The sequence below is a fragment of the Sciurus vulgaris genome (assembly GCF_902686455.1).
Source record: "Sciurus vulgaris genome assembly, chromosome: 3".
Lineage (NCBI taxonomy): Eukaryota > Metazoa > Chordata > Mammalia > Rodentia > Sciuridae > Sciurus > Sciurus vulgaris.
In genome coordinates this window covers 60267000-60555357 of record NC_136463.1, presented here as the reverse complement: position 1 = coordinate 60555357, position 288358 = coordinate 60267000, and the positions used below count along the sequence as shown (strand labels likewise).

At 41.8% G+C, this 288358-nt stretch overlaps 8 protein-coding genes, 1 long non-coding RNA gene and 7 pseudogenes across 35 annotated transcripts; 9 read left to right on the top strand and 7 right to left on the bottom strand.

Moving 5' to 3' along the window:
* The first annotated feature begins 238 nt into the window (after positions 1-238).
* LOC306657743 (ras association domain-containing protein 5-like) lies at positions 239-9022 on the top strand (annotated as a pseudogene). The gene is made up of 2 exons: positions 239-329; positions 8276-9022. The product of its transcript is annotated as a ras association domain-containing protein 5-like (transcript).
* Positions 9023-44089: 35067 nt separating this feature from the next.
* On the top strand, positions 44090-45607 carry LOC306657050 (ras-related protein Rap-1A-like; annotated as a pseudogene). Its single transcript, XR_013767023.1, has 2 exons — positions 44090-44163; positions 44403-45607. The product of XR_013767023.1 is annotated as a ras-related protein Rap-1A-like (transcript).
* A 276-nt stretch (positions 45608-45883) lies between these two features.
* On the bottom strand, positions 45884-46830 carry LOC306657021 (olfactory receptor-like protein DTMT; annotated as a pseudogene). The gene has a single exon. The product of its transcript is annotated as an olfactory receptor-like protein DTMT (transcript).
* Positions 46831-48632: 1802 nt separating this feature from the next.
* LOC306656909 (ADP-ribosylation factor-like protein 5A) lies at positions 48633-49156 on the top strand (annotated as a pseudogene). Its single transcript has one exon. The product of its transcript is annotated as an ADP-ribosylation factor-like protein 5A (transcript).
* A 24105-nt stretch (positions 49157-73261) lies between these two features.
* On the bottom strand, positions 73262-81403 carry LOC306657723 (olfactory receptor 1468-like; annotated as a pseudogene). Its single transcript has 2 exons — positions 81322-81403; positions 73262-74042 (listed from the first exon to the last, which is right to left on the bottom strand). The product of its transcript is annotated as an olfactory receptor 1468-like (transcript).
* A 3491-nt stretch (positions 81404-84894) lies between these two features.
* On the bottom strand, positions 84895-114445 carry SPATA22 (spermatogenesis associated 22). The gene is made up of 8 exons (XM_079131008.1): positions 114327-114445; positions 112014-112142; positions 109354-109414; positions 109136-109234; positions 96657-96990; positions 94368-94494; positions 88107-88204; positions 84895-85161 (listed from the first exon to the last, which is right to left on the bottom strand). Exons 1-8 carry the CDS (start codon positions 114367-114369, stop codon positions 84970-84972), a joined length of 1083 nt encoding a protein of 360 aa, XP_078987134.1. The 5' UTR covers positions 114370-114445; the 3' UTR covers positions 84895-84969.
* On the bottom strand, positions 114365-181844 carry TRPV3 (transient receptor potential cation channel subfamily V member 3). 8 transcript variants are annotated; one of them, XM_079130820.1, is made up of 19 exons: positions 181686-181844; positions 179278-179398; positions 171803-171907; positions 171571-171657; positions 170733-170887; positions 169761-169937; positions 168031-168171; positions 164906-165186; positions 162336-162512; positions 161234-161392; positions 160413-160514; positions 159270-159343; positions 156748-156913; positions 153297-153363; positions 151805-152079; positions 150640-150752; positions 149308-149387; positions 148939-149054; positions 145979-148208 (listed from the first exon to the last, which is right to left on the bottom strand). In XM_079130820.1, exons 2-18 carry the CDS (start codon positions 179394-179396, stop codon positions 148957-148959), a joined length of 2376 nt encoding a protein of 791 aa, XP_078986946.1. In that variant the 5' UTR covers positions 179397-179398; positions 181686-181844; the 3' UTR covers positions 145979-148208; positions 148939-148956. The 8 variants fall into 8 exon arrangements, 7 of the variants coding, with proteins under 7 accessions (XP_078986946.1, XP_078986945.1, XP_078986947.1 ...); XR_013762387.1 differs by lacking the exons at positions 145979-148208; positions 148939-149054; positions 149308-149387 and adding exons at positions 114365-114439; positions 115777-115987; XM_079130819.1 differs by having other exon boundaries at positions 145979-149054.
* On the top strand, positions 118531-138796 carry ASPA (aspartoacylase). Of its 2 annotated transcripts, XM_079130947.1 has the most exons (7): positions 118531-118638; positions 120149-120404; positions 126186-126381; positions 127828-127921; positions 131147-131254; positions 134187-134296; positions 137954-138796. In XM_079130947.1, the coding sequence occupies exons 2-7, from the start codon at positions 120169-120171 to the stop codon at positions 138149-138151; spliced, it is 942 nt and encodes a 313-aa protein (XP_078987073.1). In that variant the 5' UTR covers positions 118531-118638; positions 120149-120168; the 3' UTR covers positions 138152-138796. The 2 variants fall into 2 exon arrangements, with proteins under 2 accessions (XP_078987073.1, XP_078987072.1); XM_079130946.1 differs by lacking the exon at positions 118531-118638 and having other exon boundaries at positions 119996-120404.
* LOC306656080 (U1 small nuclear ribonucleoprotein A-like) lies at positions 138827-141171 on the top strand (annotated as a pseudogene). The gene has a single exon. The product of its transcript is annotated as a U1 small nuclear ribonucleoprotein A-like (transcript).
* A 2999-nt stretch (positions 181845-184843) lies between the features above and the next one.
* Positions 184844-219745, bottom strand: TRPV1 (transient receptor potential cation channel subfamily V member 1). 3 transcript variants are annotated; one of them, XM_079133814.1, is made up of 16 exons: positions 215784-219745; positions 215525-215576; positions 214587-214753; positions 214350-214502; positions 213687-213827; positions 213252-213550; positions 212297-212476; positions 209246-209404; positions 207923-208018; positions 206403-206473; positions 198725-198890; positions 198281-198347; positions 195920-196239; positions 194874-195001; positions 194302-194417; positions 184844-189091 (listed from the first exon to the last, which is right to left on the bottom strand). In XM_079133814.1, the coding sequence occupies exons 1-16, from the start codon at positions 215809-215811 to the stop codon at positions 188919-188921; spliced, it is 2316 nt and encodes a 771-aa protein (XP_078989940.1). In that variant the 5' UTR covers positions 215812-219745; the 3' UTR covers positions 184844-188918. The 3 variants fall into 3 exon arrangements, with proteins under 3 accessions (XP_078989940.1, XP_078989942.1, XP_078989941.1); XM_079133816.1 differs by having other exon boundaries at positions 215525-215824; XM_079133815.1 differs by lacking the exon at positions 184844-189091 and having other exon boundaries at positions 195910-196239; positions 215525-219745.
* Positions 201668-202768, top strand: LOC306657635 (high mobility group protein B1-like; annotated as a pseudogene). The gene has a single exon. The product of its transcript is annotated as a high mobility group protein B1-like (transcript).
* A 7675-nt stretch (positions 219746-227420) lies between the features above and the next one.
* SHPK (sedoheptulokinase) lies at positions 227421-259169 on the bottom strand. Of its 3 annotated transcripts, XM_079130881.1 has the most exons (8): positions 258957-259169; positions 252266-252337; positions 247485-247626; positions 241496-241679; positions 240799-240951; positions 239888-240063; positions 234889-235089; positions 227421-229123 (listed from the first exon to the last, which is right to left on the bottom strand). In XM_079130881.1, exons 1-8 carry the CDS (start codon positions 259116-259118, stop codon positions 228711-228713), a joined length of 1503 nt encoding a protein of 500 aa, XP_078987007.1. In that variant the 5' UTR covers positions 259119-259169; the 3' UTR covers positions 227421-228710. The 3 variants fall into 3 exon arrangements, with proteins under 3 accessions (XP_078987007.1, XP_078987008.1, XP_078987009.1); XM_079130882.1 differs by lacking the exon at positions 252266-252337 and having other exon boundaries at positions 258957-259167; XM_079130883.1 differs by lacking the exons at positions 252266-252337; positions 258957-259169 and adding an exon at positions 258581-258843.
* Positions 259170-259354: 185 nt separating this feature from the next.
* Positions 259355-276717, top strand: CTNS (cystinosin, lysosomal cystine transporter). 7 transcript variants are annotated; one of them, XM_079130902.1, is made up of 13 exons: positions 259361-259659; positions 259781-259903; positions 261032-261111; positions 265637-265715; positions 266937-267021; positions 271051-271154; positions 271279-271410; positions 272096-272195; positions 272288-272407; positions 273783-273953; positions 274849-274966; positions 275278-275392; positions 275742-276717. In XM_079130902.1, the coding sequence occupies exons 3-13, from the start codon at positions 261051-261053 to the stop codon at positions 275857-275859; spliced, it is 1203 nt and encodes a 400-aa protein (XP_078987028.1). In that variant the 5' UTR covers positions 259361-259659; positions 259781-259903; positions 261032-261050; the 3' UTR covers positions 275860-276717. The 7 variants fall into 7 exon arrangements, with proteins under 7 accessions (XP_078987033.1, XP_078987032.1, XP_078987031.1 ...); XM_079130901.1 differs by lacking the exon at positions 259781-259903; XM_079130904.1 differs by lacking the exons at positions 259361-259659; positions 259781-259903 and adding an exon at positions 259725-259740.
* A 1189-nt stretch (positions 276718-277906) lies between these two features.
* TAX1BP3 (Tax1 binding protein 3) lies at positions 277907-282686 on the bottom strand. Its single transcript, XM_079130998.1, has 4 exons — positions 282537-282686; positions 279714-279833; positions 279230-279307; positions 277907-278924 (listed from the first exon to the last, which is right to left on the bottom strand). Exons 1-4 carry the CDS (start codon positions 282573-282575, stop codon positions 278787-278789), a joined length of 375 nt encoding a protein of 124 aa, XP_078987124.1. The 5' UTR covers positions 282576-282686; the 3' UTR covers positions 277907-278786.
* Positions 278931-282530, top strand: LOC306656118. 2 transcript variants are annotated; one of them, XR_013762406.1, is made up of 3 exons: positions 278931-279122; positions 279638-279857; positions 282278-282530. It is a non-coding gene; the product is annotated as an uncharacterized lncRNA (long non-coding RNA). The 2 variants fall into 2 exon arrangements; XR_013762407.1 differs by having other exon boundaries at positions 279638-279867.
* Positions 282687-282789: 103 nt separating the features above from the next.
* Positions 282790-283703, top strand: EMC6 (ER membrane protein complex subunit 6). Its single transcript, XM_079130999.1, has 2 exons — positions 282790-282944; positions 283132-283703. The coding sequence occupies exon 2, from the start codon at positions 283180-283182 to the stop codon at positions 283510-283512; it is 333 nt and encodes a 110-aa protein (XP_078987125.1). The 5' UTR covers positions 282790-282944; positions 283132-283179; the 3' UTR covers positions 283513-283703.
* The last annotated feature ends 4655 nt before the right edge of the window (positions 283704-288358 follow it).

Below are 288358 nucleotides of genomic sequence, written 5' to 3'. Positions count from 1 at the left end.
ACAGGTAAAATAGATGCACAAGGCACTTGCCAGTTCTCTAGATCGCTCATATAGAGTTGAGTTGGCCCCAGAGGTCTGAAGTTCTGTGGTAATCTTCTCAAATCTTTGGTCTTTTCAAAGCTTCTTTTTGGTTTGGAAGGGAGGATGGATAGGTTAATAAATATACATAGTTAAGATGAAATTTGCCTAGAAGAGGCTGAACACAGATTCAGAATTAGGAGCATATTAGGCCAAAGGGATGCTCATCCAACAAGGGGCAGCAGGTGCTGCCATCTCAGACTGTGAAGAAGACCCAAGTGAAGATTTTGTTCTGTGGCTTACCACCTCTGGTAACTAGTCCAAATCCTACAATCTTCCTGAGTCTGTTTCCTTGACTATAAAATGAAAATCATAATCTTTGTTGTGTCTACAACCCAGGGCTTGTGCATCAAATGACATGATTCTTAAAAAGTCTTCTTTAAGCATTAAAACTCAGAGAAAGCCAATGTGAATATGGTTTCCTTCTTAAAATAAAATATATAAGATATGATTTCAAATACTAGTGGTTAAAAAACGGATAACCTAGGAAACATTCTGAATTATTGGTAGTCATTGTTTCAAAATGTGTTTTGAAATCCATGTTAACACCATGATGAAAAACAATAGAGGAAATCAATGAAACCAAAAACTTCTTTGAAAAGATGTACAAAATTAAGACACCTCTAGTCAGACTAAGGAAGAGAGAGAAAGGGAAGGGGAGATAGAAAGGACATAAATTGCTTACATCAGGAATAAAATAATACTGTGAACAACTATATTACCACAAATTCACTAATCCTTGAAAGAAAAAAATATCTTGCAAATGCACCCAAGAAGCAACAGAAAATCAGAATAGGCCTATACCAATCAAGGAACTTGAGTCAATAAGTAATTACCTTCTAAAAAAGAAAGTACCAGGCCCAAATAGTACATTTGGGTATATTCTACCAACATTTAAGGAGGAAATTATACCAATTCTGTACAAGCTCTTTGGAATAAAAAAGAAGAGGGAATATTTCTTAATTTATTCTATGAGAACAGAATTGCCATAATACCAAAACCAAATAAAGACATTACAAGAAAAGTACAAATATATTTCATAAATACAGATGTAAAAATTCTCAACCAAAATATTAGCAAATGAAATACAATCATATACAAAAAGAATTATAAACCATGACCAAGTGAAATTTATCCCTGGCATATGAAGCTGGTTTAACATTCAAAAATCAATAATGTAATCCAGCACATCACAAGCTACAGAAGAAAACAAGTTCATGATCAAATCACAAATGCAGAGAAAAAAATCACTTCACAAAATCCGGTACCCATTCTGAAAAAAAAAAACCCTCAGGACATTAGGTATAGAGAGGAAGTTCCTCAACTTCAGAAAGAATAGCTACCTAGCTACAAAAAACCTATAGCTGATATACTTAATGGTAGGAAACTTGATACATTATCCCTCAAATCATAAACAAGTCAAGCATGTCACTTTCATCTCTGTTTTTCAACATAATACTAGAGATTGTGGTTAATGTGATAAGAGAGGGAAAACAAAGAGTGGTAGATTGGAAAAGTAGAAATAAAACTGCCCCTGTCTGATGCTGACATGGTCCTCTAAGTAGTAAGTCAAAAAAAGTTCATAAAATAACTCCGGTAACTAATAAATGGTTATAGGAAGGTTGTATGATCCAAGCTATTACACATGACTCAATTCATTTCCTGCACTCCAACAATGAACTTGTGGAATTTTATATTAAAAGCACAATGTCATTTTTATTCTCATCCCTCCAAAATGTAATACTTTGGTATGAATCTAACAAAACACGTCAAAGATCCACATGATCAAAACTACAAAACACTGATGAAAAAAACAAAAAATGAAACATGTGACTATTCCTTGTTAGCAAGGCATGCAACTGATAAGGGATAAGTGTACAATATATTTTGAGGAACACAAACAACTCCATAGAAAGAAAATAGATAATCCAGTTAAGAAATGGAGCCCTGAACAGATATTTCTCAAAAGAAGACATACAAATAGGTAACACATACATGAGTCAAAGACTTAAATGTGAGAGATAAGACTACGAACTCCTAGAAGATAGCGTAAGAGTAATCTTCATGAATGTGGATTTAGCTGTGGTTATAACCAAAACAAAACAAATCAAAACAAAAAAAAATCTCACAACACCTATTCTTATAGATGAATGAAAAGCATTTATGCATCAATGGACACTATCTGGAAAGTTAATAAACAACCTACAAATGGGAGAAAACATTTGCACATAAGTTTATAATAGTTTAATATGTAGAAATGTCTAAAGAATTCTCACAACGCAGTGATAAAAAGACAAGAAGCCCAATTAAAATGTGCCAAGGAATTCAACAAATATTTCTCTAAAGGAGATGTACAAATGACCACATGTACATGAAAAGAAGTTCAACATCATCAGTCATCCTCTACAGATCTTAATATTTTCAAGGAATGCTTTCCATAAAACTAGTCATACACTAGGTTGATTTTAGCTTTTATTTTATTGTAAACAAAGGGGATACATGTTGTTTCTCTGTTTGTAAATGGAGTAAAGGCATACCATTTGTGTAATCATAAATTTATATAGGGTAATATTGTTTGATTCATTTTATTATTTTTTCCATTCCCTCCCACCCCTCCCACCCCTCCCACCCCTCTTTACTCTCTATACAGTCCTTCCTTCCACCATTCCTGCCCCCATCCCTAACCCTAACTCTAACACGAACCCCTCCCACCCCACACACTATGTGTCATCATCCGCTTATCAGAGAGATCATTCGACCTTTGGTTTTTTGAGATTGCCTTATCTCACTAGGCATGATATTCTCCAATTTCATCCATTTGCCTGTAAATGCCATAATTTTATCATTCTTTATGGCAGAGTAATATTCCATTGTATATATATGCCACAGTTTCTTTATCCATTCATCAGTTGAAGGGCATCTAGGTTGGTTCCACAGTCTGGCCATTGTGAATTGAGCAGCTATGAACATTGACATGGCTGTATCTCTGTAGTATGCTGATTTTAAGTCCTTTGGGTATAGGCCAAGGAGTGGGATAGCTGGGTCAAATGGTGGTTCCATTCCAAATTTTTTTAGGAAACTCCACACTGCTTTCCAGAGTGGCTGCACTAATTTGCAGCCCCACCAGCAATGTATGAGTGTACCTTTTTCCCCACATCCTCGCCAACACCTGTTGTTGCTTGTATTCTTGATAATCGCCATTCTAATTGGGGTGAGATGGAATCTTAGGGTGGTTTTGATTTGCATTTCTCTTATTACTAGAGATGTTTGTTGACTGCTAGTAGATCTTCTTCTGTGAAGTTTCTGTTCATTTCCTTAGGCCATTTGACAATTGGGTTATTTGTATTCTTGGTGTAGAGTTTTTTGAGTTCTTTATAGATTCTGGAAATTAGTGCTCTATCTGAAGTATGATTGGCAAAGATTTTCACCCACTCTGTAGGCTCTCTCTTCCCATTGTTGATAGTTTCCTTTGCTGAGAGAAAGCTTTTTAGTTTGACTCTATCCCAGTTGTTGATTCTTGCTTTTATTTCTTGTGCTATGGGAGTCCTGTTGAGGAAGTCTGGTCCTAAGCCAACATGTTGAAGATCTGGGCCTACTTTTTCTTCTATAATCTGCAGGGTCTCTGGTATGATTTCAAGGTCTTAATCCAGTTTGAGTTGAGTTTCATGCACGGTGAGAGATATGGGTTTAGTTTCATTCTGTTGCATATGGATTTCCAATTTCCCCAGCACCATTTGTTGAAGAGGCTATCATTTCTCCATTGCATATTTTTGGCACCTTTGTCTAGTATGAGAAAATTTTATTTAATTGAGTTTGTGTCTGTGTCCTCTATTCTGTACCATTGATCTACCTTTCTATTTTGGTACCAATACCATGCCGTTTTTGTTACTATTGCTTTTTAGTAGAGTTGAAGATCTGGTATTGCGATACCCCCTGTTTCACTATTCCTGCTGAGGATTGTTTTAGCTATTCTGGGTTTCTTATTCTTCCAGATGAATTTCATGATTGCTTGCTCTATTTCTGTAAGGTACATCATTGGGATTTTAATTGGAATTGAATTGAATCTGTATAGCACTTTTGGTAGTATGGCCATTTTGACAATATTAATTCTTCCTATCCAAGAACATGGGAGATCTTTCCATCTTCTAAGATTTTCTTTAATTTCTTTCTTTAGTGTTCTGTAGTTCTCATTGGAGAGGTCTTTCACCTCTTTTGTTAGATTGATTCCAAAGTATTTTACTTTTTTCGAGGCTATTGTGAATGGGGTAGTTTTCCTAATTATTCTTTCCAAAGATTCATCACTTATGTATAAAAATACATTATTTATGAGCATTGATCTTATATCCCGCTACATTACTGAATTCACTTATGAGTTCTAAATGTTTTCTGGTAGAATTTCCTGGTTCCTCTAAGTATATAATCATGTCATCAGCAAATAGGGATAGTTTGAGTTCTTCTTTTCCTACTTGTATCCCTTTAATTTCTTTGGTCTCTCTAATTGCTCTGGCTAGAGTTTCAAGGACAATGTTGAATAGAAGTGGTGAAAGGGGGCATCCCTGCATGTTCCAGTTTTTAAATTAATTATTAATTATTATTAATTAATGCTTTCAGTTTTTCACCATTTGGAATGATATTAGCCATGGGCTTAGAATAGATGGGCTTTACAATGTTAAGGAATGTTCCCACTATCCCTATTTATTCTAGTGTTTTGAGCATGAAGGGGCACTATATTTTATCAAATGCTTTTTCTGCATCTATCAAAATAATCATGTGATTCTTGACTTTAAGTCTATTGATATGGTGAATTACATTTATTGATTTCCTGATATTGAACCAACCTTGCATCCCTGGGATGAAACCCACTTGATCATGGTGCACTATCTTTTTAATATGTTTTTGTATGTGATTTGCTAAAATTTTGTTGAGAATTTTTGTGTCAATGTTCATTAAGGATATTGGTCTGAAATTTTCTTTCCTCTATGTGTCTCTGTCTGGTTTAGGTATCAGGGTAATATTGGCTTCATAGAATGAGTTTGGGAGGGTTCCTTCCTCTTCTACATCATGGAATACTTTGAGAAGTACTGAAATGAGTTCTTCTTTAAAGGTTTTGTAGAACTCGGCAGAGAACACATCTGATCCCGGACTTTTCTTTGTTGGTAGGCTTTTGATAAAGTCTTTTATTTCATTACTTGAAATTGGTCTATTTAAATTGTGTATGTCCTCCTCGTTCAGTTTAGGCAATTCATATGTCTCTAGAAACCTGTTGATGGCTTTGAAATTTTCTATTTTGTTGGAGTATAGATTTTCAAAATAGGTTCTAATTATGTTTGTATTTCAGTTGTGCCTGTTGTGATATTTATTTGTTCAATCCGAATTTTAGTAATTTGGGTTTTCTTTCTCCTTCTCTTTATTAGTGTGGCTAAGGGTTTATCAATTTTGTTTATTTTTTCAAAGAACCAACTATTTATTTTGTCAATTTTTTGTATTGCTTCTTTTGTTTCAATTTCGTTGATTTCAGCTCTGAGTTTAACTATTTCCTGTCTTCTACTACTTTTGGTGGTGGTCTGTTCTTTTTCAAGAGCTTTGAGCTGTAGTGTTAGGTCGTTTATTTGTAGATTTTTTCTTCTTTTATTGAATGCATGCCATGAAATAAATTTTCCTCTAAGTACTGCTTTCATAATGTCCCAGAGATTTTGATGTGATGTTTCTTTGTTCTCATTTACCTCTAAGAATTTTTTAATTTCCTTCCTAATATCTTCTGTTATCCATTCATCATATAATAGCATATTATTTAATCTCCAGGTGTTGGAGTAGTTTATGTTTTTTACTCTTTCATTTATTTCTAATTTCAATCCATTATGATCTGATAGAATACAAGATAGTGTCTCTATCTTCTTGTATTTGCTAACATTAGCTTTGTGGCATAATATATGGTCTATTTTAGAGAAGGATTCATGTGCTGCTGAGAAGAAAGTGTATTCACTCTTTGTTGGATGGTATATTCTATAAATGTCCATTAAGTCTAAATTATTGATTGTGTTATTGAGCTCTATGGTTTCTTTGTTCAATTTTTGTTTGGAAGATCTATCCAGTGGTGAGAGAGGCATGTTAAAATCACCTAGTATCAAACATTAGTACCCTATGTAAATGTATGATTATGCAAATTGTATGCTGTTACTCCATGTACAAACAGAAACAACATGTATCCCATTTGTTTATAATAAAAATAAATTTTAAAAAAATCACCTAATATTATTGTGTCATGGTCTATTTGGTTTCTGAAATTGAGAAGGATTTGTTTGACATACATGGATGAGCCACTGTTTGGGGCATAGATATTTATGATTGTTATGTCTTGCTGATTTATGCTTCCCTTACGCAGTATAAAATATCCTTTTTATCCCTTCTGACTAGTTTTGGCTTGAAGTCAACATTATCTGAAGCAAGGATGGATACTCCAGCTTTTATGCTGAGTCCATGTGCATGGTATGTTTTTTCCCACCCTTTCACCTTTAGTCTATGGTTATCTCTTTCTATGAGGTGAGTCTCTTGCAGGCAACATATTGTTGGATCTTTCTTTTTAATCCAATCTGCCAATCTATGTCTTTTGATTGATGAGTTCAGGCCATTAATATTCAGGGATATTACTGATATATGATTTGTATTCCCGGTCATTTGGCTCATTTTTATTTTTTACACGACTTGGTTTCTCCTTTATTTGACAATTCCTTTAGGATAGTTCCTCCCTTTGCTGATTTGCATCTTTGTTTTTCATCTCTTCCTCATGGACTATTTTGCTGAGAATGTTCCATAATGCTGGCTTTCTTTTTGTAAATTCTTTTAGCTTTTGTTTATCATGGAAGGATTTTATTTCATCATCAAATGTGAAGGTAAGTTTTGCTGGGTATAAGATTCTTGGTTGGCATTCATTTTCTTTCAGGGCTTGAAAAATGTTGTTCCAGGCCCTTCTAGCTTTTAGGGTCTGGATTGAAAAATCTGCTGATATCAGTATTGGTTTCCCCCTGAATGTAATTTGGTTCTTTTCTCTCACAGCCTTTAAAATTCTGTCTTTATTTTGTATATTAGGTATTTTCATAAAATGTGCCTCACCCAGTGTGGAGGTCTCACTGATCAGTTCCCCTCCTAGAGTTTCCCCTCAATCCGCAACTACCACCTGAGCTGGGCAGCCTTCCTCTGCAACGGTCCTAGGGGCCAGGACCTACCTCCTGGGCCTGGGAGCCTCGCCCTGTGCAGAAGAGTCTCCTTAGGCTGCCCCTCCTCAGAGAACCTGCCTGCAATCCTGGAACCTTCGCTCAGTCCCTCAGCTTGTCCCTGTGGGGCTCTTCCACCAAGAAGCCGTCTAGGTCCTGGGACTGTGCTCTGCACCTAATCGGCTGGCTGTGCGGCCCTTCCTCTGAGCAGCCACCTGGAGCCCTGGTGCAGTCGTTTGGAGTCCATGAGACCTGCCACACACCTCCTCCTCCCGGCAGCTGCCTGGAGCTCCAGCGGGTTGCTCCAAGTCCAAGCGTTGTCCTGAGAGACCCTCCTCTACAATGCTCCCAGTTGTCTTGAGTTCACTGCTCCAGCAGAGGGAGGGGTGTCTCGTTGGGCAACTCTACTTCACAAAGTTCCCTGCATTCCGGGACTTCTGCCCTATCCGGGACACCACCCCAACAGGAGAGACTCACCCAGCGGCTTTGAGTTGGTCCCAAGTCTCTCCACATTTCCTCTTCTTGAATCCTGAGTCCTGGAGCAACATGAAATGCAGCCACCCTCTAGTCTGCCATCTTGAAAACCCTGATTTTAGCTTTTAAAAATAAAATATATATATTGGTAAGAAAGCAGAGGAATTGGAACTCCCATACCTTGCTGTTGGGGATGTGCAGCTGCTCTGGAAATTTTATTCAACCATTCTTCAAAAAGTTAAACAGAGGAGGTAGCGCTCTGCAAGGTGGGGGGCAGCGAGCGAGCCAGCCAGCACCATGCTGGGGAATGAAAACGGCAGACACCAAAAGCAGCCGAGGGGTTGTGCAGAAGCAGGCAGTACCCCACTGCCCTGGCTACTCACCCCAGCAACAAACGCAGGAGGCCCCGCCTGCTCGACCTGGCTGGCAGGGGAGGGGTCTCACCTCCCACTGCATCTCCAGCCAGCCAGGTCTGTGGTGCTCGCAGCCTCCAGCCAGGGACCCAGCATGAGCATGGGTGGACAGCAGCAGTGGGTACTGCAACTTGGACGAGGAGCTGGGGGATTACTTCTTCTTGGCCAAGACCACAGGTTTCAGGAATGTGCAATCTGTTAAAATGATGGAAGAGATCTCCTGCCCACGCTACAGGAGATCAAGCAGGAGATCCACAGCTACAACAGCCAGGAGAACTGCCTGGTCATGAAGCTGAGCGAAGAGCCACGCCTACACAGATTTCATCAAACTGCATTTGAAACTTCCGCAGCCAGTGACAGTGCCTGCTGGGATCCGGCCCCAGTCCATTTACGATGCCATCAAGGAGGTGAACCTGGTGGCCACCATGGACAAATGGACAGATATCTTTCTACCTGCCACTGGATGCCATGAAGCAGCTGCAAATCAGCAGCCCCACCACAGTCAGCGAGGTCATCCAGGGGTGCTCAAGAAGATTATGGATGTGGACAATGCCCAGAAGTTTGTACTTTTTAATCGAATATACAAAGAAAATCTCTGTTGCTGACTGCCCCCTCTATCCGAGCCTCCTTGCCAGCCTGGCACAGATGTCCTCAGCTTTGTGCTAAAGGAGAATGAAACTGGAGAGGTGGAGGTGGACCCCATTCTCCATCCCTGAGCTCCAAAACTTCCTAACAATCTTGGAAAAGGAGAGCAGGACAAAAATCTAGCCAGTGCAGATGAAGTATGACAAGTTCAGACAAAAACTAGAGGAGGCCTTAAGAGAATCCCAGGGTAAACCTGGGTAACTGGTCTGGCTTAGGGGTCTAATTGGGGTCTCCTCCCAATGCCCTCAGATTTATTTTTATTATTATTTTGCAACAGACACTTTTTCTCAGAACACCTTTGGTAGGTGCATTTGTACCAGCCCAGCAGTTCCAGATGTGGCACAAATTCTCTTCCATAGACAAGAGTCTGTGGAGGAAAGGGAGGAGGGTGATTCCTGCTCACCCCCAAGCTGTGCCCATCAACAGACTCGTACAAAGATCAGAACTCATGAGATGAACAGTGTTGGTCTCTCTCAATTGCAAGCCTTTCACAAATCAAATAGTTGCCTCTCTTGTCACCAAACCAGAACATCTCACCCAACCACAAAAGAAAAAGATTTTAGAACTATATGTTCTTTGTCTGGCTTTGACCCATCTTCAATTTCTCTTATTTGCCACCTTCAATACCTTTATTTATGAGTCAAATGTTGTAGCATATTCCTTTACCAGGTCTGAGCTAAATCCCTGAAAGCAGAATAATGTCCCTAAAAGGATTGTCCCACTGCCCAAGGCACTACTGTTCCTGCTTAAGGGAAGTTCACGTGGCCTCTGCCTCAGCTGCTAGGGTAAGGAGCACTAAGGCTGAGGCTGGTTCAGAGATTTCCAACAAAGCTTCTGCCCTTTCTGGCCCTGGTCCTCATTGCCAAGATTGTGCACGTGTAAACCCAAAGGCATATATGTGTGTGGTAGTCACATCTTTGTCAATGTTGTTTTTAAGATACAAATTTGAATTTAACATTGCCATCATCCTCATGTATTTCCATTAAAAGAAAACTAGCCATTTACTACTTTAAAAGTCTCCTGCTGAGTTTGGAAATCAGGCAGCAAGAGAAAGCCAAAAAGCATTGCAGAGAAACATGTCTAAGTTATCTACAGCCTTGCCTCTGTCTTCAGCAGTGGAGGGCCTGGCTGCCTTGGATTCCCCCCTGGGATTCCAGCACTGCCTCCCTCCTCCTGCTGGAACTCTGGGATCTCCAGGTGCTGCCAAAGTGTGGCCTTGATTACAGATGAGGATCCTCCAACTGGGCCAACTTGGAATCCTTTCTGTTGGGAAGCCAGCCAGGCACTGTGCTCAGTGAACCTATGAGCCTGGCCTCCCCGTTGACCTCAGTGCTTTTTGTTTCAGAAAGATAGGAGCAGGGTGTGTTTGCATGAAGCTGTGCCACTGCCTTGCTTCTGCCAGGAAGTGGACAATGGCAGTGTGGGAGACAAGGCCAGGAGAGCCCTCATTTGGAGCATAGGATGAGGGTCACATGCCTCCTACCCATCTGGACTTTGACTTCCCAAGAAGTAATATCAGAGCACATTGACAGGGAGGATCAGATTCCTGACTCTGAATATTTTGTCCTGACTCCTTATTTAGGTTCAGGCTTAAAATAAATTAGCCAGATGATTCCATCACATAGCCAGGACTGCAGAGACACCCCAATGCAGAGGAAGAAGGACTTGCCATTCTCGAAACCAGACCTAGCATTCTCATTCAGCCTGAGTGACTATTTCTTTGCTGTCCTCTGCCTTCCCAAGTCCCTCTTGGATCCTGAGCTTTGTGTAGCCTCAGAAGTTTCCTCCTTTACCAAGACTGAGTCCATACTGCCTGATCCCAGAGGAATGCTGACCCCTTGTCATAAAAACTATGCGTCATCTTCAGAGCTACAAAGGCAACATGAGCTAGCAACAACTTTTTAAGCCACAAAAACCCTGGTTTTCTGCCATCACATGTTCAGCCTTATCACTTTCCACCCTTAATACACACACACACACACACACACACACACACACACACACACACCTCCCTGCTGCATATTAAAGGGAGCAGGTAGAGACCTTTTCCCTTCATTCTGAATGTCTCTGACCTTAAGAGAAGGCATGACTCCTGCTGCAACCACTGAATGCTGTTGAGACCCTCCCTCCATTGGGATGGCTATTTTATTTTTGAGAAGGAAAAAAAGTCATATATGTCTGTGTGTGTGAGTGTGTGTGTGTGTGTGTGTGTGTGTGTGTGTGTGTGTGTGTGTGTGGTGGAGAGAGAGAGGCATATGTATAAACAGATAAGAGTGTTTATAAAATAAGAAATTATCGAAAAATTCAGATTTTAATTCAGTTAGACCCAGGACCTACACCAGGGTCTGAGACTCTGGAAGGCATGTAGAGTTTCCTTCCCTCCCGAGGTGGGGGTGACTGCTGGTAGTGCCTTCTAAGGTCGTGTTGCTCAGTGTGCAAGTGTTTGTTCCAAGGACATTTTCTTTTTTTAATTTTTTTTATTTTATTTGTTCTAATTGGTTGTACCTGACAGTAGAATGCATTTATTTTGATATACATAAATGAAGTGTAATCTCTCATCTTTCTGATTATAAGTATTGTAGGATCACATTAGTCATGCAGTCATACATGTACATGAGGTCATACATGTACATGCTTCACTCTATCATCATTCCTTCACCATGCCTCTTCCCTTCCCTTCACTCTCCTCTATCTAATATAAAGTAACATGTGTTTTTAATGTCAATTTATTTGCTACTCAAGTCCACTGACAATAGTACTGATATACATTTAAAATGCAAAATCTGAAGTATAGAATGAGAATCAGTGTTTTAAAAGAATTCCCTGATAATTTGTGTGCATACTAGATTTTAAAGACATTGATCTAGGTGATTCTTGTATGTTACCCAGGTTGAGAACTATGGATTTGATAACTGGGTCATCAATAACAACATCAGCAGGTGATGTCTCTGATTTGTGATCCCTGAACTGACTCCTGACACAAGAGATAACCTCATTCACAATAGAATGCAAAATTCTGAGAAACTAGGTACATGATTTTCACTACACGTTTCTTCCTACTTTAATGCCAACATATTTTGTCCACATGTAAAAACTGTTGGTGTAGTTGCATTAAACACATCAGGGTGTAGTTTCCAGCAATCTGGGCTGAGGTATGAGCTTCCTACATCTCTTAATGCTCCTTCTCTGTTTTATTTAACAATTTGGAGAAGAACTAGAGTTTATTAGTCAGGGTTGTATAGAAGAAAACAGAAGTGTGTGTATATGGGTGAGGGATTTATTTTAAAGATATATTGTGCATGGTACTGGGGACTGATAAGTCTGATATCTGCAGGGCAGGCCTACCTCCTGGAGTCCCTGGAAAGAGGAGAATATAATAGTCTTGAGTCTAGAGCATTCTGGAGGAAGAATTCTTTGTCTTCAGAGACTTAAAAGTTTTCTGTTAAATCCTTCAAATGACTGTACAAGACTCATCACATTATGGAAGGTGTTATGGTTTGGATGTGAGGTGTCCCCCAAAAGCTCACATGTGAGACAATGCAAGAAGGTTCAGAGAAGAAATTATTGAGTTACGAGAGTCTTAACAAAATCAGTGAATCAATCCCCTGACAAGAATTAACTGAATGGTAACTGAAGTGGTAGGGCATGACTGGAGGAGGGGGAATTAGGGCTTGGCTTTGGGGTATATATTCATATTTAGAAAATGGAGACCTCTCTCTCTGCTTCCTGATCACTCTGTGAGCTGCTTCCCTCTATCACACTCTTCCACCATGATGTTCAGCCTCACCTTGAGTCCAGAGGAATGGAGCCAGCCTCCTATGAACTGAAAGCTCTGAAACTATAAGCACCTAAATAAGTTTTTCCTATTCTACAATTGTTCTTGTCAGGTCCTTTAGTCACAGCAGCAAAAAGCTAACTAAAACAGAGGGTAATCTACTACTCAAAGTCTAATAATTTAAATTTTAACATTTTTAAAAATACGTTCATAGCAATATTTAGAACTGGTATTTGAGAAAAACTTGGTATCAGGGCCTAGCCAATTTGACATAATTTGATACAATTAACCATCACTTATGCTATGGAAGTATGAGGAAGAACTGAAGCAAAGCCTTGAAAAAATATGCATTTTTTTCCCTATTCCTTAAAAAATGTTCATCATATTTATTTTTCTCACATCAATATCAATTGAATCATCTTGATTAAAGTATAAGGATGGTTGTTTTGAGTCACTGGTATTACTGAAAAGTTTGGCACATTCCATGAACCCTAATATTTTTTGTAAATACAAAATTACATCTGTGAAGTTGGTAATATAATGTCAAAATTTAGTGCTAAATGGTTAATTCCAGTGAATTCAAATTCTGGGAAGATTTAATAGAAGACTATTTCTAACTTAATGGGAGTTTGTTGCCTTTAAAATTGAAGGAATCTGTCTTAGCCTGAAGTACAACCAACAAATACTGATGAAGCATTGGCCACATCAGGTACCATTCCAGGTGCTGTCCTGCTGCAAGCGTGTGGCAGACGTGGATTTCCTACATGGAGTTCACAATCTGGTAGGAAGTCAGCTGTCCACCAGTGATCAAGACATTGAGTGGCGTGACATGAATGCAGGATGCTATGGAGCCTGCAACAGGACTCACCTGATCTGGGGACATGAGGAAGGTTTTTCTCAGCAAGTGCCATACAACACCCCTGAAGGATAAATCAGGATAAGCCAAGCAAAGAGGAGAAAGTGATAGGCTTGAAGAACACTGAGTATAAAGTACTAGAGACAATAACTTATGACCTTAAGTCCAGTATTGCCAGAGAGTGGAATGCAAGGGTCACTGTGGGGACAGAGGAGACAGTGGAGGTAGATACAGGTCAAATAATGAAGTACAATTTGTCCCTCAAAAGTGACTTTGCTTCTGTCTTAAGACCAATGATAATACAGTAAGGCACTCACCAGATAAGAGTTGATCATCTTTTCAACTTCGAATGCCACCGTGTAAATGAAGTGTATTGAAGGTTATGGAGGCATAGAAACAGGGACATGACTTGAGAACTGCTTTAATAGTACAGGTAAGATGAGATGTCATCATGGGGTAGGAAGGTGGTCTGATAAAGAGTGGATGAAGAAGCAATGAGGTTCCTCCAGGCAGAACTCAACTTGACCCAGTGGGTCCTTCAATTATACCACTCAAAAGAACTGCAAGACATCAAAAGCAAGGCACAAGCAAAGATTTATTAAAGAGCTGCAAAGCAAATGTGTATATACCCAAAAGCAGGGTGCAGATACCTCTCACTTCTCAGAGAAGAGAAGATAAGTGACGCCACCAGGTTTGAGCTCTGTAACTATATATTACTTTCCTGGGACAAAAATGGATTCCAGGGAAACTTGTGAAAATCAAATCCCATTTGAGGTTCAGAATGTTTCTGTTTGGTTAAGCAGTCTAGCCATAAATCAGTTGTGGGCACATTGTGTAGGTCTTGGATCTGGTGACATTTAAATTTATTAACTTTTTGTTCTAGTTAATCTAGTAAAGATATGCCGAAGGCTTTGTTCACCTTACTAAAGAGACAAAGATGACTGGTTTTGTTAGTCAGCTTTTTGTCTCTATGACCAAAATCTGACAAGAACAACTTAGAGGAGGAAAAGTTTATTTTGACTCGTGGTTTATGAGGTTTCACTCTGTGGTTGACCAGCTCCATGTCTCTGTGTCTAAGACAAAGAAGAACAACATCATGGTGGAAGAATGTGGTGGAGGAAAGCTGCTTAGCTTGAAACAGCCAGGAAGCAGAGATATTAAGGAGCCAGAGACAAAATATAATCCCCAAGGGCTCATCCCCAGTGATGAACCCCCACCTACACTTACCACCCAGTAACCCATTCAAATTATTAATCCAGCTAATGGATTAATCCACTAATTAGGTTACAGTTCTCATAATCTAATCATTTTACCTTTGAATAGACCTGCATTGCCACATTAGCTTTTCAGGGAACACTTCATCTCCAATCCATAACACAGGAAATAGATTTTGTACCTATCTACTAAGAGTCTCCTTCTTTCGCTCCCTGAGATCCCACCGATCTCAGCAGAAGAATGAACTGTAGAAATTCTCAGACATGCGAGGCTGGAATTGATGGTAAAGTGAGAGAATGAATGAAACAAAATTCATGGATTTCTGATTGGATCCTGCATTTCTTTTTTTTTTTATTTTATTGTAAACAAATGGGATACATGTTGCCTCTCTGTTTGTACATGGCGCAAAGGCATACCATTTGTGTAATCATAAATCCACATACAGTAATGTTGTTTGATTCACTCTGTTATTTTTTCCCTTCCCCCCACCCTTCCCACCCCTCTTTACCCTCTATACAGTACTTTCTTCCTCCATACTTGCCCCGCTCCCTAACCCTAACTCTAACCCTAACATTAACCCTTCCCTCCCCCGCTTTATGTGTCATCCTCCACTTATTAGCGATATCATTCGTCCCTTGGCTTTTTGAGATTGGCTTATCTCACTTAGCATGATATTCTCCAATTTCATCCATTTGCCTGCAAATGCCATAATTTTGTCATTCTTGGTGGCTGAGTAATATTCCATTGTGTATATATACCACAGTTTCTTTATCCACTCATCAATTGAAGGGCATCTAGGTTGGTTCCATAGTCTGGCTATTGTGAATTGAGCAGCTATGAACATTGATGTGGCTGTATCTCTGTAGTATGCTGATTTTAAGTCCTTTGGGTATAGGCCAAGGAGTGGGATAGCTGGGTCAAATGGAGGGTCCATTCCAAGTTTTCTAAGGAATCTCCACACTGCTTTCCAAAGTGGCTGCACTAATTTGCAGCCCCACCAGCAATGTATGAGTGTACCTTTCTCCCCACATCCTCGCCAACACCTGTTGCTTGTATTTTTTGATAATCGCCATTCTAATTGGGGTGAGATGGAATCTTAGGGTGGTTTTGATTTGCATTTCTCTTATTACTAGAGATGTTGAACATTTTTTCATATGTTTATTGATTGCTTGTACATCTTCTTCTGTAAAGTGTCTGTTCATTTCCTTAGCCCATTTGTCGATTGGATTATTTGTATTCTTGGTGTAGAGTTTTTTGAGTTCTTTATAGATTCTGGAGATTAGTGCTCTATCTGAAGTATGATTGGCAAAGATATTCTCCCACTCTGTAGGCTCTTTCTTCACATTACTGATAGTTTCCTTTGCTGAGAGAAAGCTTTTTAGTTTGAATCTATCCCAGTTGTTGATTCTTGCTTTTATTTCTTGTGCTATGGGAGTCCTGTTGAGGAAGTCTGGTCCTAGGCCGACATGTTGAAGATCGGGACCTACTTTTTCTTCTATAATCTGCAGAGTCTCTGGTCTGATTCCAAGGTCCTTAATCCATTTTGAGTTGAGTTTTGTGCAGGGTGAGAGATATGGGTTTAGTTTCATTCTGTTGCATATGGATTTCCAATTCTCCCAGCACCATTTGTTGAAGAGGCTATCTTTTCTCCATTGCATATTTTTGGCGCCTTTGTCTAGTATTAGAAAGTTGTATTTATTTGGGTTTGTATCCGTGTCCTCTATTCTGTACCATTGATCTACCTGTCTATTTTGGTACCAGTACCATGCCGTCTTTGTTACTATTGCTTTGTAATAAAGTTGAAGTTCAGGTATTGCGATACCCCCTGCTTCATTTTTCCTGCGAAGAATTGCTTTAGCTATTCTGGGTTTCTTATTCTTCCAGATGAATTTCATGATTGCTTGCTCTATTTCTGTAAGGTACGTCATTGGGATTTTAATTGGGATTGCATTGAATCTGTATAGCACTTTTGGTAGTATGGCCATTTTGACAATATTAATTCAGCCTATCCAAGAACATGGGAGATCTTTCCATCTTCTAAGGTTTTCTTCGATTTCTTTCTTTAGTGTTCTGTAGTTCTCATTGTAGAGGTCTTTATCCCAGGGATGCAAGGTTGGTTCAACATCCGGAAATCAATAAATGTAATTCACCATATCATTAGACTTAAAGTCAAGAATCACATGATTATTTCAATAGATGCAGAAAAAGCATTTGATAAAATACAGCACCCCTTCATGCTCAAAACACTAGAAAAAACAGGGATAGTGGGAACATTCCTTAACGTTGTAAAGGCCATCTATGCTAAGCCCATGGCTAATATCATTCTAAACGGTGAAAAACTGAAAGCATTCCCCCTAAAAACTGGAACAAGACAGGGATGCCCTCTTTCACCACTCCTATTCAATATCGTTCTTGAGACTCTAGCCAGAGCAATTAGACAGACCAAGGAAATTAAAGGAATACGAATAGGAAAAGAAGAACTCAAACTATCCCTATTTGCGGATGATATGATTATATACTTAGAGGAACCAGGAAATTCCACCAGAAAACTGTTAGAACTCATAAGTGAATTCAGTAAAGTGGCAGGTTACAAGATCAATGCTCATAAATCCAATGCATTTTTATACATAAGTGAGGAATCCTCAGAAAGAGAAATTATGAAAACTACCCCATTCACCATAGCATCGAAAAAAATAAAATACTTGGGAATCAACCTGCATTTCTTTTAATGAATATGAGAGTAGAAGAGGAGAATGATGGTGGAAAGACAACATAGAATCATGAGATTAATTTGGGACCTGTTGAGCTTAAGATGCTAGTGAAACATGTAAGGGAATATGATCAGTAAGCAATGGGATACAGAGTTCTATAGTTGAGAGAGATGTCTAGACCAGAGTTTTAAATGGTAATATAAGCCTTTGGAGTACAAGAGGTTTTCCTGAGGTTATATAAAGAATTATAAGATAGTGAGGGGGGGTTTAGAAAAATACCTGAGGAACATCAATATACAAGATACTCATAAAACAGGAGTCAATTACATGTGCCTAGGATGATTGATCAAGCAGATAAGAGAAAGATCAATATACTTTGTATCTCAGAAGCAAATAGATACGTGTTAAGAAAAGAATGGAACATTGAAATATACTTAAAAAGAAGACAATAAAAAGTCACTAATGATTACTGGGAATAAAGACATTTATAATTTATAGATCTTACTGTGATAATGGTGAAATCAATTATTGTAGAATGAGTATAAGAATATGTATGAGAGAAAAAAGTTTATTTTTATTTGAATTGTAAAGAACCTTATTATTTTAAAAAATTTATTGGAAACAGATAATAATTGCAAGAAGCCAAACTCTCATCTCAGAATTTCTTCACCTGGGCCTGCCCATCCAGCCAGAGCACCAGAGCCAGTTCCATGCCCTGTTCCTGGCCATGTATCTTACCACAGCCCAGTGTAATCTCCTCTTTATTATCATCCTTCACCAGGACTCCCATCACCACACACTCTTGTATTTGTTTCTCAGTAACTTGTCCTTCTCTGACCTCTGCTTTTCCTCTGTGATCATTCATAAACTATTACAAAACATGCAGAGTCAAGTTACGACCATCCCCTGTGCAGGCTGCCTGACTCAAATGTACTTCTTCCTGTTTTTTGGAGACCTGGTGAGCTTTCTCTTTGTGGCCATAGGCCTATGACTGCTATGTGGTCATCTGCTTCCCCCTGCACTATACCACCATCATGAGCCCCAAGCTCTGACTCTCTCTGGTGGTGCTGTCCTGGGTGCTGACCATGTTTCATGCCCTGCTGGTGGCAAGACTATCATTTTGTGTGGACAATGTGTTCCCCCACTTTTTCTGTGACACGTCTGCTCTGCTGAAGCTATCCTGTTCCAACACTCAAGCCAATGAGTTGGTGATAATTTATCATATGAAGACTCATTCTCATCCCATTCCTGCTTATCATTGTGTCTTATGCACAAATCTTCTCCTCCATCCTCAAGTTCCCTTCGGCTCCAGGTATCCACAAAGCCTTCTCTGCCTGTGGTGTCACTGTCCTATGATAGCTCTGTACTTATGTCCATCTGTTAATAATTCAATTGTGAAGGAGACTGTCATGTCTCTGATGTACACGGTGGTGACTCCCATACTGAACCCCTTCATCTACAGTCTGAGGAACAGAGACATGAAAGGAGCCTGAGGAATAGCCCTTTGTAAAAATAAAACTACCTTCAGTTTATGATGGTAACATTTGTGACTTTTACATAGCTTTACACAGTAAATTTTTTATATTATTATTGGAACAATATTCCATATTTTTCCCTCACCATAGACACTTTTGTTAAAGTGGCATTGTACATAATTGTTTAATATGTAAAAATGAGGGTGTTTAGCTAAGTAGTTGAATTGGGGAAGAGTGTCTTGGTGAGCTGGCTATGCCTTCCTCTTTGTCTTTCCCAGGTGATGCTGTAAAATCCTAGTGTAAGAGCTACTGTTTTCTGGTATCTCTCCTCCTGATGTTCATACATTACCCTTGTATTTTTAAATTTTATTTCAAATCTTTTTTTACTATGGTACTGTTTTTGAATAGTGCTCCATAATCTTAGATTGATAATAACTTCCCAATATCTCAACCTCCCAGGCTCCTCCTAATGTCTTCTACATATTCTACCCAATTATTGACTCTTAACTTCCCCACACCCCTTATTTATTTTCTTTTTATTTTGATTTATTGTACACAAATGGGGTAAAACTATCATTTCTCTGGTTGTAAACAAAGTAGAGTCGCACCATTCACATAATCATATATATACATAGGGTAACGATGTTTGTCTCATTCTATTATTTTTCCTTCCCCCCACTCCCTCCCCACCCCTCATTTTCCTCTATATAATCCATCCTTCCTTCATTCTTGCCTCTTGTATCATCATCCAGTTTTCAGAGAAATCATTCGGCCTTTGGTTTTTTGGGATTGGTTTATTTCCCTTAGCATGATACTCTCCAACTCCATCCATTTACCTGCAAATGCCATCATTTTATTCTTCTTTATGGCTGAATAATATTCCATTGTGTATATATACCACAGTTTCTTCATCTAGGTTGAAGGGCATCTAGGTTGCTTCCACAATATAGCTATTGTGAGTTGAGCAACTATAATCATTGATGTGGCTGTGTCAATGTAGAATGCTGACTTTAAGTCCTTTGGGTATAGGCCAAGGAGTGGGATAGCTGGGTCAAATAGCTTGGTTCCATTCCAAGTTTTCTAAGGAATCTCCATACTGCTTTCCAGAGTGGATGCACCAATTTGCAACCCCACCAGCAATGTAAAAGTATGCCTTTTTCCCCACATCCTTGTCAACACCTATTGTTGCTGTATTCTTGATAATTGCCATTCTAATTGGGGTGAGATGAAATCTTAGGGTGGTTTTGATTTCCATTTCTCTTATTACTAGAGATATGTTACTAGAGATACGAATGTTTTTTCATATATTTGTTGATCAACCTTTTATCTTCTGTGAAGTGTCTGCTCATTTCCTTAGCCCATTTATTGGTTGGGTTATTTGTATTCTTGGTGTAAAGTTTTTTGAATTCTTTAGATTCTAGAGATCACTGCTCTATCTGAAGTGTGTGTGGCAAAGAATTTCTCCCACTCTGTAGGCCCTCTCTTCATATTGTTGATTATTTCCTTTGCTGAGAAAAAGCTTTTTAGTTTGAATCTATCCCAATTATTGATTCCTGCTTTTATTTCTTGTGCTTTGGCAGTCTTGTTAAGGAAGTCTTGTCCTAAGCCTACATGATGAATATTTGGACCTACTTTTTCTTCTATTAGGTGCGTAGTCTCTGGTCTAAATCCTAGGTCCTTGATCCATTTTCAGTTGAATTTTGTACAGGGTGAGAGGGGTTTAGTTTCATTTTGCTGCATATGGATTTTCAGTTTTCCCAGCACCATTTGTTGAAGAGGCTATCTTTTCTCCATTATAGGTTTTTGGCACCTTTGTGTAGTATGAGATAACTGTATTTATGGTGGGTTTTGCTCTTTGTCCTCTATTCTGTACTATTGATCTATCTGTCTAGTTTGGTGCCAATACCATGCCACACTATGAAGTCCACTTTATCTGATATGAGAATGGAAACCCCCCACATTTTTACTGAGTCCGTGTGTGTGGTAGGTTTTTTTCCCAACCTTTCACCTTTAGTCTGTGGGTATCTTTTTCTATGATATGAGATGTTGGGTCTTTCTTTTTAATCCAATCTGCGAGTCTATGTCTTTTACATTCAGGGTTATTGAGATATTACTTGTATTCCTGGTCATTTTGTCTTATTTTGGGTTTTTAATTTAATTGGTTTCTCCTTTAATTGGCTATTCCTTTAGGGTAGTTCCTCCAGTTGCTGACTTACATGTTGTTTTTCATTTCTTCCTCATGGAATATTTTCCTGAGAATGTTCTATAGTACAGGCTTTCTATTTGTACATTCTTTTAGCTTTTGTTTATCATGGAAGGATTTTATTTCATCATCAAATATGAAGGTAAGTTTTGCTGGGTATAAGATTCTTGGTTGGCATCCATGTTCTTTCAGAGCTTGAAATATGTTGTTCCAGGCCCTTCTTGCTTTTAGGATTTGGGCTGAGAAATCTGCTGATATCTGTATTTGCTCCCCCCTATATGTAATCTGATGCTTTTCTCTTGCAGCCTTTAAAATTCTATCTTTATTTTGTATGTTAGGTATTTCCATTATTATGTGCCTTGGTGTGGATCTGTTGTAATTTAGTACATTTGGTGTTCTGTAAGTCTCTCATATTTGATTTTCCATTTCATTCTTCAGATTTGGGAAATTCTCTGATATTATTCCATTGAATAGATTATTCATTCCTTTGGTTTGTATCCCTGTGCCTTCCTCAATCCCAATAATTCTTAACTTTGGTCTTTTCTTGATATCCCATAATTCTCAGAGGTTCTGTTTGTGATTTCTTATGATCTTTGTTTGATCAACTTTGTTTTCAAGATTAAATATTTTGTCTTCATTGTCTGAGATTGTCTTCCAAGTTATGCAGCCTGTTGGTTATGCTTTCTATTGAGTTTTTAATTTGGTTTATTGTTTCCTTCATTTCAAGGATTTGTTTTTTTGTTTTTGTTTTGCTTTGTTTTGTTTTCAGAATCTCTATGCCTTTATTGAAATGATCTTTGGCTTCCTGCATTTGCTCTTTTAACTGTTGATTGGTGTGATCATTTAATGCCTGCTTTTGCCCTCTTATCTCATTGTTTGCTTCTTGGATCATTTTAACTATGTGCATTCTGAACTCTCTTTCTGAAATTTCTTCTGTCATGCTATCACTGGATTCTATTGACATAGCATCTAAGTTTGTTTGGGACACTTTCTTCCCTTGTTTTCTCATGTTGTTCATGTACCTTTTCCCTCTCTGCCTTTCTCCCTCTCTCCCTCTCCTTCCAAGCTGCCATGAGCTGGCAGCTTTCCTCCACTACACGCTTCTTCTATGATGTTCTTTCTCATCTTGGACCCACAGCAATGGAGTTAAGCAATGATGGACTGAGACCTCCCATACCATGAACCAAAATAAACTCTACATCCTCTAAGTTTTTCTTGTTAAATATTTTGGTCAGAGACAAAAAAAGTAACTCAATGCACAAGTTGAACTGTAGGTTCCAACCAAGTGTTCTCCTTCTCCTTTTCCTCATATAATGATTAATGATATCAGTCTTCCATGCAGTTACCTGAGAAACTACTTCTGTGTGTGTATGTATGTGTGAATGTGTGTGTGTATGTGTATAATCTACTTTTGTGAAATATATATGCATAAAAGCAGATTATGATGATTTGGAAGGATATTTGGGACTTGCCTTTTTCCCTAGATCTTATCTGAAACCATCTTGAAAGGACCTCATTCTGCCATTGCCATTGGTCTCCATTAATATCTCTGCTATCTCCAAGAACCCTTTACCTCGATGCTGCCAGCACTTCAGGTGACCATTGTATGTCCCTGGGACCCTCCATGTGTCAAAGTTGTATTGTATTCTTTGAAAAGGTAAAGAAAGTCTCCCTCTCTCTCCCTGCCTACACACTTTAATACTTGGCTCCCAGAGCAGCCCCTGTCTATGGCCTCTGCCTCTCAGATTTGGCTGAAAGCATAGTCCACAGCCCTTCTCTCTAATCCTCAGACTCTTTGTTTTGTTTTGTTTTTAGTGAACCAGAGAATACAACAGATCTTACACCAACCAGGCCTGCCTGCTTACCTCTCTCATCTGCTCTGGCACCTGGCCCCCACTCCTGTCCCAATTAGCTAATAGAAATAGATCCCATTATATCCTGCCTCACCAGCATATCAGACAAAAACATCTGTTATAAAGGTTGAGTTGTGTAACACAAAAAATGTATGTTGAAGTCACAACCCACAGCACTTGTGAATGTGACCTTACTTTTTACTTTCTACTCAAGTTAAAATGAGACTCATTAGCATAAGTTCTAATCTAATATAAGCAATGTCCACTTAAGGGGAGGAAAAAAAAACACAGAGACACAGAGAGCACACAATGTGATGCTGAAAGCAGAAAACAAAGAAATAAAGCTGCTAGCTAAAGACCCCATGGCCTGATGACTATGCTTAGAGCTGGGAAGAGGCTGGGGAGCATCTGCCCGGAGTCCTACGGGGACCAAGGCCCTGCCCACACATCATTTTGAACTTCTTTTCTCCAGAACTCAAAAAGAATAAGTTTTTATTATTTTAAGCCGCCAAAAACAATTATGGTTCACAAAATTTTGCACTATACATACAATATTCCTTTGAATATTGTACTCGATTATTATTCTCCATGTGGTTGTTATACATAATACCAGTTCTTTTTTTATTTCAAGATCACTTTTATTTCGGAGTCTGCCCCAGGTGGTTAACAATACTAGGTAAGATGGTACAATGTGAAAGCCATCCCCCCTTTAGGCATTCAACAGAATCCCTACAAACATGATCAGAGACCAACTAGGATATGTCTTGACATGTGGGGGAAGAGATCTTCTCCCATTCCCCTCTTCCCCCCATATTTTCCAACAGGATTGTTTTATAGCCAAATGCATCTCAAACACATAACAGCAACAAGTCACCTCCAATATCACTGATACCTTCCTCATCCCCAGAACAGGAAGCATAGATAAGAGGGGAGACTGTATAAGAGAAACCTGGCTACAACCCAATGGAACAATGGTAAGGAGGCTGCTGCTAGAAGGTGGGAATGAGCAGGCACCAAAACAGGCCTGTGTAGAATTAAGACAGCCCCAGGCTCCTTGGATGGGAGGTATTCCCTTAACACTGTCACTTCCATGGGGCTAGAATATACCAGTTCTTACCATAAATAAATTCTGAAATTTCAATGGCATACTACAACAAAATTATTAAAGACAAAACTGTAGGGAACATTCCTCAAGCTTATTTGATAGCACTCGCTGACACCATGGTTTAAATAGACCTAACAGTTTGGATGGAGAAACTGAGGAAATGGTAAAGACTCACCATGGACTGTAGGCCTTTGCAGTTACTGAGGCTGAGCTACGAGCTGAGGGAAAGCCTTGCTCAACAGGCATCACAGAAAGCTGTGATGTGAGTTTGCCCGTGCTGCCTCGCCGCATGCTGTGTACTGGAGCTTGCCCTTCTCCCAGGCCTTTGTCTCAGACTTGTTGCTGGACAGAATCACTTAGGGATACTTGGTTTGTTTACATTAGTACAACGTATAAGTTACCTATAGGTTGGTTCTGTTAGGTTTTAACAAGTGTCTTAACCTAATTGGATAATGTGCCTATATATGTCTTATACAATACTAAGTAAAATTAGATCTGTGACTTCCAAGCCTGGTCTCTGATGTCTGTGTTTACTGGTAGACATCGCTGTCCTCACCCTCAGTGGGACCCCTGTTTCAAATACCTATATGTCAAAGGATTAATATTTAAATTAAATCTTTTACACCAGAAACATCTAACAAAAAATTTATCCTGTAGAGTGCCTGCCTCTCAAGCACAAGGCCCTGGGTTCAATCCCCAGCACTGCAAAAAAAAAAAAAAAAAATTGATCCTATACTCAATTACACAGAAAACTAGGTGCAAGAACTATGTTTGAATGTCTATATCTTTCTTCATTTCAAGAGCATTTTTTACTATTGTATCTTCAATATTGTGTTCCCTTTTTCTCCATTTAGACCAATAAGTTTTGCGGATTTTACATTTTTATACCCCAATTAATAAAAACTAAATGATAATTACATTTTTATTAACTCAAGTGAAACAATTTAAAATATTATCCTCCTATAAATACCATCACTGAAGATGTAAGATGTATGACTGAACTTGAGCCTGTGACATTCAAAGCAAAGGTTACTAGCTCAATATCCAATTAGTTTTTATTTCTAATACCCTATGAATTCCTAAAATCAGGCCATTTTCATTTGTTCTTATCATATGTCTATCTCTTTGCCTCAATTCATTCTTCTGTCCTTCCCTTTCGCTCTCATTTTGCTCCACATCTCTCTCACCCTTTTTCCAATTGCTGATAATTTTTGACACAAAGACACTTAACCACTAAATAGTACAGCTTTCAGAATCTTCTAAAAACAAGAGCAGTCTTATACAATGTTACCGTATCATTATTAGACCCAGAAGTTTAACATTCATGGAAAAATATTTAATATACAATCTACATACAAATTTTCTGAATAATAAAGACATACTATACATGGATTTTTAACATATACTGTATATACCATTTCATTTGCTTATTTACAGTATACAATTAAAGAATTATTTTGTGTATTTTCCCAGAATGACGCACCTTTACCACAATTTTAGAACCTAATCATTACCACAATAGCATATCTGTGTCCATTAATAACTACTCTCCATTTCCCCACATGTACTACCACTCAGCAATTGGCAACACCATTCTATATCTATGATTATCCTAGACTTAATATTTCATATAAATAGAATTATACAATACATGATCTTTAGAGCTACCTTATTTCAATTAGCAGAATATTTTCAAGGTACATGTATGTTTTTCCATTTATTTTATAGGTGTATTTTAATTACATATAATGATGAGATTGTCTTGTGTGCTTAACATAATTTGGTCAGTTTTGTTCCCCTGTTCAAGGTACATTTTTGTAATACTATGTATCAATATCTCATTTTCTTTCTGGACAACTACATGGAAGTTTATGTGAATCAAGAGACAGAATGTAGGACAATACGTGGGTAGATAATAGAGTTTAACTTTGTGTGAGTCAGAAATCATCAAATGAAGATGTCCATTGATAGTGAGGGTGAAAACTATTACATTTTGATGTGGAGAAAGTCCAGGCTGCAGATATGTGAAGGTCAGAGCCATTTAAAAGAAGCTGAAATTACAGACTTGGATGTTATCACTTGCAGGGGACAAGGAAACTCAAGTGCCAAGGATAGAAACCTAGACAATGACACATGTAGTTCACATTTAAAAATATAAGGCTGCACATTCTATTTCTGAGGGGGGAAGGGAGAAGAAACCCCACAATCAAATAATCTGTGGTCTTAAACAGGTTCTGTACTAAAAACATAGTGAAGTACTGATGTGTACAACTTCCACATTCTTCACTCTTTGATATAATAATAAGATTCTCTTTCCATCATGGAATCATCACAGGAGTTAAATAGGATCATGAAAGTAAAGTTTATTAATAACTTGAAAAACCAAGACAGGAAAGGCAATCCTTAAAGTGTGCAACTGAAAACCAGACTCTGGCCTCCTTGACTATGCTTGAGGAAAAAATATTCAGCTCCCCAAGAGGACTAAGTTTCCAAGAAAATACAAACTGAACTGCTATAAGAAAATAAATGGAGAGTTCATTTTAAATATATATCAGGTAAAACAAAAGAATAATGTAGACATGGAAAGAAATGAGAAGTAATAAAGATTAAGAGAATGATGTGAACACTTTCTCAAAAAGGGATAAGTGAAGACTCTATTCAGGAATGAAAAGTTCCATCTAGAAGCACAAGTGTTGACCTGAGTTATTTGAATCTCAGCATTGACCTGGAAGGGCACACTATCACTTAAAGAAAAGTTATGGTTTTTTAAAAAAAAAAAAAAAGGAACACTTGATAAATTATTGGTTCAACATTTTGGACAGAAATTTTAATTAAAAGATTAAAATTACTGAACGAGGAGGACATACACAATTTAAACAGATCAATATGAAGCAATGAAATAGAAGAAGTCATTAAAAACCTATCATCCAAGAAAAGCCCAGGACCAGATGGATTCTCAGCATAGTTCTACAAGACCTTCAAAGAAGAACTCACTCCAGAACTTCTCAAAGTATTCAAGGAAATAGAAAAGGAGGGTACCCTACCAAACTCATTCTATGAAGCTAATATCACCCTCATACCCAAACCAGGCAAAGACACATCAAGGAAAGAAAATGTTAGGCCAATATCCTTGATTAATATAGATGCAAAGATCCTTAACAAAACATTGGCAAACCATATCCAAAAACATATTAAGAAAATCATGCACCAGGATCAAGTGGGGTTCATTCCTGGAATGCAAGGATGGTTCAACATTCGTAAATCAATGAACGTAATCCATCAGGTCAATAGACTTAAGGATAAGAATCATATGGTTATATCAATTGACACACGAAAAGCATTCAACAAACAACACCCCTTCATGCTCAAAACACTAGAAAAAATAGGGATAGTAGAAACAAACCTGAACATTGTAAAGGCTATTTATGCGAAGCCCATGACCAGTATTTTTTTTTATTGTAAACAAATGGGATACATGTAGTTTCTGTTAGTACATGCAGTAACAGCATACCATTTGCATATTCATACATTTATAGAGTAATGATGTTTGATTCATTCCATTATTTTTTCCTTCGCCCCCCTCCCACCTCTCTTTTCCTTCTATACAGTCCCTCCTTCCTCCATTCTTGCCCCCCTCCCACCCCCCATTACATGTCATCATCCACTTATCAGTGAGATCATTCGTCTTTTGGATTTTTGAGATTGGCTTATCTCACTTAACATGATATTCTCCAATTTAATCCATTTGCCTGCAAATGCCATAATTTTATTATTTTTTATAGCTGAGTAATATTCCACTGCATATATATATACCACAGTTTCTTTATCCATTCATCAATTGAAGGGCATCTAGGTTGGTTCCATAGTTTGGCTATTGTAAATTGAGCAGCTATGAACATTAATGTGGCTGTATCTCTGTAGCATGCTGATTTTAAGTCCTTTGGGTATAGGCCGAGGAGTGGGATAGCTGGGTCAAATGGTGGGTCCATTCCAAGTTTTCTAAGGAATCTTCACACTGCTTTCCAGAGTGGCTGCACTAATTTGCAGTCCCACCAGCAATGTTTGACTGTACCTTTTTCCCCACATCCTCTCCAACACCTATTGTCGCTTGTATTCTTGATAATTGCCATTCTAATTGGGGTGAGATGAAATCTTAGGGTAATTTTGATTTGCATTTCTCTTATTACTAAAGATGGTGAACACTTTTTCATATGTTTGTTGATTGCTTGTAGATCTACTTCTGTGAAGTGCCTATTCATATCCTTAGCCCATTTGTTCATTGGGTTATTTGTATTCTTCGTGTAGAGTTTTTTGAGTTCTTAATAGATTCTGGAAATTAGTGCTCTATCTGAAATATGAGTGGCAAAGATTTTCTCCCACTCTGTAGGCTCTCTCTTCGCATTGCTAATAGTCTCCTTTGCTGAGAGAAAGCGATTTAGTTTGAATCTATCCCAGTTATTGATTCTTGCTTTTATTTCTTATGCTATCGGAGTCCTATTAAGGAAGTCTGATCCTAAGCCAACAAGGTGAAGATTTGGACCTACGTTTTCTTCTATAAGATGCAGGGTCTCTGGTCTGATTTCAAGGTCCTTGATCCATTGTGAGTTGAGTTTTGTGCAGGGTGAGAGATAGGGGTTTAGTTTCATTCTGTTGCAAATGGATTTCCAGTCTTCCCAGCATCATTTGTTGAAGAGGCTATCTTTTCTCCATTGCATATTTTTGGTCTCTTTGTCTAGTATGAGAAAATTGTATTTATTTGGGTTTGTGTCCGTGTCCTCTGTTCTGTACCATTGATCTTCCTGTCTATTTTGGTGCCAATACCATGCTGTTTTTGTTACTATTGCTTTGTTGTATAGTTGAAGTTCTGGTATTGCAATACCCCCTGCTTCGCTCTTTTTGCTAAGGATTGCTTTAGCTATTCTGGGTTTCATATTCTTCCAGATGAATTTCATGATTGCTTGCTCTATTTCCTTGAGGTACATCATTGGGATTTTAATTGGAATTGCATTGAATCTGTATAGCACTTTTGGTAGTATGGCCATTTTGACAGTATTAATTCTGCCTATCCAAGAATATGGGAGATCTTTCCATCTTCTAAGGTCTTCCTCAGTTTCTTTCTTCAATGTTTTATAGTTTCCATTGTAGAGATCGTTTACCTCTTTGGTTAGATTGTTGCTCAAGTTTTTTTTTTTTTTTTTTTTTTTTTTGAGGCTATTGCAAATGGGGTTGTTTTCCTCATTTCCCTTTCAGCTGTTTCATCGCTTGCGTATAAAAATGCTTTAGATTTATGTGTGTTGATTTTATAGCCTGCTATTTTGCTGAATTCATTGATGAAGTCTAGAAGTTTTCGGGAGGAGGCTTTTGGATCCTCTAAATATAGAATCATGTCATCCGCAAATAGTGACAGCTTAAGTTGCTCTTTTTCTATTCGTATCCCTTTAATTTCTTTAGTCTGCCTAATTGCTCTGGCTAGAGTTTCGAGGACAATGTTGAATAGAAGTGGTGAAAGAGGACATCCCTGTCTTGTTCCTATTTTTAAAGGGAATGGTTTCAGTTTTTCTCCATTAAGAATGATGTTGTCCATGGGCTTAGCATAAACAGCCTTTACAATGTTCAGGTTTGTTCCTACTATCCCTATTTTTTCTAGTGTTTTGATCATGAAGAGGTGTTGTATTTTGTCAAACGCTTTTTCTGCGTCAATTGAAATAACCATATGATTCTTATCCTTAAGTCTATTGACATGATGGATTACGTTCATTGATTTACGAATGTTGAACCATCCTTGCATTCCAGGAATGAACCCCACTTGATCGTGGTGCACAATTTTCTTAATATGTTTTTGGATATGGTTTGCCAATAATTTAAGGATCTTTGGATCTATATTCATCAAGGATATTGGTCTAAAATATTCTTTCCTTAATGTATCTTTTCCTGGTTTGGGTAGGAGGGTGATATTAGCTTCATAGAATGAGTTTGCTGGGTACCCTCCTTTTGTATTTCCTGGAATACTTTGAGAAGTATTGGAATGAGTTCTTCTCTGAATGTCTTGTAGAACTCGGCTGAGAATCCCCCTGGTCCTGGGCTTTTCTTGGATGATAGAATTTTAATGGCTTCTTCTATTTCATTGCTTGATGTTGATCTGTTTAAATTGTGTATGTCCTCCTGGTTCAGTTTGGGCAGAGCATATGTCTCTAGAAATTTGTCAATGTCTTTGGTACTTTCTATTCTGTTGGAATACAGATTTTCAAAGTACCTTCTCATTATGTTCTGTATCTCACTGGTGTATGTCATGATATTTCCTTTTGCATCATGTATTTTAGTAATTTGAGTCTTCTCTCTCCTTCTCTTTGTTAGTGTGGCTAAGGGTTTGTCTATTTTGTTTACTTTCTCAAAGAACCAACTTTTTGTTTTGTCAATTTTTTGAAGAGTTTCTTCTGTTCCAATTTCATTGACTTCAGCTCTGATTTTAATTATTTCCTGTCTTCTACTATTTTTGCTGTTATTCTGTTCTTCTTTTTCTAGGGTTTTAAGCTGTAATGTTAGGTCATTTAATTCTTAGGTCTTCATTCTTTTCTGGAATGCACTCCATGCAATGAATTTTCCTCTTAGTACCAATTTCATAGTGTCCGAGAGATTTTGGTATGTTGTATCATCATTCTCATTGACCTCTAAGAATTTTTTTATCTCCTCCCTGATGTTTTTTGATATCCATGCTTCATTCAATAGCATATTATTTAGTCTCCAAGTGTTGGAGTAATTTCCCTTTGATATTTTGTCATTGATTTCTACTCTCAGTCCATTATGATCTGATAGAACACAAGGCAGTATCTCTATTTTTTTGCATTTCCTAAGGGCTGCTTTGTGGCATAACACATGGTCTATTTTCGAGAAAGTTTCATGTGCTGCTGAGAAGAAAAAGTATCTGCTCTTTGATGGATGGAATATTCTATATATGTCTATTAAGTCTAGATGATTGATTGTGTTATTGAGTTCTATGGTTTCTTTTGTTGGATTTTGTTTGGAAGATCTATCTAGTAGTGACAGCAGTGCGTTAAAGTCACCCAGAAATACTGTGTTGTGGTCTATGTTATTCTTGAAATTGAGAAGGATTTGTTTGATGTACAGGGATGCAACATTGTTGGGGCATAAATATTTACTATCATTATGTCTTCCTGATTTATGGTTCCCTTAAGCAGTATGAAATATCCTTCTTTATCCCTTCTGACTAACTTTGGCTTGAAGTAAACTTTATCTGATATAAGGATGGAAACCCCTGCTTTTTTACTTAGTCCATCTGCATGGTAGGTTTTCTCCCATCCTTTCACCTTTCGTCTGGCATGTCTTTTTCTATGAGATGAGTCTCTTACAGGCAGCATATTGTTGGGTCTTTCTTTTTAATCCATTCTGCCAGTCTATGTCTTTTGATTGATGAGCTTAGGCCATTAATGTTCAGGGTTATTATTGAGAAAAGATTTGTATTCCCAGTCATTTGGCTTATTTTTGATTTTTAAGTCGGCTTGGTTTCTCCTTTGAGTGGTTTTTCTCTAAGGTAGTTCCTCCCTTGGCTGACCTCCATTGTTGTTTTTCATTTCCTCCTCATGGAATATTTTGTTGAGAACATTCTGTAGTGGAGGCTTTCTATTTGTAAATTCTTTTAACTTTTGTTTATCATGGAAGGGTTTTATTTCATCTTCAAATCTGAAGGTTAGTTTTGCTGGGTATAGGATTCTTGGTTGGCAACCATGTTCTTTCAGAGCTTGAAATATGTTGGTCCAGGCCCTTCTAGCTTTAGTCTGGGTTGAGAAGTCGGCTGCTATCCATATTCGTCTCCCCCTATATGTAATCTGATGCTTTTCTCTCATGGCCTTCAAAATTCTATCTTTATTTTGAATGTTAGCCATTTTCATTATAATGTGCTTTGGTGTGGATCGGTTGTGATTCTGTGCATTTGGTGTTCTGTAAGGCTCTTGTATTTGATTTTCCATTTCATTCTTGAGGTTTGGAAAATTTTCTGATATTATTTCATTGAATAGGTTGTTCATTCCTTTTGTTTGTATCTCTGTGCCTTCCTTGATCCCAATAATTCTTAAATTTGGTCTTTTCATGATGTCCCACAGTTCTTGGAGATTCTGTTCATGATTTCTTACCATCTTCTCTGTTTGGGCGACTTTATTTTCAAGATTAAATATTTTGATTCCTGCCATCAGCACTAGGATTCACTCTCACTTTCTGTAGTCCCCAGTTGCTCTGCTGTGGGGGTGTTGAAGATCCCCAGGGAGCAGGCCAGGTGTTTGAGCACCAGGAAATGGGATTAAACCCAAAAGTGGTTAACAATGGAACCAGATTAGAAAGATGGCAGACTAGAGGGTGGTTGCATTTCATTTCATGTTGCTCCAGGACTCAGGATTCAAAAGAGGAGATATTGAGAGACTTGGGACCAACTCAAAGAAGCTGGGTGAGTCTCTCCCATTGGGGAGGCGTCCCAGATGGGGCAGAAGTCCCGGAACACAGGGAACTTTGTGAAGTAGAGCTGCCCGGCGAGACACCCCTCCCCCCACTGGAGCAGTGAACTCGGACAACTGGGAGCATCGTGGAGGAGACCGCTGAGCACAGTGCTTGGACTCAGAGCAACCACTGGGGCTCCGGGTAGTGGCCCGCAGGAGGAGCTGCGAGGAGAACTGTTTGGACTCAGAGCAACCACTCCTGAACACCAGGGCCTGCCCGGAGGAGAAGGAGGAGGAGGAGGAGGAGGAGGAGGAGGAGGAGGGCGGCCGCTTGGACTCGGAGTGACTGTTCCAGAGCTACAGGCAGTTGCTAGAGGAGGAGCTGCGCAGAGAGCTGTTTGGACTCATAGCGACCGCTCCTGAACACGGGGGCCTGCCCGCAGGAGGAGGAGGAGGAGCTTGGCTGCTTGGACTCAGAGTGACTGTATCAGAGCTCCAGGAAGCTGCTCAGAGGAGGAGGCGAGTGGTGAGTTGTTTGGACTCAAAGCAACCGCTCCTGAACACAGGGGGTCTACCCGGAGGAGGAGCACGGTGGGTCGCTTGGTCTCGGAGTGGCCGCACCAGAGCTCCGGGCGGCTGCCCGGAGGAGGCATGCAGCGGGTCACCTGGACTCAGAGTGACTTCCCAGGGCTACGGGCGGTGAGTTGCTTGGACTCCTAGTGACCACACAGGGACACCGGGCGGCTGTCTGGAGGAAAGGTGTGCAGCAGGTCAATGGGACTCGGAGAGAATGTACGGGGCTCCAGGTGGCTGCTCAGAGGAGGGGCCGCATAGCCAGGCGATTAGGTGCAGAGCAGGGTCCCAAGACATAGGAGGCTTCTTGGTGGAAGAGCCACACAGAGACATGCTTAGGGGCGGAGCGAAGGTTCCAGGACTGCAGGCAGATTCTCTGAGGAGAGGCAGCCTAAGGAGACTCGTCTGTGAAGGGTGAGGCTCCCAGGACCAGGAGGTAGGTCTGGGCCCCTGGGAACATTGCAGAGGAAGGCAGCCCAGCCCAGGCAGTAGCTGTAGATTGAGGGGATCGCTAGGAGGGGAACTGACCAGCGAGACATCCCCACCGGGTGAGTCTTCCCTGCCGAGTGAGGTTTTCCCACAAGGACGGTAAAACCAGAGACACAGGCCCAAACAGGCCTTGCCTCAGCCCACAGCCTAGTTCCCCTTTGGATGACCATTGGTCAACAAGTTGAGGCACCTCTGCCCACTCACAGGGAATATACCCCACCTGAAGGCCACCACCCCTAGAGAGGCAACTTCCTTATGGAGCACTGCACTATCAACGTCCTCCAAGACTTCAGCATACTGAAGACTAAGAGGGGATATACTAGAAATCTTAACATTTTAAGTCAATAGAGGAAATCTGCAATATCTCAGCGGTCCACTGATACCTGAACAATATGAGAAAACAAGGGAAGAAAATGCCCCAAACAAATCTAGATGTTACATCAATAAAACCCAATGACAACATGGAAGAAGAAATGACAGAAAAGGACTTCAGAATGTACATCATTAAAATGATCAGGGAAGCAAACGATGAGATGAGAGAGCAAATGCAGGCACGGAATGATGAGACGAAAGAGCAAATGCAGGCACTGAATGATCGCACCAATTGACAGTTAAGAGAGCAAATACAGGAAGCAAAAGTTCATTTCAATAAAGAGTTAGAGATATTGAAAAAAAACAAACAGAAATCCTTGAAATGAAGGAAACAATAAGCTAAATTAAGAACTCCATAGAGAAGCAGCCCGGCTCCCTCCGGCGGGAAGTGCCTTTCTAGGCTAGCTTCTCAGAGCAGACAACCCAGTGAGAGCATTCCTACACAGAGCGAGCCACAAGTCCCCAAGCCAGCAGAGACCTCCAACCCACAAGCAGCCTCTGGGAACAGGGCAGAGCAGCCAGAGACCTCTCCAGGCAGCCCTGCTCCCTCCGGCCGCAGGCTTTTTCAACGGGGGGAACCAAGATGGCAGACTAGAGGGTAACTCCATCTCCAGTTGCTCCAGAACCCAGAATTCATGAAAGGGAGGCATTGAGAGACTTGACCCCCACCTGGTCAAGCTCGGCCCAGGCGGCCGGCCCGGATTCGGGCGGCTTATGAGAGTAGGGCAGGGCAGCTAGAGTCTGCTCCTGGCAGCCCTGGGCACTCCAGTGGTGGGCTCCTCCCACACGGCCAGCTTCTCGGAGCAGGCCCCTCAGTGAGAGCCTTTCCACACAGAGCCAGCTCCAAGCCCTGGAACCAGTAGCGGGCGAGGGACAGCTTTCTTCAGAAGCACTGCATTATCAAGTTACTCCAAGACTTCATGCTACTGAAGGCTGGGAGGTGATACACTGGAAATCTACAGGGACACTGTAAGCCAATAGAGAAAATCTGCAATATCACAGAGTCCCACTGACATCTGACCACTATGAGAAAATAAGGGAAGAAAATTTGCCAAACAAACCTAGATACTATATCAATAAAACCCAATGACAGCATGGTAGAAGAAATGACAGAAATGTACATAATTAAAATGATCAGGGAAGCAAACGATGAGATGAAGAGCAAATGCAGGCACTGAATGATGAGATGAAAGAGCAAATGCAGGCATTGAATGGTCACACCAATCAACAGTTAAAAGAGCAAATACAGGAAGCAAAAGATCATTTCAATAAAGAGTTAGAGATATTGAAAAAAAACAAGCAGAAATGCTTGAAATGAAGGAAACAATAAACCAAATTAAGAACTCCATAGAAAGCATATCCAGTAGGATAGAACACCTGGAAGACAGAACCTCAGACATTGAAGACAAAATATTTAACCTTGAAAACAAAGTTGAACAAACAGAGAAGATGGTAAGAAATCATGAACAGAATCTACAAGAACTATGGGATATCATGAAAAGGCCAAATTTAAGAATTATTGGGATTGAGGAAGGCTTAGAGAAACAAACCAAAGGAACGAACAATCTATTCAATGAAATAACATCAGAAAATATCCCAAATCTGAAGAATGAAATGGAAAACCAAGTTCAAGAGGCTTATAGAACTCCAAATACACAAAATTACAATAGACCCACACCAGGGCACATTATAATGAAAATACCTATGATACAAAATAAAAGCAGAATTTTAAATGCTGTGAGAGAAAAGAACCAAATTACATTCAGGGGGAAACCAATAAGAATATCAGCAGATTTTTCAATCCAGACCCTAAAAGCTAGAAGGGCCTGGAACAACGTTTACCTAGCCCTGAAAGAAAATGGATGCCAACCAAAAATCCTATACCCAGTAAAACTTACTTTCAGATTTGATGATGAAATAAGATCCTTCCATGATAAACAAAAGCTAAAAGAATTTACAAAAAGAAAGCCAGCATTACAGAACATTCTCAGCAAAATATTCCATGAAGAAGAGATGAAAAACAAAGAAGCAAATCAGCAAAGGGAAGAATTATCCTAAAGGAATTGTCAAATAAAGGAGGAACCAAGTCCTGGCAAACAAATAAATAAAATTTTAAAAAATGAACCAAATGACTGGGAATACAGATCATATCACAATAATAACCCTGAATGTTAATGGCCTGAATTCATCAATCAAAAGACATAGACTGGCAGATTGGAATAAAAAGAAAGATCCAACAATATGCTGCCTGCAAGAGACTCATCTCATAGAAAAAGATACCCATAGACTAAAGGTGAAAGGATGCGGAAAAATATACCATGCACATGGACTCAGCAAAAAAGCTGGAGTATCCATCCTCATTTCAGATAATGTGGACTTCAAGCCAAAGTTAGTCAGAAGGGATAAAGAAGGATATTTCATACTGCTTATGAAAAGCATAAATCAGCAAGACATAACAATCATAAACATCTATGCCCCAAACAGTGGCTCATCCATGTATGTCAAACAAATCCTTCTCAATTTCAGAAACCAAATAGACCATAACACAATAACACTAGGTGATTTTAACATGCCTCTCTCACCACTAGACAGATCTTCCAAACAAAAATTGAAGAAAGAAACCACAGAGCTCAATAACACAATCAATAATTTAGACTTAACAGACATTTATAGAGTATACCATCCAACCAAGAGCGAATACACTTTCTTCTCAGCGGCACATGGATCCTTCTCTAAAATAGACCATATATTATGCCACAAAGCTAATGTTAGGAAATACAAGGAGTTAGAGACACTACCTTGTATTCTATCAGATCATAATGGATTGAAGTTAGAAATAAATGAAAGAGTAAAAAACAAACTATTCCAACACCTGGAGATTAAACAATATGCTATTATATGATGAATGAATAACAGAAGATATTAGGAAGGAAATTAAAAAATTCTTAGAGGTAAATGAGAACAGAGAAACATCATATCAAAATCTCTGGGACACTATGAAAGCAGTACTTAGAGGGAAATTTATTTCATGGAGCGCATTTAATACAAGAAGTAAAACTCAACAAATAAACAACCTAACACTACAGCTCAAAGCCCTAGAAAAAGAAGAACAGAACAGCACCAAAAGTAGTAGAAGACAGGAAATAGTTAAACTCAGAGCTGAAATCAACAAAATTGAAACAAAAGAAACAATACAAAAAATTGACAAAATAAATAGTTGGTTCTTCAAAAAAATAAACAAATTGATAAACCTTTAGCCACACTAACAAAGAGAAGACGAGAGAAAACCCAAATCACTAAAATTCGGAATGAACAAGGAAATATCACAATAGACACAACTGAAATACAAAACATAATTAGAAACTATTTTGAAAATCTATATTCCAACAAAATAGAAAATTTCAAACACATCAACAGGTTTCTAGAGACATATGAATTGCCTAAACTGAACGAGGAGGACATACACAATTTAAATAGACCAATTTCAAGTAATGAAATAAAAGACGTCATCAAAAGCCTACCAACAAAGAAAAGTCCGGGACCAGATGGGTTCTCAGCCGAGTTCTACAAAACCTTTAAAGAAGAGCTCATTCCAATACTTCTCAAAGTATTCCATAAAATAGAAGAGGAGGGAACCCTCCCAAACTCATTCTATGAAGCCAATATCACACTGATACCTAAACCAGACAGAGACACATCGAAAAAAGAAAATTTCAGACCAATATCCTTCATGAATATCGACACAACAATTCTCAACAAAATTTTAGCAAATTGCATACAAAAACATTTTAAAAAGATAGAGTACCATGACCAAGTGGGTTTCATCCCACGGATGCAAGGTTGGTTCAACATCAGGAAATCAATAAATGTAATTCACCCTATCAATAGACTTAAAGTCAAGAATCACATGATTATTTCCAGATAGATGCAGAAAAAGCATTTGATAAAATACAGCACCCCTTCATGCTCAAAACACTAGAAAAAATAGGGATAGTGGGAACATTCCTTAACATTGTAAAGGCCATCTATGCTAAGCCCATGGCTAATATCATTCTAAATGGTGAAAAACTGAAAGCATTCCCCCTAAAAACTGAAAGAATGCAGGGATGCCCTCTTTCACCACTTCTATTCAACATTGTCCTTGAAACTCTAGCCAGAGCAATTAGACAGACCAAACAAATTAAAGGGATATGAATAGGAAAAGAAGAACTCAAACTATCCCTATTTGCTGATGACATGATTATATACTTAGAGGAATCAGGAAATTCCACCAGAAAACTCTTAGAACTCATAAGTGAATTCAGTAAAGTAGCAGGTTACAAGATCAATGCTCATAAATCCAACACATTTTTATACATAAGTGATTAATCTTCAGAAAGAGAAATTAGGAAAACTACCCTATTCACAATAGCATCGAAAAAAATAAAATACTTGGGAATCAATCTCACAAAAGAGGTGAAAGACCTCTACAGTGAGAACTACAGAACACTAAAGAAAAAATTAAAGAAAACCTTAGAAGATGGAAAGATCTCCCATGTTCTTGGATAGGAAGAATTAATATTGTCAAAATGGCCATACTACCAAAAGTGCTATACAGATTCAATGCAATTCCAATTAAAATCCCAATGATGTACCTTACAGAAATAGAGCAAGCAATCATGAAATTCATCTGGAAGAATAAGAAACCCAGAATAGCTAAAACAATCCTCAGCAGGAATAGTGAAACAGGGGGTATCGCAATACCAGATCTTCAGCTCTACTAAAAAGCAATAGTAACAAAAACGGCATGGTATTGGTACCAAAATAGACAGGTAGATCAATGGTCCAGAATGGAGGACACGGACACAAACCCAAATAAATACAATTTTCTCATACTAGACAAAGGGGCCAAAAATATGCAATGGACAAAAGACAGCCTCCTCAACAAATGGTGCTGGGAGAACTGGAAATCCATATGCAACAGAATGAAAGTAAACCCATATCTCTCACCATGCACAAAACTAAACTCAAAATGGACTAAGGACCTTGGAATCAGACCAGAGACCCTGCAGATTATAGAAGAAAAAATAGGTCCAGATCTTCAACATGTTGGCTTAGGACCAGACTTCCTCAACAGGACTCCCATAGCACAAGACATAAAAGCAAGAATCAATAACTGGGATAGATTCAAACTAAAAAGCTTTCTCTCAGCAAAGGAAACTATCAGCAATGTGAAGAGAGAGCCTACAGAGTGGGAGAAAATCTTTAGCAATCATACTTCAGATAGAGCACTAATTTCCAGAATCTATGAAGAACTCAAAAACTCTACACCAAGAATACAAATAATCCAATCGACAAATGGGCTAAGGAAATGACTAGACACTTCACAGAAGAAGATCTACAAGCAATCAACAAACATATGGAAAAATGTTCAACATCTCTAGTAATAAGAGAAATGCAAATCAAAACTACCCTAACATTCCATCTCACCCCAATTAGAATGGTGATTATCAAGAATACAAGCAACAACAAGTGTTGGAGAGGATGTGGGGAGAAAGGTACACTCATACATTGCTGGTGGGGCTGCAAATTAGTGCAGCCACTCTGGAAAGCAGTGTGGAGATTCCTTAGAAAGCTTGGAATGAATGCACCATTTGACCCAGCTATCCCACACCTTGGCCTATACCCAAAGGACTTAAAATCAGCATACTACAGAGATACAGCCATGTCAATGTTCTGCTCAATTCACAATAGCCAGATTGTGGAACATACCTACATGTCCTTCAAATGATGAATGGATAAAGAAACTGTGGTATATATATATATATATGAATATTACTCAGCCATCAAGAATGATAAAATTATGGCTTTTGCAGGCAAATGGATGAAATTGGAGAATATCATGCTAAGTGAGATAAGCCAATCTCAAAAACCAAAGAACGAATGATATCACTAATAAGTGGATGATGACACATAATGGGGGGAGCAGGGGTGAGTGCTGAGTTAGAGTTAGGGTTAGGAAGGGGGGCAAGAATGGAGGAAGGAAGGACTGTATAGAAGGAAAAGAGAGGTGGGAGGGGTGGGGGGAAGGGAAAAAATAACAGAATGAATCAAACATTACCCTATGTAAATTTATGATTACACAAATGGTATGCCTTTACGCCATGTACAGAGAAACAACATGTATCCCATTTGTTTACAATAAATAAAAAAAAATTTTTAAATATACATATATTAAATATTTTGTCTTCGTTGTCTGAGGTTCTGTCTTCCAAGTGGTCTAGTCTGTTGGTGATGCTTTCCATTGAGTTTTTTATTTGGTTTATTGTCTCCTTCATTTCAAGGATTTCCATTTGTTTTTTTTTTTTTTTCTTGAGAATCTCTATCTCTTTTTTGAAATGATCTTTTGCTTTCTGCAGGTGCTCTTTCAGCTTATTGGTATTATCATTCATTGCCTGCATTTGCTCTCTTATCCTTTGATTCGCGATCATCTTAATCATGTATAATCTGAAGTCCTTTTCTGACATTTCTTCTAACATACTGTCATTGAATTCTATTACTATAGAATCTAGATTTGTTTGGATCATTTTCTTCCCTTGTTTTTTCATGTTGTTCATGTATCTTCCCCTATAGCACTGCAGTTCTGGGGTATTGCAGTTTTCCCCCTATAGGCTTATAGTGGCCCTATGGTTTCCAAAACCCTTTCTTTAAGGGGAAATCAATATTAGCAGTGCCCAAATCAGACACTATGCAATCCTAGACCAAATAGCCCCTATGGGGACAATAACAAAATTGTCATAATAAACAAAATGAGTTCAAATATTATCTTTGGTAAAACAAACAGGTTTGCAATAAGGTCTGCAGTTTCTAATGGAGGACAAAGAGGATGCAGAGGGATGTAGAATGTGGCTGTTAATGAGATAAGAAAAGAATATACAGAAGTTCTAGAAAATAGAAAGGGTTAGAGTGTAATCAAAAGAAATCGGATGTTAGCATGCAAAAAAGGGAGAAAGAGAATCTGAAGGAACAGGAAAACAAAAGGAAAAGAAAGCAAGAAAAGTAAAGAAATGAAAACTTAAATTTTTTTAAAAAGGAGAAAAAGGAAAATCTACTATATAACAGTCATATACTAATGAAACCTCCCAGTGTTCAGTAGCCTGATGTATGAGAGGTACCTGACAATGAGCTTCAAGCCTCCAACAGGCGTCTCAGGATGGGATTTGCCCCACCCGAAGATCAGAGCTACGGGTTCCAGGATTATCCAAGATGGCCGCTCTGGCTTCGAAATGTGTTGGCAAATGGGGAGCTGCAGCTCAGGGGTGGACGTGGTCAGCTGGAGGTCCTGGAGACGGGATGCAGTTGGTCCAGCAGGGGTCCTGGAGGTCCAGTGTGTTTGGTGTGGTTGTGGGATCCTGGAGGCCGGGTGCAATCAGTCGGTCTGGGGTTCCGGTGATAGGGCGCAGTCAGTTGGTCTGGGGGTCCTGGCGGCAGGGAGCAGTCAGTCGATGTGAGGGCCCCAGAGGCAGGGAGATATCCGTCAGGGTGAGGGATCCTGGAGACGGGGCTCAGTCAGTCCAGCCAGGGGTCCTACGCTGCCTGGCTGTTATCTCAAAATGGCAGCAGCCACGTATAATCAAACCTGCAGGTACTGTAACAGTGAACTTCCAGGCAGCAGCAGGCAGCTGGTGCTCCACTGGCAGTTGGCGATCAGTTTGCTGACTGTTGCCGGACGATCAGGAGGTGAACCTCAAGTGTTGGGTGATGGATAGGAGTAAGGCAGGCGATGGACAAGCGAGAGGCAGGCAAATGGCGAATGATAGACTCCTGACAGTGAGCAATCTGCTCTCAAAAAAGGCGTCGATATGCTGGCAGACTGCAGGACATCACAACAAACAAATGGGTAAACACCAGGGGATCGATAAGCAGCAAAAACTACCTCACCAAGAAACAGATATCCTTTGCTTAAAACTGGCATTATGGAACAACAAGGAACACAGCCTCCCTCTAGTCCATCATCTTGGATCTCCCCCAACATCATTCTTAATGGGAGGAACACTGAAAGCATTCCCTTTAAAAACGGGAACAAGACAGGGATGTCCTCTTTCACCACTTCTATTCAACATCATCCTCAAAACTCTAGCCAGAGCAATTAGACAGACTAAAGAAATTAAAGGGATACGAATAGGAAAAGAGGAACTTAAGCTGTCACTATTTGCTGATGACATGATTCTATATTTAGAGGATCCAAAAAACTCCTCCCGAAAACTTCTAGACCTCACCAATAAATTCAGCAAAATAGCAGGCTATAAAATCAACACGCATAAATCTAAAGATTTTTATACGCAAGTGACGAAACAGCTGAAAGGGAAATGAGGAAGACAACTCCATTTGCAATAGCCTCAAAAAAAATAATAAAATAAAATACTTGGGAATCAATCTAACAAAAGACGTAAAAGATCTCCACAATGAAAACTACAAAACATTGAAGAAAGAAATTGAGGAAGACCTTAGAAGATGGAAAGATCTCCCATGTTCTTGGATAGGAAGAATTAATATTGTCAAAATGGCCATACTACCAAAAGTGCTATACAGATTCAATGCAATTCCAATTAAAATCCCAATGATGTACCCTACATAAATAGAGCAAGCAATCATGAAGTTCATCTGGAAGAATAAGAAACCCAGATTAGCTAAAGCAATCCTTCACAGGAAGAGTGAAGCAGGAGGCATCGCAATACCACAACTTCAACTATACTACAAAGCAATAGTAACAAAAACAGCATGATATGGCACCAAAATAGGCAGGAAGATCAATGGTACAGAATAGAGGACACGGACACAAACCCAAATAAATACAATTTTCTCATACTAGACAAAGGTGCCAAAAATATGCAATGGAGAAAAGACAGCCTCTTCAACAAATGGTGCTGGGAAAACTGGAAATCCATATGCAACAGAATGAAACTAAATCCCTATCTCTCACCCTGCACAAAACTCAACTCACAATGGATCAAGGACCTTGAAATCAGACCAGAGACCCAGCATCTTATAGAAGAAAATATAGGTCCAGATCTTCACCTTGTTGGCTTAGGATCAGACTTCCTTAACAGGACTCCCATAGCACAAGAAATAAAAGCAAGAATCAATAACTGGGATAGATTCAAACTAAAAAGTTTTCTCTCAGCAAAGGAAACTATCAGCAATGCAAAGAGAGAGCCTACAGAGTGGGAGAATATCTTTGCCACTCATACTTCAGATAGAGCACTAATCTCCAGAATATATAAAGAACTCAAAAAACTCTACACCAAGAATATGAATAACCCAATCAACAAATGGGCTAAGGATATGAACAGATGCTTCACAGAAGAAGATCTACAAGCAATCAACAAACATATGAAAAATGTTCATCATCTTTAGTAATAAGAGAAATGCAAACCAAAACTACCCTAAGATTCCACCTCACCCCAATTAGAATGGTGATTATCAAGGATACAAGCAACAATAGGTGTTGGCAAGGATGTGGGGAAAAAGGTACTTTCATACATTGCTGGTGGGGTTGCAAATTAGTGCAGCCACTCTGGAAAGCAGTGTGGAGATTCCTTAGAAAACTTGGAATGGACCCATTTGACCCAGCTATCCCACACCTTGGCCTATACCCAAAGGACTTAAAATCAGCATACTACAGAGATACAGCCATGTCAATGTTCATAGCTGCTCAATTCATAATAGCCAGATTGTGGAACCAACCTAGATGCCCTTCAATTGATGAATGTATAAAGACACTGTGAGATATATATATATATATATGGACAATGGACAATGGAATATTACTCAGCTATAAAGAATAATAAATTATGGCATTTGCAGGCAAATGGATGAAATTGGAGAATATCATGCTAAGTGAGATAAGCCAATCTCAAAAAACCAAAGGACAAATGATCTCGCTGATAAGCGGTGATGACACTTAATAGGGTTGGAGGAGGGCAAGAATGGAGGAAGGAGGGACTTTATAGAGGGAAAAGAGGGGTGGGAGGGGCGGGGGGATGTAAAAAATAACAATGAATCAAACATCATTACCCTATGTAAATGTATGATTACGCAAATGGTATGCCTTTACTCCATGTACAAACAGAAACAACATATATCCCATTTAAAATTAAAATAAATTAAAATTTTAAAAAGCAAGATTAAAATTATGCCTGTCAGGCTGTTGCCGCACAGAGTCTGAGCCAGAGCCATGGCCGAGAAGAGGGAGGAGGAGGAGGAGGTGGTGGAGGCGCCGGACCCAGGGGGTATGAGACCTTAAGCATATTACTGGTACCTACATCATTAGTTTATCGTCATGACTTTTTTTTGTTTTTGGTGGTGCTGGAGATTGAACTAGGACCCTGCACATAAGCAAGTGCTCTACCACTGAATTACATCTCCAGTCCCCATATTATGAGGATTTCTTATAGCAGTTCCTGGCACACAGAAAAGTTACAACATTTCAGCTAGATAGAAGAAATGAAATAGCCTTCTAAAAACAAAGATTGTCAGTATTTAAACAGACCACATCATGTGTGAGTACAAGCTAGTGATTCTTGGTGCAGGAGGCATGGGGAAGTCTGCTCTGACAGTTCAGTTTGTTCAGGGAATTTTTCTTGAAAAACATGACCCATCGATAGAGGATTCCTACAGAAAGCAAGTTGAAGTAGATTGCCAACAGTGTATGCTGGAAATCCTGGACACAGCAGGAATAGAGAAGTTTATAGCCATGAGGGATTTGTATATGAAGAATGGCCAAGGGTTTGCACTAGTATATTCTATTACAGCTCAGTCCACGTTTAATGACTTATAGGACTTGAGGGAACAGATTTTACGGGTTAAGGATACAGAAGATGTTCCAATGATTTTGGTTGGCAATAAATGTGACCTGGAAGATGAGCAAGTAGTTGGCAAAGAACAGGGCCAGAATTCAGCAAAACAGTGGTGTAACTGTGCCTTTTTAGAATCTTCTGCGAAGTCAAAGATCAACATTAATGAGATATTTTATGACCTGGTCAGACAGATAAATAGAAAAACACCAGTGGAAAAGAAGAAGCCTAAAAAGAAATCATGTCTGCTGCTCTAGACCCGAAGTCAGCAGCATTTCTGAGCCAGATTACGGAATGAAGAACTGTTCCTACTTGGAAAGTGCCAGCATTCCAGACTTCAAAAAAATAAATCTGAAGAGGCTTCTCCTGTTTTATATATTATGTGAAGAATTTAGATCTTATGTTGGTTTGCAGAAGTTCCCTGGAGGAAAAAAAAATTGCTCTGTGTATATCTCTTGGAAAATAAGACAATAGCACTTCTCCTTTGCAATAGCAGTTATAACAGATGTGAAAATAAATATACTTGACTCTAATATGATTATACAAAAGAGCATGGATGCATTTCAAATGTTAGATATTGCTACTATAATCAATGATTTCATATTGACCTTTTTATCATGATTCCTCCCTGTTAAGCACTAAAAAGTTGAACCATTATACTTTATATCTGTAATGATATAATCAATTATGAAATTTCCCCTCAAACTCATTGCAGCAGATAACTTTTTTGAGTCATTGACTTCATTTTATATTTAAAAAATTATGAGACATCATCTGTCATTATATTCTAATTAAAATTGTGCATAATGCTTTGGAAAATGGGTCTTTTATAGGAAAAACTGGGATAACTGATTTCTATAGCTTTCAAAGCTAAAATATATAATATACTAAACCAACTCTAAAAAAAAAAAAAATATGCCTGCCAGGATCAGCTAGACTTAACAAACAAGAAAACCTTCCCAGCAGGTTACTGAGAACACCCTTTGCATCAACGATCCATCTCCACTTCAGCTTTTTATTTCCACTTTAGCTTTTTAATGTTGGGAAATTATACATTTCATTTGAACAAAAACAAAAAACTTTATGGTAGGTTGAAAGGTCTGCAATAATATTCACAATATTTATACTGGACAAAATTGTGCAAATATTGAAAGGGTTACCATGATACAGAGAATGAAATTGTTTTCTTACAAAAGACTCTTCCTAGGGCTCCCTTCATTTCTCAGTTCCTCAGGCTATAGATGAAGGGGTTCAGCATGGGAGTCACCACCCTGTACATCAGAGCCATGGCAGTGTCTTTCACAGTAGAATTATTAGCTGATGGATATAAAAAGAGATGAACAATTGTTCCATAAAACAGTGACACCACAGACAGGTGGAAGCCACAGGTGGAGAAGCCCTTGTGATACCAAGAGCACAAGGAACCTTGAGGATGAAGGAGAAAATTTGTACATAGGACACAAGAATGAGTGGTAATGGGGTGACAATAACAGGTCCTCCCATGATGAATATCAACAATTCATTAACGTGAGAGTTGGAGCAGGTCAGCTTCAGTAAAGCAGATATTTCACAGAAAAAGTGTGGAATCACATTGTCTGAACAGAAAGACAATCTGGCCACATGCATACTGTACAATAGGGCATGAAACATAGCCAGCACCCAGGACAGCACCACCAGAGAGTGACAGCTTGGAGCTCATGAGGGTGGTGTAGTGCAGGGGGAAGCAGATGACCACATAGCAGTCATAGGACTATGGCCACAAAGAGAAAGCTCACCAGGTCTCCAAAAAACAGGAAGAAGTACATTTGAGTCAGGCAGCCTGCATAGGGGATGGTCGTAACTTGACTCTGCATGTTTTGTAATAGTTTATGAATGATCACGGAGGAAAAGCAGAGGTCAGAGAAGGACAAGTTACTGAGAAACAAATACAAGGGTGTGTGGTGATGGGTGTCCAGGTTATAGAGGACAATGAAGAGGAGGTTTCCAGGATGGTGGTAAGATACATGACCAGGAACAGGGCATAGAACAGTCTGGCACACTGGCTGGAGTGGGAAGGCCCAGGAGGAGAAACTCTGAGATGAGAATTTCATTCCTTCCTATCATGCTCTGTCTCCCATATCGTTAAGAAAAAATATTTTTCTCTTATACATGATCTGATACTCACTCTACAATAACTGATCTCACCCTTATTACAATAACTATTATCTTTAAAATCAAATTGTCCACCACCACTATAATCATTCATGACTTTTTCATAACTTCTTTGTAACATGTTTGAATATTCCATTCTTTCCTAAACACTTACCAATTGGTCTGAGGCAAAATACATTACTTTTTTCCATACATGCATGACTGGTAATCCTAGGGAACCATAATTTGCACCTATTCTATCAGTATCTTGTACGTTGATGTTCTTCATGAATTTTTCTAAGCCCTATTCTATCATAACTCTATATGTAACTCTCCAAATTAACCTAACATACTCCAATTACTTACAAATTACCATTCAAAACTCAGACATAGGAATTGGGGATATAGCATAGTGGTGGAATGCTCAACCAGCATGCACAGGGCCCTAAAGCAATCCTCAGCACACAAAAAACTAATCAATTAAATAAAAATAAAAATAAGTAAATAAAACTCAGATATACATCTCTCTATAACCTATAAAATCTCTGTGCCCCATAAAATAATTATCTTCCCTTCAATGTATCACAGGCACCCTAAGTTCAACAAGTCCCTACCTGTACTTATCAGATGGCTTTGCCTTTGTAACACCTTCCTCCTCATGTGCTCTCACATATTTCAAAAAAGGAATGCAGCATCAGATCAGAAGTTGTTATTGTTTCATTCATTCTTTTCTCTTACCATCAACTCCAATGTACAATATCGTGTATATTCCACACTTCATTCTCCTGCTACTTCATCCACTCCTTATCACAAGGCCACATTCTTCATCCACAATGGCATCTCATCTCACCTGGACTTTTAAAGCAGTCTCTCAAGTCATGTCCTTCGTAGGGAAAATTGTGCACTTGGTTTTTGCAAATGTTATGTCCCTTCTGAGTGAGTGGAATAATCTTTTGTGTCAGGAGCATATGCAGGGATCACAAACTGGAGAGATCACCTGCTATTTTCACTGCTGGCCCAATGAACTTCTATCCCCTCCTGTGGTAAAATCCATAATTCTCATTCTAGAATGCTTATAAGAATCATCTATGGCAGTGTTCATAAAATTTAATATACGTTAAAAAATTACTTGGGGATTCTATAAAACATTCATTCTGGCTCTGTAACTCAACTTCTACATTTTAAATGAATACCCAGGTGATGGCAATACTGTAGTTAATAGACTGCACGTAAGTAGCAAATACATACGTTGCCATCAAAATACATACTACTGCCACCTTCAGATAAAATTGAATAATCTGTAAGAGAGGCTTGTGCAAAGTTTTAAAAAATCTCTAAGGCAAATGCAAAGAAGAAGGATGAGGAGGGGGAAAGGAGCAGGAGGGGGAAGAGGAGAAGAAAAATAAAAAATTACAAAACTCAACCGAACCTCAAAGAGCTATCGTTATTTCAAACTGATAGAACCGTTGATGTTATATTGTGCAGTAAGTTATAGTAACAAATATTGTTTTAATAAAAATATTATAATGGGGCAGACAACACGGTGGCAATGCCCGTGAGCTAGGTGAGTGCCGCAGTATCGGCGGGACCTCACGCACGGAGGGCAGCCTGGGTTTTGGCCTCCCTTGGGTTCTCTGGAAGCCAGCCAGCAGACAGAGCGGGAACTGCACTAACAGCAGCAGAGGCAGAGACTCCAGCGCATCTCTCTACCCTTTAGCCTGAGCCAGGGGAGGCCAGTTGGCTTGGGTGGCTGGAGGGGGGTCCACTGCCCAAGAATGGGAATTCTCTTCACTAGGATATGGAGACTGTTCAATCACCAGGAGCACATTGTTGGATTGGATAATATAGGAAAAACTACCATCCTTTACCAATTTTCTATGAATGAAGTTGTACCTACATCCCCTACGATAGGAAGTAATGTAGAAGAGATAGTAATTAATAATACACGTTTCCTAATGTGGGATATTGGTAGCCTAGAATCTCTTCGTTCTTCCTGGAATCCTTATTACACTAACAGAGTTTGTAATAGTAGTTGTGGACAGTACAGAGAGAGAGGATTTCTATAACTAAAGAACTCTACAAAATGTTAGCACATGAGGACCTAAGAAAAGCTTGATTACTGATTTTTGCTAATAAACAAGATGTTAAAGAATGTGTGAGTGTAGCAGAAATCTCCCAGTTTTTGAAGCTAACTTCTATTAAAGATCATCAGTGGCAGATCCAGGCATGCTGTGCTCTTACTGGCGAGGGGTTATGCCAAACACTTGAATGGATGATGTTGGGACTTAAGATTAGATGATCTCTACTGACCTCTTCTCATAGACTTTGTATAAACAAAGTGCTGGACTTTACCTGAGAGCTGCAAAAATTAATGGTTTAGATATATTTATAATAAGCTGATTTCAATTTTTTCTATAAGAAGAAAAATTAAGACCACTTATTTGAAAATGAGACAAAGTCTCACCTTCCAATTTGCTTTCTCATTAGTTCCTTCCAAAGTACTTTTTTAAAGTTGTAATTGAAATTTTTATCAATGAATCCTCTTAGGACAATGCATAGCCTGTGGTAAGTACAAAGGGAGAGGGAGATGTTTTGTACTTTAAGAGCTTTATTATCAGCATACCCCTCCCTAATTGAATGTTGTTTTCTTGTTCCACTAAGTCAAAATACAAATCAGCAGATACTGTTTCCAATCTTTTAAATGTCATGTTACTTATGAAAAAAAGTATTTTGCTTAAGGTTGTGTATGTATTATGTATATACCTCAAGTTTAAGTTAATGACTTTGATTTATGTTCTAAAGAAAAGCAAATAATGCAAAAATTAGTAATATCCTTAGTTATTGCCCTAATGAGATAAATACTGGTATTGGTGTTAAGTGCCATTTTATACTTTTCCTGTATGTTCTCTGTATTGTACTAACCAACGCCCCCCTTCCACCCCAAATCATTGAACATATCTTTTTTTATTTTATTTTTTTAAAGAGCAATTCAAAAAGCTTGACATTGTATACCTATTTTTGTTGATCCATAACACACATGGAAACATGTAATCCAACTGAGTGAAATATCTGTCAAATTCTTGGCTTTATCAGTTGACAGAATTGCACAATGAACATTTATCAGATTATTCCTTGTATTGGTCTAAATTACTGAATTGATTGTTAATCCATTTATTAGTCAATCATAAATTGTGATTAAAACTATCAAGTGATTTCTTCTTAATTAAGAACTATTGTGTGAAACATGTCTACCCAGAGAGGTAACATTCTATAAATATTATTAAATAATTTAGCTACAGTCTTCTTAAGTATTAAACTATATATGTCAAGCAGTTCAAGTGAATTTGAGAGTACAAGTAAGGCATAAAATTTTTCCAAGCGACATTTTAAATTTTTTTATTTGTAGATTTCTTATTTCTTATTTTAGGAGTTTAAATACTTTTGAGTTTTTTTGCTTCTGTAAGTTATCTTATTTCACCATGTAAATGCATTGTTTAACAATTAATAATGGCAAATTTTGTAATGCTCTTGGCTGAAAAATTGATTGACATAATATACTATTTGTACTAAGAAATAACCTGACCCAAAATACCTTTTATTTGCTTAGGTTTTTTTTTTTAATGTCTGAAAATTGAAGGTATTTTTGTCATAATTGTAAACAGAATTATCCTGTGTTAAAATATATACTCTATTTGTATATCTTTTATGCCCTGAAATTTGAAGGTTAATCTAACTGGCATGTTTTAGAATGTTCAAGAAAAGAAATAACTATGTTTAATACCAACCTTTTAAATTTCATGAAGATTTTGGCAGGAATTGTAGTATATACTATAAGCATTGACAAAACAGAGAATTTCTTTCTATAAAATATAAAATGCTCAGTATCTAAATCCAAGTTGGGTGTGGTATATCAGTGTTAACTTTGGATGTTTTGTGTTTTATATTTATGTTACAATTTTCAAAATGCAAATATAACATTTAATATTGGTCATGCTTTTACAAAAGTAAATCCTAAATTACCAAGCTTTGTCCATATGCATTCATACTTTTGAAATTACTTGTTGTATATTAAAAATTCCCTTAAAAATCCAAAAAAATAAAAAATGAAAATATTATAGTGGTATTAATCAAAATATTTAAACCATGTGGGAAAGTCCTGGATGCAAAAAAGAAATGTAACCTGAAAAATTATTCTGCAGAACATCATACGACCAGGGAATTCAAGAAAATGAGATCGGAAAAGCAGACAATAGTTATTCATCCTCCTGCCAACTCACCCAGGGTGGCTGAGGGTGACCCAAGGGCCCTGACCTGAGATCCTGCCCCCCTTTATTCATTAGAGGCACAGGAAGTAACGGTCTCTGTAGTCTTCACCTAACTGTACCATCCCTTCTCATTCTTCCCCTTCTACACACAGAAACCTGAGGAGCTCTGAAACCCAGAAGAGTACCAATGCTGAAGGAACTCATGAAAGATAAAAGAATTAGCCAGAACCTCTCAGAGACAAATTTTCCCAGAGTCCTGTAGTGGTGACTGATGACGGCCTCTGTTCACACCTGTCCATCTTTGGGGGGAAGGTGAAGATGCTTAGCAGCTCAGGACAGAGGCTTTCTTATTGCCTGTGTAGCTGCAGCCTACATTTCAGGAGGAGAAGATGGACAGCTGCAGAAACTATGAAGATCATCAGGGACCACAGTGTGAATGTCCCAACATATCTTAGGAGTTTAAGAGTTTAGGCTTTATCCTGTGGATAACAGGTAGCCATCAGTGGTCTTTGAGTAGAGGACCACCAAGAAACTCATGTTTCAGAAACATTGCAAGGACAGCAGAACTGATCACTATGCCCCATTTTATTGTCCACAGTCCCTAGGAGCAGAAGAAATGCATTTAACAAAGATCAGACTCCTGTGATTAGAACACATGAGATATAAAGAAATTACAGGAATAAGAAAAAATGAACTTTCCAGACCATGTTCAATACTTCCTCATGCCAGATTTGAAAAACTGACATTTGCACCACATTTGGCTCATTTTCTATGGAAATCCTTAAGAGCACCCAACACAACCATCATCTCTTCCTCCATCTATGTCATGTCACTTCCTAATGTCAAGATTATTCTGGTCCTGCATTTGATCATGAAGCCATATTTGTCATATATAATTCAAACTAGAATAGAGAGTTCCATGATCCTTTTCAAAGTCATCCCCAACGACCTAAGTACTTTCCACAAGGTCCTGCAACTTAACCACAGCAACTCCATATACAGCAATCCTGAGTCTAGGCCTTTACATATGGACCCTTGCAGGAGTCAACATTAAAACAGTAGTAAATTAGGCACAGGAAAAGATTAACAACAATATCTAATCATAAAATAGAATTATTTAAACATACTGTAATAAAAGTGGTCTTAGTGATCTCTCTTTCCCTCTCTCCTTAAAATCTTATTGTACTATATTCATTCTTCTTCTCCTCTCACACTATATCATGATAAAATGCCTACAGGGTGAGATGAAGTGAGGTGAATGACATAGGCTTTGTTATGGAACATTAGCTATAAAATATAATGCTAACACGAAGGTTCACTTGAACCTTACCAAGTAAGTTTCATTAAGTAAGGTTTACTTATTGCACAGCAATGCAAAAAACATGCAATCTGATGCCACTCGTTTAAACTGTTATACTCCTAATATACTTTAAATCATTCATAGTCTAGTGCTTGATTGACTTTCATGGATTGTCCAATCATTTTTCTTCAAGTCCTCAATGTAGGCTCCCTAAATGAACAATGATCATTCATCCCTGGGCTCTCCATCCCCACCTTTTCCCAAAGTACAGTCAGGTATGATCAGAGGTTATAATCAGTCACCTAAAGGACTCTGAGAATTTGTCTTAAAGATGTCCTGGATAATTATTTGTGCTTAATGAGTTACACCTGAATCTGGACTCCCCTGGATGCAGAGCCTCTCAGATCTTTGGATGGCTAGAAGGTAAGACATGAGAAGGGATGGCATGGATATCTATGTGATGACTACAGAGGATGTTACTTTATATGTGGATAAAGAAGAGCAGGATCTTGGGTCAGGGCCCCAGAGTCACCCTCAGACACCCTGGGTAGGTTGTCAAGATGGAAATTATCTGGTATCTTTCCAACATGAGGGTCTTGATTTGTATGATGTTCTGCAAGGTAATTTTTCAGGTATGCTAACTTTCCTCTTTCCATCTAGCTGCTGTCCAAGAGTTTGCAACATTATAGAAATATTTTGACTAATATCCATCACTTATAATACTTTTTATTATTAACAGTGTTCATTAATATTACTGTGCAGTGAATCCTCAAATATAATAGCATTTTGTCATAACAGGCCTGTAAGGTAGTGTTCAGAGCAATAAAATTTCTTAAACTTTATTTTACATTCACCTGAGGAAATTTAAAAAGCTTTACACAGACCACTTCTCAGAGATTCTAATTAAAGTATCTGGAGGGTTTCAGTAATCTGCATTTAACGGTAATGTGTATATTTGCTGCTCAAGTGCAGTCCACTGATCACAGTATTGACACCACTACTTGGGTGTTCACTTAAAATGTAGAATCTGAGCTACAGAAACAGAATGAATGTCTTAAAGATAGGTAATTTACATGTATATTAAGTTTTAGAAACACTGCCCTACAAAATTCTTATATGCAGTCCAGATTGAGGATACTGGATTTAATGGCTGAAGAAAATAGGAAGTTCAGTGGATCATCAGTGAAAAAAATCTGCAGGTGATATCTCTGCTTCTGTGATGCCTACACAGGTTCTTGACACAAAGATAGTCCCACAAACTCAAAAGGTAAGCAAAAATCGAGAAACCAGGTACATGATCTTCTTTTCATGTTTTTGCCACTATGATTCCAACACATGGTGTTCAAATGTACAAACTGTTAATGCAGTTGTGTTAAACACCTCAGCAGTGGTGTGAACATTCCAGCAGAACTCATTTTTATCAATTTAGTGAATGAGTTTCCACATCTCTTAATTCTCCTCCTTAGCATTTTTAACAGCTTTGAAACATACTGGGGTTTTTTGGTGTTTGTTTTGGTACTGGGGATTGAACTCAGGGGCATTCAACCACTGGGTCACATCCCTGGTCCTATTTTATATTTTATTAGAATACAGGGTCTCACTGGGTTACTCAGTGCATTGTAAACTGCAGAAGCTGGGTTTGAACTAACAATTCTCCTGCCTCAGCCTCCTGAGTTGCCAGAATTACAAGTGTTCACCACCACAATAGGCCATGCTGGGCTTTATGGGTCAGGTTTATCCAAACGATAAGAGCAGAGCGTGTGTGTGTATGTGATTTATTTTAAGAATATAGCCCACATAGTACTGAGGACTGTTATGTCTGAAATCTACAGGGCAGTCCTGCCTACTGGAGTCCCTGGGAAGAGTAGATAGTACAGTCTTGAGACCACAACATTCTGGAGGCATAATTCTTCCTCTTCAGGAAAGTGAAGTCTTTTAAGACCTTCCACTGACAATAGCAAGACTCATAACATTTTGGGGGAAAATCTACTTCACTCAAAGTCTACTGATTTAAATTTTAACGTATTATAAAATAGCTTCAAGCCAAAATTCAGAACTAGGTATTTTACAAAAGCCTGATACCAGAATCTAGCCATGTTGACACATAAAGTTAGTCATCACATGTGACATGGACATCTGAGGAGGAACACAAGTGAGAACTTGAAAAAAATACAATATTTCTTCTGCTTTCCCCATACTTTTAAAAATGCTCATTATATTTATTTTTCTCACAGCAATATCACTGAATTTGTGTGGACTAACGCATAAAAATGTTTAAGTCACTGGTGTGAAAGAAAAGTGTAATATTTCTGACATGCCCTAATATTTTTCATAAATTCAAAATTACATCTGTGAAGTTGGTAATGGAGTGTCAAAATTTAGTGCTATATGGTGAAGTCTAATGATTTTGTATCCTGGGAGGATTTAAGAACTGTGATTATTTTACTTACTGGGAGTTTTCTGCCTTTAAAGTTGAAGGGATCTGTCTCATCCTGAACGACAGTCAACAAATACTAATAAAGCATTGGTCACATCAGGCACCATGACAGGTGCTGCCCTGCTGCAGGCATGAGACAGACATGGAGTTTCCTGTGTGGAGTTTACAACCTTGTGGAAAGTCAGCCATCAACCTGTGATCAGGGCATTCACTGCTATGGGAAGAGAACAGGATGCTGTGCAAACAGCAACAAAACTCACCCAGGGTGGGGATACAAGGGAAGTTTAGTTTCACAAGTGCCATCTAAAGTACTTGAAAGATAAATCAGGATTAAGTCAAATGAAAGAGGAAGCAGAGGGGAGAAAGTGATAGGTTGGAGGAACACTGGTATGAAATTCTAGAGGCAATAAATAATGATTTTCAGTCCAGCAGTGCTGGATAATGGAAGGCTTATATCACTTGGGAGCCAGATGAGACTGTGGAGGGAGACACAGCCCATGTAATGAAGCACCATTTGTACCCTTCAAAGGAACTTCACGTTCATTTTAAGAGCAACAATAATATCCTGAAGCATGAATCAGGAGAGATGATCCAATTTCCATCTCAGAAAGACACAGTGTGAATGAGCATATTGAAGAAGGGTATTTAAGGTATGAGAAGCAGGGACACAACTTGAGTCTCACCTGGACTAGCTAAATAATCCAGGTGAGATAATATTCATCAAGGTCTAGGAATGTGGTTTTGTGATAAGGAGTGTATGAAGTAGTAGAGGAATGAAATGTAGACTATATGGGATGTGGAGGATACAACTGGAGTTAATGGTGACAGAGAAGAATGAAATAAAGTTCACAGATTTCTGATTGGAACCTACATTCTTCTTACTAAAACGTGAGAGATTAGAAGAGAAGGAGAGTAGTATGGATGCAACACAACATGGTAAGTTTCATTAGGAACCTGTTGAGCTTAAGATGCCTGTGATACATCCAAGAGAAGACAGTCATCAAGCAATGGCACACAGAGTTCTGTGGGTGACAGAGTCATCTCCGCCTGCATTTAAATGGTAAACTAAGCATTTGGAATAGATGAGATTTTCTTGGGGTCATATATAGAATTATAAGAGGATAGGACTTACAAAAATATTTGAGGAACATCCCTATAAGATACAAAGCAGAAACCAATTATAGTTGCTTAGGATGACCAGTCAGAGATGTAAGAGAAAATTCAACACTCCTTTTGTGATAGAAGCAAACAGATGAGTATTTAGGAAAGAACGGATTACAGACACATGTTTAAAAGAAGATGAGAGTGGGGGACAGATAGGAGTAGAATTAAACAGAGAGTATTACCCTATGTATATTTAGAATTACACAAATGGTGTGAATCTACATTGTGTACAACCATAGAAAAGATGTACCCCATTTGTGTACAATAAATCAAAATGCAGTCTGTAAAAATTTTAAAAATTAATAAAAAAAATAAATAAAAGATGAGAAAAAGTAATAAATTATCACAGATTGAAGACTCTTGTAAGATTATAGTTGTGATTATGGTGAGATCAACTAGTGTAGAACATATAAAGACTACATGAGAGAAAAAGGATCATTGTCGCTTGGAATTTTAAAGGACCTTATTATTTCTCTTAATGGTATTGGAGACAGATAATAATGGGAAGAAACCAAACTCTCATCTCAGATTTCCTCCTCTTGGGCCTGCCCATCCAGCCAGAACACCAGAACCTGTCTATGCCTTGTTCCTGGCCATGTATCTTACTACTATCCTAGGGAACCTCATCATCATTCGCCTGGACTCCCATCTCCAACTCCCAGGTATGTTTCTCAGCGACATGTCCTTCTCTGGCTTCTGCTTTTCCTTCTCTGACATCTGCTTTTCCTCTGTCACAATGCCCAAATTGCTATAGAATGCTACAGAACATCCAGAGTCAAGACCCATCCATTCCCTACGCAGGCTGCCTAATCCAAATGTACTTCTTCCTTTTTTCTTCTTTTCTTTATTTTTTTAGACCTTGGGGACTTCATCTTCATGGCCATGGTCTCTGACCACTACATGACCATCTGTTCCTCCCTGCACTACACCACCATTTCGAGCCCCAAGCTCTGTCCCTCCCTGATGGTGCTTTCCTGGGTGCTGACCACATTCTATTCCTTGTTTTACACCCTGGTCATCCACGGATTGTCCTTCTGTGCAGACAATGTGATCCCACACTTTTTTTGTGAAATATTCACCCTGCTGAAGCTGGCCTGCTCTGACCCTCATGTTAAGGAGTTGGTGATATCATAGGAGGATTGTTGTCATCCCATTCTTATTCATTTTTGTGTCCTATGCAAGGATCATGTCCTCCATTCTCAAGGTCCCTTCTGCTCAAGGTATCCATAAGGCCTCTCCACATGTGGTACCCACATTTCCATTTTGTCACTGTTCTATGGGACAGTCATTGGTCTCTACTTATGTCTATCATCTAATAATTTTCCTGTGAAAAATAGTCATGGCTCTGATGTACACTGTGGTAGCTCCCATGCTGAACCCCTTCATCTACAGCCTGAGAAACAGAGAAATGGAGGGAGCCCTAGGAAGGACCCTTTGTAGACAGAAAATTCCCTTCTGTGTGTGAAGGGGTTTTAACATAATTTTCATTAATATTATTGATATTATTACTGGAATCTTTCTCCCAGACTTTTCCCTTACCATGGGAACTTCGGTTGAAGTAGCATACCACATAATTGTTCAATAGGCAAAAGAAAGGAGGTTTAGTGGGGAAGGCGGTCTTGAGGACCAGGCTTTGCCCTCCTCTTTGTCTTTCCCATGTGATACTGGAAAGGCCTATGTGAAAGCTACATTTTATGTGCTCTCCAGTTCTTACATTCTTATGTTATTCCTAGGTCAATTTTATTTCAAATCTGTTTTGACTATGATATCACTTTAAAATTATTGATACTCAATAACTTCCCAATATCTCAATCTCCCAGCAGACTCCTAGAATCTCCTACATAATACTCCTGCACAAATTCTGTCACCATTCTATATCCTAACTTTCCTACACCCCTTATTTATTTTCATGTCTACATAGTCTTTTGTTCCCTGTCCTGTCAATAAATTTTTCTAACCCTCTGTGCAACAAAGTAATTGAACAATTTTGTGTTCACCTGTAATTAGCTAATCCAGGAATCCTAAAATTTATTGACTCAAATGGGGCAAAAAGTTAGGGCCATAGGAAAATTTGTTTTTAAGGTTGCCTCTCTTGTAGGGGGGATTTTGACTTTGAATAAGGTCCTTGTATGTTTTTATTATACCCGCATGACAATTCAAAGGAAGTAGAGAAGACATTATGACTTATTTGCAAACTAAAATCTATGAAGTTCAACAACTTTCCAAGACACCTAGTGGGTAAGTTAAGGCTGTGCAGGATCAGAAATTGAAGATTCTTTAATTTTCTCCCACTTCCAAATGAACTGTAGCAACCATTCCTTTTTAAAATTGTAGCACCCCCATGACAGGGACTGTATCTGGCATTGGTCCATTCATTGCCTTAGTTGTCCCATCTAAGTTATGATATTCAAACTTATTCCTTTCATGTAGTCTCCTGACCTCACAACTTTATCTGAAGGCCAGATCTTTATCCAGAGCACTCAGCAGTCTTCTTTTTTTAAAGATTTTAGTGCTATATGTAATTTCACAGTTTCAGGTCCTGAATTTATTTCATTTATTTCTTTTGTGTGGATTTTTGTAACTGCTGAGAAATATTTAGTTTCAGTCTTCTGCATGTGGATATCCAATTTCCCCAACACCATTTATAGAGAATCCAATCTTTTCTTCAAATGTATTTTCTTAACACCTTTGTCAAAAGTTACTTGGTTGCAGATACATGACTTTATTTTCAGGCTCGCTGTTCTGTTCCAATAGTCTGTGCCTCCTTTTGTACTCCAGCTCTGTAATATGGTTTGAAGTCAGGTAGTGCAACACCTAATACTTCGTTCTTTTGCTTAAGATGACTTTGACTCTTCAGGTTTTTTGTCATTTCATATAAAATTTAGAATTGTACTTTTGAGTTACATGAAGGATGTCTCAGGTATTTTGGAAGGGATTAAAGGAAGGTGTTGGTATTTTTTTCTGGTTTTTTTTATTGTAAACAAATGGGATACATGTTGTTTCTCTGTTTGTACGTGGCATAAAGGCATACTATTTGTGTAATCATAAATTTACATACAGTAATGTTGTTTGATTCATTCTGTTATTTTTCCCTTCCCCCCATCCCTCCCACCCCTCTTTTCCCTCTATACAGTCCTTCCTTCCTCCATTCTTGCCCCCCTCCCTAACCCTAACTCTAACCCTAACACTAACCATTCCCTCCTCCCATTATGTGTCATCATCCACTTATTAGCGATATCATTCGTCCTTTGGCTTTTTGAGATTGGCTTATCTCACTTAGCATGATATTCTCCAATCTCATCCATTTACCTGCAAATGCCATAATTTTATCATTCCTTATGGCTGAGTAATATTCCATTGTATATATATACCACAGTTTCTTTATCCATTCATCAATTGAAGGACATCTAGGTTGGTTCCACAGTCTGGCTATTGTGAATTGAGCAGCTATGAACATTGATGTGGCTGTATCTCTGTAGTATGCTGATTTTAAGTCCTTTGGGTATAGGCCAAGGAGTGGGATAGCTGGGTCAAATGGTGGTTCCATTCCAAGTTTTCTAAGGAATCTCCATACTGCTTTCCAGAGTGGTTGCACTAATTTGCAGCCCCACAGCAATGTATGAGTGTACCTTTCTCCCCACATCCTCGCCAACATTGTTGCTTGTATTCTTGATAATCGCCATTCTAATTGGGGTGAGATGGAATGTTAGGGTAGTTTTGATTTGCGTTTCTCTTATTACTAGAGATGCTGAACATTTTTCCATGTTTGTTGATTGCTTGCAGATCTTCTTCTGTGAAGTGTCTATTCATTTCCTTAGCCCATTTGTCGATTGGATTGTTTGTATTCTTGGTGTAGAGTTTTTTGAGTTCTTTATAGATTCTGGAGATTAGTGCTCTATCTGAAGTATGATTGGCAAAGATTTTCTCCCACTCTGTAGGCTCTTTCTTCGCATTGCTGATAGTTTCCTTTGCTGAGAGAAAACTTTTTAGTTTGAATCTATCCCAGTTATTGATTCTTGCTTTTATTTCTTGTGCTATGGGAGTCCTATTAAGGAAGTCTGGTCCTAAGCCGACATGTTGAAGATCTGGACCTATTTTTTCTTCTATAATCTGCAGGATCTCTGGTCTGATTCCAAGGTTCTTGATCCATTTTGAGTTTAGTTTCGTGCATGGTGAGAGATATGGGTTTACTTTCATTCTGTTGCATATGGATTTCCAATTCTCCCAGCACCATTTGTTGAAGAGGCTATCTTTTCTCCATTGCATATTTTTGGCCCCTTTGTCTAATATGAGAAAATTGTATTTATTTGGGTTTGTGTCCGTGTCCTCTATTCTGTACCATTGATCTACCTTTCTATTTTGGTACCAATACCATGCCGTTTTTGTTACTATTGCTTTGTAGTAGACTTGAAGATCTGGTATTGCAATACCCCCTGTTTCACTCTTCCTGTTAAGGATTGCTTTAGCTATTCTGGGCTTCTTATTCTTCCAGATGAATTTCATAATTGCTTGCTCTATTTCTGTAAGGTACATCATTGGGATTTTAATTGGAATTGCATTGAATTTGTATAGCACTTTAGGTAGTATGGCCATTTTGACAATATTAATTCTTCCTATCCAAGAACATGGGAGATCTTTCCATCTTCTAAGGTTTTCTTTAATTTCTTTCGTGTACTGTAGTTCTCATTGTAGAGGTCTTTCGCCTCTTTTGTGAGATTGATTCCCAAGTATTTTATTTTTTTCGATGCTACTGTGAATAGGGTAGTTTTCCTAATTTCTCTTTCTGAAGATTCATCACTTATGTATAAAAATGTGTTGGATTTATGAGCATTGATCTTGTAACCTGCTACTTTACTGAATTCACTTATGAGTTCTAAGAGTTTTCTGGTGGAATTTCCAGGTTCCTCTAAATATATAATCATGTCATCAGCAACAGGGATAGTTTGAGTTCTTCTTTTTCAATTCATATCCCTTTAATTTCTTTGGTTTGTCTAATTGCTCTGGCTAGAATCTCAAGAACGATGTTGAATACAAGTGGTGAAAGAGGGCATCCCTGCCTTGTTCCAGTTTTTAGGGGGAATGCTTTCAGTTTTTCACCATTTAGAATGATATTAGCCATGGGCTTAGCATAAATGGCCTTTACAATGTTAAGGAATGTTCCCACTATCCCTGTTTTTTCTAGTGTTTTGAGCATGAAGGGGTGCTGTATTTTATCAAATGCTTTTTCTGCATCTATTGAAATAATCATGTGATTCTTGACTTTAAGTCTATTGATAGGGTGAATTACATTTATTGATTTCCTGATGTTGAACCAACCTTGCATCCGTGGGATGAAACCCACTTGGTCATGGTACTCTATCTTTTTAAAATGTTTTTGTATGCAATTTGCTAAAATTTTGTTGAGAATTGTTGTGTCGATATTCATGAAGGATATTGGTCTGAAATTTTCTTTTTTCGATGTGTCTCTGTCTGGTTTAGGTATCAGTGTGATATTGGCTTCATAGAATGAGTTTGGGAGGGTTCCCTCCTCTTCTATTTTATGGAATACTTTGAGAAGTATTGGAATGAGCTCTTCTTTAAAGGTTTTGTAGAACTCGGCTGAGAACCCATCTGGTCCCGGACTTTTCTTTGTTGGTAGGCTTTTGATGACTTCTTCTATTTCATTACTTGAAATTGGTCTATTTAAATTGTGTATGTCCTCCTCGTTCAGTTTAGGCAATTCATATGTCTCTAGAAACCTGTTGATATCTTCAAAATTGTCTATTTTTTTGGAGTATAGATTTTCAAAATAGCTTCTAATTATGTTTTGTATTTCAATTGTGTCTATTGTGATATTTCCTTGTTCATTCCGAATTTTAGTGATTTGGGTTTTCTCTCGTCTTCTCTTTGTTAGTGTGGCTAAAGGTTTATCAATTTTGTTTATTTTTTCGAAGAACCAACTATTTTGTCAATTTTTTGTATTGTTTCTTTTGTTTCAATTTCATTGATTTCAGCTCTGAGTTTAACTATTTCCTGTCTTCTACTACTTTTGGTGCTGGTCTGTTCTTCTTTTTCTAGGGCTTTGAGCTGTAGTGTTAGGTCGTTTATTTGTTGAGTTTTACTTCTCTTATTAAATGTGCTCCATGAAATAAATTTCCCTCTAAGTACTGCTTTCATAGTGTCCCAGAGATTTTGATGTTTCTTTGTTCTCATTTACCTCTAAGAATTTTTTAATTTCCTTCCTAATATCTTCTGTTATCCATTCATCATATAATAGCATATTGTTTAATCTCTAGATGTTGGAATAGTTTCTGTTTTTTACTCTTTCATTTATTTCTAACTTCAATCCATTATGATCTGATAGAATACAAGGTAGTGTCTCAATCTTCTTGTATTTGCTAACATTAGCTTTGTGACATAATATATGGTCTATTTTAGAGAAGGATCCATGTGCTGCTGAGAAGAAAGTGTATTCGCTCTTGGTTGGATGGTATATTCTATAAATGTCCGTTAAGTCTAAATTATTGATTGTGTTATTGAGATCTATGGGTTCTTTGTTCAATTTTTGTTTGGAAGATCTGTCCAGTGGTGAGAGAGGCGTGTTAAAATCACCTAGTATTATTGTGTTATGGTCTAATTTGGTTTCTGAAATTGAGAAGGATTTGTTTGACATACATGGATGAGCCACTGTTTGGGGCATAGATGTTTATGATTGTTATATCTTGCTGATTTATGGTTCCCTTAAGCAGTATGAAATGTCCTTCTTTATCCCTTCTGACTAACTTTGGCTTGAAGTCCACATTATCTGAAATGAGGATGGATACTCTAGCTTTTTTGCTGAGTCCATGTGCATGGTATGTTTTTCCCCATCCTTTCACCTTTAGTCTATGGGTATTTTTTCTATGAGAGGTGTTAGTATTTTGATAGGGACTGCACTGAATCTGTGTACTACCTTGGGTAGTGTGGACATTTTAACAGTGTCAGTTCATTCAGTAAATGAACATGGGATGCCATTGTACATTTTTGTGTCCTCTTCCATTTCTTACAATAGTGCTTTAAATTTTCCATACAAATATCTTTTACTTCTGCTTACATTTACTTATAGGTATTTCATTTAAAATTTAAGTTACTATAAAAGGGATTTTCTTGACTTCTAAATTTATATAATTGATTTTTTACATATAACAATTTTTGTATGTTGATTTGTTGTCCTGTGATATGACTAAATTCATTTATTATTTATTCATTTATTATTTTAATAGGTTTTAGTGGAGTTTTAGGGGTTTTCTAGACATAAGGTTATGTCATGTGCTAAAGGTGACAATTTAACTTATTTGTTTTCAATGTGATGCTTTTAAATTTTTTGTCTCAGGTTGGGGATATAGCTCAGTTGGTAGAGTGCCTGCCTTGCAAGCACAAGGCCCTGGGTTCAATCCCTAGCACTGCAAAAAAATTAATAAATAAGTTTTTTTGTCTCACCTGATTGCTCTTGCTAGTATTTCAAAAACAATGTTGAATAAAAATTGTGAAAATGGGCACCTTGTTTTATTCCAGATATTAGATCAAAAGCTTTCAGCTTCTCATTCAGTATAGTATTAGTTATTGGCTTATTGTAACTGGCCTTTATTAAGTTGAGGTGCATTCCTTCTATGCAGGATTTGTTCAAGATTTTTATTGTAAGGTGTTAATTATTTGTCAAGTAAATTTTCTGCATGGTTTTTTCATCTTTCATTCTGTTAATGGAGTGTGGTTTAGTCACCTTTTTCACTGCTGTGACCAAAAAAGACCTGACATGAATAATTTTAGAGAAGTTGATTTGGCACTCACGATTTTAGAAGTCTCAGTCCACAGATGGTCCATTGCTCTGGGCAAAGGTGAAGGAGAACATCATGGTAGAAGTGTGTGGTGGAGGAAAGCAACTGGAATGTAGAAACAAGAAGCAGAGAGAAAAACAGACTAAGCTAAGACGGCAAAATATATATACCTAAGGTATATATATTTTAAGGTATACCCCCAAAGATCCATATCCTTCAGCCACCCTACCTACCTACCTACAGTTACTACCCAGTAAATTCCTATCAGGGGATTAATGCATTGACTAGGTGAAAGCTCTTATAAACCCATCATTTGACCTTTAAACTCTCTTTTATTATCTGACACATGAACTTTTGAGGGATACCACATATCTAAATCATAACACAGTGTATTATGTTTGTTTATCTGTGTATGTTGAACTACTCTTGAACCTCTGGGATGTATCCCACTTGATCCATGGTGATAATCTTCATTGTGTGCTGTTGGATTTGATCCTCTAGTATTTAGATGTAGAGTTTTGTATCTATGTTCGTCTAGAATATTGACCTAAAGTTGGTTCGTTTGTTCTTTCTTTCCTTTTCTTTTCCTTCCTTTCTTTTCTTCTGTTTTCTTTTTCTTTTTCTTCTCTTTTTTTTAATTTTTTTCCAGTTTGGGGATCAAGGTAATGCTGGCCTCATAAAATATGTTTGGAAGAATTCTTCCCTCTTCATTTTTGGGAATAACATAAGGTATTCTTAATGTTTTGTGGAACTCGACAATGAAGCCATAGAGGCCTGAGCTTTCCTTTGATGGAAGGGTCTTTATTACAGTTCAAATTTTCTGCTTGTTATTGGTCTCTTCAGGTTTTTTATTTACTCGTGATTCAATAATAGTAATAATATTCTTAAAGGGCTTAAGAATATGCCCTTTTCCCCTTCAATTGATGAATGGATAAAGAAACTGTGGTATATATATATATATATATACGTATATATATATATATATATATATAGGTATATATATATATATACACATACACACACACACATACACACACACACACACAATGGAATATTACTCAGCCATCAAGAATAATTAAATTATGGCATCTACAGGCAAATGGATGAAATTGGAGAATATCATGCTAAGTGAGATAAACCAATCTCAAAAAAAGCAAAGGACAAATGATCTCTCTGATAAGCGGATGATGACACATAAAGGGGGTGGGAAGGAGGCAAGAATGGAGGAAGGAGGGACTGTACAGAGGGAAAAGAGGAGTGGGAGGAGTGAGGGGGAAGGAAAAATAACAGAATGAATCAAACGCCATTACCCTATGTAAATGTATGATTACACAAATGGTATGCCTCTACTTCATGTACAAACAGAGAAACAAGATGTACCCCATTTATTTACAAGAAAAATAAATTTTAAGAAAAGAATATGCCCTTTTCTTTTTTAGTTAATCAGAAGTGTCTTCCCCCACCCCGCTGGTACTGGGGATTAAACCCAGGGGCACTCAACCCCTGAGCCACATCCTCAGCATTTTTTAAAATTTTATTTAGAGTCAAGGTGTTGCTAAGTTGCTTAGGGCCTTGATAAGCTGCTAAAGCTGGCTTTGAATACTATGAGGTACAACTTAAGAACAGACAGATCACCACTGAGAAGTCCAAATTTGAGAGTCTTTATTAGCCGACTGGTTGACTGTCTCACACAATGTCCCCAAAATGGCTATTAGGAGAACAGCCCCAACCATAGGGTTGTAGGAGTTTTTATACCATAAATCAGTGCATCAATCATAAGTGTCTGTTGCTATGATTTAAAATTACAAACTAGCATCATGAGATCTAAAATCATTAACAGAAGGGGAAACTTGGGTCAAAATGACCTTACTTAGGTACAAATTAAAGAATGGTTACTAACATCTAGACAATTACTGTTGACATCTCTGTTGACATGGTACATTGTTTAGGAAAAATAGGTACCAAAAAGAGAAAAATTTTTCATTATACAAGAATTGCCATTTTGTGCTGCCAAACATGTGATGCTAAGCAATTGATGGTGGGTACAGAGGCAGGTGTTTTCATGGGAGACACTAAGCAAATGTTAATGGGTACAGAGGCAGGGTGTTCCCCTGGGAGAAAGGAATCTTAAGGTAAAATGGAGTCTGTTCAGTCATTGTCCCATATAACCTGGCCTATAACATTTCCATGAAGTCACATATGTCAAATCATCACATTGAACTCATGATCCTCCTGCTTCAGCCTCCTCAGCTGCTGGGATTACAGTGTATGCCACCCCACCTGCCTAAGTATGTCTCATTTTAACAGCTTTTGAAATTGAATTTTGATATAGTAAAACCAAGCAAATTAATATTCTACAATTTAGAACATCTGATTAGCATGTATAAGATCCTGGGTTTGATAACCAGCACTACAGAGATGAATATCTACAATCTGATTAGATTTGAAGCCAAGAACAACTTATATTCTCCTCAAGTTCTTAAATTAATTTGGGAGAGAAAATGAGCACAATTTCTAAGAACTATTTGAAAAGCTGTAAATAGAAAGTATAAGGAAATATAGGTTCCATGGCTAACAAATTTCAATATGCATTTTTAAATCTTTATAAGTAAAACTATTTATTTAGACAGGAGTGACAAAAATAAAAATATCAACAAACTAGGAAGTATTTGAAGAAATGGTCATATATGGGGACTTTTTATGATCAATATGCTATTTAAAATCAAAGTCATAAAATGCAGTACTCAAAGAAAGGCACTGGGATAACTGGCATAGTAAATAATTTCTTACAGAGAGTGATGCATTTTATATGGCTTAAAAAGCTAAATGTAAACTACAGTTTATAAAAATACTTTAATACAAGTAAATATTTAAACTCATGTAAAACTCAGAAGCTCTTTTTTTTATTATTTAAACAAAGGGGATACATGTTGTTTCTCTGTACATGGAGTCGAGGCATACCATTTGTGTAATCACAAATTTACATAGGGCAATGTTGTTTGATTCATTCTGTTATTTTTTTCCCTTCCCCCCCACCCCTCCCACCCATTTAGTAAAAATGGCAGTCATCAAGAACACAAATAATGAATGCTAGAGAAGATGCAGAGAAAAGGGAACAGTTGTACACTGTTGGTGGGACTCTAAATTCATACAACTGCTATGGAAGTCTTTATGGAGATTCATCAAAACACTAGGCATGGAACCTACACATGACCTAGCTATACCACTTCTCAGCATTTACCCTGATTAGTTAATTAAATCCCCTCAGTCATTTATTTCAATTTCCAAATAAGATTTTGCAAGAAAACTTTTAGAACAAAGACTTATTTGTTATAATCCATTGGTTAAGTTGCCCATTAACCATGTTGCAGAGTTACTACAAATGAAAAACAATTTTCTGAAAAGGTCTGTCTTTGTAGGAATCAGGTTTCTTTTATTTACTATACAGGGCTTTACCAGTTAAAATTCATTATTTTTATTGATGCATATTAAATAAGATGGCATGAAATTAAAAAGCATCTATAAGCAAAGGAAACAACAGTGTGAAAAGACTTGCAAGCTACAGAAAGAGAGAACATCTTTCATCTTTGCCAGCCTCTCTTTGACAGAAGATAAATATGCAGAATATATCAAGAACCCCAAAAAAAGCATTTAGTAAAAACCCAAATCAATAAGGGGACAAATGAACTAAACAAAAAAAAACTTCTCAAAAAAAAAAAAAAAAAAAAAACAAAAAACGTTGTTAGCTGGCTGGCCAGCATTTATGTGTCTTTAGCATCTGGGAAATGCAAATCAAAACTCCACTGAGTTCCATCTTACTCCAGTCAGAAAGACATACATCAAGAACACAAATAACAGCAAATGCTGGTAAGAAGTTGGGGGAAAGAGAAGTCTTATACTCTGTTGGTGGGAATGTAAACTAGTATAGCACCTGTGAAAATCAGTATGGAGGTTCCTCAAAAACCTAAAAATTAAACTACTATGTGATTCAGCTATACCACTCCTTAGTATTTACCAAAAGAGTTAAAGTCAGTACTTGAGGGAGTGTACTGTTACATAATTCACAATAGCCAAGTTTTGGAATCAGTCTAGGTGCCTGTCAACAGATGAAGTGGTAAACAAAATATAGAAAACATACACAAGAAAGTATTTATTCATCCATAAAGAAAAATGGAATCAAGTCATTTGCAGGAAAATAGATGGAATGGGGGAGCATTCTATTAAGCAAAATAAACCAGACTAAGAAAGGGTAAGTATCACATGCTTTCTCTCATATGTGGAATCTAGAAAGGATAAGGGAGACTATTAGAAAAAAGTGAAAGGATAAGAGAGACTATTAGAAAAGAGGAAGGGAATCAGGGGAACAAGTGAAGGGACAGCAACAGGAAATAAGTGCTATACACATGTACAAATATTTTAAACTGAAATCCATTATTCTACATAATTATTATGTGCTCATACAAAAGACCATATATATGCAAATGGGGATAACTTTTCTTTTTCCTTACCAATTTGGATGCTTTCTTTTTTTCTCCTGTCATTTGCATAGTTCAGTACTATCTTGAGCAAGAGAAGTGAAAGTGGATATCTTTGTCTTACTCTAGAGCTTAGAAGAAACACTCTGAATTTTCCTTGCTCAATATGATGTTCACTGTGGGTATGCCATATTTGTGCCTATATTGTGCTGAGGTACATTCCTCCTGTATCTAATTAGTTGTGACTTTTATCATGAAAAGATGTTGATTTTTTTGTTTTCCCTGCATCTAATGAGATGATCACATGGTTTTTGTCCTTTATTTTGTTAACAAAGTTTATCCCTTTTATTGTTTTGCAAATGTTGAGCCGTCTTACATTTCAGGGATAAATTACACTTGATCAAGCTTTGTAGTTCTATGTAGGCAGTTGTAATGTTTCTTTTTTCATTGCTGATTTTATTTGATTCTTTTTCTATCAGTCTAGACTGCTAATGGTCTGTTAATTTTATTTTTTCAAAAAATTGTTTCACACAGATATTGTTTCATTGTATTGTTTTTCTAGCCTCTATTTCATTGATTTTGATCTGATATTTATTATATCTTTTCCTTTGCTAACAAACTATGGTTTGTTGTTCTTTTCCTATTTCCCTGAAGTATAAGGTGAAGTTGTTTATTTTCCTTCTTGGAAATAGGTGTTTATTCCATTCCATTTTTTGTAGGATGTGTTTCTGAATTTGTTTGCCTCAAGGTATTTTTAAAGTTCCCTTTTAATTTCTTCACTGACTCATTAGTTGCACAGGATCACATTGCTTAATTTCCATGTATTTGTGAATTTTCTGAAATTCCTGTTAATGAGTTCCAGTTTCATACCATTGTATTCAGAAGTCATTTGGTAGGATTTCAATCTTCTTAAATTGGCTATGATGTGTCTTGGCCTAACATATGACACGGAGAATGTTCCCTGTTCATTTGGGAAAAACATCCCTTCTGCTGCTATTGGAGGAAATGTTCTCTATATGTCTGGTAGCTCCATTTTGTCTAAAATGTTACTGAAGTCCAGTTTTCCCTATTGAATTTCTATCTGGATGATCTGTTCAATACTGAAAGCACTGTGCTGAGGTCCCCTACTAAAGGGTCTGAAAGGAGAGGCCCTTTCACATTTGCTTCATATTGTTAGATGTCTCACTGTTGGTTCCTTATGTACTTAAAATTGTCATATTCTCTTGACAAGTTGATCACTTCATTAGTATATAATGTCCTTTGTCTCTTGATAATTTTTATTTAACGTCTATTTTGTCAGATAAACATAGTGCTCCCTCTCTTTTTTGCATATTCTATTTGTATAGAATATTGTTTTCTATCCTTTCACTTTCAATATCAGTATGTCTTCAAAATTGAAGTATCTCTTGTAGGCAGCTTAGAACTGGGCTCAGTTTTTGTTTGTTTTGTACATTCACTCAATGTCTTTTTTATTGAAGAATTAAATCTAACCTTCATTCAAGGTTTTTATTCTTAGGACTCATTACTGTTATTTTGGCTTTTGCTTAGTGTTTTTGTAGATATTATGGTTCTTTCACTCTTCCTTAGTGATTTATAAGTTTTCTGTACTGGTGTGTTTTGAATCTTTTTTATTTTTCTTTTGTATGTCTCATACATATTTTTCCCTTACTTTTACCACTGGGATTACAGAAAAGATCTTACATTTGTAATAGTTGATTCTAAATGGATAGCAACTTGGACTACAAATAACTTTACACTGAAACTCTTATATTTTTGAGGTTCACATCACTTTGTGATATGTATCTCAACAGTTTACTTCAATGATTGTTGCAATTAATTTGTTATTTTCCCTTGTACTAGGTACAAAAGTACTTACCTGCCTTCATAGTCTCAGAGTATTCTGAATACTGTTCAGTATTACTCATACCATTAGATTTTAAACTCCTGTTAAGTTTTATGCTACTAATTGGTAGATTTTTGTTTCTGTTTAATGAATTTTCCTTAGTATTTCCTATAGGGCAGACTTAGTGTTTGTTTACTTTATAAAGTTTGTATTTTCACATAAATTCTGAATTCTTAAAGACAGCTTTATTTGATCATGTTCTTTGTAGTGTGCTATTAGCAATTTTATCATCATGCAAACATCATTGAGTATACCTACACTAATACCAGCTATGATGTCACTCAATAATAGCCTTATGGAACCACCCTTGTACATGTAGTATCATTGACTGAAATGTCATCATGTGCAGTTTCACACTGTAACCCATAATGTAGAAAATTATTTAGCAATAGAGACTAGGGACAGGAGTAGGTAGGGATAAATGAGGAGAGATTGATCAATAGGTACTAAATTATAGCTAGTAGTAAGATGTTCTGGTATGCTACTGTACAGAAGGGTAACTAAGATAACATAATGTGCTGTAAATTTCAAAAACAAAAAGAATGCTGAATGTTTTCACCATAAAGAAATGAGGAATGTTTGAGGATTCATTAAGGACTCAGTTTGACATTATTTAAATATTACACAACAAATATATGTACACAAACATCACATGATATACCATAAATATGAATTTTTCTTTTTTTTTTTTTTTTGATACTGGGGTTTGAACCCAGGGACATTTTACCACTGAGCTACATCCCCAGCCCTTTCTTTATTTTTAATTTTGACACAAGGTCTTGCTAAATTTCTGAGCCTGGCTTCAAACTTGTGATCCTTCTGCCTCAGGTCTCCAAGTAGCTGGGATGACAGGCATGCATCGCCACAACAGGTTAACTTGTACAATATTTATGCTTTAAGGTATCAGTTAAACATTTAAGTTAAACATATACAATTTTAAAACTTTTATCTCATTTTAAGAATTCTAATAAACTTATATCAAACATAAATATGCCTTTACACTAATCAACTGGGTATATCCCAAGCTTCTGGTTATGGTGAGAGTTATAGGAATCCACACATGAGATAAATATCATAAACTCTAGAGAAGAGCACACTGTAAAATGATACATAAAAAAACTGGTGTAGTCCAAGCCCATTCTGTGATCCAGTTAATTACATTGCACCAACATTAATATTTCTTTTGATAATGTATTCTAATGTATAAAATTATACTATTAGAGGAATCCGAGGAATTAGAGGAATCTGAGGAATCTGACCTTTCAGTGCTTTGTCTTAAACCTGTGATTCTATAATTACATAAAAATAAAAATTTTAGAAATATATACATTTTGACAATAAATCATGTTATCATTAGCCAAATGTACACAGTTTAGTGACTCCTACTCTCCCTTTCCAGACTTTATAGTTATTTTATAGAACTTTCCTGAGGTAATATAGCAAGACAGCTAAGTATAAAGGAAAAGTCCATGGTTCCTACATTGGCAGGAAAATGGGACCATCATCTTACATGAATTGCTAGACTCAAAACATCAAGGATCATCTGTTTTCTCTCATATACAGGATTCAGAAAAAAAGGGGGGAAAGAAGGACATATGAAAATAGGACACTGCTAGGGTAGAGGAAGAAGATCAGAGAGAGGGAAAAGGGGAAGGGAAGAGGCTATACTGGGGAATGAAACTGATCAAATTTTGTTAGGTGCTTATAAAAATGTTCCACAATTAATCCCACTATTCTGTATAATTATTATTTTTCAATGGAAAAAAAAGAATGGGCCATTAAAAAATTGTGAATCTCTCAACAGAATTCAGGTGAAAAAATATTTTCTCACCATCTCCCAAAACTGCATCTGAAATATGGCTGAATTCTGGAGAGAGAAATGTAGATAAGAGTGATACATGCCACTTCTAGGCATGTATCTGTCTGTCCTATAAAACTCTTCAATGGAATCCTCTACCCATTATCTTTTTCTAACTGGATGGCAAAACTTGAGGTGACTTTGGAAACCACACATTGAAAATGGCAGAGCCTTTGTCAGCTGGATAGCATGAAACGTGCCTTCCACACCCCAGTGCTAACTGAATCTTGAGAGCCTATCCATTATAGCAACTGGCATACCTCTACCAACACTTGGAGAATATTAAAACAAGTCAGTAATCTTAGTATTAAATAACAGATTAAATCTGAATGATAACTCATTGCCATGCTGGAATCTTGGCAAGTTCAAATTGCACACTTTTCAGTCTTTAACAGGATAATAAAATTTCCTTTCCATGCTTAAATCTTCAAAAGAGTGAAATAACATCACAGATATAAAGTTTAGTGACAGATTTTAAAATACCAAGGAGGAAAAAGAGATCATTAAAGAGTGAGGTTCATAAGCAAACTCTGACTTCCATACCCATGCTTGAAGGAATGACGGTCAAGGCCCCAGACATGACTGAGTTCTCAGATAAATTCAAACAAAACAATGTAACAGAGCAAACTGAAAGTTCACTTGAGGTTAAGGTCAGGTTTAAAAAAAGAAAACGAAGGCATGGAAATAAGGAAGCTTAAAAAAAAAAAAGGTTAAGAGATAAAAGGATGTGAACACTTCTAAAAAAGAAAGAGATTTTTTTATTCAATAATGAAAGTCAAGTTTACAATAAGGAACAGTATACAGATGTTTGGGATTTAGTATTAGCATGAAAGGACAAAATATCATTTGAAGCAAATATGCCTTATAACAGGTATTGTTTTTCATGACATTACTTATAAAAACAATGCAAGTTAAATTGGTGGCTTAACAGCTACAGACAGAAATTTAAATTAAAAGATTTTACCCTATGCCTCCTCACCCTCAGCTGGAATTAACAAATAGAAAAGTCTTACTAGAAGATTACTGAGAACCCCTTTTATATAAAATATAAGTCAACTATAGTTGCATTCCTTACTGGATACTTATGTAGTATTATATTTGAACAGTAACTTCTATGATAGGAAGAAAGGCCTGGAATAGCATTCAAATATCAATATCAACATAGTAATATCATAATTTGCAGCAGAAAATGATACAATACTCCAAGCATTACCATCTTAGGCTAAAGGGAATTTTCTTCTTAAAGATTCTTCCCATGGCTCCCTTCATGTCTCTGTTCCTCAAGCTATAGATGAAGGGATTCAGCATGGGAGTGACCACCATGTACATCAGAGTCATGACAGTATCTTTCACAGAATTATTAGCCAATGGATATAAGTAGAGTCCAAGGACTGTCTCACTGAACAGCAACACCACAGAGAGATGGGAGCCAGAGGTGGAGAAAGCCTTGGGGAACACCTTGAGCAAAAAGGACCGTGAAAATGGAGAACACAATGCATCCATAGGAAATAACAATGAGGACAAAGGGAATGACAAGAATGAGGCCTGCTGTGATGAATATCACCAATCCACTGACGTGAGTGTCAGAGCAGGCCAGCTCCAGAAGGGAAGATATGTCACAGAAAACATGGGGGATCACATTCTCCACACAGAAACACAATCTGGCCATAAGCAGGGTGTGGAACATGCTATGGAACAGAGTCAGCACACAGGACAGCACCATCAGGGACAGACAGAGCTTGGGACTCTTGATAGTGGTGTAGTGCAGGGGAAAGCAGATGACCACATAGTGGTCATAGGCCATGGCCACTAGAAGGAAGCTCTCAAAGTCTGCAAAAAACTGGTCAGGCAGCCTTCAAAGGGAATGGAGAGAATTTGACTCTGCATGTTCTGCAGCAATTTGGGCACTGTGATAGAGGAAAAGCAGAGGTCAAGAAGGACAAGTTGCTGACAAACAAAGACATGGGAGTGTGAAGATGGGAGTCCAGGCCTCAAAACCAAGATGGTGGACTAGAGAGTGACTGCATCTCATGTCACTCCAGAACTCAGGATTCAAGAAGAGGAGGTATTGAGAGACTCGGAACCAACTCAGAGCCACTGGGTGAGTCTCTCCCACTGGGCGAGGCTCAGCCCAGGCAGCAGGCCTGGACAGCAGGCAGCTTCATAGAGCAGGGCCAGGCAGCGAGAGGCTTCCATGCACAGCCAGGCTACCTCCGGCAGCAGGCCCAGTCCGCAGGCAGCTTCTCGGAGCAGGGCCCGGCAGCAAAGGCTTCCGTGAACAGCCAGGCTACCCGCCCCCACAGCACGTCCAGTTCACAGGTGGCTTCTCAGAGCAGGGCCAGGCAGCAAGAGGCCTCCGTGAACACCCAGCCTCCCGCTTCCGCACACATCCAGCCCCACTCCTGGGCCCAGCAGTGGGCCCTGACAGTGGGCAGCTTCTCGGAACAGGGCCAGGCAGTGAGAGGCTTCTGCGAGCAGCCAGGCTCTCCCTTCTGTGCACGGCCAGGCTCCCTCTGGTAGGAGGCCCGATCCTCACGCAGCTTATCAGAGCAGGACTGCCCAGTGAGAGGCTTTCACACACAGCTAGTCCCTGACCCCTGACCCAGTGGCGGGCCCCAACAGCAGGCAGCTTCTCAGAGCAGGGCCAGCCAGCGAGAGGCTTCCATGCACAACTAGGCTCCCCTGACTGGGGCGGCAGGCCGACACAGGCATAGACCAGCCATGCCCCAGCCTGAAGTCTAGTTCCACTTTGGCAGACCATCAGTCAACAAGTGGAGGCGCCTCTGCCCACTACCAGGGAATATACCCCACCTGAGGCCACCACCCTAGAGGGGCAGCATTCTTGGTGAGCAATGCATTATCAAGTTCCTCCAAGACTTCAGGCTACTGAAGGCTAGGAGGTGATACACTGAAAATACACAGGGACACTATAAGCCGGTAGAGGAAATCTGTAATATCTCAGAGTTCCACTGATACCTGACCAATATGAGAAAACAAGGGAAGAAAATGTCCCAAACAAACCTAGAAACTATATCAATAAAACTCAATGACAGCATGGCAGAAGAAATGTCCGAAAGGGAGTTCAGAATGTACATAATTAAAACAATCAGGGAAGCAAACGAGGAGATGAAAGAGCAAATGCAGGCATTGAAGGAGGAGATGAAAGAGCAAATGCAGGCATTGAATGATCATTCCAATCAGCAGTTAAAAGAGCAAATACAGGAAGCAAAAGATAATTTCAATAAAGAGTTAGAGATACTGAAAAAAAAAAAACAAATAGAAATCCTTGAAATGAAAGAAACAATAAACCAAGTTAAAAACTCCATAGAAAGCATAACCAATAGGATAGAACACTTGGAAGACAGAATCTCAGATATCAAAGACAAAATATTTAATCTTGAAAACAAAGTTGAACAAACAGAGAATATGGTAAGAAATCATGAACAGAATCTACAAGAATTATGGGATGTCATGAAAAGGCCAAACAAGAAGTACTGGGATTGAGGAAGGCTCAGGGAAACAAACCAAAAAAATGAACAATCTATTCAATGAAATAATATCAGAAAAATTTACAAATCTGAAGAATGAAATGGAAAACCAGGTACAAGAGACTTATAGGACTCCAAATATACAAAATTACAACAGACCCACACCAAGGCACATTATTATGAAAATACCTAACATACAAAATACAGACAGAATTTTAAAGGCTGCGATAGAAAAGAATCAAGTTACATTCAGGGGAAAAACAATATGAAAATCAGCAGATTTTTCAATCCACAACCTAAAAGCTAGAAGGGCCTGGAACAACATTTTTCAAGCTCTGAAAGAAAAGAGATGCCAACCAAGAATCTTATACCCAGCTAAACATACCTTCAGATTTGACAAAGAAATAAAATCCTTCCATGATAAACAAAAGCTAAAAGAATTTACAAAAATAAAGCTGGCATTGCAGAACATTCTCAGCAAAATATTCCATGAGGAAGAGAAGAAAACCAATGAGGCAAATCAGCAAAGGGAGGAACTATCCTAAAGGAACAGCCAAATAAAGGAGAAACCAAGTCCTGTCAAAAAAAAAAAAAAATGAGCCAAATGACCAGGAATACAAATCATATCTCAATAATAACCCTGAATGTTAATGGCCTGAACTCATCAATCAAAAGACATAGACTGGCAGATTCAATTAAAAAGAAAGATCCAACAAAATGCTGCCTGCAAGAGACTCATCTCATAGAAAGAGACACCCACAGACTAAAGGTGGAAGGATGGGAAAAAACATACCATGCAAAAGGACTCAGCTAAAAAGCCGGAGTATCCATCCTCATATCAGATAATGTGGACTTCAAGCCAAAGTTAGTCAGAAGGGATGAAGAAGGACATTTCATACTGCTTAAGGGAAGCAAGACATAACAATCATAAATATCTATGCCCCAAACAGTGGCTCATCAATGTATGTCAAACAAATCCTTCTCAATTTCAGAAACCAAATAGACCATAACACAATAATACTAGGTGATTTTAACACACCTCTCTCACCACTGGACAGATCCTCCAAACAAAAATTGAAAAAAGAAACCATAGATCTCAATAACACAATCAATAATTTAGTCGTAACAGACATATATAGAATATATCATCCAACGAGTAAGAAATACACTTTTTTCTCAGCAGCACATGGATCCTTCTGTAAAATAGACCATATTTCATGCCATAAAGCTAATGTTAGCAAATACAAGAAGATACAGATAGTACCTTGTATTCTATCAGATCATAATGGATTGAAATTAGAAATAAATGACAGAATAAAAAACAGAAACTACTCCAATACCTGGAGATTAAATAATCCATTATTGTACATGAATGGATACAGAAGAGAACAGGAAGGAAATAAAAAAATTCTTAGAAGTAAACGAGAACAAAGACACATCATATCAAAATCTCTGGGACATGATGAAAGCAGTATTTAGAAGAAAATTTATTTCATGGAGCACATTCAATAAAAGAAGAAAAAAATCACAAATAAATAACCTAACACTACAGCTCAAAGCCCTAGAAAAAGAACAGAGCAACACCAAGAGTAGTAGAAGACAGGAAATAGTTAAAATCAGAACTGAAATCAATGAAATTGAAACAAAAGAAACAATCAAAAAAATGACAAAATAAATAGTTCTTTGAAAAAAGTAAACAAAATTGATAAACCCTTAGCAACACTAACAAAGAAAAGGAGAGAGAAAACTCAAATCACTAAAATTCGGAATGAACAAGGAAATATCACAACAGACACGACTGAAATACAAAACATAATTAGAAGCTATTTTGAAAATCTATACTCCAACAAAACAGAAAACCTCGAAGACATCAACAAGTTTCTAGAGACACATGAATTACCTAAACTGAACCAAGAGGACATACGCAATTAAAATAGATCAATTTCAAGTAATGAAATAGAAGAAGTCATCAAAAGCCTACCAACAAAGAAAAATCTGGAACCAGATGGGTTCTCAGCCGAGTTCTACAAAACCTTTAAAGAAGAGCTCATTCCAATACTCAAAGTATTCCATGAAATAGAAGAAGAGTGAACCCTCCCAAACTCATTCTATGAAGCCAATATCACACTGATACCTAAACCAGACAGAGACACATAGAGGAAAGAAAATTTCAGACCAATATCCTTAATGAACATCAATGCAAAAATTTTCAACAAAATTTTAGCAAATTGCATACAAAAATATATTAAAAAGATAGTGCACCACAATCAAGTGGGTTTTATCCCAGGGATGCAAGGTTGATTCAACATCCAGAAATCAATAAATGTAATTCACCATATTAATAGACTTAAAGTCAAGAATCACATGATTATTTTGAAAGATGCAGAAAAAACATTTGATAAAATACAGCATCCTTTCATGCTCAAAACACTAGAAAAAATTGGGGTAGTGGGAACATTCCTTAACATTGCAAAAGGCCACCTATGCTAAGCCCATGGCTAATATCATTCTAAATGATGAAAAACTAAAAGCATTCCCCCTAAAAACTGGAAGAACGCAGGGATGCCCTCTTTCACCACTTCTATTCAATATCGTCCTTGAAATTCTAGCCAGAACAATTAGACAGACCAGAGAAATTAAAGGGATACAAATAGGAAGAGAAGAACTCAAACTATCCCTATTTGTTGATGACATGATTACATATTTAGAGGAACCGGGAAATTCCACCAGAAAGCTTTCAGAACTCATAAGTGAATTCAGTAAAGTAGCAGTATATAAAATCAATGCTCATAAATCTAATGCATTTTTATACATAAGTGATGAATCTTCAGAAAGAGAAGTTAGGACATCTACCCCATTCCCAATACCCTCGAAAAAAATAAAATATTTGGGAATCAATCTAAAAAAAGAGGTGAAAGTCCTCTACAATGAGAACTACAGAACACTAAAGAAAGAAATTAAAGAAAACCTTAGAAGATGGAAAGATCTCCCATGTTCTTGGATAGGCAGAATTAATATTGTCAAAATGGCCATACTACCAAAAGTGCTATACAGATTCAATGCAATTCCAATTAAAATCCCAATGACGTTACCTTACAGAAATAGAGCAAGCAATCAGGAAATTCATCTGGAAGAAGAAGAAACCCAGAATAGCTAAAGCAATCTTTAGCAGGAAGAGTGAAGCAGGAGATATTGCAATACCACAACTTCAACTATATTACAAAGCAATAGTACCAAAAACGGCATGGTATTGGTACCAAACTAGACAGGTAGATCAATGGTACAGAATAGAGGACATGGACACAAACCCAAATAAATAAAATTTTCTCATACTAGACAAAGGTGCCAAAAATATGCAATGGAGAAAAGATAGCCTCTTCAACAAATGGTGCTGGGAAAACTGGAAATCCATATGCAACAGAATGAAACTAAACCCCTATCTCTCACCCTGCACAAAAATCAACTCACAATAGATCAAGGACCTCAAAATCAGACCAGTGACCCTTCATCTTATAGAAGAAAAAGTAGGTAAAAATCTTCAACATGTCGGTCCAGGATCAGACTTCCTTAACAGGACTCCCATAGCACAAGAAATAAAAGCAAGAATCAACACCTGGGATAGATTCAAACTAAAAAGCTTTCTCTCAGCAAAGGAAACTATCAGCAATGCAAAGAGAGAGCCTACAGAGTGGGAGAAAATCTTTGCCACTCATACTTCAGATAGAGCACTAATTTCCAGAATATATAAAGAACTCAAAAAACTCTACACCCAGAATACAAATAATCCAATCAACAAATGGGCTAAGGAAATGAACAGACACTTCACAGAAGAAGATCTACAAGCAATCAACAGATATATGAAAAAATATTCAACATCTCTAGTAATAAGAGAAATGCAAATCAAAACTACCCTAACATTCCATCTCACCCCAATAAGAATGGCGATTATCAAGAACACAACCAACAATAGGTGTTGGAGAGGATGTGGGGAAAAAGGTACACTCATACATTGCTGGTAGGGCTGCAAATTAGTGCAGCCACTCTGGAAAGCAGTGGGGAGATTCCTCAGAAAGCTTGGAATGGAAACACCATTTGACCCAGCTATCCCACTCCTTGGCCTATACCCAAAGGACTTAAAATCAGCATACTACAGAGATACAGCCACATCAATGTTCATAGCTGCTCAATTCACCATAGCCAGATTGTGGAACCAAACTAGATGTCCTTCAATTGATGAATGTATAAAGAAACTGTGAGAATGAATGTAACAATGAATGTAACATTGAATGTAACAATGCTGACTCTTCTCCCTTCTGAAATACTCTCATCTACTAGATTCTGTGTGATCACATTTGTTCTGTGATACTTCTATGGACATTTATTGTCAATAGTTATGACTGCTTACTTCTCTTGACAGTGTCTTACATGTCACTGTTTCCTGAGTTTTTCCCTCAACACTATTCCCTTATAATTCTATCGATACAGTCCTATAAGTGCTCACCTAATCCCATGGCATTGATTCCCATTTAAACCTGTGATAAATATCTCTATCACCTTCAATTCTGTATCACCAACTGCTTACTGATTAGCTCTCCATGGGTATACCACAACTATCTGCAGCTCAACAGATCCCAAATGAAACCCATGACTCACTCTACCTTATTCTGATCCACTCCTCCATTCTCTCATACCTCTTTAAAAGGATCTAGGCTCAAGTCAGAAACCTGAGAGTTGTATTTCATCTGTTCGTATCACTCACCATCAACAGCTCATCTAGCAAGCCCTGCAGATTCTGCCACTTCATTCTCTAATTCTTCCACCCTTTATCCCAACTGTCACAGTGTGGATCAGGCTTACAACATACCTTAGCTGGACTTTAGAACAGCCTATTGTTTCATCTCCCTGCTTCCATGCTCTCTCTCCTTCAAACTCATCCCACTCTGGCATTCTGACATTAAAACTCAATCATCATTCTGCTGAAAGTTTCATGGATGCTCATTATTCTTAAGATCAAGGTACAATTCCTTTTAAAAACAAAGAAGAAAAATGTTTCATATTGTGACCCTTAACTACCTCCAGTCTCAACTGACCCCACAAATAACTCTTACATTTCTTCTCTAGCAACGCTGTGGACTTACAGGTCATAATTTCTTGATTCCATCCTTTCACAATTGCTGTTCCTCTTGCCTTGCCCTGTCTTCCCTCTCTCCACTTCTCTTGGCTTACCTCACTTATTTTTCAAGATCATTAGTTGTGACTTTCTTAATTATACCTTTCCTTCTTCCTTAAGACTGAATCCTACACTCATCACATAGCTCTCAAACGTCTTGATCTCTTTATTTATAGCCGACTTCCCACCAGAGTGTAAACTCCACACAGGAAAGGCCTGTTTTCATGACTGCAACAGAGCCAGTACCAGCATTGTACCAGAATATGGCCAGTGTTTCATGAGTATTTACCGGTTGTCCTTCAGGCTGAGATATACATTCAGCAAAATTCACAGACAGAAGCGTTGGAATGAATGTGACCTAACTTTCCTATGTACTCTACCATTAATAAAAAGATTATAAGTGGTGAAATTTAATCAATATTTCTACAACATGGAAAAATCCTTGGAAAATGGGGATGGAAAACAGGAATTTATCATACCTGAAAAAGTATCCTGAAGAAAAGAATGTGAGGAATGGGAGGAGAGGAGGGCCACCTCGTAGTGAGGAATCTGCAAACTTTCTGTTCAAGGGCATTGTGGGAAGTAGATATGGTTCGAGGTGGGCGCCTCACCTGTCAGCTTCCCTGGGCTCTGGCCCTTGGTTCCTTTGAGCTCGGTGCTTTCAGGACAGGGCAGTGGCATCCAGGTCACCATGTAAATAGCAATGGATATAACCTACACACAGAGAATCACCTTTGGAGCTTTCAGTTTTATTTAAGAGTGCCCAAGACATTTCATAATCACTGTCATGGGATCTGTGACAGGAACTATGAGTAAGTGCTCATGAAAGGATTTGGAGCAGCTTTTGCCCATTCTAAGGGCTTGCAGCCACCAACTCTCATGTGGTTACTGTCACGGGTGGGAAAGAACAAACTGCCCTACCTCTCAGCTGCTCAAGTGCTCAGCCCTCTTGGTTGAGGGCCAATTTGCCACACCCCCGCCCCGTCTCCCTGCTTGGCTCCTGGTTCCTGGCTCCTGCTGTTTTGCTAGGAAGCTGGAAGATGCTGAGAGCAGCCCACCTGGTACTCTGCACACAGAAGGTGGTTCTTGATTCCATGTGCCAGCTACCCTGGTTTCATGAATGTTGGGGCAGGGTTCTGTTTGCATCTGGATTATACAGTTAAATCAACTGTGGACTTTATCTTGCCTTTGTTTTAGAAATTTCTACCTATAAAACTATGTTAGGCCTCTTGTGCTTCAAGGAATCCCATGGGCTCTGAGTCCAGTGTGCTTAAAATCTTACTGGTAACAATTTATTATTGAATGGTGAACAATACTGATGGATAAAGGAGGACTTTGTTGTTGTTTTTCCTTTAAGAAGATAGCTGTGAAAGGATGACAACTGGAAGGCTTTGGTGACACCTTTAATAAAAATGCAAGAGGACTTTGGTTTATGCTGTGCACATACTTCTGAAAAGTTGAGGTGACTTTAAAGCAGGGGACTCGCCCACTGAAAGAAACCCAAAAGGTGACCCCTTTGGAAATATACAAAACCATCTTTTTGTGTTACAAATCCATTTCTCAGGATGTGTGTTATTTACACCAAGTGAGACAGACTTATGCAAAAATAAAGATTTGGGGATTTTAAATCTGACTTGAGAAAGAGAGAACCTGCCAACTGAACTGTGAAACCACCTCTTTATCAGAATTCATATTAGTTTGAAATAGCACAAGTGCACACTTCTTCTAAATCAGATTTAAAAAACTCTTGTCCTGCAGTTGTGATCTCATTGTGTATACACAACTAGGAAAGGTTCAAGGGAGTTGCAGAGAGTGAGGGTGGAGACCCTGCCATGCACCCTCTCCCCAATAAATCAACTTATTTGCTGATTAAAAAATAAAAGTATCCTGAAGAATGTCATATAACTTGGGGAATCAAGACCCTCAGGTGGGTAGAATCTAAGACACTAGCTCATTCACCCTCCTGACTACTTACCCAGGGTGTCTGAGGATGACTTTAGAGCCCAGATTCAAGATCCTGCTCCCCTTTATTCTTTATGGGCTATGAAGTCACAGTCTCTATAGTCATCAGCCATGTCTGCAACGTCCTGTTCACATCCTTCATTCTACTCATCCCTGGACCTAAAGGGCTCTGTATCCCAGAGGAGTCCACATCCTGGAGGAGCTCATTAAAAACAAAATAATTACCCAGTACTGCCCTAGGAAAATTTCTCTCAGAGTCCTGTATTTTTGACTGATTACAGCCACTGATCACTCCTGACTACACTCTGGGGCAAGGTAGGGGGGATGGAGAAAAGCTCCATGATGCACGCTTACCCATTGCTTTGTCTAAGGAATGGAACAATCTTGTGTAACTGGAGCCTCCATTTTGGGAGGTGAACAACAGTAAAACCATAAATTAAGCAAAAACCAGACTGTGAATGTCTCAGGAGTATAAGAGTTTATGCTTTACCCTGTGGACAAGAAGCTATCAGTAATCTCTGAGATGAGTACCACCATGAAAGACACATATTTTGGAAATTTTCCAAGGGTGGAAGAATCTGACTCCTCATAAACATACCCCAGGAGATAAGCCTCCCATATTTATAGGGATCAGAATTCAACAACTCAAAGATATACAGATATACAGGAAGGACAGGGATAAAAGATGAACTCTCCCAGGTCATGTTCCATTTTTCCTCAGGTCAAAAGAGAAAAGAAATTCCAGATTTTCATCCCACTGAGTTAATTCTAGCTTCTTATCTCTTTAGGAAAATTTTAATAGTATCCATCACCACCATCCCCCCAACTGGTATCTAGATCAGATTACCTCACTGTCAGCTTTTCCTTACCCACAACTGATTATGAAACTATAATTGATATTTATAACTCCTTCCACACCTGTTCCATGTTTCCTTTTTCATCACTTCAGCTAGATTCAACCTTCAATCCTAGGGAATCTAAATCCTCAGTATTTTTCCCTTTATTGGGTTACTGTAATAGTTTCCCATTAACTTTTACTTGTGACACATCTCCAAAAAAATCTCCTAGATATCAGAATGGTCTCTTAGTGGGAAGCAAAATTCTGTGAATATGTTATTTGACTTAATAATTAAAGATGTCCTGCTACCATCCCTTTGATTCCCAGAAGTATGAATCATGTATATGGGAAAAACACCATCATATATGGGTTTCTGGTTCAAAATACATGTCATGTTCTGTAAGAGACTACAATTACTTTTCTGGGACTACTAATTTTTGTTATTCTGTTTACTATTTTGTTTCCCGCACTTGAAAAAATGCTTGAAATAGAGTAGATTCTCATTAAATATTTGAAGTACTGCTTTCTTTGTGGCACATGTACTAAAACCCAAATGACACAGAGAAGATGACCACAGGGAAAAGTATTTCAGAATGAGAAATGGCAGGCAGGTTAGTATAGCTATAGTTAGTATTGTAAATAGTGGGAAAGAACCCAAATACCCAGCACTAGTTTGTACCTTGTTACCTGTTGTTAAGACATTTTAGGAGATATCACTAGTCCACATCTCTTCATCTATCTACTATCCTGTAGACCAAGGAAAAAGACCAACTGGGATATGACTGCAGTAGCCTGTCCAAAAGGCAGAAAGAGGATGGGAAAGAAGGAAGGAAAGTGATATGACATACAGATTAGAAGGAACAGAATGAAATGAAATGATATCAAGGAAAAGGAACACAGGATGTGTTCCTTGGTATCTCAGTTGAACTGTGATTAAAGTTATATAAGGTTAGTTATCTCCATAAAAATAATTACCTTTTATAGCTTAAACTACATTAAGCAGGCATCTTTTAAATCCTTACCTTTTTCCTAGTATTTTATACACCAAAGAAATAGAATAAATGCTGTTCTTCAAATTTAAAAAAAAATGAAGTAATTAAATGAACCACATAGACCAGCAGTTCCAGAACAACACTTAATAATAGTACACAAGAGGAATGGTACTGATAGTGAGAATGCCTTTAGTAATCCAAAGTGAGACACTGGCTTTTGGGCTGTCTCAGATGTATTATTATCCCATGTTGAAAAAGCACCCGTGTATTTCTATTATACTGAGGATTTTTATCTGAAATGGTCACTGAATCTTAGCAAATGCACCCTATCTTTCAAAAACTATGTCCACATTTTTTAAAGGATTTAAATATTTTAATTGAAGAAATAAAATACAGAAAAACAGTAGCTCCATAACTATACAAATGATAAATTAAACAGTATCAGAAAATGTTTTAATTCATACTATTTAAATTTCATTCATTACTTTAGTATAATAACTCATCTCAGCATCTACAATTTTAACAAATGTCTGGAATGTTTTTTGTTCAGCAACAGATGCTGGTCTGACAGAAACACATTTGAAAAGATTCTTTTTCTGGTCATAGTTTCCAACACACCTATGAACTCGGCCTCTAATCAGTCTCGGAAGTTCACGATCCTGTTTTTCAAAACACAAGTATTTTTAAATATTATTACTTCATCCAAGTTTTAATTTTTTAACATATAATGTAGCAACTAGACAGGCCTCACCTTACAGTTTTCTCACCTGAGTCAGGGCCCCACTGCTGACAAAGACTATTAACAGTTAGTTATATATGGATGCCCTGTCACAGAGTAAAGAACCTAACTTGGATAGGGCTTGTTACAAGATAGCAAGATGCTGCTTCTTAAAAGACTTAATTCCTAATGTAATGGCACATAAATTATCAACTCTTCTGTCAGACTGCCTGAGTTCCACTTTCAATATATAGCAGAACAGATGGTTCAGATCAACTAACTCCCAGCTAGGAAGCAAAATAGCTGGACTTTTAAAAATTGTTTAAAATCCCCTGCACAGGCATCAGAGACATATCAAAGCAGTGAGGAATTAAACAAACCTCATTTGGGAGAGCATGGAAGTTCAGGATGAAGATTGATTTGGGGGGTGCATCTCCTTTAAGGTATCTACCAATTACCGAAAGGTAATTTACAGTCTAAGTACTGAGTAGAGATTTTAAAAATCTTAGAGCTGGGAAAACAAAAAATGCAGTCTGATGGCCCCAAGGAAAGAGATTCTAACAGTCACTCCCAACCCACCCCAGGTTTAGGATTGCAACCAAAACAAAGCTACACATTAGAGGGAACTGGTTAATCAGAATAAAAGACCAGAAATCTCCAAATCCCCTCAATCATGAATAAAACTAAAGCATTCTGAAATTGCTTTCACTTAAAAGGTCATAAAAAGCACTTAAAATAAATGATGATTTTAAAAAAGAACTAAAATAAAATGAAGAATTTCCCTTCTTCAAAAGTCACCATTAAAAGTGAAAAAAAGCTTGGGGATGAGGCTGTAGCTCAGTGGCAGAGTGCCTGCCTGGCACTTGTGAGGCACTGGGTTCTGTCCTCAGCACCACATAAAAATAAACAAATAAAGGTCTGCTGTTCATCTACAACTACAAAAAGAACATTTTTTAAATAATAGTACTGAGATATAATTTTTTTTAAAAAAGTGAAAAAGCAAACCATGGAGTATGAGAAAAATATTTGCAGTAAATATTACCAAAAAAAAAATTGTACCTAGAACTTTTTTTTCAAAAAAATCCCATAAATCAATAAGAAAAAGGCCAATATTTCAATAGGAAAAAATAGCAAAGACCTAAACAGATTTTATGAAAGAAGATTTTTAAATGGCCAGTAAACATATGAAATGGTGCTCAACACCACCAGGACAGAGAAATGAGATAACACTAAACTTACTATGGAAGACTACAATAAAAAAGACAAGTGTTGATAAGAATGCAGAGAAACCATGACTCTCCTACACTCCTTGTTGATGTGTGAACTGATACAAACCATGGAAAATTCTTTGGCAATAACCACTTGTACTAACTCTCATAATCTGAATTTTACTTCTACCAATACATCAAACAGAAATGCATGCATATGCACAAGAAATATACACAAGAAAGTTCATATTCATTATGCTTATTATTCATAACTGCAAAAAAACTTTTCAACTAGCCCAAATACCCATCAACAATAAAATGAAATTCTAAATTGTGGAATATTTGCATAACTGAATATATACATAGCAACATATATGCAATAACATGCAATAACATAGATGAATCCTTCAAACACTGTATTGAGTGATAACCATACATTTTAAGAAGAAATACCATATGATACTATTTATATAAATTTTAAAAGCAGTTATAATTAATTTATGACATGAAAAGTCAGAATAGTAATTACTTTTAGGTAGGAGGCACTGAATGGGAAGAGTTACAATGGGGCTTCATAGGTGATGACCACATTTTACTTCTTAACATGGGAAGTGTTCACTTTGATGCTTCATAGAGTTAGACAGTTATGATTTGTACACATTTGTGTATATGTTATACTTCAATAACCAGGTTTTAAAAAACAAACTGGAAAAATAAATATTCAAGATATTAAAGTAATTAACATAACGATTACTATTTCTTGATTACCTACTGTATGTCAGGCACTGTGCATTTGTTTTATCATTTTATCTCCACAACCACCTTTCAAAGTAGGAATTCATCTCCCCATTTGCAGATTTTTTAAAAACCTGAAGCTCAAATAGTTTGAGCTGCTTACTTATGTCATAAGGCTGGTAAATGGTGACGTATACTAACATTGGAATCCAAGTGTGACTTCAGAATTGAGGCCAGTTTCAGTATTAAAGTCAAGCCCTTTTACAAAATATGTGGGTCTTATAAGGTTACCAGCCTCCTTTGGGATCTCTAGCATTTTTTGTCACCAAGCCTCTTGCCCATATCCTAGGCCACTCCTGCCTTAACTTCAGAATTCCTGCCCCCAACCCTTCACTTACTAACTCCACACTGTGGTAATGATATACTACTTGTAGCTCCCTCAACAAATCAGACTTTCTCTTAGCTTCATGTCTTTGCATATGCTGCCCCCTCACCTTAAAATCAATCTTCCCTACCTCTTGCCCTACCAACACTTTGTCTTAGTTGGCTCTTATGAGTTCTTAAATATCTAAGATAATATAGATTATGATCTCCTTTAAAGTCTTTCTCTGATCTGATCCACCCTTCTACCTACATGTGTAGCACCCTGTTTATACCTCTATCATACCATAGTGTAACATAATCTGTCTTTCTCTTTGAGATTATAAATTCTTTGAGAAAAGGAGCCATAAACACTTATATTTCACATTATATCCCTTGCACCCAGTGCAGTGCTTGGCACACAGAAGGCTCCCCAGGTTAGTTTAACAAACAAACAACTTTAATATCTGAATGAAAAGCAAACAAAATATTTAAAGTACTAAACAAATGGAATTTCTATTGCAATGAAATTATAGCCTGCATTTTTGTTTTGTTGGCAAAGAATGCTTTTAAAAATACTTACGATTTCATAAAATACACAAGGCAGAGTATTTTTCCCATCTCTCATAAGAAAAGTCTTTGAATGATATGGGCCAGGTGTAACAGCTGAATCGAGAACAGCTAAACCACATTGAAATAAGGGGGAAAATCAATGTTGGAAATGCAAATAAAATGTAACAAAGATGTTGATATTTAAATTCTACAGCAACCTTTTGTAGTTCTATTTATAGTAATAAAGAAGACATTTTTTAAAGGAATGGTATTTCTCAAATAATTTTAAACTAAAGAAAAATTTGAACCCTTTCTTAATTAGAAACAGATTATAGGTCAAGTTTGTACAATTAACAATGGTGGGCCATCTGAAGCTTTTTCCATACACTGTGTTCTCTCCAGTGGTTAAATCCCCAGACCAGTCTACTGCATTATAATAACAAGTACACTACTATAACAAGCATGACAGTTTAATAGAAAAACACTGAATTATAATCAGAAGTCATGCATTCTAGTCCCAGTTCTTCAACTTACTAATATTTTGAAACTTCAAGAAAACTGGTTTTTAAATTTATCTTTATTGTATGCTTTTCAAGTATAAACAAGATACATATATATATATATGGTATTGAAAATGTAAAACAATTAGTACAGATAAGCAAATTAACATATTCATCATCTTTCCTAGTTACCTTTTTGCATGTGATAAGAGCACCTAAGATCTACTCTCTGCAATTTTCAACATACATTAATATTAACTACAGTACTCCAGCAATACATTAATTAGATCTCTAGGCTTATTCATTGTACAACACTGAAAGTTTTTATCCTTTCACCTACATCTTCCCATTTCCTTCCCTTGAACAAATTGTTCAACCTCTTTACAAAAGCTGTTTCTTTATCTATAAAAATCCTAATGCTAATTCATGCTTAGCTTCAAAAATTTTTATCAAATTACATTATTTATTCCTTCAATAACCATATACTGACTACTGGTAGTGGGCATTTGACATTTTGAGGTCCATTTAAATTTACCCTAATAAGATCCAGATTTTCCTTTAGAAAACCTCTACAATTAACAAATCTATTCTCCATTCTTATATTTGGATGAGCTTTGTCCCCATTCCAAGATCCAAGGGTTACCTGTGATTGACTTAAGCTACTCAGCATAATCCACTGCCCAAATATACAGTTCAGGGTTTCTGTGATGGGTACGTTACCAGTCAGAAACAATGATAAACAAAAGTTCATTCATTAATTTCTGGGAAAGAGCAACCAAAAGAAATTCATCTAAGAACGTGACAGTACAGTTTAAGTCTAAAACAGGTCAGGAAAGGCTTGTTTCTTTTGAAAGCTTCTGGACACTGCATTCTTTGACGTATGATTCCTTCCTCCATCTCAAAGCTGTCAAGGTAGTATCTTCCAATCTCTCCCTGACACTGACCTTCCTGCTTCCCTCATATAGTTACATCAGGCCCACAAATAATCCAAGATAATCTTCCCACTTTGAGATCCTTAAATTTAACCATATCATCCAAGTACCTTCAGCCACATAATATAATATTCATAGGCTTTGGGAATTAGGACACAGACATCTTAGGGACCAACAGTCTGTCTACCATAGGTGCTATTATTAAAACTGTAATTCTTTGAATATACTTCAGGGAGCAGCAAAAATAAGACTTTTATTTCAAAGGAAAAGAACTAACCCGAGATAGAAGTTAAAGCAATGAAGAAACACCATGGCTAAATCTCAAAAGCAATATTGGATGAAAATGCAAGCTGTGTATTTCTATAATACATAAACCAAAAATATAAGCGTATGGAATCAAATGTGTATTACAAAGCTAAAAATATCTTAAGACATAAAAGATACAGTAAATGGAGCAAGCGCGGCGAGCTCCGGCCCACAGGTTGCTTCAGGGATCAGGACAGGGCAGCCAGGGACTTCCCCAAGCAGCCCGGCTCCCTACAGCAGGAAGTGCCTTTCTAGGCTAGCTTCTCAGAGCAGACCACCCATTGAAAGCCTTTCTACACAGAGCCAGCCACAAGTCCCCAAGCTAGCGGAGACCTCCGACCCGCAAGCAGCCTCTGGGAACAGGGCAGGGCAGGCAGAGACCTCTCCAGGCGGCCCTGCCCCCTCCGGCCACAGGCTTTTCCATGGGGCAATCCAGGAGGGCGGACTAGAGGGTGACTGCATCTCCAGTCGCTCCAGAACCCAGGATTCAAGAAGGGGAGGCATTGAGAGACTCGGACTAAAACAGAGCCACGGGGTGAGTCTCCCCCACCCAGTGAAGCTCGCCTGGGCGGAAGGCCCGGATTCGGGCGGCTTATAAGAGTAGGGCAGGGCAGCTAGAGTCTCCCCCAGGCAGCCCCGTGCACTCTGGCGGTGGGCTCCTCCCACAGGGCCAGATTGTACAGCTTCTCAGAGCAGGCCACCCAGTGAGAGCCTTTCCACACAGAGCCAGCTCCAAGCCCTGGAACCAGTAGCGGGCTAGGGGCAGCTTTCTTCGGAAGCACTGTATTATCAAGTTACTCCAAGACTTCAGGCTACTGAAGGCTGGGAGGTGATATACTGGAAATCTACAGGGACACTATAAGTCAACAGAGAAAATCTGCAATATCACAGAGTCCCACTGACATCTGACCAATATGAGAAAACAAGGGAAGAAAATGTCCCAAACAAACCTAGATACTATATCAATAAAACCCAATGACAGCATGGCAGAAGAAATGTCAGAAAGGGAGTTCAGAATGTACATAATTAAAACAATCAGGGAAGCAAACTAGGAGATGAAAGAGCAAATGCAGGCATTGAAGGAGGAGATGAAAGAGCAAATAAAGGCATTAAATGATCGCACCAATCAACAGTTAAAAGAGCAAATACAGGAAGCAAAAGATAATTTCAATAAAGAGAGATACTGAAAAAAAAAACAAACAAAAATCTTTGAAATGAAGGAAACAATAAAACAAGTTAAAAACTCCATAGAATGCATAACCAATAGGATACAACTCCTGGAAGACAGAACCTCAGACATTGAAGACAAAATATTTAATCTTGAAAACAAAGTTAAAGAGAATATGGTAAGAAATCATGAACAGAATCTACAAGAATTATGGGATATCATGAAAAGGCCAAATTTAAGAACTATTGGAATTGAGAAAGACTTAGAGAAACAAACCAAAGGAATGAACAATCTATTCAATGAAATAATATCAGAAAATTTCCCAAATTTGAAGAATGAAATGGAAAACCAGGTACAAGAGGCTTATAGGACTCCAAATATACAAAATTACAACAGACCCACACCAAGGCACATTATTATGAAAATACCTAACATACAAAATAAAGACAGAATTTTAAAGGCTGCGAAGAAAAGAATAAAATTACATTCAGGGGGAAACCAATAAGAATATCAGCAGATTTTTCAATCCAGACCTTAAAAGGTAGAAGGGCCTGGAGCAACATTTACCAAGCCCTGAAAGAAAATGGATGCCAACCAAGAATCTTATACCCAGCAAAACTTACTTTCAGATTTGACAAAGAAATAAGATCCTTCCATGATAAACAAAAGACATAGACAAACCAAAGAAATTAAAGGGATACGAATTGGAAAAGAAGAACTCAAACTATCCCTGTTCACTGATGACATGATTATATATTTAGAGGAACCTGGAAATTCCACCAGAAAACTCTTAGAACTCATAATTGAATTCAGTAAAGTAGCAGGTTACAAGATCAATGCTCATAAATCCAATGCATTTTTATACATAAGTGATGAATCTTCAGAAAGAGAAATTAGGAAAACTACCCCATTCACAGTAGCATCGAAAAAAATAAAATACTTGGGAATCAATCTCACAAAAGAGGTGAAAGACCTCTACAATGAGAACTACAGAACACTAAAGAAAGAAATTAAAGAAAACCTTAGAAGATGGAAAGATCTCCCATGTTCTTGGATAGGAAGAATTAATATTGTCAAAATGGCCATACTACCAAAAGTGCTATACAGATTCAATGCAATTCCAATTAAAATCCCAATGACATACCTTACAGAAATAAAGCAAGCAATTATGAAATTCATCTGGAAGAATAAGAAACCCAGAATAGCTAAAGCAATCCTCAGTAGAAAAGAGCGAAGCAGGGGGTATTGCAATACCAGATCTTCAAGTCTACTACAAAGCAATAGTAACAAAAACGGCATGGTATTGGTACCAAAATAGACAGGTAGATCAATGGTACAGAATAGAGGACACGGACACAAACCCAAATAATTACAATTTTCTCATACTAGACAAAGGTGCCAAAAATGTGCAATGGAGAAAAGACAGCTTCTTCAACAAATGGTGCTGGGAAAACTGGAAATCCATATGCAATAGAATGAAATTAAACCCCTATCTCTCACCCTGCACAAAACTCAACTCAAAATGGATCAAGGACCTCAAAATCAGACCAGAGACCCTGCAGATTATAGAAGAAAAAGTAGGTCCAAATCTTCAACTTGTTGGCTTAGGATCAGACTTCCTTAACAGGACTCCCATAGCACAAGAAATAAAAGCAAGAATCAACAACTGGGATAGATTCAAACTAAAAAGCTTTCTCTCAGCAAAGGAAACTATCAGTATTGTGAAGAGAGAGCCTAGAGAGTGGGAGAATATCTTTGCCACTCATACTTCAGATAGAGCACTAATTTCCAGAATATATAAAGAACTCAAAAAACTCTACACCCAGAATACAAATAATCCAATCAACAAATGGGCTAAGGAAATGAACAGACACTTCACAGAAGAAGATCTACAAGCAATCAACAGATATATGAAAAAATGTTCAACATCTCTAGTAATAAGAGAAATGCAAATCAAAACTACCCTAAGATTTCATCTCACCCCAATTAAAATGGTGATTATCAAGAACACAGGCAACAATAGGTGTTGGAGAGGATGTGGGGGAAAAGGTACATTCATACATTGCTGGTGGGGTTGCAAATTAGTGCAGCCACTCTGGAAAGCAGTATGGAGATTCCTCAGAAAGCTTGGAATGGAACCACCACTTGAGCCAGATATCCCACTCCTTGGCCTATACCCAAAGGACTTAAAATCAGCATACTACAGAGATACAGCCACATCAATGTTCACAGCTGCTCAATTCACCATAGCCAGATTGTGGAACCAACCTAAATGCCCTTCATTTGATGAATAGATAAAGAAACTGTGGCATATATATACAAGGGAATATCACTCCACCATGAAGAATGATAAAATTATGGCATTTGCAGGCAAATGGATGAAACTGGAGGATATCATGCTAAGTGAGATAAGCCAATCTCAAAAAACTAAAGGACAAATCATCTCACTGATAAGCAGATGAGAACATATAATGGGGAGTAGGAGGGGTTAGCGTTAGGGTTAGGTTTAGGATTAGGGAAAAGGAGGGTGGTAAGAATGGAGGAAGGAAGGACTGTATAGAGGGAAAAGATGGGTTGGAGGGGTCGGGGGGAAGGGAAAAAAATAACAGAATGAATCAAACAACATTGCCCTATGTAAATTTATGATTTTTAATTAAAAAAAAGATACAGTAATTATCCCGAGAGAAACAAATATATGGGAGCTTTAAATACACCTATGACATAGGCATATGGATATTTATTATATTCTCTGTACTTTTCCATATGTCTGGGTTATTTCATAATTTAAAGTAGTATTTATTTAATTTAAATAATGGAAAGAAATATGTTTTTAATCTCTACATCTTATCTTTTCATTCTAGGTAAAATCAAGCTCCAGAAATGTTCTACAACTCTCCTCCTTTTAAATACTAATTTAGAAAACAGATTAGTTATAGGGTGGTTATTCTTATCTGTATTTTTAATTTTCTTTCAGAGTATTTCAGATATGATTTAATTTATATTTGGATGAGCTTTGTCCCATTCAAACACTAGACTTAGAATAAGGAGCTTCAGATTCCAGATTCATTTCTGCTGCTAACTAGTTTCATAATTTTACTCAAGTCTATTTCAATTATTTGCCCCATTTTCTCACATAACTCAAGAGGATAGATTACTTTCAAATTTCTTTACAAATTTAACACTATGAATCAGAAGACTACTGCCACAAATAACCAAATACTTAACTCACACAAATCAATAACAAACCCAACCAAGAACTTAAGAAAATTCTAATAAACCATATCTTCCTTTTGCAAATTTTTTTCAGATCCCACAGGTATTCCTATCAACACTAAAAACTTGTCCAAACATTATGACCTGACATATTTTTGAAGTATTATACCTACCCAACACCTCGAAAAGAAGTACAGTTTTCTGTGCATGTTCACACCAATACTTCATGCTTTCAATAACTGCAGAAATAATTCTTAAAGAATTATTTTTTTCCTTAAACTGCAACTGACATGAGGCTTCCTTTTGAAATACAAAAACATAACATTAGAAAAAGTCTTTCTATTTCTTCATCATACTTTTAACTTCTGTGTAAAGATTCTAGGTCTTTAAAAGTAAATGTGTCAAAAGAACTACTGAAAGTTTCTGTACAATTACTTCCCCAAATTAAAACCATTGTTAGTATATTATAGAAGGATAAACCAGAAAGTAATCAGAGACAAATAATAAGAGAATCATTTATAAAGCATTCATCCACTTATTCATTTGTTCATTAATTCAAAAGGCATCTTGTGCCAGATCCTGTGATAGACCTGTGAGTAAAACAATTCCTCTCTCTAATGTGGTCACTCGAGGAGATGAACCGGACACATTCATTCATTCACTTCAAAAGTGTTTATTGGGCACCTACAGTATGTCAAATATAGCTTAAGGAAGCAACAGTGAACAAAACCAACAAGATCTCGGCTTCCACATATTTTATAATCTGAAAAGGGACTCATACAGTAAGTAAATATATAATAGAACATTAGGAATTGATATATTTATGCATTTTTAAAAACAGGGTAAAAGGACAAAGAAATAGATATGATTCTGAGTGGGTAGTTAAGTGGGGACAGAAAGAACAGCACATGTAAGGGCCCTGAGATAGAAATACGTTTAGGTTTTTGCAGATCAAACTAAGAATACAGTGTAAGATACTAATGTTCAAGGATGGGGACAATTTTCTTTGTCAAAATCAATGTTGTAAAGAATACCTGATCAGATTTATCAAAAAAAAATATTCAATTACTTTACTCCCTCTCCTCCTCCTAACCACAATTCTAATATGACTCCTATTGAAGATCAATGTCATAGGGAGCCACTGTTACTAATGTGACTAAGTCATTCCATTCTTCTATACAAGGAAACAAAGTTGAGAATCAGTATAAAATATGCTACATTGGTCCCATGTATACTGGACTCCAGAGAGAAAAGAAAAGGAGAATTTACCCTGATGGCCTACTGAAAAGACTGCTTTTTCAGATATATGGACAAAACAAACATGGGCTAACAACAGTATGAAACTATTACCAAGCTTAAAGGACAAAGAAAAGAAATAAAATTATCAAATCCATGAAAGCCAGACTCCTGAAGGGACTATGTCATGTAGGGACACACCCACTTCTATCAGTACAACATTTAAGTAAAGAGAAAAATGGGAAAACAAAACCTCTCCACCCACCCTTTGACATCCTCCCAATGACTCCCATTGGGTGATCTTTAGCAGAAGCCAGCAAGTAAGGGATCCCAGGCACTATGTAGATGATTCAGCCTTCTAGGGTACAGATAAGAGCAGATAAAGAATCCACTGGGCCTGGAGGGCAGGGGTAAGAAAGGGAAGAATAACCAGCACACAAAATATACAGATGACATTTATAAAGACCAATTAGAATACTGTACATATAAAGAATATGAAGTTCAGATACAGATATAGAGAAGAATATAAACCAAAGAAGGGATTAATTAGAGTGCATGCCATGTTTGGAGAACTGTGCACAGTTTGGAATGACAAACACATTGACGAATTAGCATGATGTGGAATATGAGACTGGAAAGTTAGAATAGGACCAAATGATAAAGTAGAAACCAGCAAACAATGGCCTACATGCCAAATCTAACCTGCCATATATTTTTTTACACTTTTGCTGGAACAATGCCATGCCCATTCATTTACACATTGCCTATGGTTGCTCCAAGTCACAGGGGCCAGAGTTGAGTAGCACACTTGTGTAATTACAGCAGAGATAGTAAGCCCCATAATGCCAAAAATACTTATTATTTGGCCCTTTACAGAAAAATGTTTCTGTTCTCTGTTGGGAAAAAAAATACATAAGAATGGCATACAAAGAGTTGAATAATTTCTGCAAGCAAAGAATAAATTGTTATCCTAATAATCAGTAAGCAGTGAAACCCAGAATCCACTAGGAAATTCTAAAGTAGTTATGAAAAAGAGCAGCTACCTGCTAAGAAAATATTCTATAAACTAACAATCATTGCCTCCAATGGAACTGGATATTTACGCTAATCAAGTAACATATACCAGGGGATTGATTTCAAATATTCTTATCTCTGTAACTTTCTATATATCTATGTACTTCACATTTTGAAAACATAAAGTCATTCATTAATATTTAAATGTTTACCTTCAGAGTGTTTTCTTCTGGAATATCATTCGTTTTTTTCTTAAATTGATTTTGTTGAGAATTGGGCTTAAATGCCTGCAATGCACTGTTTTTGTCTAGGCCTTTTATTGTGGAGCCAGAAATTTTTGACAAATGCATTTGCCTGAGCACCTCAGTTTCTCTGTGATGAGATAAATTAGGAGGTTCAGACACTCTTAATTGTTTCTGGGGTTGAGCTCCCAAATTCACTGGAAAAGAATTTATTTCATCATTTGTCACTAGGTTTGTTCTTTTACTTTGAGGTCTAAAGTCATTTTTATCCCAAGTTTTCAAGCTGGTATTTTTGTTGCCATCTCTGTAGATGTAATAGGAAAAAAGAAAAAGAAAGGGAAAAAAGGGAAAAAAATTAGTTCTATATACTTTTTTAAATTAAAAAACAATCATAAAAATTTTTATTTATATGGCAATTCCTGGTTTACAAACTACTTTGAAATTCCAAACACATCATCACAACCACCCTACAATATATTACCTCTCTTTCCAGATGAGGAAAAAGAGCATTAGTGAGGAAATAATAAACCCGAAGTCATATATCAAGTTACTAACAAGTTTAGAACCAAGAGACCACTACACTGTATATTTTTAATCTATGCCAGCCTTCATTTGATAGTGGCTGTCTCCAAGTGAAAAGATTTTACTTGATTTTTTATACATTTATTTTTAAATCACTAAAAAATGTATACTTTTAAACTATTGGTGATTTTAAATCACAAGAAAATGAACACAGGGTAGATAACTATTTGATTGGATATTCTGTGCTTTTACTGTGCAGCCAAAAAGCCCTACTAATCAATGTGTTGTAGTATTTACAAACTACATTAATGTAAATGGAGTTGTATCAGCTGATCAGAACATGTTGCTAATGAGGCTAAAATCAGAAGGGTGTTTCCTAAGTATGCTAATAAAGTTCCAAATGAAAAAACTAGTACAACTCATAAATTCTTTTTTTTTTTTTTTTTTTTTTTTTTTGCGGTGCTGGGGATTGAACCCAGGGCCTTGTACTTACAAGGTAAGCACTCTACACAAATTCTTAATTCTGAATAATTTTCCTGGAAATATCACCAGTATTTTTACAAGAGGGCAAATCAATACAATCCATCTCTTGTTTAAGAGAATAATCCAAGAAAAGGTCTAGGTTTGCTGGTGATAAGAACAAATCTAGGTTTTATAGGACCTGAAGTTTATATAATTCAGAAAGTACAGTTAATAAATTAAGTGCAAAACTGTGAACAAGATGGAAAAAAATCACAATTTAAAAATTTAAATTATACCACAAACATCACAATATCCAGGAAAAATATGACTAGGATTATTATTTATTAACTGCCTGTTACACAGACTTTTTTCCAACACTGATCCCCTCCTTTTCCTATGATAACAATTGTTACTTTATTTCAGTAGAGAGTACAGAAATACAATTTTGTCTTTCCTCTCTCATGGCTATTCAAATTATTTTTATTATTTATAGTCTAGAAAGATTTCTTTCAGTTTCACAAGTAATAGTACATCTAACATCAGCAACATTTTTACTCAGAAGATATTCCTGGCCTGGCGACTATTCCTGGGAGAACTACAGTCCTTTCAGCTTTGTAGTGTGGCCCACACAGAGATGCTGTCTCAGAAGCCAGTCCAACTCAGTCATCCTCAACACCCCAACCAGATCACAAAGCCCAAGTTTCAGGAGCTTCTAAGCAGGGAAGTAGCAGTAGCTCCCTTGAATCATTTTTTTTGGAGAAAATATAGGTCCAGATATTCAAGAAAGTCCCCAAGAGTAAGCTGTTGCTGAGTCCAGATGGACATAAAGATAGGGCTGCCCACACACTAGCCAGGGCCTATAGACTCAAAGGCATCATCAGAATATAGTGGGTGACCCTAGACTAAATTACACTTTATAAGGTTCAAGTTGCTGCCTTCTTTTCTGGACCATGGATGGGGACATGACTTTGAAGAGGACAATGTACACAGGCCTTGCTGTGTAAACATCATTAGTTTCATGGTAAATTCTCCTTTGTTAATGAAAACTATCACACTTTTTGTCATTAATTCTTTATTTGAATTGGTACATTATAATTATACAAAATAGTGGGATATACTTTGTAGCATATTATACATGCATACAGCATTATTTCATTCTGAATATCTCTGTTTTCCTCCCTCCTCCCCCTTCTCTATTTTATTGGTATCCTTTTTAATTTCATGAGCTCCTTATTCAGCCTTTTGTTTTTCTTTTTTCTCTCTAGCTTCCACATATGATAGAAAACATATGACCTTTGACTTTCTGAGCCTGGCTTTTTTTGCTTAACATAATGCTCCCAAATTCCATCCATTTTCCTGTATTTCATTCTTCTTTATGGCTGAGTAAAACTCCACTGTGTACATATTCCACATTTTTTTTAGCCATTCGTCTGCTGACACAGACCTAGGCTATTTCCATAACTTGGCTATTGTGCACTACACTACTAACATGGGCATGCATGTATCACTGCAATATGATGACTCTAGTTCTTTTGGATAAATACTAAGAAGTGGTAGAGTTCAGTAATATGGTAGTTTCATTCCCTGTCTTTTCAGGAAACTCCATACTGATTTCCACAGTGACTGTACTAATTTACAATCCTACCAATAATGTTTAAGTGTTCCTTTTTCCCCATATCCTTGCCAGCATTTATTATTATTCGTGTTTTTGATTATTGCTATTCTAAATAAACCTCCTACACTTTGAATAACCTACTGAACTAAATCACAGTTCAGAGCAACAAAAGCTCCTTAAACTGCCATAAAAGTACAAAATTTATACCGTAAATTTTATACGTAGTGTTCTAACATTCTTTAAAAGAATATGTGTAACATATTTAAAAATTATGATGACCCTGCAAATCGTTGGACACAATTATTGGAGAAGTGAGACTAAAAACACCTAAGAAGTCAGAACTTAGGTTCAAAGCCAAAATTCATCTAAAAGAAGGGAAGCTATTGAAGTGGAGAAACACACTAATACAAAGAAAAGACAACATACTAATTTTAAGATAAAGAAATTAAAATTCTCCTCCCCCTTCACCAAATGCCTGTGAGGACATAGAAACATCTGGTTCATAAGTATTTAAGCGAAAGTTAAATTATCAGCAATTGCCAAAAAGCTTAAAGATCTCAATAGGTTATACATTACAAGAAATGCTGGAGTTCCTCAAGTTGAAACAGAAAGATGATAAAGAACAACATGAGATTATATGTATAAAACTCATTGGCAAAGTTAATATGTAGATAAAAACAAAACAGCCGCACTTCTCCACTTCTCCCGAGTCTGCCATATAAGCAGTTTAGCTCTAAGCTTCACTGTCCTGCTTCTAAGCCCCAGGTTGCTCTGTTGTACAGGGGCTGAAGATCCCTAGGGAGAAGGACTGGCACCTGAACACCTGGAAATGGCCTAATACAGGAGTTTACATATTAGTCCAAAATTAGGGACCAGTATCTGACTGTTTTAGTCAGATTTTTTTATGACTGTGAACAAAATTCTGTAGAAGAGCAATTTTAGAGAAGGAAGAGTTTATAATGGGGCGAAAAGTTACAGAAGTCGGGAGATTCAAGATGGCGGACTAGAGGGTGGCTGTGTTTCATGTTGCTCCAGGACTCAGGACTCAAGAAGAGGAGATATAGAGAGACTAGGGACCAACTCAAAGTAGCCGGGGGAGCGTCTCCCATTGGGCAGGCGTCCCAGATGGGGCGGTAGCCCCGAAAACAGGGAACTTTATGAAGTAGAGCTGCCGGCGAGACGCCCCTCCCCCCCGCTGGAGCAGTGAACACGGACAACTGGGAGCGCCGTAAAGGAGGCCGCTCGGCACAGCGCTTGGACTCAGCGCAATCCACCAGGGCTCTGGGAGGCTGCCCAAAGGAGAAGGTGCTTGGTGAGCTGTTTGGACTGAAAGCGACCACCCCTGACACAGGAGGCTGCCCAGAGGAGAAGGAGAAATACGGGCTCGGCACGTCACTTGGAATTGGAGCAGCTGCGCCAGGGCTCCGGGCGGCTATCCAGAGGAGCAGCGTGGACTCAGGACTCAAGAAGAGGAGATATTGAGAGACTTGGGACCAACTCAAAGCAGCCGGGTGAGTGTCCCCCATTGGGCAGACGTCCCAGATGGGGCAGTAGTCCCCGAACGCAGGCAACTTTGTGAAGTAGAGCTGCCGGCGAGACGCCACTCCCCCCGCTGGAGCAGTGAACGCGGACAACTGGGAGCATAGAAAAGGAGGCCGCTCGGCACAGCACTTGGACTCGGCACAACCCACCCGGGCTCTGGGAGGCTGCCCAAAGGAGAAGGTGCTTGGTGAGCTGTTTGGACTGAAAGCGACCACCCCTGAACACAGGGGACTGCCCAGAGGAGAAGGAGAAATACGGGCTCGGCACGTCACTTGGAATTGGAGCAGCTGCGCCAGGGCTCTGGGCGGTTATCTGGTGGAACAGCGTGGTGAGTGGTTTGGTCCCAGAGCATCCGCTCCTGAACACAGGGGGGTTGTCTGGAGAAGGAGGAGGAGCGCGGCGGGGTGCTTGGGCTCGAAGTGACTGCACCAGGGCTACGGATGGCAGTCGGGACAAGAAGGTGCACAGTGAGTTCCTGGGACTCGTGACGCACCAGATCTCTGGGTGACTGCCTGGCGGAGAAGGAGGTGCGTGGTGGGTCACTTGGACTTAGAGCGACTGCAGGGAACACCAGGTGGCTGCCGGAGGAAAAGGCGTGTGGCGGGTCACTGGGACTCGAAGCGATTGTAAGGGGCTCCAGGTGCCTGCTCAGAGGAGGGACCGCATAGCCAGGCGAAAAGTGCAGAGCAGGGTCCCAGGGCCTAGGCGGCTTCTTGGTGGAAGAGCCCCACAGACAAACTGAGGGGCGGAGCGAAGGCTCCAGGTCTGCAGGCAGCTTCTCTGAGGAGAGGCAGCCTAAGGAGATTCATCTGGGAAGGGCGAGGCTTCCAGGCCCAGGAGGTAGGTCCGGGTCCCTGGGAACATTGCAGAAGAAGGCTGCCCAGCCCAGGAGGTAGTTGTGAATTGATCGGAACCTCTGGGAGGGAAACCGACCAGCGAGACCTCCCCACTGGGTGAGTCCTCCCTGTCGGGTGAGGTTCTCCCAAAAGGACTGTAAAATCAGAGACACAGACCCAAACTGGCCTTGCATGAGCCCACATCCTACTTCCCCTTTGGATGACCATTCATCAGCAAGTGAAGGTACCTCTGCCCACTAGCAGGGAATATACCCCACCGGAAGGCCACCTCCCCTAGGGAGTCAGCTTCCTTGTGGAGCCCCGCATTATCAAATTCCTCCAAGACTTCAGGCTACTGAAGGCTAAGAGGGGATATACTAGAAAGCTTCAGGGATATTATAAGACAATAGAGGAAATCTGCAATATCACAGCGGTCAACTGATACCTGAACAATATGAGAAAACAAGGAAAGAAAATGCTGCAAACAAATCTAGATGGTACATCAATGAAACCCAATGACAGCATGGCAGAAGAAATGACAGAAAGGGAGTTCAGAATGTATATAATTAAAATGATCAGGGAAGCAAATGACGAGATGCAAGAGCAAATGCAGGCACTGAATGATTGCACCAATCGACAGTTAAAAGAGCAAATACAGGAAGCAAAAGATCATTTCAATAAAGAGTTAGAGATATTGAAAAAAAAACAAACAGAAATCCTTGAAATGAAGGAAACAATAAACCAAATTAAGAACTCCATAGAAAGCATAACCAATAGAATAGAACACCTGGAAGACAGAACCTCAGACATTGAAGACAAAACATTTAACCTTCAAAACAAAGTTGAACAAACAGAGAAGATGGTAAGAAATCATGAACAGAACCTCCAAGAACTATGGGATATCATGAAAAGGCCAAATTTAAGAATTATTGGGATTGAGGAAGGCTTAGAGAAACAAACCAAAGGAATGAACAATCTATTCAATGAAATACTATCAGAAAATTTCCCAAATCTGAAGAATGAAATGGAAGATCAAGTACAAGAGGCTTATAGGACTCCAAATATACAAAATTACAACAGACCCACACCAAGGCACATTAAAATGAAAATACCTAACATACAAAATAAAGACAGAATTTTAAAGGCCGCAAGAGAGAGGAATCAAATTACATTCAGGGGGAAACCAATACGGATATCAGCAGATTTTTCAATCCAGACCCTAAAAGCTAGAAGGGCCTGGAACAACATTTTTCAAGCCCTGAAAGAAAATGGATGCCAACCAAGAATCTTATACCCAGCAAAACTTACCTTCAAATTTGATGATGAAATAAAATCCTTCCATGATAAACAAAAGCTAAAAGAATTTACAAAAAGAAAGCCAGCATTACAGAACATTCTCAGCAAAATATTCCACGAGGAAGAGATGAAAAACAAAGAAACAAATTAGCAATGGGAGGAACTATCCTAAAGGAATTGTCAAATAAAGGAAGAACCAAGTCGTCTCAAAATAAATAAATAAATAAATAAAATGAACCAAATGACTGGGAATACTAATCATATCTCAATAATAACCCTGAATATTAATGGCCTGAACTCATCAATCAAAAGACATAGACTGGCAGATTGGATCAAAAAGAAAGATCCAACAATATGTTGCCTGCAAGAGACTCACCTCGTAGAAAGAGATACCCATAGACTAAAGGTGAAAGGATGGGGGAAAACATACCATGCACATGGACTCAGCAAAAAAGCTGGGGTATCCATCCTCATTTCAGATAATGTGGACTTCAAGTCAAAGTTAGTCAGAAGGGATAAAGAAGGACATTACATACTGCTTAAGGGAACCATAAATCAGCAAGACATAACAATCATAAACATCTATGCCCCAAACAGTGGCTCATCCATGTATGTCAAACAAATCCTTCTCAATTTCAGAAACCAAATAGACCATAACACAATAATACTAGGTGATTTTAACACACCTCTCTCACCACTGGACAGATCTTCCAAACAAAAATTGAACAAAGAAACCATAGACCTCAATAACACTATCAATAATTTAGACTTAACAGACATTTATAGAATATACCATCCAACCAAGAGCGAATACACTTTCTTCTCAGCAGCACCTGGATCCTTCTCTAAAATAGACCATATATTGTGCCACAAAGCTAATGTAAGCAAATACAAGAAGATAGAGACACTACCTTGTATTCTATCAGATCATAATGGATTGAAGTTACAAATAAAAGAAAGAGTAAAAAACAGAAGGTACTCCAACACCTGGAGATTAAACAATATGCTATCACATGATGAATGGATAACAGAAGATATTAGGAAGGAAATTTAAAAATTCTTAGAGGTAAATGAGAACAAAGAAACATCATATCAAAATCTTTGGGACACTATGAAAGCAGTACTTAGAGGAAAATTTATTTCATGGAGCGCATTCAATAAAAGAAGTAAAAAACAAATAAACAACCTAACACTACAGCTCAAAGCCCTAGAAAAAGAAGAACAGACCAGCACCAAAAGTAGTAGAAGACAGGAAATAGTTAAACTCAGAGCTGAAATCAACAAAACTGAAACAAAAGAAACAATACAAAAAATTGACAAAATAAATAGTTGGTTCTTTGAAAAAATAAACAAAATTGATAAACCCTTAGCCACTCTAACAAAGAGAAGACGAGAGAAAACCCAAATCACTAAAATTCGGAATGAACAAGGAAATATCACAACAGACACGACTGAAATACAAAACATAATTAGAAGCTATTTTGAAAATCTATATTCCAACAAAATAGAAAATTTTGAACACATCAACAGGTTTCTAGAGACATATGAATTGCCTAAATTGAACGAGGAGGACATACACAATTTAAATAGACCAATTTCAAGTAATGAAGTAGAAGAGGTCATCAAAAGCCTACCAACAAAGAAAAGTCCAGGACCAGATGGGTTCTCAGCTGAGTTCTACAAAACCTTTAAAGAAGAGCTCATTCCAATACTTCTCAAAGTATTCCATGAAACAGAAGAGGAGGGTACCCTCCCAAACTCATTCTATGAAACCAATATTACCCTGATCCCCAAGCCAGACAGAGACAAATCGAGGAAAGAAAATTTCAGACCGATATCATTAATGAACATTGACCAAAAATTCTCAATAAAATTTTAGCAAATCGCATACAAAAATATATTAAAAAGATAGTGCACCATGATCAAGTGGGTTTTATCCCAGGGATGCAAGGTTGGTTCAACATCCGGAAATCAATAAATGTAATTCACCATATCAATAGACTTAAAGTCAAGAATCACATGATTATTTCAATAGATGCAGAAAAAGCATTTGATAAAATACAGCACCCCTTCATGCTCAAAACACTAGAAAAAACAGGGATAGTGGGAACATTCCTTAACATTGTAAAAGCCATCTATGCTAAGCCCATGGCTAATATCATTCTAAACGGTGAAAAAATGAAAGCATTCCCCCTAAAAACTGGAACAAGACAGGGATGCCCTCTTTCACCACTCCTATTCAATATCGTTCTTGAGACTCTAGCCAGAGCAATTAGACAGACCAAGGAAATTAAAGGAATACGAATAGGAAAAGAAGAACTCAAACTATCCCTATTTGCGGATGATATGATTATATACTTAGAGGAACCAGGAAATTCCACCAGAAAACTGTTAGAACTCATAAGTGAATTCAGTAAAGTGGCAGGTTACAAGATCAATGCTCATAAATCCAATGCATTTTTATACATAAGTGAGGAATCCTCAGAAAGAGAAATTATGAAAACTACCCCATTCACCATAGCATCGAAAAAAATAAAATACTTGGGAATCAATCTCACAAAAGAGGTGAAAGACCTCTACAATGAGAACTACAGAACACTAAAGAAAGATATTAAAGAAAACCTTAGAAGATGGAAAGATCTCCCATGTTCTTGGATAGGCCGAATTAATATTGTCAAAATGGCCATACTACCAAAAGTGCTATACAGATTCAATGCAATCCCAATTAAAATCCCAATGACGTACCTTACAGAAATAGAGCAAGCAATCATGAAATTCATCTGGAAGAATAAGAAACCCAGAATAGCTAAAGCAATCCTTCAAAGGAAAAATGAAGCAGGGGGTATCGCAATACCCGAACTTCAACTTTATTACAAAGCAATAGTAACAAAGACGGCATGGTACTGGTACCAAAATAGACAGGTAGATCAATGGTACAGAATAGAGGACACGGACACAAACCCAAATAAATACAACTTTCTAATACTAGACAAAGGCACCAAAAATATGCAATGGAGAAAAGATAGCCTCTTCAACAAATGGTGTTGGGAGAATTGGAAATCCATATGCAACAGAATGAAACTAAACCCATATCTCTCACCCTGCACAAAACTCAATTCAAAATGGATTAAGGACCTTGGCATCAGACCAGAGACTCTGCAGATTATAGAAGAAAAAGTAGGTCCCGATCTTCAACATGTCGGCCTAGGACCAGACTTCCTCAACAGGACTCCCATAGCACAAGAAATAAAAGCAAGAATCAATAACTGGGATAGATTCAAACTAAAAAGCTTTCTCTCAGCAAAGGAAACTATCAGTAATGTGAAGAAAGAGCCTACAGAGTGGGAGAATATCTTTGCCAATCATACTTCAGATAGAGCACTAGTCTCCAGAATCTATAAAGAACTCAAAAAACTCTACACCAACAATACAAATAATCCAATCGACAAATGGGCTAAGGAAATGACTAGACACTTCACAGAAGAAGATGTACAAGCAATCAATAAACATATGAAAAAATGTTCAACATCTCTAGTAATAAGAGAAATGCAAATCAAAACCACCCTAAGATTCCATCTCACCCCAATTAGAATGGCGATTATCAAAAATACAAGCAACAGGTGTTGGCGAGGATGTGGGGAGAAAGGTACTCATACATTGCTGGTGGGGCTGCAAATTAGTGCAGCCACTCTGGAAAGCAGTGTGGAGATTCCTTAGAAAACTTGGAATGGACCCTCCATTTGACCCAGCTATCCCACTCCTTGGCCTATACCCAAAGGACTTAAAATCAGCATACTACAGAGATACAGCCACATCAATGTTCATAGCTGTTCAATTCACAATAGCCAGACTATGGAACCAACCTAGATGCCCTTCAATTGATGAGTGGATAAAGAAACTGTGGTATATATATACAATGGAATATTACTCAGCCATAAAGAATGACAAAATTATGGCATTTGCAGGCAAATGGATGAAATTGGAGAATATCATGCTAAGTGAGATAAGCCAATCTCAAAAAGCCAAAGGACGAATGATATCGCTAATAAGTGGAGGATGACACATAATGGGGGGGAGGGAAGGGTTAATGTTAGGGTTAGAGTTAGGGTTAGGGAGGGGGGCAAGTATGGAGGAAGAAAGTACTGTATAGAGGGTAAAGAGGGGTGGGAGGGGTGGGGGAAGGGAAAAAATAACAGAATGAATCAAACAACATTACTGTATGTAAATTTATAATTACACAAATGGAATGCCTTTACGCCATGTACAAACAGAGAAACAACATGTATCCCATTTGTTTACATTAAAAAAAAAAAAAAGTTACAGAAGTCAAGTTCAGAGATGGTTGGTTCCATTCCTCAGGGACTGGGAAGAGGCAGTACATGGCAGGACATTGTGGTGTATAAAAGCATCTGGGAGGATGGTGCCAGGAAGCAGAGTGTGCTCTGCTCAACAGGGATGAAAGATAATGCTCAAAGGCCTGCCCCTAGGGATCTTTCTTTTCCTGCCATACCCTACAGGCCTTGAGTTACGATTCCATCCCTAACTGAGGCTTAATGCACTGAATAGGCAAGACTTTCATAACCTAATCATTTAATATCTAAACCTCCTTGCATTGTCTCATGCATGAGCCTTTGTGGGACAACTAATAGCCAAATCATAACACTGACATTTACAGAAACCCATATACCCATCTCTAGTTCCTGACTTTTATAAGGTTTAAGATAGTCTTCTTTAAATCTGACATAAAAATTCAGGTCCATTGGATAATCTGGAATCCCAGAGAGGTGACATGTTTACAAAACTCAGCCATCCTAGTGGACACCTCATATCCACATGAGGTGAGGTGTTTTACTGCAACAATGTAGTATTTGAAAATCTGAGCTCATAGTGGGGGTTGGCTATAAGCAGATAATCCTTATATTGAGAAAGGATTTCTTAACCACTCATAACCCTCAGCTAACAATTTTGATAGAATTCTATTAAAAATTACAGAAAATTAAATCTCTATTTAAGAAAATCCAAAAATACTGGATTGTTACTTTTGTATTTAAGTCCTGTCACTCAAGAGCAGTAATTAGGAAGACCTTATCAGAGGAATGCAAAGAAACTCATCTCTTAAAATTATTCTTAACAAGCCATTGTTACCTGGCATTACTAGTAGCAAAGCATATGGATTTGGTAATATTGGATAAATATCTGAAACTATGTTCCTTTTAGCTCCCAGATATTCTTGCCCAAATTAGTATGCATCAGTGGGTTTTTAATTTTTTTTAATGAAAGATTGGGTTATTGCAGGGTGTTTGGCAAATACAACCAAATTCATCTTTTAAGAACTTGCCCACAAGAGATTTCAACCCTATTAATACTTCACTTTTAAGGATATATTGTTTCTTCATGGGGTATTGCCACTTCCTTAAACAAAGTACTGTTTGAGAAAATATTTGTCATCCTTCTCAGGGTCCCTTTGACCAATATAGCCTTATTTGTTTATTTACTGTGACCTTGGATTGTACCCATGTATCCATATGCTCAGCACTTTAAATTCTTGTTTTTATTTTAAGTTAGGGTATCACTAAGCATATGGTGGTAATGAAATTGAAATCCTCTTGCCTCCTCTTCCCAAACAGCTGGGATTAGTGGTATATGCCACTGCACCTGACTCAATCATTTCATTAAAAAAAATCACAAATTGATTTTTGTTTTTAAAAATTGAATATTTTTTATTTTTCTTTACATGAACTTTTTTATATTTGTGCACATAAACTATAAATGTCATTTGTTCCAATTGAAAAAAAAAAAAAACAGCCAATCATCTGTACTCCCAGGTTTCCACAGCTACAGATACAACCAACCACAGCTCAAAAATATTTGGAAAAAAATAGTGTCTGTACTGAACAAATACAGACTTTTTCCTTGTCCTTATTTCTTAAACAATACAGTATGACTACTATTTACACAGAATTTATATTGTATTAGCTACTGTATATAATTTAGCAATTATTTAAAATTATAATGTGGATGACGACAGATGACATGCAAATACCATAGTTACTAGTATAGAAACTTCCCAAATGCAATTCTTTCTAAGAAAGGAGGAAGAGATAAAGGAGAGGGGAAGGGCAAAGAGGAGGAGAGGGAATATATAAGAATAGAAGACAAATTTTAAGTAGACTCACCTCCAACCACTTTGGCTTCTTGCAGTATTTGATTGAATACATTTATTAGAGAGAGAATCTTGACTTCTCAGGGGATGAGAAACTGAAGGTGGTATTTGGCTTTCAAGGAAATATGTCTTGTTAAATATAAATAATTTGTTTTCAAATAAATAAGTGTAAAATATACACAAAAAATGGCATCAGACACACATTTATTGGCTTCTATTTTTTCCACATACCCTGTATTCATTGTTTTCGTTAAAGGAGCCAAGTCTGGATTCATAGCTTCCCAGGCCCAATCTCAAAAGAATAAGAACACAGACCAAAGTAAAATAGGTGGTATTGTTCAAAATAACTATTTTATATTTATTTGACTTGGAAAGTGTAAAAACTTGAAGATAAAGGGATCATCTTCAATAGCATTTTATTGTTGAATCTGCCATAGCCTGCCCTACTGATTTTTATAATTGTCTTTCTTCCCCTTGATATTTTAAGCAAAGATAATACATTCTAATATAGAATCTTATACTTTGTAATATAAAAATTCTAATATTTTATCTTATACTTGTAACATAAATACAGTGATCCCAATTTTGTATTCGATCCCACAGCAATAAATACATCATAACCCATAACAGACATAATGTGTGTGAGAGAGATGAACAGAGGCAGACAAAAAGAGATTAAGAGAACATAACAAAATTTCACCAACAAATCTTATCCTTCCTATGTATGACACATACTGATGTCTTCTATTATACTCTAGTCTCTTCTATTTCCTTTTCTACAAATTGGTTATATCCCAGCCCAATTACTGAGTCAAGACAAAATTTTGGAAAACACTTATGTAGTTATTTCCCTTACCCGGTGTAAGAATCTTATTATATCTGTGACAAACAGTAATTATAGTCAGAGCTTGAAGGGTTCAGTAATTGAGGAAAATGCACATTTCCTTATGAAGTAGGTCCTACTTCTTATTTTTCAAGATCAACATTCAAGCTACTTATAAGAAATATTTTAAGTGGTGGAGAACTTTTTCATTTTTTCCATATTTTTATTGGTATTATAGTTGTACATATTGGTGGGATTTGTTGTAATTCATAGTACATAAATATAATTTGGCCAATATCATTCCCCAGTGCTTACCCTTTCCCTCCCCTTCCTCCTCCTCTATGACCCCTTTCCTCTTCTCTACTGATCTCCCTTTGATTGAGATTCTACCCCTCCACACACACCTTTATTTTCCTTTTTTCCTCTCTAGCTTCCACATGAAAGAAGTCAAATGACTCCTGACATTCTGAGTTTGGCTTATTTAGCTTAACAATGTTCTGAAGGTCCATCCATTTTCCTACAAATGGTAGAATTTCATTTTTTTATTTATGGCTGACTAAGACTACATTGTGTATCTATACCACATTTTTTTATCCATTCATTCACTGATGGACACCTAGGTGGGTTCCATAGTTTAGCTATTATGAACTGTGCTGCTATATAGTTAAGCATGTTTCACTACAGTATGGTAACTGCAATTCCTTAGGATGAATACTAAGAAATGGTATAGCTCAGTTATATGATGGTTCCATTCCTAGTCTTGGAGGAATGGTGGATAATTTTTTAAAAGGTAGAGGATAGCCAGATAAATGCTGATTTGTGCCTGCCCATGTGAATTTCTAATTTTCTATCCATAAAAATGGGAATAATAGGAACTTTATACCTCAAACTCCTCTAACATGGAAGAAAAATAATTTTAGAACTACACTCCCATCTATTGGAAAACACTAAAAGAAATTAACAAGTATCACTATATATAAAAATCTTTAAATATTCTAGTTGCATAATATTCCATTAATAATTTTAGAAGTGAGAGGCCTACCCATAAAGCTAAACCAGGATTTTAGTGGTCTCACTAAAATAATAAAATGAACCAGAGCCTCCCTGTCTCTAGGATTTAATCAAGAGATATAGAAGGCAGTCAACCAATGACCTCTGAGAGCTAGAACCAAAAGATTATGTAAACTCCTAGCAAAGGCAACTTAGTTCATATGCTAGTTGAAGCTATAAGGAAGCAAAGTAGATAGGAGTGCCTTAGTCCATTTAGACTGCTATAACAAAATACCTTTACTGGGTATTTTAGAAATAATAGAAGTTTACTTTTTAACAGTTATAGAGGTGGGACATCCCATATCAAAGCACCAGTAGATCAGGTATCCAACAAAAACTCACTCTCTCCTCCACAGATGGCACCCCTTATATGACAGAAGAAGCAAAAGCTCCCTCAGATACATGCACAGTTGTATGTCATAAATCCCATGTATGAGGGCAAAAACATCATGACTTAACTCCTATGGGCCCCATCTTTTAATACTACTATCACATTGTTGATTAAGTTTCAACATATGAATTTTCAGACCATATCAGAAAGTAAAAAACCAGCAAATGAAGAAAAGCAAAAATGCCATAAGAAGAGAAAAAAGAAATTAGAACCAACCACCAGAAATCCCTGGGCTTCTACCCTTCCTAAAGTCTAATTTTTTTCCACATTTTTCCTGTGTTCCATGCATACTTACCCCTGTTCCTGAGGCAACTTGAGTTTTTCCAATCTTTACTATAAATGTATAGATCATAAAATCTGTATCTGTTCAAAAAATATATCTCTGCAATGTAGGTTACTACTTCATTAGAACAAATATAACATACTCTATTTAAATGCTAAGCAGCCCGTGCATACAGAAACTCAAGCTCTTGTACTTTAACATTCTGGAAAAGACAAGAAATCTTTGTATTTGGACAGTAAAAGAAGAAAAAAGACTTTCTATACCCATTATAGTTAAGGAAAATTTGCAATTTTCTACAATCCCAGGTAGTTTCCAGAAAATTTTCACCTTACTCATTTTCTTACCTGTTGGTATAGGAGGGAAATCATAACTATCAGAAGCAGTACTGATACCTGGATCATTTTTAAGTGGATTAGATGTTAACGGCTGTCTATTCCTCTTCTTCTGATTGAACAATGGTACAGGCAAACAGCCTACATTGAATATACCAATAAATTAGTACCTAACAGAAAAGTAATCAGATCTACTTACAGAATAATTCCTAATATGCAATGCACAATTTTAGTGTCTACTTCTATATGTTAATATACTTTTTTGGGGTAAGTATTTTTTTAATTCATTTTTATTGTAAACAAATGGGATACATCTTGTTTCTCTGTTTGTATATATGTTAATATACTTTTTATAGATATGTTTCTATGCCTTTGAGTTTATTTTTACATTCTTTTTAAAATCCTAAATAGCCTCATTTTTCTCTCTAAAAAGTACTTTTTTTGTCCTATCTTAACATTGCTTTAATCCCTCCTGTTTGGAATTAATTCCTATTTCTTCTTTCATTCCCTCTTTGTTTTGCTCACTTCTCTCCTGTGCTTACCTATTACCATATCAACTGTAGAGAATCCAAGTGTACAACATAGGTGAGGACAAATCAAACTTTGAGAATGCTTTTTAAAACTCCAAAAACTCTCTGGATAATACCAGCACATCTTTTAGGGTCATGGTTCTCCAAGTTTAGTTTGACTAGAATTGATACAGAATTTTTCTTGACATCCAAGTTCTAAGACCATAACCCTGTTCTTATAAAATTTTATTTCCATAGATTTGGTCTGGAACCCAAACTCTGTAATTTCAACAAGTACCCCCACTGTTTGTAATGATATTTTTTTACGGGTAATTTTAAGAATGACTTAGAGAGAGACAATATTTAATACAAATGAGAAAGAAAAAAAACTCCCTCTACTTCCTCCAGATGGCTGAAATGGGATCTCAAATTGGGCCAAAGTCACAATTATAGACTTTAACACCTAGAAGGAATTCAGAGGAAAAGAGGTCCAAAAAGTTTGTCCATCACTTCAAAGTCCCTGGAAGTACCCAGATAGGACTCAAGCTTCCTAAACCATAGTTCAGATCTCTGGCCACTATATCATTGTCCGGTTGATCTGCCATTACTGCACTACAAAATACTGACTCTAAAAACTCTCTAATGAAATACTAAATTATGTGAGCTCTTGCGTCAGACTACTTGGGTAATAATTATGTTTTTGAATTACAACTTCAAAATACAAACATGAGCAATTTCCTTAAACTCTTTGCACCAATATGACACAAAATGAGAGGCAGAATAACATAATTATTAAGATATGAACTCCAGAGCCAGAGTCTCTAGTTTACATCCTGGTTCTACCATTTAACAGATCTCTTACTTAACCACTTTGTGTCTTGGTTCCTTATAGGAAAAACAGGGACAATAATAATAACCTACCTTAGAGTATTGGTGGAAGGATTAAACAAATTCATATATATCATTAAAAGTCTAGGGACATTCACCATAAATAATAGTTATTATTTTCTTTTTTAAATTTTATTTATTAATTTTGGTGCCAGGGATTTATTTAGGCCCAGGGTCAATCCCTTGAATTCAGGGGCACTTTACCACTGAGATATACCCCAGTCCTTTTTTTGTTGTTGGTGTTGTTTATTTGGAGACAGGGCCTCACTAAGTTGCTGAGGCTGGCCTTGAACTTTGGATCCTTCTACTTCAGCCTCCCACATCACTGGGATTACAGGTGTGCACCACCATGTGCAGCAACATTATTTTAATGGACAGAATGTATTTGTTTATTTTTATGTGATGCCAAGAATCAAACCCAGTGCTTCACACATGCTAGGCAAGTGCTCTGCCACTGAGCTACAACCCCATCCCACTATAATTATCTTCATTGTACATCATACTCATCCCCTGGTTCTCATCATTCTTGCCCTGTCTTTATATTACCTAGCAAGCTAGGAAATCAGAATGATAGCTCTTAGGAAACATAAGTATTTCTGGAAATACCTTTAACAAGTCAATTACAAATACAATTAATATAGATCTACTAATTTGCTTTCATCTTAAAAACATAGAACAACTCAAGCACATATGATCTGTAGAAGAACACCAAAGTGAATCTAAGTTTTTATTTTATTCCCACCTCTGCCACTAAATACTTTTGACTGAGTAGTTTATTTTACCTCCTTGGACCTAAAAAGAAAAGAAGCAAGACTCAATATTTCCTCTTTGTTAAAGTTCCTTCCAAAATCTTTCACCTACAAACTACATAAGCTTTATATGGCATATACACAATAAGGAAGCTTCAAAAAATAAAGTTGTTCAATACCTGCTGTACTTCGAGTTGAATTTTCATTTAAGTTTCTTTTCATCTTCTTCTATATCAGTCTATTAATTTTTCTTTTGCATATAAATTCAAAAAATGAAGTTGTTTGACCAAACCTTCAAAGAAAGAACCTTGTAACTCATAGTGACTCAACAAAAGAAATTCCCACCATACTAATTATGGAAATTATGTTTGAAAACTACATTGAAACTTAATAACGTAAACATTGTAGGGAGTCCTTTGCTTCTGAGTAAGTATTTACAACAAAACATTTTTTCAGCTCTGTTCAAAATAAGTTATGACTGGGGTGACTATAACCTTACTTCCTAATATGTGCAGATTTTCACATTGTGTATAAAATTTATTTCAGAATCAAGGACACACCATGAGAATTCTAAATCAGTTCTATAAAAAGGGAAATGGACTAGAGCATTGGTAAACTCAGGTAGGAAATACACAGTATTGAACTAGCCATCTGAGAACATGGTCTGTGTCTCACTTCATGACACTATGCAAATCACCTGCTTTGACCATTAGTTTGAGACTACTAAAGACTAAATCCTCACTTAATACCCAAAACTAACAGAATGATAAATTTCCATTCAGTTTTCACAATTTCTACAAATAAAGGGATTTTTCCTGTTTTATTTTTTTTTCTTTTACAACGCATTTGCTGTTGTGATTTTCCCACCCATAGCCTCCTAATACATTTCAACCTCAATTCAACAAATATTTGCCCACTGCATGGGTGAAAAGGAAAGACACACACTTAATTAAGATCATTTCTGCTACAAAATGCCTACCCAATAATACACACAAAACACAACTAAGGAATGATGCATATCAGACTTAGGTAAATATTAACTTCCAATTATCATTGTAGAAAGAAAACCTGGGTAACATGAGGTGAGGGAATGCGTCTGGTGTCTACCTTAACCTGAAACTAGAAATAGTAAGCCCTTTTGAAAATATTCTTGATTCTATTCTAGGAACCAAAACAGAGGTTATGCCACTTTTCTCAACACAGAAATACCAATGCAACGTATATCCCAAGGTAAGGTTGTTTACAAGGGCCATTACATCTGTGGCTACCCACGATCAAAATAAACAAATTTTTAAAGTAAGAAATCCTCCCCTGGACCCCTAGGTGGCCCAATTCCTACTTCCAGTTGGACCTGAGAGGCTTAGTGACGCGGTCGTGTGGTACAGTAGTGCAAAAAGTTTGTTCACTTTGCAAACACTTCACGTCCCCCAAGCACGTCGCCTCGGGTGGAAGCCAGAAAGGCGCGTTTGGGCCTCTCCTCGTGGGGTGCAGGGCAAGGTTCCTGTCAGGGTTTATGTCCTTATTTATATTCCAAAAACGCTTCCTGACCCACCCAGGGACCCGCGGAAATTTGTAACTAGAGTCAACACAGGGACTTTCCTGTCTTCGTCCCACCACAAGGACACACACCTTGAACCCTCGAGCTTCCTCACCTTGGTCAACCGTCCTCGAGAGACCTGAGTCAGCGACTGCCGACCTTCACGCCTCTGAAGAAATGCAGGAAGTGGGGCTGTGCGCAGGCGCACAGGAAACCCGCGCAGGCGCACTTGACCTCGCTGCTGACTGCGCAGGCGTACAGGCCATCTGTGGGACGGTGCGGGGCGGCGTGGTGTTCTTGCCTCTGAGAACAACAGGAGGTGCAATATTAACACGCCTCTCCTTGCTTTCTAACGCTGTAAGGGGATGGCTCTACCCCTTTGGCCCTTTGCCCAGACAGGGACGTATCTTGTTCTGGTCACTAGAGAGGTAGAGTCATGTTCAATCCAGCCATCCTCTGCCCCAGCTGCATCGAAAAATTGTGGCTCCCTCTTTGTTGCACCCCTGGTCATCTCTTGGTTCTAGACTTCAGTTGCAAGATGCTGGTGGCAACCTGGTCTATACCTAGAAGAGAACGACTCCCAAGGCCACAAAACCAAATCATAAGTGTGTTGCTTGGTCTGGCTGCATTTCTGAGTCAGATCTACCGGTTATACCAAGAGTTCCCAGGAGCTTGGCGGGAGAACTGAAGCCTGTGTGTGACAACCGTGCAAGGCCGAGAGCAATCAGTAAGGCAGAGCCAGTACTGCTAGAGCAAAAGGGCACATGAGCCACAGAGATATTCAACAAAGGAAGCAGAATGGTGCACCACCTCTGAGCTCTTAAGCTCCAGCTCTAAGCTTCCTGCCTGGGAAGACTGTGGGTTCTTGGGCCTGTGATTTTGGATAACTTACCCCCTCTATACCTCTATGCCTACATTTCCTTCCTCAGTAAACTAGCACTATCAATATTTACTTAATTTCCCTAAAAATACTAGAGAAAATTAACAGTCCTACCTAACACACAGTAAGTGCTCAATAAATGTTAGGCCTTCTTCATAATAGTAGCTGCCTTTTATTGGGTACTTACTATAGGCCAGGTATAATAATGTTAGGTCTGAGTTCAAAGAACACTTCTGCTATTCAAAGGTGAAAGGAAAAGGTTGAAAGAGCTGAGAGATGCGGGGAGAGTTAATAAAAGTCTAAGGCTATGGGATAATAAAAAATATTCCTAGTTTCTTTGAAAACTAGGTCAAATAAGAATGGTTGAAAGATAAGGTTAGAGATAGACTGACACCAAATAATGGTTGTCCTTGAATGCCAGGGTAGGAATAAATTCTGAAGAAACAGGTTCATCTTTTTAACTTGGAAAGAAGATTGCATACAACAAAATGTCTGTTATTCATCATAGTTACAATTAAGAGACATGAACATCATGAATATCAAGGAAGCTGATTTTGACCTGATATATGCGTACATACAAGCAGACATGTATAACACCCACTCCCTCAAAAAGTTTTTTTCTCACTTAAACAAAAACATTAAGCTCGGGTGGAGCAATATCCTGTGCTCTATCTGTAAGGAATGTAGACATCAGCAATATGGAATCTTTGCTAGCAGTTTTGTTTTTGTATTTGTTTTTGTTTGGTACCAGGGATTGAACTCAGGGGCACTTAACCACTGAGCCACGTCCTCAGCCCATTTTTTGTATTTTATTTTGAGGCAGGGTCTCACTGAGTTGCTTAGGTTGTTGCTAAATTACTGAGACTGGCTTAGAACTCATGATTCTCCTGCCTCAGTCTCCCTAGTCACTGGGATTACAGGCATGCACCACCACACCCAGCTTTGCTAGCAGTTTATAAACTTATCTGTTCTATATCTGTCTTGTTCTGGATAACATTCATTTATTTCCCCATGCAAAGTTGATCAGAATGGGTGACAAACACAGAGCCACAGAGGAAGGAAAACACTATAGTAGTGAGAGTAGTTTGACGGCATGACTCCTGGACAGCCACATTATTATGAGACACTTAATAATATTGAACAGAAAACCCTCCTTATCCCCCAATCATACCTGTTAGGAAACAAACCCGCCTTAAATTCATCTCCTACAAAATTTCTTACATTGATCTATTGGGTAGTCATAAATATGAAGTAAAAATTTGCTCTCCTGTTGTTTTAAACTACACTATTTTATTAACAAATCAGTCTCCTCCTTTGGCACAAAACATTTGTAGTGCTGGAAGTTATTATACTTAACCCTACTTCAAAACATTAAGTATTCAACTTAATAGTGAGATAGTGACAACTTAAAAAGGTTTCACTTTATATACTGTCAGCTCTATGCTCTCAAAAAAGAACTAATAAAACTGCAAAGTTTTTGCAAGGATCCAAACTCAAATGTGCTTTGGGAGACAGAGAGTTAAAATGTTTTGGAAGTTAAGTTGGTATAAGAGTATGAAAAGCCTTTGTTGCTCTAGTTCTAAGGAAATGCTCTCCTTTTTCTAGTAAAACTTTCTACAGAAGACAAACTATACACACTAAACAAGGTAAGTATAAGAAAGAATTACTGCAGTTCATTAACTTTCAGATAAGTTATTCATTTGGACATGTAACAGAAAATTTATGAATGTGAAGTGTGCTTCAAAATGCTGATCTGTTAAAATTCCATAAAGCAAGCCTTGAAATGCAAGTCATTTGTGCCAGATACAAGTAAATAACTGAAGCAGCATTTCCAGAGAGACTAGGGCAAAGGACAGAACAAAGTACAAATCAGCAAGGAAAGAAGCAAAACATACCAGTGTGAATAATTTACCATAGTTACGGCTCTTGAAACCAAAGTAGCATTACTACTGTTATCTGTTTACATGTACCTGTGTTTTCATCATCTCCACAATGAAGTGTTTAGGTACACTAATATGTGGAGAAAATCAAAAGCTGCAGAGCTTCGTCTTAGAACAGTAATTTTAACTTGTAAGTTTAGATTTTGTTATTTTGCTTTATCTCTGCATTATGGGCTCTTAAAGGAAAATGTGGGAATTGGTTTATTAAATATGAAGCATTCATATTTCATATTTCCATCATGTATTTTATTTGTGTGCTTGCTTGTTTCCTGAGCACACTGTAGTGGTTGTTTATGTGAATTCTGAGAGAGCAAAAGTAGAACTTCAGAGAAGACCAAAAATAACAAAGAGGCACCCTGTTGCCCTACGAAAAAGCACTGGATTTAAATCAGAGCCATGGGCCTCAGGCCTAGTTTTCTCTTATGTAGTTGTGGAAACTTAATCAGGTTGCTTAACCTCTCTTTGTTTTATCCCTGCAATGGGGATGTCGATACCTAACCTGTCCTGTCTTAAATAGATATATGAATAAATTGAACTAATGTGTGTGGAAGAACATCATAAATTTAAGTACCCTGCAATTGTAATGATCATTCTTGTACTCCTATGAAACAGTCTGGTATTATTAAAACATAGAATTTTAAAACTTGAACATATTTCACTTTCTGGGTGATTGAGCATGAAATCAAATCAGATTTGGCTCAGAGACATTTCTCCAAAGGCATGTAATCATCTTAGTATTCTGGGTAATTTCTTCTAATAAGATCCCCTTTAAAATAACACATTCCAGTGGAGAGGACTTACTGTCAGTAAATGAGGCCATGTCTTTATAAATTCGTATGATGTGTTAATATATATGGTATGTCCCAAGACATTTTTGTGCATTAAAAGAACTTGCAAATTACTAACAGTTGCTTTTCCTTTGGTATTAGGCAGGATTCCTAAGGAAATTTACAGAGAATAACCAATAACTTCATGAGAAAGAAACTAAGGAATGTTTCAAAGTAGTTTTTCAAGACCCAGTAATCACCGATTAGCTCCATTTCTCCGATTGTGAAAGGGCATTCTGGGAGAAAGGGTGCTGGTTCAAGAGGAGGCTCTGAGCATCTGCTTTTGACTGTTAATAGACATGAGGCACAGTGCCCTCAGATCATGAAAAGTGCCTGGATTCACTTCAGAATCTTCTTTTTACTGCCAGCAGAAACAAATATTGAATGGCCTCTTTTTAATTTTTTTTCATTTTGGAGGATTAGAACTTTACAAACTATTTTTATCATTACAAATGATCATGAGAGCCCTGTTGGATGACATCTAGCTGAATAGAAAACAGACTTTTTGTACTGGTAGAAGATGTCAATTTATTATTGTACTTAGATCTACTGACCATCTGAGGGAGTTAGAAGTTAACAACTGTATCTCTGGTTGATCTTTGCATATTTTAATCCAAATATGGTAAAGGAGAGGGCTCCAGAGGGGAGTGTCCATGTAATAAACAGGGCTCAGAACTTGTAACAGAAATTTTTTAAAGTCCTCCACTCAAGGGAACTCTGTACTTTGCACTTTGGCTAAATTCTCATTTAAACTTAAATTTCTAAACTTTTCTTAGGACCTTAAACTTCCTTTGATCTCCTCTCTCCTGAATTGCAGAAATCAGATAAATTGGTAAAATGACCTCTCGTCACATTACTGAAGAACCTATAAAAAAGATTGCTATCTTTGGAGGAACTCATGGGAACGAGCTAACAGGAGTATTTCTGGTTAAGCACTGGCTAGAGAATGACGCTGAGATTCAGAGAACAGGGCTGGAAGTTAAACCATTTATTACCAACCCAAGAGCGGTGAAGAAGTGTACCAGATATATTGACTGTGATCTGAATCGCGTTTTTGATCTTGAAAATCTAGGGTAAGAACATGTTTTGTATAGTGTGCATACTTGCATGTGTGAAATGTGGTCTGTGTGTGAGAGAATATGTACACATATCTGTGTGGTGAATATTCATGTTTATACATATAGTGTCTATAATGAGTAAGATTGCTTTCACTTTTATTCACGCTGCTTTGTGAATTACACAATTGTGGAAACTGGGCATTCACATGCTCTTTTAAATACTTTTTTAGGTTCCACATTATTTGATTTTTCTTTTCACGTATATTCTATGCAGACTACAAAAGATATATAAGAAAGGTTTTATTTTTAAATAATAATCTTGAAAGACAGATTTAACAATCCTTTGTATTAATTTTAGTGTTTGACCAGTGTTTACATACATACTTGTTAGCTGTGTAGGAAATTCACTACAATGTTTTCTTGCAACTGTTTATGGGAGCACATAAAGTTCCAGTTAAGAAAAATGTAAGATTCCAATTAATATTTGTTGAATGAAAAAGTGAGTTAAGTACCCATTTTCAGAAAACATCAGACTGCTCTGTGGCCTGAGGAATAAATGTCTTTACCTTCAAGGGTGGATTGAATAATGAGAGTCAAAGACACCCTGAACTTTCTGAATTTGAGTTGCAGCTGATTTATAGTACATTGCATACAATATATTTAATCCTAATATCCTAGATGGGTCCTAATTATTTTTGCCTTTGTTTATGTCCTGATAGCTACCACTTCTATGTATGCCTCTATGTGTTTGCCTCTTCCACTTCTTTCATTTATCTAAAAATATTATTAAAAATCTTTTATCATTGTTCCAAGTTCTGTGGGAGTACAACACTGTGTACAAGATGTTTCCCCACCACCACGGAGTTGGTAGACTGCTAGCCAAGATATAAGACATGCACAGGAACAACTAGTTGCACTGCTTTATGTACCTATTTTCTGATACAATAATTTGAGTTAGAAAAGTCCTTAGGATCAGTATCTCTATGGAACTAAAGATGAATACTACTTTTAGTACAAATATGCTTATTTATGGAATAGATTGCAGGGCAGTTCCACTCAAGGGAACTCTGTACTTTGCACTTTGGCTAAATTCTCATTTAAATTTAAATTTCTAAACTTTTCTTAGGACCTTAAACTTCCTTTTATCTCCTCTCTCCTGAATTGCAGAAATCAGATAGTCATACTTTTTGTATCGAATTGCAAATTTTATTAGCATAAATTTTAATTTTTCAAATTCTTTATCTTTATGATTGAGGTGATATCAACACAAACACAGACATTTATTAACCGAAAATGGCTATTTTATATATTTTATTACAAGTAACAATTTGTTGAAGAATAAATTTTTGTCAGCATATTAACTTCACACTAAAATGAACTGGGGTGAGTTTTTCTTATGGCCACTCAATAGGATGCCTTTCAGTGAGAACAATATTTTAAATTAAATTCACATTCTTCTTATTATTTGTAACACTTTTCAGAAGCCAAACAGTTCTCTTTTAAAGCAGCTATGAAAATTTATGATAGGTAAACCAATTATCTTTTCCTACCCAGCTCCCAAACTTCTTTTCCTATATACCTCATCTCAGTAAGGACACTATCACCCACCATAGAAAATCCCCCATAGAAATCATCTTAGTACCTTCCTAGTTCTTCATCTCCCATGTCTAGTGGGTAAGTCCTACCAAATATTCTTTGCAAGAACTTCACAAATACAGTCTTTCTCTCCCTTTTCACTACCTTAGTTTACTTCTCCTGCAGACAGTTACAGGAGCCTCTTCACAGACTCTCTCTACATTGAGACTTTCTCCAGTCCTTTCAACCATTCCTTATGGCAGTCACAGAGATTATCCCAACACAAAAATCTTATGCCTTTGCCCTGTCAAAAATTTTGTAAATTCTGGAGATTACTGCTCTATCTGAAGTGCATGTGGTAAAGATTTTCTCCCACTCTAAGGCTCTCTCTTCATATTGTTGTTGTTTCCTTTGCTGAGAAAAAGCTTTTAAGTTTAAATCTATTCCATTTATTGATTCCTGCTTTTATTTCTTGTGCTTTGGGAGTCTTACTAAGGAAGTATGGTCCTAAGTCAACATGATGAAGATTTGGGCCAGAATTTATAAAGAACTCAAAACACTTTACACCAAGAATACACATAACCCAATCAATAAATGGGCTAAGGAACTGAGCAGACACTTCACAGAAGATGATATAAAATTGATCAACAAATATATGAAACAATGTTCAACATCTCTAGTAATAAGAGAAATGCAAATTAAAACTACCCTCAGACTTCATCTCACCCCAATTAGAATGGCTACTATAAAGAATACAAGCAACAATAGATGTTGGCAAGGTTGTGGGGGAAAAGGTACAGCTATACCTTGCTGGTGGGATTGCATATTGCTGCAGCCACTCTGGAAAGCAGTATGGATATTCCTTAGAAAACTTGAAATTGAACTACCATTTGACCCTAGGCCACATTCCTAGGCCTATACTTAGAGGACTTAATATCGGCATACTACCGTGACACAGCCACATCAATGTTTGTAGCAGCTCATTTCACAATACCTAGATTGTGGAATCAACCTAGATGTTCTTCAATAGATGAATGGATGAAGGAACTGTGGTATATATACACAATAGAATATTATTCAGCCATAAAGAATAAAATTATGGCATCTGCAATTGTATGGATGGAATTGGAGAATATCATGCTAAGTGAGAGAAGCCAATCCCAAAAGACTAAGGGCCAAATGTTTTCTCTGATAAGTGGATGATGATGCATAATGTGGAGTGGGGGAGGGGTAAGGGAAGAATGGAGGAAAGGTGGATTGTGTAAAGGGATATGAAGGGTGGGGAGTGGGTGGGGGGAAGGAAAGATAATGAAATGAGACAAAATCATTACCCTACATGTACATGTGTGATTACTCAAATGGTGTGACTCTGCTTTGTGTACAACCGAAGAAATGAAAAGTGGTACCCCATTTGTATATAATGAATTGAAAAATAAATAAATAAATTTTGTAAAATTCCCTGTTCAAAATAGATCTAAGCTACCTAGTATAGCTGATAGAGTCCTTTGGGGTCTTACCCCTATCTATTCTTTCAGCCTCATCCCTTGGAATTGTTCCAGTGGTACTCCAGGCGTGGGAACTCAAAATGTCCATTGTCTTAAAAAATTTCCAGCATAAACTCTGAGCAGCTGGGTGGGCACTGGTACCATTTACTCAAATGGGATAGAAAGATGTAGGAGCAAATAGGGTTGGGGACGCCTTCATGGGATTATTTCTTTTTTAATTTTTTTATTTTTTCTAATTAGTTACACATGACAGCAGAATGCATTTCAATTCATTGTACACAAATGGAGCACAAATTCTACTTTCTCTGGCCGTACATGATGCAGAGTCAGACCATTCATGCAATCATACATGTACATAGGATAATAATGTCTATCTCATTCTACCATTCTTCCCACCCCATACCCCTCACCTCCCCTCACTCCCCTGTGGCCAATCCATAGCTCCTCCATTCTTCCCTAGCCACCACTCCTCCCATTATGGATCAGTATGCAGGTATCAGAGAAAATATTTGGACTTTGGTTTTTTGGGATTGGCTTATTTCACTTAGCATGATATTCTCCAACTTCATCCATTTACCTGCAAATGCCATAATTTCATTTCCTTTAAGGCTAAATAATATTTCATTGTGTATATATACCACATTTTCTTCATCCATTCATCTGTTGAAGAACAACTAGGTTGGTTCCACAATCTAGCTATTGTGAATTGAGATGCTATAAACATTGATGTGACTGCATCACTGTAGTATGCTGATTTTAAGTCCTTTGGGTGTAAACTGAGGAGTGGGATAGCTGGCTCAAGTGGTGGTTCTATTCCAAGTTTTCTAACGAATCTCCATACTGCTTTCCAGAGTGGTTGCACCAATATGCAGTCCCACCAGCAATGTATGAGTGTACTTTTCCCCCACATCCTCACCAACACTTATTGTTGCATGTATTCTTGATAATCGCCATTCTGACTGGAGTGAGATGAAATCTTGGAGTAGTTTTGATTTCCATTTCTCTAATTGCTAGAGATGTTGAACACTTTCTCATGTATTTGTTGATCAATTTTCTTCTTCTGTGAAGTATCTGTTCAATTCCTTAAGCCTATTTATTGATTGAGTTATTTGTTGTTTTGGTATTCAGTTTTTTGAGTTCTTCATCTATCATGGAGATTAGTGCTCTATCTGATGTACATGTGGTAAACATTTTCTCACATTCTGTAGCTCTGTCTTCCTATTATTGTTTCCTTTGCTGAGAAGACACTTTTTAGTTTGAATCCATCCCTTTTATTGATTTTGATTTTATTTCTTGCTCTTTAGGAGTCTTGTTAATGAAGTCAGGATTATTTCATGAATTAACTTTTAAAACGTGTGTGTGGACACGCATGTATATAATATGTATATCTATAATACTTTTATAAATATGTATCAGTATAATACATATACATTTATCCTTTAAATTGTGTTTGGTTGCATATAATAGAAACTTAAACATAGCAGCTTAAGCAAATAAGGGTTTCTTATTCACAAATAATAAGTCCAAAGGTAGGCAGTCCAGGGCTGGTGGGGTGACTTCATGATATCATCAGTGCCACAGGTTGCTTCTCTCTTCACATTGTGCTCTTCTTCACATGAACCTTTTTTTTTTTTTTGACACTGGGGATTGAACTCAGGGGCACTTTACCAATGAGCCACATCCCCAGCTCTATTTTGTATTTTATTTAAAGACAGAGTCTCACTGAGTTGCTTAGCACCTCACCATTGCTGAGGCTAGCTTTGAACTTGCAATCCTCCTGTCTTAGCCTCCTGAGCCCCTGGAATTACAAGCATGCACCACCGCGTCCAGCTACATGAACCTTTTTGTACTAGTGGTTTTCACTTCATAACTGCAAAATGGCTAATCCATCTCTTTGATTGCATTCTAGACAGAAAACACTCAGATACAAACTGTAGGTCCCTTGAAGATACTAGTAAAATTAGCCAGGAAATAGAGATGGAATTACACGAAAATGTGGTTGAATGATTTAATGAGAAAAAATAAATTTAAACCATTATCACATACAGCAAGCAAAAATGTATCCTAATCATTTCAGGAAGTGAGAAGAGGTTAATTTGAGACCCATGTAAGAATATAATAATAACTATTAACACTTGTCCCACAAAAAGCATGTATACATGTACCTGCAAATTTCTGTATTTTGGGAGTGTTTACAGACTCTAATCTGTAAACCTTATCCCTGGATTACTGATGACTGTTGGGCCTCAATTAAAAATACCCAACATTAAGATGATGTGAGCACTGAGTTTGACCATGTTTTAAAAACTTGAATTAGCCAGACTGAAGGTTGAGGGGAAGACGAATTTAATGATCTATCCCTATAATAAATAACAAGTGCACTGTAACTACAAAGAAACTGTAAATAAGATTAGTGGAAAAGTTTTGTTCAAGGTTGAAGTCAAAGGGTAAATTCTGTTTGAAATATCCTACCTGTGACTAGCCACATGAGTGAATATATTATTTTGCAAGGATACCAGTGCAATATTAGTTATATGGAATCAAATGAATTAAAAAATATTTTTCATTTGTAAAAGTTTTAAATTTTTTCTCTCCCTTCACAGATTTTCCATATTAAAGGTTTGGCAACTGGGTCTTTGTACACTGTGTTTGTATTGACTATTTATGTTATCTTAGCAACAAATGTTGTTAATCTTTTTCTTTCTGCTAATAATAGCAAAAAGATGTCAGAGGATTTGCCATATGAAGTGAAAAGGGCTCAAGAAATAAATCATTTATTTGGTCCAAAAAATAGTGAAGATTCCTATGACATCATTTTTGACCTTCACAACACAACCTCTAACATGGGGTGCACCCTTATTCTTGAAGATTCCAAGAATGACTTTTTAATTCAGATGTTTCATTATATTAAGGTAATGTCAATGTTATTAATTTATAAGTTTACATAAGTCAATTATAGTTGTGAAACAACCAGAACAGGGTCAGGAAGGAAGGTCCAAGAGAAATGGGTCTATTTCACAGCCAGGCTGGGAGGCTGAATGGGAGGCTATACCCAGATACAGAGGTAGTAATTACAGGCAGGATAAAAGGGGAAACAAGTAAAATAGCAAATACAATTAACAAAATAATAAGATCCTTGTGGATTCTTGTGCCTATAAAATTATAATTTATTCCCAAATCCACCAAATCATAAGTTATTTGACAAAAAAACAAGTAAAATGAATATCAGGATTTTATATGGTATGGTTGAAATATCAAAATTACAGGGTTTCAGGAAACTTTAAAAATTTTTCACTTCCATCAGTGAAGACATTGTCTCCCTTTAGTCCTGTCCTTGTCAACATTTGATTGGGATAACCTAACACACCCAATCTTTTGTTATATACTTCATATAGCTAATCATTTTAAGACTCAGGAATCTGTGAGATTAAAAATTCGTCATTCCAGTGCCTTTAACTTAAAAAAAAAAAAATGCTAGAAAATACCAAACAAGCAAAAACACAAATAATGGATTTTGTGTTTGATTTTATATAATAAATGTTCTTCCTTTCTGAGAGCTAAAATGGTTTGGTGGGAAAAGTTTGACCCATGTAGCCAGAAGCTGGGTTTAAATCTTGGTTTTCTCCTTCATTAAACTTGAACAAGCAGTTCAACTCTCAAAACTTTTATAAAATTGGCACAACAATACTCACCCCATAAGGCTGATAAAAGCTTTAAATGAGAAAAAGTATTCAAAGCATTTAGCCTAATGTCTACCCAGTGTGAGGGTTAACTATTACTTTTGTTTCCCTTGGGTTCTGGACAGTAGTGGTTCTGGTGGGAGATCCTTGTGCAGCTGTTCCGTGTTGCTCATTGAAGAGAGCTGAGTGCTTTGGTGGCCAGACACAAAAGCCACAAGGTGAATTCCCAGTTATCAAAACCAAGAGACCTGATCAAATTTTCAATTAAAGAAGCAGGATAAGGGGAATCACCTGACATCTGTAGAACCTGAATTACAGGGGTAGAAACAGAGTTCGTTAAGAGAGTAAATAAGCTAAATAGTAAGGGTAACTAATGATGAAAACAAAAATAACCAAATTCATTCAGAAGGAAAAGTTATTTCCTGTTTTTTGATCATGACTCTGGAGAATTGTTCAACGTACATTTTACCCAGAAAACTGCACATGATTCAATTTTACATGCAATTTATTTGTATATTTTCAAAGCTATATGAGTTTTAGAGTGTTTCATAAAGCTGTCTGACTAATCTTGGTTGATGAAGAAAAGAATATGAAGGCATTACTGACTCCATAGCAGCAAAGAGAACTTAACATATTGTCTTTACATAATAAGAAAGATGTTTTAAAAATTCTTTTCAGACTTCTTTGGCTCCATTACCCTGCTATGTTTATCTTATTGAGCATCCTTCCCTCAAATATGCAACCACTCGCTCTATAGCTAAGTATCCTGTTGGTAAGTCTGTTGGCATAACTGAATAAAGTATGTTCTACCTGAAACTCCAGAAAAATTAAAGAATGTTTATAGCTACCTTGCACATTATTAAGGCTTATCATTATCAGATAATAAACAAATTAGCCCAAGCAGACAATATATTTAATTCCCTCAATATTTCTGAGCAGCTTTCTGGTTCCATTCAGATTATTTCCTTCAAATGGGACTGACAAATTCTTCTCATTCCCAAGACTTAAGTGAAATGTCATCTTCTATAGAACCTTCTCTCTAACTCCACTTCATAGAATTAATTACTCTAAAAATTTGTACTTTCAACAGATATTTATTGTGTGTCTGCTAGAGACCAGCACTGTTCTAGGTTCTAGGGAAGTAGTAATGAACAAGGCATACAGAATTGTCTCAAAAAGCTTAGTGTCTAATGAGAAGACAGAATTAACCAGGTCATTACTGCACAGATTGATAAATGACCATGGTAAGAGTAATTCATTCTCTTTCCTGTGAGACCTACCAGTATAATTAACTATTTGCAAACTATACTATAATTAAAATTTCTATTACAACTTAAGATCTTTTTTGTTAGATCTCAGGTACTTTAACCAAGAGTAAATTTAAGAGCAAGTTGGCAAATAATATAAGCAAATCAAAATTTAACAATTATCCTAGTTAGTCAAGTATTGATACTTTTGGCACATAATCAAGGAAGAAAATTAATTAATTGTTAATTATAATTAGAAAAAGCTAAATATCCAAATATAGGTAAAGAGTTGTAATAAATGTAATAAATCAAACCTAACTATGGTGGTACAGTGCTTGCCTACCATGTGTAAGACCCAGGGTTCCATCACTTCCACCACAAAATAATAATAATAGAGATCATGGTTCTCTTTGATACAAAATTAAAGTGTAAGACTTCCAAACTTTGAAAGATTAGCCTTAGAATATGATATTGATGAGCAATGCTATTTTAGCTAGAACAAATATCTGCTGATAAGTTTGACTCTTACAAATAAAGCCGAATCTTTAAAACATTTCAATTTGAGGGAATATTAAATACATTATAAATAATTAGAAATATTAGTATGTTCTCCTTCCAACTTTAGTCTTTTATATTTGAAATATATTATGTCATGTACATATTGGGAAAGAGCACTTAAGAGCATCACAAGAGGCATTCTTTCTGAGTTAACATTTATAATAAGAATATTGCCCATATAAACTTCCTTTAACTTCTTTAAGCTACCTACAAGGACCACCCTTGCATTCTATTGCAAAAGTGACTAAAATATAACATAATTTCTCCATACATTTTCTACGAGAAAGAAGCTGTTTGCTGCAGTCAATCTTATTCCCCAACACCCAATGCTCTCTCCATATTCTTCCCCCACCTGTCTCTCTCTCTCTCTCTCTCTCTCTCTCTCTCTCTCTCTCTCTCTCCCTCTCCCTGTCCCCCACACACACACACACACACACACACACACCCTTGGCACAGTGACTGGACACAAACTTCTCCTAACTTATCTGGATTGATGATGGTCTCACTTGAGATTCAAACAGGTTATTTTTTGACCTTTATTCTTTCAGCTCCACTCCTGAACATGCCAAGGTCATGTCTTACAAATTAAAGTACTATGCTCTGATATGAGATCTTGTGTCAAAGTTAATTTGGGGTTTGGAAAATAGGGTAACCCAACCTATTATTCTCCACTCACAATGAGAAAAACAGAAACAGAAACAAAAAACAAACAAGCCAAAAACCAAAACCTTTAATAACTGGCCTTTCTGAGGGAGGTATGCACTCCTACCAGTTAGTCCATAGGTTCTCCCTGTCCATTAGGACTGCCTGAACCACACTTTCCATCTCCCTCCAAAATAAGAATATGTAGAAATTTTTGTCTGCAAGTAACCCAAAATGGGTTGTTTAAACATATTATTTTACATAACAACTCAACAACATCGTGAGAGACCAGGCTGTTTTTATCTACCTGGTCTTTAGTGTGTCTCTCGCTACCCCCAGGCTATAAAGGGTCCACTGTAGTTCCAAATATCATATGCCAACATGAAAATATCTAATGGGGGAAGGAACCCTCAGGAACTCCTCTGTTTATCTTTCATTATGACCCCTTTGTCAGAACTGACTCACATTTCCATTTGTAAATCATCAGGATAATTAGATTACTATGAGTGACTTAAACTCTTTGATATTTACTCTTAAACTGAAGAAAAGTTCTTTATGTAAAGATTGGATACTCAATGAAAATTATGATTGTATAAGAAGGAAGGAAGATGGAATGCATTTGGGGTAGGCAACAACAGTGTCTTCTACAATATGCACACAGACATATCCGTGAACATGATTTTCATATATTTGTACAAATCATTTATGCACAGAGGCATACCTTAGCCCCACTTATGATACCATATACTTATATAAATCCCTATACATATACACAAGAAGGTTATGCACAATACAATATAATGAGCTTTTTTGAATTGGAAAATAATAGAAACGGGTGAAAACACGATGGCTTAAAGAATATATGAGTTGAGTGGAAGAAAATGAATGTGGATGATATCCTTAGTAAACAGTTTGATAAATGGAGAAAGTAAATGATTGGAGGGATGACTTTGTGGGAGACTTGAACAGGTGGTGAAGTAGTATTTTGTAGGTATAAGGATGGATGCATGACAGCTATAGGAAATAGACCTGATAGTACAAGCACAGTTTTATTGAGGTTAGAGGAAATACAAATTTTTCTACAGAAAACAAGAACTATTACATCTAGCTAGATTTCTATGACTAACTAGATGTCTTTCCTCCTATTAAAGATAAATGCTAAGTCTGTGACCATTTCTCTTTGTGGCCACCTATTATTTTATCATTGTAAATTTGTCTACCTCTTTTTCTATGTTATTATACTTAAATATTTGAATTATATTGAAGGAAATTTAAAGAAAAAAATGGCCCTGCATTCTAACTACTTTAACACAAGTCTGTGATTTTCTCCATGTTCTCTCCCAGTCTTTATTCATTATTCATTTATCACTATACATACTTAAGCGTGTAAACGTTCTGCTTTATTTTTGCCTAACATTCTGTCTCATGACACTAACTGGTCTAACTTGTAAATAATTTTTAATAATGGGGTTTTAGATATAATAAAATGCTTAATTTCACAATACATTCTAATACTTATATAATATTACTGTCTTCCCTTCTGTATCTAGGTATAGAAGTTGGTCCCCAACCCCAAGGTGTTCTGCGAGCTGATATTTTGGATCAAATGAGAAAAATGATTAAACATGCTCTTGATTTTATATTTCAGTTCAATGAAGGTAAGTCATGGGTAAGAACTGTTTCCTTAACTGTGGGTATTTGCATATATGTGTATGTGTTAATCAGGTTTGCATTATTATGACCAAAATATCTGAAAAGGACAATTTAGAGTAGGAAAAGCTTATTTTGGATCATGTTCTCAAAGGTTTTGTCCATGGTTGGCTGGGTCCATTGCTCTGGACCAAGGCAAGTCAGACATCATGGAAGAAGGGCATAGTGGAGAGAAGCTGCTCAGAACAAGGCAGCTGGGAAGCAAAGAGAGGGAGGGGACCTCAGGGAAGGTGAACCCTTCCAGGGCACACTCCCAGTGACCCACCTCTTCCAGAACTCCCCATCTGCCTATAGTTACCACCTACTCAGTCCATTCAAACTAGGATGGACTGATTAGATTATAACTCTCATAATCAAATCATTTAATTTCTGAATATTCCTGCATTAACACAGGAGTTTTAGGGAAATAGCTCATATCCAAACCATAACAATACTATACATACATTGCATATTGCATATATAGTACATATATATACATATATATATACATACCAATGTACATCACTTAACTGTGTGTGTGTAAAACTTGATCACTAAATATTGAAGTAGTAATTGAAATCTGGATCAAATTTGTTGTACTCCTAATCTTAGATGCTTTTTCAAATTTTTTATTCTCTTCAGCTATTCCTCAATAACCAGAATAAACACATACAAGAAAAAACAGTTGCCAAATAATCCAAATCTAATCTTATTTTCCTATTAATCTCCACTTTAAAACCCAAAGACAGAGCAGGAAATACAAATGTCCAATAAAAGTAGAAAAGATGTTTAACATCAGAATCAGAGAGATGCAAATCAGAGTTACAAACCATTTTTCCCCATTATATTGGAGAAAACAGAATCTGATGATAGTAAGTGATGGTGTAGGAAAAGGAGATACTCTGATTTCCTGCTGACAAACATTTGAATTAGTAAAGACACTCTAAAGGGTAATTTTATCTACTGTACCTACTTATTAAATTGTGCAAATCTTATGACCCAGCAGTTCCACATTTCAAAGAAACACAAGTTCATGAACACCCAGTGGGTTCTTTTCAAGGATTATTATTATAACTTTGTTTACAATGAAATTGACTCAAATGTGCATCAGTTACTGAACAGTTTAATAATAATAATATGAAATAATCTTCAAAACACATAGTTGATTAAAAAATTATATACCAAAATACATGATGTGGAAATTTACTTTAAAATAATAATAATCACTTGTTAGAATGTATGTAAGTATGAAATTGTTGACAAACACATAATTATGGTGACACAGCTATTGCATGGGGAACACAATTCCTTAGCCTCAGATTGTGCAGCCCCCTGTGATCACAGGAACTTCTGTGTTTGGGACTCCTTTGACTCTGAAGTCATGAAAACTGAAAATAAGCTGTTCACGATCTTTGTGTGAGGGCAGGTTCTACACTGTCTAATGGAACTGGTATTGGGAAGGTCACAACACAGTCACAAGAAATTCTCAAATAGTAAGTGTGGAACTCTAATATGTTAAATGATATACCCAGGGAGAATGCCACAAACCTGAGTGGAAAACACAGTTTACAAATCATGGTCCCTCTATCCCTACCACAGGGATGGGGACCATTAAGTCAAGGACACTCCACTCTCAGTTTATGCATTCATCAGTCACCCCCATCTCTTGAATCTGGGTTGCCCAGGCAACTTGTTTTTCACAAAAGAGGCTTGCAAAGGACTTATGCATTTGGACTTACCCTCTTGTGGCTTTTGGGAACCCTGCATGGCTATTATGTGAATTGGTTCACACTAATCTGATGGATACTAAAAGGTCATACTAAGACACCCCAACCAATAGTCATGCAGCTCGAGCCTTCAGCCTGTCAACTGCCAGATATTAGATTGAGGCCATCCCAGATTATCCAGCCACAAGCTGATCTGCCAGTCCACCCCAGATGCATGAGCAAGGCAATCAGAAACCAGTAAAGACAGTGCAGACTAGAGGAACTACCTAACCAACCCACAGAACTATAAGCTAATTAAAAGGTTGTTGTTTTAACCCACTAATTTCTGGGAAATTTGCTTTGCAGCAAAAGCTAGCTGAAGCAGGATTGATCGCAGGGTCTTCCCTTCCCAATGCTGTTTTAAAGGCAAAGGAAGACTTTTCCTTTGAGATGAAACCATAGCATCCTGTGAACACCCCATTGGACACATGTTCATCCTGTTTGCTCAGAGACTGCATGGTGTCTGTATAAACTACTCCTTTTCCAAGTTTCTGGGCATTGAGCTATTTAATGTTGACATGTCTTTGGAAGCTGAACTCCACTGCTGGTAGACTGCCTGCATCTCAAAATTACACTGCTCAAGGGCCATCTAAGTGTTTAAAGAATTTGGTTAAGAGGAAGAGCCCCTAGGCTGAAGCAACCTAACTTGCTGAAAGTCCCCCTGAGAATATGCAATCACTGAATGTCAGAGCTGGAAGGATCCTCCAAGATAAGCTAATCCAAAATCCTCTTTTGACAAGTAGTGAAAGTGAACCTCTAGAAGTTAAGCATCTTGCTCAAAATTTCACAGCTAGGAAAACAGACAGATGACACAGTCAGCAGAACAGAGCCCAGGGTCCTGACTTGCAGTCCCAGGCTCTTTTTCTCCCATGCTGACCTTTTTAAGTTCTATTTTCTACCTCTGTTCGTCAGTGTACTGATAAGAATAATCGAGAAACTTTTTGGCTTTATATCATTTAAGAACATCTTTAACTAAACTTAATGTGTTCTCCTTGTAGTTGTCTTCATTTGATTATTGTCCTTCCTTCCTTCCTTCCTTCCTTCCTTCCTTCCTTCCTTCCTTCCTTTAGAGTACCAATTTCCCTTTTTTTAAGACTTTTTTTAGTTACTATAATATGTATTATTTTTGTTGTAGGAAAAGAATTTCCTCCCTGTGCTCTTGAGGTCTATAAAATAATGGAGAAGGTTGATTATCCCAGGAATGAAAGTGGAGAAATAGCTGCTATTATCCATCCTAATCTGCAGGTAACTTTTGCTGTTTCTTTAAAATATTGAAACTATTCTAAGAATGCTGTACCTTTGAGTAGAACTTCACAGTGCATATAGCATTTTACATACACTAGCTAATTTCATGGTCACAAAACCACTGCAGTGTAGAGAAGTGTATTAGCTTTTTTCACTAAAATTAAATACCTGAGGCAATTAATTTATAAAGAGAAAAGGTTTATTTAGTCTCAGTCCAAGATTGATTTGGTGACTCCTTTGCTTTGGGCCTCTGATTGGAGTACTGTATGGTAATAGTCAGAAGTATGCATTACAGCAAACTGCTCATATCTGGAGTCAGGAAGCAGAGAGCAGCTCAGAAACTGGGTCCTACAGTCTCTTTAAAGAGCACAACCTTAATGACCTAAGAGCCTCCCACAAGGCTCCACCTCCTAAAGGTCCAGCATGACCCAAGAGTGCCACCCTGGGAACCAAACCTTTAGCACCTGAACTTTTGGGAGACACTACCTATATTCAAACAATAGAAGGAAGATATTCAGGTCTTCACTGGATAAATACTTGTTGAATATAACCTGTGCTGACTCAGGGAATACATTAGTGAGTGTGGCCTATAGTCTCATGGAATTTATAGTCTAGATATAAATTTACAGTATAGAAATGATAACCAGATGCTGTAACAGAACAAGGAGGTAAGAGAGAAGTGTTCAGTCAAGGCTTCTCACAAAAGTGAAATTCCTCTCCAAGTGCAATGGGTAGGAACTATTATGTCTCTTGCAATAAAGAAAAATACTTAGAAATTAGAGAAATCCCATAGTCACAGCTATCAATGAAATACCCAGAACTAATGTCCTTGCACATGACCTCATTATTGACACCTTCCTGTGGTCACAACCAAGTTAGAGCAAGACAAAAATTGTTTCTCTGGGTCCTTGCTGCCACCATTCCCTGACTCTTCTCAGAACCCCAGTATCTATCTTCACCCCTTACTTGGACTGATTCATAATGGCATAGTGAGGGAGGAAGAAAAAGGAGACTCAGGAGGTTTATGTATGGAAAAGGCAAAGAAGAAGACAGGGAGGAGCAATGATTCCAAAAGTTAAGCTGCCCATTCCCCACATGGAGTGCCCTATACGTTCTCAGACCTGAGATGAGAGGTTACCTAGTGTGGGGCTTTCAGCCCTGACTGCACACTACCTAGAGAAATTTTCTAAAAATTGTAACAATGCCAGGACTCCACTCTGGGGTAATCTGATCTTACTGACATGGGTGATCATGGCTGAAAACCACTGGTCCAATTCAGATTCCCACTTAATGATCCTAATAGTCATCTGGACTTGCAACTGAATAAATCATCCTAGAGCAAACCCTGCTTTGTGATTTAATGGGACCCAGGTAGAAACCAAAGCAAGGCACCTTTAGCAGTGTTTTAAAGGAAAAGTAAAGACTTGGGGAGAGAAAGGAAGACAGCCTTGTAGGTGACAAAAATACCCAGCATAGAACACACAGGCCAAGGTGATGATGGCACAACATTTAATACCCTCGAAGAGAACAAAAGCAATCCTGGGGGACTGAGAAGTGACATTGAGGTCAGCAGTTAATAGCATTAGAGGTAGGTCCCAAAAGTCTAGAAAAATAGCTTGAATTTCATAGACAATAAGAAATGACTCAGGAATTGAATGACAAGAGGAATTGATTGGTTAGTTATCTCAGTAAATATTTTTGAATGACTACTAAGCCTATTTTGGGCCCTGAGGTTCAAGATAGGCAGAGTCCTCATGTAACTTCCATATTAATTTAATAAGCAATATGTAAAACAGGTCATTTCAAACTGTAATAAGTATTATGAAAGAAATGAACAATAATGTAACAGGGGACAACAAAGGGTTCCAATTAGATGGAGTAATCAGGATGAGTAATCTCTGAAATGGGGGCACCGAAGCAGGAACCTGGAAGATAAGAAGCCAGACATATGGAAATCAAGTGCAAAGGCCCTGGAGCTATAACAGATTTAGAGAGTTTGATAAACAGCAGGAAGAGCATTGTCAGCAGAATGTAAGCATGAGTATAGAGGATGCTGGCCCTGGATCCAGAGGCACTGGCAGGGACCTGGCTGCCTGTCTAGATTCTAAGAGTGATGATTCTTAACTGGGAATACTTACTAGAATTCCCTAGGAGATTTTCTCCCCAAATGTGTGGGGCCCATCACAAACCACCAAAGCAGTGCTTCTCAAATTCAGGCCATGTAAGAACCAGCTGAGGAGCCTTTCAAAAATCCAGGTTCCCAGGTCCCATCCATGGAGGTTCTAATTTAATCTACCAGGGTGGAAGCAGGGAATCAAATGACTTCACCACATGATTTCATATGATTTGGGTCTGGATAGCACTACACTACATGGGGACCTGTGCAGATGTCACTAACCAATGTGTATGGAAGTTCCCTCAGTGATTCTGGGCATATCTCTGCCTGAAAAGCACTCATTCAGAGCAGTATTCTCAACCAGGCCACCCTGTAAAATCACAGGGTGGCCTTAAAGAAAGGAAGGAAGGAAAAGATAGGAAGAAAGAAAGGGAGGGAGGTAAAGAAAAGAGAAGAGAGAACTCTGAAAATGAGAAGTATGAAGGACTGGAGGTGGTGGGTGATAACTTAGATGTACTTATTACATAGCTATAGCTTATATGACTCTATGCTATGTCAATATCAAAATTCACAACTGCACACAAAAATTAATGAATTTTACTGTATATAAATTTTTAAAATTAAATTTTTAATAAAAATGTGTTTATTAAAAATAAAGTCACTCTATAGTTTCTGATTTGATGTATCCGAGATGCAGCCAGCCCCTGTATCCTTGTAAATGTAATTAAATGTAAATGTATATTAATATCCCAAGTGATTCTAATGTATGCCTAGAGTTGGGAAAATCACTGAGATGCATGCAGTGCTTTGTATACTTCAATATTCTACATGTAAATATCTGACAGTTTGTTAACATGAAGATTTTGATTTAGTAAGTCTGCAGAAGAGAACAAAATTCTGCTTTTCTAACAAACTCCTGGGTAATGCCAATGCTGCTGGAAAATATTAGAAAGGCAGAATCTCAGGGCCTCACCCCTGATCTTTAGCATCAGAGTCTGCATTTTAACAAAATCCACAGATGATTTGTAAACGTGTCCAAGTTAGAGAAGAACTGTTATAGAGTTCCTATGATTTGACAACATTAGTGCTTGAAGGATCAAAGGGCCAATTCACTGGGGCCTCCCTGTGTGCAAATACAATGTGACTCATTATGTCCCCAACAATAGAATGTCTTACCCATGGCAGGCTCTAAATGAATATTTATTTCCTAAATTTTGCTGAACAGAATTTAGCTTCAGATGGCAAAATGTAGAATATGCACTTAGGTGGATATGAAATTAAATTTTCCTCTTAATATTATAAATCTCTTTGGCCACATCCCAAACTCTAATCACTCATGTAACTATAAAATTAAATGAGAAACTCTTAAAAAAAACTGCGGCCAAAAACAGTTACATAGCTTCAGTGGAGTCAGGTCACTAGCATGCCTCTCAATGCATCCTTCAGGTATCACTTTTTAAAAGAATGGAAAGGTATTGGTTAATTATCTAGAGTCTGACACAAAAATTTTGTGATTTATTATTTTAATTGTCTTCTGAAAGGATCAAGACTGGAAACCACTGCACCCTGTGGATCCCACATTTGTGACTCTTGATGGAAAGACCATTCTGTTGGGCGGAGACTGTACGGTGTACCCAGTGTTTGTGAATGAGGCTGCTTATTATGAAAAGAAAGAAGCTTTTGCAAAGACAATGAAACTAACTCTCAATGCAAAAAGTATTCACTCCTCTTTCCACTAGAAATCAGTGCTAGCTCACTTTTTGTGGGGCATCTTGAAAAAAAGATCAGTCTGTATGGTCCTTGAATAAGTAGTAGGCATGCACATTAGTGTCTTAAAGAAAATTAATGAATTAATGAATGTCTTTTAAAGTTATCATATTTTATGTATATAACTTATTTAAATAAGCGTGCTTCCTAGTTCTGTATAGCTTTTTATACATTTACGCTTTAACAGTTTAACATTCTTAAAAACAGTCTTCACTTTCAAAGTATAAAAGATATAGATACTATATGGAAAGTTATTAACTTGAACATGTATGTTTTCAAAGAATGTTTAAGTGCTACTAGAAACTAATGGGGCAGACTATTTTTAAATTTTCATGATCGAGTTAATGACCAGTTCATAAACTAGCAATATCTATGATATCCATAGTAGATTTTAGCTGCTCTTCTTCAGATGACATGTTGAAGAGAAATGAGAGTTGATTGTAAAGGTGACAAATATATCTAGAAACACTGATCGATGTCTTACACTCGCCTTGAGAAGCTACCTGTCCTTCTCAACATGGACAATTGGGAAGAGAAAAATTCCTCGCATCTGTCACTTCTCATTTTGGATGAACACTCACTCTTATTCCTAGCCAAAGAGTGAGGAGATCTTTGGACCCCAGCCGAGGTGGTTAAGAACCCAGAGGACAGTGGACACTAGTGGAAATGTGACCCTAACCCATGTCTCTGATTTACAAACACACCCATTCAAGAAATTATCCCATTTTTTAATGCTGAAATCCTTCACCTCCCATGATTCTTCCAAGGACCCCTGGCAAAACATTGCCTCCCTCCCTCCCTGCTCCATCCTCAGGACCCTCCCCTCCCCTCTTTTAGCCACAGCAGCCAAGTAAGGAATGCTTTTATCCTATGATTTGAACCTCATGGAAACATGGATATGGCTTCAAGTGTTTTACCAAAAATACTGACACTGGAACTGGAGAAGCGGAATCCCTGGCTCACATCGTTGCCCAAGCTGTGCCTTCCCTCCTCCAACTCCTGTCTTACCTGACTTCCTCTTAGAAGGACGATCCCTGAGCAGAGTCTGTTAAGCCAGCATCAGGAGAAAAGGATTTGGAAAAACCCAGGTCTTAACTCATCCTTTTCCTTCTTTAAGCCATACTTTGGTAACTCTCTCAATGGCAGTTTCTGAGACCCACCCTGACCACACTATTTATATCAACAACCTCAATGAGAAGATCAAGACAGATGAGCTGAAGAAGTCCCTGTATGCCCTTTTATACCAATTTGGCCAGATCCTGGATATGCTGGAACCTGAAGATGAGGGCCGTGTTATCTTCAAGGAGGTCAGCAGCACCACAAACGCCCTGTGCTCCATGCAGGGTTTTCCCTTCTATGACAAGCCCATGCACATCTAGTACACCAAGACAGATTCAGATGTCATTGACAAGATAAAGGACACCTTTGTGGAGAGGGACCACAAGTGAGAGAAGAGAAAGCCCAAAAGCCAGGAGACCACAGCTTCCAAGAAGGCTGTGTAGGGTGAGGCAGCTGCTCCTATGGTGGGAGCTGTCCAGGGGCCTGTCCCAGGCATGCCACCAATGACTCAGGCACCGCACATCATGCACATATGCCAGGCCAGCCTCCCTACATGCCACCCCTGGCATGATTGTACCACCAGGCCTTGCACCAGACTAGATCCCACCAGGGGCCATGCCCCCACAACAGCTTATGCCAGGGCAAATACCATCTGCCCAACCTTTTTCTGAGAATCCACCAAATCATATCTTGTTCCTTACCAATCTGCTAGAGGAGACCAACGAGTTCATGCTATCCATGCTTTTCAAACAGGTCCCTGGCTTCAAGGAGGTCTGCCTGGTCCCTGAGCAGACACAACATTGACTTCCTGGAGAATGAGGTGCAAGCAGGGGCAGCTTGAGATGCCCTGCAGGGCTTTTAGATCACCTTGAACAACGCCATGAAGATCTCCTTTGCCAAGAAGTAGCACTTTTTCCCCAGACCTGTCCTTACCCCTGTTCTGGGGCTATCCCTTCCCCCTTGACTCAGCCCCTGAAGGTAAGTCCCCCTTTGGGGGGCCTACTCAGAGCCATGTGTGAGTGCATGGTCATCAAATAGCATTGTGTGACGGTTTGACATATTTAACTCTATGGAAATGTTATAGGCCAGGTTATATGGGCAATGACTAAACAAACTCCATTTTGCCTCGAGACTCATGTTATGTAGGAAATACTTCTCCCATGGGAACACCCACCTCTGTACCCATCATCAATTGCTTAGCATCACATGTTTGGCAACACAAAATGGCAATTGTTGTATAATGAAAAATTTTTCTCTTTTTGGTAACTACTTTTCCTAAACAATGTACCATGTCAACAGTGATGTCAACAGTAATTGTCTAGATGTTAGTAACCATTCTTTAATTTGTACTTAAGTAAGGGCATTTTGACCCAAGTTTCCCCTTCTGTTAATGATTTTAGATCTCGTGATGCTAGTTTGTAATTTTAAATCATAGCAACAGACACTTATGATTGATGTACTGACTTATGGTATAAAAACCCCTACAACCCTATGGCCAGGGCTGTTCTCCTAATAGCCATTTTGGGGGCATTGTGTGAGACAGTCAACCAGTCGGCTAATAAAGACTCTCAAATTTGGACTTCTCAGTGGTGATCGGTCTGTTCTTAAGTTACACCTCATAACAATTGTACCCAGAATTTGTCTCCAAACACTGCACCTGGTAATGTAAGGCACATAAACATTTTCATTCTTCCAGAGCCAACGCCACGAAGCCAATTTCACTCTATATTCATTGTTTTATAGTGCACACAATTTCTAAATTTTGCACTAGAAAATCATTGTGTACTTTGTCAAAATTATTTTCTTTGGAATAAACTTCCTTCTGAATGTTGTAGTAAAAATGTGTCAATCACCTTTATGTTGGGGGATACCAGGGATTGAACTCAGGGGCACTCAACCACTGAGCCACATACCCAGCCCTATTTTGTATTTTATTTAGAGACAGCATCTCACTGAGTTGCTTAAGGCCTCACTGTTGCTGAGGCTGTCGTGGAACTCATGGAACCCTAGGTCCAGCCACGGATCCTCCTGCCTCAGCCTCTCCAGTCACTGGGATTATAGGTGTGTGCCACTGCACCTGGCTCAGTCGACTTTAGTATGTAAGTTTTACCATGTGTCCTTTTCCCATTATGAATGTTCTGTTGTGTTTTATCTGAGTCCAAAAATTCCTCAGGGTCAGTTTTTCCAGATGTAAATTTTGGCAAGGAATCTTTATCCTTTTATTAAGTTTTAATTATTTATAAAATTTACAATGTGCCATTTAGATCACTATGGTTTCAGTTTGGGAATTATTTATTTCTATTGAGCCTAATATTTCCTGACTCAATTGTTATGGTCTTCAGCGTTTCTAATTAGATGTGATTTTTTTCTTAATCTACAACATATGACTGTGTAGTTTTAGTCATTTTCAATTTATTTTTATTATTTCTAACAATCTGAGAACTCAGTTTTCTCATGCATAAAATGGGGGTGATCATAATAATAATGCTTCTGCCATGGGACTATTGTGAGCGTTAAGCAAGTTAATGCATGTGAGCACTTAGCTTACTGCCTAGTTCTTAGTTCAAACCTGGCACAAAAGACCTTTGGTGAATTGCTCTCTCCCCCACATCCTCTCTAGACTTCTCTCCATTCTCATTCTCTGTTCCAATATGCTTCATGTTGTCTTATTCCTGAACGCCTTCACCCAGACTGATTCTTCCCCCTAAAATTTTCTCCTACCTTCCCGTATATCCCCCCAACACACCCACCCCAAGCCTTGTGTTTCCTTCAAAATGCAACTCAACTCTCATTTTGCATATGATGCCTTCTTTGTCTCTTAGTTGCCCTTTGCCCTTCCTTCCATCTATGCCATCTCAACGACATTAACAGCATCTTTTTCAGAGTCTGCAATCTATTCATTGCCTAATAAAGGTCAGTTGAATAAATGGGTGTGTCCAAATATCCTTCTCTACATAAACATCTCCACATTCCACCAAGCTCCCTGCTTTCTTTTTCCCTTCTTTCTCAGTCACTTCCTGGGACTTCTCTCCACCTCTACTGAGTGAAACTCACTGCATTCTACACTCTTCAGACTGTTTGTCTATCTCAAAGGACAGCAGGAGAAAAATAATAATAATAAAACATCCTTCTAAGTCTGCAACCCTACAGGATTGAACAAGAAAATGTTCCCACTCAGTAATTCCCCCGGGTGAGATATTTTTGTGGCTTCTCCTTATCCTTGATATGAAGTACCAAAGACTCACCTTGATGTGACAAGCCCTACATGCTCTGGCCATAGGCACCTCTAAGCATCATCTCATGTCACTTGAACCCTTGCTCCAGCAGTTGGAACACACAGACTTGGTTCTCCAGAACTTAGATACAACAAGCTCCCTACTACCTTGGGATAGGTTTTTAGGGAGGGTACCAGGGATGGAACTCAGGGGCACTCAACCACTGAGCCACATCCCCAGTCCTATTTTGTATTATATTTAGAGACAGGGTCTCCCTGAGTTCCTTAGTGCCTCACTTTTGCTGAGGCTGGCTTTGAACTCTCAATTCTCCTGCCTCAGCTTCCTGAGCCACTGGGATTACAAGTATGTGCCACTGTGCCTGGTTACATTGGGGTCTTTGCCCATGTGTTGTCAGTCCTTGAAAGTCTGTCCCACCCCTACATCCCTTGATCCAGATGACACTCATTCTTAGTGTGGTGCTGCCTAGGTTAGGCCCCTCTGTTATTCAAACGCACTCACTTTTATGTCAGACTAGCACTTAGTACCGCAGAAGTACTAATTTATAAAATTGGGGTAGGGAGTAGTTAAACATCTGTCTCTTACTTAAACTGCAAAAGCTCTAAGGGAACAGGGAGAGTGTCTTTCCTTGAAGTATCGATAACCTTGAATACAATGCTTAACCCATAAAAGTCAGTAAGTCTTGTTGGATATGTGAGACCTCTCTGATGAGTGTGAAACCATCCCAAAGGGCTTCCTCAGAGGAGCAGATTGATGCTGAGACCACAGAAGATGTCCCTGGAGATCACAGAGGTGCCACTGGACAGGAATGGTGAACCACATACATTTACTGCTCCAAGAGGAAGAGCAAGTGGGAAGGGGCAGTGGGGAAACTGAAGACTGAGATGACCAAGGCCATGGTGCTGGGAGAGGAGCCTACAAGCCACAGGTGCACCAGGGTATCTGGACCAGGACACGTCTGCAAGGTCTGCATTTGCTACCCCATGAAGACACTGAAGGGAAGCAACTGCTTAGGGACTCTCCAAACCTTTTAATATCTCTGTATTTCCACATATATTGCCTTTAAGAGCCTCATAACCTACTAGTAGAGACCTTCTTTATAACCCCCACCTCAACACAGACACAAAGTCCACTGTTGGGCAGATAGTAGTTCCTTAACAAATCAAATCAATGACTCAGATGTTCTTCATAGAGTATTTCACCCAAGGCGGCCACATAAGACTTCCTGGGTCACACAACATACAACTGCAGGGGAGCAGGGCTGCTTCACATGAATCACAAAGCCAATGGTGCAGAACAGAATTTTACACCCATTGAACTGAAAAACAGGATTGGTGTTTCCTCTCTTGACTGAGAAAAAAAAACAGGGACTCAATTAGTAATATCAACCCCCATTCAAAAAAAATGGGGTCTATAGGAGATTGCTATGATTAACATAAAATTAATATGAAGTAAAATTTAGAAAGAAAAAATGTTACAGCCACATTAGCTAAATATCATTTAAAATTTTTATGATATTTAATGTGATACAGGCTAGGTTAGGCCCTAAATATCATAGAAGTTCAGTTTGGAAAACAGATCTATTAAGTGGAGAAATAAATTTTGCCATCATGAAATAGCACAAGAAATCTCCACCAAGTAGAGAACATCCCTGGACAGGATATTTTAATACTGTGAGTATGAATACACATAAATGTGTATGTTTTGTTTCAAAAGTTGAAGGTCTTTCCATCTGATTGTTTCTATTTTCACTAAGTAGGAGATTAAACCACCTGCAGGTATTTAAAGAGAAATGATGGGGTCAAGAATGACAGGTTAGAAATAACTAATAGAAAATGTAACAGGGAATGCATGAAGGAACTAGAGAAACTGCTGGGGTATTGTAAAGATTAAATAAGACAATGTAAGTAAAATGGGTGGCATATTGTAGGCACTCAATTCACTTCCTTCCCCCACTTCCACCACTTTTAGTGGAAGAAATTTTCTCATTCATATTTTTCTCCTATCACTGGGCATACTAGATGTCTAATTTTTGTTGAATTGATTCTAAGTTCTCACATACAGCAGGTGAGATACATTTTTATAGAATTGCACTGGATCCCTTCCTTTCTGCAGATGTTGCTGCTATTTTCAGAGAAGTGGCCTGGTGCAGTCAAAAAAGTGGTCTCTCTTGGTACTGGCCAAACTCAACTTCAGGGAATTTAAATCCTCAGGCCAGAAAAAAAGCATTGTGACCTTTGCATTTCATGCCATTTACTCTAGCTCTCAGTTTCCCCAACTAATAAACTGGGACGTAATACTAAACCTATAAAACTATCTCATTAAGATAACACATATATGAAAGAGCTACAGAGGATAGCATATGATCTCAAAGGCTGAAAAAATTGATGTGATCATTTTGGCAGTTAATTTTTCATAGTATCACAAGTCATCAAAATGTTCATGCCCATTGACCCAGGCTTCCCATTCCCAGAACTGTATTTACAATAGGGGTTTCCACCCTTTTTCTATCAGCCTATCCAGAATGTTCCTATGAATGGCCCATTCCTAGATTCAGAGCTAAAACCTATTTAAGCTAAGATATGATTGTGTACAATGGCTTTTTCTTTTCTTTTTTTTTTTTTTTTTTTTTTGGTACCAGGAATTGAACCTGGGGTACTTTATCACTGAGCCACATTCCCAGCCCTTTTTTATGTTTTATTTAGAGACAGGGTGTCACTGAGTCACTGAGGCTGGCTTTGAAACCCCGATCCTCCTGCCTCAACCTCCTGAGCTGCTGGAATTTCAGATGTGCACCACGGCACCCAGGACAGTGGCCTTTTCTCGGCCCCTCAACAAGACTTGCCACAGTGAAGGAAGATATTCTGGGAATCACTTAAATCAAGTAAAAAAATTCACTAAATGCAGTATTTCACTTAATAAATTGGTCACACTTTCCACAACCCAGTAAGATAAAGCAGCGTGGGGAGAGTCAACTTAAGAATAACCATCTTTATGAAATAACTCAGAAGAACGAAAAATGTTCATACACACGAGTCGAGCTGACAGGCAATAAAGGTAGTAACAATATCAGTTCTTTCATCTCATTCTCTCATTGCCTCCTCATGAAAATCCTGTGAGATAGATAGGAAGGATTTGGACCTCCTCCTGGTGGAGTCATGGGGTTATAGCCATGCAAAATAAGCTGAGAGCCAGCACAGCCTGATGGGTAGACCACTGGTCATGTGGGGTTGTATGACATGAACCACAGCACCATCTGACTGTGAATCCTTTACTCAAGCTGCTTCCACAGTTCCTAAGTGGTTCACTTAGTCCTGGATTTGTGTGCACTTTGAAATGTAGACACTATATGAACGTCACATGTCTTACAACTTGCTGGCCCTGAACTGGGATCAATAATGCTTTTGGTCCAAAAATTGGCCTTCCTCATATTCATTCCTGTTAAGCAACACCCAGGATTTCTAATCAGTCTTCACATTCACATGCCAAGAATAAAACATGGCCATAACAAGGCAAAATAAATATTTATTAGTAATCAAAAAGGCATTTCTTCAATGGGACTAGAATATATTCACACTTTTTATGAGTCCTTTCATGAACATAGATAGCTTCACACACTCACACACACACACACATATACACACACCACATACACCCTTAAGAATATGACTGTAAATTACAACTTACAAGGGTCAGGCACCATTGAAGAGAATGGGGTGACAATTCTTTGTTTGGAACCAAGATCACAGGAAAAAACAAGTAAATTGATACAGAAATCAAGTATGGCTTATAGGCCTGGATGATAGCCCATTTCCTAGGCCCCACCCAGAGCAGAGGACACAGTTCATTTGGCCTTGAGGAAGGAAAGGAATGTCAATAATACTGCACTCTCTTGGGCAGGTGCCTTTAAGAGCTAAATGGCTTCACAGTATACAACCTGGCACAACTTCTCCCACATCCCAGGAAGGAAGGTAAGCACCCTTTTTATTACCAACAGACATATGATATAATGACTACAATAATTAATTCTTCCTGAGGAAGATAGCATTGCAGTCAAACCATAGCCTAAGCTTGGGAAATCCCATCACTGGAAAAAAGCCTTCCCCTTCAAAGACTGAAATGTAAATCATAGAGTCTGAAGATATCCTGATAGGCTCAGGGTTTGCTAGGGTGTGTGTGTGTGTGTGTGTGTGTGTGTGTGTGTGTGTGTGTGTGTGTGTGTGTGTGTGGTTTGTGCACAACTGTGTGCATGCACACTTAAATTTTAGACAAATCACAGGGATTATAGGGACAATGCTGACTGCAGGATGAGTTATCTGAGCAAAAGCCCTAACCCCCTGACATGTGCTAACCACAAAGATAGACTTAAATTTACTGAACTGTGCTAAAAACAATGATACAGGGAGATATCTGTGGCCTAAAATTAGGACATTCCGGCCTCAACAACACTGATATGATGTCCTCCATGTTCCTTTCAGAGCTTTAGCTCCCAGGTGTAAAGTTGGACCTTTGCCCAATTATTGACTAACCTCCCAGCTTTTGCCCAAGTGGGAAATGGAGAACTATATGGTTTTACCCATCAATATGTAAGTCAATTCAGTTCTGGGATTCCCAGCTCCATAATGTAGTACATGGCACCATAGATCCAATGGCTACCCTTCAAGACAAGGACATCTATTCAGAATAAATGCAAGGAGGTCACTCTAGCTATAGAATACTGATTTTCAGACTTTCAAGACTGAAAGGAATCTTAAGGTTCATTCTATTACTTTCTTTGGCAACACCTCCATTAAGTGTTTAACCAGTTTCTGCTTAAACATCTCTGCTCATTGGGAGCAGGTGGGGACTGAATGAAACCAAAATCTTTCTCTGTTTTTTTGCCTAGTTCTGTCCATCTGCAACACATCTTCTCCTTCTGCTCCCGTGATGTCCCCTTCAAGTCTTCCCTTCTGTGGAGACACATGGCTAGCCTTCTTCCCCCTGTTCACACTTAAGCCTGGTCTGACTGTTACACTCGGAATACTTGTTGACTTCCTGGGAAGTTGGGTGTGCAGGGACTAGGGCAGATCATGCAGTTCTCAATACTGCACCCCTCCCCCTGACCTGGCCCATCAGGAACATGGAGGCCAAATTTCTACCTCCCTAAGGTGACAAAGCAGCCCACAGTGGAGAGCAGCCTAGACTCAGTTTGCCTCAAGTAAGAATAACTTGCCAATTGCCAAGTGATCTGAAGGCCCCATTTAGAATTAAAATTCATAGTGACCATCTTTATAATTCTACCTCAAAAATTCCCACATGAATCCTTTCAGTGAATAACAGAAGAGAGTGGATTTTTGATTGGTTGGGCTCTAGCCAACTGGAAAATTTCTTTAGTCTCCATCTCTGCCCCAAAACTCTGTGGAATTTCAGGGGACAGAAAATCTGAGGGTGAGGATCTAAAAATAGGCCCCAAGCTTGGCAAATACTTCTCTCTCATGAGCCTTCTCCCTTCAGCCTCAAAGTTCACAATGAACAAAATACTTGCTACAGAGCATTGCAGTTATTTTGCTAAATTCCCCAATGAGGAATAACTGTGGTATGCTAGTCACCTCTGAGATTGAAACCCATAAAATAGAATAGCTGCTATTTCTGTCCCAAATGAAGCCACTCCCAGCTCAGAGGCAGCCCTATGGCAAGACCCCAGGGGGAAAGAGCCAAGCCCTTTCACCCAGATCACAGTCCATCTCCTGCAGGCCTCCTGTGAATAAAGAAAAGCTTATTGTTGGGCTCTGGCCACACTGAGGCCAAGTATATAATACTGTACATGCAACCCCAAGGCTCAAAATCTATTTCTCAGCTTCTAAATTCACCTACTTCACCTGAAGTGACTGTTATTCAAAACTGAAATGTCTTCTATATTAAAAATAAAAATGCTGTGTTAATTACACTACTAAAAACATCTCTTAGTTTGAGATGGTTTGAGCCTTGAGTTTCATTCCAAGGGTGGTATCCTGTTTCCTGAAGGTTCTGGAAAGGCATTTCCATAGCTCATTCCCCTTCTCCCCCAGGATATCCAATTTAACTCAATTCTTGCACATTCTGGGATGGGACCTAAAGTCTCCCACAAATTCAGGAGACCCAATCATAGAAAAGGAGATAGTGCAATCCATGGGCTGGGAAAGACTGCCCTCCCTGACCCTCAGATCCCTACCCTTCTCCAACACCTGTCATCCCAGCCAAGATGACCTGCTACTGATCAAACCAGGGACTTCACCCAGACTTCAGGAGCCTCCCAGGCTCAGGACTACTGGCCATGGGTTTACACTAACTCTACTGAATATCAAAATCTGATTCGGACGCTAACAGCTGCCTCTCACAGCATCCGCCACTCAGCCTGAGGTGCTTTCTGCTTCTCTTCTCATCACCACTCTGCATACAGCACAGAGTCCAGGACCCAGCCTGCAGTATCAAACACCCCATGCTCACACCAGTTCTGGGTTCTGCTTCTACACTGAAGTTTCTGGAAATTCATCCATTTCATCAAACGCATTGAGCGTGGTTTTGCTGTTGTTTCTGGAAGAATCTTGGATTTTGTTGATATCTGCTTTAAAAAAAAAAAGGTCTATTTTAGAAGTACATCACTCTGCACACCACATTTCTATGTCTTAGGGTACTACCTAATTTTTATAAGTTGTTCAACTAGAATTATAAAATGTCAGAGCTGGAAAGGATCTAAGAACCAGTTTAATTCAACTGTCCCATTTTACAGTTGGGGACAATCAGGGCCCTCATACTGATCTGCACAAGGTCACAGTGTCAAACAGGAATGGGCCCCCATGGTCTCACAGCAAAAGTACCTGTCCGTCTGATGGGCCCTGGATCCTCGTTAAGGAAGGAGACGTGTGTTTTCCATTCAGTCCACTTCACTTCATTGATCCTGCAAGTGTGGTCGTCATTTTCACTACTTCACAACTACACTTTATCAAATGCAAACAAATAGCACTGCATTTGGGATGTCCTAGTTTCTATGCAGCTCCCCTCTGTGCATCCCAGAGATCTGGCACACCCCTGCCCCATCCAGGCACACCAACATTGTTTGAAACCCACCCCCAGTCCCATATTCCCTGGCCTTGAGGTGAGGTAGGAGTATAGGAATGCCAGAATGGCAGAAGCAGGGCACAAGAAAAATTCCTGCTGAAGTACAAGACAGGGAGATGAATCATCATGTTCCTATTTCGGATTAAGTCCCTTTACCATGGCAACTCCCTCCACTGGAGGGCTTATCACATTAGCAACTCCCACCACAAGTTCTGTGTTCTAAATAGGTGGAAATAAAATGACCAATAAGAATAAATGGGGCAGGTCCTCCAATCAGGTCAGAAGGGAGGACATATAAGACTCAATTCTCTGACATGGGCCTTAAGCCATTCTCTCCCATTCAGCTGGCACCAATTTAATCATGTACTTTAACTTTTGATAAATCTTCACCATGGTTACTTCTCCTGTGTATCTTGCTCAATTCTCTGTCCATGACACCAAGAATCTAGACCCCAGTTGAACTCTTCCCCAGTAACAAGAGTGTCCAAATCAGACATTTTCATTAAGGTATAAACCATAAATGATGGTTCCAGGGGGTTGGAACTGTAGTCGAGAGAAGTAAGTACATTTACACTCAAAAAAGACCATCCATAGGGTCAGGAAGTCAATGGCGAGTACGAAGAGGTGCATTTATCCAAAAAGGTGGTCATGGGATGTGAGAAGTCTGTTTTTAAAAATCAGAAAGCTTGAGATCTATGCAAAGTAGCTTGAGAGCTTCAGAAAGTAGCTTACTTTCTGTTTTGCAATGATAAATGTGCCAGGTCCTCTGGTGTCACATGAACCCACACAGGGTAGACAAAAGGAAAAAGGATATCAGGTGGGCAAATCTCAAAGCCAGATCGGGAAGGCCACAGAGGCACCTTCAAAAGAGCAGAGGGGGACCTCCCACCAGCATCAGTTTCCTACCTTCTCCCTTCTGAAGCTCAGGCACCTCATCCCAGGCCTGCACCCACATAAGAGCAAATCCCACCTTCTGAGGAGCCATCAGACATGGGTGAGTCATGGCAAGTGAGTGTCCACTGTGCTTTTCCACCACACTGTTCTGCTGACTCATCCCTCTGTCCACCTAAGGGCCCTTCCCCCTCCCTTACCGCAGACACAGCCGGAAGTCTTCCTCTGCCACTTTACACAGCTCTCCCATCCGGAATCGGCTTCTCAGCCATTCTGGTAACATTTTCTCAAACTCCAAAATTGTCCTGGCTCTCTGGGGACATAAACAAGCCTCAACTTATTGCTCAGAGCACAGTTTCATAAGGACATGCTTGCATGCACTCTCTCTCTCTCTCTCTCTCTCTCTCTCTCTCTCTCTCTCTCTCTCTCACACACACACACACACACACACACACACACACACACACACGCGCGCGCGCGCGCGCGCGCACTTGCACACACCATCAGACAGCTTCCCACAGCCTCACTGGAGACTTAATACATAGATCCTGAGCTAACCTACAGAATTCAAGAAAGGTAGGGAAAGACTTTTGAGCTGTTTTAAGCACGATGTCTCTGGAAGTCCAGGAGTCTCCTAACTGAAATGCTAGGATCCTGGAATCCCATGTGGGGCAAAGTTCAGATGTCATGTAGTCCCACACCTCTGCCCAGGTTTGGAATCCCCTCTGCAGGTCTCCTGGTCATGATTTCTCCAATCTCTCCTGAACATCATCAACAATCCAATTAAGAAAGTCTTAATGATTAGAAATCTTCTATGCCAAATCAAAGATTATCTCCCTGTAGTTTCCCACCACCACCCCCATATACCTTGTTTCTGCCTTCTGGCCTCTTTCAAAGTAGCTTGGCAGTTTTCTGAAAGAGCTCTCTCCCTCTTCAACCCTAGTTTCAACAATCATTTCTTGTGAAGCACAGTCTCCACTCCTCTCTCAAACCTAGTCAACATCTCTGGACCCATCCTATGGGTTGGTGTCCTCGACAAGTGAAGAGTGTTAAGGCCAGGAGAGAGCACAGTGAAACTGTCACCTCCTGTCCTATAGCCTATACTTCTCTTAATGCAATCTAAGGTCACACTTCAACATCCACAAAGCACACTCTTGACTGAGTGCAGCATCCCCATAAGGCTGAGTTTCTCTCATACATGCCACATTCCTGTACTCAAAGAACCTGGACTAAGTCTTCCTCAGACCTGTCTTATGCAGATTCCCAGGCCCTGTCCCAGACCCAGCGGTGCTGATGGTTATTAATGTCCATGTTCTGAACCAAGTCCCTGTGGAGCTCTCCACACCGAGTCTCTGCCCAGATCACCTGTAGGCGCCAGATCCTCTCACTCTCCTTGGAGACATTCTCCACCGTCTCTCCCATCAGGGCGATGAGCATGTTGAGGAGGAGGACAAAGGTGAGAATGACGTAGGTGATTAGCAGGAACAGGAAGAGGATGGGGTAGGTGGAGTTCTGCTGGATGTTCAGGTCGCCCAGGCCTATGGTGAGCTTGAAGAGCTCCAGCACCGCATCGCTGAAGCTGCCGTAGGAGCTGCAGTCCTTGTTGTCCTCGGAACACTTCTCAATCAGTGAGGCCAGGGCTAGGAGGACATAGAAGGTACTTGCTTCTGCCTCTCTGGTTCATTACCCAACATTTGCACACAGGCACACACCCACCCACACTGCAGACCTCTGCCTCCTTCCCTCTGGACCCCTGGAGGCCTCATCAAGTTGGTTTCTCCACCCTGAGCTCCTGCAGGAAGCCCTTCCCACCTAACAGAGCCAAGCTGGTCTCTCCCTCCTCCACCCACTGTTCAGCACTTGCTCACTGCCAGCCTGGCAGATTGCCAGTTACAACCTAAATGTTCCTGGCTCCCCAGTTAGTCTTAGAGCTCCTGACTTTCTGAGCCTCAGCCACCTCCCCCAAGTTGATAAGATCCTGAGTCTTCTCCTAATGATCAGTTGTGAGCAACCTACAAGCAAGACTGGGGCTCACTCTTCTTTTCTCTGTGACACGCCACAGGAGTGGCTCCTAGCTGGATAAGTGAATGGGCCAACTAAGGTGTGAGTGAATGCCTTAGGTGACTAAATGAGCAGGTGAAGGAGTAAATAAAGAAGCAAGTTTTTACCCAGAAAAGGAAGCAGGCCAATAGAAAACGGCTGCCTAATTTCAAATGCCAGTGATCCCTAGAGAAAGGGGCGGGAAGACTGTCCTGGGATGGATGTGGGGAGGGGAAATCATATCTCTCTGTGCAGAGGTTAAAAATAAAACTGGGTTGTGCTGTTGCCTCTGTTGTAAACAGATTTTAAGAGAAGGCTCCCCATTCCTGGTCCCCTGCAGACCAAAGGTTCTCACAGAGTATCTGAAGCACACTGTGAGTGTAATGAGATGTGGAGGTTCGAAGAAAGTCATCTCAATGCCTTACTTTGCTCCTATTTTTTTGAAAATCATCAATCAAATTTCTGTGAACTCTAGTTTCCCCATCTGTAAAATGATGGGGAAAAAGTCAGTCTTGGGTTGTGAGAGCCAACAGAGACAAAGGATTTGGAAGTGAGAGGCAGATGCCTCAGTGTGGATATGTAAAAGTGACGGGCTGAGTCTCCAAGTCTTGGTTACTTGAAGCTGAGAGGATGGGGGTATGACTCCCACTTGATCGTGTTGTGGAGAGGAGTAACAGATGCCGCTTGGAAAACATTAAGCACAGCAGGTGCCCCATTCATCAGGAACTGAGGTCATGGTTGCTGGGCCGCTGTGTGCTTTGTCATTTTGACATCTACATAATATGCTTTACAAATGATACTATTATTTATTAATTACCTACTCCAAATCCAAGTAAGAACACGATATATACAAACAAGAACTTCAGGACATCATGCAAAATGACCTATAAAGAAACATGATTCATGTGTAAGGTGTGAGCATATATTCACTGTCGGCTGATCTCCTTGCTGCTTCCCTTCCTCTCCCAGCCCTCTGCCCTAAGCCAGCCTTCACTCAGGCCATTCTCCCTTCCCCCAGCAGAACCCTCCTGATGTTCCAGGCTCAGCTCTGCCTCCTGCCTCCTCCAGGAAGCCTTCTGGTCCTACATCTGCCCCTGTTCTCTCCTCCTCCACCTCCTGAACTCAGTCCCTGGTTCATCCTCTACCTCTCCCCATAGGGCCTCCTACCTGGAGTCCTCAGCCTTCCTGGAGGCAGTGGCAAGCTGGAGCCAGCTCATACCAGCTCCCAAGAGCTGAATGTTGAATTTTCATGAATTTTGTGAGCTGTTTGTTAAACATAATCATTTTTAAGAACTGTTCAAACTTTCCATTATAAGATGATTAAATTCTGAGGATCTAGTGTACAGCCTCAGACTGTAGTTAACAGTACCAATTTGTATATTTGAAATGTGCCAAGAGTAGATTTTAAATTTTCATAACACATCACACACACACACACACACATGCACACACACACACACACACACACACACACACACACAGTAAGTACACAAGGTAATGGATGTGTTAACTAACTTGAAATTGGTAATTATCCTGAGGTAGAAGACATAAGGATAGGTAGAAAGGAGATATGTGGGACAAACCAAGAGTCCCCATGATTTATAGCAAAGGAATCATGTTATTGAACATGAAGAAAAAGCCTACAGAATGAGGAAAAAATTTTACCACATGCACCTCAGAGCATTAATCTCCAGGATATATAAAGAACTTAAGAAACAACACCAAAAAAATCAAATAACCCAATCAATAAGTGGGCAAAGGAACTGAACAGACACTTCACAGATGAAGAAATACAATTGATAAACAAATATATGAAAAAATGTTCAACATCTCTAGCAATTATAGAAATGCAAATCAAAACTACCCTTAGATTCTATCTCACTCCAGTCAGAATGACAGTCATAAGAATACAATTAACAATAAGTGTTGGCAGGATGTGGGGAGAAAGGTACACTCATGCATTGCTGGTGGGATTGCTATTGGTGCGATCACTATGGAAAACAGTATAGAGATTCCTTAGAAAACTTGCAATGGAACCACCACTTGACCCTGTCACCCTTCTCCTAGGTTTATTTCCAAAGGACTTAAAATCAGCATACTATAGTGACACAGCCATATCAATGTTTATAGCAGCTCAATTCACAAAAGCTAAACTATGGAACCAACCTAGATGCCCTTCAACAGATGAACGGATAAAGAAACTGTGGTATATATACACAATGGAATATCACTCAGCCTAAAAGAAGAATGAAATTACAGCATTTGCCCATAAATGAATAGAACTAGAGAATAATATGCTAAACGAAATGAGTTAATACCGAAGAACCAAAGAACCAATGTTTTCTCTGATATGTGCATGCTAATTCACAATAAGAGGGAAAGGAGAATAGAGGTATTTTGAATTAGACAAAGGGGAATAAAGGTAGGGGAGGAGGCATTGGAGTAGAAGTAATAGTAGAATGAATCAGACATTATTACCCTATGTGATTACATGACCTGTGTAACTCTACATCATGTACAACCAGAAGAATAAGAGGTTGTACTCCATTTATGCATGATGTGTTAAAATGCATTCTACTGTCATGTATAACTAATTAGAACAAATTTAAAATATACTGAAAAAGAGTTGCCATGATTTAAAGTCCAGATCTAAAGGTCATTTTCACAAACTTTGATCACAAAATAAATAAATCATTAGACTTTATCGCCAGGTCTGCAAATAACTTCTTTCCTGACCTGGACCTAAAGGAAAAACAAGCCCGGGAATGTCTTTCCTCCACATGTAGATATTCTTGTGACTTATATTTTTGGAATCTGATTACTTCATCTACATCTCATACTCTTGATCCAGCCCTCAGTGTTACCCTGACATAGTACTGTTTAAGTTCACAAAGCAGATCAATAAAACGCAGGATGGGGAAATTATTAGGGATTTTCCCTCACAAACAAAGAAAAGAAGATGACCCCTGGCAGGTAACATGTCAAGTCACCAACACAAAGAACTAAAAATTCCCTTTTAAATTAAGTCTCTGCACTATAGATTTTACGTGTATAAATATGCCTAAGACGGGGTCAGTGCACTTCCCTCCCATGCCTACCCTCACCCTGTCTCTCAGAAAGGCCACTTCCTTCTTTGTCTCAGTAAATTCCATCGGTGCCTCATTTGCCTTTCTGCAATAACACCAAGGACCTTTGAGTTTACCTCCTTGTTGGGGAACTTTCTCAGGACCCCTGTTCTGGTAACATCACACTATCCAATCCTCACATTTACACCTTAAATTTTAATTTTATTTGTCGATTGTATCTCAATAAAGCAGAGAAAAAGAAATCAACTTTATTGCAAAATATGATATCACCTTATCATTAAATCATATTTAAAGGTAAAGATAATATTCAAAATTGATCACTCTGTAATTGTTTTTACTACATTTTACAAATATCTATGCTTTTGAGGTGTTTTTTTACATCTGTTGTAGCCCTATGGTGGAAACACTACATAAGGATGTGTAGCTGCACATACCTTCCCAAGTATGTATTTGGCAACATAGTGTCAGTAGCAGGAAATCAGCCATGGTAAACACTACAAATCAGAGATCAACTCACTGTTTTGTTGATGTCTACGTGTAGATTTAAATCAGTGATAAAATTGTGAAAGTAGCTTCAACTTTAAAATCTCTACAGTGGTTACATTATAAACAGCACACAAATAAATAGTATTTGAAAACAATTATCCAATTCAGCAAAGAAGTTGCCCACACTGTGAACAAACAAGTGAAGTTTCAATTTAAGTCTTCCTTGCTTCACCTTAATCCTAACTCCTTATAAAGTAAAACATAAACCAGAACAACATGCATTTGTCAATTGCCGGCTGAGAAGAGATGAAAGAATTCAATAAAAAACAAATTATTCTAATTATTCAATTATAATTGCAATTTATGATGAAGTATATTGCACATAATAAATGTATGTATTTAGATACATGCGCTGGTATATATACACACAGATAGACACACATAGAGCAATTGTTACATATTTTCCAGCACACCACTGCCCAAGGATGAGAACATTCCTCAATGTCCAACAAACCTGGGCATTTTAAGATATGGACACTTAAAGTCTGACCAAAAGCCAAGGAAGACTGACCTTCAGGAGAAGGAGCCATGGACTGACTGCCACTTGTTAAGCCCTTTTTCTCTCCAGACCTCAGTTTTCCCTTCTAATAAAAGCACACCCTGCAGGCCCTCCCACCCGCACAGCTCCCTGCATACCTTCTGGATCATGACGCTGTACATGCCCATGGACTGGAAGCCGCGCGTGTAGTAGAGCATGTTCGCCCAGCCCAGGGCCATGGCCAGCACGAGGCAGGCGAGGTACTCTTTGTAGGCAAATAAGTACAAGAAGACAGACAGTATCACAAGCACAGCTTGGATAAAACTGTTCAGGAGACACAGGAGACAAGGGCCTTACTCACTACTCAACATCAGGACAGAGACATTCAGATCCCCCAAACCTTTACTCCCCTGAAGGGTCACCTGAGAGGCTGGATCTGACAAGGTAAAGGTTACTTCAGATCCATACATCTAAACTCCAGCCTTGTAGAGGACATCACCAGAGGCAAGTCAGGGCCAATTGTGGGCTGGTTATTACTGTCAGGGACTTAAAAAAAAAATACAGCCAGGCATGGTGTCACATGCCTGTAATCCCAGCAGCTCAGGAGGCTGAGGCAGGAGGATCTTGAGTTCAAAACCAGCCTCAGCAACTTAGTGAGGTCCTAAGCAACTCAGTGAGATCCTATCTCTAAATAAAATACAAAAAAGGGTTGGGGATGTGGCTCAGTGGTTGAGTGACCCTGGGTTCACTCCCTGGTACCAAAATACATGTTTTTTTTTTTCTTTTTTAATTCCCAGCTAATGCAAACTTGGTGATCATAGGGCTCCAGCCAGAAAGCCCAGCTCAGCAACCTCTCTGAATGACATCATGTGCAGCTGGGCATTCTGGCATGCAGCCCAGGAGGGTGTATAGTCTTTAAAACACCACATGATTTATGTTTCCCACATAGATTTGGGAACCACTGGAGTACACCAAGGATACAGCAAACAATTACATTTTTAACTAAAATGAAAAATGCTGCCAACACTTATACTTAAAAAACAATAATAATACAAGATAAAAAGTCCTTAAACCCTACTCTTTTCTTTTTTTAAAAAAAAAAAAAAAGCATAATATATGCTAAGCAAAATAAGTCAGTCACAAAGAGACAAATCCTATGTGATCACACTTACATGAAATACCCAGAGTAATCAAATTCACAAAGATGGAAAAAAAGAAAGGTAGTGGCCAGGGTGTTGGGGAAAAAGGAGAATTATTGTTTACTAGTTACAGAGTTTCAGTTTGGCAAGATTGGTTGCACAACCTGATAAATGTACTTCACAACTTCAAGCAAGATGCTTTTATCGTATGTGTACTTTGGCACAATTATATTTTTAAAGTACAATATATACCACACATATGAAATGCATTCATAAACAGGGCATATACTTTCCCAACATTGGATTAAAAACACTCTCTTACTTATAACATCTGACGGTTTCCATAATTATAAAATGTCTAACCAAAATTAGGACACAGCTAGCTTGTCTTTCTTGCACAATGGAGAAGAAATGTCTGATTGATCAACTGCATTTGAGAATGAAATGAGGAAGAATGTCTCCACCTTACTCTATGCTACCAAAACAATGAAGAAGCAGAAGAACAGGACAATGCACTGAAACCAGTAGTTGTATAAATACATTTTTCTCTGGAATCATCATGCTTCCTCAAAGATGAAAGATGTGTATGTGAATTGCACATGGGGCAGTATTGCACCTGGCCTATCCATTTACTGTAGTATCTGGGTACCACCATTTTCCCACAGGGATGAAGAGAGTTCATGTCTCTGGAAAGCAGGTGCATATTTAATAAAACACCTAGAAATTTGGAAGCATTAGGCCCAGATTCAAGGTTCCATAGACCCAGTTCTTAAACCCTAAGAAGAGAGATTCCATTCTGTGAAGCCCAGCATTCTTCCTTCCAAGCTGCAGATTCTATCCCACTTCCATGGAAGTAAAGCTGAATCAGCCTCTGTTCATTTAGTGACAGAGGTCACATGAGCCTTTGATGTTAGCTACACATGACCTCATTCAGAGAGGCTGCTGAGCTGGGCTTTTTGACTGGGGCCCTGTGGTCACCAAGTCTGCATTAGCTGGGCGTAAAATGACTAATGGGCTGGGACTTCTACTAAAGTGTCACTGAAGTGCCATGTGACTGCAGGTGGCTCACTACCTTGCTCTGGGAGCTTCAGGGGATCTATAATTGAGACTCAGTGATCTCTCAGGTGCCTTCCAGTCCTATATGCTAAGGTCCCAGGTGGCAACTTTGAGGTCCCATGCAACAAGGAGGGGCTGCCCTGGAATATCTCATTATGAAAAAGACAACAGAACCGCTATGCCTTTCATGCTTTCTCTATACTGCCTGCCACCTGAGGCTCTGTGACAGAGTAGGTACAATCAGCCATCATTCTTACCAGATGGTAGGTGCTGTCCTAAGGGTCTCTAATCCCCTCCACAGTTGTGTGACTCATCTATGTGCCCTTCTTACTAGACACAAGAGAGAAGACCCCTGGCACGTAACTATGGCAGAATGCCTGGATGTGGTGAGATGGTGAAGTGGCTACTCCAGAGGGACATAGCAACCCCTACTGAGGACTTGAGCCCTGCCTTGGAGGTGTGACCAAGAGGCGAGACCTACTTACAAGACAAAGTGAAACCAGGCATCTGACAGAATGGACTGCAGATCTGAGGGTCTCAGCAGGAAGATCGCAATACCCTAGAGACAAAAGAAAAGAAAACCTTGCCCTCTGCATGCTGCTCACTGGAGGAGGGAGTTCACCCCCAGGACTGAGATTCCATGAGAGGCGAGTGTTTCAAGGCCCAGTCACAACTCAGGGGACACAGAAGAAGTCCTGTGTCTGGAGGGTGTAGGCGACCCCACAGTGAGGGGGGATTTTCCTTGTGATCTTACCTCTCTAACTCCTGACCCCATCCTCACCCCAGGACCTGCAAAGTCACACAGTCATGACATTCTCTAAATACCGCCTAGCTTTCCAGCTTTTGAGCAGTTCCCCACACCTACCCTGTAATGATCTTGTCCCTGATGTCCTTGTGTCACACCCTACCCTACCACTCTAAGTGCTATCGTGTCTTCAAGCTTCCCTCCCTCCCCCACCCCTAGATGAAAGTCCCTTCTTCTGAACACCAGTCAGTCCCCAACTTAGGGCACTTTTCCAAGTCTACCTTAAAATCTAGATGTTTGTGCCCACGATCTATCTCCTACCAAACTGTGAACCCAAAGAGGGCAAACTCAATCCTTACCACCCAAGTCCTCACAAGTAGAAGGTGCTCAGAATATACCTGTTGATCCACTGTTTAAATGAATGGATGGATGGATGCATGGATGGATGGATGGATGGATGGATGGATGGATGGATGGATAGATGCATGCATGGAAAAACAGATGGAAGGATGGATGGATAGAGGACTGAAGAATGGTGGTAAGATAGCATGGGTACTTAGAAGTATGTATGAGTGGCTGGGTGGATGAGAGCAGGTGGGTGGTGGATGCATGGGTGAGGACTGGGAGAGGCAGATGCTCACTGAATGTCTAGAAAGAGATAAAGGGTAGAAAGTTGGACAGGTGGGGTAAGGGAATGAAGTGGGTAGGCTAGAACTGCCTTAGTAACTTATCCTCATGTTTTAACTCAGGAATCTAAGACTTGGAAGGGAAATTCCTCCCACAAGTCCATCAGTAATGGAAGAGCAGGGAGGGATGGCAGCAGGCATGGTCTCACACTGCCTGCCTCACAGAGCAGTCTGGAAAGGCGTAGAAGGTCACTCACCTCTTTCACAGAGATGCATGTGGCCCAGATGAGCACAAACATCCTCCCCAACAGCTGCAACCACCCCATTTTGTGTGTCAGTGCCAAGGGGTGTGGAAGGGCCTGTGGGGGAGGAGGGGGGGAAGGGGAAAGTGAGGAGGGAGGGCAGCACCAGCTCCAGAGGCCATGACACACACACATGCCAGACCCTCAAGCTGATCCACAGGCCAGCCTGGAACCCCATCTCTGTAGAGAGCAATAGAGGGAATGGAAGGCCCCTGCCTCTGCCTTCCCCACCCTTGGTGGGAACCAGCACTCCACAGTGAGGAGTACAAGCCAATCTATGCAACTCTTCCACATGTCCCATGGCATTCATCCTTCCCAGAGTCTATCCATCACCAGATACTCAGCAGGGCCTCTTAACACCATCAATGAACAAGGCTATGCTCTGGTGTTGGGTGGGAAGGCAAGGCCCAGAGTGGTGGGGAAGTTTGGCCAGTGAACACACCTGCCTCCCACCTACTGTGGCCCTCAAGCAGAAACACCCAATGCATTCTAGATTCAGATGGAAAGCCTGGACAGGGACAGGGGCTCCTGATTCCCCAACTCTCCCCCAACATGAGTTCCCCTGGGGTGAAGCACCTGGAGTTTAGCCCTACTAAGTTCTGAAAACATATTCGGTTCCCTAGAAATTTTTTATCACCCTTTAATCGAAGGTGACAATTAAAGGACCCCACACAAATCTCTAAGCCTCTCTGGGCCTCAGTTTCCCCATCTGCCCAGGGATAAATCCAAGGTTCTCTGTGTCTGACCTCCCCATCCATCCCTAGGGACCCACCTACCTCCTCCTCCCGGGGACGGTAGTAAGAGACAAGAGTCAGGGTGATGTTGTAGAAGAAATAAAAGCAGAAGGACAGGAAGAACATGTACTTGGCAAATTTCTTCCACTTCATGTGCAACAGTGTGTGCAGGGGCTCCAGGGTCAGCATCTCATGCCGATTCTGGAGAGAAAACACCAGTCACCATGGAGATGAGGAGACAGGAAAGGACCTCTTTCAAAGGGCCCATCAGGAGCTCTAAGTCAGTGGGGACCCTGGCTGGAGGGGCCAGTCATTAAAGCCAATGGACTGGTTTAACTGAAAATGTTGAAAAGGTAATTTCTGGCACCTGGGCTCCTTCCCAAAGTACACAGGCATCAGTTAAATGCTATTGGAGTGTGTGGCTTCCAGCAGGAGGATCTGATGCCCAGCAGGGAGAGAGGGCTAGAAAGGGATTCCACTCTCAATTCCCCACCTTCACTGTGTGACCTTGGGACAGTCCCTGATCCTCTCTATACCTCAATATCCTCACCTACAAAATGATAGTAAACCCTGCCCTTCCAACCAGGCTGCCGTAAGTGTCCAGGGACATCCTAGACAAGGCAGGTTCTGGGAAGCAAGACTGTTGGTAAAATATGAAGGATGGTGCCCCAGCCTGCTGCCTCACTTCTCCCAGGAGCTAAAAACCTCTCAGAGATGATTATCTCTCTTCACCTCCAATTTCATGGATCTCCCTGCTCCAACCTTCTCCAGGAAGCCTTGCACTCCCTCAACCTCATGCAGAACCAGGTTTGGGAGGAGAAATGATCAAGCCAGGCCATATAGACTACACTACCCCCCCCCCCCACCAAACTGCCCAAAATTCTGGAATCCAGAATTCATTCCACCCCCAAACAGGCTCACCACTCTGGCCAAACCCCATTAAGGGTCTGCAATCCAAGGCTGACCAGGTACGGTTGAGCCCAGGGTCTCCCCAGTCCCCAACCCCTGCTTCTATGTCTAATTATAATGCTGAGACAAAGTGCTGGGGACTCAGGCACCGTAGAGCTAGTGGTCTGGGTCTTTCCGTGGCAGATTCAGGTCCTACCCTAGCTCCCTGCCCTTCTCAACCACCTAGGAGACGCACATCAATGTTGGTGTTGTAAACGATTATTTCCAGCACAGAATTGTCTGTTGTGGTGTCCACATTGGTGAGATCATAGAGTGAGGATGACACAGGGCCATATGCCCAGTCAGTAAACTTCCTTGACAGGCTCCGGAGTGGCTTCTCCTTGATTTCACGACTGAGGATGTACTTGAGGATCTGGAGACAGGAAGGGGAACAACTGTCAGCCACAGAATGGGCCTTGGGCCCAACAGAGCTGGGTCAGCCAGAGGCCAGGCAGACCCCAAAAGATGCTTCCACCAAGATGGTTTGAGTTCTGCGTCTGCACCCAACACCATGACCCCTGGGCCCCTACTGTATGTGTTGGATGGGTGTGAAGTTTCTGGTTCTGCCCATCTCACTGGGGACCAGATATGAAGGCCCTTCACAGACTACACAAAGCTGCATAATCAGTTCCTAATCCTTGCACCAGCTGGGGCTCCAGTTCAGTGAAGAACCCAGGAACTGTTTTTGTTTGTCTGTTTGTTTGGGTTTTTTGTTGTTGTTGTTTTAGGTTTTTGGATTTTCTTTTGTTGTTGTTGTTGTTTTGACTTTTGGTTTTATGGGTTTTTTTTTAACCAGGGATTGAATCCAGGGCCCTTAATATCCTCAGTCCTTTTTTATGTTTTATTTGAGACAGGGCCTCACTGAGTTGGTGAGGCTAGCTTTAAACTCATGATCCTTCTGCCTCAGCCTTCAGAACTGCTGGGATTACAGGCACGCACCATCTCAATCATTTTTGTCTGTTTTTTTTTTTTTTTTTTTTTTTTTTGATTTATTTTCCACCCCATGGTGCTGCGGATTCAAACGCCAGTCCTTCCACATGCTAGGCAAGCACCCTACGAGATAGGCTATATCATCAGCCATCTCAATCATTTTTGGTAACAATTTCCAATTGGCCTGGACTCAAGAAGAAACTAGAAGTTGATGTCCAGTTTCTCATTCCACCCTCAGTCAAACAGGCTCACCACTCTGGCCAGATAAGAGTGACACAAGATGCCAGCCTTATGGAGAGGCCTGTGGGGTCAGTGATCCTCAAACCCTGCTGCATGTTAGAGTCTCTGGGGGAATTGTGAAAACTCTCAAACCACCACCAACTACTGAAATAGATTTCAATGTGGGAGGGTAGACCAGGAGACTATTAGGTAGGGCTGAGTGGAGGGCCACCACTCTCCAGCTCACTACTTCCTGAAGGCTGAGCCCTGGGTTACTCAACGTTGGGGACCAGGGCTTCCTGGGCCAAGAGCCCAGGTCATACTAGAAGGTGCCTGTTGGAGTGGGAGGTGTCACAGCATGGATCTTGCACAACCCAGTCGCATTCCCTTGCATTTCTAATGGTAACTGATCTCCACAGCCCAGGCAGAGACTCTTAGGACTGGGTTTCTTCACCACACACCCCAGCCTATAAAATCCCCAAGGGTAGGATCCACTTCATAAGCGTCACTGTACCCTGTACTCCCTAAGAGTGGCTTAGATGCTCCTGGGCAGCATCCAGGAAAGGAGTCGGGAGGGGTGCAGGTGCCTCCCTGAGACTGGCTTTGACAGGAAGCCTACTCCCTGAGCTGGACTGGCAGGGACAGCACCTGCCACAGTGGCATGCAGACATGAGACCCTGGGAGGAAGCTAAATCTGCAACCATCATCTGACTCCCAAAGTCCCCCACAGGCTGCGACCAATGAAGGGGGTGGGTCAGAGAAGCAGGAGGCAGGCACACAAATTCTCCTCTGATAAAGCCATTCCCATCCCCTCCTCCCCCAACAGGAGAACAAAAAGGTCTCTTGTGGTCCCCAGCCCTGACCACTGGAACATTCCCCCAAGCCCTCAGGGCAGCTGACTAGGGAGGGTTGTGCACAGCTGTGATTGCTCAAAGCCACCACCCACCCTGCAGCCTCCTAGGAGCCACCATCCCCTCCCAGGTTCAAAAACTGAGGAGCAGATCTCAGACCATACCATGGCTCCAGTCAGAGTCTTCCCCAAGGTTCAGATCACACATGAGTTCCTGGGTCACACCACACAAGACAGAAAAAGCCCCAGGTAGCCACACTCTTTGTTATGTTCCTAACATGGCTCAGAGTTGCACCCCAAACAACAGGCTGGGGTCTCTCCATAATTAGGAAGCAGCAGCCCACCAGTTCTGGGCCCAAAGAAGCCATTCTGGAAGACCAGTCCTCATGAGAGGCCTAAAGCTCTGGGGGTCAGACACTTAACTTATGCTTGGGTACATCATCATGCAGGAACGCTCAGGCACAAGGCATGTGAGACACTGTGTCATCTCGGCCTCGGGCTCCCATAATCTGGCCCCAGCAAGGAAGTCCCAGGACAAGGGGGAGAACCACAGAGTGTGGCAGTGAAATCCAGAGGGGGTGCCCAGATGTCACTGGCTGTGTGGTCACTCAGACTAACCTGTCCCAGACCAGTCATACTCTGGATCTAAGGCTGGGACCTTCCCAGGGCTGAGGCTGTGATCTGTGGGATCCTTACGCGGGCACCAGCACTGGCAGAGTGGCACCTGTGCCTCCCCGACCTCCTGCCACCCTGGCCCCACGGCCCACCTCGGCCTTGCCCATCTTGGCGGCCAGCTGCAGCGGTGTGAGACCATCATTGTTGCGTGTGGTCTCCAGCTCCCAGTTGCCGCTCCTCAGCAGGATCATGTCGTACATGCGCTTAACAAAGTCATTCTGTGTCTTGAAGTCCTCAGCTACCGTCACCAGTGCATGTAGGATGTTGTTTCCCCGTGAGTCCTGGGAGGCGATGTCTGTCTGCTCGTTCTCCATCAGCAGCTGCACAATCTCAGGCTGGTTGGTGCATGCTGCCAGGGCCAGGGGTGTCTCACCTGGGGCAAGGGGGCACCGAGACTCAGCTGGCTCATAGGTCAGAAGCGGTGTTCCCAGGCCCCAGGACTGGGGTCCATAGCCTGACCATACCAGCGGCTTTGACCCCTGAGGTTCCCTGATGGTCTCTCCATCTCCCACTTAACAGAAGTCTGAAGCTCTATTGATGCAACAGCCCTCTAACAGCCTTCTAGCCTGCTTCCCTGCTGGCCTTCCAACAGTTGTGCTCAGCAGAGCAGCCAGATCAACCCCACTCCACCTGCTGCCTCCATTAACATGTAAATCCCACTTTCCCACCTTCCCAAAATGAAAGCTCCAGTTCCAATAACAGCCCACAAGGCCCTACATCTTCTGGCCCCTCCTCCTCTATCCCTCACTCCTCTCCAGTCACAATGGCCTTCTTCCTCTCCCTCTAACACACTGAGCATTTTCCTACCTCAGGACTTTTGCAAAGGCTGTTACCTCTGCATGTAGATATCGGTATTGCTCACTCTATTACCTTTTTCAAGTTCTTATTCAAATATCACCCTAACATTATCCTATTTAAAATCAAAACCCACCTGCCTCTCACCACAGTTAGAACTCCTGGTTCCTCTTCCTCTGCTTTACTTTGTATTTTTTTAAAGTAGCACTTACCATTTTCTAACATATTGCATAACATTCATATTTATAATGTTTATTATTGATGGGCTTTCTCCATACCTATAATATAAGTTGACTCCATGAAGATCCCAGGGATCTTTGTTTTGTTCACTGATACATTTCAAGCACCTAAAACAGTGCCTGACATAGACAGCATGTGCTCAATAATGGTTTGTTAAGAAAAGAGAATGCTAGTGACTCCCAAGTGGTCCAACAGCAAGTCTGGGACAGCACCAGGATTGGATGCCAAGGCCTCTGCCTCCTCCCAGTCTTCCTCTTGTCCCTCTCTTCACACCTAACAAAGGCTTCCCAATACCAACTGTAACCAGGCCCTGTGCTGGGCAATGGGGACACAATATTGACTGGACAAGACCCCGTCCCCAAGACCCATCTAGTCCTGCTCATTAAAAAAGCCACTCAGGGGCTGGGGAAGTAGCTCAGTTGATAGAGTGCTTGCCTCACAAGCACAAAGTCCTGGGTTCAATCCCCAGCACTGCCAAAAAAAAGCCAACCCAGATGAGAAAAGAGAAGAGTGGTTGTCAGGCTGGGGCTGGCAATTTCCAGTAAAACTGCTCAAAGAAATGCTGATGGAGCTGCTGGTGGCCTCTCCTGATCATGGTGGTGGTTCACTACTGTAAGCATTGTGGAAATAACACAACTGTGCACTTAAGTGGGTGAGGTCACCAGATGTGAACTATACAGTTCAACTGTTTGTTTTTTTCCACCAGAGCATCTGTGAAAGAAATGTTGAATGTTGTCAGAATCAAAATGGAGTCACTTGTGTCAAACCTAACCAAAAAAAAAAAAAGAAAGAAAGAAAAGGAAGGATTCTTTCACATGATTCACTCGATTGCCTGATAGTTACTATCACAAAAGACTGCTAGAATCACTAGTTGAATAGGGGTTGTCACAACCTTATACAAAAAGTACCAGTACAAGGACATCTGCCCAGAAACTATTCAACCTTGAACTGATACCACCCTTATGTTAACCACTGTGGCCAAGGATTATTTGCTTCAAAATATCTGACATAATTCTCATTAAAAACTTCCCCTTGCCTCAACTTCTTTGTGTGTGTGTGTGAGACAAACAAACAGACACTGGTGATGGAAACCAAGTACACTACCACTGAGCTACATTCCCAGCCCTTTTTATTCTTTTACTCTAAGACAGGGTCTTGCTAAATTGCCCAGGATGGTGTCAATTTTGGAATCCTCCTGCCTCAGCCTCCCACATAGCTGAATTACAGAGGTGTACCCTATAACCTGCTCAACTTCTTCAAGTATGCCCACAGTTTACTATGACATGCATATTTTTATTGTGAAGCTCTATTATCCCCAAATAAATGTCAGTATTCTTTGGAGAATGTGATTTTTTAAAAAATTATTTAGGTTGACACATCTAACCCCAATGGCTGTTGGACTCCCCAACTTGTCAAAGATCTTCCTCCTCTTGATTTTTTTTTTCTTGGTACCAGGGGTTGAACCCCAGGGACACTGAGCCACATCCCCAGTCCTTTTTATTTTTTATTTTGAGACAGTCTCACTAAATTGTTGAGGCTGGCTTTGAACTTGTGATCCTCCTGCCTCAGCCTCAAGAGTCGCTGGGTTTACAGGCAGTTGTGACTGGTTTCTCTCACTTTTGACTCCCTGAGAGGCCCTGGGCACAGGGGACAGAGACTAGAGTTGGAAACCGGCACACTACCTACATCAAGGCCTTACTAGACTGGGGCAAGTCACTTCCCCTCTCAGAACCAACCTCTCCTTAAGACCGGGCTCTTTTCCATCCCCCTTCCCCAAGTCTCTGTTCCCCACAGAGGGTTGCTCAGGTGGATGCCTACATGCCCTCTAACGCCAAGCGACTCGGAAGTTTGCAGGCTTTGGGCTCCGCCCCGCCTCTCCAGCCCCCTCTTTTCTGGTCCAACCTAGGGATCCTGCTCACATGGATCTAACTCAGCAGCCTTCCAGTCAGGCTCTGTCCTCCGCAGCCTTGGACCCACTACCTGGCAGAAGGGTCTCCAGCCTGCCAGCGCCTCTTTCGGCAGGGGCCACCCAGGCTAAGCCAGAGCAGCGTGATGCCCACCCCCTCTCTCCTCCCCCCCGCCCCACTAGTGCACCTCCCTCCCCCTCCCCCTTCCCCTCTGGCCCGCCCCCTTTTCCTCGAAAGCCGCCCGCCAGCCCACGCTGGGCGAGGGCGGTACCCACCGAAGTAGAAGCCTTCATGCTGGTACTTGGGGTTGAAGAAGACCCCCTTGGCATGGGCGTTGACGTCGGCGCCCGCCGCGATGAGCACCGCAGTGATGTCTCCTTGGCGCCGCTCAATGGCGATGTTCAGCGCCGTCTGCCCTGCGGACAGGCGGGGAGGGCGGGGGCGCTCAGCGCTGGGACCCTGGTGTCTTACCTAACTGACCCTGGAACTCGCCCAGCCCCGCGTGGCGGGGACTGCCTAAAAATACTGAAGGGAGGGCCTCAGAGACACTGTCAAGGGGAGAATGGTGGCGGCAAGGTTGGTTTCTGGGATGGCAAGAATAAATTGCTCCTTTCACTCTGCTGAAAGAGAAGCCCACCAGCAGGAGACAAATTCATGAAAGAAGGAAGAGATAAGGGGAGGCAGAAAAAGGAGAGGGGTAAGGATTTGTGACCACAACAGCAAGGCCTTCATAGAAATACTAACAGCTTTAATTTGTCCACTCACACAAAAAAATATATATTAAGTATCTTCCATGAGACCTTGAGAGCACCAGGAAATCAACAGCAGACAACAGACTCCATCCCTACCCTCATGGGAATCTGCTGCCAGCAGAGTGAAATCTCTAAGTCCCTGAGGAGGGAACATACTGAACAGGGAAAAGAAGCAGGACAGTCAAACTGGATGCCCTGGTCTGAACTTTGCTGCCTACAGGACTAGTATCAACTCCTTAGTGCCAGGCCAAGAACACTGTATGGCTTACTCAGTTTCTCTTTTGCTTTGAAAACCAGGGAGTTCAATGTTCAGTTCAACACTCAGTAGCAGCAATCTTCCCTGGTTTTCCTCTCCCCTCCTCCATATCTTCTTGTTTGTCACATCCTTGGTGTTTTCTTACATAGTACAAAAACCCTTTCGAAAATCTTCAGAGTTTAAGTAATAAAATGGCTCTCTCCCCAAGAGAACAGTGAAGGACCTGAGCTAGACTCCTACCTGGAAAAAACTGAGATGTTTAGTGCCCACTGGCATGTCAGCAAGATGGCCATTCAGGAACCAATTATTTTTGCCACAGCATCTAACCTTAACAGGCCGTTTACTGATTCCAAAAGCTCAAATGAGCACATATCTTGTTGATTATTAACAATGACTTTCCTGGGTAGAGAAATATTACTATCCCAAATTTGTCTCCATGGACTACCTACAAAGGCAACAACAGTACCAAGACCCAAATGGGACAGTCAATAACAATCATGATGACACACAGTTGCTTTTGTGGGCCCCTATGGGTTCTCCTGTCTCATCTATGGTCTCCTGTCCATTGCCATGTGCCTCGCTCATTCCCACTGTGGGGATCTTGCCCTGGCCCTGCTCTGGATCCTTCTCATCATGCTGTCAAGAGCCCCTCTCTCCATCCATGCTAAAGTAGCCTATCCCCAGTCCCTTTATGTCACATTATCTTTCTTTCCATTACATAAGGTCTAAAATGACCTTATTGAGAGCAGTGAACACCTTAATCTGTCTTGTTCACCCAGATGCCAAAAACAATGCCTAGTGCATAGTCAGTGCTCACAATTATTTGTAGAAAGAAGGAAGGGCAAGAGAAGTGCCTGCCTCATACCCAACACCAAGCTATGTGCTCAGGGCTTCTTGGTGGCAGCAGTGCCTCTGTGTGGCATGACAGCAGTGGTCCTGTGGCCCTGTACCCCAACCTGGGAAACCATCTCTGTGCAGCCTCTGGCAGCCAGAATACCTTCATAGGCCTCCTCCGTATACTCAGCATTGATGAACCTGTCCAGGATGTCATTCTCCTCAGCGAAGGCGAGCAGGATCCGAACAATCTCCTTGGTGTTGGGGTTGATGTTTAGCAAGGCCTTCATCAGGCAGGTCTTCCCTGTGTCCAAGGCCGTCAGTTTGTGCATGAGGAAGTCTGCAGGTAGGGTCACAGATAGAGGTGTGGGCAGGAGGGGCCAGCTACCCTTGACTTCCCAACCCAGAAAAGGGTGTGGGAGCTACAGCCTCTCACCTCAAGATCCTGCTGCACACCCTCTCCCCTGGCTGACCTCCCTGACCCTGAACTCCCCAGTGCTCCTCCTTCTTTTCCAGTTGTCCCTTCTCCAGCTCTAGACTCCTTTGCTGGCTTCTGCTTCTCCATTCTCCATGTCCAAAGAGAGTCCTTTGCTCTAGACCTCTGCACCTTGTCCCTAGTGGGAGACAATCTCACCCACTGCCTGGCTTCCCTGTATCCACCTCTGTGCTGACACCCTGAAATCTCCATCTCCAATCTTCCCCCTCCCTATAGCCTACAAATAGATCTTATCTCCTCCTCTCAACTTGCTCTTCTCTTGGTCCCCCAGACAGCAAGGACCCTACCATCCACCAAGCTACCCAAGTCCAAATGGCACCACCCTGAACCCTCTTCCTCACTCCTCACGTCCTCAAGTTCTGCCAATGCCATTTCTGAAGAATTCTTCAGAACTGTTCCCTGCTCCCAGCCCTGCTTCAGGGTCCCAACACTGTTTGCACAACAACATGCAGTAGCCAGACCATGACCCTCACTGGCCTAGACCCTTCCATAACTCCCCATTGCCCTCAGAGTTGAGTTCAAGGTTGCTATTCCAGCATTCCAGGCTCCTCACAATCCAGTCCTCCAGGAGATGGGGCAGGAATCAAGTACCAAGTGGCATCCCTAAACCTGCACCTCCTGCCAGGACTAGGCACTGACCAGACACATCCATGCCGCGGCGCCTCTTGCAAAGTTCCTGCAGCTCCACCAGCAGCTCCACCAGCTCCTCCACACAGCCCTCAGACACTGCTGTAAAGATACGCTTCTTCAGCCGCTTCTTCTTGCGCCTCTGCTCTTCCTTGGCCAGGTTTGCACTGAGGCCAGAATAATGTTTCCAACTCACCATGCATGCACCTCCTGAGACATCTCCCCTTCTGCAGCAGAGTTGCTGGACCTCTAGGGCCCTGCACCAGCCCCAACACCTCACAGGCCTGTTGCAATGCTTGTGATCCCTGTGTTTGTGCTTTGAGCCTCTGGGCTCCATGTTGTCTCATGAAGCTCCCCTTCCAATCCACATGTGATCACATTTATCAAAATATGTGTCTGGATACAATTAGGAATAATCAGGAAGGATATGTACCTAACTGTTCACAGCAAATTACCTCAAAATATGGAACTAAGGGAAGGAAATTTTCACTTTCGTATTTTGCATTGTTTGAACTTTTCCAATCTATTCATCCCTGTCCTCACACTCCAAATGGACAGTCCTGGTGATGCATTGATGTCTCTTCTTGTTTGCATGTGTTCTTGCAAAATGCATATTACTGTTTTGTATGCGTGTATTTTAAATTTACATAAGTGGTCTTGTGCTAGTTATTGATCCTCTGTATACTATTTTATAATGACTGGGTATTATTTTACAATTTATAAAATTTGATATTCCACTTTCCCCACTAAATGACCTACACGCCACAACAATGGCCCAGGCCTCCAGACTTTTATCCCAACCCTGTCCCCTTGGTAGCCACAGTGGGAGAAGGAGAAGGGCCAGATCCACCTTGGACTGTTAGGATTGGATGGAGTCTCTGTCACATCATCCTGTGGAGACTGGGGGGAGTCCATATCATCACAGTTGCCAGAGACACTGGAAGTATGACAGGAGGGAAGAGAGAGGACAAGTTTAGAAATAGACAATGGAAGCGCCCCACAGCCAGGCCAGGCTGCATGGCCCAGGGCATGTTGCTGGCCACCCAGTGGAGCTGAGGGCTGGGCAAGGGGCCAGTACTCACCACTGCCTGATGTTGGAATCCATGGGCTTGGAGAAGATGGGGGGAGAGGTCTTGGCAACAGTTGGGTTGGGCTCAAATCCTTCTATCTCCAGGAAGAAGTGTGCACTGAGGGGACACCCAAGCAAGGCCATTAGAGCTGGGGCAGCGCCTGTCCACCTGTATATCCTGCACCCCTGCCAGGGCAGGTCCCACCACACTTCAGCCAACTCTGTATAGCCTAACCCCATCCAACACTCACAGCAGTCCTTAGGGACAGGTACTGTCATGGTTCACAGATGAACCCCTGGGAGGCTCTGGGGTAACACAACTCACCCACAGTCACAGGTAGCACTATGGCAGAATCTGGATTTGAGACTGGGTCTGAGTGACTCCTGTTGCTAGAAATGCTGGGTGGATAAACCCCAAAGTCTCTACTGGGGGTGGCCCAACACCTGCGGTATCTGCAGGTGCAGAGGACTCTTCAAAGATGAAAACAGGGCAACCCCATGGCCATACAGCTGCCCTCAGAACTCAGGTCTGAAGTGAGAGCCCTGCAGGATAGGGCCCTGGACTCCAAGATCCATGCAGGCCTTCCTGGCTCTTGATGGAGGAGAAAAGGGCCGGAGTCACACTATCTCCTCCCCACCCCCAACTCAGACCCCTTAGTTCAGCACAAGTGTTGTTTGTCACAACAGAAAACAGGATAAGAAGGCTGACCTAGAGCAGGGGAGAATTGAGGGCTCAGGGGGCAGGGCTGAGACGCTGTCATCAAGAAGGAAAGCCCCAGCAGTGAGGGGAGAGGCAGGACCAGAGGCAGCTTTCTCTTAGACTGAAGAAGTGCCCCTGTGGCCTGGCTGACCACAGAGAAGGATAGACACTGCTGTAAGAGAGTCAAGACTCAGACCTAGGGCAGCTCCGGGCCTGCCACAGCCCAGCCCAGGCCCATCTTCAGATATACCCACAAAGGCAGATGTGTGTGAGCATGGAGACCTCAATTCCACACTCAGAGATAAACCTTCTGGTGAGGCAAGGATCAGGCGGAAGGCAACTTCAATTGCAGCAACACCCAAACCTACAGCTGCTGCAGTAAATCTGTTGTGCCCAGGACAGTGGCCTCCTACTGCCAGGCCTCTCTCCAGGCACACAAGGCTCCCAAGAACTTTTGCTTCCTGCTACCTTCTTTCAGATTCCCTCCCTTCCTCACAAGACCCCAGAAAAGCTCCCAAAGTACAGTCCCACTTGGTCAAGTTCAGAAGGAAAGGCAACAGGGAAGGAATCATGGCCCCAGTCTACAGATGAGATGACTGAGACTCAGTACAGAAAAGCAGCTCATTATGGTCACCCCACACATACCCAAGGTAGAAACCAAGTTGGACTGAGAACCTAATTGCTGATATCTAGGCTCCCAGTTCACACCATAATCCACACTGCTCCACTCTCGGTTCAGCCCTCTGAGCCTGCTTCCAACTGAACCAGCTGCAGAAGTTAGTCACAGAGGGAGGCTGCCCCATACAGCTACTACTCAGGGTGCAGCAGGCAGGAAGGGCCCAGGACTGGCCTGGAGACAAGCCTAGAGGCTCAGAGCTAATTCAGAGGTAGAGCATAAGTAGGGCAGAGGACAGTGCTGGCTGAGATACTGGCCCTCATCTTCTTGGCTCCTGCCCATCCAAAGGAAACTTCTGACCTGCTTCAAAATCAAATCCTTCTTCCAAAGAGAAAAAAATGGAGGGAGTAAACCTTTGATTGGAAACCCAAATCCTGGGTTCTAGAAACACCATGCCTCTGCCGCCTATTTGTCCCAGGTGGACACCTGAACCAGGTGTCCTCACCTGAGTGGATAGTGGTGAGGCCAGATGATTCCTAAGGCCTACACTCTGGAGCCAAGGCAGCTATGGAACATGAGAGGCCAACCAGTTTGATTGCCACACCTTGGACCCTTGCATACCCCAGAACTGCCACCCCAAAGCTGGCTCCTTCCCCTATGGCAACCTAATCCAAGGACTACAAACCCATTTGCTGGAGGCTTAGCCTCAAAATATCCTGGTTGGGATTTTCCAAATTTTCTCCATACAGAGCTCCAACCTCACAACCACAACTTTCCCTCTAAGACAGTTGGTCCAATCTCTCTCCTGGTCCCCACTCCACCCTACCTGAGTTACTCAGTGGTGCATTTACTTAACAAATATTTATTGACCTATGATGTGCTGGACACTGTCCCCAGAGCTGGGGGTACAGTGTTGAGCAAGTAGGCAAACTCCCTTCCCTCCCAGATCTGCTGTTCCAGTCTCCCAGGGAGAGAGCAGGGCACCATGCTTGAGGACATGGCTTTGCTTGCTCTGAACCATACATCATCCTTCAGCTGTAAGTTCCTCAATGGCAGGAACTACAGTTGCATCATCCTGAGTCCCCAGAATCATACTTCATTCTTCAACAGTGGTCCTGTCTCACAGAAGACCTTGCTGCGTGGGTGGGAGAATAGATATGAGAGAAAAATAAATGAGTAGAAGGAAGAATGGTTGGTTGGAGAGATGGACAGATGAGTGAATGGATGAATAATGAATGGCATGATGGAAGAATGATTGGATGGATGCATGGATAACAATGGATAGATAATGAGTAGTCAGGTATGTAGACAGGATAAATAGAATAGATGGAGAGATATGCGGACAGGACCAATAATCAGACAGACCAACACAAACTTAAACCATAAATGTTAGGAGATTGAATTCTTCACATGACTCCTACTTTGCTCTCAGTTGCCCAAAGCCTTTCCCTCTTCTAAGTCCCAGCCCCTTTCCAGTCTGGGATAAGAAACTGACAAGGGGTCCTTGGCCTCTCCTCACCTGCCTTCTGCTCAAGGCCTCCTCCCAGAGGAGCAGCTGAGGGTGTGGTTTTGTGGCAATGAGTGCCTGCCCTTCTCTGGGGCTCAGCCAGGCTGCAGGACCTCTTCTCCCACCTTGAGGAGAAAGCTAATCATGGCCCCTGCCTCACCCCTCACTGCCTGGCATGGTTTTTTGGGGTTCTGGGGATTGAACTCAGGGCCTTGTACTTGTGAGGCAGGCACTTTACCAACTGAGCTATATCCCCAGCCCCCTGGCTTTCTTTCTTGAAGGATTCTTTGCCCTGTCCCCTGAGCCCTCAAGTCTGGCCAGCCACGGCTCAACCCTATCTTCAGACACACCCACACAAGCAGACAGGCATAAGAGTGGGAACCACAGTTCCACAAGGACAGTCCAGGAAGCCAGATCATGAGAGCATCTGTCTACCCCAGGATGAGGACCCAGGACAGGGGTGAAGGCTCGACCCTACAGTGTCCTCGCTGGTGCTGAGTTGCTATGCTGGGCTTGTCAGCTCTCTCTCCTTTTCTTTCCTGATCCTTCACAATCTCATCCACTTACTCAAAAACTATTCATGTGCTCAGTGTAGGAAACTTAGAGGGTGGGGAAGAGGGAAATGACCCTTACAGGGACACCATTCTCAGAGATCCCAACCAGGGCTAACATATTATCCCAATGATAGCTTCGGCCTCTGAGGAACTTGGGGCTTTCGGAGCTCAAGGGAAGGAAAGGTCCTTGCAGCAGAGGACAGGGATGGGATGTTCTGCTGGTCCGGAAAAAGCCCAGAAGGCAGAGAAAAGTGTCCTGGGGAGGAAGGAGAGGGCTGAGTCTGAGGAAGGAAGTCCCCAGTGGCTGGAGGTAGGATGTGAAGATGGGAGTGAAAAGAGCCATGCTGGGGAGGACCCAACTGTTGGGCAAGGACCTAACTCCTGGGACAGCACAGCTGCTAGGCGTCAGGGCCTGCCACATGCCTGCCCTACTTGCTTCTGCACCCCACGTCCCTCCCACCACCGTAGGCACAGGGCCAGGTCTTGGCCCCAGGACATCCTGGCTCCTGCCTGCTGCCAATGCTCATTGTTTATTCAGCTTAGGCCAGAGGACACCACCTGGGTGTTGTTAACTCAGGTGTACAGACAATTCTAAACCATTTCTCCTGCATTTCTATCCCTTCAAAGGAATAACTCCAGGACTGGGAACAAGTCCAGGACTGGAAAGGTGCTTGTCTGGCCACCTGTGCTGTCTGAAGCAATGCCCAGCTCTCCCACAGCCCCCAACAGCCTGCATCTCTGATCTTGGGCACCACCTTGCTCACAGGGAATAGCATGATGCTCAGGCAAAGCCCCCAGGTCCAAAACACTTCTCCTTACTGTAGACCTCCCATTTCCTTCAATTCTATCGTTAGTACACAGTTGCCTCATGTTCAGCAATGCCCTCTTTCTTTGCATATATTCGTTTATTTTCCTGTCTGCAAACCCAAGTCTTACACTTGGTTCTGCAGGAGATGCCCAGACTTTCCCACAAGGGCCCTCAGAGAATCTCTGGGCCACCAGTGTAGGAGACAAAGGTCACACCTCATATCTTCCACTGGGCCAAGCAGTCAACCAGTAAGAGCCACGCCTAGAGCAGTCCATGAACAGTAAGGAGCTCATAAAAGGCAGCCTGAGGGCTGGGGTTGTGGCTCAGTGGTAGCCGCTCGCCTAGCACACTTGAGATACTGGGTTCAATCCTTTGCACCACATAAAAATAAAATAAAGGTATTGTGTCCACCTACAACCAAAATTTAAAAAACAAAAAGAAGAAGAAAAGAAAAGGCAGCTGACTGATCCCGCTGTGGGGAAACCCTGGGATTTTCCCAAAAGCCTGTCCTCAATCCTTCCTCGAGATCTGAACCTCCCCTGGTGTTGTGGCTTGGATATGAGGTATCCCCCAAAAGCTCAGGTGTGAGACAATGCGAGAAGATTCACAGAAGAAATGATTAGGTTATGAGAGTCTTAAATCCAATCAGTGATTTAATCCCCTGATAGGGATTAACTGAATTGGTAACTGAAGTGGTAGGGTGTGGCTGGAGGAGGTGGGAATTGGGGTGTGGTTTGGGGTATACATTTGTACCTGGCAAGTGGACTCTCTCTGCTTCCTAATGATGTGAGCTACTTCCCTCTGCCACTCTTCCACTATGATGTTCAGCCTCACCTCAAGCCCTGAGGAATGGAGTTGGACTTCTATGGACTGAGACCTCTGAAACTGTGAGCCCTTAAATAAGCTTTTCCTCCTTTAAAATTGTTCTGGTCAGATCTTTTAGTTACAACAGCAAAAAAAAAAAAAAAAAAAAAAAACTGACGAAAACACGTGGGAAATTGAGAAGGGAGGGTGGTCCTTGCCAACATAGCTCAAAGATATTTCTGCTCTTTCCTAGATATTTCTGCTCTTTCCATCTAGACCCAGGTTGCCCATCTTGCTCCTGTGATACTTATCTCCATCTCTACCCAGTTTCCTCTCCTGAGCTCCAGGATGAAATCTCTATCTAGATATCCTCAGACACCTCTTACCCAGCATTTCACACCTTAACTTAGACCATTCCTCCTGACCTTGCTCCTTCTCCTCTGATAGAACCAAGTCAGGGATGACCCCACCATCCCTCCAAGTCAACCCACCAGAAGAAGGTAACTCCGGTTCTTTCTCCCTTCCCACCCAAAGCAGATTCCGTGACATTAATACCTCTCTGATATGTCTGTCCTTTCCTCTCCATCCCTGATACCCAAGCTAAGACCTAGCCACCTGTCACTGGGACTTCCCAACAACCTCCCCATGACTTCCCTGGCCCTGCCTCCTCTCCAATACATCATCCACATGGATCACCCAGAGTAATCTTTCCAAAATGCAAATCTCCCCAGACCTTCCCACAGGAAGTCCCTACATGACTCCACTCCCACTTGGGATTGTCTCAGTTTCTTAACTGACCCCCAAGACCCATCCCCAGTGAGATTCATTGCCCCCAAAATTCTTCTACTCACTCAGCACTTCAGCTGTACCAAACTTCCATTGGTCCCTACCCTGAGCATCTGCTCCCACATCCCCCTGCCTGGCATGTTCTGTCCCTTCCTCACCATCTGCCAACGTCCAGTCTAATATATCACCTCTCTAGTAAGTACCCCAAGACTGCCCACAGGAGAAAAATGACCTGCCCTTCTTCAGATCCCACTCTGCCTGTTTCTCCTCTCTCTAGGCACTTCCTGCATTCTCCTTGGTGCCCCTCCCTCTAGTCTGTGAGCAGAAGTGGGTATTCTTTCCCCCAGTGTCCCTGTTTCCCTGTCCAGGGCCTAACCTTGGGCCTGATACAAAGGACAGCTCAATGATTATGTCTTTAACAACAACAAAAACACACTGAGAAGGAAAACACCAAGCTTGCCTTAGGCCCAAGAGGAGGCTGGGAAGGGAAGAGAGGAAGCAAAACAAATGCCCATCCTAGGTACAAGGGAGGCACAGCTGTGGTGGTTTTCTGCTCTATTGGCCCATCTGAGAAGCATCAAGTCATCTGAAGGATGGAGACCCTGCCATGGAGGGAGCTCAGGGGCAGGAAAGTATGAACCTAGAGAAGCCCCTTCCCTACTCCTAACCTTTTCAGTATCCCAGAAGCCTGTCCTCAATCCTTCTTTGAGATGGGAATGAACCATCCCAGCTCCCAGAAGCCTCACGAATAAAAACAGTGACAACAATAAAGGTAACAAGTTGATCACTATGGACACACGCTGAGCACTGGCCTCACACCAGACACTGTGCTGACCACTTGGTTGCCATAATCCCAATTAACCATCATCCTGTGAGTTGGTGCTATTGCCAGTGTCCCCATGCAGGGATCCAGCTTGACTATAGCCTGTCTTGGTCACAGCCTGCCAGTTCACCCAGACATGTATCACAACCCTATGGGACAAATAAAGTCCTTAAGGTAGTGAGCCAGAGTGTTGTGCTGGCTGTTAACCAGCACCTAACTGTCATGGGACATGTTAATAATTGAGAAATCCAGATACCTTCATGGCCACCTTTGTCCAGGCCACCTTTAACAAATAAACCCCTTCCTCTAGCCTTAGAGTGCCAGGATCCTCCCAAGACAAACCTCTGTCTGTAAAGCCCCAGTAAATTACACTTGCAATCCAGGATCTATCTTAATTCTCACAGAATGGAGCTCTGCCTTTGGCAGCTGGTTCTCATACACAGAACTGGGGTGGGTTTTTCTTTCTTTTGTTTCCAAAATATTCCTTTAAACAGATATGGTTAGAGAGCTTGATTAACCTGGCGAGACATACACAAAATGAAAGCCATCGGTGTGTGTGAAAAATGTATCTAGTTGAGGATCCATGCCACCTGGAATTCCCACCCACCTTTTCACTCCTTTCTCAAGGATGGCTCCAGCAGTCCCTCTCCTTCTCCAGGAGCCTTCCTGAATTCTTGCCTCAGAGTCCCCTGACTCCTCTAGGAGTCATACAGTCATATAGATATCTCTGGCAAAGTATGCAGTGCTGTTCCCCCAATTATACCTATTTAGACACCAGACCACCCCACATGATGCTGATAGTCTTAGGTCACAGAAAGCAAGGGATCCTTGGAGTAGAGCTTTCTGTGCCCCACTTGCACAGAAGCCAGGTCCAAGTCTGCCAGTCTTACCTCTTCTTGGTGGGGGTGACTTCCGCCGGCCTCTTCTCTGTCAGGACAACAGGGTTCCCACTGGGGCCAGTGGCTCTTCTGCCCACAAGTGGCACCATCTCCTTGGGGTGGGCATGCATGGCTAGAATGCAATCATAAGGCAGATTCTCAGGTTGAGGGGGCATGGAGGAGTTTCAGGGGGTTTCATACCCCCATGTGATACCATCCAGCTCCTGCTCACACCCGCTAGGACAGGGAGCTCACTCCTCACCTTCCCAGGCTGCCAATCCTTTTGGGAGTAGAGAGATTGTCCCTGCAGCTTCTCCCGTCCCCTGCTTATGTGGTCTTAAGAGAGCCCAGCAAAACATCCAGGTGAGATCACGAAGGCCCTATAGTCTTTCCTCTAACTAATATATCTAGCCCCACCAGGCTCCAGGTGGACTTGTGAAGATTAGTTCTGCTTTCCTGATGCTCCGCTCGAATTTGTCTTCAGATCTATGTTTAAAGATATTTGACCTTGACAGAGCAAGATTGTCACCTCCCCTTCTCTAAACACCAAGTTCCTACTTACACAGCCTTGGACTCCTCTGGTATTTTGAATTTCTCAACACCCAGCTGGTCTCTGAAGCTAACACATTGATCACATCTGTCACAGACACATTTGCCTGGAGGGAACAATTGAGTCCCTTCCCCTGAAGTCAACCCCTCAGTCTAGATCTACTTTACCAATGTTTAGGATGGGTTGAGCATTATGCTGAGCTCCAAGGGATGCAGAGATGCTGGAAAGAGGGACTGAGATAATTTCCAAAGAGACTAGAGAAGGCATCTTGGAGAGCACCCTAAAGGCTGCTGTGTGGAAGAAGGGCAATCTCGGCAGCCAGCACAGCCTATTCAAAGACCAGGGATCACAATAGTTCAGAGCGTGGCAAGGAACTGGTGGGACTGGAGATCCTGGGGAGTCCATAGAGAATCCTTTCAGGGAAGGGCTCAGTAGCAGGTGGGGCTTCAAACACCACTTAGGTGCCATGGCTGATCTGGGGGCATCAGGGGAGCAACAGAGGGCTCAAGGGCTACAGGGGCATGGGGATGGGAGAGATCAGTGGCCTGGGGACCAGGAGGAGAGAGTTGCGGGGAGGATGGAGATGGGCAACTGCCCACATCAGGTGAGATAGATGGGGAGAGGATGCTGTAGACAGGAGGCAACTCTGAGGTTAAGAGGCTAATCTTTGCTTGAGTCACCTCCTGGAATTTACTTGGATACACAGAGGAACCGGGAGGGGTGGATTTCTTTAAGATGAAGTGGGGAGGGGTGGGATAGAGCCAGAGCCACTGGGTCATGTCCCAGGTAGGAAAGTTTCCTGGAGGGAGTGTCCAGAGCAGGTTGTCATTAAGCTGAAGGGGTTTTGGAGATAAGACACCCCACTACCCATGCTAAAAGTGAGCAGGTTCAGGATAAGGGGAGTCACCCTAGGGAGGGCACTTTGAGGCAGGGAGCTTTCAGGAGGGGCCTTAAGACCAGCCAGGTGGGGCAGCCCATGGGGAGAGCCTCAGGGACACTTGAATCCCTTCTATATCCAGTCACAGCCTGATGAAGACAGGTTGGCCTTGACTGCTCTCCAAGCCCCAAAAGACCCATGGACAGAAAGATAGATCCATGGGAAGAAGGATAGATCTTATCTCTTACCCATCCCTGGGCCTCTGACTTCCCTCCAAGAATGGGCTGAATGGTCCCCAAGGACCATTTAACCCTAACCCGTGGCACACTAATTGATCCATCTTCCCTGTCCTATGAGTGTGGGCTGCCCGGGGCAGCCAGGACAGGACAGGCCAAGACAATCTGGACTGGGCCATAGCAGCTATAATTAGCTCCCTGAGTCACCCCATAAACCCTGCAAGCTCACTTGCTGGCCTCTCTTGCTGCCCTGGCCCTCCCTCTCCCTGGGATTCAGCTTCCTCACCTGGGAAATGGAATGTCACACCTCCTAAGTCCTGACAATGTTGAAATGACCTGTCCTGTCAACCACAGGAAGACCTCAAGGCTGCTGGTACCTGTGAGGTACCTGGGCCCTGTCCCTCCTCACTGCATCACCTCATCCCATTCTGAACTCCTGTCACACTTCTGGCCCAAAGAACTACATCCTTGAGCCCACCAAGGGAGACAGGAGCCTCAGCTCTGCCCTCAGGCAGCTGTGAAACCATCTCTCTCCTTAGGTTCCTAAACTCAGGATTCCTGAGTCCTTTAGAAGCTACCTTACACACCCAGCAGCCAAGTGCTCACTTCTGTGCTTCCCCAGGTAGAGCCCAAGCTCCTTCCTGACTTCCCCAAGGTATTAGCAACCAGTATACAAGGCCCAGGCAACCCCGAGGCCCACACCCTGGTCTCCTGTGGACTTGGAGGGCACCAGCTGCCCTGTATGGTGAGGACTTACCTGTCAAGGTCCTGGGTGCTGATGATAGCTCTTGCTCTGAAATCACCGCATGTCCAGGGCCCAAGGCCCCCCACTGGGATGGCGGCCAAGGCAGCGAGAGACGTTCATGGCAGACACAAGGACTGTTGATGGCTAGAATGAGGTGTCAGAAGCAGAACTGGCTGGGCTACCTGCCCTTGGCGCCAGTCAGACCCCACCCATTACCCACGTGCCCCACGTGAGTCACCCACACACCCACACAGCAGCCTCACCCCATGGGGAAAAGAAAGGTGAGGCACCTACTTTGGCACAAGGCTGAAGTTCTGGTCCCAACGTTCCTGCTTGTATTTGATGATGAGCAGATAAATTCCATCAAAAGCCTCAATTTCTTCAACTGAGTGGGAATCATGATAGAGAACTCACTTTCCAAGGATGAAATGAGGTATCAAAGAGATCATGGGGAGTGAGAGGGCATAATGAACCTTCAAGTGCTCTGCTCAGGACTAATGCGCTTGACCTCAGGGTGTCCAGCCCCAAGACTTGGCATCTGTCCTTCAAAGTCAGTCCCTGGGATCAGTTCCTCAGAGACAAAGGAAGTCCCCATTCATTGATTTCTACTCATGCATCATGGACCTTAAATCAGATAGCCTCCCAGCTTCCTGGCTGTGTGACTTTGGGCAAGTCATTCTCCCAAGCCTTAATTTCCTCATTTGGGAAATGTACATAACCACCTTGCAAGGTTACTCTGGTACTTAAATGAGAGAGCAAATAGAAAGGACTAAAACAAGGCCCAGAGTGCAGAAAGAACAAACTGTGACGGCTATCAAACATTACTGCTTTGGTCATGCCAGTTTATTCTCCCAACAACTACATGAGCCACCTTTCTCCAAGTCTTGAACATGACAGGAAGATTCTATGCCCTCCCTCCTGACCCAGGCCACTGCTGGGAAGGGGGCGGGGCACAGCTTGACTCAGGGTTTACACAGCTGCTCCCTCAGGCAAGATGTGGGCAAGACATGGCAGAGACAGAGTGGCAGCATCTGCTGATGGTGATGGTGCTGGTGGCTGATACAGCAGGGACTTTCCCAACTGCTCTGAGGAGACAAACCCCTTAATTCCACATCACCACAACCTGCAAGGCCTGGGGAGGTGGCTGGAGGCAGGGTCAGGCTTCCAGGTCATGAGAGCAGGACCTGCAGCCAGTACAGGGCAGAGCGGGCTTTCCAGTGTAGGTGAAGAGGAGGCTGCTTTTGCAGTTTAAGCTAAGGGTGTCCTGAAGTTCCCACTGGTGATTTGAAATCTCTTGATTGTACTGAAACTCCACCAAAACAGCCCAACCTTGGATATAGCATAGTCCCCACCACCCCATTACTCATGGACCCTCTGCTGACTCAGCCCCTCACCTCACCCCTGGGGATTGCTTCTATCTAAGGATCCTGCAGATAAGGCTGTAGCCAAACCTCAGTGTTGACGTTTTCCCTGTGCTTCTTCTCAGATGCCAGGAGGGAGCTGGTTTAAAAAGGTCCCCCTGCAAAGGCATGCACTGTGCCCAGCAAGGAATAAGGAAAGCTCCCTCTTCTATAAGTGGCAGCAGGAGCCAGGCCACCCAACAGAGAAAGAGGCGCTGTTCCATGAAAACCCAGTTCCACCCCAAACACGTGATCCACACTCAGTCCCAGTTAATCCCACACCTCCTGAGAGCCCACATGGGAGGCCCCAGCAGGGAATCAAAGGGCCAGTAAGGGATTCAGAATGGGAGGAGGCAGTCTCCACCCTCGAGGAACTTGTGGGCCATGGGAGACTGGCTCAGGCAGGAACCATAATGTGCCAGACAGGCCATAAAGACCAAAGAAGGAGGAGGAAGTTCTCTAATGGGGAGGTGGGGATATGTTCCAGGCAGAGGGAGCATTGGGTTTAGTCTTGGGAAGAGGGAGGTGTCCTCAAGACGAAAGCTGCATCAGCAAAGACTCAGAGGCCAGAAGCCCTGGCATGTTCCAGGCACAGCAACAAACTTGAGGCGACATGTGTACTCAGTAGGTGACAGACACAGGGCTGCAGAGTGAGGTGCAGCCTGCAAAGTGGTCCCAGGCCACAGGGTCAACCCTGACTCCTTAGTCACACCGGGCTGCATTGGCATAGACTCACAGAGCACATGGCCAGTGGCCTGGCACAGATGCTGTCTGTCATCTCTGTTGCCAGGCCTGTAACTTACCCAGCAATTTAAACCAAATGCAGTGCCTCTGCCTGTCAATGTAATTGGCACTTGCCCAACTGGAACTTTTGTCCTATGTTTGAGGTCTACACAGCACAGTCACAGGAGTGTGGAGCCCAAAGTCCCACCTCTTTCTACCATGCCTGTAGCTCCTATAGAACCTAACATTGCCTGTCTAGCCTTACAGGCACATGTCTGACCCCTGGGGCTCATTCCTAGGGGCCCCAATGCCTCAGAGCCCTCCACTACCTGGATCCTGGTCCCTTGTAATTTCCAAGAGTGATGTTGTGCTCTGAATCTTCTCTTACAATGGATAGAACATCTGGAGCCCAGAGATACCACAAACCCAGGAAGGGGTCTTTCAGACTGGCCACATGTGTGGAGGAGAACCTCAGGGGAGATGGGGTCCAACTTGGGTGGGTTACTGGCAGAGAGCTAAAGGACAGCCTCTGAATATTTCTTCCTCTACCCACCCCCAGAGGTCTAAACATCAGGGCTCCTAAATATCTGCCAAGATACCCCCATGTGAGCCCCTCTCCTGCCAGGCTGAGGGCAGAGTGGAAGCCCTAGTCAGCAGAGTATATCTGCAGAAGCCATCCTCCTGCCTGCTAAAATGCCCAAGGAAGACACCCAAGGGTTTTGCCTCCCCACTCCCCATACCTCCCAAGGCCCCACAGACACCAGGCCCAAGTGACCAGTCAACAGGTTCCACCTCCTCAGGGATAGAGGGAGGGGAGTTCCTTTGGGGTAGATATAGGCAGGGAGTGGGGAGGGCCCAGACCCATCCCTCCACACACTCCAGGAAATGCCCCACTTGGTGCTGTGAGGAAGGAGGGGGAGCCAGGCAAAGTTCATTGCCCTTCCCAGGCCCAAACAGACTGACCCTGACCATGATCACAAGGGGTTACTTCTGCATCAGCATGGTGACCTGACATGGCTGTTCCTGGGCTAGAAAAGCTGAGCCGCAGCCCTGTCCAGGATTCTGGGTGTGGCTCATCGTGCTTCCAGATGATGGAGGGAGGGACTTGAAGACAAAGACAGAGACAGCAATAGACTTGAAAACTGCTAAGAGAGTAGATTTTAATGTTGCCACTGCAAAAAAATGTTAAGCACATAAGACAATACAATATACTAAAGAGCTTAATTTAGCCATTCCACCATGCATACATATATCAAAACATCATATATCAAAACACCATAAATATATACAATGTATACTTGCCAATTAAAAATAAATAAATCAGGGGACTGGGTGTAGCTCAATGATGGAACACATACTTAGCATGCCTAAAGCCCTGGGTTAAATCCCTAGCATAAATAAATCGATAAATAAAATATTTAAAGAGTACCAATATATGTCAACAATAGCATCGTGTAAAACAAATATTTTTTGTCTTATTTCATTCCCTTTTTACCATTTTGCTGTCTGAAAGTATTAGCAAAGAAAAAGTACAGAAAAGTGAAGAACATGACCTGAACAAAAATATCATATACTAAAATGAAAATACAACACATTGGTTACTCCTATTAAAAGATTAAAAGAAAATATTAAAGAGAGGGAGAGAAAGACTATTTACTTCACTTATTTGAAAGGCCAAAATAAAATTGACATTGAATGCTGGCAAGGATATGGAACAAGAATTCCCATTCATTACTGATGGGAATGCATAATGGTCCAGCCTCTTTGTGAGACAATTTGGTGGTGTCTTCCAAAACTGAGCATATGCTTGCCATATGATCCAGCAATGGTGCTTCTGGGTATTTGCTCAAAGCAGCTGAAAATTTACATTCACACAAAAACCTGCATCTGAATGTTTCTGCAGCTTTACTCATAATTGCCAACACTTGGAAAAAGGCAAGATGTCTTTCAGGAGATGAATGGATAAATACACAGTGATACATTCAGATAATGGAATAACAATCAGTGCTAAAAAGAAATGAGCTATTAAGACACAAAGGAAACCTAATACTAAGTGAAAGAAGCTGATTCCAAAAGGCTACATAGTGTGTAATTCCAAGTACATGACATTCTGAGAAAGGTAAAACTATAGAGACAATAAAAAGATTAGTGGTTGCCAGAGGCTAGAGGAAGGGAGGATGAATTAGAGGAGCACGAGGATTTTTGGGGCAGTAAAACTATTCTGTATGATGTTATAATGGTGGCTATTCATACTTATATATTTGCCAAAACCCATGGAATGTACACCATCAAGGGAGAGCCCTAATGGCCTTGGGTAATAATGATGCGTCAGTGTAGGCTCATCAGTTCTTATGAATGTATCACTCTAATGCAGGATGTCAATTATAGGGAAGGCTGGGGGAAGGGATGGGAGTACATGGGAAATCTCTCCTGCTCAATTTTTCTGTAAACCTAAAACTGCTCTGAAGATGGTTGATTAATGTAAAAAGAAAAAAGAATGGGCCGGATGAAGGTACACCCCTAGCCTTATACAAAACATTTTAATCATTCATTTTGCAAAGGAATGCCTGCAGGATTCCTTCCGGCTCTGAGTAAGTTCAAAAGCTGATCCAGTTTGCAGCAATTTGCAGACATCTGACATCTACACATTTTTGAGACAGTCCCAAAGGTAAAGCAAAGAATCCTGGGACCTCAGTAGGCAGCAAGAAACCCTTGCTCTCCCTTCTGACCCAGGCGTAAGTCTGCATGCCCCAGGGGGCCTGACACAGCAGTTTAACCTGAGCTCTGGAGTCAGGTTGCCTGGGTCAGGTTTACTGGCTGTGTAACCTTACTAATTGTTGGTGCCTCGATTTTCTTATCTATAAAATGGAGCTAATAATAGCTTCTTGGTGAGCTGTTAAGAGGCTTAAAGGGTAACACACACCAAGCACTTTCATCAGTGCTTCACACATCCTGGTGGTCTGGTCTGTACTCCTCCTCCACACCCACCTGGTCTGCGCACACCTCACTTCACCCACGTTGCCTCAAGGGCCAGCCCTCAGGCTCCTCTGTGGGGCTCCAGGTGTGGGACAGAGGTGATGCTGGAGATCATAGAGGAAGAGGCTCAGTGTTTTCCCCAGATTCACCTCTCATGGAGCATCAAAAGCCAGCCCTAGATAAAGTCATATGTTCTTTTCTGAACCAATGTCCAACAATTTCATAACTAGGCAGCTCATTCCACAATCCATTGACATTAACACAACACACCAATGTCTAGGGTAGATCTCGCTCCTGGATCATTTGCTTAAGTTCTGTCCCATAAAGGAAGGTAACAGGGGAACACTTTCTGCTTCAAATATAAGCTTGTTGCTCTGCCACTGCAACTTATTTTAAAACTGATTTTTTTTCCCTTCCTCTTCTCTGTCTCCCCATCCCTATTCAAGGAGGAAGAAAGATTAACCTTCCTCCCCTCCTAGGCCAAGTTATCTGTACTTCAGCTCACAACACATGCACCAAAGACCACAGGAGTGAAGGAATGCAGATGTCAGGGCTGGCACCAGCAGGTCTGAGAAACAAACTTTTCAAGGCTACAAATGAATTATGACTCCCAATAGGGCACAGCTGGAATGTAGCCTTGTATCCCCTCTTTAAAGCTCCGGATCCCCCTGGCAGTTAGAATCACGGCCTCTGGGACAGGAATGCCCTGTGTTTTTCCTTTGCTAGCAAAGTAATGAAACTTCTTTTTATTTTTTCTCAAACCCTTGTCCTCATTATTGGATCGGCACTGGGGATAAGACCAAGATTTCAGTATCAAGAAGTGTCAGCAAACTTTACTCAAAAGGGCCAGATAGTAAATGTTTCAGGCTTTGTGAGTTTCTCCATCTCTGGCAATACTCAATTCTGTATTTTGAGACAAATGCAGTCTAGATATTATATAAATGAATGGGTAAGGCTGTGTTCCAATGAAAACTTATTTATAAAAACAGATACAGGGGCTGCAATTGTGGCTAAGTGATAGAGTACTTGCCTAGCATGCATGAGGCACTGGGTTTGATCCTCAGCACCACCTAAAAATAAATAAAATAAAGGTATTGTGTCCATCTATAACAAAAAAATTAGAAGAAAAGAAGAAAACAGTTGAAGGGCAGATATGGCCCATGGACCATAGTTTGCTGACTATAGTTGGTGTGTTTGTGAAGGAACATCCTTGCCCACAAATAACAACTAAAGAGAGACCAGAGGCTTGTGGCCATATTGGGTAGTACACGCACACACACACACACACACACACACACACACACACACATGCACACATGCATACATGCATGTGTACACAAACAGAGCCATCTGCTATGCTGGTTCATTGCCTGGCACAAAGTTCACACTTATTATAACACATATGTGTGTGTATATATATATATATACATGTATTTATTAATTTGATGGAAGATGGGTGAAGTGGAAGAATTTTGCACTGCAAGGAAGCAGGATTATGATCATTGAAAACTTCCCTCCATGTGTCCCTTGGGACATGGTTCTGTACTTTTATCTGAACAATAATAGAGCTAATATTTTGGGGACTTTGATATTTCACACTGAAGAATAAAGACACTCTTGGGACAACCTCATTCTGCCAGAGTTGGGAATGGGAGCAGTGACCTCCCACCTTCTCAGAGGATCAAACAATAGCCCCCAACAAGAGTACTCTGGGCAGGTGAGATATTAACACAATACAGAAAGTAAGAGCTTTAGCATTCTACATCGAAGGAAAAGTTTTGTTCTCATCAAAGGGCTCTATGTATTGGAACTCCCAGTAGCATAAAAATCAAAGACAACAAGGATCTAACCTATGTCCAAGTAGAGATTTACCCTTCACACTGTTTAATGAAGTCAGTGAGAAGTTGAAAGGCAGCTCATTTCCTGATTGAAGATTCACCCAGGGACAGTAATGGATGGATGCATAGCTCTTCCTATGCACCCAACCACACTTCCCACAGCAGGTCCAGTGCAGTCCTAGGAAAGTGCCTGGGCAGGCTTGGAGAGGGTCACACTGCTGACAAGGCACTGGTGTTCCCTGAACAGCCCCTCAGTGGCAGTGGGGCATCCAAAGGCCCAGGATGGAGAGCACCCCAGGTGGGATTCCTCACTTCTCCCCTGGAGCCATGGAATCCTTGAAGACCTCAGCATCCTCTGGCTTAAGGGACCCCGCAAAGTGCTTCAGATGAACTTCCTCAGGCTGTGCATGGTGCCTATCTCGAGTGCTCGCATCTCTTAAAAGGGGAACCAGGGCAAAGTTCCTCCAGTTTCTCCCTGAAACTGAAGGATAAAACATCATTGCTACCTTGCACGCAATAAACACACACACACACACACACACACACACACACACACATTTGCTTGTTGGCCTCAAAAATCTCCAGATAAAAGAGGTGCAGGCATGCAGGTGCTTCTTGAGGCTCATGGATCAGTCCTCTTCCCTCAGCTGCTCAAGGATCCTCGTCCATTTGGACAAGTAGAGACCACATGAGACTCCATCCTCACCTCTCCCAGCTTCCATTTCCTCCCGGCCACAGTGGGAGAGAGAGGAGGTGCCCAAAGAGGAACACAGGGGTCTGCCCCATGAGTGGCTCCACACCAGGTGAGCGCTATAGTAATGAACACCAACCAAAGGATCAGGATTTAGGGTCCAGGACCTACCAGGACATAGAAGATTAGGAACTATGCTGAGGAAAACAGTAACACTGGGTCTCAAATGGGGATCTCAAATATGGCCTGAAATGCCAGGGAGCTACTGAGGAAGACCCAGTTATCACCCCCATAGCCATCTCTACTCTCTGATCATCTTAAAGGAAAGACAGCCAGGAGGGCAGGCTGTACGTATCCTTCCATTTGCTAGAGTCCTGATCAGCCAAGCCCCCAGACTGGCCACCTGGAGTCTTATCTCTTTGGAAAACCAGTCTAAACTCACACATCTCAGCCTGGCCATGATGCAGGCTCCTGTGCTGGTGTCCGACACTGACCACAGCTCAGAGGCATCATGTGTGCCAGATGCTGGTCCCATTGTAACTACTCCAGCTTAAGTTTCCAGACCCTCAGACTGACCCTGGCCTACAACCCCAGCCTGATACCAGCACCAACTGCTGAAGGAGGATTCCTCAGGGAACCCAGGCATAGAAGCAGGAGGGTACATTGTGAGACAGGCCAGGTGCCACTGGGATACCATCTATTGACAGGAGACTATCAGACTAGCCCCAGTTCCAGGTCCCTCAGAGGAGGAATGGGCTTTCCAATGCTGCTCAGCACATTTCTGATGCTAAGACCCTCACATGTTTCCTTAACTTTTCTACTGAACACTCTTTTTCCCTGGTCCTTCCCCACTGCAATCCCTCATCCCTTCATTTCACATGTGCTGGTAGGGAAAGGATCTCATTATGTGAAATAGTTCGCTATTCATTTCTGAAGTTTCTACTGTTACAAAGTTGGGCAAAGATGCAAAATCCTCAAGAAGTATTCCCTAATTAATTATAAGTGCAAAATTAGGGAACCTTCAACCTCCCCACCCCATCCAATTAACACAGATGTGTGCATCCCTGCCACAGGGTCAATGTCTTTATTAATATCACAGTGAATGTGCAATGTTGTAAACAGCCAACGATGTCATGCAAACATAATAAAATCATCTGCAAAGTGAAATGGTGCATCTTATAAAAGATGTGGGTTTTTATGAAATCAATAAGAGAGATATCAGAAAACTGCTCAAATCACATGCAAAACTATCTTCAAATAGCTCTCCAGCAAAATTGGGCCAGCTAACAATTGAAGAAGAGATAATCAGTAAGTGTTAGAATGTGACACAGGAAGACCTTCCAAGTAGACTCAGGAACCACCCAGGGCTATAGGAAGCCTATGGAAAAACTGATTTAAAAAAAAAAAAAAAAAAAAAAGCTTTTCTTAAAATAGTTCTCTACTTTCAATTATAATGCAGCATCTAGTACCAGACTAGCCATCCTGCTGTTGACTACTACAAAACTGGGCAAAATACATGCTGCAAAGTGTATGAGCTAGGGCAACAGATAGTGAAAACCTGAAAACCTCGAGAGGTGAAATTCATAGGGGAGCCCTATGATTTACCTATCTGCTTAGAGACAATTTCCCATCTACAGTGCAGTGAACAGCAATCCAAGCAGAGCATGGAACTACCCCTGAGCTGAGGAGGAAGAAATAGGAGTTTGGGGTAGCTGAAGCAGCTATATTCCAGGAGGTAAGTACAGGAGAAGAGGAAGAAGGAGTTATGGGTAGAGGCCCAGAAGGCTTTGAGGTGGCTGGTTCCCACAAGTCCTTGGCTGAGAGCTGCACTGTGCTTGCTCATGAGGAAACTACATGACCCTTACTAGAGAGTGGTTGCTTATGGGGTTGCAAGTGAAGCAGAAGCTGGGTGCACACCTGAATACAGGTCACTTGGGAGGCTGAGGCAGGAGGATCACAAGTTTGGGACCAGCCTCAGAAATTTAGCAAGGCCCTATCTCAAAAAATAAAAAGCACTTGGGACATGGCTCAGGGGTAAAGTGCCCCTGACTTCAGTCTCCAGTAGAGAGAGAGAGAAGAAAAAGAAGAAGCAGGGGGGGGGGGGGAAGGGGGGGAGGAGAAGGAGGAAAGAGGGAAAGAAAGTGGGAGAGGGAGGGGGAGAGGGAGGGAAAAGCAGACAGAGATATTAAAGGTTGAGCAATCCTGGGGGGATATTGAGTAACGCTGGGGGAACTCAACCAGAGTGGAGAGGTCTCCTTACCTTCCTTTAAATACTGTGGGTATGGAGTTATGACACAAGACAAGCTCCATTTAGGAGTAATGGCCATGATCTAGACAGAGCCTACTCAAGATCCCCAACAAGATCTTGACAAGATCATCAGTGGAAACAAAGTTCAGAGGTTGAGTTCTACAAGTTTGATGGACTTGGAATATACCTCGGGGTTTTCACAGGAATGTACCTTGGGATTTCTACAGATCTGTTGTAACAACATTTAAAATTAAGCCTATACAAATTCAAGGTGATTCCTTAGTAACTGAACCACCAACTGAACAACAACAAAAAAACCCTCAATATCATTTGAATGAAGGGAACAGAATCTAGAATTTGCACAGTATGTTATCTACAGTGTACAATTTTAAAATAAAAGATATAAAACAGAGAGGGAGGGAAGGAGAGAGAGAGAGAGAGAGAGAGAGAGAGAGAGAGAGAGAGAGAGAGACAGAGACAGAGACAGAGAGAGAGAAAGGAGGAGGAGGAGGAGGAGGAAAGAAATACAGCCCATAATCAGGAAAAACAGCAGTTAAAAGAAACTGAACCCAAGATGATTCAGATATTGTATTTTTCAGACAGAAATTTTAAAGCAGCTATTATAAATATGTTAAAAGAACTAAAGGGAATTATGGTTTTAATAAGGGAATAGCTAGGGAATCTCAGCAGAGAAATGAGAATTATTTTTAAAATACAGAAATTCTAAAACCAAAAAGTCCAATACTTGAAGTGCAAAATTCATTAGATGAGATTAATAGCAATTTGGAGATGCCTATGAAAAGGAACATTGAATGTGAACACGGATCAAATTAAATTTGAGACAGAGAAAAAAAATGAGTAGTAATAAACAAAGCCTCAGACCTATAGGACAATAACACATAGTCTAACACACATGTCATTGGAATCCCAAAAAGAGAAGATAAGGAGAGTCAAGCAATATGTGTAGTTTCTCAGATTTAATTAAACATATTGATGTACAGATCCAATAATCCTAATAAACCCAAAGCAGGAAAAAAAAGAAAAACAGAGAAGATTATACTTACGTATACCTTAGAAAAACTGCTGAAAACCAAAGATAAAGAAAATATTTTAAAAGCAGTGGGGGTAGGGGGCAGGAGGGAAATACTACATACCCAAGAATACAATCAAATAATGATGACTTCTCCCAGAAGGCAAGGCAAGTGAAGAAACCAAGTGTCAAGATAAAAAAAATAAATAAAAATAAAAATAAAAACCTGTGAACCCAGATTCTATATGAAACAAGCTTGAGGATGAAACAGACATTCTCAGGTAAACAAAAGCTGATAGAAAACAAATCTATAGTAACAGAAATTAGACAGTTCCCTAGATTGGGGAGGATGAAATAGACTACCTAGAGGGTAGTCTTTGAATTTGAAAGGACTTATGGGTGCTTTCTGGCATGATGGGAAGATTCTATATCTTGAGAAGGGTGGTAACTGACTGTGCATGTACATTTATCAAAACTTACAAAACTGTACATTTATAAAATGTGTGCATTTTAAGCTGGATGCAGTGGCCCACCTGCATAATCAACTCAAAATCAGTTCTATATAAACTATGTCTGCTTCATTTTTAAATAAATGTCCCTAGACCCTTAATTTAGCGCTTACTGTGAAATGCTTACCACCAAACTGTTAGATGATTTTCTGGTTATAATTTTCCCCAGGCTTTTTTATGGCTCCATTTCTTACCCGCTGCCGTCCAACCCATGCATTCGTGTAAAGGAAGTGCTCTCCTGCACCTGTTTGTTTCTTCCAGCCTCACAGAGATAGTGACAGCACATATGGGCCATGAGAAGCAGGGCCAGGAGGCAGGGCAGCCCTCACCCACTGACCATTCCAGGGAGTGGGATGTGACCTGAGCTGCTTCCTCTGGGCACTGGGGACAGTGCCTGGGCCAGGCTGGCACAACCAACTTGCTGGCACACCAAGTGTTCAACTGCACAGGTGTGTATGAGGGCATGTAAGAGTGCCTATGGCTAAGTGCATGTGATTAGCTGACATTTGGGACTGAGATAGGTGGGCTCTCAGGGAGAGAGAAAAAGAGACCCTTAGTAGATGTAGATCAGGATATGACCATGGCCAGCCATGCTTGTCTCTTCAGTTAGATCAGCAAAACCCCCAAGTGTATGCTTGTAACAGACCAACTAGAAGAAAAACATAATCAATTTAAATGTTACCTACACAATATGCCCACAACTGATTTATGGCTAGATTTATCAACCAAAAAGAAACATTATGAACCCCCAAATATCAAGTGATTCATATAGGATTTGATCTTCAACAAAGCTTGCCTGAAAACCTGCACATTTTTTCCCAGAAAAATTATATATATAATCAGAGAACTCAACCCTGCACCCATCATCACTCTGCTCGTCTCCAAAAGATATCTACACCTGTCTTTGGTGTGTTATACATTTTCTGCCCTTAAATAAATCTTGCTTGTGCCTTTTTTTTTTTTTTTTTTTTTTTAACATATCCTGGAATTATTCTCAGCAGCACAAATCAAGATCTCACCTGGGCTGAGTTCAAATCCTGCTGCCTCCTTGGAAGGCCCTCCCTGGGCCCCTATACAGTGATAGGGCTGTTACTGAGCCCAGGTCCTTTGAGAGGGTAAGAAATGCCTTCAAGGAGTAGGGGACCCACCTGCCCAACATCAGTCCACCAGTCACAGGCCCCTCCACACCACAGCATGGACCTGCATGCCTTACCTCTGCCTGACCTCAGGGAAAAGCTCAGGGTGCGCTTGACACCCTCACAGTTGCCCGGGTCCTCATTGATGATACCCACGTTGGTATTCCAGGTGGTCCAGTTTACCTCATCCACCCTACAGGGGAGGAACCAGGGGTCAGGGAGTTGGCTCCCTTGGGGCCATGTGTAGCTTCCTCATCCCCAAAACCCACAGATCTGGATGGAGACACAGCTAGTGGAGAGGGCCTGCTTTTTGGATACCATCCCTCTCTGACCACACCATGAGGCCCAGGGACTTTATTGGATTCCTGCTTCTGGCCTTCCTTGCTAGGTGATCCCTTCTGGACATTTCACATTTTCCAATAGTTAATGTCTGCATCCCTTCCTGATGAGATCTGAAGTTGGTCTCCTATGCCCACTGCTGAGCCCTGGGGTAACCCTCGTACCTGCAGCTGGCCTTAGAAGAGTCCCCACAACAGGCCCCCAAAGATCCTGAGACAGCCTCTGTACCCACAACTGGCTCCAGGAGGGCCCCCAGTGCCCATGGCTGGACCCTGGAGCCCCATGGCTTTCACTTCTGCCTGGGCATTACCTGAAGCACCACCTGTAGTCATCCTTGCCGTCAGGTGTGTACCCCACCTGCAGCAGCTTGCCTGAGCGAAAGGCCTTCCTCATGCACTTTAGGAAGCTCTTCTCTGTGTCCAGGATGGTGATGGCTCTCTGCAGCAAGATACAAAGGGCAGAGAGGCAGAGGGCTCCTCAGGGGCCAACCTATGCTAGATGCCAGGATCAGCCCCTCCAGGGTCTCTCCCTGTCCCTGATGCCTCCAACCTGGACTTCCAGGACCTTGTACACTAGGTTTGTCTCCGTAGCAAGCAGGTGCACACTCCAGGAAGGGAGCTCAGCCCTCCAGTCCAGATCATCCCTGCCTGCTTGGATATGGAGAGTCCCAGATCCTTCCCTGAGGAACTCACACAAGGACAACCTAGGGTGGTAATTAAGAGCAGGACCTTGGAAGTAATACCACCTAGTCTGCAGCCTGGCTCTGCTACTTACCAGCTGTGTGGTCTGGAACACAGGTACCTGACATCTCTCTGCCTCAACACCTTCATGCAAAAATGGGATAATAACAGAATCCACTCTATGGAGTGGGAGGATTAAATGAGATTGGGGGAGCAAGATACTTAGAATTGTGTAAATTCTACTTAATAAGAGTGATAATTTTATTAGTAGTAGTTAGGGAAGCAGGTATGGACCAAGGGCTCAGAAAGGAGCTCTCAGGGGCCTTCCCCGTGTGAGCTGCACCCGGAGTCTGATCTCTAGTGTCCACCCTAGATCGAGTTCCTATGTGGTGGACACCCCACAGGTCTGAGCACTTCATCTCCTTCCCTCTAGGGCTGTCCAGTCCATGGTCAAACACAATGTCTATGAACACCAGCTAAGCTAACCTGATGCTGTGCTGCCCATGCTCAACAGAGAAACCTGTGGGAAGGACATCAGCTGAGGAGGTGCCACTGCTCATTCCTGGCCTGACTGGGCTTTCCACCACCGCCCCCAAATCCCACAGGGGCTCGTGTGCTCAACTGTGTGATTCAGCAGACAGCAGCAGACACCTCCTGGCAACATACCCCAACACACCTGCAGTTTCCAGATGTTCTTGCTCTCCTGCGCAATCTTGTTCACAGTCTCTCCCATGAGGGCGATAAGCATGTTGAGCAGGAGGATGTAGGTGAGGATCACATAGGCCAATAACAGGATGATGAAGACAGCCTTGAAGTCGTAGTTCTCTGTGAACTCCAGATCACCCATGCCAATAGTGAACTTGAACAGCTCCAGACACGTGGAGTACAGGCTGTTGTAGTTGTCAGGTGGCTTGCAGCCAGCACCCCGCCACCTGTGTGATGTGTACTCAGCTGGCTCAGAGTCATTCTTCCCGTCCTCAATCAGTGTCACTACCGCTGCAGGTATGGAGGTGGGGGGAGGAACTGGATAGAAGCCAAGACCCCAGGTACCCTGACATACACCTCCTTACCCCAGGATGGGTCTGTAGCAGGAATGCTGCTTGGTCATGCAAGACCTTTGTGTGGTTTCTTTTTTTAAAGCACCCCTTCCACCAAACTATCAGAAAATTGTCCTAATATACTGCTTTGTTATAATGAGAACTTTACCATCATGTGCTAGACAAAAATGTTACATGTACAAATCTGTGTTTATAATGTGAATACAGCCTCCTTTGTGTAGTGTACAATCTGCTTAACCTTACATGTTTGATCTGGCTTCACACCCACTTTTCCTGTAACATCCTGTTTCCCTGTGTCCCTCTGATGTCCATTCTAGAACCATGGGTTTAGATCAGCTCAGAGAACAGCCTCTTCTCACATTCTGCACTCTACTTTGGAAGTGTAATCCAGAGTTTGAGAGCCTGGAGCAGTTGTGCAACATGATTACTGCATATCAGTATCCACTAACCCCCTGGCCTAACCCCCATGGTCACTGATATGCAGGGACTTCAGATCCACATGCAAGAGCCCACATCTATCAGGTTCCTCCATCCATAGCTACCCATCCCTTCCAAATAGAAACTCCAAAACACACTTCAGGTGGGAACAGGGGAGGGTGCACCACAGAACTCAGATGAGGATTGAATCAGAGCCACATGCTCAGAGATTTATGTGGACATGTCAGAAGTGCATGGGAGCCAGCTTGAAGGTGCTCCCAATGATCCAATCTCAGACAATTTGAGCATGAAAAGAAATGGAGTTAGTAAGGATTACAACACATTTAACAAAGTGAGAATCTGTGAAGAAAAGATTCATGAGAACTTACTGATGTAAAAAGATAAATATATGGGGGTTGGGGTGACAGTAATTTTTTAGTGGAAAAATCTGCATCCACCAAAACCAAGCAATCAAAGTTAACATCACCAGAAATGGGATGAACAGACTGTGTGAGTCCTGATACAATATGCATTGCTGCTTGGCACAGTGGCACACACCTGTAATCCCAGCAGCTCAGAAGCTGAGGCGGAGGATTACAAGTTCAAAGAAAGCCTCAGCAATTTAGCAAGACCCTAAGCAGCACAGTGAGACCCTGTCTCTAAATAAAGAATAAAAAAGGGCTGGGGGATTTGCCTCAGTGGTTGAGTGCCCCTGGGTTTAATAACCAGTACAAAAAAAAAAAAAAGATACACATTGCTTCCTTGATGTTCTGGACAAAAATGCATACCTGCATCTAATCATAGGGAAACATCAGACACCCAAACTGAAATACAGGCCTTTACTCATTAAAGATGCTAAATTCAGAAAGGACAAAGATCAAGAACCTGCTCCAGATTAAAGAAGACCAAGAAGGCATAACAATGGAACATATCACATTATCTGCAATCTTCGTTTTCCATAAAAGACATTATTAGGACACTGCTAAAATTGTGAAACAAATTAGCTACAGATTAGCTAATAGTATGCATCAGTATAACTTTCCTGGTTTTGAAAATTGCACTGTATTTATATAAGAGATTATTCTTGCTTTTAGGAAATATACACTGAAGGATTTAGTGGGAAAGGATGATAATGTCTGAAACTTAACCTCAAACAGGTTTTTAAGTGTGAGGTGTGTGTATGTGTGTGTGTGTTGGGGAGAAGAGTGACTTTTAAATGTGATAAAATTTGGGGAATCTGGGTAAGGAATACAGAGAAGTTATGGTGCTATTCTTGAAACTTGCCATTAAGTCTGAAATAACGACAAAATGAAAACTTGGGGAAAAAAACTGAGCCAAGTTACAACCATACTCCAGACAAGCAGTGCCTCCTACCTCAAAAATTACTGAAAACATTATGAATCACATTTCCAAGTTCTTGGGCTCATTGTGTGTTCTTTGTCCATCTGATCTGTGACCTAAAGGCACACACCTGTCCACCCCACCCAGCCCCTGGCAGAGGCCTCAAGAAGTCAAGGTGAGCTGGAGCCCTGCACTCTATCAGCCCCAACCAAGCCCATTACCTGTGGAAAATCCGAACAAGAAAACGAGGTAGACAAACATGAACCGACACAGGTCTCTCAGGATCATCTGTAGGAGAAAGCAGGCATATCAGAGGCAAGTCCAGGTCCTGGGAGAAGTGAAGGGAAGGGCCAGGACTGCATCAGTCTGGAGTGGGACCAAAGAACAGGCCTCATAGCTCAGGTGTCATAAGGGACTCATCCGCCCTTCCCCCAGGCCTATTGTTCTGGTCAGGAGAGGGGAGCCTAGGATGCAGAGGCATCAAATTTCAAGGAAACCCCTGCACCCAAGTCAGACCAGATTGCTTGATTCTTCAAGGATGAGCTGGGAGCTAAACCAGCAACTCCTCAGAAGATACCAGGAGGCTGGATGGACTCTATGAAACAGTATTTCACCCATGTAGTAAACAGGTTCTGAGGAGAAACCACTTGGTTATAAACACGCACCTTCTCAATCATGACAGCATAGATGCCCATCTGCTGGAATCCACGGGTGTAGTAGAGCATGTTGGTCCAACCCATGGCCAGGGAGAACACCATGGAAGCCACGTACTCCTTGCGGTGGCTGAAGTACAGCACCACGGACCCCAGCATGAACAGTGACTGCACAAAGCTGAGGGTAGAGGAATAGGAAGCTCTGTCTACAAGCAACTGGGAGGCCTGGAACCCCAAGAACAGAAGTCTTCAGGCTTGCCTGGGCCTGAAGACTGAGACCACAGGTCATGATAGGAGCTAGGGCTGCTACCCTGGTTCTTTTAGCCCATGCATTCTCAGGGGGAGCAATATGAGCACCCCCATGGGGCAAAATTGGTTGGGAGTTGGGGTATAAAATCTTATCATGTATAAAGCATGGGTATAAAGTGGTCCATATTTTCCTTGACTTGTGATGGGGTTGTACCCTGAAAAAACTGTCATAAGCTGAAAACATTGTGAGTCAAAAATGCATTGAATACATCTAACCTACCAAACATCATAGCTCAGCAACACAGCACACTGGAGAGTCATGATGTTTTCCTCTTGTGATTACGGGTTTGACGGGAAGCTGCATCTCCCTGTCACTGCCCAGCATCATGACAGTATCATATGGCATATGGCTAGCCCAGTAAAAGATGCAAATTCAAAATTTAAAGCACAGCCAGATGCAGTGGTGTACGCCTGTAATCCCAGCAGCTAGGAGGCTGAGACAGGAAAATTGCGAGTTCAGAGCCAGCCTCAGCAATTCAGTGAGGCCCTAAGCAACTCAGCAAGACCCTGTCTCAAAATAAAGTACAAAACAAGGGCTGACGATGTGACTCAGGGGTTAAGCACCCCTGGGTCAATCCCTAGTACAAAAAAAAAAAAAAAAAAATTTAAAGCAGTTTCTACTCAATACATATGATTTACATACCATCATAATGTCAAAAAAACTTTAAGTCAATCACTGCAAATTGGGAACCAATCATACAAAAACAGATACAGAATATAATTATGGTGTTAAAATTTCATGGGGCGGGTGGTTACTTTTGAAAAATATATAAAAAGGCAATAATGGAAAAAGACTGAGAAACACTGCTTTAGCACAACAACCTTCCTGTTCAGTCCCCAGGAACAAGAACCTCATTGGACAATGAATAACCTAGGAGCCTGAAGTCTACGAGGAGGAACAGGTCATGCTATCCTGAAAACCCATGGCAGGGTCTTCCGGCCACACCCTCAGACTCAGTAACAGAGCCAGAGAAAATGTCTCTTAGCTCCTTAGTCCAGCAGACAAGGTAGAAAACATCCAGATGATCCTGAAATTCTGTTCAGTGATCCCTTCTTTCTTATTCATCCCAGGTCTCCTTGTTCCTCATGACCTCCTCCAGAAAGTCCTCCTGACTGTACTTACGCAGTAGACCACAAGGACAGCCTTACCTCCCATGTATATGAGAGAACTCAGCAAAAAGTTTCCATTGTGCTGAGATGGGTCTGCTGAAATTGACATCAATAAAGAGGTTCATTAAGTGGAATCTGTCTTATAGTTCTACTGCAAAGAAAAAACATTCCTCAGCATTTGCAGAACCCTGGGCCAAAATGAGAACTGATGCCAAATGAAAATGGTTAAAGGATTATCTCTGATGACAAATGGGTGTCCCATATGCGACTATGAATAGCTGGAAAGCAGCCAACAAATGAAAAGTGACTTAGCAGACCCAAGAACCCTAAATCCAAAGCCAGACATAAGAAAAACTGAGAAACAACACTTTTAACCTTCCAAAGGAACTGCAAAAGGTTTAGAAATCCCAGGAGTGGGTAAAGAAGGGCCCAAAATAAGACCAGAGGCCTAAGAAAATAAAACAAAGGATCTTTGAACCTCAGTTCATCTAGCACCATTGAGAGAATTGACATATTACCAAAACCAGGAATACTGTCTATTGTATACAATACAGGTTAAAGAAAGCCCTCTTTCCCCACTCAGCTCTTGAGAAGCTGGCAATCAGACTTCTTCCCTCCAGGTAAAAGATTGAAAAACAAAATGTCCTATGTTAAATTAGACAAAACCAAGAAAGAAAACCAAACAGACTGACTTTGGGTATTCTCCAATAAATGGTTGGTCTGGATCAGCCTATAGTGAAGCTCAGAATTGATATTCCCATCTAACACTAAGAACTTTAAACCATGGATGAGGTGGGGACCTCTTGAAAAGTCAAAAGGAGATCAGTAGAGGAAACAGACTAGGGAGTAAGAAGCAATGGGGGAGAGAGGAAGTGCTGGAGAGTGATATTGACCAAATTATATTGTGTGCATGAACTAATATGTAACAACAAATCCCATCATTATGTACAACTATAATGCACCAATAAAAATTGTGGAAAGAGAAAAATTAAAAAAAAAAAAAAAAGAGACTGCAACCAGCTTTTCAGTTCTCCACTCTTAGTCACAAGCAGATGTCAAGAATTTCCAGATATTCTGAGGACAATCTCTAACATAAAGGAGAGGGAAAAAAAAAAAAAAAAAAAAAAAACCCAAGCAAACAAATGAGAAACAACTTTGAGAAAAGAAAAAACTATACAAAAGAAGAAGAAAAACTTCTAAAACAAACCGTTTTAATAGCCTCAGAAAGACAAAGAAGATATCACATCCAGGAAACAAGAATAGAGTGCCGTAAATCAGGAATGAACAGAATTTTTAAAAGACCTTTTTGAAATTAAAAACATGATATCAGAAATAATAAACTCACTAGAAATATTGGAAATTAAAGTTGACTTGAATCTTTCAGGAAGTAGAGGCAAATGTAAAGAGAACACAAAATTAAGAAAATATGATTGAAATACATTGAGCTCCATAGAGACAGTGCCGGGGCAAGTGAGAGCTGGACGGGCACTGGGCAACTCTGGGCCTTGCTGAGGAAAAACAACTAAACATGGCAAAGGAGCTTCTAAGAAGCCGAGAGGCAAAATGTCATCATCAGCATTCTTTGTGCAACCTTGCCGGGAGGAGCACAGAAGAAGCACCCAGATGCTTCAGTTGACTTTTCAGAGTTTTCTAAGAAGTGCTCAGAGAGGTGGAAGACCTTGTCTGCTAAAGAGAAAGGAAAATTTGAAGACATGGCAAAGGCTTAAAAGGCCCATTATGAAAAAGAAATGAAAACCTATATCCCTCCTAAAGGGGAAACAAAAAAGAAGTTCAAGGATCCCTGTGCACCCAAGAGGCCTCTGTCGGCCTTCTTCTTGTTCTGTTCTGAGTATCACCCAAAAATCAAAGGAGAACATTCTGGTCTATCCATTGGTGATGTTGCAAAGAAACTGGGAGAGATGTGAAATCACACTGTTGCAGATGACAAGCAGCCTTAGGAAAAGAAAGCTGCTAAACTGAAGGAAAAATACGAAAAGGATATGGCTGCCTACGGAGCTAAAGGAAAACCTGATGCAGCAAAAAAGGGAGTTGTAAAGGCTGAAAAAAGCAAAAAAAAGAAGGAAGAGGAGGAAGAGAAGGAAGATGAAGAGGATGAGGAGGAAGAGGAAGATGAAGAAGATGAAGATGAAAAAGATGATGATGATGAATACGTTGGTTCTAGCGCAGTTTTTTTTCTTGTCTATAAAGCATTTAACCCCCCTGTACACAACTCACTCCTTTTAAGGAAAAAAATTGAAATGTAAGGCTGTGTAAGATTTGTTTTTAAACTGTACAGTGTCTTTTTTGTATAGTTAACACACTACCAAATGTGTCTTTAGATAGCCCTGTCCTGGTGGTATTTTTCAGTAGCCACTAACCTTGTCTGGTGCAGTATGGGGGTTGTAAATTGGCATGGAAATTTAAAGTAGGTTCTTGTTGGTACACAGCACAAATTAGTTATGTATGGGGACAGTAGTTTATCATCTTCAGTTGTCTCTGATGCAGCTTATACGAAATAATTGTTGTTCTGTTAACTGAATACCACTATGTAACTGCAAAAAAAAAAAAAGTTGCAGCTGTTTTGTTGACATTCTGAATGCTTCTAAGTAAATACAATTTTTTTTATTAGTGAAAAAAAAAAAGAAAAGCTAAGAAAACTAGTTCAGAGATAGTTCAGGAGATTCAAAATATAAACTATAGGAATTCCAGAAGAGAGGCCAAGAAATAATTCAAGATAATACCCCCAACCAAAAAGATATAAATTTCCAGATTGAAAGATTCCAACATATTCTAAGAATACTACATTAAAAATCAACCTATCTAAAAATACATCGTTTTAGAACACTAGGAACAAAAAGAAGATGCAATCAATTTACAAAGAAAAAAAGTAAAAATGTCTTAATAGAGGATCCAGAATGAAAATGGTTTCATCTATAATACTGGAAGCTAGAAAACAATGGAGAAATATCTTTGCAGTTTTAAAGAATTTATACCAATCAAATTACCGATCAACTGTGGTGATAAAATAGAGATACTTTCAGACATTCAAGATTTAAAAGAAATTTTTAAAAATATTTTTGTTAGTTGTTGATGAACCTTTATTTATTGATTTGTATGTGGTGCTGAGAATCAAACTCAGTGCCTCACGCGTGCTAGGCAAGTGCTGTACCACTGAGCCACATACAATCCCAGCCCCAAGATTTAAAATAAATTTTACTCTCTGGTGTTCCCCTTCTCTCTTTAGCTCAAGATGTCCTCTTCCCAAAACAGGGAGTGAACCATGACAGAGGGAGACATAGGGTTTAGAAAATAAGAGATACAACCTAGGAGAGAAATGAAAGGGATCTCTCCAAGGTGACAAAGATAGAATGGGAGTGGTGTGACCTGAGCTTCAGGCTGATGCTGCCATCACTGTGTGTCCTCTACCACTACACCACCTTTTCTTTTCCTTTTTTTGTACTGGGGATTGAACTTTACCACTAATCTATAACCACAGTCCTTTTTATTTTTTACTTTAAGACAGGGTCTCAATAAGTTGCTGAGACTGGCCTTCAACTTGCATCAGCCTCCCTGGAGCCACTGGAATTACAGGTGGGCACCACCACACCCAGCTACACCCATGTTTTTTAACAAGAAAATACTAAACTATGTGCTCAAATAAAACAAGGGGGAAAAGCTAAGAAAGAGGAAGACATGAAAAAGAGATAGGAACAATGAGAATTCCAAGATCTATGGCAAAAAGAAGTCCCAGGTGGAGCTAACGAAGACCTGAAGAAGAGCCAGCTCAGGTAAGAAGAGAAAACAGGGCTCCAAAAGGAAATCCCTCCAGAAAGAGAGGGTAGAGGAGGGAAGAGGAATCTGATAATGTGATTTATGGGACTAATTTTGAGAAAAAAGTCCTTTGAAGGTGTGGGAAGAATTAGCATGGGGCACAAAAAAAACTGAACAAGGGCTGGGGAGATAGCTCAGTTGGGAGAGCGCTTGCCTGTCAAGCATAAGGCCCTGGGCTTAATCCCCAGCACTGTAAAAATAAATAAATAAAAATAAATAAATGATCTTTTTTAAAAAACCTGAACAAGTGGATAATAAGATCACTTTAGAAAAAGAAAAAGAGAAAAGTTGTATTTGAATATTGTGAAGATCAACCATAAAGAATATTTATAGGCATAAAAATATAAACACTGATTACAATAAACAAAACACTTAAAAAATTATTCTACAACTACATTGGAAGAATGGAAGAGGGAAGCAGAAGGGAAGAAACATGGTAAATTCTTTTTAGGGCACATACAGGTGTGATTGGTGGGAACACAAGGTTAAGAGAGTAATTCTATAAAATGGGCCCTTGGTGCTGACCCCCTCGTGCTTTCTTTTCCAAGAAGCAATTTACCTGCAGCCCTGCCTGGCCTCAGTAGACAGGCAATGTCACATTCCTCAGCAAACTACCTGTTAACTGCAGGAGAAATGTTAAGAGGAACCCAAGTTACCCTGAAGGAGAAGACTTTTGTGACCAGATCCTGAAACTCTGGGAGATAAGAATGTACCATTATTTTGTAAGAACGTATGGTTAAGAATTCAATTAGAACTGGTCAGCATGGGCCAAGGTAACTTAGAGTTGCCATGACAGTAAGTACTTAAAAGTCTGATGTCACCCTGCTGTCAGTCAAAAGTCAAGAGGTGGACCTGGCAGGACTCTCTGGAAACTTCTCTGGGATCCCCAATAAAACTGGAGTACAGGAGAGGCACATTGTCCCTCTCCTCTCTGTGAAGACCCTTTCTCTCCCTTGAGTGTCCCCTTTCCTTTTTCCTATGACTCCAATAAACTCATTCTTGTTACTCTGAGAATCAGGTCTGAAATCTTTCTGACTTGGTAGCAAGAATCAGGATTTGCAGAGGGGGTCTTTGAATTGCCTCAGTTTCTTGGAAGGCCCCATCATTGACTAGCTATGTAAAAGCCAGAAGAAAGAGCCAAAAGAATGGAATGTACCTAAAAAAGGAGAATTTCAGGGAACAGAAATTGGGGCAAGAAAATCCTATATTAGATTTTAAGCTTTGTTTGTACTAGTTTTTACCTATATTCCTGAGTAAATTTGATAAAATAAAAATGTACATATATATGTAATATATATTATATGTACACAACATTTTATATATGTATATATGTACATATACAGTGTGTGTAAACCATATATTTATGTATTTTTTTAACCTAACCACAATGGGTCTTTCTAAGAACAGGCTCTTGAGTTTATTGGCATACTGTTATATAAGAGAACATTACTCCCCTTAAGCAAATCAGTATTGTACTAACCCTATAAACCCTGTAGCTTGAATTTGCCCTTTGGGACTAAAGAATAGATATCTCAAGATTGGTAAGGAATGACGGAGTTTATGAATCCTAGGGATAAGCTAACTGGCATAAGTTTAGAAACTAACTCCTTGTTCTTGCCAGCAATGAAGACAGCGGCCCCAAGAATGAGAGCAACTTGGGAATAGGAATAGAGGCTATGAGTTGAGATCCCAGGAGATGGACCTCTCCCTGTCCAAAAGCCCCCCTAAGCATGCTGCTGTGTGGAGGTTACAGCTTATTTTATGAAGGAAAGTGGTTCCCTGGGACATCCACATTGTTTTATAACTGCTTTGGTTTATCCATATTTTCCTAAAGCAGTGATTCTCAATAGGAGGAATTCTGGCCAAGTGGAATACCTTTGGCAATATCTGCAGATACTTTTGGTTGTCAAGGCTGGAGGATGGGGAAGAACTACTGGCTTCTCTAGTGGGTAGAGGCCAGTGATACTGCTAACTATTCTGCAATGCACAGGACAGCCCCTTCCCCACCACAACTGAGAATGACCTGGTCTAAAATGTCAATAGAGTCAAGGCTAAGAAGTCCTGCCTAAAAGATGAGAAGTTCCTTGGAGGCAGGAATAAAGAGTATTTCATCTCAGTCTTTTAGTACTAACCCAGTTAATGGCACAGGGAACAACAAATGGTTGGAAAAGTAACAGGCACATCTAATTCAGACTCTGTCACGTGAACCCATGACAGTCAGTCATTCTCAGCACCTGGTACTTATCGGGCACAGAATGAAAACCCTTGGTACTCATTCATCCCACAAATATTTACCAAGTGCCTTCTATCATTGCTTCAATAAGTTTATCAAGGTCCTATTTTGTGCCATGTCCAGTGCAAGAGAGAGAATGAGTGAGAACAGACTGCCATCACCTCGGGATTGGGACAAAAGAGGTATAAGAGTCAAAGTGTCACTTACAAAAGCATCTCACTGTAGCTGTCCACAAACAAGGTCTTCATAGATGGCCGCCTCTGAAGGAAATATTGAATCTGCAGGTGAGGAGACAGAGCAAGGTCCCAGGAAATGTTAGATGTGGCTAAATGATAAGCTCCCAGAGTGCTTCCTAAATGTCATCGTAATGGGACTCAGGAGTGTGTTAAAACAGAGATTATGAAGAGTGGAACAGCATGGCTAAGGCTAATGGGGTGACATTATGTGATTCAGAGAGTTTTTTTTTTTTTTTAATATAGAGTGGAATTACAACTATACTTAGAAGTAAACTCAAGAAGGAAAAAAATCACTAAAATGGTATCAATCATTGTGATTTGAAGGGGAGACTGGGAAGTTTTTTTCTAATTGCTTTTTTTTCTTACTTTTCTTTAAACAAACATTACAGTTAAACTGTTATATCCTGCCTTCAGTGCACGAAATCACCACATTAACCACTGGGGCTGGGAGGTCCCCACCAGGACATGCACACCACTCTACCCCCTCCCACAGGATAATTCTCTGTTTGCCAAGAGTATGCTTATGCTCACACCAACAGCTGCACTTGCTGCTGTGGCTTTATGCTTTATTATAATGCATACTCTGTGAGAAAGTCCAATGATTTGTAAACACTCCATAAAAGTGAGTCACCAATAAAGTAGAATTTTTAAAAGTAGATATTGCTTAGACCAAAAAGACTAGAAGTCAAAAATTATAATCTCAAATTCTGCATTCAGATCTCTTGGTATGCATCTAAGTTCTTGTTCCTCTCTAAAGATACTGAAATCATAAATAATATTTTCATTATAGTTTTGGCTTTTGCAGGGAAGGTGACATAAAATTCCAAACCATGGACCTACATCCAAAGAAAAGCCTGCTCCTATGTGAGAATGGCCAAGGAATATGCTTGCATGAGTTTGCAGTTAAAATAAAACGGTTCTAATATATGAGTAGGTCCCTCCCCTTCATTGTTCTGAGCTTTAACAGACTGTCTTGATGAATTAGGCTCTCAGTTTTGATCCTACCACTTAAGAGGTTCCACTCTACTCATGTAATTAAATTATATTCAAGCTGGGGGCGGTAGCACATGCCTATAATGCCAGCAACTCAGGAGGCTGAGGTAGGAGGATTGCCAAGTTTGAGGGTATCCTTAGCAACGCAGCAAGGCTATAAACAACTTAGCAAGACCTGTCTCAAAATAAAAGGGAAGAGGCTCAGCCCTTGGGTTAAATCCCCAATACATATATATTACATTCAATGGGAGGCTGGCCAAGGAGAACCCTGACTGTCTATCTCAACCATGACTGCCCTGGGCCAGTGGGGACACACCAGGCAACTCCCCACCCCCAATCATGAATGCCTGAAGGAACTTCAGCTTCATGCGCACACCCTCAGCAACAGGTAAGATCATCAGGAGTTCAATAAACAAAAAGGTGAGTGAGTGATAGCAATTCCCTTGACTTTTCATCTCAGTGATAATAAAAAGTCACAGTGTTGGAAGGAAGGCTTACCCCTCGGAAGAAAAAGTAGACTCCCCCAGATACAGACAGAATCTCTCCAATGACTCGGAAATAGTCTCCAACAGTGTTTTTCAGCTTGTAGGGAGGCTGTGAGGTGCAGAGAAGTTGGTGACTCCATTCACTCATTCGCTTAACAAACATTTACCAGGTACAAAGCCCTATAATTAAGACCCAGCCCCTGCCTGGGAGGCATAGCCTCCAAAAGGAGAGAGACAGAAAGATGTTGCATTATTATGGGGACACCTACAAAGAGGCCCCTCTGTGGCACCTGATTTCTCCAAAGTGGCAGCCTCCAGGTGATAAGTGAGCAGATGTTCAGTGCTCTGCTGTTTCCCAGGCAATGTCCCTGCTCTGGGCTCTGCTTGGCTGGGAGCTGGGTGATGAAGCATTAGGAGATATCTCACAGACTCAATGCCACATGAATGCCACACTCAATGCCTGCTGCCCTCACTGCCTGGGGTGCACACCTGGTCATCCAGGACTGTCAGAGTTTTCCACGGGTGAGGGAGAAAGAGACCATCCCACACGCACCTACAGGTGCAGTTTCTGCCATTTCCTGGAGTGGTTACCAGGAATGTTTAATAAGCATTAGCACATTTCTCCTTTCTCTTAAAATGAAGTCAATAAATGGCCTTAATAGATGGATAGAAATGAGGTTTCACCTACGAAATTAGGTTTTTAAACAAAATTTAAAAGCAAGATGCCCCAGAAATAAAAACAGCAAATTAAGTGTTCTGGGTATTGAATGAGACTGACTCAATTCAGAAATTCAGTGAAGTTCATAGATCTTGGTAGAAGTAAAAAAACAAAATCCCTTTTTAAGCTAATTTGATGGATGGCCCAGGGCCTGGCACTGAAGAAGTGCCTAATTACACTTCTTTCCTGTTCTAGGAAATGAATAATGAGCCAGAGAATGAATAAAACAGGGCAAGCAAGCAGGATAACAATGCATCAGGGCTCATGCCATTCCATGACCCTGCAGACACCCAGTCCAGGGTGAGCTGCTTCCTGACCTGCATTCTTTCTGTGTATCCCTCTCCCAGGCAATCAGGGATCTCAGTGGTCACATGCTCAGTCTCCCAGGACCACAAGGCTTACAGAGAGGGGCCTGGATACAAAAGGGGTAGGTGCACAGGATGATCTGGGAGAGGGAAGACTCAGCCCAAGGAAATAATGGCCTATGGATGATCACTCCGTCACTCCAGTGAGCCAGGAAGGGGTCCAGGGCAGGGTCTGGCCAGAACATGGGGTTCTTATGGTAATATCCACACCCCCACCCTATTACTACCACCAAGGCCCACATTCTGGCCGCACCAAACCATCCACAGGCCTGTAGTAGGCAGCTGTGGTGAAGACAATCATATATAAGCAGTAGACAAAGAAGTTGAAGTAGAAAATGCGCTTGACAAATCTGTCCCACTTGTCCTGCAGAAGTCGGTTCAGAGGCTCCACCAGAAGCATGTCGTGGCGATTCTAAGGGAGCATAAAGAAGCAAAGGTCACTCCCCAACCAGGAACTGCCTTACACGTCCATACCAGCCCATGGCACACTCACACCCATATCACCCACTCCTCAGAACAACCAGCAACTGAGTGTCACCAGAGTGAACCAATGGGCAGCCAGTAGGTTGGCTGATTTACCCACCCTCGTGGCCTCAGTGTCCCCATAGGTATAATGAATGGGGTGAAAATGGACATGGCCTAATTGCTCACTTAAGGAGCCACAGCATCGCCCAACATTTTGAACCCATTATCCCTAATAACTCACTCCCAAGACCCTTCAGCCTTATTGTTCTCATAATAATGGGAAGAAGCTGGTTCAAACAGAACCTGGCATAAGGCTACTTGGAGAGAGTCTGAAGCAGGGCAGAAAGGAGCCTCTGGATTCCTCATTTCTCATAATTCCAGTCCTGAGTCAGGCAGGGGTGGCAATTATGAATGAGATGTGAAAGGACCTAGCAGACACTTCTTATAATAGAATCTCCATGCCCTTATACTATCATTACAAGTATGCTTTGAGGAAAGTCTCATATCCAGAGACTGTTAAGGTTGAGGTGTCCTTAGGATAAATGAGCCAAAATTGGTAATCCTGGCCTCTCCCAGGACATGAGTTCAAGTCCCAGCCCAAAATTGAGCTCTCTCAGTGCAGTCCCTGGTCAGTGTCTTCTTGAATACCTTTGGAAACAGGAAGCTTCCTACTCCCTCAAGAAGCCCATGGAGAAAAACTAACTGTAGACATCTATTTTTGGAGTAATGTTGACCTTCTGTACTTTCCACCAAAGGTCCCAGCTCTGGCTGGAGGGCCTCAGGACAAGCTCATATTCCTGGCCCTTAAGAGCCTTTGGAGACATGAAGATGTCAGTGGTAGCCCCAAAGCCTTCTTTTCTCCAGGTCAAACTCCTCAGTCTTTTTATGAGGACATTTCCTCTCTGGACCATCTCTCTGGGAACTCTCACATCTGAGACTCTGAGACAGAAGCCAGATCCAGTATGGTGGCCCAAGTAGGGGCCAAAAGGGCAGAGTAGAGAAACCTCACTTTCTCGGAACTCTGCTCCTATAAATGTACCCTGTGAGACACCATGGCAGCCCCTCATTGCTAAACTCCAACCCCAAGTCTACTTTAGGAGCTTGGAGTATCACCTTAAAAAGAGGAGACAAATGAGGTGGCTTTTCATTGCAGGGGTCAAGATAGCACTGAGACCTTCAGTTGGAACTGGAATAATTAAGTAAAATGCCATCCCCTCACCTACACAAAGACATTCCAGATAAAGTGCCAAACATAAAATACCTATAAATTAGTAAATAGAAAATATGTGTATAATATTTAAGTGGAAAAGACCCTCCTTAAGTAAGTCACAAGTCATAGAAGCTAGAGAAGACAAAGGCTGACCAGTCTGACTCTATCAAAATGAGAACCTTTTATAAGAAAAGGATACCATAAATGAAGTTAAAAGCCAAGAGACAGACTGGTAGAAAATAAAATACTTGCAACACATGCAACAGAGAAGGGATCAATTTATTCTGTAATGAGAGCATATATAAACCAAAACAGAGGAGACAAACGGTCCCATAGAAATTGCAAAGGATCATGAATAGGAAATTCACCAAAGAAACATGAAAGGTCAATAAACACATAAAAAAATGTTCTACCTCATGGCAATCAAGAAAATAAGAATTAAGACAGCAATGAGATAGCATTTTTGGCTCCATGATTTTAAAACTAGCTTTTGAAAAAAGATTGCCTGGCATGATAATGCACATCTGTAATCCCAGTGACTTAGGAGGCTGAGGCAGGAGGATCAAAAGTTCTAGGCCAGCCTCAGCAACTTAGTGAGAACCCATCTCAAAATAAAAAATAAAAAGGGACGGGAATGTGGCTCAGTAGTAGAGGAGCCTTGGATTCAATCTCCAGTACAAAAAGAAGGAGAAGGAAGAGGAGGAGGAGGAAGAAGAGGGGGAAGAGAAGGAGAGGAAGAGGAAGAAGATTGATAATATGCAGGTCAGCATACAGTTGTGTACCTACAGATGGTAGACACGTACGTTGATTCTGTAGCTATGAAAATATTAAGTGAACAACATACTTTTCAATTTGACAATTCCAATTCCAGATATCTTTCACTGAAAAAAATCTCAAGCCTATGCCATGTGGCCTGCAGTATTGTCATAGCAAAAACTGCAAATAACTCAAATGTCCTTGTATGGACATTTACTATTCATCCCAACTGTGGAATACTAGGCAAAAGTACAGACCCATACATGCTAGATATAGAACTACCCACAAGACACACCACCAAGTAAGAAAATTGGTTATTCTACGTTACCTCACTTAGGGGGGACTTTTCTGCATTAAGATTATACACATATCCTTCTATACTCTCTTTTTACTCCTTAATAGGTACTTCATGTTTGACACTTTGCCTAGAATTTCTTTGTGTAGGTGTGAGAATGGTATTTTACTTAATTATCAGTGACACTTTATTGAATAATCCATCCTGCCCATTGCTTTTAAAAGCCACCTCACCTGTTCCCTCTAAGGTGATACTCTTAAGTTTCTAATGCAGACATGAGGGCTGGAGTCTGTGTTGTCAGCACTGATTCCCACTTATGTAATCAAAATGAAGTTGCACATTTAGAAAAGGAGTTGTTTCTACCTATGTTCTTTTGAAACATTCCTATTTTTCTGGTATAATAATCATCAGGCAAGCATTCAGTGGAAAGGAAGTAGGAGATGAGGCTGCAGAACATAGTCCCTGGGCAATAGGTGTTCACCAGTGAGAAGCCAGGCAGAACAAGACCAGGGCCTGGGGTGAGGTTGGGTGCAATAGAACTGGAACCCCCTGGCTGGGCATCAGCCCTGGCCACTTACAGGGGTCTCACTGCTGCTGTAGGCAATGACTTCCAGCACTGAGTTCTTCTCACAGGTATCAATGCAGGACAGGTCGTAGAGTGAAGAGTGCACGGGCCCATAGGCCCACTCAGTGAACTTCCTGGACAGGTGCCTGCACTCAGGCTCCTGGATCTCCCTCTGGAGAATATAGGCCAAGACCTGCACTGGGCACAAGAACAGGTTAGAGAGCAGCTGGGGGCTCAGCCCCAAGCAGGTTGCAGTCCCATGCAGACCACGAACTCTGCTGGGAAAATAGCTCTGCTTCCCCACCCAGGGAAGCCGCCACCTGCTCCTGAGCACCACCAAAATGGACCTGGCACTGCCTCAGACTCTAGCTGCAGCCTTAACAGACCCACCACATCTGGTCCCCTAGCTCTACCATCCTTCAGTGAAGGACAGCAGCAGTGGTTCATTCTAAAAAATCTTAAGCCAGAAGGAAGTAAACAAAATCTAAGAAATAAAACCAAGGTCATAAAGCCAGACTTCTAAGAGATTCAAATAAGCATGGACAATCTTGCAGAATGCCCTGGTACTTACCTCCAATTCCCAGCAGCCCCAACCCCTCTATCAGTCTTCCATGGCCTGGTATCATCTGTAGGCCCCCAGTCGGGTTTGGGTGTGGCTTACCCGAAACCATCCCTTCAGGGCCCTCCCTGTTAACCCAAAACAATGCTTGCCATCAATAGCAACTTTTTCTTTCTCTCCCTAAGTTCCACTTACCCATCCCAGGCCCCAACCCCACCCTCCACCCCAGGGTCTTGTTGATGATACTTAAGAGCTGGAAATCAGAAACAGCCATGTCTACTTTGCCAGGTTTTGCTCAGCAACTCAGTCTCTCTGACTTACTCCAATAGCCCTACGGGCACACACCATCCTCTCCCATACCACCCTCACCATGCGTCACCTCCAACTTGAGCTAAAGTCCCCTCCCTACCCCAATCTTCCCACTGCTGGCAGCCAGAGCCAGTGGTGTGAACCCCTTCTTGTTGGTGAGCTCCTCCAACTTCAGTGTAGGGTGGAGCTTGGCCCCCAGGATCAGGATCTCGTTGTACATGCTCGTCACAAATTTGGTGTTGTCAGCTGTGTTGTCTGCCACCTCCACCAGGGCGTGCAGCACTGTGTTGCCCACTGAGTCCCTGGCACTGATGTTGGCTGGCTGCCAGGAGTTCTGCAGCAGGAACTTCACAATGGCCAGCTGGTTGGTGCATGCAGCCAGGGAGAGAGGCAGCTCACCTGCAGCCAACATGGGGCCCATGGTAAGACTGGCAGTCCCTGAACCACAGGGCCTCCAACTCCCTCTGCCTCTGCCTCTAACACCCCATTAGTAAAAGTCAAGAAGAAGTCAAGTGTCTGCATATGGCATCCCTACCAAAGTAAAAGCCAGGTCGTCCCTTGGTTTTCTTAAAGAAGTCCCCATTGGCAGCCGCCTGGACATCTGCTCCATTCTCCACCAGAAGGGTCACCAGTGACATGTTCCGCCTCTCAATGGCAATGTGCAGTGCTGTCTGGCCTACCAAAGATGCTCACAGTTGGCTTTGTGATCATAGTCCTGTGAGGGCTGAGACAGGTGCACCCAGGGAAGGGCCCTGGCAGGCAGCAGCTGCTGCTGGAGGAACAGGGCAGAAGTACCTTGAAGACCCCTCCCCACCCCAGAAGGTCAAGCCAACATCCTCAAAGGAGGCCCAGGAAGATCTTGAGATAGTAATAGAAACTCTTGAAAACAGAAAATACTAGATTGCAAGGTAGATTTGTCAAAATTGCCCAGGGGCAAGGAATGGTAGTAGAGAGGCCAGAGGTCATGACTTCCAGGGCCAGGGACCACCAAGTCAGCAGAAGGGAGACAGGGACCCCAGGGCCAAGGGAGGAAACCACAGATGATGAAGGCAGCCATCAGAACCAAGGAGAAACCAAACATGGCTGATACAGAGAGCAAGGAGCTCAGAGGAATACAAGGCCCTCTGTACCTTCTGTACCCTCTGGTTCCAGGTGTGCTTGTGGACTGATCCATGCCCAATTTTGCCACCCTGCTCACCCTTGTAGTAGCTGTCTGTGTAACTGGCATTGACAAACTCCTTCAGGCTGTCTGTCTGCCGGGCAATGTCCAGGAGCAGAGAGATGGTGTCATTCTGCCCATTGTGCAAGTTGAGCATGGCTTTCAGCAAACAAGTCTTCCCTGTCTCAGGGTCTGGAAGACAGACTGAGTGTCAGAGCAGACCTGGGCCAGGGGCCCCTCCCAGGAAGCCAGCCCCGGAGGTGGGGGGGGGTGGACCTTTGAACTCGCTGTCTGTGAGGCGCTTCCTGCTCTTCTGGAGGAAGGGCAACAGGCTCTCCAGCTCCTGGCAGTTATTCTGAGCAACAGCATCAAAGATACTCCTGCGATCGTAGAGCTTGAGGGGTTTCTCTGCACCAGCAGAGACAGAATCCTGGGACAGTTGCCTGGGGACAAGACAAAACCTTCATCACATACCCTGGGGTCTCCTTGGCCCAGGAGCATTTGGAGCATGTTAAGGAAACATGACTAAACCCCAAGCAAACCCCCCCAAAATTATATATAATTATTATATACATATATATGACCCAAAGTCACACCTCAGATTAGGTTACCTTCCAGGATTCCAATGTAGCAGGGACACTTGGTGCGTGTGTCTCTCTTCTGTCCCCACACTGAAGATATCAGTGAGAAATTCCTCACCTCCGCCTCCTCTTACACTCAGCCCATTTGCTTCTCTTCTGGGACTCAGGGGGCAGTACCCTGGAGGGTGCTGGAGGCAGGGGTTTTCATGGCCCCTGCTAAATGTAAAGACATCCTAACACTGCCCCGAAATCAGTCAGCATGTGTGCCCTCCCTGTCCTGCCTTGGAGGAGTCAGGAGGGTGGTGGGCTTCTCACTGGAGCTGTTTTGTCCTATCTAAAAGCTCCTGACCTTGAGCTTGAAGTCTAAGTGTTTAGGGCTGATAAGCATTCCAGGTCTGAATTCCTAGTCATCAGCTGGCAGCTAGAGTCAGCATATACACCAACAACTGTGACCATGAGTCCCAAGGGGTCTTAGGAGTGCAGACTCTGAACCAGACCATCTCCAAGGCTCCTCAGCTTCCCAGTTCTATGATCTTTAACCCAGAAGCAGGACCACTTGTGATATATCCATAATTGGGCCTGTAGCCCCTTGAGTTGGTTGGGATCTTGGCAGGGAGGGGCCTCCAGACTTACCTGGAACAGGTGGGACCATCTCCAGGCCTCTGAATGATGACAACTGAGCTGACTGTGATGGTTGGACAGGAGGCCAGCTCTCCTTCCTCATAAGAGCAATCCATAGGAGATGCCTCCTCTGAGTCACCCTTCCCAAAGAGCCGGGTGCGGCTCTTGGTCGTGGAGAAAATGTGGGGCTTGGCTGGAGGGGGCTTGGAATTAGGGTCTCCATCTGGGGGATCTGGGCAGGAATCCTCTTGGGGTGGGTCTTCAGACTCACCCGAGTCCAAGTTAGTCCATTTCTTCATCCTTGCCAGATCTTCTGTGGGTCAATGTGCAACCTGTGGGCAGCAGCAGAGATGGGATTTGTTTCCAGCTTGACTGAATGTCCTTAGCCCTTACCTGCTCTCCTTGTCAAGTTCCTTGTGAAGCAATACACCCCAAAAGTCCAACCACTGCTGCCCACAGCACCCCAGAACTAAAGCTTTTGGGACTGTGCTTCCCAACCCCAGATCCCAGGGTGAGCAGCCTACAGTATGTGGGCTGTCCCCCCAACTTGGAGCTCACAGGCTCAGGACCTGGGGTAGAAGGATCTTTCCTCTGGGATTCTCTGGGCTCAGTTGGCTCATCCACAGAGTGAGGAAGAACATCAATGCCTGCCTCTTTCCCCAGATCAGAACAAGAGCAGCCATCAGGTGGTTGTCATCAGCTGCATTTGGAAAGGAACTCCGTCATGAGGAAGTCTCAGTCCCAAAGAGTCAAGCAGTCTGCATCCTGAAAGAGGGTGACACCCACACTCTGCACTAGGCAGCCCTCCTACCCCAGGTAGGTACCGTCAGCAAATGCACTACATGCCTTTGCCCTTCAGCCTGGCTGCCGAAACCATGGACTTATAAAGGGATTTGTCTATGTATGTGCATGCCTTCATGCACAAGCTTTTCGTAATTTTTGTGAAATTAGTATATTTTGGGCATCCTTGCCTGCACTTTCAGGCATGAAGTGATTTCTCTAGGCTTAAACCTCTGCAGATCAGCTGTGTGCTAGAATCTGCGCAGACAGCTGTAAGTGGGTGCCAATGCTCTTTTTCACCTCCTCCCTGGCCTCATTTCCCATGGTTCTCTTCCACCCAATTGGGTATCCTACTCCCTGATATACAGACCTCCCCATCCCAGGGGTCTTTGCTCCTATGGGGACTTACTTGGTGTGCTCTTTCCTCCTTCTCTCCTTGCTCAAATCCTACCACCTCTTAGATGCCACCTCCCCTCAGGATGTAGCACTGATATAGCCACCTACACAAGACGCCCTAATCCCAGCATGGGTCATGCCCCTCCTCACTCCAGAGAGCCTTTGTTCATTGTCCATCCATCCTCATGGCCTTAACACAGTCCAGCACTTGGTCCAGCAATTTTTATCTGTCACTGCTTTACTTCTCCTATTCCCTGTAACCTCCTCCTGGGCAGGGACCTAGCCTGATCTATTCCTTTATGAATAGGTTGTGCTGGTCTCTGTGGGAGAATTGAAATCAGTTAGACATAGAACCTCCTTATTCTTATTTCTGCAGTGAGTTGGGAAGATTAATGTTCTAGCAGTTTCTGGAAAATAGCCACTGAAGGACTAGGAGGCATCTCAAAGTCCTGCATTTTCAAGGGAAAGTTCAGGCAGTGAAAACTCAGAGCATGTGGCCAGACCATGGCAATAAATCATCTATGATCTGATGCCCAGATCCATGTAAAACAAAATGAGCCCGCCTCATTGCTCTGCAGCTTGTAAACAGAGCAGACAGCCAAAGACAGACAGCCAAAGACAGACAGCCCACTCCCCTTCCCCTGTTGGTCTGCTCTCAGGAGGAGCTGATTCTGTCCCTGATTCACCCATGAGGTGGACCTCTGCAGCAGGGAATGCTCCCTGCCACAGAAAGCCCCCTTCCAGCCACTCCCCTTCCTGTTCATCCCATCACTCAACCCATCTGTGGAAACTCTGAGGGGCCCACCTCTGTGCTAGTGAGTCTGAGAAGAGTCAAGTCCCATGGAGACAGAAACCAGAGTCTGGCCGAGACAGGAAGAGTTTGGGTGCTGAAGAAGGCTTTGTGGAGGAAGGACAGACAAGGTGGACCTGGAAAGAAAGCAGACAGGACAGAGACTGGGGAGATGACAGAATCTCAGAGCAGTTGAAGAGCAAGTCAGAGGGACTGTAGGGCAGGCTGTGGGTTAGAACCTGAAGGCTGGAGGCCTTGAAGGCCAAGAAAGAGAATGTGAACATGATTGTGTGGATAGTGGGAAGTCACAAGTAGCTTCAGAACATGGAGACCCGGTGCTAGTCTATGCTTTCAGAAGATAATTTTCTGTCAAGGACCATCCATAGTATAGGAAGTCTGTCATCATTTAAAAGTACAGGAAGTCTAGGAGTGTAGTTTAATGGTAAAGCATATGCTTAACATGAGCAAGGTCCTGGGTTCACTCTCCAGCACTGAAAAAATAATTGTGAATAAAAGGCACAGGAGGCAAATGAAATGAGAATAGCCAGAATGTTTGAGCATATGCCATGTACAAGGTAAACACCCTTTTAAGTCCTTTACCTGCATTCACTCAATTCTTCCAATAGCTCTCAGATGTAAATATTTCATAGATGGGAAGCTGGGTTCAGACAGGTTGTTACTTGCCTGAGGTCACACAGGTAGTAAGAGGTGGAACCTAGATCTGATCCCAACTGACCTGACTACAGAGTATCGCCAGTTCCCTACCATCTCTCTGAAAGACGTGGTGCTCTTTCTCAAACAATAAACTCAGCCCCAGACCTCCCTTCACCACAGACTGGGAGCTGATCAATCCAGGAACTCTCACCCCTGAGACCAGGTATAAGCCCCAAACTTGAAGTACCCTCCCACTCTGACCTTAGCATGCTTAGAAGCTCAAAACCCAAAACAAAATACAAATAAGACCCAGATCACATCCCATACTTAGCTCTCCCTGGACTGTCTGTGGTCTCCTCTTGGGTAAGGCTGGCTGCAAAAGGATAAACAAATCCCTGGCTCCATGAATCTTTCAGTGATGTTGTCAGTTAGGGGCTTTGTCTCTTCCTCTGACTGGTCCCAATTTAATCAAATAGGAGCAGTAAAATAGGAGCAGTTCATGATGGACCATTCAGTCCATCAACAAATGCCAAATAAGTACTGCATGCTGTATACCAAATTCCCTACTGGAAATCAAATTTCTCCCAGGGATGAGAAGGGACCACTCTCTATAGGGTAGGAGGAGGAACAGGGACAGGCAGTCTGTCACTGCCAGGCCTGGGTATGCCCTACCATGAGTCCCACAGCAATGTATTTGTCACATCAGAACATTTTAGTGATCAAGGGGATTTCCAACTGTGTTGTATATGGACACACATTGTTCTTCTGAAGGAAATGGGGATTCTGATTTATGCCAGATACACAAACTCATCAAGATGCACTACAAGATGGCCCTGAAAATCAGCCCTGCCCACCAAGACCTGGTTTGACCTCTGGGTTTCTCTCACCTCTAGACAGGACATTGCCCATCGCCTAGGAGAATGTTCCCTTCCTCCCTCCCCACTGCAAGCAAGACATCTGAGTGTGCTTCTCCTACTTGCTTCTCTGCCCAAGTCATCCATCCATGCTGGTTTTGGGAAGCACCTCCCTTCTATCCCCGTGACATTCTGAGAAGCTGGGACAATGCTGGTCCAGAACCCAGTCCTGTCATCCTCAACCCCTCTTCTGACCTCAGGATTCCTCAGGAGGGACAAAGAACTGGGGACTCCCCAAACCAGGAATGAAAAATGGAGGGTCTCTGCCAAAAACAAGGAGATAAGAGCCAGGACAAGAACCCAGCACTGCTGCCACCCAGACCTGCACCCCTCCAGCGCACAGAGAGGGCAATGTACTGCAAACTTCCAGTCAAAACCTCCACCCTCAGCAGCAGCTGCAGCCTCCTCACCCAGCACAGGAGAAAATATAACAAACATTGATAACAACAGTCCTGTCACTTACCCAGTGCTTATGATCAGCCCAGCTAAGTGCAAATTAATTTCACTTCAGCCTCACAATGACCTTTGAGGCAGTCACTTCTACTCTTCCCATTTTTTCAGATGGGGTAAACGAGGTACTGAGAGTCTAGTTCAATTGCCCATTGTCACACAAATGGTAAATGTCAGGGCCCAGCTTGGCCATTCTAAAAGCTAACATCAGCACTGACCATCAAATAACAAAAGGGACTTACCAGCTAAATGCAAGCACACCACAGACCCAGTGGGTGCCGAGGAGCTCAGAGGCAGTTGCTACTTGAAGCAAGAGTTGGCTGGTGTGAGGGTCATTGGCCCCTCCCTGCCTTCGTGAGGGTCTTTAGCCCCTCCCCAGGACGTAGTGCAGGGGTGGGCTGTGGGCACATTCTGGCACTCAAGGAAACATTTCCAGCAATGGCAGCAGCTGCTGTTGCCACGGCTCTGATTCCCAGAGGATCCCAAAGCTTTTCCCATCATTTTTGCCCTTTTTCAGAAACCACTTAGCTACTGCCCCTCCTCCAGCCAGGCCAGGGCACTTAGCTGCCTGCAGTACAAGCCCCACAGCCGTGACCTCGACTCTCAGGGAAGGAGAACACTGCTCTGCCTCCCAAATCCACCCCTCCTGCACATAGTGGTCTGGGAAGCAGCTCCCCAAATGTACCATCATAACCAGTGGAGTGAAATCCAGCATCCTGAATCTGCCCTGTTTTCAAAATGAAGAAGTAAGTGGGCCTGATGGCGCACATCAATAATTCCAGAGACCAGGGAGCCTGAAGCAGGAGGATAACTATTTTGAGGTCAGTTTCAGCAACTTAGATTGTATCTCAAAATAAAATAAAAAGGGCTGGGGATGTGGCTTAGTGATAAAGTGTACCTGGGATCAATCCCCAGTATCACAAAAAAGAAGAAGAAGAAGAAGGAGGAGGAGGAGGAGGAGGAGGAGGAGGAGGAGGAGGAGGAGGAGGAGGAGGAGGAGGAAGGAAGGAAGGAAGGAAGGAAGGAAGGAAGGAAGGAAGGAAGGAAGGAAGGAAGGAAGGAAGGAAGGAAGGAAGGAAGGAAGGAAGGAAGGAAGGAAGGAAGGAAGGAAGGAAGGAAGGAAGGAAGGAAGGAAGGAGAGATAAATGGGGACATTGTGTTACCAATCACACAGCCCTGGCCTGGCATTTAAGGACCTGTCATGAGATGCTATGAAAACTTGACCCAGGCTCTGCCTCCCTTATGTCTCTCACTTCCTGTGTACCTAAACGTAGGGTGGAGACTGGAGTTGGTGGTGCGTCTAGGTCTGGCGGGTCCCAGAAAACTATGAGTGCCTGTTTTCTCACTCCCCCTGGTACCATCTGAGATGCACAGAGGACGTGTTCATGCATCACCTACAATGAATAAAGAAAACAATTGGATGATTCTCTCCCAGAACCTGAGAAAAGTCACAAAGTTTTGCTGGGTGTGTACACTGACCACTGCAAAAAATGCCCGGCTAAAACCACTATAGCAGCTGCCCTTAGGAACCCAATAGGACTCCATGGGTCAGTCACAGCCTGACATGAGCAACCTCATGCCTGTTGCAGCTCTACCAAGAGTAGCTTGAGAGCCCTGGATCCCTGAGTCAAAGCATTAAAGTGTGCTTGCACCCAAGTGTTCTGCAGGACAGTTTACAAAAGGCTTTCCCAAACCTGCTCTCCCGGGCCGTAGAACAACTCCAACAATGAGAGGACAGAGGTTGTCATAACCAGTTTACAAGTGAGAAATCTGTGACATAAGCAATGAGACAATTGTCCCAGTCACTCTGCTGGCCTGGGTGTGAAAGCTAGGCCCATGCTACCCTGTCATGCTCCACACCTTGCCTGGACATGTCTTCCTGTTATATGTGTCATTTCAGCTTCAATTTGTATGATCCCTATAGGTAGTAACATACATATAACCTAAAACCATATTAACCATTTTTAAGTGTATAGATCTGTGGCATTAAGCACAGCACCATCCATCTCCAGAAGTATTTCACCTTCCTAAACTGAATTTCTGTACCCATTAAACAATAGCTTCCCATTCTTCCTTTGCCCAGCCCTGGCAATCTCCATCCTACTTCCTGTTTCCATGAACTTATCTATTCTAAACGCCTCCTGTAAGTCTTTGTCTTTTTGTATCTGGCTTCCCTCGATTGGCATGTTTCATTCATGTTGTAGCATGTGTCAAATTTTTCTTCCCTTATAAGGCTGAATAATATTTCATTATATGTCTATACCAGTTTGTGTATCCATTCATTGATTGATGGACACTTGGGTTACTTCCACCTGTTGGCTATAATGAATAATGCTACTATGAACATGGGTGCACAAATATTGGTTCCCGTCCAAACTTTTGATTCTTTTGGGCACACTGCATACCCAGAAGTGGAAGACTCACCAGCAGTGACCCCTCAACTCATATGTCCTCTGGGGTCATTTTCCTTGTAACCACATGAATAAGAGCAATATCCAAGAAAAGAGAAGTTGGCACTTCTCTCCCTAAATCATCCCCTTAGCATCTACTGTGACTTCTGCCTCCACCAAAGACATCACACATTGCCCAACATGCCCCTTTGTTAACAGAGCCCTTAGATTCTAGTAGTATCTTCCAGAGTTTACACAGCCCCATGTACACTCCCAGGCCTTCAAGGGAGATCCTGGCCCTCCTCCTCCACTGGCTGCTTCTCCTCTGTTTCCATGGCCACCATTCCTGATCATGACCTTCCCCTATACATAGAGTTCCCAGAACCAAGTCCTTCCCCTTATCTCCTCCCAGTTCACATGCCCTCCCTGAAACCCTCCCTCCTCCCAAGGACCCATCTGACACTTCCAAGCTAGCAACTCCTTCATCCAGGTGTCCTGCCCAGCCCTCTCCCTGAGCTCCCTCCCTGCCTTGTTGAATCTGCTGGTGAGGACCTCAAACCCATTCCCTCAAGACGGACTTCTCCATCCACATGGTCAACTCTGTCTGAGCATCTTCCCTGGCTATAAAGAAATCAACTTTCTTCTGGTTACCAAATCTGTTGTTCTTTATCATCTCCAACCTCTCCTCTCTGTCTGGGCTGTGTTTATGGGGCTCACATCTATGCTTCATTCTACCTGACAGACCCTTCTTCTCAAATGAAAGACCAAAAGTGCTTCCCTTCCCCAGCCCAGCCTTCCCCATTGCCCACCTCCTGACCAACAGTCATCCTGGTCATGCCCCCTTGCCACTCACTGGTCCTCACTGCCTAATGAGGCCCTGGCTTCAACCTGGCACCTGAGCCCACAATCCACCTCCTCTCCTCCTGTAGCCCATCCTTTCCAGCCACACATTAACCTGCCTCCACACTCATCCCTGCCCAGCTTCTGTTCCACCTTGCTTGCACCATCCTTCCTATCAACGGGCTTCACTCTTTTACAAGTGCCAAGTGAGAGCTGTGGATGCCAGGATTATACCATTCACCCCCCATCTCCCCCAAAGTTCCTCCCCTGTCAAAGGCCCAGCCTAAGGTGCTGATCTCTAAACTCCTACAGAAAGTTCAGACTACACACTTGCTGCAGCAAATGGCACTTAAATCACAATAGCAACAACAGTGGTCGCAAATATTTATTGCATGTATAGAATATGCCAGGTTGTGCTTCATACACACTATCTTACTACTCTCTCACAAAAGGTTCATGAACTGGGTATGATTTTGTCCCCATTTTATAGATATGAAAATGAAACACTGACAGGCCCCATGACCTGCCCAAGGACAGTAACAGCTGTACTTGTGTCCGCAGGAGCTTCCTAATGTTTGAATAGAGATTTCACCTCTCTAATTTTTGTAACATGCTTTTCAGATCTTAAATGGCTCCAAGGCAAGAGAAGGTTCTCATGCCACCATCCTTCTCTGGACCTAGCACTGTGCCTTGCCCTAAGCAGAAGCCAGGAGTTATTTATTGGTGCATCTTTATCTGAACACCTGTACTGAGTGGTTTCACAGACCTCCCAATACGGTTGAGCGTCTCAGCAATCAGTGTGGTTTTCTGGGTCAAAATTTGAAACTTGGTGTTCTTGGACCTAAATAACAATGTACCCATTAAAACTCTTAGAAGTACATCATGTTTTAATGATGATGGCCTAATGAAGAGACTGCTTCTCTAAGCTCAGGGTTGATGGGGACAAGGGGCAGCACCACAAAGCAACTAGAGGACACACCAGCAGGTGGTTGGCCAGATCAGGTATGACAGATGCTAAGAGCCACTGATGACTACCATCCTCTCTTTCAGGGCTACCACCAAGGGGCACATTGACCTATGCTGAGCTTTTGACTCCTGTCGTAAAAGCCAAATTTCTTTTCTTTTATCCACTTGGGTTCCTCTCAGATTTGAGGTCAGACTTTATGGCACAGTTAAAAACTAGCAAATTCCCAAGTGCTGAAAGAGCCTGATTACCACCAACCTGGCAAACATCAGCCTGACATCTCCAAGAGGCACCAGGTAGAACCAAGTAGTGTCAGTCCCAGCCCTAGGCAGTGGTTGAGACATCTTGGCAGGAGCCTCTAACCTGACCAAGGACAGTGACAGGTCTACTCAGCTTGTCTTGAACTTGCTAAATCTTGTATTGAGATTTAACTTCCCTAACTTTTTTTGTTTTGCTTCCCAGATTTTAAATGGCTTCAGGAGTCTCAGATCCAGATGGCAAACAGAAAACCTGGAAGAAAATACTTTCCCCTGCATTTTGGTCTATGTTAGCATCACTGTGTAGCTATAACAGATGTGAGGCCTTGGGTTCAATCCCCGATGCCACAAAAAAGTTTAAAGACCAAGTCCAGTAGACAGCAGGAATCTGTGAGTTAGCATCCTCCAAAAGTAGATGGACGTGGCCATCTGAACTCAGGGGGATCAGGCACCAACTCAGTACTGAAGGCAGGAGCATTATAGTGCTGAGTTCCAGTACAGGGACCAGAAACGAGAGGTAGAGGGCTGCCGGAGGGTCAGAGAATGGACTGTGATTGAAGAAGCCCAGTTGTGCCAGATGCCAGCTGTGTGAACTTGGGCTGGTAGCTCCACTTCTGGGGCTGCTTCTTCATCTATGAAATGGGTAAAAGTACCTACCCTACCTGTTCTGTGGGGTTTTCTGGGGTTTAATAAGGATATTGGGTGTGAATTGGCTCTGGGAGCTAGTAGAGCACCAGGCAAGCAGGAGGGGTTATTGTTCTCAGAACTACATCTGCCGACTGCTGAGCTATATCCGGCCATTAGCTTGAGGTTGTGACTAATTGTTTTTAAATGAAAAAAAAAAAAAAACAAGATTTGTTTAATGTTTCATGAGTCAGGCAAGCAAGCATCTCTATAATGAGAATATCTCACTGTCAAAGATGGTCTGGCCATCTACTCATGACTAAAACAAGAAGTCAGATGGGACTCTTTCCTGAGGGCCCTCCATGTGCTGTGGAATCCCACAGCAGTACAATAGGGTGAATAAGATGGTCTCTTCCCTAGGGAGCCCACAGTGGGTAAGAGAAGACCCATACAGACTGGCTGACACCAGGCAAGGCAGGGCACCCAGTACCTGGCACAAGCCAGGGCCTGGTGCCAACAGTAAGCATTGACCAAGGTCCTGGATTCGGATTGTAATTCAATGTACTACCAGAAAGACACTGTGCAGCAGGAAGGTGACATTTGAGGATGGCTGTGGACAAGGTATAGGACTCTGCCTTGCAAGGAAGACATTCTAAACATGGGCATCGCCTAAGTTAAGGCCTAAGAGGACAGGGCAGAGAACACCCTATGGGGACTCTGCCCTAAAGGAGCTTTTAGTCCATTTGAGAAGAAACAAAACATGAAAGCCACATAAACATGAGGTGAATACATTCAAAGGGATGTGTGTCATTCAAGGGGTGTGTGTCAGGGGAAGGGGAACAAGCTGAATGGGCTGGAGTTCACACTTCTGCCCTGTGCTGGACCAGGCTGCCCATCTCTCTCCAGGCCATTTTACAGCCTCCTTTAGCACCTACCTTCCAACACTCCTAAAGACCTCCAAACTCTATTGATTTCAGGACAGTTTCAAAGCCCTCAACCTGGCATCCCAGACCTCCTCAAAATTTGGCCCACTCTTCCAACCACAACTCCAATAACATCCTTTCATTTGCCCTAAGAACAAGTTACTCCAAACAATGTTATGCCTTGGTCATCAACCCCTTAATATAAACACATTCACCTAGCCTGACCCCTCTGTCTAAAATGGAAAAGACAGTAGGCTCTTGGATTAAGTTACTTAACTCTGTATGTCAGTTTCTCCCTCTGAGAAATGGGGATGATGGTACCCATGCTCCAGGATTCTTGTAAAGATTAAATGAATTCAAATAAGTGGAGTTTAGATCAGTTCCCAGGACACACTAGTTACTCAAAAAAAAAAAAAAAAAAAAATGGGTTAACTGCTATTGGTGTCAATGGATTGAAACTCTCCAAGTTCTAGTTGTGTATTACTTGCAAGGAGGATGAATCGCTCCTCCTTCTGGGCATTTGGGTAATTGTCACGGTATTTCATTCCCTTGTAATGGAATTCAACAACACATGTGCATACTGGACAGAACACTAAGCTCCCACTGGGAGCACCTCAGAGTCCACTAGACTAGTGTGGTCTATGCTGGGAGCAGTAGAGACTTCTTAGTCTCTACTGTGGCTGCAGCAGTCAGGATGAACTAAGGTACACTATCATAACAAACATCCCCAAAGCTCAGTGATTATTTCAAAGGATTATTTCTCATTCACACTATGTGCCCCTCATTGGTTAGTGAGAACTTGACACCACATTGTCCTCATTCAGGGACCCAGGATGACAGAGAATGCAGTCTCTGGAACACTACCAGTCATTTGTGACATAGGAAAGAGAGTGTGACAAATAACATACTGGCTCCTAAAGACTTCTGCCCAGATGTAACAACCCCGTTCACATTTCACCACCCAAGCAAATAGGAAAACACAACTCTACCAAGAGCCATTAATACCAGGATATTGAGTAGGGCACAGTGGTGCACACCTCTAATCACAGTGACTCAGGAGACTGAGGCAGAATGATCACAAATTTGAGGCCAGCCTGGGCAACATAGTGAGACCCTATCTCAAAATAAAGAAATAAAAAGGGATGGGAATATAGCTCAGTGGTTGAGCACCCTTGAGTTCAATCCCCAGTGCAGGAAAAAAAGAAAAAAAGGATATTAGCATGCAGCCCTAATCCCTGCATAGAAGCCTCATTCATCATTTGAGGAGTGAGCTGTCCTCAAATTCCTACTGCCACCTTCTGGGAATGAGGGCAGAAGCAGTAAGTGTTTTGTGACAGAAGCCAGCTGGAGAAACAACCCTGGCTTCTGTGCTCCATCCCCCTCCCCTGCAGAGGAACCAGGCCACATGCAGTTGAAGCAGCAGCAGGACCTTTGGTTAATAAGCTCAGCCTTCAGGGGTAGACTGGACATGTGGTCTGGAAAAGGGATAGAGAGTTCCATTGTCATGTTGGTCACAGGGCTGGGCTGCCTGGGCTTGCACAGCACCCATTCAGTGCCTAATCTTAGGTGCTCAACTCACAGCAGCCTTAGCATGTAAGAGAGGCTGCCTCCCAGAGGTCTGAGGACCTGGTTCCTTAGACAAATGTCCCTCAGCTTCTCCTTCCCTCTCATAAGGCCCTCGACGAGAGACCAAGTCTCACTCATCTGATTGAGAAACATGATTCAACTTGCATAAGAGATCTTCACCCACTTGTCTTGGTAAAAGCCTGGGAGGCAAGGCAGGGGGCAGGTTGGGGCAAGGCTGTTCTAGAGAACAACATACAGAGGATGCCCAGAGCTATGCCAAACTCCTGAACTGTGTGGCTGTGCTGTAACTTACAGTCTTTCCAGAGCAGACAGGTGTGTGTTTTATTAGCAGGACAAGGCTTTGGAAGTATGAACTTTATTTGGTATCTGAAAAGCAACCAGTATCACCTAGGAATTCACCTAAGGGCTTCTGGCATGTCAAATGACATTTATGAAGAGACAACATGAATGCTTCCCAAAAGCATGGTTGTCTGGGTGCCTCAGAGCCAGGTTTGCCTAAGCCTGGGATCCTTTGGGAGTCTGGGAGTAGACATAGTAGCCCACTCCTGGAAGCCATGCCAAGGTCATCCCTTCCAATAATGGGAGGACTTAAGACGTTATACAGCAATGCTAACTTGAGCAAGATGTTACTGCTGAGTCAGGACTACAATGGGCCAGCAAGGTCAAAACCAAGGGGAAAAAGGAGTGGGGTGTACTGGATAAGATGTTCTGATAAAATTGGCCACACCACTTGGGCAAAGGCTAAAACATATGGCTGTATAGAAACAATCCTGGGAAAGGGTCCTACTGGTGCCTTGTCAACTTCTTGGGGACAACATGCCATAATGGTGCTGGCCACAGAGCTTCCATCCCCCTTGCTGGTCATGACATCTGCTTCTCCTTTCCTGTTATATATCTTCAAGCCAGTGCTGTTGTGAGGATTCGGGGCAGTCCCAGTATAGCAGTCTTTCCTGGGAGTAAGTGTACATGGCAAGAAGACCAGCTCAAGCCTCTTCATCTTCATCCCAGCCAACCTGCTTCACAGTGGGTCTGATCCAGATATCAGCTGTATCTGACAGTGAGACTGGGAAAGGGACCCCCACTCACACGGTACAATCCAGTAGGAAAGGAGTTTTCCAACAATGCAAATCAGACCTATATCTGGGCTTCGTGTCTCCAAAACCAGTCCAAAAACTGGACATGAGACCAGTCTCCTTTGCTTAGTTGGAGCCATGACCACTAGACATTTTGGTGACTGAAGTCACATGTGTTTTCTCTCTTTCTACAGATGAATCACAAATGAGCCCCACTCTCTCTCTCTCTCTCTCTCTCTCTCTCTCTCTCTCTCTCTCTCTCACACACACACACACACACACACACACACACACACACACAAAAATTACATTTTCAACCAACTCTCAGGTAGGATCTCTTTCAGAAAGTGCTAGTTTGGGATCTGACTGGTGACTCCTAGCTGCATTACTAGAATATGCCCTGAAGGAAAATTCTTGGTCAAGATGATGCCTTGAGAAGAAGCTTAGCTTAAAAATCTGCCCACAGAATTGTCCAGGAAAAGAATGACCCAGAGATCACATAGTAATGTTGATTAGGTAAAATTTACAATGATCCTTTAGCCGAAGGGTTTGCTGATTAAGAGTCTTTCTGGTGGAAACTCCTCTGTAGCATGACCAGAGCTGCCCCAACAGCTGCGTCCACATCCTGCCCGAAGGACACTGGCAAAGGGAAAGCCCTCTGCACCTCCTGCCTCAACACCTCATTTCTGGACAGGGCGCTCCCACTCCCCATCACCCGCTCCACACCCCACTCTTTGAGCTGTTGCACTGGAAGCATGGAGTGCAGGTTCTGAACAATGCCTCTGCACAGGGCCCGGGTCACATGCCCCAGGGAGAGGTCAGAGGAGGAGATTCTGGTCACAGAGGCCAGCTGGTCCGGCAGGTGCCTCTCCCCCAACACTGTTGGGGTGATGGTTAGGCAGGTGTCTCTCTGCTGTGCAGCCGCTTGGATCATGCGTGAATACACAGTAGATTCTTCAACAGCCAGACCTGCAAGAAATAGGGAAGATCTGTGTGAGCTTATGCAGACCCTAGATGAAACTATAAAAATTCCCAGGGGATAGGATAGGTCTACTTGCTACTTCTTCTCACTGCAGCTGGAGGCTTTCAGTCTCAGGGACTCACACAGTCTGGCTAGCTAGGTCTCCCTTGCAGCCCCAGTCAGACTTCAGGGAAATATCTTTTTAGTGTTTCTGTAAGACCTAACCCTAACCTGAGCATCATAACCATCAAAGAATTATGGGATCATTGATCCCAAGGGGGCCAAATGCATACACTAATTTATTAGTACCATCAAAGCCACTGATGGCTTTGGAGCCATTAGCAGCACCACAGGATCCCAGGCTGATCACAGTCTAGGCCACCTTCATTATATGTACAGGGTGCCTGAGGCCCAGGGAGCCCTGTGCTTTGATCATAGAATCACTTTGGGGGCAGTAGAGCACTTACCTAGCATGCACAAAGTCCTGCACCACAAAGAAAAAGAAAAAGAACCACTTTGGAAAATCTCTACGTTGCCATTAACTGAGAGAATGCAAACACAACTTTGTTTTTGTTGTGGTTGTTGTTGGTGGTGGTGGTGGTGGTGGTTTTTTTGTTTGTTTTCTCTTTTTTTGTTTTTTAAAATTTGTTCTAATTAGTCATACATGACAGCAGAATGCATTTTGGCACATCATATGTAAATGGAGTATAATTTCTCATTCTTCTGGTCGTACATGACGTAGAGTTACACTGGTCATGGAATAATATATGTGCATAGGGTAATAATGTCTGATTCATTCTACTATCACTCCTACTCCCATGTCCCCTCCCCTCCATTCACTCCCCTCTGTCTAATCCAAAGTACCTCTGTTCTTCCCTAGCCGCCCCTCCCAGGCTTATTGTGAATTAGCATCTGCATATCAGAAAATGACATTTAACCTTTGGTTCTTTGGGATTGCCTTATTTCACTTAGCATGATATTCTCCAGTTCCATTCTTGTACCAGCAAATGCCATAACTTCATTCTTCGTTAAGGCTGAATAATATTCCATTGTGTAGCTATAACACGATTTATTTATTTGTTGGAGGGTACCTAGGTTGGTTCCATAGTTTAGCTATTGTGAGCAAACCCAACTTTGACAAGAAGAAAGTTATGCAGACTGGGGTTCTCTTCTAGTTTGGTCCATTGCAACCCCATGAGCAGCTTTGAAAGCACTATGGGCATCATCTCCAGATATTCCTATGCAACTGCTCTGGGATACAGCCTGAGCACTGGATTTTTAAACACTCTCCCCCAGATGATTCTGAAATGCAGCCAGGTTGGTGAGTCACCAGCCTAGACTTAGAGGTTCTTTCTTTCTCCGAACACTTAGGAATCTTATTAGAATGTAGCTCTGATTCAGCATGGCCTAGGTAGACCTGAGATTGAGCATTCATTAAAAGCTTCCAGAGGAAGTAGGTGCTGCTGGCTCCTACTAGAGCTGTGCTTATCAGCAGGAACAGGCATCAGAATCATGGAAAATGCCCCCACCCCTCACCCCTACCCTCAAGCTAAATAAGTCAGCATTTCTAGGCATGAGACAAGAACATCAGTATTCTTTTAAAACTCCACAGTTATTTTCAATGTGAGGCTAATGCTGAGAACCACTAATACAGAGAGCCACAGTGATTCAAACCACAGAACATTTAACATACACAAAATCAACTGTACACACTCAGGAGTTAGAAATTATTTCAATATCATGGGCAACTATCAAAATCAATCACCAGGAATCCTGACTAAAGACTCATGATGACTATAAGTATCTTTCCTCCTCTAGGAATTCCACTAAAATACCAGCAATTTTTTTTTTCAATGCTGAGAACTGAATCCAGGCCCTGGTGCAAGATAAGCACCCACTCTACCACTGAGCTACATCCCCAGCCCCAGATTTATTTATTTATTTATTTTAATTATTTTTTAATGAGAAAACAATAAGGAATGAGAGATGTTGAACCTTATTTGGAAGACAAGCAGATAACAGAATCAAAACTGACTTTAGAGCAGAGGGGAGCTCTGGCCTGGGAGTCAGCAAGAGGTGCTAATAAGAACTAGTTCCTCCTCCACAGGGAATGGAGCCCGGGAGACCCAAGATACTTCTGAAGGCAGAAGCATTTCAGGGCCAGAACCAAAAACCCTTGAGCCTTTCTGTACCCAATTGACAAATGCAGCTCAATTGTTTCCCTTCATAGAATTTTCATGCCAGAAAATCCCTAACAGCCCACATTTGCAAAGGATACAAAATTCAGGTTCTGGCATGGCCTTCAGGTGCTCTGCATACTCTGCTGGCCTCATCCCGTCCCATTCTTCCCAGAGGGTACCATTCTGTGTGGTCCAAATGTATGGCTCCAGAGACAAAGAGCCAAGTGCTTCACAGCTCTGTTTGATGCCTGGAGGCTGCATCAGTAAACTCCCCTAAAACTCACCAGGCCACACAAGGTTCCAGTTAAAATCTGGTTCCCAAACCAAAATAAAGACTGAAATTTCTCAAAAGAACACAGAGGCTGGGTTTCGTGGTGCACACCTACAAAACCAGCATTGTGGGAGGCAGAGGTAGGAGGATCACAAGTTCAAAGCCAGCCTCAGCAATTTAGTGAGACCCTCAGCAACTTAGCAAGACCCTATCTCAAAATAAAAAAAATAAGAAAAAAAGGGCTGTGAATTTATCTATCCCAGTACCAAAACAAAAACAAAAACAAAAACAAAAATAAATAAATAACACACACAGAGAATCTGTAGTGGAAATGACGGGACAATTTTTCCTCTATAAGTCTTTTTATATTATTGGGTTTTTAAAAATCATGCTGTTGGGCTCAGTGGTAGAGTTCTTGCCTTGCATTCCAAAAGCCCTGGGTTTAATCCTAGTACTGAATAAACAATTTTTTTTTAAAAAAATCATGTTTTTGGTGAATAACCTGGTAGGTATGTGCAAGAACATAAATTTTAGGAAAGAGACCTTTGGAGGGAACTACTGGATCAAAAGACATGCATATACATAATAGTAGAAATTCATAAAAGGTTAAGTCACATAAAAACATTAACCTTCAAAGTGCTGCCTCTTTCATAAAAGTAACAGTAATATGCGAAAGAATCTCACAGAAAAATACATAAAACATTACTACCTCTTTCAGGGGTTACTCCTCAGGCATTGCACCAATTTATACTACCACAAAACATGAGTGACAATCTCTCCACACCCTGTAAACCATTGTGTGCTGGTAGCTTCTAAAAAAACAGATATAGAATGAAAAACCCCTAGTTAATAAAGAGAGAGGGGGAAAAAAAATCAATCCAATAGAAGGCAGGGAGGCTAAGGAGATGACTAAATGCAACATGGGCTGGATCATGGACCAGGAAAACGACATTAGTGAAAAAAAAAAAAAAAAAACTGGTAAAATCCAAATAAAAAGCCTCAAGCTTAGTTTTATGGATTTTTTTAAGTTATGTGATTGTATTTCTTTAATAACAATTTGAAAAAAAATTAAGGCAAGGTTAGAATATACACAACGTTATCTTCCTCCCTAGGAAACAGGCCATGACCCAGGCCTTAGGGAGTACCTCCAGAATTGTGGAAATTTGATCAAAGATTAAGTTACATAATTATAGAAATTTCACAAAAGGTTAAATTACATAAAAATACTAACCTCCAAAGCACTTCCTATATCATCAAAAATGAGACATGGATATATGCAAAAGGATCTTACAGAGAAATAAATGAAAAATTAGCACACCTTTCAGGGCTAAGAAAAACAGTACCCTGCTCACAACTCAATGAACAATTAACAGACACAATCCAATTACACCAGTATCTAGATGCTGGGGCTGATGGCTGCTTCTGCAACTTGAAAAACCTTTCCTAGGTTCTTTCAATGAAGCATCACTAAGAGGGCCCAAGGGTGCAGAATTCCCCATGATCCTGATGTCCCTGGCCATCCTGAAAGTATAACAGGGACTTAGAAAGGTTACCTTTGATAAAAGCTCTGACTCTTTACTTAGGCCTGAACATGCCCAAAGGGTTCCTAAAATCAGGATAAAGCTTGGCATCTCTGCCTTCATTATGTATTCACCTTAGGTCCCTGATCAGCTCTGCATTTAGGTATTTTAATCATTGAAAGAGTGAGTGTTCATCTAAAAACTAGTAATACAAGGCTAACTAGCCCTAAATCTACCTAACCTAGCTTGTCCCCCTTCAAGACTTAGGCAAGATTTGCAGCAACTTGTTGCAACTCTGGAGTGGCAGTTAGAAGTCTTCAATCCTTATCCTACACTGTCCAAGAACAGCAAGGGACAATCATCTCATGTCACTAAATTGTCCCCTTCCAGGATCACAGATCCAATAGATAAATATCCTGTACCCTGCGAAGTGCCCTCCTTTCAATTATAAGAACTTCTCCAGAGCCATCTGGCATAAACAGAACTGAGAGAATAATCGACCAGACCACTGTTTGACCAAGACTGCTTAATTGTGCATACCTCTCACCCCTGTCCAGTTCTTCCTCTGAAGCTCCTGTCCACACTCCACAGACAGGGCTGAGATGCTAGACACCGTCTTTGCCTTCCCATTATGTGGCCATATTGAGTAAAGTTCTTTTCCAGCATTTCACCATAACCTTTTCTGTTTGGTGTTTGGGGCAAGTGGCTGGACCCAGTTTGTTAGGACCTCAAAGTTAGGCCTTTGGCCCAGGACTCCAATAACAAAGGCACTGTTGTTGGTCAGCATGTTGCACGACCAGGAGGAGCTTCCCACACACTCTCTGCTGTCTGTACCTTGCTTTTTCCTATGTTGGCTGTTTCCATGCTGATTTTAAGCTCCTCCAGGTGACCATCACATCCGATGGCCATTATTTCCCTAGATATGGATGGCTGATCAGATATGTCATACCTACCTTAAGTGCTTGTAAAGTAGAACTCATGTGGAAGAAAGAAGTTGCATGTGTCACTGCAACTTCCAGAGAGATGAGAAAGAAACCTGATGAATTCTCCCTCAGGAATAAGAGAACGGAGTAAGAGGGCTTCAAAGTCCCCAGGGAGTCTTCCAAAGAGATAGGAACTATTTACTAGTACTATGAGGATAAGTTTTATTTTATTATTTCATTTCATTTTTGGTGCTGGGAATTGAACCCAGGGGACTTTACCACTGAGTTATATCCCCAGTTCATTTTTATTTTGAGACAGGGTCTTGCTAAGTTGCTGAGGCTAGCCTTGAACTTGGAATCCCCCTGCCTCACCAGCCAGAGTTGCTGGGATTACAGGCATGCACCTCTGGACCCAGAGTAGGATTTTATGATATTGTTAAATACCAGGAGTCTTTTTGTTCATGTGTTTGATCAATCCAGTTCAACTATCTGAAGTCATTATAAAGAAAACTTTAAATGCAAGGTATCCAGGGACTTTCAGGCAGAGAAGTAAAAAAAAAAAAAAAAAAAAAAGGCAGACGGTGGGGCGGCCAGAAGAAGCTGGGAAAGTTGTTATAATACTGCATAGTTAAGGTGAGAGGAAAGATGCCTCCCACCTGTTGCAAAGAAGAGAGTAGGTGAGAATAGGAAATGGTTGCTCAGAAAAGACAGGGAAAGAGGCCACAAATTCAGACACCCTCAGGCAGGAAGGAATATATGCTGGAAACTAGCAGGATCTGAAACCTGAAGCCAGGCACTGAAACAGCACATTATGTTCCAAGACACAGCCATACAGAAAGAATGAGCAGAAAACACACCACCGTGTGGGCCACACCTTACCTAGATCTGCCATCCACTGAACCAGCATGTGGACGAACGTGGCCAGCACATTGCCCCCATTGAGCGATGCTGCCACCCCCAGATAGGTTCTGTCGAAGTATGGGAAATAGGCGACTGGGGCTGCAGGGTCTGGGGTCTGTGCCGGCTGGAATCCTGAAGGCATGGAGGCTGCCAGTTGCACTGAGGTGCTTATGTTGAGAACTGGGATCCAAAGAAAGCAAAGTTAGTTGTGCCAACTCGGAGGTTGCAAATCATAATAAGGACAGAGGGAGAGTGTACTAGTTTTTAAAATGTCAGGCTGGGGTTGTGGTTCAGTGGTAGAGTGCTCGCCTAGCATGCATGAGGCCCTCAGCACCACATAAAAATAAAATAAAGGCATTGTGTCCACCTACAAGTGAAACAAAATTTTTTGAATTTATTTATTTTTTATTATAAACAAATGAGGTACAACTTGTTTCTCTGTACATGAAGTAGTACATTTGTATAATCATACATTTGTGTAATCATACATTTACATTTGTGTAATCATACATTTACATAGGGTAATGGTGTTTGATTCATTCTGTTATTTTTCCTACCCCCCACCTCTCCCACCCCTCTTTTCCCTCTATACAGTCCCTCCTTCCTCCATTCTTGCCTCCCTCCCACCCCCCATTATGTGTCATCATCCGCTTATCAGCGAGATCATTCGTCCTTTGGTTTTTTGAGTTTGGCTTATCTCACTTAGCATGATATTCTCCAATTTCATCCATTTGCCTGCAAATGCCATAATTTTATTATTCTTTATGGCTGAGTAATATTCTATTGTGTATATATACACCACTGTTTATTTATCCATTCATCAATTGAAGGGCATCTAGGTTGGTTCCATAATCTGACTATTGTGAATTGAGCAGCTATGAACATTGATGTGGCTGTATCTCTGTAGTATGCTGATTTGAAGTCCTTTGGGTATAGGCCAAGGAGTGGGATAGCTGGGTCAAATGGTGGGTCCATTCCAAACTTTCTGAGGAATCTCCACACTGCTTTCCAGAGTGGATGCACTAATTTGCAACCCCACCAGAAATGTATGAGTGTACCTTTTTCCCTACATCTTCACCAACATCTATTGTTGCTTGTATAAATATTTTTTAAAAATAAAAATAAAATAAAATAAAATATGTCAACAAATTTCTAGATACTCCTCCTTTTGAGAAATAGAGACTGATTCCCCTCTCCCTAAGCGTGGATCTAACATAGTGACTTGCTTCTGACAAGTACAGCAAAGTCAAAGTGATGGTGTGTGACTTGAGAACTATAATGTTTACAGGCCAAACTAACTGAGGTCAGCACCTACCAGGGAGTTAGAAGCGATGAGAGTAAAAGAAGTCTCAGAAAGCTAATAAGCTTCACTTTTCACTACATTGAACCTCCTACCATGACTCTAGTAACATGCCCTCTACCTGTCCCTCAGGTAAGGGACTAGTAATGGGATCCAACCAACACTGCCCACAGACAGGTCACAACTGAGTGCAGGCCAGCATCCCCAAGCTGGTACCAGAGGCTCCAACCACTTCAGTGAAGAGGGGGCCTAGCTAGGATTTGAATGTACCCACCATAACTCATGCTGGAATCCCCATCATGAGATATTAAGAGGAGGAATCAGGGAGGGGATTTACCATGTGATTGGGTCATGAGGGCTCTGCTATCATAAATGGACTGATCCATTCATGGATTCATGGGTTATGGAGGGAGTAACTTTGTTATAAAAAAAGAAGAGCTCACTCTGACTAATTTGTTCTATTTCCTCATGTGATCCCTTCCACCATGACACGATCCAGCAAGAAGGATCTTTCCAGATGCAGCTCCTCAACTTTGAACCTTCCTACTTCCAGAACTCCAGAATCATGAGCTGAAGAAACCTTTTCTTTCTTGCTTGCTTTTTTTTTTTTTTTAACTTGGATTGAACCATGCAGGAATGTTCTCACTGAGCTACATTTTGAGATAGGATCTTGCTAAGTTGTTCAGTTTGGCCTTGAACTTGAGAACTTCCTGCTTTGGCCTCCTGAGTAGCTGGGAATACAGGCATGTGCCACCATGTCCACCTAAACCTCTATTCTTTATAAATTTCCTAATCTGAGATATTCAGTTATAGCAACAGAAAACAAACTAAGATGGGCCTTCTTCCCATTTGACTAGCCAGACACATTTACATCCAAGTCCAAGGGAACTGCCCTCTGAAGAAAGTACAGTCAAAGACTTAAAAATTGCTGGATAGAAGAGAGTCAGGCTCTTTACAGGCACTGTCCCAATGGCCACAACTGCCCTATGAGAAAGGCAATGATTGTCATCCTCATTTTGGATAATGACAAATGCTCAGGGAAGAAACTCGGCTGTCCAAATTCACACAAGAGGAGGTAGAAGACCTGAACTCCAAAGGCTATATGAGTTCACTGGGATTCTCGTTTTGAGAGGAAGGGATATAAAGCAAAGACGGTATACTGGTTTTAAAAAAAAAAAAGTCACAATATAAACTAAGCATGTTTTTCTGGGGCATTGATGTTAGTTGAAAATTTGGGAAAAAAAAGTGATTTTGAACTTTTTTCATCTGAAAAGAGTTTATCACATGTATGTACAAACAAAATGGGCAGTCTCACCTTTCTGCATCAGCTAATCTTGTACATCTCCCATGTGCTGACTATATTGGTAATAAGTACATCAGTCACTGAGAATATATTGCCACAAAATGTCTGCATCTAGCTAGGTGTGATGGTGCACACCTGCCTGTAATCGCAGCTACCATCCTACCAGGACAGGCCCAGGTGATACCCTAAACCAGAGATAGGCAAACCATAGCCCACAGGCCATGGTCAGCCTACCATCTATTTTTGTAGGAGCTAATAATGGCTTTTCCATTTTTTAAGTAATAGCTTTATGGAGATGTAAATCACACGGATTTACTATAAAATCCACGCTTTGTAAAATTTTTATTTATCTGTGTTTTCTTCTGGTGGTGGGGTCAGTGCTGGAGACATCCAGGGGTTTGCAGATGTTCCATCACTGAAATACATACCCAAAGCTGGGTGCAGTGGCACAAGCCTATAATCCCCACAACTCAGGAGTCTGAGGCAGGAAGATGCATGTTCTAAACCAAACTGGGCAACTTAGCAAGACCCTTAAGAAACTTGGTGAGACCCTGTCTCAGAATTAAATGTTAAAAAAAAAAAATTAAAGGCCTAGGGATGTATGTCGGTGGTAAAGCACTCCTGGGTTCAAACTCCAATATCAAAACAAATTTTTTTTTAAATCTCCAACCCCAGACAGGCATAGTGATGCATGCCTATAATCCAAGCAACTCAGGAGGCTGAGACAGGAGGCTGAGACAGGAGGCTGAGACAGGAGTTGGAGGCTGGTCTCAGAAACTTAATGAGGCACTAAGTAACTTAGTGAGACCCTATCCCAAAATAAAAATCAAAAGGGTTGGGATGTAGCCCAGTGCTAAAGTGCCTCTGGGCTAAATTCCCAGTACCAATAAAGGGGAAAAAAATCCATCCTTTTAAAGTGTATATAATTCAGGGGGTTTTACTGTATTCACAAATTTACAACTGTGATGTTTTGATATACATTTGGGGGTTTTTATTCACAGCTCTTGGCTCATAACTCCCTTCAAAAGTTGACCATAGAAATTAGAATTAGAGTTTCTCTTCCCCAGGATGAGTGATAGAAACTCCATATTCCCCACATTTCTCTGACCTACTGTGTCTGACAGTAGATCATAAGACTTCCATTTTAGAAGGGTCCTGTCCTATATGTGGGAGCAAGGAAAGCTTCACAGAGAGGCCAAGAAGAAGCTGAAAAGATGGACTCTGCTGGGTTTCCCCACACAGTCTATTAGCATTAGACACACATTAATTCTCCAGAAGAAAAAAAAAAGTTAAAGAGCTTCCAGAACTGAACACTTGGTGCTTCCTGAAGGATAACGCACCAAGAGAGGGCATGGAATCTCCACAGCCCTCCCTCCAGGCCTCACTCCATGCATCTCTCCATCTGTGATATCTTTTGTGTTATCCTTTATACCAGCATCCTGTGAGACCCTCAAGCAAATTAATTGAACACAAGGAGGGGACTGTGGGAAATCCAGTTGGATTTGCTTAGGTCCTATAGTGACACCATGTTCCACATGTGAGGAACTACTAGACTGCTTTCCAAAAGGGTTACACTATTTTACCATGCTGCTAGCATGTTCTTATGTTTTTAAATGCTTGAAAAGAAATCAAATGCAGAATATCTTATGACACATAAAAATTCTATGAGAGTCACATCTCAGTGTCTATAAGTTCCAACATTTTACTTAGAATACAACTGTGCCCATTCATGATATGTGTGGCTGCTCTGAACCCCAATGGCAAGGTTAAGACGCTACACAGAGGAAAACATTTACTCTCTGACCCTTTTCAGCTTGCCAACTCTTGTCCTGACTGCTACCTCCACCTCACTGTAATTCTTGTAACCCAAAATCAGAAAAGATTCTTTACTTCTAATCAGATCTGACACAAATTTCACTGACAAACACACAACAATAATCCTAATCTATTTATCTATTCTCTCTCTCTCTCCCTCCCTCCCTCTTTCTCTCTCTCTCTCTCTCTCTCTCTCTCTCTTACTAGAGATCAAACCCAAGGCCTTCCTCATGCTAAGCAACTGCTTTACCATTGAGACACAACCCCAGACTGATCATCTATTTCTTGGCCATGCAGTGCACAGAAAGTAGCCAACTGTAGAGAGCCATTTCCCTCACCTGGCCATAAAAGGTAACCACAGGGATAGAACTTGACTGCTGGCCTGTAAGCTTCCTGAGCAGAGAAATTTACCTGCAAAGATGAGGGCACTTTTCATCTTTACAGAACAACAGGCTCCCCTAGGATGGTAAGGAGCTAAGTTATAGGCATCCCTCAGGCCCTTGCTCAGAGATGGTGCTTGAGAAGCACCTGTGTAAGTCCAAGAAAACAAGAAAACTTACCAGCGTCTGTCCTTTGGCCCATGCAGGAGTAGACAGAAGCCTGTAAATCACCCATGGCCACACCCACCCGTGTCCCCTTTGAGATTTCAAACCAGGAGTGGCAAGTTCTGCCTGCCACACTGCCTGGCTCAGCAATGCCGGGGAGCAAGTGGATAGGAAATCCCGAGACCTTCAGTCTGCAAAACAGAAGTGGACACCTGTGTTTATCTGGTTTTTGTTTCCAGGAGACTTAGCAAAGGAACATGCTATAGGTCACACATAGGAGAAGGGAGATGGAAGCCAGTGTCATCACAAACCACCTCTTTAGCTTTTTTGAAATCTTGAACTCAGTTTTTGTAAATAGGGAACAAAAGCTTGGGATGCACCTTCTAGAGAAGAAAAGAACTAGTTTAAATAACAGTCATCAAAAAGGATGCAATAAGAGCCAGATTTCATGGCATTCTGGCCCCCTGTGTTTGAGGGAAACACAAACCCTCTGCAAAGAGAGGCAGCCAGAGTTTTAATACAAAGTTAGAGTCGGTTAGCACAGTCCAGACCAAAGTCAAACCCACCAGCCTCCTGAATGTCAAATGCATCTATCACTCAGGGTTAGTGAATACAAGGCTGCCAAATTTTATAAAACATGCTAGAAAGTTCTTTACCTGAACTACCAGGTACTCTTTTGCTTTTATTTCAGAGCTCAGAATTTGGGCCCTGAAGGAAGTAAACTTACAGGGCACTGGACTTCTGTACCTGAAAAGGTAAATGATTGTTGAAAAATAACTTAAAAAGCCTCCCTCCAGACTATCTCCCATTCTTAATCTTATTTTAAAATACATCAAACAATAGAAATTCCAGGTGGAAAACCCCACAGAAGCTTTCACTCAGGAAGTACCCTTCAGACTGGAGGTAGCCTTTGAGGTTATACTCACATCTCCAAGTTCCAGCTTTGGCACTGGGTGTTGAAATATCCCCAGCTAGCAGCATTCTGATCGGACATCAGGGGTCTTGGCAAGCCACACAGCATGGCAACCACATAGTCTTGGATGGTGCCAGCTGCATCGTAGGACTTCAGGAAGTCTGGGCTGTTTTTCACACCAAAAACAATTCAACTGGGTCTATTATGGATGCACAAACATGGACTGCACCCAGCTATGGACAGAAGGAACTAGATTTGGTATAGTTGAGGCATAGCCACAACCCCACATGCTCATGTCCAGCTGGACCCCTGGGGTTAGGACCTCCCAGTCACTTCAAGAAAAGCCACCCAAGTCAGTCCTAAGAGAGGGGACTTGGGGAATTTGGGGGTGCTATGCCTGGGACATGGTCCTGCTTTATTTCAGGTCCTGAAGCCCTGACCTCACTGTGAACTCACCTTGGCAAATCACTTGCCCTCCCTGTCCCCTTTTCTCCCTTTCTGAATTAGAATTGGATAACCAATAGAAAGCCCTCTGCAAAATGGAGCCATTTTGGATGAGATGCAGATCTTGAGATGGCACAATGTGCCAGGCCATGCTCATGAAGGCACAGTCCAGCAGGTGGAGAGATACTGATCACCAGGAGGTGCCCTCTGCCCACTGTCATCTCCCCCTAGAGATCCAGCACTGATTCAAAGAAGAGTTGTCATACCTGTTTTTCAAAAGCCAGAAGATAGTTGCACAGCCAAACCCTGTGGCCACACTGAGATGGGACGCTGGCCGAGGCAGAGAAGCCAGGAACTCACTGCTACACCGGGCATCCTGCCATGTGACCAGGTGACTCACAGCTCTGGGCTTGAACACAGGGGCAGCCTCTCCCTCCGTCCAGTCACAGCCTAGAACAAAGGAGATGACCAAAAATAATGAAAAGAGCACCAAGTGGGCAGCAGCACATCCTTGAGACATCTCCGCTGGTAAGCTTACAGCACACCCTTTGGCAGGCCCTGGCTCACTCATGGCCCTGATATCATCATGGCTCTGTATCCCTGGGCAAACGACTTTACTCCCTCCATTTGTCTCATTTCCTCTATTTCTTTTCCCTAATTTTTAAGTTGATATTATGTATCTCCCCACACCCAACAAGTTGTTTGGTACACTCTCAAGTCCCCTGGTCTCCACAGTTCGTCCAGTTCTCAGCATGATGATATTATCTAGTCTTGATTCTGAGTGATTATCCTTTGGTCTTAGTAACTGATTTTTTTTTTTTTTTTTTTGATACTGGGGATGAAATCCAGAGCCTCATACATGCTAAGCCCGTGCTCTACCACTGACCTACATCCCCAATCCTGAGCTAATTGATTTTTAGACATCAAACTCCACTAAGAAATCTGACCATGTATTATAGTTTGGATCTGGACTGTCCCCCAAAAGGCTGGTCTCCAGCTAATTGTGCCATTGGGGGGTGGTAGAAACTTTAGGAGGTGGGGCTTAGTTGGAAGGGGTAGGTCACTGGAGGTGTGCCTTTGAAGGGTACATTTTGTCCCTGGACCTGTCCCCTGCCACACTTCCTAGCTGCCATGAGGTAAGCAGCTGCATTCTGCCACATGCTCCCCACCATGATGTTCTGCCTCATCACCAGGCTCACAGTGATGGGGCCAAGCAACCATGGACTGAAACCTCTGAAACCCTGAACCAAAATAAATCTTTCCTCCTCTAAGTTGATTTTCTCATGTATTTTGTCACAGTAGCAGAAAGCTGACTAACAACACCAACTTTACTTAATTTATCTTTTGCAACATCTTATGGAATTTTCTCTGTTCTTATTTAAATAAGTGTTTCATCCAAAACTGTCCCTGCCAAACTGGGCAAAGTGGCACATACCTATAATCCCTGTACCTCCCTTATAAAAGTTTTGCTCTCTCTTCTCAAATATGGGATTTTTTTAACATGCCACCATGTAATATGAATACAACCACTGCTGCAGAACATTGACATAAAGTGCCAATCCAAAGTTAACAGCAGGGCTGGGGATATAGCTCAGTTGGTAGAGTGCCTGCCTTGCAAGCACAAGGCCCTGGGTTCAATCCCCAACACCACAAAAAAAATAAAATAAAATAAAAACAAAGTTAACAGCAATTGAGGATACCCCAGATCTATTAGATGGAGGTAAGAATCTGGCTACCACAGCAGAATGGAGCCTGCCATGAGTCTAGCAGGTCAGATGTCACAGAAAGCTGTTTTCTGGCTGTCTGATCTCAGATCCCAGATTTGGGAACCAATACCATTATATTTTCCTGTAAATTTGCTCACCAACAACCAAAGAAACTTACCTGCCCCTCCCCACTTAGTTCCAGGCCATGCAACATTCATTCATTCATTCATGCTTATGTGCCTGACTGCAAGATATATTGAGTATCTAATGTGTATTAGATTCTGGTTCTAGGCTCTGAAAATATAGCAAGGAACAAGGAAATGTCACTGCCTTCATAAAGCTGGTATGCTAAGGATGGAGACAGAATATAAAAAAGCAAATATACAGTACCAAGTACTTTTCCTTTTTATGAAAAATGTTCAGCAGGGTGAGGGGAGACAGTGATGGGTTGATGGGGGTGGTCAGGAAAGTCCTCTCTAAGGTGACATGTGAGGGGGGATTTGGATAGAGTAAGGGTGTGCGTCTAAGACTAGCTGGAGATACATGTTGCAGGTGGATGGAACAGTGAGGGTAAAGGATCTTGTCAAGCAATCTCTGGTTAGCATTCCTGCGGGCAGGGGAATGGGATGGGGATGGAAAAAGGGAAGGGGTTCTCCTGAGACTAATCTACCTACAACTGCATTTCTGCCTAAATATAAACCTGGGATTCTTATCCCAGTCCTAAACCTGGATATTTGCAGTATTTTTTTTTCCTTTATCTGCTTCCTAAACTCTTTTGATCCCATTTTTAATTTTTTCAAACTATCATTTTATTATAAAATAAAAAGAATACTTACCATGTACCAGATATTGTTCAAAGCACTCTAAAATTCATTTAATCTACATGATAACCTTATGAGACAGTATCATAATTTTCCCCAAATAAAGAAAATATACATAAGAAAAATGAAGCACAAAATTTTAAAAATGTGGCAAATTCACACAGCCTCTGAGTGATAGAATCAGGATTCAAATTTAGACAGTCTGTTCTAGAATGTGATACAATTAATATCTCCTTTTCTTTCTATTTTTTTTCCTTCTTTTTTTGAATAGGATTGATGTATATTTTTTAAGTTTTTGTTTGTTTGTTTGTTTTTGCAGTACTGGGGCTTGAACCCGGGGCTTGGCATGTGCTAGGCAAATACTCTGCCACTGAGCTATATCAATCTCAGCCCTATTTTTTAAAAGGCAAAAGTGATAAATAAATGCATTTTCAATATATAATCTTCAAATATTACAGATAAAGCAAAAGTCCTGCTTTTCTATCCCTCACCTGAGTCACAACCCCCTTCTTTTTTTAATTTATTTTTATGCAGTGCTGAGGATCAAACCCAGCGCCTCAAAAGCACCAGCAAGCCCTCTACCACTGAGCCACAACCCCCAGTTCTCACAACCCCCTTCTCAATCCCATTAGTACTCACTGGGTAACTATTCAACATTTTTACACTCACTCAACATATTTTGTTTTGCTTAGTTGATTTGAAGGTGAGTTATTTCAGCTTTTTAGTCATTTTTTAAAATAGTACTGTACTGTACTTATTGTTGTCCACATGTTCCTTAGTTCTTTGTCTGTCAATATACTTGAGTGTACCTTCCTCTTTTAAAGTACTGCATATGCATGTCTCCAGGTCAATGTCATGTTTTCACTCCTATGTAAAGGAGGATGCAGTGAGGGACCATGATGGTGCCTCCTCAAGCGCATGTGTTCCAGAACTTTTCCTGGACAGGTTCCAAGTAGTGGAAGTATTGAGTTTAGCAGTGCCCTTATTTTAATAGGCCCTGCCACACAGTCCTCCAAAACAGCTCTCCTAATTTACACTACCATCAAGATATTTAAAAGAATGAGTTTTTCGTTAAGCACAGTAGCTCAGGCCTGTAATCCCAGTGACTTGGGAAGCTAACACACGAGGATCACAAATTTAAAGCCAGCCTCCTTGGCAACTTAGACCAACTCAAGAAAATTATAATAAATAAAAGGACTGGGGATATAGCTCAGTGGTACAGCACCCCAGGGTTCAATCCCTAGAACCACACATACATACATACACACACACACATACACACACACAAAATGAACTAGTCTTCTAACCATTTTGACAACTTTTGACATTTCCAAATTTTTTTTGATTTCTTACCATCCAATGGGTAGAAAATGATTTCTCATTGTTGTTTTCATCTGTGCTTCCCTAATCACTAATGACATGAAGTATCTCCCCATATGTTTATTAGTCATCATATTTCCTCTTCTAGGAATTGCCTGTTGGGATCCTGAGCCCATTTGTCCTCTCTTTGTTTTTGCTTTTTATTATACTTATATCTGTCCTTCAACTCCTCTACACTGGCAAATATTTTCCTCCAGTCTGATGCTTACCTTTTAGCTTTGCTTTATGATCCTCATTTCTTTCCTGCTTTTACTGAGCCTGAAAATGGAATCTGAAAACAGGCATAACCACAGGCCTCTCAGAAGACACTCATCACTCCCTCCCCTCCAACTTGCTGGCCTGTGTCCTTGTGAAAGCACTTAGCTCTCCACTCAAGTTACTAGTGCCCAACTGTGTTGGCTGTGTTCTAGAAGGTAGAGGCTTCATCCTCTCATTTCTATATTTCCCTTGAGGCCCAGCACAGGGCCATGTATGTTGTGGGTACTGAAACCAAACTTAATTAAGGCTGCCATTGAAAGGGAACAACTTGAACCCAAATACAATTTCACTCAGCTCTGCTAAGCAGGAATCATCATCACCAAACAATGGCTTTCCTCCTTCCCAGAAACCAGCAACAAAACAAGGAGGCCATGGGCTGGCTCAATGAAATATTAAGAGTTCTTTCCAACAATGTGGCCAATGGTTTGTGTGGTTGGTACAAAATCTAGGAGACGGGCAGAAAGGAAGACGTGTGACTAGACCACAATCATTACATCTCTACTGGCCTCTTCGGGAAGGGTTTTAGTATTAAAAGGACATTTATTCTCATTAATGCAAAATTAAGGAGTTTAAAAAGCTTTTACAACCTAGACTCCCTCTGAGAAGTTGGCTCCAATGCCCTAATCGGCCTTCTGCTCCTGCCACAGTTTGGAGCCAAGCAGCTCTCATAGTTTCAAAGAGCCTGACATCAGGCACACTAGAGAGAAGAAGAGAGAGAGATTATGTCAGCTTCTGCAGTTCCCCAGCTCCATCCTAGACAGTTATCAAAGGATGTCACTAGATACCAGTCACTAGACAGGCAAGTCACCACTTATTCAGTCCACAAGTTGCAAGTTTCTGACTCTCCAGGCAGAAAAAGGTGAATCCAGACTTCACCTTTGCTTAACTACCCCTGCCCCAAAGTTGCCACCTGTTCTTGTTTAAAACACCTGCACTCAGGCATGGTGGTGCATCCCTGAAGTCCTAGCTATTTAGGAGGCTGAGCCAGGAGGATCACATGAGCCCAGAAGTTCAAGATCAGCCTGGGGAACAAGTCCGACCCTCATCACACATGCACAGAAAAACACCTGCACTCAAAGCTGATTTTGTTGAAACCAGATGGTAGATATGTGTTGGTTCATAATACTATTCTCCCTATTTTATACCTATATAAATTTTTATGATTTAAAACACAATTTAATGCCTAGCATAACAGGGAGGTCATGACTTCCTGTAGGAGCCTAATCCTTCATAGGACATTCTGTCTGAAAGTCCCTCCCTTCACTGAGTCACCGTGTCCTCCTGGAGCTCTGCTCCTCCTAGAGGCCTTTAAAAGCTCAGTGCCTAAAGACAGACAGACCTGGGTACACAATGTGGAGTCACTGTTTGCTGCCATATGACCCTGAGCATGTTATTCCAACCTCTCTGAACTTCAACTCCTCATCTGCACAATGGGGACAGTCACCTTCCATCATAAGGTTGTTGGGAAAGATTGATGAGTTCATGCAGATGTCCTGAGTACAGTACCTGGCACGTGAAGTACTTATTATTGTTTTACTTACTTCCTTAGTCTCTCCTGGGAACTAAACAGGTCACCCTCCTCTGCACTGTGGCAGACCTATATCAGATGACACACTGAATAAAGCTTTGCAACTGAGCCCTTAAAAAGAGTACTCCCTGGAATTTTTTTAGAAATCATCAATACCTGTGGTTATATAAAGAACAAAATCTACGCCCCAATTCTAAAGAGTTTCCTGTGTCTTGACATCTCACACAGTTGGTCAGCACTGATGTTCTGAGACACCAACACAAATAAAGAGAGAGCTGCAGAAAATCCACTGCTGAAACTTACACAAGAGCCACAGGAGACTTATCTTTTCCCCCTGTCTGTTCAGGATAATGTGCTAATGACATGCAAGTGGATGGTTCACTTTATTATACATTTGAACCAGACAAAATGTACACCAAAGACAAGGAGTATTATTTGTTATTTCATTTCACTATTCCCATAGTAGGATAACTTGACGCTGCTCAAAGAGGGCTCCACAGTGCTTTTCTCATTTGGTAAGCGACCATCAGCAACATGAGATCATCCCCAAAGCCCAGCATACCTTGGCCTGTTTTCCAAAATACGATACCATGCATCTGTCCTGACACTCCGATGGCCCTGACTTTCTGGAGCTGCTGCTGGGGAAGGGCAGTGAGGCACTCATTTAGGGCTTGAATGATTCTATTCACATCCTGCTCCCGCCCCTGTAAACAAAAGAGGACACATTGGTCAGGGGCAGACAAAAGGTCAGGGGGAGGTGGACAGTCCTCAAGGATTTCCTGGGGGATGCCTACCCTGCTCATTCCACTGGGTTCACTTCAAAGTCATGCTGAACAGCCTCAGGGGTAAGATATGGGACTGAAGGTTCTCTCCCACCTCCAGAAGGATGGGGGGCCAGGGGGTTAGGGGGTTAGGACTGTGCCTGGAAGAGCCCACACTCTGCCTTCACATATGAGATGCCTTTGTAAATGAGGTTCACCACATGACCCAGGCTCTGTTCTTCACTATGGGTCAGTCTGAGCTAAAAAAGCACTCCTCTGTACCATCAAGAGGGGAAATCACAGAAGGGTCTTCTTCAAAAGGCATATGGGGTGGAGATTCTGGGGAATGCAGCAGGAAGGATCCTGGCAGGTGTAGGCTAAGGGAAATTTCCCTTCCTTCCCCCTCCATTCCAGGTTCCCTGTGCAGAAGAAAAATCTCATCATGGAGGAAAATGACAGGAGTGGTAAGTACCCACGGGCCCAACGTGATTCAGAAGATTATGTACCCTTTTTCCTATATAAGAGGAGAGAATGGGAATGTAGACAACTTTGAGAAGGTTTAAATAATAATTAGGGGGCAGACAGAAATGAACTTGTAAAATGATTCTCTTTAGAATTTGAATGAACCCAAGGGACAGACATTATATAGTAAGAGAAATCTACACAGGTGTGGTTTCAGTCCTCAGTCTTCTTTTTCTGGGATAGATGAGATTTCAGGTGGGGATGGAAGATAATTCTGTTCCCTTAGCAGTACTTTTGTTTATCTGGTTGGTTGGTTGGTTGGTTGGTTGGTGGGTTTTTTGGGTTTTGTTTTGTTTTTGACATAGGGTCTCACTATGTTGCCCAGGCTGGCCCTGAACTCCTGGCTTCAGTGATACTCCTCTCAGCCTCCTGCGTAGCTGGGACAATGGGTGCATACTGAGCTCGCAGTCTGGTCTTAAAGCAGATAAGGGAATTCCAGAGAAATTCTCCATGTGTTTGGACAATGTTAGAGGGACACTGATTCTGAAGCTACTTCTGGGGACTTTTAATTTCCTTTAGATCAAATTACTCAGCATGCCAAAAAATGCCATATTTGGGGGGTATCATTTTCTGAGCCCCAATACAGGAAAGATGCCATCATAAAGGTCCTTGACGCAGAAAAAGCGTTGGACAAAATACAACACCCCTTCATGCTCAAAACACTAGAAAAAATAGGGATAGTAGTAGGAACATACCTGAACATTGTAAAGGCTATTTATGCTAAGCCCATGGCCAACATCATTCTTAATGGAGAAAAACTGAAACTATTCCCTTTAAAAACGGGAACAAGACAGGGATGTCCTCTTTCACCACTTCTGTTCAACATTGTCCTCGAAACTCTAGCCAGAGCAATTAGGCAGACTAAAGAAATTAAAGGGATACAAATAGAAAAAGAGGAACTTAAGCTGTCACTATTTGCGGATGACATGATTCTATATTTAGAGGATCCAAAAACCTCCTCCAGAAAACTTCTAGACCTCATCAATGAATTCAGCAAAATAGCAGGCTATAAAATCAACACGCATAAATCTAAAGCATTTTTATACACAAGTGACGAAACAGCTGAAAGGGAAATGAGGAAAACAACCCCATTTGCAATAGCCTCAAAAAAAATAAAATACTTGGGCGTCAATCTACCCAAAGAGGTAAAAGATCTCTACAATGGAAACTACAAAACATTGAAGAAAGAAATTGAGAAAGACCTTAGAAGATGGAAAGATCTCCCATGTTCTTGGATAGGCAGAATTAATATTTTCAAAATGGCCATACTACCAAAAGTGCTATACAGATTCAATGCAATTCCAATTAAAATCCCAATGACATACCTTACAGAAATAGAGCAAGCAATCATGAAATTCATCTGGAAGAATAAGAAACCCAAAATAGCTAAAGCAATCCTTAGCAGGAAGAATGAAACAGGGCGTATCACAATACCAGAACTTCAACTATACTACAAAGCAATAGTAACAAAAACAGCATGGTATTGGCACCAAAATAGACAGGTAGATCAATGGTACAGAATAGAGGACACAGACACAAACCCAAATAAATAAAATTTTCTCATACTAGACAAAGGTGCCAAAAATATGCAATGGAGAAAAGATAGCCTCTTCAACAAATGGTGCTGGGAAAACTGGAAATCCATATGCAACAGAATGAAACTAAACCCCTATCTCTCACCCTGCACAAAACTCAACTCACAATGGATCAAGAACCTTGAAATCAGACCAGAGACCCTGCATCTTATAGAAGAAAAAGTAGGTCCAAATCTTCACCTTGTTGGCTTAGGATCAGACTTCCTTAATAGGACTCCCATAGCACAAGAAATAAAAGCAAGTATCAATAACTGGGATAGATTCAAACTAAATAGATTTCTCTCAGCAAAGGAAACTATCAGCAATGCGAAGAGAGAGCCTACAGAGTGGGACAAAATCTTTGCCACTCATACTTCATATAGAGCACTAATTTCCAGAATCTATAAAGAACTCAAAAAACTCTACACCAAGAATACAAATAACCCAATGAACAAATGGGCTAAGGATATGAACAGATGCTTCACAGAAGATGATCTACAAGCAATCAACAAACATATGAAAAAATGTTCACCATCTTTAGTAATAAGAGAAATGCAAATCAAAACTACCCTAAGATTCCATCTCACCCCAATTAGAATGTCGATTATCAAGAATACAAGCAAGAACAGGTGTTGGAGAGGATGTGGGGAAAAAGGTACACTCATACCTTGCTGATGGGGCTGCAAATTCCAGCCACTCTGGAAACAGTGTGGAGATTCCTTAGAAAACTTGGAATGGACCCACCATTTGACCCAGCTATACCACTCCTCAGCCTATACCCAAAGGACTTAAAATCAGCATACTACAGAGATATAGCCACATCAATGTTCATAGCTGCTCAATTCACAATAGCCAGACTGTAGAACCAACCTAGATGCCCTTCAATTGATGAATGGATAAAGAAACTGTGGTATATATATATACAATGGAATATTACTCAGTTATAAAGAATAATAAAATTATGGCATTTGCAGGCAAATGGATGAAATTGGAGAATATGTTAAATGAGATAAGCCAATCTCAAAAATCCAAAAGACGAATGATCTCACTGATAAGCAGATGATGACACATAATGGGGGGGTGGGCGGGGGCAAGAATGGAGGAAGGAGGGACCGTATAGAGGGAAAAGAGAGGTGGGATGGGTGGGGGGAAGGAAAAAATAACAATGAATCAAACATCATTACCCTAAGTAAATGTATGATTACGCAAATGGTATGCTGTTACTCCAGGTACAAACAGAAACAACATGTATCCCATTTGTTTACAATAAAAATAAATTTTAAAAAAAAAGGTCCAAGGTACTAAAGCACTCTCGAATCCCTAGTGTTCTCATCTGCACAGGCTTTAGTTTGCCTACTTGGCAGACATTTCTTGAGTTCTGTGACAGACAGTCCCTAGATTCGAAACCAAAACCCACCCGGATAAGGAGGAAGTCCAGAGAACACTTGGGGCATAGAACTAATGGGGCTGGGCTGAGTGACAGGCGGTGGGAGATAGGCTAGAATCAAGAAGAGAGCAGAGTCCCATGTCCATCAGGATGAGGGGCTCTTCCTAAAGGTAATTGGAGCCCTCAGGGCACTCTGAGAATGTAATCATTACAACTATTTTCAGAAGATTCACTGGGTAAAATATCAGCTACACAGAGACCTATAGCGTAGAGAGATATTCCAGGAGTGAACAAGAGATTGAATAAAGTTGGGACGTCTTTTTGGGGAGCCTTTCTTCTGACTTCCTCCCTCCTTGAAACTTCTCTAGGCAGAATAACCTTGAAGGACAAGTCTTGAGCTAGTATGTATGAGGCACTGAGTTCAATCCCTGGCACCACATAAATAGTTGTAGATAGACACGATATCTTTATTTTATTTATTTATTTTTATGTGGTGCTGAGGATGGAACCCAGTGCCTCACACACACTAGGCAAGTACTGTACCACTATGCCACAATCTCAGCAGGGACTTATAAATTCAAAGGATGAGGTGGTCACAGTGCCTAGATTTATAATCTTGAATCAGGGTTTGGACAAGTTCAAATTGGGTCTTTAGAGTCATATGGGGAACACAATTTAATATCTTACAGCTAAAGAAAGGCCAACTCCAATCAAGCATTATATCCAGATGGGTGGACTTACAGACATTATTACCTATTGCAGAAGTAGGCAATGATGGGATGCAAATCTAAGAAATCTAGGCACTGTGACCACCTCATCCTTTAATTAAGTCCCTGTCAGACTATGATCAGGACCCCAAGGTCACATTCCATTCCAGTAGATGCCTAGAACACTAGTGCTCATCTAAACTGCTTTTAGTGCCTTAGGCCTTTCTCGACATGATCTTTCCTATGTTGGTGTTCAGAGAACAATACCCCCTAAATATGGCATTTTGGAGCATGCTGAACAAAAAAATGATCTAATTTGATCGAAAGGAAATTAAAAGGCCTTAAAAGCAGGTTCAGAACTTGCTAAATCTTGCTAGGTATGGTGGGCACACCTGTAATCCCAGCAACCTGGGAGGCTGAGGCAGTAGCATCTTAAGTTTGAGGCCAGCCTGGGCAGTGAGACCCTGTTTCAAAAAAAAACAGCTGGTAATGTAGCTCATTGGTAAAGTGCCCCCGAGTTCAATTCCCAGTCGGCTGCAGGGGGTGGGGAGAACTCTCTATACCACAATAAGCTAGGAAAGCCACCACAAAACATTCACTTGGGGAAGCAACCCAGGTAAAATCATTGTTTTCTTGGTGAATAAGTAAATTTCAAAGTGGAAAGAAGAAAAATTAAATGTATGTACATGCTTAAAAGAATCATACTGCCCAGTATGGTGGTGTACATGTAATCTCAGCTACTCTGGAGGCTGTGGCAAGAGGATCACAAATTCAGGGATTATTGATATCTGTGCTTAAGAATCTTGGGGTACTTAGCATTTCAAGTAAATTTGTATGTTTAAGGGAAACTGGCCTTGGCTACCTTTGTAACTACAATTTAAAATGCAATCAAGTAACTGATCTAGATTTGTGATTACAAATTCAAATCTCACTACACTTTATAAAAGAATTTGAAACATAAGAACATTTAAGTTCACTTGGGTATACATCTAATTTATTCAATTTATAAGGACTACTTATGTATTCTGAAAACATTTAAAACAGACAATGTATGAAAAGAAAAGGAAAAAATCATGATGAAAACAACATTGAAAAAGAACGAAACATTGAAAGAGCTTTCCAAAGCAAGTCAATTGGCCTTCAGGAAGCAGGACTTTATGTTCAATTTAAACTCCTGCCTAGAATGCACAGGTTGGTCACCGTCCCCCTTGGACTATAGATTGTAGATAATTAATTACATTGTGCCCAGAGATTCAAGATGTATATTGAGGGGAACCGAACTCTTGTTACATGGACCTTTTTACTAAAACATAAACATTTTTTTCTTCATCTTCTACCAGACACATAGTCCCAGTCATACAGCACTTGTTCTTTAATTTCAATAGAAATTCCCTAAAAAGGAATTTTTTTCTGTTCCTGCCCATTGGAACACTGATTCAGAGCTGTGTCTCCTGAATTGCAATTCCTGACACTCCAAATAAAGTCCTTTTGCTTTTGCAACTTCTGAGTTGTTTTGTTGTTGTTGTTGTTGTTGTTTTGGTAGTAGGGATTGAACCTAGCACATGCTCTCTACCACTGAGCTACACCCCAGCCCAGTTTCTGAGTTTGAATTGTTCAACAAACTGCAGTTCCCTAAACAAGAAAATAGACCAAGTGTATGACCACAATTTAAACCATCTAAGGGGACTGGGGATGTAGCTCGGGGGTAGAGCACCTGCCTAGCATGAACCAGGCCCTGGGTTTGACCACCAGCATCACAAAAATTATTTTATATATATATAATTATTTTATATATATTTTTATATATATAATTATTTTATATATATATTTTTTAGTTGTAGATGGACACAATACTTTTATTTTATTGATTTATTTTTATGTGTTGCTGAGGATTGAACCCAGTGCCTCACAAGTGCTAGGCAAGTGCTCCATGTCTGAGCTACAACCCCAGCCCCACAAAAAAGATTTTTAATAAATAAAATGTGTGAGGTGTTTGATTAGCTAAAATGGTATTATTATTCAAAGGCCCTCAAAACCTATTGTTAAATCAGGTGCAATGGTACATGCCTGTAATTCCAGGTACTGGTACAGTCTGGGCAACTTAGGGAGACCCTGTCTCAAAATAAAATAAAAGACTATGAGTGTAACTCAGCAGGTAGAGCACTTGCCTAGCATGCACGAGGTTCTGGGTTTAATCCTCAGTACTGAAAAAAAGAGTAATGCTAAAATGTTAGACTTTTTTTCTTTTTTCATTTTGTTTTGGGTTTCTTTGTTAGTTTTCTTTTTTTAAAAAAATGTTACTTATAAAAAGAACTAATGAATTTTAAAATGTTATCTACTAAACACCAAAAATACAAATAACCCAATCAATAACCGGGCTAAGGAACTGAACAGACACTTCACAGAAGATACACGATCGATCAACAAATATATGAAAAAATGGTCAACATCTCTAGTAATTAGAGAAATGCAAATCAAAAGTACCCTAAGATTTCATCTCACTCCCATTAGAATGTCTATTATCAAGAATACAAGCAATAATAGGTGTTGGAGAGGATGTGGGGAAAAAGGTACACTCATAAATTACTGGTGGGATTGCAAATTGGTGCAGCCACTCTGGAAAGCAGTATGGAGATTGCTTAGAAAACTTGGAATGGAACCACCATTTGACCCAGCTATCCCACTCCTTGGCCTATACCTAAAGGACTTAAAATCAGCATACTACATTGACACAGACATATCAACATACATAGCTGTTCAATTTACAATAGCTAGATTGTGGAACCAACCTAGTTGCCCTTCAACAGATGAAGGGATAAAGAAACTATGGTATATATACACAATGGAATATTACTCAGCCTTAAAGAAAATTGAAATTGTGGCATTTTCAGGTAAATGGATGAAGTTGGAGAATATTATGCTAAGCAAAATACGTCAATCCCAAAAGACCAAAGGCCAAAAGTTTTTTCTGATATGCTGATATATATCCATAATGGGGTGGGGGGGGTGGCAAGGGAAGAATGGAGGAACTTTGGATTGTGCACAGGGAAATGAGGGGAGGGGAGGAGGGAGGGATAGAAAAAAATGATGGAATGAGACTGACATCATTACTCTATGTGCATATATGATTGCATGGATGGTGTGACTCTATATCATGTACAACCAGAGAATTGAAAAGTTGTACTCCATTTGTGTACAATGAGTCAAAATGCATTCTGCTGTCAAGTATAACTAAATAGAACAAAAATTAAAATAAAATAAAATGTTATTTTTTAATGGAATAATGTTTACAAGTTAAATTTAAAAACTTAAGTAAGAAATAGTGTTCCAAATTTTATAAATTGAATATTTTTATCTCACTAAAAATAAACTTTCTGGCAACACAAAAATTACCTCAAGGCACAAAATAAACTTACATTTAACAACTGGAAGGATCCATGGAAAGTTCAGAAAAAGGGGGAAAAAATGTGGCTCAGTTCTCAATAAATGTCAGTTCTTTGGGTAGCTGAAAAAGTTTATGGTCTTGGAAAAGCATCCAGAGACCTCAGGCCCCTCAGGTCCCTCCAGGGAGGGCAGCCATATCCTCCTTGGAACAAACCTGGTGATCCTGGTCAGGGGCAGTTCTTGGCCCCTAACAAAGGTGAACAAAGAACGAAGTCAAGGAGGAGTAGGGTGGGGGAAGGAGAAGGAACACACAGCATTTTCCTGAGGCAAAGCCCCAGATCCTAACAAGGATCCTTTGTATATGGAAGGAACGACAGGCAAACTGGCAGAGCAGTGAAAGACAGAGGGACTCACAGAAGGTCCATGGCTCTGCACTATCCTCAATGAGGAAGCAAAAGGACAAGGCAGGGGAGGAAGGAGCAGGGAAGAGACATCTGTTTAGACCTGCGCTGTTCAAGAGGGCAGTCATTAGCCACATGGGGCTAGTCTGAAATGAGATGTGTAAGTATAAAATATAGGCCAAATTGCAGAGTCAGTATGAAGAAAAGACTGCATGATATCTCATTAATACATTTCTATTATTACAGGTCAAATATATTTATTGGGTTACATAAAATATGTAATTAAAATTAACTTCATCTGTCTCCTTTTACCTCTTTGACTACTCAAGAAATGAAAATTACACGTCACCCACATTTGTGAATCACATTTCTATTAGGTAGTGCAGATTTAAAGAGTCCCCACATGGCCATCAGATGGTACATTATTCCAGGACAGAGGAACCACTGTTTAAAATGGGTCCAGAGTGGGTAAGTTGTGAGGGTGGAGACAGTGGGGGAGGGAAACAGGCCAGATGGGAGTAAACAAGGAGACAGCATTCTGCAGTTCTAGTTTAAGGGTGAGTGTGATCCAGCGGGTAACACTTGGACAGGCAGTGGACACACCCAAAGTACAATGGAAAAGGCTTTGCCCCCATTTCTTGGTTCAGAATATCAATATGTCTGCATCCAGATTAAATCCTAAGACTTTTTTTTCTATACTGAGGATTTAATCTAATCCAGGAATACTTTACCACTGAGTTGTACCCCCAGCCTTTTTTTTTTTTTTTTTTTTTTTTTCCTTTTCTTTTTGTGAGACAAGCTCTCACAAAAACTTAACAATCATCCTGCCCCAGCCTCCTCAGTGGCTGGGATTAGGCATACGCCACCATGCCCAGCTAAATGCTAGGACTTTCTCAATTTTTTTAAAAAGTGGGCTTAGAAACTTATTCAGCCCTACACGTATTCACACCCCTTTTTACAGCTGAAGAACCTGAAGTCCAGAGAGGAAAAATAAATAACAGAAAGGGTTACAGAGCTTCCTTCAAAACCCCCGTTTTTTTTGTTGTTGTTGTTGTTGTTGTTTTTTGTTTGTTTGTTTGTTTGTGGTGCTGGGGATTGAACCCAGGGCCTTGTACTTACGAGGCAAGCACTCTACCAACTGAGCTATCTCCACAGCCCAACCCCCATATTTTAGCTGGGTGTTGTGGCACACATCTGTGATCTTCGCCACTAGGAAGACTGAGGCAGGAAGATCACAAGATCAAGGCCAGCCTCAACAATTTATCGAGACCCTCAGCAATTTAGCAACTGTCTCAAAAAGAAAAAGAAAAGGGGTCGGGGACAAGGTTCAGTGGTAGAGAGCCCTGGGTTCAATCCTGGGTAGCAAGGAAAAGAAAACAAAAATACTAACAACAACAACAACAAAAACTTGTTTTAAATTACTAATACCTAAAATCCTGATCTTCACCACATAGCTGCCAAGTTTGACTTTGTTACACACAATATTTAATGTGAATAAAAAAGTATAGACATGCCAGGCAGTGGTATGTGTCTGCAATCCTCGCAACTCTGGAGGCTGAGACAGGATTACAAGTTTGAGGCCATAGCCTAGGCAACCTGGTAAGACCCTGTCTCAAAATAAAAAAATAAAAAGGGCTGGGGGTATAGCTCAGTGGTAGAGTACCCCTGGGTTCAATTTCCATTACTGGAAGAAAATATGTACGAACATGAAAAAAATGTACCCACAAAAAATGTACAGCCATCAGATGTTGCTATAGATTGGTGGGTCTCACTCGGGGTGATTTGGTTCCCTGGGAACAACTGGCAATGGAGAGACAGTTTTGGTTGTCATATATGGGAGGGAGAAGTGCTACTGGCATCTTGAGAGTTGAGGTCAGAATGCTGCTAAACATTCTACACTGCACAGGACTGTCCCCAAAACAAAGAATTATTCAGCCCAAAATATCAACATGCCATGGTTGAAAAACATGCTATAGACAAAATCCCAGCAATGCAGTTTTTCCCAGGGCATAGCTCACATGTGGAAGACATATGGAGGGTGCTATTACTGGCTTCCACCCAAGCTCCTCATTGAGTAGGTATGACATGCTGTATTTGCTTATAAGCAGAGAACAGCCTGCTGAATGCTGGGGGAAGAGGGACACATTTTCAACAAGGGGCTATATTCAAGAGGAAATGGCATGTCTGAGCCCTCTTCTGTAATCCCAGCTTCGCTGCCCACCCCCACAGGATCAGAGCCAACTTGGCCTACATTTTGTAGTCCATGAAAACACCCTGCTTCCCCAAACAAGCTAGTTTTGAAAGCCTCTATAAAAATGCAAAGTACTCCTGAAATATCTCACCCTCTGAAATGCTTTAGAGCAAGATGGATTCTGAACCCTAAGGAACTGAGTCCAGTTATTGGCAAGCAAGAGTTTATGAAAAACAAAGCTCTTGGAGATGGGGCTTGGCTCAGAAAATCGAGGATTCTGGTTGGAAGGTACCTAAGAGGCCACTTATTTCAATTCCATTTTTATTTTGAGACATGGTCTGGCCAACTTTCTGAGGTTGGCCTCCTGAGTAACTAGGATTACAGGCAAGGGTCACTGTGGCCAGCTTAAACAGGATCCATTTTCTTAACCCACCCATATATCCCAACAGAACTACTGTCCTGAAATTGTCCTGTTTCTATCGTCTAACTTCCACAAGCCATTAGCTGTAGTGAATAAGTATCAAGCTGATTCTTTTTAAACAAACATTTTAATAGACTTATCTTTCAGTGTCTATCTGCTCTGAAGTCTTTCTCCATGTCTCAGTCTTTGGGGGTGGGAGACTATTGCTGACCAAGTGTTTTGAGTAATTCACAGGTGCTTCTACCGACTGTAGGTCTGATTTTCAAAGGAAAACTTAGACTCTGCCCTAGGCAACAAACTGATTCCTGACCTTGAGGGCACAGGGCAGAGTTGAGGAGCACAGAGCAGCAAGAGTAACTGGGAAGTCCGTGGGCATTCCATATACACAGGAAAGCGACTACTCGCAGGTCAGAAAGTGAAGAACAGAGAGAATGGGGATCCAGCGCCATGGGCAGGGTCCCCAAAGAATGCCATAGAGTGGGGAGGTAGCTGCCAGCAGGTGGGAAAGCTCCTGAGACGAAACTGCAGAGGTGAAGCAGGCAGCGAGGCCCAGATGAGTCAGGCGTAGGTCAGCCAGGCTGGAGCAGTCAGGGAGACTTCTTTGAGGGAGCGGCGGCTGCCAAGGAGGACTTCTTGGAGAAGAGGGGTGTCAGGAGCCTCCTGGAGGCTCCAGGGCGCTGCCTCACCTGGGGCCCGGCCACCTCGCTCTCGGCCTCCGCCTGCGCAGCCCGCGCGCAGCTCGCCAGTACCACGAACCCGGATGGGTGGCCCGGCGCGGCCTCCAACAGGGCTGCCTTCACAGACGTGGTGCCCAAATCGATGCCAAGTGTAACGCACCGAGAAGCCATAGCAGCGATGACCCGCGCGGCTCAAGTCTCTTAAACCCAGGCGTCTCTTTCTGCACCCTCCGCCCGGGAGGGCGGTGCCGGGGCGGGGCTTCCCCTGCCAGTCTTACAGCCACACTCAACATGGCGGCCTTTTCTCTTCTCATTGGTCGAGGAAGGCGGACTCTCACGCCCTCCTCGCGCAAGCACCCAGCAATAGGTGGATAAGCGGAAGTAGACCGGACCTAGAGGGTTCCGCCCCTTAGGGTAAAGGTTCGGGGACTGAATAGTTGTCCCAGCTTCGCTCACTGAAGAAACAGAGTTCGCCTGTAAACCATGCAGGCTCCGAGAGAAATGGCTTGATTTTCCCTCACTCCGGAGCCCCTATCTCTGCCTAGGCCTTCCGCTCTCCCCTTAACCCTGCCCAGCATTGGCCTGTTGAGAAGAAAAAACTACAACCTCCAGAGCGCTTCGCGCCGAGGTCTGGCCTCCATGAATCAGGTGGCTCAAGTCAGATGACAGCTAGCCCGCCCTCACACAAAGTCAGCGTGGCCCGGGGAATCAGGTACATTCCAAAGCGGCACCTGACGCGAGATTGTTGCGAACGGTGAGATCGGTCTCCGGAGCCTGGGAAGCTGTCTGTGGGGTGAGAGTTGGCGGGACCTGGACAGCCTCCCATTTCCCAGGCGGACACCCTGAGGCCTAGAGATTGGCACGGCAAATTGGCAGGACAGCTTACCGCGGATCCAGCCCCCCTCAGCCGCGCCTGGGTTCCATCTCCTGTCACCAGTTGACAGGACTGACCTGAGGTTGGTGGGCAAGCTAGGGTAGTGGTGAGGGAACCTGAGACGCTGGGCTGTCGGGATGGTGTGGATGGCTCTACCTTAGAGTGGTTCAAGCCCCTTTCCCGCCACCTGCTCGGTTGCCGCCTGAATCTGGGTAGGCGAGTGAGTAGATCGCTTTGAGGAGGGCGGACGCTGAGATGACCGTTCCAGGAATTCCTGTTAATTTGCCCAGTGCTAGACTCTGGGGCAGTAAGCAAGAGGAAACCCCCACCCTGCCTTCTGGGATTCTGGAGGAAAAGAGGATAGCTTGACCCTTCTTTTTCAATAACATTGGGGAAAATGACAATCTATGCATTGTGAGAGCTTGGTAGGTGCCCTAGGGAACAGTAGTAATTACTTTACATCATTGTTTCTCAACCTGTTGAGCCTTGTCAACTCACTCCCACCTTCAGATTTTTAATTGTGCTGATAAACTCTACTTGTTTGTATATTATGGCCCTTGGGAGGACCACAGAGCATTGCAATATCTTAAGAGTTGTTTTTTTTTTTTTTTTTTCCAACATCCCCAAAAACCAATTATAGCCCCCATTGAGAATGCATGCTTTACATCTCATCTCATTTAAATCCTGTGTGGCAGTTAGATTAGATAGATTATCAATCTTATTTTTAAGCATTTTAATCAATTTATCTGTCAATGTCTTTCTGTCTTTTCTGGAATCCTTTCTGCAGAGTCTCAGCCTTTGGGGCTGAAGGACTTTTGCTGACCAAGTGTTCAAGACAGTCTGTGGAATGAGAGAGGAAATGTTTTTTGGCTTGGGGGGGTACAGGCAAGAACCCTATGACAATAAAACTGAATTCTTTCTTTCTGTTAACTAGGTTGCAAAAAGCAGTTGAAGAAGGAAAAATTCAAGTCTGTGTTCACTTCCTCAGGGTGGGACTTTACACAACCCACTTAGCTGCTCTGAGCCCATTTCCCCATGTATCAAAGAAAGATAAGTCCTCTTTATTCAAAGAAAGAAGGATCCCCTTCTCTGAGATTATGATGCAAAACCCATGAAATCAGAAGTGTGAAGTCAGAGTCCTTTTATCATCTATCAGGAACTGAGCTGATTCAACCTTAACATGAATTTCTCTTGTTGTTTTTCTTCCTAGTTCTGTGAAATCAAGGATCATGATACGGAATTGGCTGCTTATTTTTATCCTTTTCCCCCTAAAGCTTGTACAGAAATGTGGTAAGTTTAAAAATGAGTCATCAACTTTGTAAAAAGAGAAACAGCTCTAGAGCAAGTAACCTGTCCTCTTTGTCACCAGAGGTTTACTCTTATCCAGGCAATGTACATCTGCCTTCCCTGCAGCAAGTGACCATTGTTCTGGGGACCAGGAGTTTCACAAAGAGCCAGACAGTTCCACAAATAACTGGTCTTCTTCCCTAGGGTCCCTGTTCCCTTTTCCATGTCACTGAAGACAACAGTTGGTTCTTAAAGTCATACTATACAAGTGGTTCTCAAAGTAAAACTGTGGAACCCCAACAAGCTGAGATGATATCTGTAAAGAATGGTTTATGTTTCTGCCCTATGGACCTCACAAAGAGAGTGAAGGGTCCTGGGAGACACTGGGGGCAAATGACGTGGCCACCTTGTTGTACTTGATTCTTCCAGATACACCCGAAGAGTCTGCCTGGCATTACCTTGCAAGATACTAAAACCTGACCCTTAGAGAAGGTCAGAGAACCATGGAACAGCAGCCAGCAGGGATAGGGGGTGGACACATAGAAGCAGCTGGAGTCAGGGTTTGCATGTCCTTATAGGAGGGCCCCTTCAAGTGCTGTGTCATTCTAGCTCTTCTCCCACCATGAAAAGTAGTTCTGAAATTCCTTCCAATGAAAAGCTCTGTTTAGCACTCCAGGGGTGCCATTCCCATTATTTTGATCACTAGCTTGGCTGTTTTTAAAAAGCAAATGCATCTTAAAATCCCTGACTAAAGGGACTGAGTGCATAGTTCAGTGGTAGAGTGCTCGCCTAGCATGCATGAGGACTTGGGTTTAATTCCCAGCACTGTGGGAAAAAAGAAAAAAAAAAATCCCTGACTGAAGATTTTAAGTGAACTGGAACAAACCATACCAATCCTACACATATTTCCTAAGAGCCATAATGGTTGCACCATTACAATTATCTAGCCTCTTAGTCTCTGAGGAAAGAGTGGTCATCTGATTCAACTTTGTTAAATATCAGTTGTGTTAGTTTGCTTGTTGATAATTAATTTGTGAGAAAGTCAACGTCCCTCTGATCATCAGTAGGGATGCCAGAGCCTCCCACTAGCCCTGTTGGGAGAATGGCTTTCTGGAATTAAGGTTGGAGTGTGCATGTATAGTGAACCTCCTTTAAGTAATGCTAATAATTTCCCTAGCTAAGAAAAAACAAAAAATTCAGCATCTACTACTCCAGTTATGCAGAGGGAAAACTGAGGCCAAGACAAAGTAGAAGGTGTCCCCAAATTCACAGAGCTAGAATGAAACAAAGCTGGTACTGTGCTAGGATCTCTGCTCCATTATTTGACTTTGGCTCCTTTCCTGAATGTCCTTATGAAAGAGTAGTGGGAGTTACCATAAAATTAAGCACCTGGGAACTAGATTTCTAGCTGATTCTGCTGTGCCCTCTTCTCTGCTTTGGAGAGTGATCGCAGGACTATAGATGAGATGAGTGACCTCCAGAGTTTTTATCTCTGACTTCTTCAGGTGGAATCTAAGGCAGTGCAACCTAACAGCAAGAATCTGGGCTTTGGATCAGATCATACCAGGTTTGACCCCTGCCCCCACCACTTTTAAGCTGTGTGGACAAGACACCTTCCTTCTTGGAATTTTTAGCTTATTCATATCTAAAGTAGGAATTTTTTTAAAATGCCTACCCCTGGCTGTCAATACAGCTTAGTGGTAGAGTGCTTGCCTAGTATGCATGAGGTCCTGGGTTCAATCCCCAACACCACAAAATCAACACATAAATAATTTAATTTAAAAATAAATGATGGGGTTCAATTCCCCAGCACCACCAAAATGAATAAATAAATAAATAAATAAATAATAAAATAAACAAGCTAGGCACCGTGACTCATGCCTGTAATTCCAGCAACTTGGGAGACACAGACAGAAGGATACCAAGTTGGAGGCCAGCTTCAGCAACTTAGTGAGACCCTACCTCAAAATAAAAGAGCTAGGGTTGTAGCTCTATGGTAAAGTGCCCCTGGGTTAAATCCCTAGTACCAAAATTAAATATATAAATAAATTAAATTAAATGCCTACTCCTTGTTGTAATAATTACAAAATGGGAATTAAGAATATAGCAGAGTGGCTGGCATGGAGTAAGTTGCAAAGCAGGAGAGGTGCTGGTAAGTATTAGATTTAAAAAAATCAGACCCTGTTTAGGGAAAACTGAGGTGACCTCACTGTGACTCCTTTGGTAATTCTGATATGGTGTCTAGAGGCTTTTCCAGGATATGGTCCCAGCTTCCTGGTTGCCTCCTATCTTGGGCTAAAAAGTCTTACAATTATAAAATGATGGTGATGATAGTAATCAATAATTATTTAGTATGCAGGTCATGTGGAAAGCATGTTACAAACATTACTACCTTTTATTTTCACAGTGACCCTGTGAGATAGGTCTTGTTATTTTTCCCCCATTTTATAGATGAGGAAATGGAGGCTCAGAGAGGTTCAGTACCATACCCCTGATCACATAGCTAGGAAGAGTCAGAGCCAGAGTGGACTGTGTGATTTGATAGTGCTGAATGCTGCTGTCTTCTGTGGTGCTGAGTGAGGGGGACATAAACATTCTCTGATCTGGTTCCTTGAGAGTTCACAACCTCCTCCTTTTATATGCAAAGTCTGTGGAAGACTGAAGGCCATGTGGGGCTCCCACTCACTCTAACCAGTGTTCCAAAAGAGCCCTAGATACCCAGAGGTATGGGTGGCTGCCTGGCATCACTTTTAGTACCCCTGTCCTGAGCAGTGGCTTATTCTGGAACTTGCTGGTGTGATCCTCAGTTCTCAGTCAAATGAACTGCACCATCTCAGCTTGCAAGAACAGAACTAAACCTCAGATTGAGATCAAAGTAGTGATGCTCCCTTCTGCGGCACATATAGCAAAATTGAAATGATGTCAGAGCAGTGAGAATGAAAACAAAAAGTGAGACAGAGTCACCAAACTGCCTCCAGGTTCTGAGACTATAGTTAAGAGAGAGGCCAAGCAGCTTGGCCTCTCCAAGGACTGCCGTGGGGACATCCTGTTCTGAGGGAGCCAGCCAGGCAAGAGGGTACTGTAGACCACAGACAGTGGGAGCCTCAGCTGGGGCACTTGCAGACTAGAGAATGCACTTGCAGTCTCTATCCACATTCCCACATGAAGAGCTAAGAGAGAGAAGTCATCTCAGATGTGGCTTAGAGAGGCACCAGGTAGCAGAGCTGGACCCAGAAATGCAAGTTTCAGGTTAGCTGAGCACCTTGGAGAAGATGAGGTGACTCTCCCTGGAGGTGTCCCGTCAGGGGAAGAGGAACTACTAGATAGAAGTATTCAGAAGGAGAATCAACAAAGGAGGCTGAATTAAAATTTCAGATCCCAGGCTTCATCATCTACCTTTAAGGAGTCTGGGTAGAGGAGACCTGGGTCCTGCTTGCAGCCTCTATCCCTGCAAGAACCATCTTCATCAGAGTTGAGCACCTGCTCCCAGTTTGGGTGCCATTTCCCATCCCAATTTAGATTCATAATCATAAACTCTAGACTGTGCAGAACCCCACAGGAAAGGTGAGATGAGGAGGTTATGGCATAATGCTTTGAGCACACCTGGAGTGGAGATAAGGGTAGGGATGAGGAGGTGGGCTGCCCAGAGAATACAGGAAGAGCTCAAAGAGGCAAGTTTGGTCACATTCTGAGACCAGGATACCCTGAGGTAGTTGACCTCCCAAGATGATTTTTTTGGCATTGGGGCTCAAACCCAGGGTCTTCTGCATGCTAATCACATGCTCTACCACTATTAATCTTCCCAAGATGTCTTTTTTTAACACCCAAACCAGCTTTCTCCCTCATTCTGGAAGCACCTATTTGTCTACCTTAGTTAACCTATCCTGAGTTAACATCTTAATGCCAAGAAGAAATCCTTTATGGTGAAAAATATGTTTCTTTCACTGTTCTCCAGTCGCTTCCATATCATCAGCTTCAGGAGGGGGATCCGTGCACAGTTTGAGCTGAGTCAGTAAGGGATTCTAAAAGCATTCTTTAGAACCATGGTAGCTGGGCCCATGCATCTCTGAGACTGCAGAGAGGGGGGCTGTACCACTTCTTCAGGACCAGATAACCTTATAAAGAAGAGACCTCTGTGTTATCCTTCTGAAGTGGTGGTCCCATTCACCATTTGTAATCTCAGATGGTGGCTTGAATTCCTTTGTGGTAATTTTGGGGCTCCATGGTTCTCAGATTGTCTCCAGGTAACTCAGCCTCAGGCCCTCAGAGCCTGTCAGTAGAGGGAGGTGGGGGAGGAAGCTCCAGCATTTCCTGCTCTGGCCTATGTCAACTTCTGTCTCTGTCTCTAGCAGCAGATGGGGAAGGAGAATAATGAGGCCCATGTATCCAGTCCCCTCATGGAACCTCCAGCACCTCCCTCTCTTTACTTAGAAAGTAGGATTGTGAGTAAGTCAGCTGTCAGGGGCCCTTACGCCTGTTTCTTCTCATGGGCCTAAGCACTCTGACCTGATGACTTGGCTTCTTCCAGAATCAAATATCAGCCTCACCGTGCCGCCCGTTGTGAAACTGGAAAATGGCAGTTCAACCAATGTCAGTGTCACCCTGGGGTAAGTTTTCAGGCCCAGTTCTGTCCTCTGGGCCCTACAGTTGAAGCAGGGCTGGCTCTTAGGTCCGTCTATTCATATTTCAGATGTGACGCTCTTGTCTCTTAGCTGGAGGACAAGCCATAGAAACAACAGTGGTACTAGCCTTGGGCTGCAGAGCAGGATCCCACAGTTGGACCCCCAAATTGGATCCTTGCTCTCACTAGGAGAAAGAAGAAGGGGTGCTTCTCCTCAGAGACACAAGCCTTTTCTTCCAGTGTGGAGAGTTCTAGAGTGACAAGCAAATGATGCCAGACTTCAAGACCCTTTCCAAGACTAAATACTTCAGAAGAGCCCTGAAGGTCAAGGGGCAAGGAACTGAGCTACTGATTGGCACTGCTGAGGTCTCTTCCAAAAGCAGAAGTGACTGCATGGCATAATCTCACTCCTGCAATGCTCATGCTTGGCCTTTGAGACTTCTACTTGCTGACCCCTTCAAGTTTAGGCACAGCGGTTTTGACCTAGTCCAGACTATGCCAGAGAACCCCCCTCTCCATTAGTGTCCTTAGCTACTTCACCTTGCTCATGCACCGAGCTCTGGGGATGTCCTGAGGTGAAGATCTGGAACTCTGTCCTTTTCTCTTTACTCCTCACCTTTTCTGGGAGGTCTGGCTCCCAGGCTCCCTCACAGCCCTGCCATTCCATTTCCAATTCCTAACATTACTGCATGTCCACACCTTGCACATCTCCCAAGTCATCCCTTTATGACAACTCACCTCCTCCAGAATCCCTGAGTGGCTTCTGGCTGTTCTCTAAATTAACTCTGAGTCTCTACACCCCGATTTGAGGTCCCCATGGGCTGATCCCAGAAGGCCCTTATTTTCTTCAGTAAAATTCTGACTTTCTCACCAAATCCTGCTCAGACCTGACCCTCTCTGGGAAGCCTTTCCCACTGCCACAGGGATCCTCAATCTTATCAATTTCCAGATGCCTCCCATATCATTTGCATTCAGTTTGCTACCTTCTCATGTTCTCATCCTACCCTGAAGGGACATCTAGTTTCCTGGTAAAGATAGAGGACACCTAAGCAGGGATTCCACCTCTATACCCCTCAGGGTTGAGCACATTGCATTTCTTCTTCCTGATTACTTAAGAAAGTAAGACCTGGTGCAAAATCCAGAGGGTTGGTTGAGATTTTTGTAGTGTCTTATTACTCAGCAATAATCAGACTCTTGTCCTCCACAGGTATCCATTAAATGCAACCTTGGTGATCACTTTTGAAATCACATTTCGTTCAAAAAATGTTACTATCCTTGAACTCCCTGATGAAGTAAGTAACAAATTTAACTAATGGGAGGGAAATGCTATGTAAAAAAAACATGTTGTAATTAAGAGCTTGTGGCAATGGGTCACCCAGACTGTCCCAGTTCCGTCATTCCAAAAATCTGTGATTTTGGTTTCATTAATCTCTTTGGGGATGAGTATTTTATGCTGCATAACTTTGATGAAAAAGGAAACAGTAAGAAGCCAGAGGCAAAAGTGGTTCTGAGAATAAGAAGTTCTTAAGATAGTTTTCTAAGGCCTTGCTACTCAAGAGCATTCATGAACCAGCAGCACTGGCCTTGTTTAAAAGTCTTTCCATTGTGCCAGGCACAGTGGCACACACCTGTAATCCTAGCCACTCAGGAAGCCAGCCTCAGCAATTTAGCAAGGCCCTAAGCAATTTAATGAGACCCTATCTCAAAATAAAAAATAAAAAGGACTGGGGATGTGGCTCAGAGGAAGGAAGGGAGGGAGGAAGGGGAGGAAGGAGGGAGGGAGGGAGGGAGGGAAGAAAGAAGGGAGAGAGGGATGGAGGGAGGCAGGAAGGAAAAAATCCTTCAGTTGCTAGAGGTATACTCAGTGGTAGAGTATATGTCTAGCATGCTGGGGTCCTGGGTTCAATCCCCAACACCACAAAAATAATAATAACTTTTTAGAAACAAAGACTCTCAAGCCCTATCCCAGATTTACTGATTCAGTGTACATGTAAGCAAGTTCCCCAGATGATTGGGGTCCACATTAAAATTTATGAAGTTCTCTTTGAGACGGTACTGAATGGATATCATTTGTAAAACCCAGTACCAGAGGCTGTCTGGTATAATAGTAATAATTATTCAGAGCTTTATGCATTTATCTATTTGTATATACCTTGCTTCCTTCTTACCAAGGATGTAAGCCAGTTGCCACTCAACTAGATAAGAGTAGGAGGCAGCAAGCTGGACATGGTGGTTCATGCCTATAATCCCAGAAGCTATAGAGCCTGAGGCAGGAGGATAAGGAATTCAAAGCCAGCCACAGCAACTTAGTGAGGTCCTAACCAACTTGGTGAGACACTGTCTGAAAATAAAAAATAAAAAGCACTGGGGATGTGGCTTAGGGATTGAATACCCCTGGTACCAAAAAATAAAGAATAGGGAGGTAGCATCTCAGGAGAAATAAGGGTTTAAAAATAAATTAATTTTTAAAAAAAGACAAGATGAATGCATTCAAAGTTATGATGAATAACTTCTGAAGATCTATCATGACTGTAGTTAATATTAAGGTATTATATATAATCATGCACCAAATAACCTTTTGATCAACAAAGAACCACATAAAGGACTGCAGTCCCATAAGATTATACTGCATAGAGACAGGTTAGCCATCTCAGTTTGTGTATATCCATTCTGTGATGTTCATATAATTATAAAATCGCCTAATGATATGTTAAATCAGAGCAAACCCATTATAAAGGGACTCATGGCTGTGATGGAACACTGCTAAGAGATTTTAAATGTTCCCACAATTAAAAAAAAAATAATAAAAGATTACACCATAAAAATAAGATGAGTGCTGGGTGTGGTGGCACATGACTATAATCCAAGCTACTCTAGAAGCTGAGGTAGGAGGATCACGAGTTCAAGGCCAGTCTGGAAAACTAGTGAGACCCTGTCTCAAAATAAATAAAAAGGCTGGGAATGTGGTTCAGTGGTAGAGCACCCCTAGATCAATCCTCAGTACCACAATAACAACAAAAAGTATGCTGGATATGTTAATTAGTTTGATTTAATCATTTTGTGATATATATATATGTGTGTGTGTGTGTGTGTGTATAAATTAACTCTGAACATTGTATATATGTTCCATTTTCATTTGTCAGTCATACCTTCACAAGGCAGGGGAGGGATGCAGGGCTAGGACAGAAGGCCCTGAGGCACATGCAGGGGGGGGGTGGGGGCAGGTGGCTTGTGGAGGTGGACTGCAAATCAACTGTAAGCTCCAGCAAGCAAACAGTAGTGAAACATGATCGATCTCAGGAGTTAGAGAATCTATGATCTGGCAAATGCAGCACTGTTGAGAGAGAGGCTTCAGAGTGTCCCTTTGAAGGGACCCTATGTGAGAGGGGACCCTTATCCCCTGGTGAGCACTGTAAGGCATTAGCCTGTGCTATTTGTCACAGTTTCCTGGTCTAGGGCCAGCAAGCAGTGCAAGGAGAGCAGCTGGTTCCACCACAGGTCTGAGCAGCCCTCTTGGTCCACAGATCACATGTATACTCTGGGAGGAACAGATGATGATTGCTTAGTTTAGGGCACACATCTAAGTAACTTCCATTTAAAAGTAAATGGAAGCCAAGCAGTGTCAAACTAAAGAAGCCTGACACAAAAATCCTGGGCTGTCTAAGATTCCTTATATAAAGTACAAACAAAGTGACTCTTTGTTGTCAGTGTCAGTGGTTACCTTTGGAGTCAGAAGACCAAAGGGCGGTGGGAAAGGGCTTCTGAGGTGTTGGAAATGTTCATTTCTTGATCTGGGAGCCGGATGCATTCAGTCTGTAGACATTTCATTCAGCTGTGATATGTAAACTTTTCAGCACGTGTGTGCAGTTCACTTTATTAAGAAAAAATTAACGTGGGAGTCAAACAAATCATTTATATAAGATGACCTTCTTGGATACTTGAAGGCACCTTTTCAGGCTTATGCCTCACTAACCACTCCTGTCCCCTACCTGTGACATTGGAATCCACTGATTAGAACCTGGTAGTTGGGTTGTTTAGGAACCTGGTCTGTGAACCTCCAGTAAAGTTCTTCATCAGGACACAGCCCAAGATCTTCATTTATAATGTCCGATTTGACCAAACTGTGAGAATTAAAAGCAACAGTAGCAAGTATAAAGTGTCTGGGCTTGGACCTGGCATGTAGAAGGCACTCAGTAAAAGCAGTGATCCTAATCATTTCATTCTGACTTGTTTTGGTCAATTTCTGATTCACCAATTTCTCCCTGTCTAGTTCCAAAGGGATTTAATGACCACTTACAAATATTCAAACAGCATTGCAAATGAAGTAACACAAAAATAAAAGAGCTGAGAGTGGTGCATATCATCAAGATTTGGCTTGCAAGGCACAGACCAGAAATGGGACTCCAGGCTTTGCAGCGGCCACTCCTACCATTTCCATTGTTCTGCTAAAGTCCCCTGGCTTCTGGTGCTAAAACCAAAAAGACTGTGCCTCAAAGGAGCCATTACCAGATAATGAGCTACAACTCCATGGGACCAGCAATATGAGTTGAGGGAGGACTAAGGGTATCACCCAGGGAACAGATTGAGGACAGGGGAGACAGTTTGGTTCAGTAAAGATACCATCACCTTGCTCCCTGCTGCCCTGGGAAGGAAAGATTGAGAGCAGATGTTACAGGCAGACCTCCAGTCTGCTTTCTTGGAGCAGCACTTTTGATAAATATTAGCCAGAAATGTGGTTTAGAACATACTCCTTGCCAAGCATTTGGTGTATGCACCTCTTGTTTTGGTTCACTTGGCAGCCAGGCTGGGGATGGGGCAGACATCCTGTTGTAGATCCTGAGGAGCCTAATAATGATAGAAATACATGTAACACAACTGCCATAGTATAGCCATGAAGGGAAGCACTCACTGCTTGTCATGTGTCAGGCTTTGTACTGGAAACTTTATGGATATCATGTCATTCACAGCAACCCTGTAAGATAGTCACTTGTGTTACTCTATTTATAGATAAGTAGACTGAAATAAGCTTAAATAACATAAGTAGTGAGAGAAAGAGAGCCATCCACCCTCCCTCAGAGTTCAACCAGGGAAGGCCCTGAGGAGCAGGCCATAGTTCTGCTCAGAAAGTCTAACACAGAAATGTAGGGGGGTTGAGGTGGTTGTCTGGCTCAACATTTCTGTCTTTCGTTGGCAAGCTCTTTGAAGATAGGAACCTATGGTGGACCCTCTCCTCATTCTCTCATTTGTAGGCTGGAGCAGACACTTGTTGGGGCCCTAACTAACTACATGTTGCCTCAGATCATATTTAGTCTTCCTAACAGGTTGTAGTGCCACCTGGAGTGACAAATTCCTCTTTTTATGTGACTTCTCAAAATGTTGGACAAGTGACTGTTTATCTGCATGGAAATCATTCCAATGAGACCAGGTAGGCTGGCCTCCTCCCTCTCCACATGGGCCTTGAGAGAAGGGAGGCTATGCTGTGCATGGGGTATGGGACCTTTCTTCAGAAGCCTAGCCTTAGCTCATCACATTCCCAAATCCCTTTCTAGCCCAAGAATACGCTTCTTGGTGATCCACAGCAACATCGTTAGCATCATAAACCAGGTGATTGGGTGGATCTACTTTGTGGCCTGGTCCATCTCCTTCTACCCTCAGGTGATCAAGAACTGGAGGCGGAAGAGGTAACCCTCTGAGATTTGCCTACAGGCCTGTGGGGCCATGAGAATGGGCATTCCCATGAGGCTGCAGATGGTGCTGCTTCCCACTCTTCCCTCTTCTCTGCCTGCTCTCTCAAGAAAGTGGTCCTGATGGGAAAGCTCTCTCCAGTGCTGGGCATTGGTCCCTAGCCAGGTTGCCCCTCCCTGTGGAAGGCACAACATTGAGCTTCTCAGCTAAGTAAAGAATGGGCCTGATAGGAGGAAAGCCCACCCAAACCTCCTGAGCCCTAGAAGACTGAGGTGTCAAGTCATCCATCCTTAAGCCCTGGGGACCAAGCACTTCTACTGTGAAAAGTGGCCCTGGGGGTACATCATCATGTAGCAAGGACACAAGCTCTGCTGCAGTCAACTTTGCCATGTTGGCCTCTTAGCAAAGAACCAGGAAGGACAGGACTGCCTCGCAGGAGGCCTCCAGGCCTTCCTGTAGGAGCCAGGGCTGGAGGAAAAAGGAGATATCTCAGGAGCAAGGGAGGAAGGAAACCAGCACCCAAGAGGGCAGGGCTTGAGTAGCATTGACTATGGTGTGGAAAAGGACCAAAGGATAGTGCTCTCCTCAAGACAGGGCTGAGCCCTCCTTCCCCATGTGCTGGGAGCTCTGTCCCCTCCCAGGTCTTACCCCTGCCCTTCTGCATCCCTCTGCCCTTGGCAGCGTCATTGGTCTGAGCTTCGACTTTGTAGCCCTGAACCTGATGGGCTTCGTGGCCTACAGCGTGTTCAACATTGGCCTTCTGTGGGTACCCTACATCAAGGTACGATGCTGCCTGCTCCCTGCCCCCAGTCCACCCAAGCTGCTTGCTGGCCTCCTGCCTCTCACCTCCCAGTTTCTCCCCACCCTCAACAGGAGCAGTTTCTCCTCAAATATCCCAATGGCGTGAACCCTGTAGACAGTAATGACGTCTTCTTCAGCCTACATGCGGTCGCCCTCACCCTGATTGTCATCATGCAGTGCTGCCTGTATGAGGTGAGGGATGAGGCTTGGCAGCCAGGCCCACAAGGAGATACCCCAGCCAACATCTGTCCCAACCCATCCACATGCCACCTGCCACTGAATCAGAGATACAGAATCTTCAGAAAGGAAACATATTCATTCATTCAGCATCTACTTCCCAGGTCTGAGTAATGGGCCAGGCCCTATGCTGGGCACAGAGAATACCCCATGAGTTCAAGCCCTCAGGGCTCCAAAGTCTGCAATGAGGGACACAGAGAGAGGCAGTGACAAGCCAGCAGGCTGAGAATTGTGTAGAGCAGGGAACACAGAAGGCAGAGTAGAGCCAGGGAGGAAGGGGAAGGAGGGTGATGGGGAAATGATTCTTACTATGGTTCAAGGGTGAGTGAAGTTCCTGTGTTATTAAAGGGGAAGACGGGAGTGCCATTCTCCATGAGGGGACAGAATTTTGGAGGCCAAGGGACATTTGAGAGGAAGCATGAACAGATGGGTATGGTTGGAGCTTGGGTTGCCAGCCGGACAGCCGGCTCCCCAGAGGTTGGAAGGATCCTAGGATCGGCCTTGCTGGAAGGCCATTGGAGTCTAGGGGTCTCAGCAGAAAAGGGCACCAAAACCCCTGAGGTGGCAGCTTTATTTTCACTTCCCTGAGGTGTGCCACCTCCTTTGGGAGTTCCCTTCACATACTGTTCAAGGCCCACAGAGGGGCTGTGGGGCCCCCATCTTCATGAACCTTCTCATGAACCTTCTCAGTTTTCTTACCCTTGGCTGTAAAACTTTGGTGAAGAAGGCACACTTTTGGGCCATGTCTAGAGAAAGGCTGGGCTCAAGGCAGATTTCAGAGGACTCAGGTTCCACCTAGGCAGGGAGCGAGTCAAAACCTGGGTTGGGATGAGGTGTTGGGCCTCCAGTGTTGGAGTTTACATCCTTAACACCCTTCACTCCTTTGGAATGAGCTCAGAGGCACCTAGCTCTATAAAGCGGAAATAAAAAGTAGATAGAAACTGGAGAGTACCAGATGGACTGAATAGGAGACCCTGATAGCAAAAAGGTGAAGTTGGTGCTAGGGATGGGATTCCACACCCTGGCAGCCTGGGACCTCATCCCAGCCCAATGTCAACCTGTTCCATGTCCCAGAAGGAGCCTGAAGATCTCTGGTATCTGTCCCCATCCCACCTTTCCCTGGACATCCCACCTTTCCCTGGACATAGCCCTGGACATAGTGTAGACCTCTGTCACAAAGGCTATGTCGATGCCAGTCTCCCACCTCCAGCTCTCTCCCCTTCAGCCTCAGCCCACTCTGCACCCCTCCTTCATGGCCATCCCCTCCTGAGATCCTGCAGCAGCCCCTGTGCCCCCATCTGTAGCCCCATCCTCTTCATGTCATCCTCAGCGAGGCAGTCAGCGTGTTTCCCAGCCCGCCATCGGCTTCCTGGTACTCTCGTGGCTCTTCGCCTTCATCACCATGATTGTGGCTGCAGCTGGGGCAACCACATGGCTGCAGTTTCTCTTCTGTTTCTCCTATATCAAGCTCGCTGTCACACTGGTCAAGTATTTTCCACAGGTACTCCATTGTCATACGGCTGGTAGCGTGAGAGGCCCTGCTCCCATGGGCAGCTTTTGCCAGGGCAGGGAAACTAGGGTGGAAAACCTCAGTAGAAGCCAGTGAGTCCTGGGAGGCAGGAGCCCCAATGGGAGACATTTAGGAGCATCTGGGACTGCAGAGGTAACAGCAAGTATGGATGAGGGTAGAAGACAAGGATGAGCCCTGACTGGGAGAGAACAACCAAGAAGCCAAGACCTCCCTCCCATGTGGTACCAGTCAGGAAGCCCAGAGGGCACCATGAGTTTGGAGGAAGACTGTGGAGCCAAGGCAGGAGGAAGAGGGGGATGTCCAAGCAGACCCCATTAGACTTAGGATGCTGAAGATGAGGCCGGGGAGCCCACCCAGGGCTCAGGTGAGAGTTATTTTCACTCTACAGATGGGGAAACTAAGGCAAGGAGAACTCAGTAACTTCTCCAAGGTAACAACTCTGATGATAGAGCAGGTATTCCACACCAGGAAGCCAAGCTGCCAGCAAGCACAACATGGGGTCCAGGCTGAGTACAGGGACAGCTTCATTAGAGTTGGGAAGAAGATCAGAGTTTCTGGAAAACCAGGATAGGGCTTTATCCATGGGAAGGAGTAGAGAAGGCAGCAGCTTCTCTCCCCTCCCTTTCTCCATTGGAATTGGGAGGTGCTCGAGTGACAGGAAGGACTTTGCTTGCCCTGCCTGCAGATGAGACCCCGGGACCACCCAGACTGTTCCTTTGGCTGAGGCTTGTCAGACTAAAGGTCACCATGTTCCAAGGCACGGGCATATAAGTGGGAGGAATCAAAGCCACCCTTGTTTGGAGTGGCAAACACAAGGCGCAGCCATCCAGCCCCTCACAGCCCTCCATCTGTCTGTCTGACCCAGGCCTACATGAACTTTTACTACAAAAGCACTGCAGGCTGGAGCATTGGCAATGTGCTCCTGGACTTCATAGGGGGCAGCTTTAGCCTCCTCCAGATGTTCCTCCAGTCCTACAATAACGGTGAGTCAGCCAACAAGCTGCCCCCACCTAGTGAGTGTAGGCATAGGGTAGGACTGGGCTTCCTGGAACCACTCCTCCCTCACCCCCCCACCCCACCCCAGAGCCAGAGTTACACCCAAGCCTAGCAGCCTGGAATTCCAAGCTTATCCCAGCCTACAAGGACAGACTCGCCCAGGGGTTGTGCAGCTAGAGGATTTGTGGTTTCCTGGGCAGATGGGGACACCCCCCCCACCCCCGGCAACCCAACATGTTCCAGCTGCCACAGGAACTGCCAACCTAAAACCAGATTCTGTCCCTTTGATTATTAACAGACCAATGGACATTGATCTTCGGAGACCCAACAAAGTTTGGACTTGGCGTCTTCTCCATCTTCTTTGATGTTGTCTTCTTCGTTCAGCACTTCTGTTTGTACAGAAAGAAACCAGGGTACGACCAGCTGAACTAGCACCCAGAGACCTTGTGTAAATGGCCAAGACCCTGGGCTCTGGTGGGGAAGGCTGCACCCAGCAAAGACCAGAGAAGAGGCTGGTGTGCTGGGCTGGCTCAATGTGCGACAGAGAAGTGCTCTCTTCCTCAGGCCAATGCCTTAAACTCAACCAGCCTGCCTTCATCCAGTTCTCTCTGGGACAGACACCTGACTCTGCTCCAAGACTGAAAGCCAGACCTCAGGCGGTCCCTCCCAGCCTCCCCAGAAGTCTCAGCCCCCACCCCCCAGGCCTCATGGGCCAGGCATCTGGCCCTCCTGCATCTTGATGCTCCATCTTTTTTCTTTAAGGCTTCAGGCAGCACGCACAGGTCCTGACAACCGTCTCAGGTGGAACTGGGTGCAGAGCTTGCAGCTGAAGGCCTTTCCACAAACAACCAGTGTTTCTGGGAGCACCTGGAAGGGCTGACCTTGCAGCCAGGAGAGCCAAGGGCACTTTGCTGCCACTGCTGTGTTCCCAGAGACCAAGTAGTCAGGTGCTGTGGCCAATGGACTCAAAGGTGCTGGTGCTGGTGGTGGAGGGGCAAGGATTTGGGGGCTAGGCCTTGGGGTCCTTTCTCTGAAGGCCCCCAAGACTCTCATTCTACATAACTCAGTTTCCACAACAGCAGTAACAGATGGCCCTGGCCAGAGCCTGGTGAAGAGGATTTCTGAGCCTTGAGATGCCTGCCAAATCACTTCTGAAAAGAATTGATGCCCAGTGCCCTCTGGACCTGTATCATAGAAAGTCAGATATCACACTAACTCCATTCACATTTTTTTGAAGGAATATTTTGGAAGTGACCCTACTTTCTTTTGCCCTCTCTCCTACCTCCACTTTTTGAGTCAGATGGGGCCCCTTCTGAACACCCACACTGCTCCTAACCCAGCACCTGTACAACAGGACATACTCTACCAGCCTGTGCCTTAGAGGCCTGTCAGACCTGCCAAGTGGTAAGCAAATTTATTTCCCATGGAGGGGAGAGCAGGCCCCCATCCCTCTTTCTCCCAGGCCCCTTCCGAGATGCTCCAGTTTTTTTACCTCAGAATACTTGATACCATCTCACACAGTGCTTGTGGGTGTAATCTCGATTTCAAACCTCCTTCCCTTCCACCCCAGCCTGTTATCCTCCCTAGGGCAGGAAGGGAGGGTCCCAGGATGTGCCTTGAGTTTGCCTGTCCATACTTTTTTACTACAAGGCCAATGTGAGGGGCCTATATCCTTTTTGTTTTATTTTCATGGTGTCTATATCCTTAATTAAAACCTGGCTTGTTTCCTTTCTGCATACTCCACGCATTTGCTAGATGCTGAAGGCTGCTGCTATGCTGGCCTTTAGAGCTGAGCCCTGGGGTCTTAGGGAGATGGCCTTATCGTGTAAAGAAGTGTGTAGGGCCACAGAGTTCGCTGACCCAAGGTGGCTGTGTGCTTATCGTTCACTTAATTGGGTATGTCCTCTTGGGTAGTGCAAGATACCTGCCCACTCAGGGCCAGGTAGGTGTGTCTCATGGTTACCTCGTATGCCAGCACTAAGGTATACCACCAGCATGTGCAAGCTGCAGATGTGGACAAGGGTTAGAAAAGGTTTTTAAGGGCATGACTACACTGGAAGCAGGGAAATGAAGGTCTTATTTTCCAGATTATTCTGTCCAGCTATAATGGATTTCAAGGAATTTAAGGTCTTGTTTCCTTAGAGCAGAAAATGTAGCCCAACCAAGATTACAGACCTGTTTTACTTGGGTCACCCAGTGATTTTTATAAAATACGTCATTGGGTACTGCACTTTAAAAATGGGAGATTTCAAATTTTGGACTTTTCTTTACAAATCTGATTTGGCAGTGCAAGGTGGATCCAGAAGCGGCAGCAGCTTCCCAAAGCTGGTAGGCAGAGGACTAGATGCTCACTGCTTTACTACCTGGCCAGCTCTCAACTCTTGGGAACATCCAGGATTATGTCCCTGTTTGTGGCTCAGAGTACTCTCTCGAGTCTCAGAGGCGGGTGCTTTTACCATGAACCCCAGAGTGCCCAAGAGGCCCCTCTCGGGTGCGAACTGAAGCGAGGTTACACTGAAGTACCCACAACTTGCCCCAACTTCCCTTGTGTAACTTAGCTTCACAGTGACACTCAAGAGACACCCCAGGTTTCCCACCTTAATTGCAGTGAAGGTACACCCAGACATATAGACGTGGCCTTTGCCAGGGACAGGGTGTTTCCACTGAAGCTCCCCACACCTACCACCCATCATGTTACTAGGGACTGAATGCTTCCCCTGTATCAGGAAACACTTTACCACTGAGCTATATCCTCAGCTCCCACTAAGGCTTCTAAGGCAACACCAGCCACACCCTTTTCCAGGCTGGTGGGCCTGAGAAGAGTTGGGCTTTGTCTCAGAATAGTGAGAGGCAGGCTACCGATCCTTAAAACCAAAGCATTTGTCCCAGTAAATATCTCTACCCCACACCTCAGCAAGGATCTCTCATGAATTCCAGCGTTCTTTATTGGACATGAGATGCTGGGTGTGGGACAGCATCATACTGCCCCATTTCCATGGTAACCAAAGTAAGGCTATTCACGTGCTAAGAGTAGTTGCTCCCAGATGTGAATTAGTAAGCTAGATTCAAAACTACAACTGGCATCTCCAAACAGTAAGATAAAAACGCTGTGTATAAAAGTTGTGATTAAAAAAATACAAAAGTTAAATCCAAGGGCATAGAGAAAAATGGCAATCCTGAGAGCTGCCCTGAAATGTCAGCTGAACCTCAGCTAAATCCTATAAGTCATTAAACCCTGGGGAGGCCAGCACCCCTTGGGGAGTAAGGGTGAATGGGAGGCTACCAGTTGTCATCCAGATGAACCTTCATAGTGCCTCTAGCAGTGTGGGGATCTAGCCCCCTGCTGGGCAGTATGGGGTGGAGAGCGTGTGGCATGGGCACTGTGAAAGTGACACAGGAGGGCAGGGCAAAGCCCTGCAGCTGGGGCAAATCAGGGAAAGCCAGTCCCAACTGGCATTTCCCAGCTTTGGCAGCTCTCAGAAAGTGTTTTCTGCTTGCCCGGGCACTGCTGAAGCCAGGCAGCACAGTCAGTGGGCTGAGCCTGTGGTCACTGCAGACTGGCTACCACTCAGCTCCAGGCCCTTGTTTCCAATCCTCAGTATCCCAGGGAGAGACCTGGTCCCAGATCCTTAGACTGGAGTGGGAAGGGAAGAAGGGCTGGCTCAGGCCTCTGGGATCAGCTGTCACCCTTCTGAGCTGGGGCCCAGCATGCAGCAGAAGCCAGGACGGAAGAGCGAACAGAGCATGAAAATGGTATCGCTGTACAAATAGGCAGACAGGCGCGAGGTAAGGACCACAGGCGGGCTGCTAGGACAGCATGGACTGCTGCACGGCCTTCTGCAGCGACTGCCGCGTCACCAGCAGGCGCACCACTTCCTCTGAACGCTTGGTGAGCCGTTTCCGGGCCTGGTCGTGTGTAACCATGGTCATGTCCCAGCCATTCACCTGGCCCAGGGAGAGAAAACAACCCACCTCAGTTCCTTGCCCTCTGGGATCAGTAAGCAGAGGGCTTGGAGTACCTAGGTTACCCAAGCAGGCCCCAGGCCAATATCCCCAAACGTGGAGATGCCAAGCACTGGAGCTAAGATACAAAGAAGAGCCTTCCTCTATGGGCAACACCAGCATGGCTTCCAACTGGCTTTGGTGAGTCCCTCTCTGCAGGAAGGCTGGGCCAGTCTTCCCCACAACCCCAAGTGCTTCAGCCCCCTTGGTCCAAACCTTAGTCTCTCCTCCTCTGGGTCACCTGTTACCTGCATGATCTTGTCTCCAATCTGCAGTCCAGCAATTTCAGCAGGACCTCCTTCAGATACACGTGTGACATAAATGCCCTGAAAGAGGGAGCCCAGGTCAAGACATGTAGTCACTGGACTTGCCTCTTATCCACAGGACAGAGCCCAGCATAGCATACTCCCAGCCATTCCTGTCCTTGGACCCAGCCTTCCCCAGCACATTCCACCAGTGCAGACTGTGCCAAGACAGCCAGGGAAAAGCATGGCTGCCCTAGGATTCTCCAGTCCAGCTGATGACCACCTCCTGCTTCTGGGCTGTCTAAGCAGGACTTCATAGGGCTGAGAGGCCCACTCCCCATCCCAACCCCTCCTTTTCCCACCGTATTATATCTGATGGTCTTGACAAAAAGATCTGCTCCTTCCACGCAGGCCAGGAAGCAAAAGTCCCACCATCTCAGGCCTCTACGCCCCATGGAAGGTCCCAGGTATCATAGTTCCCTCTCACCTTGTCTGTCTTGTCTTCTGAGAAGGGATTTTGAGAGGGATCCTGGTCAATTCCACCTCCAATGCTGAAACCCAAGATTAAGTTCTCACCTTGACGCAACTTGTGAATTTCAACTCTTTGCTGGCAAAGGAAAGAAAAAAAAAAGTGAGTTGGGGTGAGTGGAGAATGAATCTTGTCTGAGTCTGCAGCGGCAGCTGCCTCAGGCTGCTGGGTCAGCTGAGAGTTATGCTGAGGGGTGGGACCCAAAGCCATCAACAGGAATCTAGCTGGTCACCAGCCTGGGAGGCTAAGGAGTTAGAACTTAAAACTTGGCCACATGGACTCATCCACTCAGCTCTCTGCCCTGTCTTTCCCTGCTTCCCCAACTTCGGTCAACATGTACTCTAAACCCCTTCTGGCCCAACAGTCAAGGGTGTTGTGCCTGCCATGGAAGAGAGGTCCAATTTCCCAGGGAGGGGCCCCACATGGCAAGAGGGGTCAGGCCCTGAAAAAAAGCAGGTACAATGAGGCAGCTCAGATTGCTGAGCCTGCACTGTCAATGGCAAGATATGAGATACTCAGGAAAAGTGGAGGAGATCAAACTTGCACAGAAGGGAAAGGGCTTCCTGGCCAAGGGAAGCAGAGCAAAGGCTTGAAGGTACTATGGATATGCATCTGTGAGACCAGAGTACAGGATGCATGATGTGGAACTGCAAGGTAAGATGAAGCTACAGCCAGATCAGGACAGCTGTGGGATGCAGACCTCTGAGACTAGTCCTCCTGAAGCCCCAGATCTTGCTCCTGTGCAAGGTTGGAGAGTATTCTAGGGCTCTCGCATCATTCTCAGAGGTGAGGGCCCCACCTTTCAGAGCCCTCAGCAGGTACCCTCCAGTCACCAGATGCTGGGGACAGAGATGAACCCAAAAGTGTAAAGTTTTAACAGAAAGAAGGGAGGGGGGGGAAGCAAATAGTGACTTGATCTGGACCTGGAGCGGCTTCACAAAGAAGGGATCATTGCACCAGGCCCTGAGGAGGTGATGAGTAGTGTGGCCACCTGACCTTGATTCTGAACCTACTGCAGCACAAAGAATCTAGGGAGTAGGGCAAGGCATGATCCCATTTTACACTAGAATGGCCACTTAGGTCAGCAGTAGGAGAATGAATGGCTTGCACTGGGTTGGGTGGGGATGAAGGCCAGAGGACATGAGCTACTTGGAAACTGAGATCCATAGACTTGGGGGCTGTTCACTGGAGAGAGGGGTGGAGCACCTGACTGAACACAACTATCATTCAGATGGGAATCTAGAGGGAGAAGCAGATGAAGTTTGAGTGCCAAGAGCCACCCACAAAGGTGTCCAGACCTATGGAGCCTTTGCTCCATATGGACAGAGGAGGGGCCAAAATGGCTATAACTCAAAAAGTTAACTATAATGGGGATAGCAGGACTGGGAAAGAAGCTTCCAGTATCTCCTCCCCAACTCAAGACATAGCAGGAAAGGCTAAACACCATCCACCATGTTCAGGCATGCTCCTGATGTTAGAATTGGACAACTGTAGTCCTACAATTTGAGGAAGAACCTGCAGCCAGACATGATATGAGGGAAGAGGAGCAGGAAACGTGATCCCTGAGGCCCACTGACCTGGGTCCTCAAGCCTAAAAGTGAGAGTTCCTCCAGGCCTCCTCAGACCCACCCCCAAGCTCAGAAAAAAGACAGAACCGTGTCACTGACTGGAAAAGTCAGACTAATGCAGGGTGAAACTAGGACACTGGTCAGCTGGTCCTGCAGGCCAGGTCTGAGTTGCTGCTCCAAGTTCACCCTCACATGCTATCTTTATCAGTGGTTCCTTTGCCTCACCCTCCTGACTGCAGAAGCTGTACAGCACACCCATCTGAGATACCACCTCCAGTCCCTGTGACTCAAGGGGTGGAACTTTTACTTAACCCCTTGCCTGACGCCCAGGCAGTTCTTCCCATTTTCTGAAACCTCTGGGGAGCTGGGTGGGAGATGTGGGTCCTTTCCTGAGGCTGGGCATGACCAAACTTCTCTCTGGGATTTTTTCCCCACCTGTACCGGGCTCCAATCAGCTGGGACGCTGGTGTCCAGGTCTAATGTCCCAACCTTCCTTTCTCTTTTTGCCTATTCTAATAGCATCCAGCACCCAAGATAAGGCAATGAGGTGGCCAGAGGCCTGGGCTGAGCCTCAGGCCTCTAGTAGGTGAAGGACCTGGACTTTGCCCCAAGGACTGGGGAATCAGGGAAAGTTCAGAGAAGGGCTAAGCCTGTTGTATGAGTTTTCGCTCTGGACAGGGCGGTGGGTGGGTCCCAAAAGCGAGGTTGGACAGGAAGGGGAAGGGGCTGCTACCGCAGACTGGCCAGCCCCACCCACCAAGTCTCCCTCCGCTGGGAGGCGGCGGAGCCAGCTGGAGCAGAGGAAGTGCTTCCTCATTCCAGAGGCTGCGACTCATGGACGTCGAGGCCGGCGCCCGCCCCCCGCCCCCCGCGGCTGCCCAGTTGGGGACAGGGAGGCCCGACTGGGGCGCTTTCCCAGACCCGGTGACCTGAGCGAGGTCTTCCTACTACTAGGTTCTCTCCGCCCCTGACGGCGGCAGCGCACAAGATTTGACCTCTACCTAGGTTATCGGGAGGCTCTTGGGTTCCAGCCTTATGTATCTTGGCCGTGGGAGGCTGCAGCACCGCTCCAGCTAAACGAGGGCCGAAGCTCTGGCCGCCTGTTTGCAGGAGCCCGGGGTTCGATGCTTTTTGTCACCCTGTTTGGATGTCAGTTTATCGCTCTGCAAAATGGGGGCAAGCTAAGACAAGGAGCCCGCGCGAGCGCACTCACCACCACGGCGGTGACCGGCTGGCCCGGGATGTAAGACATCTCGACCCGGATCCAGCAACGAAGTACAGCAGAGTGAAGCCCTCAGTGAGAATGCCAGCGGCCGCGCCCTCTCTGGTTAACAAAGGCAGCCCTTCTTGGCCCGCCCCCTCATGAATACTTAACAAACCTCCAGCCAATTACCCGCCCGAGCGCTGTTCGACTTTCGGAAGTCCCGGTGCGTACGTAGAGAAGCGGGGCAGAGGGCGGAGCGTGGCCAAAGCGCAGGTGCGTGAGGGCGGGGTGAGGCGTGTGCGCATGCGCACCCTCAGCCCTCCCAGCAGTCTCCTGCACAAGATGGCGCCGCGGAAATCTCTACCCCGACCTGTCTGAGGCAACGCTGAGTGACTTGTGTTCGCCGCAGCATTCCAGGTAATAGAGCAAACCTCGCCGGGGGCTGCAGACGTGCCGCCAGCCCGGGCCCTCAACCTCCTCAGAGTCTTTTGAAGGTCCGAGACTCACGAGTGATGCCGGGTGTCGGAAGCCCCAGGGGGAGGGGACGGTGTGAACCCAACTTGCCAAGCTTCAGGCGACTCTCGTAACTTGGTTTTCTCCGCAGCTCTGCGTTGTACAACGAGAAAGCAGAGGCCGAGCCCCGGCGGGTGCGATGGCCGCGGTGGTGGCCAAGCGGGAAGGGCCGCCGTTCATCAGCGAGGCAGCTGTGCGGGGCAACGCTGCCGTCCTGGATTACTGCCGGACCTCAGTGTCAGCGCTGTCGGGGGCCACGGCCGGCATCCTCGGCCTCACCGGCCTCTACGGCTTCATCTTCTACCTGCTTGCCTCCATCCTGCTCTCCCTGCTCCTAATTCTCAAGGCGGGAAGGAGGTGGAACAAATACTTTAAGTCACGAAGACCTCTCTTTACAGGAGGCCTTATTGGAGGCCTCTTCACCTACGTCCTGTTCTGGACATTCCTCTATGGCATGGTGCACGTGTACTGAAATGAGGGCAGGGATGGACTTTTCTAAAACATCAGATTGGGAAGACTGTTGCCAGGAATTAACACCGTGTAGACTTACTTAGTTTTTAAATGTTGAATTCGCTGCTTGTTCTGTAACGTTATAAATAATTTATATCTGAAGACAGAGAGCCTGTAATATTCTTCAGATTAAATGAAGTGTGAGACACTTTGTGAAGTGCTTTCCTGTCTTAATGTATAGTTACCAGTGGTTGCAAAACGACAAAATTTGACTCCTGGAGAGCAGTCACGGACCATAGTCTGTAATATCCCTGCTTACATGTAGGCATTCCAGAAAGGGGCTTCTAGGGCTTAAATAAGAGGACAACTTTCTGTTTACATCCTGAAAACTGATAACAATGTATTTATTTTCTTCTTACATGCCAGGCATTGTGCCTCGTACTTTTTACACTTTTTATCTCATTTAATTCTAGCATTAACTCTGTGGAGATGTCACTGTTAATCCTGTTAATGAAAAACAGGCTCAGAGAGGTTAAATCCCTCTGCCAGAGGAGGCTCAGCTAGAAAGAGGCAGAGGCAGAATTCAGATGCAGTTCTCTTAATTTACTTTTGTAGAATTGGCTGAGTGTATTTTTTCTCAGCCCAGCATTCCCTCCAACTAACCACTACTTCCAGGTATGAATGGAGTCATCTCAGTTCAATTTCACCTAGTCACAGCTAGTTGTCTTTCCCATAAGAAAAAATTCAGGCTTTTTTTAAAGAGTACGTCTTGTGAGGATTAAATAGATTGGACATGTCAGCTAAACTCTGAGCTTTTGAGGGTATAAATGCCTCTGCCTATGTGCTAATCCATGATTCATTCTTGTCAGGAAAATTATCTTTGAAATATATGTCTAATTGAGAAATAAATATTGTAATAGAGTTTCAGTAACAGACATGTTGTGTCGCTTGTGGAACTTATAGTCTAACTAGGGAGATTAGCATTACCTAATTCCACAAATATTTAAATAGGTAAGTGCTATGAAGAGCATACGTAGAACCCCCAAAACTAGCTCAGGTTGGGAATCATCAAGGAACCCTCCTTTTAAGGAAATAATCTTACATCTGAGACCCGGAGGTTGAATGTCAACCAAGTAAAGAGTGGGAAAGGGGCTTCTTACAGGAAAGAGTAATGACCTATCTCTGGAGATAGAGAAGAAGCCCTGAGGTAGACCTGGACCAGATCATGGAGTGCCTTAGTGGGCAGTTTACCTGATACTAAGAGTAACTGGGGGGAATGTTTTGGAAGTTTTAGTAGTGATGTGATCAGATTTGGTTTTTTTAAAAGAATCCGTTTTAGACCAGAAGGGGATCCAAGAACTTGAATCCAAGTTCTCTTTTACAGACCATAAGTGGCCTATGGCCAATAATGGGAATGAATCTAGGACCCAGACCTGAATTCTGTCTTGAGTTCCAGATCACTTACTTGTGCCCCAAGCCAAAAAGTTGAACTACAGCTTTGCTTCCCTCTCCCAGTGAGCCCTTTCTTTGCCCATCACTGAGGATCCTCACATGCATGGTTTGCATAGCCTTCTCCAAGTAAGAAAGGAGGGTTCATTTCTGATGCAAAGCAAAGAGGAAGCAGAGGGGTCCTGCTGTTGTAGGAAAAGCAAAAGGATGAGGAATCTGTGGGCTGATCTACTTAATCATTTCCCTACTGTTGGGCAGTAAGTTTGTTGGAAATGTTCACTATTAAAAGAAATATTGCAATGAATTTCTGCAGATTTAAGTGGTTTTGAGAGAATTTAAGCTCTGAGGACAGAAGATAACTCAATTCCAAATGCTTTCCAGAGTTTTATCAAATTAATGAAAAGTATCAGTTTTATTAATGCCTTCCTAGTCTTCTAATGTTTGCTCATTTAAAGAGTTGCCAAACTTTCATTTAAATTTCTCTGAAGATAACAACAAACATAAATGTATTGCTTACTAACTTGTTTCTTGTATCTGCCTCTTATGGTTTCACCATCTTAGATTTCCCCCTAAAACGTGAGTAATCATGAAGATAATGAAGGGAAAAAAATATCAGAACACGTTTAAAATTGATACTTTTTATTGTTTTAGAACCAAATAAAAGTGTCAAAAATACATGTATTGGGCAGGTCCCAGAAAGTACTTACCACCTTGCCCCCTTTAATTCTGTGTCTAGCCTAAAGGGAAACAGCTGGCAGTACAGTATAGTCTTTTGGAGAGAAAGCATTCTTGGATGCACTGCAGAGTTTCCTCTGAGGAAACACATCACTTGGGAGGTAGTGGGTTGGAAATAGTCTTTTCCAGACTCAAGATGTCATTCCAAGTGGGGTGATTTAGTAACTCTACAGGGCATAGTAGTCCTTCACTGAGGTACTCACACTTGAAAAAGTCACAGTCTCCCTTTACATCTGATTCCCCACTGAGAACAGAACTGATAAGGGGTGAGTGGGGGTAAAAAAGGCAGCCATGATTGTTCAGTGTTAATGACCCCCAGCATCAGGAATGGAGGGCACTTTGACCTTTCGTGGCTGGTCCCCATTATGTCACATTGATAGCACCCAAAGTATGACTAGTACAGCGCTCCCAAAGGCATGGGATAATTGTTAGGAAAATACTTGCTGAGCAAGTTTAAGCTAGGGCCTAGAATATCAGAATAGGAGCTCTCTTGGGCTGGGGATGTAGCTTAGTGGTAGAGTGTGTGCTTAGCAGGCAGGAGGACACTGGGTTGCAATGCCAAAAAAGGAAAAAAGAAAGGTCTTAGAGACTTGGAATCTCATCTTTCCAATGGGGCAACCTGTGCCTAAAGAGAAAGGGACTTACCCAGAGTGGAAGGAGCTCAACTTCCTGCTTCACTTCTCCCCATTTAAAAGCACATTTTCATAAGATTAATGAGCCCCCAACTCTTCCACCAAGATTACGCACAAGGTGGCAAACCAGCGTCTGTGCAAAAAGCAAGGCAATTTTGGCAGGAATGCACAGCAATGTCCTGAAGCTGTAATGGGATTCCTGGCCTTTCTAAGCATGGGCCCTCTGACATGCAGCCACAGAGGCCACCTGGACAGCTTTGCTAGCCTCAAAGAAACAGGTTGAATAAGTCCTTTTAAGGCAGTAAAGTGTAATGGGGCAATCTTTAAAAGTAAAGAAAGCCAACTTGGGTTGGGGATGTAGCTCCGTGGTAGAGCACTCACCTAGAGTACAACTAAGCCCTGAGTTTGATCCCTAGTACCACCAAGGAAAAAAGGAGGGAAAAAAATCTTTAAGGTCAACTTAAAACCTCACAAAACCCAGTGAAGCCTTCACTGCCTTCATATCCTCAGTTGCTTCTTCCTATGTGTGTGGTTCCTTTATCTGAACCATTTCCTTCCCTACCCAGTCAGCTGCTCCTAACCTTTCAGGTTTCAACTAATATGACACTTCCTTGGAGAAACTTGCTGACTACTCCTGGTTAAAAACTCTCCAAGCACCTTATTGAGTCTGTGATCATAGGTGTGATCACTTGGTTAAGGTCCAGCTCCCATCAGATAGGAAGCATATGATGGCAGGGACCCTGTGTGTTGAACACAACTGTATCTCCATCATTTACTCCAACACCTGACACATAATAAGGACTCAGTAAATATTTACTGACTGAACAAATGACTGTAGGAAGGCATTTATACTCCAGTATAAAACCAATAGTACAACTGTCCCCAGGTATTTGGCTTGCTGCACCATTTCAAAATAAGGTTAAAAGGAAACAGATCTATCCCTAAGCAGCCACGACCCCTGCCCCCTCCTCCCAAATATAAAAGTGACATGCTAGACTATAAACCCAAGGGTTTGCTTTAGTGAGGAAGTAAAACACTTAAATAGATCACCTAAATTTTCACTTTCTATTCAGAGTACAGGTTGGCTCATTGACAGATCCCCAGACAACCCAAGGTGAGGGAGCTGTTTGCTTTATAAGGAGTCCTATTCTGGGCACCATGCTCCTTGGTGCAGTGGCAACCTCACCAGTAACCTCCTGCTGGATGCCTTGAGACTCCTGTCCCCAAAGGCCCAGTGGAAGGAAGCTTGCTGCCCTCCTTATGTACAGAAAACCACATCCCCTTCCAAAGAGGATGCTCCCTAATACGCTTCCTGGTTCACCCAGCCATTCCTCTGATGCCAGGGGATAGGGAGAAGAGCTAGCCAGCTCTCCAAGTCCAATATTCAAGCATATTTTGTGTCCACCTCTTGACACAGGAGAGTCTGTCTTGCAGGAAAAGATCATTTCCCAAGTGAAAGCATGGTAACCACGTGGACATGGTTTCTTAACAAAATAAGGAAGTCTTTTGGAACTGATACACTGGTTGCCTCCAGAGAATGTGTGAAAAGGACTCCACTTTTGCTCCCTTTTTTTCTTTTTTTTTCTTTTTTTTTTTTTTTTTTGGTACTGGGAATTGATCCCAGGAGTGCTCTATCACTGAGCCATATCCCCAGCCCTTTAAACTTTTTATTTTGAGATATGGTCTTGCTAAGTTTCCCAGGCTGAGTTCAACCTCCCAAATCACTAGAATTATAGGCATGTTTGAATCATAGAAATGTTACCTAATCAAGATATTTTAATTCAAACAAATTGAGCATAATGCTGCTTTCAGGCTGGAGGTGTGAGAGAGGTATCCTCCTGGTCTCAAGGCAGCATGTGTGTCTAGTAACTAGCTCCTTCCAACCAAGCTAGCCTTCTTTTCCCTCAAAACCAGGGCTTTCTCAAGCAACAATATATGCTTGCAAATCACCTCAGGATCTTGGGGAAATGCAGGTTCTGAATTGGTAGGACAAGGAAGGGGCCTGAGGCTCTGCATTTTCTAAGAGGCTCCCTGAAGCTGCTGTGTATGAAC

Coding starts and splice junctions, on each gene's coding strand:
- TRPV1 (XM_079133816.1), bottom strand. CDS start 215,811: ATGAAGAAATGGACTAACTTGGACTCGGGTGAGTCTGAAGACCCACCC. Junction 214,754..215,524: donor GATGGTCCCACCTGTTCCAG/GTAAGTCTGGAG, acceptor TCTTGTCCCCAG/GCAACTGTCCCAGGATTCTG. Junction 198,891..206,402: donor AGCTACAGTGAGATGCTTTT/GTAAGTGACACT, acceptor CTCTACCCTCAG/CTTTGTGCAGTCACTGTTCA.
- TRPV3 (XM_079130819.1), bottom strand. CDS start 179,396: ATGCATGCCCACCCCAAGGAGATGGTGCCACTTGTGGGCAGAAGAGCC. Junction 156,914..159,269: donor GCCTGGTTTCACTTTGTCTT/GTAAGTAGGTCT, acceptor TCTCCTGAACAG/TTTTATCCAAGCTGTGCTTG. Junction 152,080..153,296: donor CTTACTTGGATTTGGAGTAG/GTAATTAATAAA, acceptor ATGTCCTCCTAG/CCCTGGCCTCACTGATTGAG.
- EMC6 (XM_079130999.1), top strand. CDS start 283,180: ATGGCCGCGGTGGTGGCCAAGCGGGAAGGGCCGCCGTTCATCAGCGAG.
- ASPA (XM_079130947.1), top strand. CDS start 120,169: ATGACCTCTCGTCACATTACTGAAGAACCTATAAAAAAGATTGCTATC. Junction 120,405..126,185: donor TTTGATCTTGAAAATCTAGG/GTAAGAACATGT, acceptor TGCTAATAATAG/CAAAAAGATGTCAGAGGATT. Junction 126,382..127,827: donor AGATGTTTCATTATATTAAG/GTAATGTCAATG, acceptor AATTCTTTTCAG/ACTTCTTTGGCTCCATTACC.
- TAX1BP3 (XM_079130998.1), bottom strand. CDS start 282,575: ATGTCTTACATCCCGGGCCAGCCGGTCACCGCCGTGGTG. Junction 279,834..282,536: donor AGCCGGTCACCGCCGTGGTG/GTGAGTGCGCTC, acceptor TTCCTTTGCCAG/CAAAGAGTTGAAATTCACAA. Junction 278,925..279,229: donor TTGGAGACAAGATCATGCAG/GTAACAGGTGAC, acceptor TCCCTGGGCCAG/GTGAATGGCTGGGACATGAC.
- SPATA22 (XM_079131008.1), bottom strand. CDS start 114,369: ATGAAAAGAAACTTAAATGAAAATTCAACTCGAAGTACAGCAG. Junction 96,991..109,135: donor AGAAGCCAAAGTGGTTGGAG/GTGAGTCTACTT, acceptor TTACATCTACAG/AGATGGCAACAAAAATACCA. Junction 88,205..94,367: donor ACTTCTTTTCGAGGTGTTGG/GTAGGTATAATA, acceptor AATGTGGTTTAG/CTGTTCTCGATTCAGCTGTT.
- CTNS (XM_079130901.1), top strand. CDS start 259,610: ATGACAGCTAGCCCGCCCTCACACAAAGTCAGCGTGGCCCGGGGAATC. Junction 272,408..273,782: donor TGCAGTGCTGCCTGTATGAG/GTGAGGGATGAG, acceptor TGTCATCCTCAG/CGAGGCAGTCAGCGTGTTTC. Junction 274,967..275,277: donor CCTCCAGTCCTACAATAACG/GTGAGTCAGCCA, acceptor GATTATTAACAG/ACCAATGGACATTGATCTTC.
- SHPK (XM_079130881.1), bottom strand. CDS start 259,118: ATGGCTTCTCGGTGCGTTACACTTGGCATCGATTTGGGCACCACGTCT. Junction 241,680..247,484: donor ATTTTGGAAAACAGGCCAAG/GTATGCTGGGCT, acceptor CCTTTGTTCTAG/GCTGTGACTGGACGGAGGGA. Junction 240,952..241,495: donor TTCTGGCTTTTGAAAAACAG/GTATGACAACTC, acceptor TGTGAAAAACAG/CCCAGACTTCCTGAAGTCCT.